Source organism: Podarcis bocagei (assembly GCF_964188305.1).
Source record: "Podarcis bocagei genome assembly, chromosome: 12".
Taxonomy (NCBI): Eukaryota; Metazoa; Chordata; class Lepidosauria; order Squamata; family Lacertidae; genus Podarcis; species Podarcis bocagei.
Genome location: NC_138137.1, coordinates 31,702,355 through 31,954,876, shown reverse-complemented (window position 1 = coordinate 31,954,876; position 252,522 = coordinate 31,702,355). Strand labels below are relative to the sequence as shown.

The following is a 252,522-nucleotide window of genomic DNA, read 5'->3' as shown; positions in this document are numbered from 1 at the left end:
AGCCACTCTGGGTGGCTTCCAACATACAGCTGTACCTTTATTTTAAAACTTAATCCGTTCAGGAAGTCTGTTCCAAAACCAAAGCGTTCCGAAACCAAGGTGCGCTTTCCCATAGAAAGGAATGCAAAATGTACTGTTTTGCAATTGTACTGCAGAAGGCTCATGGAATGTGAATGCTATCGTTTTAAGAACAGTTTCCTTTTGTTCCTGTTGGGGTTAAGTATAGTGGTTTACTTTTGCAATATTCTCATTATTTCAACTTCCACTCTCTTCCACATCTTTATATACTGCACTGTACTGCACGCTGTTCACCTTCCATTTAATTTTCTGTCACTGATAGCCTTATTCCTTTGCCAATATTTTGGTATGCAATGTACATGCAGACAAGAAAGGAACCGTGAGCTGCTTTTAATTTGAATAGGAAGAATGAAACATCTGGAGTGAAAATCTAGTGGATGTTCTGTGGAAATCTAACTTACACAAGATAGGAATATTCCTTTCTTTCACTGAAATGGAACAACAGTGGGAGGAAAAGACATCGCAAGGCATGGGGGTGGATCTGTGTGAGTTCTCACTTTAAAAGAACAAAATCTGCCATTTATGCATCCACTTGAAGTGTTAATTTGTTCATGCATTTATTACATAAATAAAATTTAAACTTAATTTCATCCTTGATATCATTAAGCGGCACAACTGCTTTGATTAGTCATAATTCAAAATGAACTTTATAAATCTATTCGTAATGCAGGAGAGATTTTGTTCACATTAAGCATACTCAGTTTAAATGCACTTTATGATTGTCACACTATTTATGATTATATTACTCAAACTGTTGTGTAAGGGCATTCATCATTTGCAGGGTGATAAACAATCACATTTATATGTTACTGTTCTTCCAAGGACCTTAGAGTGGCACCCATGAGATTATTTCATTCTTTCCTCATAATAACCCTGAGTGCTATTACACACACACACACACACACAATCAATAACAATTGTAATATTGCCTCAGGGAACAATGTGAAAGAGCCTGCACATACCTCAAGCTCATACTTTGCCTTCCTTTTTTTTGCACCACAAAAGTCTAAATTCAAGGAAATGTGGTTTGTTTGAATTATGTCTAATGATAACAAGCCAGGATCAAAAGCATGTTTTCAGATCTTGGCTTCTTCCAAAACTGATAGTGGATACAAACCACAATTTACTGGGCTTGGAGGTCACAGGGAAAGAGCAGTTAGCTTAAAAGTGAACTCCTTCCACATAGTGGGAAATTATAGCTTTCCACAAAATCTGAACCATAGTTTATATACACACATGTACATACACATAAGGGACGCGGGTGGCACTGTGGGTTAAACCACAGAGCCTAGGACTTTCCGATCAGAAGGTCAGTGGTTCGAATCCCCGTGACGGGGTGAGCTCCCGTTGCTCGGTCCCTGCTCCTGCCAACCTAGCAGTTTGAAAGCACGTCAAAGTGCAAGTAGATAAATAGGTACCGCTGCGGCAGGAAGGTAAATGGCTTTTCCGTGCGCTGCTCTGGTTCGCCAAAAGCAGCTTAGTCATGCTGGCCACATGACCCGGAAGCTGTACGCCGGCTCCCTCGGCCAATAAAGCGAGATGAGCGCTGCAACCCCAGAGTCGTCCGCGACTGGACCTAATGGTCAGGGGTCCCTATACATATACATATACATATACATATACATATACATATACATATACATATACATATACATATACATATACATATACATAGTGGTACCTTGATTCCCAAACTTAATCCGTTCTGGAAGTCCGTTCCAAAACTAAAGCGTTCCAAAACCAAGGCGCGCTTTCCCATAGAAAGTAATGCAAAATGGATTTACCTGTTTCAGGCATTTAAAAACAACCCCTGAAACAGCAATTTAACGTGAATTTTACTATGTAACGAGACCATTGATCCATACAATGAAAGCAGTAAACAATGTACTTCAGTCACACAATCCATCAGTCAGTAGCTGGACTGGGTTCTACACAGTCACAAAAACAAAACAAAAAAGAGCTGCAAAAACAAAAACGCAAAATAAATAGCAAAAACAGGCAGACCTTAGCGTAACACTCAAAATGGAAGCGTAACACTCAAAACAGAAGTGTGGCAGTCAAATCGGAAGTGTGGTACTCAAAACGGAGCACGTTTGGCTTCTGAAAAAAGTTCGCAAACTAGAACACTTACTTCCGGGTTTGCAGTGTTTGGGTTCCGAATTGTCTGAGTACCAAGGCGTTTGAGAACCAAGGTACCACTGTATATATATAATCTCAGTACATTACCATTCAGTACAGTCATGTAATTTTTCTAATTCCCCAGTATTGAACCAATTGATTAAGCATTTTAAATTTCTTTAAAGTGTTTTTTCTACTGTCCCTAAAATGAATAAGTTACATTAATTTCAAACAGCTAATGACAGACTTTATTTTCCCACAATTTATTTAGAGCTGCTCTCCACTGCTACACTGAATTATCAGGCTCCTTTCTGCTATCAACAGACGGAATGTCAACTCAGTTTCTTCAATGCTGTCTGGTTTTTGTAAATACCCCAGAATTATCTATCTAACTGGCTTGCTCAGGTTCTGAAATGCAGAGAATTTAAAAGAAGCCCTGATTAGGAAACAAGATGGCAAGAAAAACATCTGTGTAGGTATTAGGGCTGCAGTTGGATTGAAGAAAACGTGGCAACAAACTAATAAGGATATTCTTTTGGAATTCACTGAATCACAAATGGACATTGATGATGCTGAGTCCTATTAACTTTAGGGCCCTTTGCTGGTGTAAACAGGTGTACAGTACTGATGTAAAACTAAGAATAAACTATAGAATTTCTGAGCTGGTAACTTGGCTAGTGAATGAGCGCAAGCCAGTTAAAGTTAGGTGCACTTAAGGATCATTGAAATAAATGGGGTGTGAGTGCTTAATGGTGCACAAGTCAACCATTCTCACCCAGGCATATATAATATTTTCTGGATGGTGTTCAATGACTCCAAGGTCTTTTCCCGTAAAATATATTTCACCTATCATCTCTATAATTGACATCAACTGCACCTCCTGCCATTTCTCAGTAGAGCCGTCCTAAGAGGTTTTTCCTCTTTTGAAGAGATTTGCCAACAATTTTCGTTCACCGTCAAGGCTTCTAGGTAAAATGACCTAGTTCTGTGGGGAAATTACAAGGTGTGTTTGAAAGTATATAATGAATGTACTTGGAATCCTTCAGCACCTTCCCAGCTTGGTTTTAAAAATGCCATACTACCTTTTTTTTTGGTTTTGCATGTCTGGGAAATAAAGTTCAGACTCAGTAACTCTTTCCCTTCCCAACTTCTCACTGCCTTTTATTTGAACTAATTGCTTACAGTACCTTATAATGTTACAAAGATAAACAAGAAGTAGGACAGGAGATCGAAGATACTGATCACTGGAGTATAGTAAACCAGTAAGCTTCCAGATAGTCTACTGGATGTGCTTAGTGGTAAAAAAAGGACGAAGCAGAAGTTTCCCCCCGACAAAAGATGCATTAGAAGTTTGGTTTAAACATTCTAAAGAAAAATAAAAATATTCCACCTAGGTTGTCCCTGTAGATGCAGATGGAGAAAGGAAGTACTGTAATGTCTGACAATCACTCTTGCAGTATGCTCCCAGGTATTGGTCTGTGGTAGCATGGTGGTCCATTCTTTACCAACAGGCTCAAATCAAATCACTACCAACCAGTGGGGCCCATCACAGCATAGTCACACAGAGTCAGAAGTTACTTTGCACCTATGGTCACATCTGTAGAGATGCTTCATGATTTTGGAGAGCTTGTAGGTGGTGATAGAAGAAGGAACTTAGAATTACAGTGTAGACTACAACTGAGGAGCCATTGTTTCTGAAGATGTTGTTGGACTCCCATGACCCCCCACCATTAGCCATGTTTGCTGAGGCTGATGGGAGTCCGGCAACATCTGGAGGGCCGCAGGTTCCTTGGTCCCAGACCGGTGCGAATGCAGTGTCAAATCCAGGAATCGGGTACCTTTATCAGCTAAAGAGGGGACATGGCCTGGGGAGGGTCCCAAGGGCCAGATAGGACCGAATCCAAGCCCTGGGCCTGAGGTTCCTCACCCCGAGGCTAACTCATGCAGGAAGATGCTCTGCTCTCTTTCACATGTTCCATAGTAAGAAGGTGGTCCCTTTGGTTCTTGGGGAACCTATGCCAGAAATTCCAGACAAGGAAGCCATGCAATATAAATGTTTTCTAGTACAGTGGTACCTCGGGTTACGTACACTTCAGGTTACATATGCTTCAGGTTACAGACTCTGCTAACCCAGAAATAGTACTTCGGGTTAAGAACTTTGCTTCAGGATGAGAACAGAAATCGTGCTCTGGCAGCACAGCAGCAGCAGGAGGCCCCATTAGCTAAAGTGGTGCTTCAGGTTAAGAACAGTTTCAGGTTAAGAACAGACCTCCGGAATGAATTAAGTATTTAACCCAAGGTACCACTGTATAATGCTTTTAAACCTTTATAGAGTTACACACTTCTTTTAAACACCTTCTTACACACACACACACACACACACACACACACACACACAGCCACTGAATATTATCATCTGGCTCCCATACTCATCATGTTGCTTGTTCCCAGTCCATCTGTCTCTTATACCACTCATGCCACTTCTGTCTTTCCTCCTATATATTTCCTTCTACTGTAACTCCTTCTGAGACCACTATGTGCACAGCAGATAGGAACTTAGAAGGACTCCATTCTCTCTCTCCCGCTCCCTGCTTTCAGCAACCTTCTAGAGGTTATGGTAGTAGCATAGCGAGGTCTCTTTAACGAAAGTCTGAGGGAATGCATGGGCTACAAAGAGGGTGTGTATCTCTTGCTGTTCCCGCCATAGCTAAGGACCAGGCCTGATGTCAGGTGGGCATGGCTTGGCCAAAACAACCTGGTTGGCCAAATGGAGAGTCCTGGCAGGCCTCATCAGGACCATGGGTTGGAGCTTCCACACCCTTGGTTTACAGGGATGTGCTGATCTTTTTCCTAACCCCCACCAGCATGAAAATGATTCTGAAAATTAGTCCTAAGACACACAGAGAGAAAGTGAGCGGCTGCAACTTCAATGGTTAAAGTTCAGCCGTTGGTTTGGCAGTAGATCAGCCAGCTAAGAGCACAATCTACCTGAAAATTGTGGTGTTCTAATTTTCTTTCCTATTTTGCACTGGATATTGTGCTGAAAAGTTTTGTTAGTGAGGTGAAGTTTTAACTGGTAGGGCTGCAAGTTAAAGATACACACTCCCTGTTTTTGAGACTGTTTTGTTTCTGGTACACAGTAGGAGAAAGTGAAAAATAAAACATTAAAATGGCGTTTCTCTCTGACTATGAGGGGAAATGTTTGTTTATTAAATTGTAATTTGCTTTTCCTTTCAATAGCTGCAATATTGATCCATTTTTGGTAATATGCACATTAATTTTTTGAACTGGTCAGAAGGCTCATGGTTAAGCCACTCAAAATACTCTGGTAAGTTGTCACCGTAAAATAGGATATTAAGGTCTTTTTGTGTCATCTGCGGAAGATTCTCTTTTACTTCTGTCTCTCTGTAGTAACTTACTTGGGTTGCCAGGTCGCTTCTCCTGACAGCTGTACCCGTTGTCCTGTTGTGAAACAGCACTTGTTTAAAGAAGAAAAACTGTATTTTGTCTGCTGAGAGCTACCAATTGCTGTGGAAAATAGTCTTTCCAACTCCATCTCTAGGTACAAGTGTCACTCATTATCTCATGCACCTTTGCTGAATTGAGAAAAAGTGGCTGCAATTCTGATTTGGGAAAAGTGGCTGCAATGTGAGTCCAACAAAACTGCTATTTTTCAAAGTGCGGATCAATCGCTTATACAACACTAAGGACAATTTCTCTCTTTTTCAGGGCAGAGATCATCTGGCTCAGAAGATAACCTGCACTCTAATGTGTAATAAGGACTGTTTCCTGGACCATGTAAAATAGTTATTATTTTCTGCTCTGAAGACTTATGGCTTAGATTTTCTGGTTCTCTCTCAATAGGCAGTTGACCTAGTCTATCTGGGTTTCAGAAGAGCCGTTGATATGATATACTCTGCAGAACACCACATCATACAGAGTATTTCTGCCAGTGTTAAACTTTATAGGAAACCATTAAAGGAGAGGTGTGAATTGCAAGCCCAGGGACCAAATGCAGCTCTCTGGATTTCTCTATCAGGCCTTCGAGACTCCATCCAGGCCACGCCTATCCTCTCTCAAGGCCATGCCACTCACCTGCCCTGCTCCACACCATCCTTGAGTGCTTTTGCCTGACTGGAATGTGTTTTGAACTGTGACTCTTGCTTCCTGGGTTGCAACACTGTGGCTGTGTTCACAAGACAGTTTATTCTGTTTTCCTGAGATTTCCCTAACTGTTGATTTCTGCATTTATACTTGATGTATACTGCTATTTGGGACGCGGGTGGCGCTGTGGGTTAAACCACAGAGCCTAGGACTTGCCGATCAGAAGGTCGGCGGTTTAAATCCCTGTGATGGGGTGAGCTTCCATTGCTCGGTCCCTGCTCCTGCCAACCTAACAGTTCGAAAGCATGTCAAAGTGCAAATAGATAAATAGGTACTGCTCCGACGGGAAGGTAAACGGCATTTCCGTGCGCTGCTCTGGTTCGCCAGAAGCAGCTTAGTCATGCTGGTCACATGACCTGGAAGCTGTACGCTGGCTCCCTCGGCCAATAAAGCGAGATGAGCGCCGCAACCCCAGAGTCGGTCACGACTGGACCTAATGGTCAGGGTTCCCTTTACCCTTTACCTTTATACTGCATTTTATATGATGTAAAAGCCATTTCTGGAAATATAGCAGAACACAGGGCAAGTTCAGTGCTCATTTCTGTGTCATTTGCACTCTCCTTCTCTGGAAGTCTGTCTAAGGTAAAGGACCCCTGGACTGTTAATTCCAGTCAAAGGTGACCGTGGGGTTGTGGCTCTCATCTCGCTTTCAGGCCAAGGGAGCCGGCGTTTGTCCACAGACAGTTTTCCGGGTCATGGGCCAGCTTGACTAAACTGCTACCAGCGCACAGAGGACTGTGACGAATGCTAGAGCACATGGAAACACAATTTACCTTCCTGCCGCAGTGGTACCTATTTATCTACTTGCACAGGCGTGCTTTCAAACTGCTAGGTTGGCAGGAGCTTGGACAGAGCAACAGGAGCTCACCCCGTCATGGGGCTTCGAACCGCTGACCTTCTGATCAGCAAGCCCAAGATGTTCAGTGGTTTAGACCACAGCACCACTATAGCTCAATTGAGCAGCACATACCTTGTATGCAGAGGGTTTGAGGCAAAATCCCCAGGTAGGGCTGGAAAAAAATCCTTACTGGAAAACATGGAGAGCAGCTGCCTGTCAGCATAGGCAAAATTGAGCGAAATGAGCCAATGGTATGTTTTAGCACACAGCAGCTTTCTGCCACTCATGCCCTCAACTTGCCTCAGTTTCCCCTCTTGCATAATCTTGTCTGCCAGCATAACATTGCTCTCTGCAGGCAAATTGTGTTCAAGAAGAGCTATCCTATCCAGCACAGCAGAATTAACTTGACGATAGGCTGACTCGGTTAAATTATTAGATCTTGTTATATAATGCCTCTCTGTAATTATAACTGCTACCCTGTTTGTGATTACAGAGGACTTACATTACAGCCTCTCCCTCCTGCTTCTAAATAATCCTCATCTTTCCATCTTTGGTGTTTTCAATTAAGACTTAATGCATTGAAGCTATATTTCCCCTTCCCTTCATGGTATTCATTAGAGGACCTTATATTTTCCAAACTCCACTCCGCTGAAAGTAATTACATTAGATCAATATAGGGATGCTCAGTGGATTGTATTACACAGCTCATCGGAAAGTACTGCAAATATATATATTTCCCCCCATAAGGTCTGCATTAACCAGCTCAGTGACCAGAAGTGGGTTGATGATCTAAGGCTTTTATTTTTAGTGCCTGAAACTTCCACTGAAGGCACCTTGAAGGGAAAGAGCTGCTGGGAGACCGTTCTGCAGCAGTTAAGTGGTCTTTCAATTTTGCTTCCTGAAAGAAGATGCCAGTTGTGTTATTGCTATCACAGTTTTTCCAGAGAACTTGGTTGCAACCAGGGTTGCTGAGCTGTAAGATCTCAGGCCCATATTCTCACAAGCAGGTATTAACTGAACATCCTACAGCAGCACCGATAATGTCTGGTGAGTGTGTGAAGGCAATATGTCATGAGCAGGGAACCTATGGCCCATAGGACATTCTTAGATTCCAACTCCCATCAGTCCCAGGCAGCAAGGGGCAATGGTCAAGGATGAGGGGAGTTGTAGTCCCAGAGGATCTGGAAGCACACAGTTGCCACATTTCTGCTTTCACCCAGTTGTCTCCCTTCCCTGGGTCAGCTTTTCAGGTTTGAATGCTCAGAAAAACCTATCAAAGTTTTTCAACAGATTGATTGATCCAGTTCGGGCAAGCGAATGGATACTTTGCCCACAGAAAGATGGTGCTTTCCTGATTATACATTGTACCCAACAGCACTGTTGTCCCAATGCCTCTTTCAGTCTTAAAGATTAAGACCAAGGACGGAGAACCATTTGTGGCCCTCCTGATGTTCTCAGACTCCAGTTCCCATCAGCTCCAGCCATCATGGCCAGGGATTATGGGAGCTGAAGCTCAAGAGCATCGAATGTAAGAGACTTTGAGTTTGATAGGTCTGACTAGTAACTGTGGTTAAAGTTACACCATAAATTCGGCTCCTTTTCACTGTGTTTCATTGTCCAAGGGTTTAACCTCAAAGCCAGCAAAATTCTGTTTGTATGCAGCAATAGTGACACCTGGCGGCTGTTTGCATTCACCACAATTGTTTTGCAATACACAACCTCTGTAATAGGATTGTACAAAAGACTTAACCAGATTACGGTTCTTGTACAGAGCACAGCACATTTTCATGTTGTTGTTCTTTTTTTTAAAGAGAGCACACTCCTCTCTCAACAGCAAGATTACTCCCTCCTGTCTAGGGATGTGGATTTATTTTTTATTTTGATTCAGTTCATATTTAAAGACATACCTACCTAATTCCTGATGAGTGGAGGATCCAATCCTGCTTGCATCTGCTTCTGCAGAGCATTCTTTGTGGCAAACATGGTGTGGAAGCAGACCCCTGCAGCCAGCAGGATTTCACCCTCCACTCACCAGTAGGTTTAATCCTACTCAGTTTGACTGTGTGTGTGTTTTCCCTTGCTGGGAACAGGCACATCCAGCCAGCGCTCACAATGCATCATGGTTTTTGTTGTCTAAAGGTTGCATTAGTGCTTAGTCATTATCACCCCACCTCTTTGCTTAGCATCATATTTGGGTATTGTCATCCTCAGGCAACTGTCAAGGTCCCAGCATTCCCAGAGGGCTCTCTGCCACCATCTCTGGACCCAACACTTCTGACCAGTAGTGTCTGAGGGGGCCCTGGACAAGAGGTGCTGAGTTGAAGTCATGGTTTCAAATGCAAGCTGAGTTAAATGCATATTTGATGGATTTAATTCTGATATACCAAACTAAAGAGAATTCCCGTCTATTCAGAGGTCATTCTGGTATCTTTAGTGAGAATTGCATCACGGACCTAATAGTCTGAAACTGAGCAAATGTGTTTAAAGCCTTAAATATGTTGCAAAATAGGTGGAAAGCATATGCTTTATGAATTTTCCTAACCACTGAAAGAATTACGTGGCTACTCTTCTGGAGCAATTTACAGCTAGGGATGTGTGAATCTGTCAATTTCCAGTTTCTCTCAGATTCTCATTTTTCAGATCACTAAATTTCCACATCAGATGATGATGATTACTATTACTATTATAAAATCCTAACAAAAATACGTCGCCCTTTTAATGAGCATTTCTCTTAGTAAACACATTTTTTTTTGTATGCAGCTTTGACTAATGCACACATATTGGGAAGTAATTTTCCCTATTGTAATACACTTGTGTATTCCCACTAATATAGGCATTTTTAATAGGGTTGTGCATTGGGACTGATAAATTCTGGATCCTGAAATGAGCCAGGGTGATTCAAGCCAACCTGGGTTTCCCCCAGAATGGATTGAGTCAGCCCTGGATTACTCTGGGTGCATCCAGGGCAATCCAGGGCTGTCAAAAGGATGGAACAGTTGGCAGTGAAGTGGCTGAGAAGGAAGCATGAACAGGTCACCAGCCAACATCTTCTCCCCACATTCTCAGCTGCATGTTTACTGTGGTTTGGGTTTTCTGCAAACTCCCCTCTAACATGTACAATGTTGTACACATTGTTTCGTCAGCGAATGGCCTCACAAAATTCAGAGGTGGGTGAATTTAGAAGGACAGTCATCTTTCGGCTTGCCCACTGGTTCAGGAAGAGCAAATTAAGTAGTTCCTCATTAAAATGTAAACAAAGCCAAGTGTCTCCCTGCCCCTGTTTATGACTAATAGCATCTAACCCTCCAAATGGCTGAGTGGGGACTTAGAAACGTGCCCCCTCACACAAAGAGCTAGCTCTTGATATATACTCGAAAGGAAACCATCCCTTTCACTAGCTATAGGAACTGAAAGACCACTAGTTGACTTTGTCTTATTTTCTGCCATGGAGATGAAGGCTCGAATGGGAAGGGGAGATGTCCGCCGTTGCCCTGAGCTCATCAAAACTCATTCCAGTTAGAAGGGCTCCAGAGACTCGCGCTGAAGCAATTAGAATTACAAGCTTTGATGAAACTAGTTCACCGCTGCATTCTTCATTAGTCATTTATGATAAATAGTTCTCAAGCCACTTCAAGCATCCCCGAGCTGCCTATTTTTTCTCTTCTCGTGTTGGAAACGCCTCCCGAGATCCAGCCTACCTGCCACATTCCCAGTTTCCACAGCAGGGCTGGGGGACCTGTGACCTTCCAGATATTGTTGGACTGCAACCCCCATAGAGGTGGGTGAATCTGTCAATTTTACTTTCATTTCCCACATCTTAAACACATTTCACATGTGTTCATACAAATAATCCACAGTCTATGCAACAAATACAGCAGTGTGCTTTTGAGCAGTGCTGCAAAGGCCTTTCCACACAATCTGGGCTAATCCAACCATTTCAGTTTCTCTTTTCTCCAATCTTAAATTGTGGAGAGAACTACATCTTCTGTACATATACCACATCAGTTTGTACAGGGGCCTCTCCTACCTTGAGTGTTTATTTGTACTGTTTTTAAACCTATTTTCTTTTGTTTTTGTTGTATGATTGCAAATCGCCTTGGGACTTGCATGAAGGGAGATTCATGGATTAATAAAACAACAACAAGAAGAAGAATAAATCTTACTCTTACATTTTTTCTGGCTAGGATTGAAGAAACAGCTTTTGGTCCATCTGAAACTAAATCAAAATTGGGCATATTTGCACATCCTTTTATTCCAGCTGTTTTCCATGTTTTATTTGCACTGATTCAGGATTGCATTTCTGGAACAATCTTAGGAACATAGGAAGCTGCCTCCTACTGAGGGCTTCTCCTTACTTATCTTTTGCCCTGCAGTTTCCAGGCACAGGTCAGTGCTAAAAAAATCTGTGCCTGAGCATGGTTTTTGGTTTGATTTTATCCTGGAGCTTTCCCCGTGAAAACCCACTCTTTACCACCCATTTGGAACAAACATCAATTCAGGTTTTCTGCAGATTGCTATTTGCTCTGATTAAGCTTTAAAGAACAGGTTTTCATGGGGAAAGCTCCATAGGAAAAATAGGGCACCCTGACATGGAGCTTCAAAACACAGAGCATGCCTGGAAAGAGTGGAGGAATGGTACGGGTGTTATGATAAGGCTTCAGTGAGACCATTGGTCCATCAAGCTCAGTATTGCCCACACAATGTTCTCAGCAAGGAGTCTCTTCTGGTCCAACCTGGAGATGCCAGAGATTGAACCTGGGACCTTCTGATTTATGGCTCTTCTCCATCCTGAATACCCTTTTTAGGGGTGTTCAAATGAAATACCTTTCATGCACTGAGAGGGAGACTGGGGTCTCGTCTGCAAGAACAAGAAATGTTATCCCAGAGTTGCAACCATATACATGTCTATCTGCTTCTTGCAGTGTTTTCCTGAATGGATTCCTTACATTTCTCAATCTGCAGAGTTTGGTGTGTGTTGTCAGAATTATTTTTCGCAACAAGAGCACGGAGTAAATTAAGCACAGAGGTTTTACTGTTCCAAAGTATCTATTTCTCATTGGTGAATCAAACACTCTCCAAACCCAGTTTTATGCTTGTCTATCTGTCTGTCTCTAAATAATATATTTGATGGCTGCTTAACCTTCTGTTAACCTGCTCTATTAAAATTCTTCAGACACACAGTAGCAATGCTCATAATCTCCAGTTCATTATCTTAATTAGATCTGCCCTATATTGTCCCACTGTTCATTCTCATTAGTTTTTAAAGGTGATCAGCCTCCAAAAAGGAATATGAGCGGAATTCAGTGGATTCTATTGTGGCTGTTTGGCTCTCATCTACGTTTGGATCTTTCAGGTGTAATAATGACAGCGCTACTGGTACATTTAATTAAAAGTTACTTTCAAATGACGCGAATGCCCATTTTGGAAAATGAAGACAAAATTAACTCGGGGATGTAAAAGGCCTGTAATGGAACTGAACTGAACTGGGCTCTGTATCAAAATATAAATGAGACATGAAAAATGTTGCAAAAACGAAGAACCCCAGAAACATTTTTTAAGCAAAATTCCTGCCTAGGCCGAGAGCAGTTCGTTAAGGGGCAAGTGACAGTTTGTGTCAAGAGGACGATGTATGATTATGTCATTCATTTCATTATGGCCCCATTAACCATTTCCCCTATGTATCATCACAACAGTCATCTGAGGTAGGGTAGGCTGAGAGAAAGTCACAGCTGAAGGCCAGTTACTGCTATCAATGGTTACCTGCCATGATGACTACATTCTACCTCAATTTTCAGAGGTGAAATCTGAGGTTATCAGTGTGCCCTCAGGCAACAACTCCTGTCCTCCCTAACCCCATGCGACACTGGCTGGGGCTGATCAAAATTCAACACCATTTGGAAGGCACCAAGATGGCTACCCTTGCTTTACATTACAGAGAAATTGTGGACTTGTTTACAGGCAAGTCTTATAAGCCTTTCTCTCCAATGCAAGTTCCTGCATGAAAAGATTAATGTGATTAGAAATTTAGGACACTTTTTTTTCCTGGGAAAAGGCTTCCACTGGCTTTTTGTAGTCAGGCTATTATGTTTCTGCATCGACCAGATTGCCCACTGCCTGATAGTTAACCTCGAGCAAGTAATTAAATAAAATGAAAGAAGAAAGAAGATGAGTGCATCCTGTCTGCTACTCCATCAGGATGAGTCTCTTTTCTTCCTCCTCTGAGTCTGGCAGTGGGGAGGGGCCGGGGGAGGGGAAGGGAGTGCGTTTGATTTCCCTTTGTCAAGAGGCAATTGCAACATTCAGCGAGCAAAGAGAAGTGTCACTTTAAACACAAAGTCCAGGCTTGTTCAATCCATAGCTGAGAAAAGCGTGAAGTTGTGCAGCTGGGTGGCAATGCTGCTTCTCAGCAGCTGTCAGTGAAAAAAGGACACAAGCTCTCTCTAGACGTCAAAAGCTTCATCTGAGGATATCACGCGTATCTTCAGATAATGGCAGACGTTTTCAATGCACCCCAAATGGTTCCATTGGGACTGGTTCTATTCAGATCTTTGTAGCTTTCCTGTGTTTTTATTCCTTAGAATCCAGGGGTTCCAGAGGCACCATTTCGGATTTAAGTAGGTGATAAACAGACACCTACATCTCTATTTGCTTGTGAGGGCAGAAGACCATGGATGTCATGGGGTTCTGAGGAAGAGTGGGCAGGGAAAGATGCAGACCACCATAAGCCCAGAAAGCTGCCTTATCCTGTCAGACCCTTTGTCCAACTAGCCCAGTCTTGTCTACCCTGACTGGCAAATGGCTCTGTGAGATTTCAGGCACTGAGCCTTTCCCAACCTGAATTGGAGATACCAGAGATTGAACCTCTGAACTTCTGCATGCAAAGCAGATGCTCTACCACTGAGCCTTGGTCCCTATGTATGAAGTGATTGCTCAATGGAAGAGGACACAAAGTCATGGTCACATTGTGCCTCTTCTGCTTCTGAACACCTGGCACTGCTGCTGACTCAGCCTGACCTTTAACTAACCTTCTCTACTCTACCCCGTACTTCTTGACATTAGTCATCCTTGCAGAGCTTGGGAAGTTCAGTAATAATAATAATAATAATAATAATAATAATAATTTAATAATAATAATAATAATTTATTTTTATCCCGCCCATCTGGCTAGGTTTCCCCAGCCACTCTGGGTGGCTCCCAGCAGAACACAATAAAACATCAAACATTAAAAACTTCCCTAAACATGGCTGCCTTCAGATGTCTTCTAAAAGTCAGATAGTTGTTTATTTCCTTGACATCTGATGGGAGGGCGTTCCATGGGGTGGGGGCCACTACCGAGAAGGCCCTCTGCCTGGTTCCCTGTAACCTCACTTACTGCAGTGAGGGAACTGCCAGAAGGCCCTTGGCGCTGGACCTCAGTGTCTGGGCTGAACGATGAAGGTGGAGACGCTCCTTCAGGTATACTGAGCCAAGGTCATTTAGGGCTTTAAAGGTCAGAACCAACACTTTGAATTGTGCTCAGAAACGTACTGGGAGCCAATGTAGGTCTTTCAGGACTGGTGTTATGTGGTCTCGGTGGCCACTTCCAGTCACCAGTCTAGCTGCCTCATTCTGGATTAATTGTAGTTTCCGGGTCACCTTCAAAGGTAGCCCCACATAGAGCTGGTTCTAAAGTTCAGGTTCAACATGTCCATGAAGGAACTCAAACCAGTTCACAAGCATCCCTTTAGAAAGCGAACTAGATAGAACTTTCATGGCTTTTTTGTTTTGTTTTTTTAAACCTTTAAGCTCTTTGGGTCATAGAGTCATAGAACTGTAGAGTTGGAAGGGATTCTGCGGATCATCTAGTCTAACCGCTTGCATTGCAGGGATATGCAGCTGTCCCATACAGGGAACAAACTTGCAACCTTGGCATTCTTAGCACCACACTCTTATCCCGCTGAGCTACCCAGGCTGACAGTCTTAAGGCTTAAAGAGCATAATGGTTAAGTAAAATAAATTGGACGGTTCACATTCACACTGTGGGTTTCTTTTGCCTTAAGTATGTTTTAATACCCCGACACAGCAGCTTGTAACATTCTAAATGCTGATCAGAGTATTGCTGTTGTTTACTGCTGCCAGATAAGCCCATGGGAACTTACTGATGAAGGAAGGGGCCCACCAGAGAATGCTTTGCCAAGCCCCCCACCCACAAAAACTGGATCCATTTCTTCTTTTCTCCTTCCAAAAGAACATGGCCTCCCCACCGCAATGAGCATCAAGAGAGATCTGTCATGGACATAAGAAGGCTTTTTTAAAAAAAAAAATGCCTGTGACTGATCCGTTGGAAAATATTTTATGTGACTTTGACCCACTGAGACTTTTTAATGTTAATATCTGCAGGTGACAGAAAAAATGCATCAACTTTTTTTTTTGCCACACAGTTTTGATCTACAATTATCTCTTTGAAGATTGGGAGAAGCATAGCATACTCACTGAAACAAGCTCTTCAAGGAAATAAGAAAGAGTGAGAGAGATCGAGAGAGGGAGAGAATTTGATCGTCATGCAAGGAAAATATCAAGATGGATAGAATGCAGAGATGAACACTAAATGTCAGTCTCTGGACTATAATGAAAATGGCCTGCATTCCTATTATTTCCTGTCCTCAGGTCTCATTATAGTCATTTTACCAATGAATACATGCATAGTATGCTATTTCCTTTTCTCATTACCATCTTTGTCATGGAAAAGAGGCTATCAGAATCTTAATGACTCAGTTATTTAAGCCATTTCTGTATTCTTTATATTTTGAACAACCTCTCTGTTTCACTTCTTCCCCACAGGTTATTAATGCCGAGAATGGGAATTGCCATCAAATTGCTGAACAATGAAAAGGCCATAGTATCAGGATTGCTATTATCCCCGCAACAAAGATTATAACAAGAGCGAGAAAGAGGGCCAGGATGAATTCAGCACGTGTCTCCCCAAGGCAACTGACATTAACAAATATGATAAAGAGCTGGATCTGAAGTCCGTGGAAGTGAAGGGAAAGACTTCCAAGGTCCCAAAGTTACTCACCCTGATGATGAGGTGCTGTGTTAGCGTTGTTGTGTTAGCTCCCTACTTCTGTGAATGGTGTGGAAGTTCCAGGGGCAGTTTGGCTTCCTTTGAAAGTAGAGCTCACTAGAGGCAGAGGGCTAAGCAGGAAGACAGCCTTGAAAGAGAATGGCATCAAACATCCACCTCCCTATATATCTTTTAGCTAAATCCCATTTTGAAAACACACATTTAAATGTGGTGTGTGTGTGTGTGTGTGTGTGTGTGTGTGTGTGTGTAACAGGATTTCCTTGTGACTGGTTTCCTTGTGACTGAATAAAATTATACTGTGGTCCAGGTTGTATTGATGTTTCACAACTTTGACCTGTTGCAGGACCTTAGCCAGACCTTAGCAGAGCATACGCAGAGTTCCAGAAAGCAATCAGCTGCAGGCAGGATGGACGAAGCAGGAACAAGATGCTGCTACTAGTAACTTGGTTACTTAGAGGTGTTTATTATTTACAGCAGTCTCTACAAGTTACTATATACAAGAACAGAAATGGATCTTAACTAGCTCTCTCTTAACAAACTCCAAACGACTCTCAGAACTCAGAACACCACACTGACCAACAAACACTCCAGTGAGTAAGGTCATAAGTCATCATGCCTCTGTGAGACCTCCAAGGCTTCATATCTCTAGACAGAATAACTCCTCTCTGCTCAGTCATCTTGGCTTTCGGCCAACGCTTAATTGACTCTGTGTGAAGTTGCACAGAATGGCACGTAGTCAAAAATCCCAGCAGGTTGTGTGTGCTGATCGCGGAGGGATGAATGTCTTGCTTTGCCTTGTAGATCCCTGGAGGGTAGACTTCATGACTTTGGGGTTCATCCCCATACTATGCTTCTCTGATTTCTGATGGAGCCAAAATGGCACCACCAACATGCAAGATAAAAGTATTAGTGTGTTTGGAGGAGCCTCAAAGTTTGCAGAAGTACAATGAAATTAGAGTTTTAGAAAATATGTAAGACCTCCCCTTCAGAAAAAAACACACCAAAAACCTTAATGAAGTCAGAATGTTCTCAGTGCCCAGAGAATACTGCCTGATGGTTTGGAGGGGGAGAGGGATGGAAAATGGTTGGTGGGAGGAGAGAGAGACTAGAATACTGAACAAGGAGCCTTCCACATTATAAAACAAGGGTAGCCAACCTGGTACCCTCCAGATGATACAACTCCCATCATCCCTGACCATTGGCCATGCCAGCTGGGGCCAATGTGAGTTGGAGTCCCATGATATCTGCAGGTGTCGAGGCTCTGCTAAAGCTTTGGGAAAGCTATTCCTCCCCTGGCTGCAGTAAGAGCAGAGAAAACAAGGTAGAGTTTTTTAAAAATGAGTTTTATTCAATCCTAATAGTGAGAGACAAAAGAACGCAACAAGCCTCAACAATGGCATTGCTCCAAACTGGGCTCCTCCTCCCTCCTTCTGTCAGGAGTCCAGGTTCCCGGCTCGATAACACAGTAAGCGTAGGTAATTAAAAAGGAGGATTTCTTGCAAAAACAAACAGAGAGCTCCAGGCGGCTCTGACAAAGCCGCTGACATTATCACTCAAGATGACCCTTCTGAAGACTTCTTCCAGTTCTTACAGAAGATATTGAACCTTCGCTCCTTACATCTCTTGTTTTGTTTCCTGTCTAGCAGACCTCCCATTTGCCGACTCTTCGAACTTATTGGATCAGCTCCAACCTCTTCCTGTTCTGAAAGACTGTCTCTGTGCTTGTTCGTGCCTGTTTGAGTTTCCTGAGAGCTTTGGCTGTGTTCCAGCCCACTCTCAGTTGTTCCCTTGGCAACTGGCCATCCAAGGTCACAGGGAGTCGACGCTGGCAGCTCAGCCTGCGTCAAATCTAAACCTCTCTGTTCCTGCCCGTATTCTGCAGCTGGCTGTAAAGTTCCACTAGGAGCTGGCTCATTCCTGACACCTTCCTAGCAAACAGCATTTTCCCTTATGGTGGCCACTCGTGGCTAAATGTCTTCGAGTCCTTTGTTCCTGTACTATTAACGAATACCACATTCTGGGAGAAGGGGAATCAGAAATACTTTCCAGTGACAACGTGTCATCTGGCTGCCCTGCTGCAGTTCCCCCCACTTCTTATAACACTTCCCAACTTTTCTGTTTGTCTGTCTCTGAGCTGTGACTTTCCTCAAACCCCTCAAACCTTCTGTAATTCAAGGCTGTCTCCTCTTCTCCTGCAGCGTCAGGAAAAGGGGTGTGTGTGATCTCCACCATTCCTTCTCCTCCATCTCACCCTCTTGAGTCCAATCCCTAACATCAGGGCACCTTGTTGGCTACCCCTGCTGTAGCATTTTGTCCCATGTCCGACTTGTGCTTCTCTTGCTTGGGCATCAGAGCCAGTTCAAATGTTATATTGTACCAGGCACAATATTGCAGAGCTGAGATTCACTAGTGCGCTCTCTCTCTCTCTCTCTCTCTCTCTCTCTCTCTCTCTCTGTAAATGCTCATCAAATAGTAAAATCCAGATTGCTGGCACATGGATCTCACCTACAGTCAGATCCAGGTGCTCCAGAGATCACTTCAGGTCACTTTGAGAGAATCATGTTGAGATGCGTGAGTCAGCAATTTGGTGTTAACATTATTAGTGGGTATGCAGGAAAGCACAAGTAATTTGTGTGCATTCACCATGCCTCCCGCAGTGTAAAACTCAAAATAGCCCTTGGGCTGCCTGTGTATTAGGGGAGATGACTCTCAAAGGGTGAGTCACCCGAACAGCCACAATAGCCCACCAGGACTACAATGTCTCATTGCAGATCTGTAAAAAGAAGAATGGAGAAATTAAAAGTGACATTTTTAAAGCCCTACCTTTATAATCCAAATGTATGTGCGGGGAATTTAATTAGCATCATAATTTTTCTAAGTTCAAGCCATCCCCAGAGTAACTTTAATGTAACTTCTGAAATTAATTAGAGCATATTATTTCTTAGAGGAAACAACCCTTCACAGTCTGCTTTGCAGTCACTGTTTCTTCATGTTATCTTTGAAACATTCTCCTGATCTTCAGCAGAAACACCAACTTAATAAAGTTCTTAGTATCAAGTGAGGCTGCTTGAAGCCTGATGAGCCAAAACTGCGTATGCCATTTCTCTCTATTGCTAAGCCGGAGTTTCTGAAATACTTATTAAAAGGGTTAGAAAATGAGACAGAAATCAGCGTCTTTTATGAAAAGAATTACTCATTTTCTGAGCCCTCCAAATTGTCCTAAAGAAGTTCCATTTGTCGTTTCCAACCCTTTATTTCCCCTGAAACGAAATCATAATTCAGTTATCTGTTTAACTCCCTTTTTAGAACATGCACTTTTCTTGATGGCAATAATAATCAACAGAGATAAATTAAATTAATATCTTTACTGATGCAATAAATTAAATCACTGTCTCTCTTTATCTGTCATCGGAGTGCAATATCACAACGACAGGCTATGAAAACATTCGTTTCTGGGTCAGAGATTCATGTATTAAGTTGGAAGCGTTCCTTATTTCATCTACTATTGTTACATAAATAGTAATGATAAGGACAAGCTGCAATAAAATGTTGCTGTGTGAACAAGGTCAGCTCACTTATAAGCAAAAGTGAGCTGCTTGCCTCAAGTGGTGGGTTACCAGGGTGGCAGATCAATGCCTCTAGCCCAGTGTTTCCCAACCGGTGTTCCGCGGCACACAAGTGTGCCGTGAGACATCGGCTGGTGTGCCGCGAGATGCCTGGAGGGAGGCGGGCGAGTCGGGCAGCGAGAGGCGGGGCGGCGGCGGCGAGGAGAGGCCGCGCCTCCTGCTGCTGCCTGGCGCTCCTCCTCGCAGCCGGCAGCGCTGCCTGGGCGCCTCCGCGCGACTCTGCCTCGCTGGGTTTGGTCTCCCAGCAGAGACGGGTCACACGCGCACCTCCCTCCCTCCCTCAGCCTGCGCGGAGGGAGAGCCAGAGAGAGGCATCGCTCCTGCGCGGCGGGAGAGGGAGCAGCCGGAGCGATGCCCCAAACGAGCTGAATTCCGAGCGAGGGACTGAGGGGGGAGGGAAAAAACTTTCACTTTCGTGCGTCCCTCCCGGCGTGACGCTGCGCGCTGACGTCACGGGGCGGGGCTTTAATGGTGGTGTGCCGCGAGATTTTTTTTCAGTAAACAGGTGTGCCGTTGCCCAAAAAAGTTTGGGAAACACTGCTCTAGCCTATGGGTCGGCAAACTAAGGCCCAGGGATCCGGCCCGTGGACGGTCCAGGAATTGCTGCATGGATCACCAGCATGTGTGGGTTGTTTCCCTCTCCCTCCCTCTCTCTCACATGGCAGCGGTGGTGCTTCCTTCCTCCCTCCTCCTGACTTCTCCCCGCCCTGCCTAGAGGAGGAAGGGGGCTGGGCTTTGTTGGTGCCAGCAGCAGCAGCACTCGAGTGGCCGCCATTTAAAGCAGCCCCTCTCCAGAACCCTTTCGAGCGCTGCTCATCATCCCTCCGCTGTCACTGCCAGTCCCTGCCACTTACAAGACACAGGTAGGCAGCCACCGGGGCTCATGGTGCTCTTGCATCATTCCCCCCCAAAAAAATATAGTCTGCCCCCCCAAGGTCTGAGGGACAGTAGACCAGCCCCCTGCTGAAAAAGTTTGCTGACCTCTGCTCTAGCCCATCACCAGAGGCGCCAGCTTCTCAGGATGATGAAGCTAACACGATGTCCTGACATGGTGTGTGCAACATGTGAGGAGCCAGGGGGTGGAGCCAAATGCCTTCTGAACATTGAGGGGGCCCAGCTCCCTCAACCCCCTCACATTTTGGGGGCACTGATGCTTAAGCCCCTAGGAGCCGGTGCCTCTGTCCATTACCCACTGTTTTCACCCTCCATCCCATGCAGAGCTGCAGTGCCTTTTCGGTGGTGGCGCCCACCCTGTGGAACGCCCTCCCATCAGATGTCAAGGAAATAAACAACTACAGTATCTGACTTTGGAAGACATCTGAAGGCAGCCCTGTTTAGGGAAGTTTTTAATGTTTGATGTTTTCTGTTTTTAATCTGTTGGGAGCCGCCCAGAGTGGCTGGGGAAACCCAGCCGGCTGGGTAGGGTATAAATAACAAATTATTATCATTATATTATATTATATTATTATTGACCGCTTGCTGCTGCTGACCAGCCAGTCGCTCCCCAAGATAAGAACAACAACTTTATTATTTATATGCTGCCCATCTGGCTGGGCTTCCCCAGATACTCTGTGTGGCTCCCAACAAAATATTAAAAACACAGTAAAACATCAACCATTAAAAACTTCCCTGAACAGGGCTGCCTTCAGATATTTTCTGAAAGTCAAATAGATCCAGTGGTTACAGAAATAATCTACTCAGATTTGATTTCTATAGTCCTTTATAATGCAACATGTACTTTAGGATCTAGTCCCGGACAGTCTACCTTGATGGGGTTTTTCCAAGGGCTCAGACAGTGGTTATTCCCTGCCTGGTACCTAAGACCCCTTTAAATCAGAGGTGGACATCCCATGCCCCTTCAATTGCTGTCAGACCCCAAACGCCCATCATTCCCTTCCATTTTTCCATTCCAGCTGGCACTGATGGGAGGTGGAGTCCACCAGCACCCTTATTTTACACAGAGATGCTGTGCTCTTACCTGCCAAACCTTTGCTCTGTGACTGAGACATGGTCTATTCCCTGCCCCCCAGCCCCGGCCCATCAGCTGATCCCCACATCTTTCCATGCCGTCCCTCTCCTTCCGCTCCTTGGGGACCAGCCGTGGACTGTGAGGGAAAGAAAGCACGTGCTTCTTCCAACTCGTTTTCAATGGGTTATAAATAGAAGCAGAAGGCTGAGCTTAAATAAGTGCCTCCTTTAATAAAAGTGTCCCATGTGCCGAAATAGGAAGAAGAAAAAAAAAACTGTTTTCATGGAAATGTTCAAGAAGCGATTTCAGGAACAATATCGGAAGAGTGATGAGATTATTAATGAGTCAGGCTCACACAGCTGGGCCTGAAAAACAGACTCCGACACTTTCCATTTTAAGATGATTTCCTCTCCCTCTTTCTCTGCGATTTACTTTGCTTCAGTCTGGTTCTGAATGGGTTTGTACATTGGATAACAGCCAGAATAAGAGAAACACATTTTTTTAAAAAATGCAGTTGTAGCCTGTCCATCTCCCAGAGAAGGGATGAGGCACCTGTGGTACTCTAAATGTTGCTGGACTACATATCCCATCATCCCCTGCCCATTGGCTATGCTGGCTGGGACTAATGGGAGATGGATTCCAACACCATCTGGAGGGCCTCAAGTTCCTTGCCCTGCCCCAAGGTGTTGGACTGGGTAAATGCATTATAATTATTTTACCCTAGACAGGGCCACTGCAGGTTTTGAAGGGGGCTTGGGCAAAGTGTTCTAAAGTACATTCCCCTCACAAATTAGTGAGCTCAAGTTTGCAATAACAGTTAGAACATAAGAACAGTCTGCTGGGTCAGGACAATAATAAATTTAATAATAATAATAAATTTTATTTATACTCCGCCCTCCCCAGCCAGAGCCGGGTTCAGAGCGGCTAACACCAATAAAATCACAGTAAAAACATAATGGGGGGGCAATTTAAAATACAGGTTAAAATGCAATTTAAAATGCAGCCTCATTTTAAAAGTAGCCGATAAATCAAGACCATAAGGGAGGGAAACAAAGTTTGGACTAAGTCCAAACTAAAGGCCAGGCAGAACAGCTCTGTCTTGCAGGCCCTGCGGAAAGATGTTAAGTCCCGCAGGGCCCTAGTTTCTTTTGACAGAGCGTTCCACCAAGTCGGGGCCAGTACTGAAAAGGCCCTGGCCCTAGTTGAGACCAATCAAACCACCTTGCGACCTGGGACCTCCAAAATGTTGTCACTTGTGGACCTAAAGGTCCTCTATGGGGCATACCAGGAGAGGCGGTCCCGTAGGTACGTGGGACCTAGGCAGCATAGTCCAGCATCTTCACAGTGACCAACCATATGCCCATGAGGAACCCTCAAACAGTCCCTGAGCAGAAGAGCTCTCTCGTCTCCTAGGATTTCGAGCAACTGGTATTTCGAAGCATTACTGTGTAAAGGAGGAGGAGGAAGAGAAAAAGCACATAGCTTAGAAGCCCTCTTCACACCTTCACAGAGGCACACGGGGCATTGTGGGCAGAAGGAGGTAACACCACCATATTAGCTACTCATCTTTACACACGTTATTCATTCATAAAACCAGAACGGAACTTCAGGGGTTTATTCATTCCTGACCACTTTCTTCCATGTTTTGGCCTTGCCTTTGCAACAAGAGCATCAGGATACGGTGTGCGTGTGCTCGTAGGAAGTGGTTAAAGGAAAAAGAAAAAGAACAGTTGTGTGCATTTGATACTCTTTTTTTTTTTATTAGGATAAGGAGGGAGATGGGAAAATCTGCATTTTGGTTGAGAAGGGTCATGGCTATCTTATTCCCTATCTCATTCCTTCCTAGACAGCTCTCTTTGATGTTGCAGTTCAAGCATATCACATCAAGCTCTTGTGACACACAGCCAGATGGGAGAGGCTAAAAGTCAGCCCAAGCATTGATTTTGAAAAAAACAAAACCCTGGCAGATTCCAGGGATCCATATTTAGCGCCGCTCTCCTGCAGCAAACATCTCAGGCTAGCAATGTTCAGAAACCAATGGGTGGAAGAACAAAGGAGGTAACCTCTTGTAAGGTTCTTGTTGCCAGTGGTCATTTGTCTTTTAATTGTTACAAGCAACAACAGATAAACTGTTGGAGGTGGTATGTGCCTGAATGCCAGTGTCTGGAAGCCACAGGAAGGCAGAGTACTCTTGTGGTCAGGTCCTGCTAACAGGCATTGTTGTCAGGAGCTCGGCCTACACTCGAGTAGGACCCTTGCAGAGACACATGCCCGACGGGCATGTTCTCTCCCTCCTGGTCAATCATTTGGGAGCTTCAGAAGCTTTCTTCAGCCCGAACATCACAGCGACCGATGCCAACCAACACCGGCAACCTTAGGGATCCGTAGTCTTCGCAGTTCGCGTAACAGACCTCAGCAACTCAACATATTGGCTAATCTACTTTATTTACATATAAACACACATGGAGCACTGCAACATGGTTCCCTCTCTCTCTAGCATCAGACAGCAAAGAGAAAGAACAAAGGACAATAATTCCACTTCATGGAACACAGTAACACAAACATCCTGTCTCCGTCACTTCCCACTTTGTGGAGTCAAAACATACCACGTCATGTGAAAGACAACAATCCCATGACTGCAATCAAGGAGCAGGAATTCTAACAGGCATCTGGTTGGCTGTGAGAACAGGATGCTAAACTGGATGGGCCAATGGCCTGAGCAAGCAGGGCTCTTACGATAAAGATGATAAACTAGAGAAAAGCACATGCAGATCAACAATGCTGGTATCTCAAGTAATATCTCTTTGATTCTTCATTTTGGCTGATTAGGTTTTTAATATGTCATTAGCAGTGTATCCTCTATCCTGGTCAACATCTGAATTTATTTGAAATTGTTACACCCACACACCCACACCTGGTTTTATACATGCAATTGTTTTAATTGATTTTACATTTGCAATTACTTTGTATATGGTTTATATTGTATTGTGAAATTGCTTTGAGATGCTTCATAGGAACCAATTAAGAAATGAAATAACAAACAAACAAACAAACAAAAGTGTGTAAGTAACTCTTAACAGATAACAGTGAACCATGGTGAGGGAAAAACATTATTTTTCTGAACTTCTTCCTAGATTGGAGGGGTGGTGGAATCGCTTTCCCTCCAGATCTTTTCTTTTTGGACCAAATGCTTTTGGCACAAGATAGTGCCCTTCACTACACACACACACACACACACACACACACACACACACACACACAGGTGCTGACAGCCAAGCTCCTGCTAGGGACTTCTTCTTTGTTCCGGACCAGACAGTCTATTTCTGCTTGGTAACAGCAAGCCTAATGGACCCTTATTATATAGCTCTCTCTGGAAATCATGCCAGTGCTCCTTCAGAATTGGCCGAGAGCTGTGTTGAATCAATGAGGCAGCTGGCACCCTCCCCGGAGACTGAATGCTTTACCTTTTTGATTCATGTGGTCTATGCGAGCAGAGATCCAGGATGCCATGAGTGATTTCTCTTAGAGGCAGGTGAGAACAAAAGAGCTTTGTAAACCCAATTCAATAGAAGCGGCAGACATGGTGCTCTATTGATTACGAAAATACATACGCAGTCCAGAAGCATTTTCTCCGTAATTGATTTCTGGGCGAGGTGGAGCTGAGAGTCCTAACAAATAAAACATTCCATACCGGGATTGCCCTGTCTATATATATATCAGCAAGTGTGTAGGATCGGCCGCAGCTTCTTATAAACCGAGTTCTTTGCTGAACAACATTTGCCCACTGTAGATTATATACTCAGTCCTAGAAATGATAGATGGAGAGAGATGGATTCTCTTGCATTTCTGGCCATATAAATTCCAGAGAAATGATTACAAATGCATAGAAGTTCTGGGAGAGAGTTGCCCAAGAGTGATAAAGAGATCTTGGGGAAAACTTACTATTATTGTTGCTATCTTGATTTATGTCCTCTCAAGAAAGCATGTAGAGTTTTATCCTTCTGCTGCTTTTACGGTTCACAACAGCACACTACCCTCAGGTTTGAAGATGGCACGGGAAGAAGTCTTGAACCAATGCCAGCAGTGACTCTCTGTTTGGTAACAAAGCTGAGAAATATGGCTGGGTCATGTTTGACTGAAGAGACCAGACCTATGAGAGGGTGGCTGAGAGCAAAGACTAACTACTTGCTGCCTCCTAGTTAGGTTTGTCTTTTTTCTCTGGAAGGAAGCTTGAATAGCTGCTGCCAAAGCAAACTCTTTTTCATCCCTACCTCCCTTTGTTTCTGGAGAAGATTTATATAATTGCTTGCATTTGGGCCAGGCTTCTTTTAAATGTGGCTGGTGTTTTTGTTTTGTTTTGTTTTGCATGACTCGGGGATAATGTCCATGCAGTCTGAAGGTGAGGGTGCTGGGAGGCAATCGCTCAGTGCTGCTAGGCAGAGAAGCAAATTGTGATTGCAAACCAAAGAATATTTGTCAGGCTGTACAAAGAGGGCGTCTCTTCTTTAGGAAGGCTGGAGTCCAACACTTCGGCATAGCATATAATTTTCTTATGCTGAGGGTTCATGCTGTGGTTCCAGCAAATATACCTTTGACTCACATAATCCTTTAATATGCATTTCAGGAAAGGCTTTTAACACATAAAGGATGCTAGACAGAAGTTATGAAGAATGCTGATCCTTTCTACGTTAAGAGAATTAAGCTGAAAGAGCAAAATCTAGCCCGCCAATGCTTATTTTTACCAAAATACAATAAGCATTTTAAAGACTTTCATTGCCTCCTTTATATAACCTATTTTTTAAAATTGTGCCCTTGCTCATGACTGTTCTTGTACAGTGGTACCTCGGGTTACAGACACTTCAGGTTACAGACACTTCAGGTTACAGACTCCGCTAACCCGGAAGTAGTACCTTGGGTTAAGAACTTTGCTTCAGGATGAGAACAGAAATCGTGCTCCGGCAGCGCGGCAGCAGCAGGAGGCCCCATTAGCTAAAGTGGTGCTTCAGGTTAAGAACAGTTTCAGGTTAAGAACGGACCTCCGGAACGAATTAAGTACGTAATCAGAGGTACCACTGTAGATGGATATCCAGGTTGTTATTTACAGGAAGGTGCTAGCTGGTGTCTAACTCCAGCTGTCCGTGTTGTGCACAGGATATAGTATGAGAAGTCTCAAGTGAGACTCCTCTAGCCTTGTTTAAACTAAAGCACATAAAAAGCCGGCTGGATCAGGTCAGTGACAAATGACAACATTCTGTCCTCACAAGTGGCCAAGCAGATGCCTGTCGGAACCAGCAAGCAGGACTTGATCACAAGAGCCCGCTCTTCTCCTGGGGTTTCTAACAACTAGTATTCAGAAGTGTTACAGCCTCCAACCGTCGAGGCAGAGTATAGTCATCATGGTTAGTAGCTCCATTTTGAAAAAATAAGCATATCTTTCTGCATAATTTTTGCCTGGCTAATTGTTAAGCGGGCCAAGGGTGTATACAGGGCACTGATGCTCCCGCCCACCCACTTTTAAACATATATACAGAGCCATGAGTTCTAGAAACTTGAATTTCTAGTGAAAGGTGAGCTTCTGCACCCAGGCAGAAGTCATGGCCCACACACAGCCCAGCTGTAAACTTCTTGGCCATTTCCCCTTCCACCCACTACAGCTTTTATTTCATCTCAATAGGATGGAGGTGTGCTTCTCCTTCCCAAATTGATGACGGCATCTAAAACACTGGATAGCCCACCCAAGGCACTGGTAATCTCTTTAAGTGGTTCCATATTTCCCAGGCATCTTTCTTCTTCGATCTTTCCACAGGGGCTGCAAGACAGAGCTGTTCCGCCTGGCCTTTGGTTTGGACTCAGTCTGACCCTTATGTCTTCCCTCCCCTTACGGTTTTGATCTATGGGCTACTTTTAAAATGAGGCTGCATTTTAAATTGCATTTTAACGTGTATTTTAAATTGTGTTTTTTCCCCTTTTCTCTCTCTCTCCCCCCCCCCATTATGTTTCTATTGTAATTTTACTGGTGTTAGCCTCCCTGAGCCTGGCTCTGGCTGGGGCGGGCGGGCTATAAATAAAATTTATTATTATTATTTCTCCCACCTCATTTTCCTTGCGTGATGTCACTTTCCTCTCCGCCTTTGCTTGCCATCTCATCTCCTAGCAGCCGATATACGGTGGTGCAACAGGTGTTTCCATTTTGAGTCTTCTGCCATTGGACATCAAAAGATGTCTTTCCTCATGTTTTCTTTCTTCTCTGCCAGTCCCTGCTTCTGGGCCTTCCCTCCTCCCCATTCTTTTACAGTGGCCTTTCCCTGGTTCCACGCCGCACCTTACCATCAACTTGCATGCATTTTCTATTTGCGCACCTTTGCCAGGAGGAATTTGCTCTTGCCACATCAGACATTTTCCCTGCCTTATTTGAAACACTGCCTGCATCCCCCTTTACACTTGATAAGAACCCCTCTGGTTGGCAACTCAGTTGACACTGTTTAGCATTTCCTGGAAGAGTGGTAGCATCCAGAGTGGCTGCACAGAATAAGACAAACAACTAGTGTTATGTATGCCAGGCATAGCACTGCTCACAACAACTCTGTGAGGTAGGTTAGGCCCAGAAACAGGCTGGCCCAAGGTCAGCTTTGGGGCTGAGTGGGGATTTGAACCCATGTCCTGTTCCGACACTAACCACTGCACCACATTGGTTCTCAATGGCTCCCAAGACATTTTTTTGCTGCTTGAGGCAAAGGATGACTTCCCCATTCCACATACAGAATCCAAATAGATGGACAATTGAATCTTCTTTAAGAGCGTAAGAAGAGCCTGTTGCATCAATTCAGTGGCCCAACTTCTTGTTCTCACAATGACCAGCCAAGTGTCTATGGGAAGCTGTCAGGCTTTGGGAAATGGATCCCTCCCCCAGTGGCAGTAATTAAGCAGATCAAACGAAAGGAGCGCTCTTACTAGATAGTTCTTAATAATCACAGTGAGAGACAAAGGAATGAATATCTCTCTAAAATGGCATTGCTCCCAGTTAAGGTTCAGCCCCTCCATCCCCATTAATCTACGTCACTCCTACGTCGTGTAATCTGAGTTTGTTGCCTCTGAGCTTTCTGTTCTATCACTCTCAGAGCCCGCCTGGTCCTAGGCGAAGGGGAATCCAAGGACACTGAATCTCCTAGCCGTCTCTTTCCTGGTGTTCCCTCTTCTAGCTGTTCCTCACCCAGTATTTCCCAGCTTTCCCCTGCTGGACTATGCCCCTCTTTGCACCATGGATCTGTGCACCATGGCACCGGATATACTTAAGATGGCCCTGATCCTATTCTCACAGTGGCCAACCAGATGCCAATGGGAAGCCATAAATATTGAAGATTGGACAGCATCGTCTGTTGCATCTGAGTACAGCAAGGTAAAAGGAGCACAGGACAGCATCCCACATAGCTGTATTCTTGCTAGTGCTCTCTGTTCAACAAAATTCACTGCCCAAGGCATTTTCCTCCCTCTGCCTAGTGGTAAGCCAAAGATATAGCTATATAAAGCAACATGTTGAAACACGGGCAATGCAACAATAACCCATTTGTGGAAAGAGCAGCTCCAGGAAAATTAGTTGGTTGGAAAAAAGGGGTGGCAAAGTCCATTAAAAAAACAAAAACTTTTTGTGCAAAATATACAAAATATTGTTATAAGCAGAAAGATATACGGCAGATCCACAGATAAAATAATCATATAAACTTACAGAACCACTTACAGATTTACGAGAACAATCTAATAGCTCATCTTCATTTATATGGAATGGTGTGATTGTCCTTTTTTTAATAAGTACAAAGAGACTAGGAAAAAATTGTTATGTTTATATTTCAATTACTCTAAGTTTATGGAAAGATTTTGCAAGAACAAGCTGGATTATATTCTATCATACTATGTTATACTATAGCTGTGTCTTCTGTGTAAAGAACTTAGATTAATTTGATCTTGTGCTTTATTGTTCCAATAAAATACAAATAAACTCTATTTTTCAATGACCTGATTGCCTTTTTGTCGGCCTCCTCTAAATCTAATAAAGTCACCCATCCATTTCCCAAACTTTAACCAATCAGGAAGCAAGAGAAGGTAGCATGGGGTTTTTCCATTTTTGACAGGTCACCTTACAGAGACCATTGTTAAAGGGAGCAAGGATTTTGCATTGCACACTGAATACAAATACTGTATACTCTTGACCTGAAAGCAGAGGGAGAGAGACTGGTGTAGAAGGAAATATCTTAGGAGAGCACCCGCTATCACTCACTGCCTCTTGAAATCATTTCTAAGCCCTGTCTTCTCCTTTACGTACATAAATGCCATTTAGATTACTGTATTTTTCACTCTATAAGATGCACCAGACCACAAGACGCACCTAGTTTTTGGAGGAGGAAAACAAGAAAAAAATTATTCTGAATCCCAGAAGCCAGAACAGCAAGAGGGATCGCTGCGCAGTAATCCCTCTTGCTGTTCTAGCTTCTGAGATAGCTGCGCAGCCTGCATTCGCTCCATAAGATGCACACACATTTCCCCTTACTTTTTAGGAGGGAAAAAGTGTGTCTTATAGAGCGAAAAATACAGTATTTAGGGTTGAATGGTGAACTATCTACAAATTTGGTTTAGTATAAAATAAAATTCTAAGAATTTGCCATCACTTTCAGATTTCAGACTAAGAAGCAGTGTGGTAAGTCTAATATGCACAGTGCAAACAGATCGGCCTTTTCTCATCTGGATCAGTTTGTTCAGACGTGTTCACTCACAGCTCCATCGTGTCCCATTCCCCCCCCCCCCCGATTTGTTTTTTAAACATGAAAAGTTTGCATTTAAATTCTACACCTTTCCTCTTAAAGTATGCATTTTCCTGTGCTTTTGGGGAGTGGGGGCACAGAATCAAAACTGCATCGCAACATTCAGAAAAACGTGTGATCTGATTGATAGATGCATTCTGATTACTATGTAGTCCTGGCCAGTGTATTGGGCTTTAAATTACAGACTCAACAAATTTCTCCTCTTTCCTTAATACGATGCAGCAGATAGTTACAGAGATACAATACCACTCGGTCTCATTAGATGATTAAACTTCTCCAAAGTGGGATATACAAGAACAGGGTCAAGAGGCATTATTTTGGAAGGGATGCTATTCACTGCCCCCCCCATGGTCCCTTCCCATCCCTTGTGTGCGCTGTCTTCTTCCAGTTCCCTTCTTCATTGCGTATGGAGATGATGAAGTTCCTTGTTCAAAGTCTCCTGCTTCCGCTCTGCTTCTCCAGCATCCCCTTGTCACGCGAGTCTCCCCTCCATACTTTGCATTAGCAATTTCCTGCTTGGCTGCTCCTCCACTATAAAACAAGCTGGGAGATTTAGCGATCTCGCAGCACAGGTTGAGTAACAGCTCTTCCATTTCCTTTTCTGACAAAAATCTGCACCTCTCTCTCGCCTCGCAGAAGCCCTCGGCCTCTGTAAGTTCAGACTTCAGAAGCGTTGAGAGCAGAACAGCCAGGAAATCTGGCGGGGAGGGAGAAAGAGCGGCGTCAGCCATTTTAAAAAGGCTTTGTTCATTCCCATCTCCTCCACACCATGGCTTGATTCTGTGTAACGTGCTTCTAATTGCCTAAGCACCTGCGCTATGAAAAGAGATGTATTTTCAGTGCCGATGAGCTATATATAGTAAGCACGCAAATATTGGCTTAATGCAGTTGTTTAGAAAAGGCTCCATTTTGTGTACATGAAGGTTTGTGCCCCAGCTGAAGCCTTGCCTTAATGCTTCCGAAGGCAGCTGGAGCCAGACACCAGGGGAAATTCCTAGGCTGGTCTAGTGAGAATTTAGCGAACCTGGATTTCTCTATCTCTTTTGGATGTCCTAAGAATATAAGAAAAGCTCTGCTGGATGAGACCCAAGGCTAAAAGACCCAGTGTTTTGTTTCCTACAGTGGCCAACCTATGACAGGCCCACGAGCAGGACACCAAGGCCACAGCCCTCTCCTGCTCCACAAATTCTGCTATGGTGCCCAGGGACTGTTTGAATTTTGGGTACCCCACTTCCATTGGCTGATTTGGCTAAGAACAAGAACTTTCCAAGGGCTCCAGAGGCTCCCCTGACAGAGTAGGCCTGTCTAAAGGCTTTCTGTGATCGTGTGACACAATGATGTCAATGTATCAGGGTGGTTTAGGAGGCTTCTGCCCATATATGGTCTGATGATATAATAACATCTTCAGCGCAGGAAACTTCTGCCTAAGCCGCTCAGAACTGTGAGCAAAACTGTAAGATTCCGTTAACGCCTGAGGTGAAGCCAAGTCCAGCTAAAAATCTTGTCTTCAAATCTCAAAAACTGAATGTGTGAACCTGCTGGTCTTCTACAATGTTCTCTATAAGGAATTAATTCTCTTGCTAACATCCAGGAAGGGCTGTAAAACTGTCTTCCATCATGCTTTTAGGATTTCTCCATGGAATAATTTTTATGACAATCTGTTTTGTTTTGTTTTTTGTGTGTTTTTTTTTAAAAAAAGCAATTTTTTTTTAAAAAAAATAGGCTTTTGTGTTTAATACCATTTTAGGCTTTGTTTTTCGCTCTGCTCTAAGATTATTTGAATTACGCAGGAAAAGTGGGGTAGAAATGCCTTTATTTTATTTTAAGACAAAAGAAAGCAGCTTTTCTTTCTTCTTCATGTAAGTGGGGACTCAGCTTACGTTAGTCAATAAACAGCATTTTGAATGTGTTATAAACATGCAACACCAGATGGTGCTGTAGAGCAGAAAACTTTTCTATGCAGTTTTGCATAGTGTTTTTCTTCTTCTGTTATAACGATTTGATTTCTGACTTATTTACATCGTTTTCCCCCCAGGGTGGTGTCAGAATGGGAGAAAAGAGGAAGTGGGGTGGTTCAAAGTGGCACACAATGCATCAACTGAACAATAAACGTAGCAAGTAAAAAATACTGGAAATGGTCGCAAATAATTATAATATCAAAAAGCTGTGACCGTTCCTGGACTGGGATAGCCTTACCACAGTGGTCCATGCACCAGCAACCTCATGCCTTGATTACTACAACACATTTTACATGCAGCTGCCCTTGGATCTGGTCCAAAAGCTGTCTCTAGTGTAGAATGCAGTGGCCAGACTGCTCACAGGACAGGAATTTCATTAGGTCACGATGTCCCTAAAAATATGGGTTTCTGCTAGGTCATGGTGCTTTTTATTGGCTAGTTTTAATTGCCAATTTTAATTGCCAATTATTCTTTACGTTGGATGGTGAGGTAAGTGTTGTTCGTTCTAAAGATTTATTGCTTACCACAGCTTTTAAGGCTTAGTTATAAGAAAGCTAAGCGTTTCTTGGGTTGCTTGTGTGTAACAGAGAGAGCTGGATTTGAATCTGGCTGAGGAAAGTTTGCTATCCCAGCAATGAGGTTTGGGACCTGTTCCATTTCATGTGTCATTTGCTCAGATGGAGGTAGAAAAACTCAGGGCATCTGTCACACTTCCTTCTCTAGATCCTGTTAGCATCCTGTGCATCACCTTGTCTTAACATCAACCAAATTGTTATGTACTGAGTTGAATAGGATCCAAACTGCAGCAGTCTGATTGGTCCTAGAACAATAGGATCCAAATTGCAGCAGTCTGATTGGTCCTAGAACAATAGGATTCAGAATGCAGCAGTCTGATTGGTCCAAGAACAATGCAGCAGTATGATTGGTTGGCAGGAACCACCCAATCATACTCCAGATACAACTGAATCCACAACCTGATTGGCTTACAGTAGAATTCCAGAATTAACCAATCATGTGCAGCCCATTGTGTAAATAATGTATATAAAGCAGATACTTTGAGGGGACTTTCATTCATTCCTCTTCACCACTATGAGCTGAATAAAGAGCATGAAATCACTTTGCGACTCTGAATATATTTCACAAATGTACTGCCTAGAAAGTGCTGCCACAAAAAAGATGCAACATTGGATTAGGGACAGTGCTGGATTTATGTATAGGCTAAGTAGGCTGAAGTAGGGCCTCTAAATCTAGGGGGCCTCGCCAGCCCTCTCAACTCCCCAGTGGGCAGTCTCCCCTCTCCCCAAATTGCAAACCCAAGACTTCATGCAAGGGCAGGGCAACTCAGGCCCAGCAACTATTAGACTCAGGGCTAGCCAGTGGGTCCCAACTTGATTTTTTATTTTTTTTGGTAGGGCCCCAGTTTCACAGCCAAAGTCTGCAAAATCTTATAGATATACGGTAAATAAAATCCATCTAGATTGCCCTGGTGCAGGGGCCCCTTAGGAGCAGCCCGTGGGGCCCAATTTGACCCAATTGCTCCAATTGCCTCTGGCCTGCCGGCAATTTTGTTAATAACTGTCACTCAATTTTGTTTATAACATTCTTCCATTTACTTTTATTTGTGAGGGTAGGGGTTGGAAGGGCCTCAGAAGTGGAGTAGCCTAGGGCCTCTCTTCATCTAAATCCGGCCCTGATTAGGGGACACACTTCCATCTCTGGCCATTACAACACAAAACACTGGCTTGCACCAATGGTGGTTAGATCTGATAGCAGGCTGCTGGTGAGCAACATCAAGCCAACTGATGCTTGCTAGGCCATCTTAACCCTTTCTTTGATCATTATCTGAGATTGGTCAGAATAGTCCACTGGGAGCCAAAGACCTATTTGCTCTGCCATAACGGGGCCATTCTTGGCCTTGCCTTTCCCCCCTGATAACAACAAAACAAAATGATCTTAAGTGTCAGGAGCGATGCCTCAATGCTGTCCCCATCCGCTGCATCAGGAGGATTTGGGGTATAACATGGCAGAACAGAATTCCAAAGATGTGAGAGATCCAGTGTGGTGTAGTGGTTAAGAGCGGTGGACTCATAATCTGGTGAACCGGGTTCGCTTCCCCGCTCCTTTACATGTAGCTGCTGGGTGACCTTGGGCTAGTCACACTTCTCTGAAGTCTCTCAGCCCCACTCACCTCACAGAGTGTTTGTTGTGGGGGAGGAAGGGAAAAGGAAATTGTTAGCCACTTTGAGACTCCTTCATGTAGTGATAAAGCGGGATACCAAGTCCAAACTCCTCTTCCTCCTCTTCTTCTTCTTCTTCTTCATCTTCTCCCAAGTACACATTCCCAGCACGTTTGCACTCCTGTCTCAGCGACATGGTCATGTCCACAGGATCCACCAAGACGTGCTCTACAGGGAGCTGGTTTCAGGCACCGGGCCAATTGGCAAACCAAGTCAGCATTATAAACAGGGCTTTTTCAGCCGGAACTCACTGGAACTCAATTCCAGCACCTCTTAGGTGGGTGCCATTGCCATTATAAGAGAACAAGGGTGGGTTCCGGAGCCTCTTTTTCCAGAAAAATAGCACTGATTATAAAGATGCTTGCAAACGTGACATGAAAGCTGGCAACATTAACCCTGCCATATGGGGGCAACCCTTGCAGATGACTGCAGTGCCTGGAGTCAGGCAGTCAAGTCTTGTATCCATAGCAGTGGCCAGAGGAGAAATGACGGCTGGGAGGAGTGCAGAGAGAAGGAATGCCGTGGTGCATCTGCAGCAGCCCAACCAAACGCCTTCATCTGCCACAGCTGCAATAAAACATGTCTCTCCTGCATCAGTCTCTACAGCCACAGCAGGTGCTGCAACCTTCCAACAGCTTGACCTCACCCCCAAAGGTGCATTTTTTCATTGTTCCTGAGAAAGACGGATGCCAACCTTAACTTCTGTAAACTTTTTGGGATGGGGAGGGGCTGTATTGTTCAGAAGTAAAGACTGGCTGAGGTTTCTTTGTTCAGAACACAGGCATAACAGCATTTACCATTTTTAAAAATACTGTACTAGAGAATGCTTGAGAGTTTCCTTTTCAGGCTCTGAGTAATTGGGCTTGAACTCTGATAGACAGTTTCAGTGTCTGTCTTTGACTGCCAGGCTTGTGGGCTGTTGATAATAGTTTAAAACGTAAATAGTTCAAAACAATTGTGTGTGTATTAAAATCAAAGTTATCCTGTGCCACACCAGCTACATCTAGATCTGCATGTCTTCATGTTATCCTGTTGTCTGGCGGACGGATATTACTACATGATATTAAACATTGCCACAAGATGGCGGTAGAGGATTATAGCAATGCTGTGCAATTAAGAGGGCTTTGTAAATCTCATCCTTGTCCAAGTCAAAATAAGAAAGGACTTTTACATTAAATGATGCAAGTCTTGAAAATCGGTCGTTGCTCTTTATTCAGACGTGCCTTCACTGCCTCAACTGTTGTTGTTTTTTTACAATTCTGTAAAGAGTGACACAAAGAAGGAACTAAACACCGTACAGAACATTTCAAAACATTTTTTTAATGTGATGTATTTATTTATTTTTTGCTACTTATCTGCTGTCAAGAGCTGCCTTTCACTCCCTTTGGTGAGGAGGAAGGGCTGGTCACAAATTTGAAACAAACAAACAAACAAATAATAAAAGTAAAGTGGGGAACTGGTTTAGGGGAAGAGGGAGGTGAGTTGAATACCCTGCTTGAGCTCTTTATGGTCTGGCTGGTGGGATTCTCAAACAGCAGCACTCCTGCTGGGAGGAAAAGTTACACTGCAGCTTTTTGTTGCAGTGCCAACTTGTGTCTAGAAGATGCCAAATACTGGAGTCAGAATAATGAAACCATAGAATTGTAGAGTTGGAAGGAACCCCGAGGTTAATGTACTCAAAATGTTGATTTCAGATCTCCAGTGTGTACACGTTGGGCAGGCTCCTTGGGGAAAAGGGGCCATTCAGCCCAGCTCTGCTGTATTGCCTTTCCAAGCCAGAGGGACACAAGGTCTCATGGACAACCTTCCAGGGGTGAGGCTGACTAGAGGCAAAAATGGACAGAGCAACGTACCTTTGTCCAGGAAGGCTCCATTCCAGCTATGCAAAAGGCAAAGCTTTCTACACACACACAAGCACACTCGTCCCTCCAGCCAGGCAAGCAAAAAAGCATCACCCCAGTTGAATCGCCCATTCCAGCCAAGCAAATCACCAGCATGGGGTGGCATGCAGAGAACCCCAAGGGTCAAACAGAGAGGCTTGGAGGGCTGGGTTGGGGGGCTAAGGTTCCCCATGCCTGCTGCATATTTTGTGCCCCTATCAAGGTGGCTTGAGTAGGGCTCCTGCTTCAATCTCTATTCTCTTCAGCAGCAGCCAGCTGGGAAGCGTGGGGAAGGGCAGCCTGTCAAACAGCTCTTACTGTCAGAAAGTTCTTCCTGATGTTTAGTCGGACTCTCCTTTCATGTAACTTAAAGCTCTTGGTTCGAGTCCTACCCTCCAGAGCAGGAGAAAAGAAGCTTGTTTCCTCTTCCACGTCACAGCCCTTGAGATGGGTATCATATCTCCTCTCAGTCTCCTCTTTTCCAGGCTAAACATACCCAGCTCCTTCGACCGTTCCTCATAAGGACCCTTGATCATCTTGTTTGCCCTCCTCTGCCCACATTCCAGCTTGTCAATATCCTTCTTAAACTGTGGCACAGAACTGTGGGTGAACTCCATGTTGGAAAGCCAGGTGAAAGAAGTCATGGATTCTATTGATGCAACTAGCGGTTCTCTAGCAGCCAGGCCTGTTGCATTCCTCCCATCCTGGGTAGGGCAGCTGAAACAAGCCGATGATCAGAAAAGGTCTCGGTTCATTGCCTCTATGAATGCACGCAACTATCATTTCTATTAAAATGTCCAGAAAAAAATTATGTTTTTAATGTGTGGCATTCAACCGTGAAAAGGGACACTAGACAGGATTAAAAAAGAAAGAAAAAGTAATGTAATTTCAAAGTCAGAAGAGACAGGGATGGTACTAAGGGTGAGAATGGTTTCCTTGCTCCGTAATTCAAATCATTTTCATAAATTAAATTAAAAGTGAGCAGGAAGCAGAAAAACATGTCGCCGGCTTTTATTTATTTATTCCGACTTAGCCAGATGTGCCGCAGTTTGGGAAGAAACTCCAAGCAATGGATTGATGGGAACTGCATCTATTGACCCAGACAGGGGACTGAGGTGGGCTTGGCAATCGTTCACTTGCTGAATTACAGCAAAAGGGTAAGGATGCATATTGTTTCAAAAAGATATCACACAGAATGTGCACATGGTGGTTTCAATTTACGGCTAGCCATGGAATTGGCTCCATCAATAACATCAGGAGGGACAGGACTGGTGGATAGATGTCCAATACTCTTCCTTGAGCCACAGTCACAATAATCTGAAGAGCTAGTATCTAAAATAGCTAAGGGTGTTTTCACAATGAAAGCTAAAACGCACCCTTTAGACCAAATCAACCCCAGGGCTAATTTAATGCTTTATGACATACAGCTAATAGCTCAATTAGTTACTTAGCAGCCCAGCCGTACCCATGGCTACTTAAAAGGAAGCCCCATTGAGTTCAGAGAAACTGAGGGGTCATACACCCTTTTTCTTGACCTGTATTTTGATCATATCATGTACTGATTAATTCCCCCGGGTCCAAGAGCTTTCCTTGTTGCCTCGTGAAAAATTGCCTGCTGAAATGGGTCTTATCAGATGCATGGAAAATCTGAAGGGAGGTTTTGCTTACCAAGCTCTTGATACAGTGGGCAAAATCAGATTTTCTTAAGCCACAGCCACAGAAAAATGAGAAAAGTTCTTGGACCCCGGGGGGAATTAATTGGTATACAATCTGATTACTATATGGGGCAAATGAAGGTGTGGCTGAGCCCTTACTCTCAGGTAAATTGGTTTAGGAGTGCAGCCTAATTGATTTTTTGATAAATTAAAAAAGGCAACAGGATATTGCTAACAAGCCTCACCCTTCACACCATGTCATGGCAGCAGCACTGCATGCTAGGGATGGAGAAATCCATTGTTTGCAGTTTCTAAGTCCCGCCCCCAATCTGCAGTTTGCCACATTTCAACATCATTTTTCAATTTATGTTGTTGTTGTTTAGTCGTTTAGTCGTGTCCGACTCTTCGTGACCCCATGGACCAGAGCACGCCAGGCACTCCTGTCTTCCACTGCCTCCCGCAGTTTGGTCAAACTCATGCTGGTAGCTTCGAGAACACTGCCCAACCATCTCGTCCTCTGTCGTCCCCTTCTCCTTGTGCCCTCCATCTTTCCCAACATCAGGGTCTTTTCCAGGGAGTCTTCTCTTCTCATGAGGTGGCCAAAGTATTGGAGCCTCAGCTTCACGATCTGTCCTTCCAGTGAGCACTCAGGGCTGATTTCCTTAAGAATGGAGAGGTTTGATCTTCTTGCAGTCCATGGGACTCTCAAGAGTCTCCTCCAGCACCATAATTCAAAAGCATAAATTCTTCAGCGATCAGCCTTCTTTATGGTCCAGCTCTCACTTCCATAATGTATCTATTTTAAAGATCCGAATGAAAATCAGTGTTTCTCCCAAAGTGTATATTTCAGCAAGCATTTTCACCCGATTTAATGTGGTTTTGTATGTTATTATCACTGAAATGTGGTTTTTCTGCACTCTTTTGTCTAATAGACACATTGTGAGGTTGGAGAGCCACAACGTAAAAATTAGGTAAGCGCACATTTCAATGGAGCGCTGTGTTTTGGCTTGTGTATTGTTTCAGGGAGTGAGAATAAGGTAAGTTCCATACCAACCGAACTGAATTTCTCCCTGCCCTGACTTGTAATGGCTTATAAAGTTCACAAGAAGGTGAAGTTCACCTGGGAAAAGGGAGACCAACAGGAAGGGCTAGCAGGAAACGCCTCCAGGTGTGCCAACGTTCCAGGCTATTGTCAGAGGTATTATGCCTCTGAATCCCAGTTTCTGGGAATCACAGATGGGCAGCGTGCTGTTGTGCTCATGTCTGACTTGCAGGTTTCCCATGGGTTGGCCACTGTGAGAACAAGATGCTGGACTATGTGGGCCATTGACCTCATCCAGCAGGCTTGCCTTATGTTCTTATGGACAGTTAAAATCTCAGTTTTTCCTAAGAGTGTTTTGAGAAAGCTGTTAGTCTCATAGACTTCGATTCCTGAATGACAACAGGTCCTACGAGGGTCATTCCCCATCTTATACAGTCACAACACAAGACTGAGGCAGCAATTTTTTTGGGGGGGGGCAGTCTTTGCCAAATCTAAGCATTTAATAAGGAAGGGCTAATAATACACACTAATATTTTCCCCCAAGGGTATGTGTACGACTAGCAAGCCTCTTCTAATCTCTTGCCATTCCTAAATTTTCTTTGAGAAAACATGTTCAAGCTCTCACCAACGCAATAGCATGTCTCATTAAACAGGAGAATATGTCTATATCTGTTTCTATATGTACACGGTGCTGTACCCCACAACCTTACTGTACTACCAACCCTACTGTATGCTTGAGAACTTATAAACTTATAAACACCATCTCCAACTCCTCAAAAGATTCCATCAACGCTGTCTCTGAAAATTTTTACACATCACTTGGGAAGACAGGCAAATTAATGCCAGTGCACTGGAAGATGCAAAGATCACCAGTGTTGAAGCAGTGATTCTTCAACATCAACTTTGTTGGACTAGTCATGTTGTGCAGATGCCTGTTTATCATATTCCAAAGCAGCTACTCTATTCTGAACTTAAAAATGGTAAGCATAATGCTGGTGGTCAACAAAAGAAGTTTAAAGACTCTCTCAAGGCAAATCTGAAAAAAGTAGCATAAACACTGGCCTGCGAGTGCTCCAATTGGAAAACAGCCTTTACCAAAGCTGTCATGGGTTTTGAAGACACTTGAACTCAGGACAAAAGGGACGAAAGGGAGAAATGTGCTAAGAGGAAGGCATGCTTGGCAAACCCTCACCATGATCAACTCCTGTCCGGAAGCCTATGTCCCCACTGTGGAAGGACATGTGGATCCAGAATTGGCCTCTACAGTCACTTACGGGCTCACTGTTAAAACTGTGTTCATGGAAGACAATCTTACTCGGCTACGAGTGATCACCAAAGAAGAAGAAGGAGGCCCCACATGAACTGACACATCAAAGGAGGTACATTGCAGAAGTCCCATTGACTGCGCCTGACTATAGCGTTAAAGAAAGTCACATCTAGGTTGCTGCAAGGTAGGCCGATGTTGCTTCTTCATGTTCCTGCTTCTGCCTATCACCCAGGGAACTTTAACTGATAAGCAAAGTTTTTCATCTGGCTTCCTCTCCTGGTGTGGCTGCTTCAGTGTTGTTCCTTCTCCAGAGCTTCCACTCCTATGTCCTCAGGAATAAATTGTGGTCATTTGCTGGTTGATGTTGACCCATGACAGGGTCTTTTTGGTGGTGGTTCCCCAATTGTAGAATACCGTCCTTGGTAAGGTGCACCTGTCTCCTTCATTATTGACTTTCAGAAGAAGCTTAAAATCATTCCTGCTTACCCTTATTGATTTATTCCTGTAAAGACTAATTTTTCTGTGGGGACTCTAAATCTGCCCAGGAGAACACTGACCTAAACTGATATCCCTCCCCATCCCAGCAATGCCCTTGGCCCTTAACAGTTACATGAAAGGGGAAAGTTCAGTATGTGCATCTTTCTCCTGGCATGCAGTTGCTTTGCAGGAGAAAGATTTGCCAGCTGAATTCCTGCCTGTTTTTTTTGTTTTGTTTTTAATAGCAGGGACAATTAAAGGCACAGGAGTTCTGCCAGGAAAAAGTTGGCAACCTACTGGTGTATGACACTCAATTAACCTCTATCCAAAAGCTGTGGCTTACCAGGCCAGGGATCAAGTCGAATGAACTATGGGTTGACTCAGACTAAACCAGTCATGCTTTAGTCCTGTCCAGATCAGTGGGACAATTTAGCTGACCAGCTTAAGTGCGGTTGACAGTGCGGTTGATTACAGCATGACCAACTCAGTGTAGATCCAATGCTATGATAATAATGTTTGTTGTCAACTTCTCTTTGCCTTGGGGAACCTGTCAATTAATCGTCCCTAGGGTGACCAACATAAAGAATCCCACTAATTGGATTTTAATGACAAACTTCACTTTAGTCACACAGCAATTTTTGAAATCTAATTATCTCTTTAGGAGGACCACCCAATTCATTGCTTTTCTGCAATGTATTATTTGCTCGCTCCTCACAAGCCTCTCCTTGTAATTTTGCTGTAAGGTATTTTCTTGTACAAGTGTGCATGAGTAATTAAAAGTGTGGCATTCCACAGAGTACTGCTAGAGAAGACCTCTCGTATCTGATAAATTAACTATGTGAGATGTTAGAAACAAAACAAAAACCCCAAACAAAGATGCATTGTATATTTTGCACTTCAATCTTTTTCACACCGGCTTTGTGGTGAAGGAAGCCCACAAAGCTGGAACCTGAGGTAAAATTACAGTGCAATGTTATACATCTCCACTCAGAAGTAAGTCCCATTCAATTCAATGGGACTTCCTTCCATGTAAATGGCTTTTGGGGTGCAGCCTTTTTATACATGACCTCAACAGCTACTGCTGAGTTGTTTGTTTCTAGGTAGCTTTGGAATGCAGACTTTGCTTTTCCAAACGATAAGTGTGTGTGTGTATCTAAATTAATGCACTCAACTGAAGACACTTCATCATACAGTGGTCTAGTTTTCATGTCATGCAAAACCAGAAGTGGCTTGCTTTTCTTGGCTTGATGGCTGTTTTGCCCCACTTCAACTCCTCTGGAAGCTGCAAGCCCAATGGTGGGTGTGATCAAAAGTGGGCATGACCACCCTGACTTACTGACCATCAAGCACATCTACCATGTACATCATGCCTGAGAAGGTGGAGCTGGTCACCAAGTTTCCCTGATGCTGTTGCTCACATGTGGCTCTGGTTTCATTACTCTTTTTGTCTTTTTGGAGAGCCAGTGTGGTGTAGTGGTTAAAGGCGGTAGACTCGTAATCTGGTGAACTGGGTTCACTTCCCCGCTCCTCCACATGCAGCTGCTGGGTGACCTTGGGCTAGTCACACTTCTCTGACGTCTCTCAGGCCCACTCACCTCATAGAGTGTTTGTTGTGGGTGAGGAAGGGAAAGGAGATTGTTAGCTGCTTTGAGACTCCTTTGAGTAGTGATAAAGTGGGATATCAAATCCAAACTACTCCTCCTCCTCCTCCTCCTCCTCCTCCTCCTCCTCCTCCTCCTCCTCCTCTTCTTCTTCTTCACTGCCCAGAAATTTTTGCCATTGCTGCTCCACAGGCACCATTGGAATCTTGACTTTATTTGTGTTTCGGAAGTGGAATTATGGTGCTGCCTTTTAACAATGCTTTTAAAAAAGAGAGCATTGCCCTGCTGAGTATGGTGGTTGAATTCACACTGAAATGGAGAATGCCTTGATTTTACTGAAGGCTTTAACATTGGGATTTTCCATAGGGCTATATTAAACTCTCTGAGCTCCTATATGGGTTGATAATTGCTGTACTTTTCTGTGTATAAGGTGATATTTCCCCCCAATTTTTTAAAGTTTAAAATTGGGGGGTCGTCTTATACACAGAATGTTGCAATTCTGCCGCCATCCATATTCTCCCCCCCCCAGCCTCCCCTCACTATTGGCCTCATGACAACCCTGGTCTGGTACTCCCCCCCCAGCAGCCCGCACTCCGGACATTGTCCCTTCCACCCTCAGCCGCCCCCTGGCTACCCAGACCCCCCATTCCCCAAGCGCACTCACTCAGGCAGCTCTGGCAGTCGCAGCTCCTCAATCAGCATTGCATCTGCCTGCGCTCATGGAGTAAATATGGTACATACCGTAAATACTGAGAAAAAAGTGCAACACACAGGCGGGAGAGCTGGAGCTGCAGCTGCAGTGGAGTTACACTGAGCTGACAGGAGCAGCCAGCATTACACAGTTTGCCTCACTCTTTGATGTTTAAATATACGGTACTAAATATACTGGTATTTTGAAAATTTAATAAAATATCAAAGTTGTTCTGTTTGGTGTTTAAAATATTTATTTCTTAATTTGGGGCTCAAAAAATAGGGGCCATCTTATGCACGAGGGCGTCTTATGCATGGAAAAATGCGGTAACTGCTGTTGTTCTCTGCTAGTTCTGATGTGGTCTTTAACCTTAGATCAGGTGATTAAGGTATTGAATTGCAAATCGCCATTTTGAAGGGAGTTATGTTTGGTCTTTTGTTCCCAGCCAGAGTGGAAGTAAGGTGGGATAAGAGTGCTCTTGTGGAGCTGCCTAGGCCCTTGGAGCTGGAATAAAGACTCATGAAGGCTGGAATGGGGGGGTGGAGACACAGTTTTGATTTCTGGAAAAAGTAAAGTTATTTCTAAGATGCTGAACCTGTGCTGGGGATGCACAAGATCTTATGGAACTGTTTGGATACATTGTTTACTGTATTTTGTTCTGTTCTGAGGAAAGTTCTGTAAGTAAAGCTTTGAATCAAGCTTGTGGGTGGGCCTGGACATTGTTTGCTTCCAAAGGAGTCGGCTTTTATGCATCCAGTCGCCTCTAGCCACGCAGTCTTAAGGTCTGCAATATGCCCTCACTCTTAACTGGCTTCAGAACACGGCTGCTTGAAACTAAATGCTTCCTGCCCTTGCTCCAAGGGGTTCCTGGAGAACAGAAGTGTTGGCCGGGTGTTGTCATAAAGCAGCCAGCGCCTTAAAATAAACAAGGGAAATGAGTGGGTGGGCAACATTTGCCCTCCGTCCTGTAACTGCCCAAAGCTTGAGTCAAAACACGTTCATTGCAAACGTGCAGAAGTATCCTCCTTATTTTCCTTTCTGAAATGGCAGAGAGTCTGCCTTTTATGACTTCCACATTTCACAGATGGGGATTGGTCTTCCTGCTTGCTCTGGTATCCGTCTGACTTCTTCGCTTGCAGGCAATAAAAGTCACCCGTTGTCCCTCCACCTTCTCCAGCCATTCCTCCTTCTGGGGCCAGAGCTGCCTGCTGTGGAAGATCTAGGAAAAGTATTGCTGGGATAATCAGAATCTGGCGCTCAAGGGACTAAGTGCTACATTGCTGGGCTGTCATTGAGGGAGTGAAGCTGGGTCTTATTTGACTCTAGCAAGAGGTGAATTGAGCCTTGATCAGGGAGAACAATTTTAACACATTTGGCTGCATGCACGCTGTCTTTTATCTGTGGAAGGTTTTGACTTTAACAGGAAAAATGAGCATGTTATTCCTGTAGCGCATGTTTCTGAGCTCATTTATCAATGGAATGAGAAAAGTTGCAGAAACGGTAAGAAAAGGAAAAGGAAAGTTATAATACCCAAATCAGGCTTCTGCAATGTGTGACCCACTAAGGACTGTGCCCTACCAAGGCTTCATTTATCCCTCTGAGGTTTTTTCACTGACCACCCAAGGCTGCAACAACAGAGAGGTTATTATTATTGTTGTTGTTGTTACTACATTTCTACCCCCAACTTTTCCTCCAAGTGTCTCAAGTTGGCATACATGGTTCTTCCCCATCTCACTTAATCCCCCACAACCACCCTGTGAGGTAGATTAGGCTGAGAGGCAGCGACTGGTCCAAAATCACACCCAGTGAGCTTGAGGGCCAAGTGGGGATTTGAACCCTGATCTCCTAGTTCCTAGTCAGGCACTCTAACCACTGCACCACATAGGCTCAGGCTGTCAAGCGCATGACAACAGGCTGGTGTTGTTACAGGTTTTGTAAGGCTGCATTGAATCAAGTGCCTTGGGTCTAAGCCAGGCCACACCCCCTCTCTGTAGGCCACACACCTTGCTGGCTCAGCCAGTGTTTTTGTCCAGCAAGAACTTTTGCTTCTCTGCCTAGAGAGGGGTAGTATGTGGGTAGAAAACAGCTTGTTGTACAAAGGTAAAATTTACATTCACCGGTCTGCCCCAGCCCCTCCACCCTTGACCTTGGGTTGAAAATTGTTCCCTATCACTGATTTTAACCCAAAGCAATTCACAGTCTGATTCTCTCAGCCAGGCGCAGTCAAACTGGTCATCTCTGTATGTTTTGCACTCCTTCATTTGCAGCCATAGGCTTTGCAGGTTGTTCTGTGTCACAGGAGCCCGTCAGTCAGTATTCACAAAGTTCAAAGGTGGAGTTAACTCTTTACAGTGGTACCTCGAGTTACATACGCTTCAGGTTACATACGTTTCAGGTTGCACACTCCCCTAACCCAGAAATAGTGCTTCAGGTTAAGAACTTTGCTTCAGGATAAGAACAGAAATTGTGCTCCGGCAGCGCGGCAGCAGCAGGAGGCCCCATTAGCTAAAGTGGTGCTTCAGGTTAAGAACAGTTTCAGGTTAAGAACGGACCTTGGGAACGAATTAAGTACTTAACCTGAGGTACCACTGTATTAGCAAAAACATGACCTCCACAGACTTGGTTGGATTGTCAGGCCTAATGAGCACAGCAGCTCATGCCCAGTGGTCTTCCTCCATGAAAATCATTTGCCAAGACTGAAAGTTCCTACCTCCTCACCAGGGCTTTTTCCAAGCAATTGGAGACTGAACCTATATGCAGCCAACCTCTCCCCCACCCTCTTCATGTCTCTTCTGGTTCTGGAGACAAGCAGGGATGGGAGCTTGTCATAGCAGAAGGGGGGAAGACACCTGTGACTCTTCACCAGCCTGACTCATCTCTGCCTCTTGGCCTCCTTCATCCCACTCTCTGGCTTCAGCTTCTGCCTCTGATTTTGGTCTTCTTTCTGCCACCAACTCTTCCAGCTCACTAAGCCCTGTTAGCTCTTTGGCTTCCAACACCTCCTTCTCCCAATCTTCTTCCTCTATCCCCTCCCTCCATCATTGTCCCACCACTACTCCCCAGGCTCTGAATCTTCTTCCCTTGGTGGTTCTCCAGCTGGTTCCTCCCACCATTCCTCTGTGTCCAACCAGTCCATCCATGACATTCTGCTAAGGCACTTTGTCCTTGCAAGTTAGCGGCAGCTCCCCCTCCCGCATCCTAGCCTGGTACAACAGCTGCCTTCAGTTCAGCTGCATTGCCATCCCTCTCACCCTGGGGCCATGTAAAATTCACTGTGCCACAATCAGAGGCAAGGATGCTTCTGAATATCAGTTGCTGGAAGCCACAGGTAGGCAGAGGAATGCTTGCACCCAAGTCCTGCTTTCAGGTTTCCCATAGTCATCTGGTTGGCCACTCTGGGAACAGGATGCTGGAGTAGATGGGCCATTGGCCTGATCCAGCAAGCCTCTTCTTCTCTTCTGGCAAGGAAGGACCAGTTGCCCACCATCTGCTATTATGAAGGATTTTATGAAGCTTTTTTGCCTGTTTCATAACAGCCACAAAACCGAGCCATAACATAAAGCAAGGGAGAGGATAGAGAAGCTTCCTTGGCGTGGCACTGTGCTCTGGTTGCAGATGAGCAAGCCACTGCAGCAGCTTAGGGTGATACATTGGGTCGTTGTGGCTTCCATTGTCATTTAACTCAATGAAGCGAAATCGGCATAAAGTTGCAATTCCAAGGAGACGCAGTAGGGAGTAAGCCCCATTGAACTCAGGCTGGGTTTACTTCTCTCGGTAAACATGGTGGGATTGAGCTGTCGGTTGTACTGTTTTACTTCATTGGGTTGTGGATCGGGCTGCCTCTTATTACAAAATAAAACGGTATATTCTTGGTCTTCTTAGGTGGTAAATGCTAATTGTGTAGATTAAAGAGGCGGCAAGAGGGCACAGCTTGCATAATGATATCACACTTACAACCTTATCTTAGGTATGCAGATTTCCCTGCACAGAAACATCGAATTGCAGAGTTGGGAGGGACCATGAGGGTCATCAAGTCCAACCCCCTGCAATGCAGGAATCTTTTTGTCCAACGTGGGTCTTGAATCCCTGACCCTGAGATTGAATGTCTCATGATCTACCAACTGAGCCATCCCATATGCTCTAGATAAAAGTTGCTTGTTCAACAGGTGATACACCTGGTAGTCATCTTTGATGATAGGATAGGCCTGGTTTGGGAGCTCCAGCTGGTGCAGAATGACGCAACCAGACTGCCATTGGGGGCGCATGGCCAACAGAGAATGTGGCACCATTGTTAAAACATCTGTACTGGCTACCCATCTACTGGTAGTATTGTGGTTTTCCTGAATTGTATACAATTTTATTATATACATAAAGCAAACAGCAGCTTTGCTGTTTGCTTTATGTATATATTATTGTGAGCTGCTTTTAACTCAACATTTGTTGTTGGAAAAGTGAAATACAAATATTAAATCAAAATCAAACCAAAATCCTGTGGGAGTGAGTTCCATAGTTTACCTAAATGCTGAGCGAAGAAGTACTTCCTTTTATCTGTTTGGAATCTTGTTCAGATTTGTTAGATGTCCATGTGTTCCAGAATTATGAGAGAGGGCAAAAAACTTTTCTCTATCTACTTTCTTCATGCCATGCATAATTCCATAAACTTCTAACATGTCACCTCTTTCTTAACTAAAAAGTCCCAGATTCTGAAACCTTTCTTCAGAACATTGCCACTCCATCCCCTTTATCATTTTGGCTGTTCTTTTCTGAACCTTTTCCAACCCCACAATATCCTTTTTGAGGTGAAGCAACCAGAACTGTAGACAGTATTCCAAATACACTTGCACCATAGATTAGCATAACAGCATTATGATGCCATCGGTCTTGTTTTCAATTCCTTTCCCAATGATCCCCAGCATGGAATTTGCCTTTCTCACAGCTGCTACACTCTGGGATCAGCATCTCCATTGAGCTATCTGCTACAATGCCAGAGTCCCACTTCTGGTCAGTCATGAGTCACAACCAGCTCAGACCCCATGAGCACTTTTTTTTGCCCATTAGAACAGGGCACTTGGGTGGGACTACAGCAAGCCCTATTACCTTTTCAGCTTCTGATGCCTCTTCTTCCCAGTCTTCTGCCTCTGACCCCTCATAGTAGTCCCACCACCATCACTCTGAGCCTTTCCCCCTTGATGGTTCCCCAGCTGGTTCTTCTCGCCACTCTTCTGCGTCCAACCAGTCCATAACATCTCCTTGCTTACAACCATTCAAACATAAGCACAGTCAAGGTCAGTCTCATCCTCCTAAATTTCACCACTGCCTTGATAAAACACAACATGGAGAAGGGTGGGGACAAAAACAGCATTAGATGGGTTTACCTATCATTGACACCACCTCTGCCTGACATTGGCTTCATCTACTCTTGTCCTCCCTGCCTTCACCCAATGGGCAGCAGTCTCCACTGGTGGTCAAGCATCCACTTTGCATGCTGAAGGTCCCTCATATCTCCAGGAATGGTTGGGACAGACCTTTGCCTAAAACCCTAGAGAGACATTGCTGTAGACACTGCTGTAAATGGACCCATTGTCTGATTCCAAGGCAACTTCCAAATCTCCTCTGTCCTTCTGTGTTAAGATATAAGACACTTTCCATTTAAACTTGCATTTCTTCAGTAATAGAGGCAGACTCCAGGGTTTTTTTTGCTCACTTCCCAAGATTGGTTCCCCCCCCCACCACAAAAGGATAGGAATGAAAAGTTACTCTAGATTTTCACACAACTTAACTTCCCAGCTGCTTCGTTGTTGTGATTCTCCCTTGAAGTCAATGAAGCTAAACTGATTTAAATCTGGTCTGTAGTTCTGAATTATACAGATTGTCTCATTCCCCCTTCTTTTTGAGCTCACTTCAGAGACCAATTTAAATCAGAATGCCTGGAACGATATAGGCACACTTCAGCAGTAAGTTGCATTGCAATCACTGAAGCTTACTTCCAAGTAAACACCCCTGCTCTCCAATTCCAAAGCTAGGCAAACACATTTTTTAAAAGGGGTTTCCAAAAGGCATCTCCGTTTTCTCCATTGGAGGGGGAAATGGCATGGGTAATATGGCACACATCTCTTCATTTAAATCCGAGGTGTGGAACCTGCAGCCTTCTGATTGTTGGACTCCAGCTCCCATCAGCCCCAGCCCAATGACCAATGGCTAGGGATGATGGGAGTTGTAGTCCAGCGTTGCAACTGAACATCTTCAATGCATAAGGCATTCAGGTGGACCAGGAGACCTCATCCAGCCTGCCAAGCTTTCCCTGGTGGCCCACTGGGCCCCCAAACCAGTCTTTTGGCGGGGATGAGTAGATTTATTGCCCTTTTCACCATAGCACTGGGCTGGGCAGAGATGTTTCTGCTCAGTCTAGCGCTATGATGGGGATGCAGATAATCCCTCCCACTCCACCATGACATCACATTATCTGATGGAGTGGGGCAAGGGACATTTGTCATTCTCCCTGCTAGAGTGCTGCAGCAGCAGAGTGGAGAAGAGGGAGATGGAGAGGAAATTTGCTCTGGCCGTGCCCAGGTTGGCTTGTGGTTGTCAAAGGGTTGGCCAAGAGCAAATGTGGTCCTTGCAGAGGGGGGGGGGAATGTTGGCCACTCCTGATTCACATAGAATTCTGTGCTTGCCTTAACAATCCCATGCATGTGATGTTAAGAGGGCCAGGAAGATATGAGGGTTACAGTGGGGGACGAGGACTGAAGAGACCCAGGTTCAAATGACTACGCCATGGTGATCTCTGGGGTTACCATGGGCGAGGCACCAGTTCCATGCCTAACCCACCTCATCAGAGCCAGTGTGGTGTAGTGGTTAAGAGCGGTAGTCACGTAATCTGGGAAACCGGGTTCGTGTCTCCACTCCTCCACATGCAGCTGCTGGGTGACCTTGGGCCAGTCACACTTCTGTGAAGTCTCTCAGCCCCACTCACCTCACAGAGTGTTTGTTGTGGGGGAGGAAGGGAAAGGAGAATGTTAGCCGCTTTGAGACTCCTGAAGGGGAGTGAAAGGCGGGATATCAAATCCAAACTCTTCTTCTTCTTCTTCTTCTTGTGACTATAGAAGGAAGGAATATAGAAGGAAGGAAAATTTTGGTGTGCTACCACAAATGTTCAAAACACTATGTTTCTGGTGGCATGTCAAAACCTGAATTCAGTGCCTGGGTATAGCATGTACACAACCTGTCTGACACTGGCTGACACAATTAAAAGGATTGTATTTTACTTTTAAATCAATGACAAGCAGCCTACGCTTTTCTCACCATGAGGCAATGTCTGGCAACAATTCAGGTCAACAGCCAGTTTGAAATTGTGCCAAGAGCCATTTGACTCCTGTTGTCCCATTGGATGATTAAGAATTTCAGCTTTCATTCGAATCAATTTTCTAGTCCTCGTGATTTGTTCAATAAGATTAAAAAGTGCCAGGAAATACAGTATTTGCTAAAAAAAAACCATAGACACAATACAGAGCTATTGAAAATGGTCCTAGGATAATGTATACAAATCACTCTAAGTACCCAGGGAAATTTATTTATAAATATAATATTAATCACTACGATATTTTACTGCAGGGGTGGAAACCTGTGGCAGGGAGTTCCAGAATCGAGGGGGTGGACTAGGCAAGATCTCTTTTAATTTTAGGAATCTAAGTAGGACCTTTAAAATGTTGCTGTGTGGAATGCTCCTGTTCTGGGTTCCAGCCACTCCATTCCATGGCCCCTCCCCAGCCGTCAGCCAGCCAGCATTTAGTGACCACTGAGCATGCTCAGTCCGCGTGTGGCTGCTTTGGGAGAGTTCCCTCTCCCTTTTTTTGTTTTTCTTCCCCTCCTATAGCTCAGTCAGTAGAGCATGAGACTCTTAACCTCAGGGTTGTAGGTTTGAGCCCTAGACTGGACAAAACAACCACCACCTCCAAGGGAGTGGATGACCCTCGTGATCCCTTCCAACTCTACAATTCTATGATCTAATACTTTTTTTTTGTACTTCTGCAAAAGCCTTGGGTTCCCTCAAAGCTGCTGATACCTCATTCTTGTGTGTGACCGTTCTGGCCACATGAGCAGTGACATCATGACCTGAACTTTGGAAATAGTAGGAATGATGGCTTATTTTATCAACTTGACTTCCTGTCATTAATCAGTGACTCTTACTTTTTCCCAAGGAGAGGGAAGTTCATCTACCTTTTAGTGGTGAGGGATATTAGCTTGGCCATTACCCAGGGCTCTTAGGAACATGAAATAGACAAGGTTGGAGCTTGTCTATTAAGTTGTTTTCTGGTGGGTTCAGGGTGCCAGAATAGGGGGTTCCACACTCAAGGCTGAGAAAAGTCCCCATCATGGCCTTCATCCTGGTCACATCCAGATTCCAGCACAGTTTATCTTAAAGGCCTTTAAATCACCAATCAGCTTTTTTATTACAATGTTCTGAAGCAAGGCCTCTGAGTTGAAACAATATTTTAGAGATTAGTATCAAAATGTCAAGCGGAGGTATTAATCACCCCGACGTGTTCCAAGGGAGCAGGTACTTGGCAGGACAAATGAAGTCCTTTTCTTTTCTGCTAGAGCATTCATGGGATGACTGTCTCCTGGTTTCCTCCTTTGGAAGATGATAAATCACAGCCTTCATCAACAAGTAATGAGAGGAGGCTGAGCCTCGGCTTGTTAGACTTTACCCAAGCAAATGCCAGACTCCCACAGCTTCAAAGGCTGGGACTCTGGTTTTTAACAAAATTATTGTGATTATTTCAAAGGCCAAGGATTGCCCTTTTCCCTTCCCCACTCCCCCTCACTCTGAAGCCATTTTGTCCCACCAGCAGGTATGAAAGATCATGATAATAAGAAAGCAGGTACCTCTCATTCCGGGCATCAAGGATGAAGAAAGTCGGATGCACTGCAGGGTGATGATGAATGTCCCAGGTAAAGATAATCTAAATCTCTATCTATCTATCTATCTATCTATCTATCTATCTATCTATCTATCTATCTTATCTATCTATCATCTATCTATCTATCTATCTATCTATCTATCTATCTATCTATCTATCATCTGTAAATCCACAACACATACTTAAAGCCCATCCAAATTACACCGAATGCACATGACTTTTCCTCAAAACGATTCCTGGGAATTGTAGTCTGTCAAGTATGCTGGGATTTGTAGCTTGGTGAGAGGGAAATTGCAGTTCCCAGGATTCTTGGGGGGGGGGAGTCATGTGCTTTAAATTCATGGCTGCCTACAAACCATGCATTTACAGCACATGGCTTCCCCCAAGGATCTTGGGAACTGCAGTTTACCCCTCAGAGAGCTACAGTTCCCAGACTCTTAACAAACTACAGTTTCCAAGTTCCTCTGGGGAAGTCATGTGCTTGACTACATTTGTATGTAGGACCTATTTTGCTAAGGCAAAGGTGGCCAGTCCATGAACCTCCAGCTTCGGTCAACCACCAACCCAAACAAGCATGGTCAACATCCAGGGGGGTGGGAACTGTAGTCTATCAACTCTGGATGGACCACAGGTTCCTCAGCCCAACTCCAGGATGATGCAGCTCTTCCAGGTCTGAGGTAGAGATCACCGGCAACCCAGTGTTAGGCAGAGTTGCCCAGAATTGGACCTAGGCTTTTATATGCACACCCGAGGGATATTCTAGATCGCTTTTATTCTGGGATAGTCCCATGGTGAGTAGGAAAAACCAACTGAGCAGATGTACACAAGTCAGACATATTTGCAAGCGGGCAGATATGAATGAATACAAACCAAGCCTGCCCCTCGCACCCTGTACCTCGCAAATCTAGATGGTGGGAATTTTAATAATAATAATAATAATAATAATAATAATAATAATAATAATAATGGTAAAGAGCCAAAAATGAGAGCTGCCTGAAAAAAACAACACTCTAAATATTAGGTTTTACAATGCTTTCTAGGCAAGGTTTTCTGTTTGTTTTAGAAAGAGCAATGGGATTTTGTGTAGCCGAACAGCAAGTGTGTGATTTATTAGGTCTTTCTGGCCACTTAGCTGATATCCAATATGCACCCTGCTACAACAAACACCCAGTGCAATCTTATACATGTCGGCTCGGAAGTCCCACCTGAGTTCAGTGGTACTAACTCTTGAGTAACTATAGGTAACAATCTGTGTCTCCTTTGACAAGCCTGGGTCATGGGCATGTTAGGGGCGGCAGGCTTTTTGTTAGGGGGGCAGAACCTCGGTTTGCTATGTATTTTTATTGATTTTTATTGATTTAGGGGGGAGCAGCTGCCCCCCCTGCCCCCCTTGGCTACGTCCATGTCTTCGGGAGTGGAAAAGAGAGATAAACATCCCTCCAAAATCAAGATGTGACATCCACACTCATAGATTAATGGCTTCTTACCAGCTTTCCCTCTCCCACAACCACTTTTTACTATGAATTACAACTAATCATTATCACTAATCATTTTTTAAAGTCCCCACCCGATATACACTAACAGTAAATATATGTGAGGGATTACTCTTTAGTACAGTACTCCAGAATGGTGCTATGGGACAACTGGTCTGTGGTACACCATCTTAAGTTTGAGACTTCTTTAAACAGCCTCCCCCCCAAAAAATGCATTGACTGGTGATTCCATGAACTACGGAACTCCCTCCCACAGGATGGCCACCAGTTCCGACGGCTTTGAAAGAGGACTGAACAAATTCACGGAGAAGTTTCTCAGAGGCTTACTAGTCATGATGTCGGAGGCAGTCAACGCTTCTGAATACCAGTTGCTGGAAGCTACAGGGGGAGAGTCTTGTGTTCAAGTCCTGTTTGACGGTTCCGTAGGGGCATATGGGTGGCCACTATGAGAACAGGACGCAGGACCGGAGGGGCCGTGGGCCTGATCCAGCACGGGGAGAGGTGTGCATATACTGGGCAAGGAGAGAGGGTTTATTTTTCATTCCATTCTTTCAGTGCTCTTCCATGGCTTCAACGCTCTTCTCTGACTGAAGCCAGGGTTATCATCTCCCTGGCTTGAGCGGAGCACAGAAGCAGGCGAGGTAATGATTCCGAAGTAACTAACGCGGAGTTAAAGCGAGTTAGGGGAGGCCTCTGAGCCCGCCGGAGGGGTGTGCTACAGGGAGGGCAGCGACACATCCGTGCTCTCAGAAATCCAAATTCCCGAGTGCTCACTCCGTCCGTCCCCCCGTCTCTCAATTCCCGCCCCGCCCTGGAAAAAAGGCAGTCCCTCCGTCTCCGAAGAGCCGGCATCTATCTCTCTCTCTCTCTCTCTCTCTCTCTCTCTCTCTCTCTCTCTCTCTCTCTCTCTCTCTCTCTCTCTCTCTCCTGGCCCTGTAACCCAACTTCTCTTATCTCGGGTGCCAGACTTCACGCCCCATTTCTCCAGCCATCTCGCAGCCCCTGCAGTCATCTCCAGGAAACCATCGGAAGGCATCAAGCTCCTCTTTCAAGTGCTTTATTATTTGTGCGGGAGCCAAGGGCGACGTCATTATTCATATTCATGGGATATTAATTGCTATTGAAGAAGAAGAGGAAGGAAGGAAGGAAAGCCGGAGCGTGGACGGGGTGTGTGTTTATGTGCGCGTTGAAGAGTGGAAAGCGACGCAAACTCTCCTGCTGTCTTTCTTTCTCCCTCTCCCTCCTTCCTGCCAGGGCGTCCTTTTCCTCCTCCCTCCGTAGCCGCGGAGCTCCGCGTGCGGAGGGAGCCCCCTAGCGGCAGGGCAGCGCGCCGCAGCGCGCCTTGGCACGGCTCTGATTCGTCGCCCGCCAGGCAGCCAGCCAGCCAGCCGGTCGGACTTGGAGAGGCTGGGACGCGGCTGCCTCTCTCGCAAGTCTCGCCGATTCTTCTTCTTTTCTCTCTCGCTCCTCCTCGCAGCTGGAATGACTCTCGGACAGCGCTCGAGGCGGCTTTTCGGCGCTTCTCCTCCTCCAGCGCCGGCCTCCTTCTGCAGCCTCGCTTTGCCCTGGAAGGGATGATCGGCCGAGGGCTTTGCAGCTGGGCTGCTTGATCCCTTGTCCAAAGTTAAAAAGAAGAAGGAGGCAACAAGGAGCAGCTCCCGCTTAGCCAAGAAGTCCTTCTTCTTCTTATTTTTTTGCAAGAGACAAATCGCTCGGCACGCCCGGACTGCCTCTGTGCCAAGACAGAGACGCTAGGAAGCGGTCGTGCGCTCCGGGCCGCCTTCTTCTCCTCCCTCCTTGGCGAAGTTTCCTGCCGCCGTGCCCATCCGCGGGGCGCCTCCCTTGCGCAGGCTGGCTCCGCGGGGGCGCCTGTTTCCGCGGGACCCCGCTGGCCACAGCATGGAGCAGCAGCAGCAGCAGCCGCGCCGAGGCGGGGATCCTCGCGCAGCCCTGGGCGCTGCTGCCGAGACCCTGTAGCTTCCTTGCTTCCCTCTCTCCTCGCCTCGCCTCTCCTCTTCCCATGGACTATTGCCAGAGATCGGCGCCTGCTTTCGGACCCTCCATGCAGTAGGTAGCCCCGTCTACTCTTGTTTTTGTGGGTGGTGGGGAGGAAGGAAATCGGATCTGATTTTCCTTCCTTTTTTTGTTGGGAAGGAAACGAGGGGCGGGGTGCTGGGAGCTCCGCCGTGGGTTGAGGGCGAGCTGGCGGAGGCAGAGACGGGAGTTGGGAGACGGGCGAGGGAAGTGTGTGTGCGCGCGCGCGTTTGCGCGGAGACGGGGCGCGGGAAGGAGGCGTATGTGCGCGCCCGAGCACCCCTTGGCACCTCTGGGGCACCTTTAGCCTGGAGCCTGGATCTGAGGTTTGATCCGAGACCTAAACTAAGCTCCATCCCTCGACCCCTCCGCCTTTACTTTCCACGCGCTTGGCTGCGTGTGAGTCTCTCTCTCTCTCTCTCTCTCTCTGATATCTGGCGATGATGCACCAGCCGTCCCCATCTTCCTTACAAGAATAAGCAGTCAGCTGTGGACCCCCACCCCACCCCTGCCCAGTCCTGTCATTCCGCACCTGCCTTGCTCCGGAGTCACTCCGCAGCTTAGGGGTAGTAGCTTGGCCCGAGCGGCGCGAAGCCCTTCTCACCCCGCCCTCTGCTCTGTAAATGGATTAACTCTGATCTGAGTCCTTCATCGCTCAGCGCCCCCCCCACTTCCCTGCCCTCTCCGGGTCCGTGTGTGTGTGTCTGTGTCGCGCCCCTCCCTCTGCTCTCTCTCCCCCCCCCACCTCGAAGCCCTCACCTCGTGTTTTGCGGTCATGGATTCTATAATTTCCTTTTTGGTCTAGGCTGGCGCGAGCTCTCCTGGTTCTATAAAGTGGATGTCAGGTGGATCTATGTTCCTGGAGGAACAAAGAGCAAGCGAAGGCAACGCTGTGGAAGTTTGAGCTGGGAGGATGCAGTCTGTGTACTGGTACGCGGTGCTTCTGTTGCAACCAGCACTCTACCTGGTAAGTTTTGCAAGGAGCCTCCCTCCCTCCCGCTTTCTCTCTCCCCCCGCCCCGCACACCAACTTGGGCTGGTTTGGGTGGGGGGCAGGAGAACCCCCAGCAAAGGCCTTGCGGCTCGCCTCACTTATTCACGAGTAGACCCACTGGCTCCAGCCCTACCGAGCCAAAGAGACTGTCTTGAGAGACTCCTTCCAGCTTTCTCCCCTCGTCTCCGTCTCCCGTGGGGTGTGTTTTCCCATTTTTTTATTCATTTGTTGGTGGACGGGGTGCGCGTTTTGGGTGACTGTGGGTTCGACGGAAGTTTGGCAACCTTACTGTAGGCGTGCGAGAAGGTGAGAAGATCAATTCAAGGACGTTGCCACAGCGTCTCTTAGAAAGCTTGATGAGCGGGCCTTGGCAGGGGTGGTTAGGAGAGAGAACTCCGGCAAAACTTTTTTCTTCCACGATCTACCAATTGGAGCTCCATCCGTTCATACGGGAGACCAAGCCGGCGGTCTAAAAAAAAAAAAAGTCCAGTGTAGACAGCAAGGTGTAATACCCGGGGTCTCTCTTTGACACCCGCTAGAGCTAGTTCAAATCCGCGAGGGACCCCTCCTGCCCGATCATAAACTCTGTAAAGTGACAACTTGGGCTATGTCGTGGGTATCTCACCTCCTCTATCTGTCTACCTCCTTGTGACCCCTGGGTGGGTGGGGGGGTCAGTTGGTGCGTCCCCAAGCTGTCTTCAGCTCTCCTGGGGACAGGAGGGGAAGTTTTCGGTGGCGCCGGCGACCCAGGTGATGAGAGGAGGGGATCGCTCTCACGGTCACTGTTGTGCCAGCACACGCACACCCTTTAGGGGGCTTTTCCGCCATGCACAGGTGTCAACATCCAGGTATAGACACCACCTAGCACTTACCGCACTCCCCCCCCCCCCGCCGCGTAAAACCAAACCACCTAAATGCCACTGAATCAGTCCCGTGGCACAAACAGATGAGCAGAGGGGACGCGAAACCACACAACCTGGGATCTTTTCCTCCTGGGATCCAGCTCACAACGATCCACAGATAAGCACAGAGACCGCCATCTGCTTTCTGAGCAAGGGGATCGAGAGTGATCGGCTTTCAGGTTGGAAAAACGGTCTAGGATCAGGCCGGACGGGGAATAATGAAAAAGAAGCGCCTGGTGCTGGCTGAAAAAAATGGTGTGGTTCGACAAGCATATAAACCTTGAAAACCAACCGGGGCAACTCGTTTTTTTGTTTTTTTTTTACCCTCTCTGTAAGAAGCCTCTTCCTTGCGCTGTTGGCCTGCGGTTGCAGCTCTTGGCCGCTGGAGGGCGCTGCGCGCCAGTCTCAGCCCCGCTCAGGACACCTGGGGGGGGGGAGCAGGTGAACGCAGGGGCAGCCCTTGCAGACGGGAACAAGCGCTCTGGCGTGCCATCACCTGCTGTAAACACTGCCTCCCCCCTACAAATGGACCGGAGCCACAGTTTAGAAGTCAAGAAGTCTTGGGGATTTGTTTATTTTTAAGAAGAAAATTATTCTGGTTTCTATTCATTCTGATTCCGACCCCCCCAATCCCCAAAACAGAGGTGAGGATGCAGGTCCCTCTAGGATCCGCAGAACGATGTCAAGAATTAACCCCCCCATGTTGTTTGGGGGCCAGCGACCCAGGAAGCCTTGACTGGCTATGCATCCTTGAAAGGGTCGTTTGGTCACCTGGGGGGGGGGGTTGTGTGCGCGCCTGGCGCTATTGCACCGCTCTCTGATTTATTTATTTTTAAATAGGTGGGGGCCAGAGAACTCCAACACACGTAATCTCTCCCATCCAGGCGCAAGATCAATAAGCTGCGTGGTTCTCTCCCCCCCCCCTTCCTCCTCCCGCCCTGGGTTTGTTGGCACTTAAACTCTTTCCCACTCATGGCAACAACGGCGCGGGATTTATTCTAATGCGCGGCAGGCTGAAAACAAGCGCATTAATTCTCCTTTAATTGTAAACTGGGAGCATTTGAAAACCATTCAGTGTGCAAATTATGCTGATTCAATTACCGTTTAGTTACAGACTTCATTACCTGAATGCCTTCTCTCCCCCCCTCTCCCCCCCCCCAACCAGGATTTGGCAAGCGGGGAAAAGAAGAGGAAGGGAAAGAAAGAGTTTTCAAAACAATGCGAAATGTGACTGAATGCAAATTGAAAATCAGCAACAGTTTAGGGCGGTTGTCAGCTGAGAGAGGGCTTCGTATAGGATTCCGCAGGCTGATCTACGACTTTGTTTGCAAGTCGATATACAGTAGTAGCCCGTTGATACTTGCTCTGCATATTCCTTGAGTTTTCCTAGGGACTAACTATCCTGTGCTAAGCCTGATATTAGCCGTCAACCGCGAAGCTTTGATTTAAAGCTTTAATCAACCACAGGAACAGGTGTTGGGTTTTGCTTCTTCCTAGATGGATCTATAGGGTGGCAGGATAGGACCGCCTTGTAGAATTGAAGCCAAATGGAGTGAGGGAGGCGAAAACGGAGAGATCCGTTTTCATGGAGAATCGGTTTACGCTTGGGACGTATAAACACAGCGTAGATGGAACAGGATCCCAAATCTGTGTTTCTGGGGGATTCGGGCGATAGGAATACTTTTTCTTTCTTTTTTTTAAAGAATACGTTTACCTCTCAGTAGCAGGACGTGGGAGAAGCTAGTCTGGATCTCACCGTTCCTCACCTCTGTCAACTGCATTGCAACCACACTGCAGGCAGTCAGTGCAACGCCCGTGCTTTTGTATTTAGTGTGGACAGGAATCCGGGCCACTCCGCCTGCTAACAGGAAAATGGCAAGAGGTCACCGCTGAAACAGACGGAACTCAAAATGACTAGAAATGTGTGGACAGGCCTGGTGGATGATATGCATTCAGTTAAACCCAAGAATGCTTTTGTCAGTGACTCTCCGAATCGCTGCTGTCCTCCTTAGATTTTTTAAAGGGAATTCACGAAACGGTCCCCGTTCACAAGCTTTAAGGTTTCTTTGGCCTACTCGCGATTCTCTCTATATCTGCTTGGACCTATTTGGGGCTTAAAACATGTTTCTGATTTCTTTACACAATTGGGCGATAGGAACCCCAAGAGTATGCTGAGTAGCTGAGCTCTTTATCTTAGGGCCTCCCCCACCCCTTAAACCGATTTTCTTCCTATGGGTTTTTGGAGTCTACCCCCTCCCCCCAGGTTTAAAAATGCCAAAGAAATTATGCAGCAAACATGCCTGTATATGAACACAGACGGTCATATATATTGTGGTTGACCTTGGCGTTTCCAGTGGTGGAAGAGAATGAGATGGATTATTGGAGCGCTGGAATAATTCCTAAACGGCAACTGGAGTCTGATGTCATTTCTGGACATTTTCCAGTAGAGTCCTAGAATGGAACTTGTGTGTGATGTATATAGTAGCTATAAATAGATCTATGCGCTCCATAGCCTGATATGTGATAATATAATGTAGGTTCTATATACAGCTCACAGGTTAAGGTATAGAACGGTTTATAGAGAGACATTCAGAGAGAGAGCATGACAACACATCATATACTATCTGTTTCATATATGAAACGCACACACATGTATCTATTTGCAATGTGTGGTTGTATAAAATGTGCCTGTACATCTACAATGCTATTTTATCTGTCCCAGACACACTACTCGAAATTATACGTTTAAGCATCCTAGTATGTGGCACGTTTTTACTGGAAGAGAAATCCCTCTGACTTCAATGAGATTTGCCGTCAAGTCAATCTACACAGGACCGCTGGCTAAACTCAGGATTGCTTCCAAGCTGATTTTAAACTCTTTCATATGTATCCCAAACACAAGAAGCTAATTTCTGTGAAACCGGTTGGACTTTTTCATTAATATTATTGCTTTAAATCTATGCGTTCACATCGCTGATCTGAGTGGGATTTAAACCGGCGCGCTGGCTTGTGTGAACTGGGTTGTTGGCGATGTTTTGGTTTAGAGCGATCAATATGCTTCAGAAGCATTGTGTGTGTCTGTGGCAGCTACTCCCCTCTTTTTTTTCTTCCTTGAAGGGGTGAGGGAGGAGGCAAAGGAAAGCGGAGACCGTAGCTGAGAACATTTCTCTCCGGGATGGGCTCCAAGTCTGGCCAAAGGTGCGGCGCTATCCCTCCTATTTTGACACTTGCCGGTCACTCCAGAAATCATCTTGTTAAGAGCGGGTCGAAACAGCGAGATCGCTTCTCTTGCCAATGGCACAAGAATAACTTGCTTTCTGTACTACATATTTGGGACGGGAAGGCCCACATTTTCGGAGAATTGCATGCAAATATTTAAAGCACCGGGGCGTGCTTTTCCATCGCACATTTGGCGCGGGGTGGCCTTAGGAGTCGGTTGACACAACACTTGTTTTGTTCTAGATGTCCAGTGCGGTCGTGTGAATGAACCGCGGATTTTTAAAAAACGCTGTGTCGTGCCAAGCCACCCAAACCGACCTCTTCGCTCGATAAACACCTGATCTCGCAAAGATTTCTCTCCAGAGCTAATTGTTCACAGGAAGGCGCGAAAGGACAGGTGGAAGTTGGGTGGGTGAGTGGAGGAAGACCATTTGATCTGTCCTTCATTTCCTCTCTCCTACATTTAGTTTAGGCCGTGTATCTACCACTCTCGAACCTTGAAGCAACGTACCCTTTCGGGGTAAATTGCATTTATTACTGTACTTAGGAGTGCGCGTCCAAGGCTGAATTACTCCACAGCTTGATTCAAAGCCCAATGAAGCCAGCGACACCCCTGCTTCAGCTCCATGCTCAAATTCTGAGCTGTCATCCCCAACATGATTTGGCGGTAGACAGTTTCGCTGTGTATCCCACACCTTTGCTTGGAATTAAACCCTATGGACTTCAAGTGAAACTTCTGAGTAAGTGCGATTAGCACCGCACCTATCATACATATTTAGGAACACCAAAACTCCGTTTAGCTCTCATGGTTGGATTCGAAGACCTCAAGGCCACCCAACGGGACGTCCATCCCAGAACCTGGTCTTTCCTGGGTGAGGGATGGGTTTGCATAGGAGAGAGGCAGAGGGAGGGAGGAATGGAAAGGGGGGGGGGAGGGAGGAAGAGGTTTCTGATCCAGAATCATAAACTGGTGTAAGAATCGGGAGGAAATGCGCATTCTTGAAAACACTCGACAGTATTAGGTTATTGACTATTCCACATATCTGTATGAGTCTGTCTCTCTCTCTCTCTCTCTCTCTCTCTCTCTCTCTCTCTCTCTCTCTCTGTGTGTGTGTGTGCGCGCGCGTGTGTAACACCAGGCAGCATCGTGTACCTTCTTCCATATGAATTGCGAAGATAACCCAGCTTACCTGTTTAACCTCAGGGTTTGAATGAAGTGTACATACGTATTCCTGATTCATGCCGTTTTGGGGTGGCCTGTTGCTAAAGCCAGGTGCATGTTGTGCTGTGAGAGACAAGCCGAGGGCTGGTGGTGGTGTCACTCAGAATGCCTTAAGACTCACGACTGCCTCTATTACCTGCTCCCCAGCTTCAGATTCTAGTGTTGGTGTCGCTCTGTTCAGTCCAGCCTCGATAGTGGTCATTTTTTTCTTCCTGGTAAACGTCAACCTAAGGGCGAAATGTGCCCATCCTTCCTCCTTCTTCCAAGCTAGGTAAGCATCTCCCTCAGACTGCAGGGAGACCATCCCCAACCAGGCAAGCATTGTCCTCCACTAACCATTCTTTACACGGGTTTTCAAAGGGTTTTTCTGTTCTTTCTTGGCGCTGAAAGCATTTGGCTATTACTGGCTTGTTTTCCCCGCTCTTCCTTCTTATTGAAGCGATTTGCTGTACTTTGCAGGTGGAAAAAGAAAGATCAAAACAACTCGTGGCGCTGCTTGTATATTGGGCATCTCACACAACACGGTGGCAACAATTTGTTTTCATTTATTTGTGTTGGGAAGTTTGGGGCGAAAGAAAGAAAGAAAGAAAGAAAGAAAGAAAGAAAGAAAGAAAGACGCAGCTTAAATTCTCTAGGAGCAGAAATCTCCTAGGAAGACTCTGAGTTTGAACAATGTAGCAACAGGAGACAGGCATGCGTACTGTATGTAGAAAATGATCTGTCTAGGACTAAGGGTACATGGTGATTGTGTATTCCTACATATACAACACGTGCACACGAGCTATTTAGACTCAACACATGCTGTAGGATACAGGTTGTCTTATATCTAAACTGATCAATATATTCTTTCTGTATCCTCTCAATGTCTTGTTTTTATACCAGGAAATCCATGTAAATTCTCACAATCAACAGAACCACCCCAGCACGCTCTCGACGTCTCTTTTTGAGGATAAATTGGAGCATTTTCTTTGAGTTTTATTTATTTGGGGTCTTATTTACGTCTTCTTATTCACCTTATTTCACCCCCTCTTCTGAATCAAGCGGTTTATCGTAAATATGCAGTGAGACTGTGGGATATATATATATATAATATCAGGGTGGACCAACTTCCACCATCGCATAGGCCTATTGATTCCAACGGAGCCTACTCCTAAGTAAAACTCCAAGCGGCTCGAGCCTTGATAGAGTTACTTGGTGGAAGCAAGCCCCACGGTGTTCGGTGTGGGGCTTACTCCCGAATTAGTTCCGGGGATACTGCAGCCGAAGACCAGCCGATGTTATCTCTGTTTACACCCACCTTTTAAAAATGGGGCCTGGGGACGGAAGGTTAGTTTTCCAGGTGTGTTAACATCGCCTCTTTCTCTTCTAAATCAGCACAGACTCGGGTACCTGAAGGAGCACTGAGGCGAACTGGGCTAGCCCCCCTCTCCATCCCGCCCCCCCCAACCATTTTGAATGTTCAGAGAGGGGTCCCTACTTCTACAGAGACAGCAGCTCCATCTAAGTGATTAGCTAAATCTTCCGAGCTAGGAGTAATGAGAAGCTCATTTCAGCCCTTGTGTAGCCCGCCTTGCCTCTAGACTGATTATTATTATTATTATTATTATTATTATTATTATTATTATTATTATTAATAGAAAAGCCAGTTTCCTTATTAGCGATGGCAGTCAGAGGCTAAGCAGGTTAGTCAACCCCTTGCTGGGAATCGCCAATTTCGCAAGCTCTGTCCCCCATCCCGTTTAGGATCTCTTGTTCCGTCCTTCCTTCCTCCTAATGGTAGTTTGGGTGAAATCTCGCCGTGTGATTTGCCAGCCAGTTTAACTCACAACCGGCTCTTGTAAGTCAGCATTTAAAGCACCCCCCTGGGTGCTTGGTAAATAGGACTTGAGCCATTTTTTATGCGGCAGATTGACATGTTGACGACTCTGCTTGGAGGAAGCTTCTTCCTCCTCGCTCCCCCCCTCTTTTTTTTTGCAAAAGCTTGGCAAGCACTTCATCAAGGATAAAAAGGTTCTGCCGTAAGGATGTCACTCAATTTATTGTGAAAGTCGAATGAATTACGTTTAATGAAAGTGCTCCCCCGATGAATATTACCAGCCATTTCCTGAGTTGGCTCTGTCAGATTGATGGGAGGAAATGCCAGGCGGCCTCCCTGCCTCCACTACCACCAAGATCTCCAGCCTCAATGACGGACGCGAGCTAATCGAGGGCTGCTGCTGCTGCTATTACGCATAGGATCGAGAGGGCGGAGGATTCCCAATACGATGCGCAAGTTAACAAGGCGACGTTCCATTTCGCCTCCATTAGAGCTTCGATCCTGCCCATCGTCAGTCGTTGCACCAACTTCCGTGGGACTGTTTTGCTTCTGGGTGAATATATGAGGTTGTGGAAATTCTATGCTTGCTGACACTTCCAGCCAGCCAGCCAACCCAATCTATAAACCGGGATTTGGCACCTCCCCTCTCCAATTTTTATTTTTTTTGGAGAAGTTCTACCGAAGACATCTGGCAGGTTCAGAGTACACAGTGGCACTCGCTTCCCGATAAACTTAGCCTGTATGCAGCGATGCCTGGCTCAAGTACGCGGAGTAAACACAGCCAGTCTCTACCTTAAAGGGGAAGAACTGGAGGGTTTGAATGTGTGGCTGGCTTCCCCAGAAGTTCTCGAGCGTTGGCGTCTTATCTCACTAAGTACTGCAAAATGCCCATCCACATATAAATCGCCCGAATACATTGATTTAATCGGAACGAGCTCCCATAGTGGACCTTTCACAAACCATGGGACTTGCTCCCGTGTAAATGCGGAGAAAATCGAGCTTGCACATCCCATTGACTTCACAATGGTTGGCAGCTAGACTGCATTGGTCCTGGTCGTTCTGGCTTGTAGTTATTGGGAATAGAGCTCCAAGCCAATGTATGGAGATGGAGATGATTGTCCTATTGGCTTCTATGGACTTTTCTCTCTCAAACATTCCCTCCCGTGATATGAGGTCCCTTCACTCCTTTTACTTGAATGTAGCCCTCCCACTTCAACAAGGTTTGAAGCCCAAATTGCGTCTGCTTATCCGAGTTGTGAATAAGACCAAATATTCCTTTGGGATTTCAGGCTGGATCCCAAGACGTTCTGTGCTCCCGCGCACGTTTTATGAGCTGCGTTAGCGTTTGCATTAGTTCAATCGCTGGCCACAGTCTGATCTTAATCGAAGAGGATCTATCCTGCCATTCTAAAGGCAGCAGGGTCGCAGTCCTGTTAGGTAGGGCTGTTGATGCAGGAAGTTCCGGGTTCGGTCGCAAAAGTTCAGAATTACACTTTGTAGATTGGTTCTTAGTCTTGGGGTACTAAAGCGCTCCTCCATCCAAAACACTTCCAGTTGAAATTAAATCTGCGATCCTACCCACACTTAGGAGTGAGTCCCATTGTGGACGGTTGGATTTACTTCTGAGTAAACCTGCACAGAATTGGGCGGCACAGGTCTTAAAACATGCTAGTTTTCCTGGGCCTATTTCCATTTTGTCTGATGTATGCGGACACTGAGAGTGTCAATACTTTTCTTTCATGGACGTGTGTTCAGCACTGTAGCCTTCTTAGACATAGAAACACCCCAGTCCTACTTAAGTAAAATGCTTAGGTTTGCTGCTTTACTTGAAAGTAAGTTCTACTGAAATCCATGGCACTTGCTTTCAACTATGCATAATCTGCGTAATGAGTTTAAACCGGGCATTGCTGCTTAACAGGTTTGTTGCTCTGGTTGCAAAACAGAACCTACTGTAAAACAGAAAGAAAGAGAGAGAGAGAGAGAGAGAGAGAGAGAGAGAGAGAGCGCGCCTTCCCACCGGGATATTGTTGCCGATGTGATGCAATGCAGCAATAGTTTAGGGTGAAATCTTGAGTACCCTTATTCGGAGCTCTGATGAATAATGCCCAAAGGTTTTGCTTCCTCGCAACACATGAACACCCCAAGCCTAAATCAATTTACTTGGAAGTAAGTCCTATTGTAACCAAGGGAATTTACTTCCATTTGAAGAAGTTAGGCTTCGGATAACTGCGTGCTTCTGAAAATCAAGTTCCACTGGAACTTTTTCACTAATGCTCCATGCAAGTTATGTGTTCAAACGATTGTTGCGTTAGATTCCATCACCACAAAAGGGAAGAAAAGGAAGGAAGGAAGGAAGGGAGGGAGGGAGGGAGGGAGGGAGAAGTCCTAGCAGGGATCCATACTAGTATTACAGTTCAGCTAACTGCTCGAACTGGGATTTCCAGTATCCTCAGTGTCAAAGCTTAGAGAGAGGCTGTTCCTTTTTCTGTCCCAACCTTTCGGGATTTCCCGAGATCTTAAGTGAGGCAGAAAAAGGTATCCACTCTCCGAAGTGACACCCGCTTAGACTTAACATGCTGAGAGTTACTGGTACTGAAGTCTGCCCTCTCCCCACCTCTCCTTCTCTTTCCCAAAGGGGCTGGCTCAAACCACAACCCTCTTAAGAGCGGCACACAAAACTTCCAAGCCAAATAAGCTACTCTGTTTTTTACCAGATGGGGGAGTGTCGAACGCAAGGGTAGTCAATGGTGCCGTGTAAATCACAGTTCTTTGTTAGGAACACCTGACGACAGAACCCAGGAACCAATGGATGATTCTTAAACAGAACGTATCATTCTTTACTCATAGTATTAAAGAGATCAGCTAAGCAACCACTGCTGTTCATTCCAAGTCTTTCTTTACTCTTCTTACTCTTTATTTTCTACCCTTTATTGAGCGGGAGGAATAGCTTTCTCCAATCTTTATAGCTCTTTTTTTCTTTCTTTCTCATAGAACCTAATATTCAGAACCAACTCTTTTTTCCAGACCTGTACAAACTACTTGTTCAGGTAGTGGGCTTAAATATATGTTCTTCAGGTTTATTGCTGCGCGTGTGCCTAAAGAACTTGTCTCGAGAAGACTTTCCACTGAAACTCTGAACTCTTTTGACTGCTCGAAGACAAATGTATGTTGCCTTCTCATCTATAAAGAGCGAACACCTTATCCGCAGAGGAACGCCTCTTTTTTAAATGTTCCATTTTTGTAGTCTTGGATAGGTTTCCACAAAAGGCGATTTCCTTTACCCAGCGTCGCTTCAGAGTTACAAAACAGGTGTCTTATGTGTACGCAAGCTTTTGAGTTGTGCAGATCTCTTCGTCATTTCTTACAAACACCTAGCTCGGAGTAACCTGGCAGGTTGACGGCTCTTGTACTAAAATTATGTGGGTTTTGTGTTTTATTGGTTTTTTAAAAAACCTATTCCAGGTTTTAGTCACCAACACTATATCAAAGGTAGACTCTTTGCTATGCATATCTTTAGCCAGTCAGTTCCAGTCATTTATGCTGTATTAGCATGCCGAGTTTTCAGGCAGAGATGGAAATGGATATTTCTCTTAGCACCTGGGAGGGACAAGAGAAGTCACCCTATAGGTTTGAAATATAGTATATTTTCCTTAGTTTTGCTACATTGGCAACTTCTTATCTTTCCTTGTATTCGGATTATGTTAAAGCAGTTGGGGAAGAGCTTTAAAAAATTTATCTTAAGGTGGTGGAGCAATGGTTTCCATTGTTCAGAAGTTCAGGAAGTCCGTTCTCCCGCTCCTAGCCACTCTGGTGTACCTCGCCTCCCTTTTGCTTTTCTGATGGAACTACTGTAAGCAACAATGCTCACAGAATGGCTATTTTCAGCACCTTGGAGAGCTCCACGCGCAACACAGCTCCACACGCCCTGACAGGAGTTCGTTTCATCTTTAGGACCCTGGACAGCATCTAACAGTTCTTGAACGGCCACAGTAGTGACCTACCCATTCAAGCTCTCCCTCAGCGACATTTGCGGTAGAGACCTTTGCAATAACCTTCCATGTAGATGGCGCTTTCTAGCTTACCGCGTAGTAACTCCAGGCGAGTTAACAAAGCAGCCCTCCAGCGCCCGACCTCTCGCTTCGCAAACAAAGAAGGCGAATAACTGAGATTGATGTCTCATTAACGATCGATGCTATTTTATGTGAAGCGAATGGAATAATAATAATAATAATAATAATAATAATAATAATAATAATAATAATAATAATAATAATGAAGCCTTAAGGAAGCTTTCCCCCAACCCCCCCACTCTAACAGAAACCCTCCCTTTTTTGAACGTCTTTTGGGCAACAGAGCAGGATTTTTCTCTCTAAATAAGGGCGATAGCTGGGTGCCTGCAGCTTCCACCCACCATTTGGTAATGGCACTTCTCAGTTTAAGTTACGTTGCTTTCCAGAACCAAAAGGGAGACTGTAATTCACACATAATAGAAGAGAAAACCCTTTGGGGAACAGGATTTGTGCATTTGCTCTTTCCTGACTAACCGGCTCCTCTTAAAAGCAGATGGGTCAGAAACAAGGTTGACTACTTGCTATGAAAAGCGCCTCCGTTGAAAGGATCCGGCGCGAATAGAAAGGGGGGGGGACTTAATATTTATTATGGACTGGAGGACAGCGTTACACTGTTAGGAATGGTGAGAAGTGTAGGTTCCTTTTATCTTTTATCTTTTGTTTTGACAGTTTTTTTTATTTTTAACAAAAAATAACTTTAATACGTTGAAAAAATTCACCTGGAAGTTTATTGACAGTGAAATATTCACCGAAGTCTACACACACACACACACACACACACACACACACAGTATTCGATCACTTGCACCAACGAAAGTCAATGAGTGACCCTCCTGGTGACCTCTTCCTAAGCCAACCTGTCTCTTGACCCAGTCCTTAATAACAGCTGTTAATAAATTAATTATCCCACCCCAGCATTTAAAAACACAAACAAACAAACAAACAAACAGGAATGCAAGAACTCTCATTTGATTCTTCGCCAAGTCCTTGGGATTGTGCCATAAGGATACTATTTGTAATGGGCTAGCCATACTGATCGGCGCAAACCAACCAACCAACCAACCCCCAGCCCATTTATGTGTTTGCCCAATTAACTTAAACATAAGCGATAGTTTTTTTGGCGTTCCTACGAGCTTCGCCTTCCTCGGTTAAGTAAGAGATAATCATTGACTTTGCCCCTCGATGGCATAAATCCCCACTTAATATTGACAGAGCTGTCCCCCAGGGTTTTGCTCGCGGAGAAGCGGTTGTCGATAAAACACAGGAAAGTTGACAAGGAAGGTGTAACTGGATGAGTGATGGGAAGCCTTACAAGAAAGAGCGGTGGTGGGAATAGATTGGGCCGCGCTTTAAATCAGGCTTATTCAAAGACCCACGAAGAATACGTAGGAGAGGGTTTTTGGGGTGGGGTGGGCTGGGGGTAGCGCGGAGGCAGGCGAAGCTGGCGCCGAGTGTCTGCTTAAACACTATAGCACCTTGCTGATTCATGGATCCGGGAGGTGAAGGAACAGCTGGGGACGCAGCCTGGATGCTCAAGGCCTGTGTCTCCGCCGTCGACTCTGGGTACATCTCTATCTTTGAAACGGGGAGAACAGCGGCTTCCGTAGCCGAGATGGCTGTCGTGAGGCTCAACGCCTCGAAAGTCGCCACGCGGTTTACTGATTCAGTAAGATTTTTATGTACTTATTATTCCTTTTTACATATTAAAAATGTTTTGTCCTCCTATCCCTCCTCCCCCAAACCCAGGGTGTTTTACTTTACAGGATCTATAAGTCAGGCCTGCGAACTTGAATAAAATATTGGGGGGGGGGGGAGTAAGTGTCACCTTGCATAATGGATCACAAGAAAGGGCTCACCCATACCATTTGAATGTCAATGCCCATCAACTTTTTTTTTGGGGGGAGGCCCCCTCAAATATTTTATGGAGGGGGCCTAAGGGACCACGGGCCCTGGAAATCGGCTCCTATGTTGTCTCCACAACAACAAGCTAACTCAGCCAGCTACAGGGCTGAGAGGGCTTTAAACTGCGGTGGGTCTCCTTGGGTCTGGTTCGACCTCCTGACCCCCAGCTGACTGTGATTCCATTAGTTTTAATCATGACCACTAGTTTTAATGCATACATAGCCTATACGAAGACATTGGTCCCGCCCTGTCCTTATAGGTTTGCAACACAATGGATGGGGGGGAGGGAGGTAAGATTTGAACCGGGCTCTTCTGCGCGCTTTATCTAGCGAACCAAACTCCTCTGGCCTCGCCATCAATCTTCTGTTTGCCTTAGTACTCAAAGCGCCAGTTCCCCCCGCTGCTATTATACGCGGAGAGACTTGGCGTCGCTAGTTAAGTCTCCATCCTCTCCTCCGGTCCTTTCTCCCCCCGGAAGGCAGTTAGCTTTGCCTTGTCGCGTTATCTGCTGGCAGGTTCTGGATCCACTCGTAGATTGTCTTTCTCGTTGATGAGGCCTGTCACTTAACCGAGGGTGGGGGGCGGGATGAGCTTTCTTCAATTGCTCCATTGCAGGCTGGTTGCCCACTTCTTATTAGCAGCGTGCGCTAGATGGTTGGCTAAGCCCTCCAACGCACAAAGGCGACCCCCGCCGCCGCCAGTCCGTCGTTTGCATATGTGTAAAAGGGCAGAAAACAATGAGAGGCTGCTGCATCGCTCGCGTTGGAGTCCTCTGCATCAAATGGCAAAGCCGTTTGGCTCCTCCATATTCCAGGCTCAATGAATTGCAACGATTATTGAAGAACAAAAGCTCGGGCGACTCGCCTTCCCCGCTTCTTTCCCTGCTGAACTTTAAAAGTCATTCTAATGCAAATATTTCTGCATTATTCCGCCTGCCTGTTTCCCTAAAAGCTCGCTTGGGGAGGGGAGGAATCTTGGACTCCGTTCTTCATTTGAGCAGCACATCCGCTGTGAAATAGATAGCCAGACCTCACTGGAACAGGAAGCACATTTCTTGGGGAGGTGGCGGCGGCAGTGGGAGTTGTTTGGTGGCTCTGCAATTTAAGATAGGAACTCAAACTTTCTAGCGGAGAAACTGCATGGGCTTGAAAAGAAACGCTTCATTGTGCTGAATCCGTGTCCAAAGGTAAATGGAAATTAGGACAGGGGTTCTGGATTACTTTTGGCAAGAGGACAGCAGGTGTATCTCCTTTTCAATCAGCTGCTGTGTTTTGGATTCTGCTGTTACGCTTCTGTTAATTTTATATTGACCATCTCTTTCTATGGAAGCACCATTGGATCTTTATTTCCAAGGGGGAATCTGGGCCAAGCGCCTGAGAAAGCCTTTCCCCCTTCCCAAAGATCCTAGGCCTTTTCCTTTAGGCACAAGTGTTGAGTGGTTAGTGCTGTTGCACTCAGGTTTTCTTGCAGGCTTCTCAAAGGAATCTGGCTGGCCACTGTGAGAACAGGATGCTGGATTAGACGGGTTATTGGTCTGATCCAGCACAGGCTCTTCTTACAACCACATATTAATCTATCCCAGGGCATGGTCATGTACCTGACCAGATGCTTAGTTCTGGAGTGGGTGGCAATTTGCCTGGATTCTTGTATGCAGCAAGGTGAGAGATGGCAGCTGTGATAATGGTCCTCCCTAATAGGCTTGTATTCAGTACTGGATTTACGTATAAGCTAAACAAGCTATAGCTTAGGGCCCCACGCTCTTGGGCCCCCCCAAAAAATTAAAGAAAAACACACCCGGATGTACATTTCTAAAATATAAGATAAAAAGCAAATAAAATAAAACCTACATACAGCAACAGTGTTTTGTGTTGTGTAGGCTCCTGTGATGTAAGTCATGGACCCCGCCTGCTAGCCTGCTTCCTAAAATATCACTGGTTTGCTCATTTCTATACAAAGGGTGCCTACATTCTGCATGGACTGGTTGCATGGCAACATGGGCAAATTGCTTTAGATACCTATTAGGTCCATACATTACCATATAGCATATATTCAACACAAAAAACAGTGGCAATTTGTTGTTGACAAAGGACAGCTGGACATATAAAGGGCCCCATTACCTTCAGTAGCTTAGGACCTCATAAAACCTAAATCCGGCCCTGCTTGTATTCAGTGCTGGTCATAGTCAGAGCAGACCCATTGAAATTAGTGGACAACTAACAAATTAATTTCTAGAGGTTTACTCAGCTTATAGCTTAGTTGGATACAACCCTGTGGAACACCTTCCTCTCCAAATAAGATTTGGAGTTTTCGCCAGGGCTTTTGGTTGAATATTTATCTCCTCTGCACTTGGCATTTTTATTTGTACCTTGACGCTGGGGATTGTTTGATGCAGGTTTTAACCATGTAGTATGATATTCATTTCATAGAATTTTAGAAACATAGAATTGTAGAGTTGGAAGGCGCCCTGAGGATCATCTAGTCCAACCCCCTGCAATGTAGAAATATGCAGCTCTCCCAAACAGAGGTCGAACCTGCAACCTTGGCGTCATCAGAACTATGCTCCAACTTCAGAATGTTTTCATTGTTGCAAAAACTGCGGTAAAAACTTGTTGGGGAGGCGTATTGCCTGAAAACCTAAGAAATAATAAATAAGACAAGATGATGCAGCCACTTTGCTGAAGTCCAGCAGATCTGAGCTTGGATGGGAGACCATTAAGGAAGTCAGTGTATATTGCCTTTGATGGCCTTTGGAGTTTAAAAACATCAGAAAAACCAAAGCTGTGCTCTGAAATGGAATCTCTTTTACCACTCCTTGCTAAAATGAAATAACAGTATAGTTCATTTCTATCCTTTTTAAAAAATGTGGAACTTGTTTTTATTATCTAGGAAGCAGGCTGCTATTGTCAATCTGTTTATCATCATATGTAGTTTTAAAAGCCACTCTTGATTGAACTGTTTGCCCATCAACTCTTCTGTTAAGCTATCTTGTCAAGAAATGCTGCCACAGGCCTCCAGGTATATAAAAAAGCTGGCGTAAAGTTAATGGACTGCCTTATATATTTACAATCTCAACCATAGTGCCAGAACTCTTTTCAGAGCAATATATGTATTTAAAATAGGTGCAATATAAAAGTTGCATATTCAGGTTTGCCACTCAATCAACAGCCATAAAAACAACGTTGTCAAGTGTTAAATATCAGACTGTGTGTAATTTCACAATCATTTACCCAAGTTGTTCATAGCGTATTGCTGTTCTGTAACTTGTCAAAATTATTTTAAAAATACATTTATGCAGGAAATCATGAGCATATTAATATGTATCTTATAGTGATAATTATAACCTACTGCAGTTTGGTGTGTTTTTTTTTAAAATGAGAAATACAACTGTTGACTTAATGAATCTTATGGATGTACTTTGTTTGGCATGAAGCAACGCAAATACATTGTTAGAGTAAAAAGTGGGGAGGGAAAGAATACAAGGCTGATCAAGACACCATTTTCATATATGGGTTCAGTTTTGCAAACCAGGCCACATAATGAGCACCATAATATAAATGTCAGCTCAGTTCACAGAACTGGCTTATACCTACAAAACACACTGGGTTATTTGATTTTCCAAGATCTTTTGTTTCAACTCTCCAACATCAGAAAGTCCCACTGCATACGTTGGTGTGGGTAAGAATGTGGGATGGGAAAGGTTAGGATTAAGGAAGTAGCTGGACAGGCAAGTGTCACATTCTAAATTTTTGTCCGTAATTAAATGCTGGTGCAAAGAGTTGTGGCTTAGAAAGTGAGTGACATTGCTACTGCTACTAATACACTGCACCACGTCCATGGGCCAGTTCATACAGCTAGTTGCTCCTCCTATACAACAGTTTTCAGGAGTGTGTAGAACCACCAGTGGACTCATGACCTGGCTGAGTTCAATTGGAAGAACCAATTGTATGATGCCTTAGACTTCAGGCGGGTTGCAAGCCTGCTGGCAGTCTTTTGTGCTCCGGAAGCCCATTGTGTGCAAGTTACCAACCCCATCATTGCCATAACACTGATGTTACAAAATGCAGAGCTGGGCTGGAGGATGCTACTTCCCTTGCACGATCAAAAACTAGGATCTTTATATCAATGAGGGTTGAACCCACTGAGGAAACTCCACTGACCTTTCTGAAAGCAAAAATAGGTGGAGTGATAACAGAGATCTGCTGCAGTATGAGTTTCGAACCCTTTGCTCACTAAGCCTCTGCCAGTTGGGAGCACTGCATTGCAGTGGTCCCCACTTCTTCTAGCAGGTCTGTTATCAGAAAGTAGCTGGTGGGACTTCTGCTAAACCTAATGGCAGGTATGATGTGAGGTTCCTCAGGGTTCCATCTTGTCCCCTATGCTATTTAATATATATACTGGGAGATGTAATCTGGGGATTTGAAGTGTGGTGCTGCATGTATGAAGAGGAGACCCATCTCTACACTGAGCTTTGTCTCCCCATTCCATGTGAATCAGGAGAAGCTGTACAAGTGCTGGACCAATGACTGGAAAAAGTGATGGTCTGAATGAGGGTCAACCAACCGAGACTGATTTATGATAAGATGGGAGTACTGTGGGTAAGTGGTTTCTGGTAACTAGGGAGGTGTTCTGGATGGGATAGCACACCCCCTGAAGGAACAGGCGCATAGCCTGGGGGTTCTCCTTAATCTGAAACTGACAGTAGAGACCTAGATGGCATAAGTGACAAGGAGCACCCATGTTCATCTCTGGTTGGGTCACTAGCTACAATCATTCCTGGACAGGGATAACACGATTTCAGTAGCCCACACTCTCATAGCTTCACAATTGGACTATTGCAGTGTACTTGACATGGGCTATCCTAGGGGATGGTGTGGAAGCTGCACCATCAGAATGCTGCTCCCTGGTTATTTGGGGCAGATGGGATCATATAGTACTGGATGCTTGTATGTTATTGGGCTCAATTCAAGGTGTTGGTACTAGTCTTCAAATCCCCAAACAACTCAAGGCCAGAATACTTAAAGCATCACCTCTCTCAATACTTGCTGGCCCATGGTTTGCGATCAGCTGGAGAAGCCCTCCTTATGGTCCCATCAATGGGCATGGTCTGTAGAGTGGTGACACAAGGCAAGAGCTTCTCTGTGGTGCATCTCAATTGTGGAAGCCCCTCCTGGGGAATGCCAGTTGTCTCCTGCTTTGAGAGTTTTTTTTTTTTAAAAAATATCAATTGAAGATGTGTTTATTTATGCGAGCCTTTGGCACGTAGTGGATTTTATCTGCTCAGGTGTTTTTGTTATTTGTTGTGTCTGCTATTTTATGTCTTTGTTTGTAATTTGCTGTTTCATGCCCTTGAGTTTTTGATATAGGTTCCTAGCTACTGATTCAATTATGATTTTATCATGATTGTATTTTTGCAGATGTTTTTTTAAAAAGATATTTATTAAAGTTTTCAAAATATTACAAAATGAAAAAAGAAAAAAGAAAAATACAAAATAAAAAAAACAGTTAAAAGCAACTCGATCTTTCCATTACTTATTTTTCATTAGCTTGTTTCCCGGACCTCCTCACGCCTCCCTTTTTTGTATTCCAGTTCAATTTGTTAGTTCAGCAAATCCTTCCCCTCTTTATTTATCGTAATCTTTAATCTTAAAGTATTATAACATTAAATTTTTTACCTATTAGTAATCCATTTTTCATATTCCCTTATAGTGTTACAGCTAAAAACCACTTAATTTCTATCCAGCATCATTCTAACATTCATTAATTTTACAATATTTCTGTAAATAGTCTTTAAACTTTTTCCAATCTTCTTCCACCGACTCTTCTCCCTGGTCTCGGATTCTGCCAGTCATTTCCGCCAATTCCATATAGTCCATCACCTTCATCTGCCATTCTTCCAGAGTGGGTAAATCTTGTGTCTTCCAGTACTTTGCAATAAGTATTCTTGCTGCTGTTGTGGCGTACATAAAAAAAGTTCTATCCTTCTTTAACACCAATTGGCCGACTATGCCCAGGAGAAAGGCCTCTGGTTTCTTCAGGAAGGTATATTTAAATACCTTTTTCATTTCATTATAAATCATCTCCCAGAAAGCCTTAATCCTTGGGCACGTCCACCAAAGGTGAAAGAATGTACCTTCAGTTTCTTTACATTTCCAACATTTATTGTCGGGCGTATTTTTGCAGTTGTTTTTAGCTACCCTAGACTCTTAAGGGAGGAAGGGGTGAATAGGATGATGATGATGATTAAATAGTCATAGTTTTATGGCATCACTGAGCCTAAAAGGAAACAGTTGTTCACTAATGTGGATACAGAATTTATAACATAAGGCCTGGTCAGTTCATTACTGCACCAGTAATGTCTGTAAAAATGGGGGGTAGTGGGAATACATTGGGGAAAACCACATGTTTTCTCTGCATGCAAGCAGTCCCAGAGTGACTTTAACACACCATGTGACCTACATGATTCTTTCGTACAGAAATAGAAGTGACTGCTCCACTACAATGATAACATATGACTTTGGTTTTGGAGGTTAGTAAGTGTTAGAATTTAGGTCTGTGTCTTAGATTTATTTATATACACCCAGAGGTTGTTCTTTCATTTTCTGCTTTGAATTTCAAGGAGCGATCTGTGAAGTTAATTACTTTGCAGCTTATGCAACATAATATATTAAAATGTAATCCAGAAAGATGCACCATAGAACTTCACTTTATAGCATGGCTTGGAGGATGTGCTCACTTCAAGCTAAACCCCCCCCTCAAATGCTATTTATATAGTATTTATGCTGGCACGTATAGTGAAGTTTACCTGGGAGATTTGCAATGAGTTTAAATAATTAGGTCACTCAGATAGCTGAGCTTTAGATACAGGGGTTTCTGCTGTATGTCTTTGATTAGTGTGCAGATTTTCAGTGCTGCAATTAGGTAATTTTAGACTCTGGACTTAATGACCTTATGTACCCACCTCCTTTAGATGTTAATGTGCATTACTTCACTTCAAAATGTGAAAAGCCAGCCCTGCTGTATTTTAGGGTCCCATTGCTCTTTCTACTAGTGGGGGCCTGGACTTCTGAGCTGATGGCACCACTGTTTATTTTGCCATGCGTCATAAAGCATGATGTGGGTCTTCTATGGAGGCATCAGCTCCTCCCTGGCCCATTCCTACCTCGTGTGTTGTTCGTTGTGATTGGCATAGGAAATGGAATTATGACTTCCAAATCATCCTCGTCCTCCAATAAGCCATGCTAGACTGTGTGTGTAGTAGAAAATAGGTAGGCAGGCAACCATGGCTGCTAACATACAATGCATAATCCACAAGAGAAAGCTAGATAATACATTTCACACTTTCACAAATAAACCCGTTGGCCAAAATATCAATGTGCAGGCATCATTCCCTTGTTTTTGAGTGTCACCATTTTTAAGTCCATCTCTGATATACCAGTCTTCCATTTTGGATTTACATAGTAAAGGTAAATGTACCCCTGCCCGTACGGGCCAGTCTTGACGGACTCTAGGGTTGTGCGCTCATCTCACTCTAGAGGCCGGGAGCCAGCGCTGTCCGCAGACACTTCCGGGTCACATGGCCAGCGTGACGAAGCTGCTCTGGCGAGCCAGCGCAGCACACGGAACGCCGTTTACCTTCCCGCTGGTAAGCAGTCCCTATTTATCTACTTGCACCTGGGGGTGCTTTCGAACTGCTAGGTTGGCAGGAGCTGGGACCGAGTAACAGGAGCTCACCCCGCCGCGGGGATTTGAACCGCCGACCATACGATTGGCAAGTCCTAGGTGCTGAGGTTTTACCCACAATACAGGCTTATTTAGAGGAAAGTGTACAAAGTGGGCCTAAAAAGTTGAAATGCTTCCACCAACAGATCTGCTAAAAGGCTCGGCTGTTGTAATCTCAGGCTGAGGCCCAATTGATTTCTCAGTAGTTGATTGTTCCCATTGTTAAACTTCTTTGATGTTTTGCGGTGCATTTGGTGTGAAAGCTCTATAGGTGGTGCTTGACTTTAGGGGGTGCATTCACTTGCACAGCCCATCATTTGTTGCTGCAGCCATGACCAAAATTACAGGGGCATCCTATTGAACCCTTTGTGCATGCGTGTGAAATCTAGCCCATGTTGGCTCTGTTAAGTCCTCTCCTCCTCCCTGCATTCTCTTACTTTCTCCCTGCACAGGTGCTTTTTTTTCCGCTCGAAGTTTGTGTGTGCCTTTTTAGTTTAATGCAACTGACGCAGCCATTTGTAAGTATGTAACCTGAAGCGTCTGTAACCCGAGGTACCACTGTAATAGTAATTTTATTATTTATACCCCGCCCATCTGACTGGGTTGTCCCAGCCACCCTGGGTGGCTTCCAACATATATAAAAACATAATAAAACATTAAAAGACTTCCCAATACAGGGCTGCCTTCAGATATCTTCTAAAGGTTGTATAGTTACCAGTAGTGGAGCAACTGGGGGGCAGCATGGGCAGCACTGGAGTTGCAGGGCACCCTGGCCTCTGCCTCCTTCCTGGTCGCCCTCCAGCTGAGGGGGAGGCAGCGGGCGGACTTCCTGCAGACTCTGTACTGCGCGCTCTGGCCCAGCTTGTCCTGCCCAGTGGGTACTAGCCCCGCCCATGGCAGCTCGCCCTGCCCCTGTGCGCTGCACACATGCAGGGCACACACATTGTCCCGGGCACCCAAGTGGTTAGCTATGCCACTGATAGTAACTTATCTCCTTGGCTTGGGGTCGCATAACTCCATACCCCCAACACTTCTCTGATGAAAATAGGGACGTCCAGTGCTATTTTTCTAGAAAGAAAAGAGGTGCTGGAACTCACAACAAACTTCTCCCTTGTTCTCTGAGAATGGAACTGGTGCCCACTTGATGGGCGTCAGAACTGAGCTCCAGTGATCTCTGGCTGAAATAAAGCTAAGGAAAAGTGGGTCATTCTAGGATCAAATCAGAAACTCGGATGACTTCTGGAAATCTGGGACTGTCCCTGGAAAGTAGGGACACTGCATCCATTCAAATTAAAGCAGATGGTTTCAGAGATCATCGTTTGATGTACCTATGACCTCCTACATACATGCACATAGAATGACACAAAAGCCACTTCATGGGTGGGCAGTGTAAATGAAGTAGTAGTGTTGGTGGACTCAGTCATGTAGATCTTTCCAACTTAATCAGTACAGTGGTACCTCGGGTTACAGACGCTTCAGGTTACAGACTCTGCTAACCCAGAAATAGTACCTCGGCTTACGAACTTTGCTTCAGGATGAGAACAGAAATCATGCGGTGGCGGTGGAGTGGTTTGACGGCAGTGGGAGGCCCCATTAGCTAAAGTGGTACCTTAGGTTAAGAACAGTTTCAGGTTAAGAACGGACCTCTGGAACGAATTAAGTTCTTAACCCGAGGTACCACTGTATTCCAAAAACATTCAGAGGCCCAGTCAAAATCCAAATAGAGCAGGTGTCTGGAACCTTTGGCCCCAGATGTTGCTGAACTACAGTCCGCATTAGCCCCATGAGCATGGGCAACAGTCAGGGGTGAGGGGAGATGAAGTTCAGACACACCTGGTGGACCAAATGTTCCCCACATTTGAAGCAGAGATAGGTCTAGCATGCGATGAATGGACATGTAGGGATTCCTCTCCAGCTAGAGAAGAAAATTAGATACTCACTGTCACTAGATAAACTCCAAATGCATTGGCAGAGGGATGGAGATAGCCTTGCTTCATTGTAGTCTTGTACTGTGTATGACCTTGAAAAAGCTTAGCTGTGCCTTAGGGGGTAAAAATTTAAGTATTCCTTGCTGAAGCAGTCTCATCTTTCAGCTTTATGTGGATTTAAAAATGTAAATAAAATTGCTCGTGGTAAATGGTATACATGAAGGTCACACTTACATCCGCCGTAAAAAGATTCAAACATAACCATTTGATCCATCAGTGGTTCAGCAGACAATAAGGCCATTCTCTTGGTTTCTAGTAATCTATTTTTAAGCGCTTTATGGGCCAATATTTATGTGCCTGCTTCCCAGTTTGGGAAATAAGAAATCCAAAATAAACCTTTAAGAACTTCATTGTGGATGTATTTATAGCCCGGCTTGCCAGCGTGTCAAGCAGTGAACTTTTTAAAATGCCAGGCCTTTTCGGATTACATTTTCTTAGTTGCAAAAATGGCAGTACAGAATATTTGCAGAGATAGGAGGAGCAGCAGCCTTTGAAAGATTTTGAGCATTCTCTAGTAGACTTGAAAAGGAAGAAAAGCTTCAGTGTGCCTATAATTCTTTATTCTCTCTGCAGCAGGTTAGACACTCTGGCTGTGCCATTCTCTTCTGTTACCTGGCAAAAGCAAAATATTTCCACAGGTAGCATCTACAACATGTTCCTTAACTGGATCACATGGTAACTGAGGAAATGATTCCATGGATGTTTTAGGACTTTAGGGGATATAGTGTTGCTTTTCGTCTCTTACATGATCAGCTGATAGACCGAGAGGATACTCCAGGGTGGATTGCACACACTTGTTGTGGGCAAGATCCCATTTATTTATTTCATTCAGGTTTAAATGACCAGAGTCCCTTGATGATTAAACACACACACACATACACATGATCTGTAACAAAAGGCTACAGTGTGGTGTGCTTAGGCAGCCAGCCATGGCCCCCTCCAGGATACTCAACCCTCCACCCCATCTTTCTGTTTTTCATTTCTCTTTTCCAACATTCTGTTGAACCTGAGCTTCATCACTCTGCATTTGACTGTGGGCTTTTAGGGGGTTGCCCCTTAGTTTTTTTGTTTTTTAAAAATTTTTGTGCCCCCCCAAAAAACCTCTCACTTTCTTTGTGTTCTCTCTCCTTACTCAACTCCTTTCTGTTTTCTGCTTCTTTCTTTTCTCTGTCTTTTTCCTTCTCTACCAGCCAGTACAATTTTTCTCCTCTACTGTTTGAATTGGTCTTGTTCTCTCAGCAGGCAGTTTTAGTAAGTGGCCTTACCTTTACAGATTCGATTTCTGCTCCCCCTTCTTTTCTCTGCATGATTACACAGTTTGTAGTCTTGCTGGTTTTCTTGGGGTGTGTGTATTCTCTCATTGTTATCTGCAAAACTCGGGGTTCCTCTTCTGCCTGGCTGGTTCTGTTTTGGTTATGTAACTACCAGCACATACCCCCTAAGTTCTCTATTAGAAGGAATGACGAGAATCAACGTTTCATAGAGGATCAATATGTTTGCGGTAATTTTTTTTTAAAAAACTTGTATCAACTTACCAGCTTTAAGGCTCATAAGGTGGAAAAGAGAAATGTGGAGCAAATAGAGAAGGAAGCTTGGGCTTAGTTCCTTGAGCAATCAAAAAGGAGAAGAAGATTAATAATAGAATTGTAGAATTGGAAGGTACCGTATTTTTTGCACCATAACACTCACTTTTTCCTCCTAGAAAGTAAGGGGAAATGTCTGTGTGTGTTATGGAGCGAATGCCTGCGGCTGGCGGGGGGGATCTGCTGCAGTCGTGAGCAGAGGATCCATGGTTCCCCTTCCTTCCCTCCTCCGTGGTTACAAAGCATGGATCCACATGGATCCTCAGGATTTTTGCATTGGGCTACTCCAAACTCACTGTCAGATTACATGTCTGTGGCCACAGCATGAACCACAAAAATCATATATCCACTATTTCATTTAGAATTTTTTTTTTCTTGTTTTCCTCCTCTAAAAACTACGTGCGTGTTATGGTCTGGTGCGTGTTATAGAGTGAAAAATACGGTACCATGAGGGCCAGCTAGTCTAGCCCCCTGCAATGCATGCCATGATCCAAAACAGCATGGGATTATAATGTGTACAAAGTGCCCACAAATCTCTACCGCCTGCACAGAGCTCATCACAGTGCTGGAGAGAATGGGGAAACCTATTCTAATAGGAATGTTTTTTTGTGTGAAAGTGTGCATATCAGAGAAAAGGTCTTCCAGTTTTGACATGGGCCACACCTTCAAAGATCTCCCCATGCAGAGCCTGTAACAGTAAAGTCCTTGCATGAAGACTGTTCTACCTCAGTTAGGAAATATGCATCAGCCACTTGTTTAGAGTTGAGCGATGTTCCATTCTGGCAAATGAAGAGACAATCTATCAACGTGAATATCAGTCAATATAAAAAGAGATTTGTAACGTATACAACTAGGAACATTTCACCCACAATTAACAATAGGCAAGTTCAAAAAGGGAAATTTAAATGGAGTTGGAAGCATCTACTAGAGACTGAAGCAGCATGGGGCAGAAATGCCATGAAAAGGGGCATTGATTCTTTCCACTAATGATTTCTTTTTAAATGGATTTTTCTCTCTTCTCTTTTTTTCATTTCACATTGATGCTTTTACATACTATTACGTGATTTTGCAGCTGACTTCTCCAGAATCAAGCACGTTGTATTTTCAACCAGGGAAGTCTTCTTCTTCTTTGGCGATCACTCGTAGCCGAATAAGATTGTCTTCCAGGAACACGGTTTGAACAGTGAGTCTGTAAGTGACTGTGGAGGTCAATTCTGGATCCACAAGTCCTTCCAGAGTGGAGACAAGTAGACTAGTAAGGTTAGGTAGACGCTGCAAAAGGAAAATAGGGTTTTATGCCCCCTCCCCCCACAATCTCTGAGTGGTGTGACATTCCACAGGTGCTCGGTGCTTAACCAGGGTTTGTGTTTCCTTTGGAAACGAGGCACAGCAGAGACTGTGGTGTCTTTATGATATATGGTTTATTTACACACATTTATCCTATGCAGTGATGGAGCATATGCCTGTGATGCCTGGGGCAGGTGCACGGCGCGCCCCTCTGTGGGGAACAGGGCTTGGAGGGCGCCCTCCTGGATGCCACAGTTTAGGGTAGGAGAAGGGCAGGGAAGATGCTGCCCACCCTCCCGCTGCTCTCCACCACTGGGTCAGGCCTGACCTGGCGGCTGAGGCAGAGCTGCTGCCTGCAGCTGGGCGTGCGCAGCCGCAGCTCTCCACCAGGTGTGAGGTGCCTCACAGCTAAGGAGGGTGGGTGGCAGCATTGCCACCGACTCTCTTGCTCTCTGCTGTTGGGTCAAACCTGACCAGGCGAAGGAGCCGCTGCGGCGAGGCACACCTCACCACGGCTGAGGAAGGTTGCTCTCCACCGGGTCAGAAGTGGTAGAGTTCTGCCTCCAGGCGTGAGGTGTGCTGTGGCCAAGGAGGGTGGGTGGCAGTGCCTGATCCGGGGGCCACTCAGGCCTGACCCGGGGGGCGGAGCTGCACCAGGCACAAGTGCTGCAGTCAAGGCACAGCTCATTCTGGCACTGAGCCACGCTTTGATGAAGAAGCCTGCTGTGGGGGACACCTGTTTGGGCCCCCTCTCAAAATTGTGCCCGGGGTCATGCCCCACCCAGCACCTTCCACGCTATGCCTCTGATTCTATGATTCTATATAGAATCATGAGAACCTGAGCCTAGATGGAGGGGTGACATCCTTACATCGCCAGCAGGCCCTGTCTCTCTCATAACGGCCATGTGGGATCCCAAACTGTGGGAACCCATGGTGCCCTGACCCCCGCCTTTCTCCAGTTTTCAAACTGCTTGCAAAACACGTCTGTCCTTTCCACCTTGCATCATTGCCCACTGCAATTCTGACTCCCCTCCCAACTCTCACATTGTATTTTGCTCATTCTCCGAAGTATAGGGCACTTAGTATTAGCCTTGCTGTTGGCTTATCTCCCTGTCTTTGCTCCCTGCTAATGGCCTATCTTGGGGACGCGGGTGGCGCTGTGGTCTAAAGCACAGAGCCTAGGGCTTGCCAATCAGAAGGCCGGTGGTTCGAATCCCTGCGATGGGGTGAGCTCCCGTAGTTTGGTCCCAGCTCCTGCCCACCTAGCAGTTCGAAAGTGCAAGTAGATAAATAGGTACCGCTCCGGCGGGAAGGTAAACGGCATTTCTGTGCGCTGCTCTGGTTCGCAGAAGCAGCTTAGTCATGCTGGCCACATGACCCGGAAGCTGTCTGCGGACAAATGCTGGCTCCCTCAGCCTATAGAGCGAGATGAGCACTGCAACCTCAGAGTCATCTGCGACTGGACCTAATGGTCAGGGGTGCCTTTACCTTTACCTTTAATGGCCCATCTTAGTGGGCATTATCAGGTTGGCTGTTGTTATTTCCAAACCTTGCTAGATCCAGAAATTTAGAGGTTGGCTTAAATTCTCACTCTTTTCTGTTTCCAGGAATTTAGGGGAGCCTTGCAACCCACAAATCCATAACAGTAGCCTCAGGTTAGAAATGTTCATTCTGCCATCAGACTTTAATAGTAGACTATTCCCCTTAGCCATAATTGGTCAAGACTGCAGATTGTCACTATACTGTGCTTTATCTCTCTGAGTAGCTGTTCCAGACTGGTCTTCAGAAATCTTTAAACTTGACCCAGACCCCTTTGACTCTTCTTTCATCTAGGATTCTGAAGCACAGCAATTAGGAGGGTGCAGTCTGCTGATGCAAAGGAATCCTGGCTGGGAGTTGCTCTTAATTAATGAACTCTGCAAAAGGGTCAGAGGAACACAGGATTCATTCCTATTTAAAAGTGAGGAACCTCAAGGAAGCAAGCACCTTTGGGGATATTTTTCTACATTCACCTACATGGGTCAGAGTAGTCATATGGCTTCAGGTCCTACATGGAAGGATTCCGGGCTTTTGCAGTGCAAATCAGCTATTCAGTGAACACTAAACTGTGCAAGATTAATGTTTATGATGGTTGCTAATCACATTCACATCCTCAGTGCAGCATACATATTTTGCTTTTTTAAACCACTTCCCTCGTCACAACAGCCTGTGAAATGGGTTAGGCTGAGAAATTGTAACAGGCCCAAGAACTGATGAGCTTTATGACTTTGACAGGATTTGAACCTAAATTTCTAAAGTTTGCATACAGTGGATTGGCTCAACTCAGGTGTCACAACAAGCGATGGTTTGGGGTTTAAAACCCACACCATTGTTTGACTTTCCAAATACTGTATATAACAAGCAAACCATGGTTTAGGGTTATTTGACTGCTTCCGTTTTATGTCTTCATAGCATTCAGCTCCATAAATTTACAAGCTCATTCATGTATCCATTTTACAGCAATATCTGGAGACAGAGCGATGGCCACAGCTATGATTTAAAAACTCAGACGTCACAATAGACCATAGTTAGCATAAACCACTATGATTTGCAAATCTACTTCAAACTATAGTTTCTGATTCTAGTTAATCAACTGACAGCAAACCTCAGTTTAGATAGAATAACAAACCATGGTTACATTTTCTTCATGGTGGTTTGGTGTGAAGTTGGAACATCATAATCACAAAACCACACTGGATTGGGCCAGAGTGCCCCATCTGTTTCATGGGCAGCTTCCTCTGTTTGATTTTAATATGGTGCAAATGCTTTCACACTAACATCAGTGGATACAGGAAGGGTTAAGCAGCCTCCTGCTTGGTACTTCTCTCAGGCAAATCAAACTCCCTTCAGCTGCTCTGCAGTGATGTAATGGTTGTCAGATTCTCAATATGCCATTGAAAGCGTGGCTTAGTTAGGCCTTCAAAAAAGGTTTAAGGCGCGTGACATAAGTCACGGACAGTTCCCATTTTAGTGCCATCAACAATGCCTGCTCATAACTTGTGTAAGGATTTGTGTCCCCTTCCTCCCGCCTCGATTTTTGAAAGTAGACATGGCTGGCAAAGCTACAGAAAGAATTACCAAACACACTGGCTCAGGGGAATGCTTAATCTGACTACCAGGCTGCCTGTTCACAGCGGAGAGCAAAGCTTCTCTTCTCAGGCAAACAGTTTGAACAGTTTTGTAAGCCTTTGTAAGCCTCTCTGTGCATCAAGGAAGGTGTCACAAGGCAAGAGCCTCACTCCCCCCCCACCCCCATTGGCTCACAAAACTGTAAAGATGGTTAACAGTCACAATGCCTGTGAAAAGGAAAGTGGGAGGAAATTGGTGTCTTAACAGCATCTGGATTGGAAGCACCCTTAGTTTTGGAATCTGAATGCAAGCAGAACATTTCGTACGTTATGGATGCTGTATCTATATTAGCAGGAGTGTAGTGGAGCTGGAATGTGTGTAGTGTTATGTACTGAAGTTCTCTCCCTGGGCCAGCAGGGGGATACTGTAGATAGTTATGCAAATAAGGGATCGAAAGTGACATTCAGTGATTGGATAGTTTTAGAAAATTGTTACAGTTACGTTGTACTGGAGCTCTATATAAGCAGGCTGACTGAACCCTTCTGTTCAGTTCTGTTCTGGCCTGTGAATAAACAAGAGCTATTTGAAGAATCTCTGTGTCGTCTGATATGTTCACCCACAACTTAACATGTAGAGCACAGTTCTGGTACTGCTTTCATAGTAGCAGTAACTACTTTCACTGGTAGAGCTAAGAACCTGGAAGTTGCCTTGCTGGACATCTGGTCCATCTACACAATGGCTCTCCAGGGTTTCAGGCAAGGATGTCTCCTATGATCTCAGGAAATAGGGCTGGGGAAGATCTCTAGAGTCTCTACCAGAGATCACGGAGAAGTGCCACCTCCAATCAGAGCTGCTGATACTGGGCTAGATGGACCAGTGATTTGCCTTAGTGTAAGAGACATTCACCAGCTCTTGAAAGTGGCAATTTACTAGAGCATCTATCTTCATTTAACTAATTTCTTTACTTTTCACTTTCTGTTTAAACTTTACAAAATCTTTAATGTAAATTTAATGCCACTCTCTGACAGCAACAGAGAGAGTCTGTGTTTATTCACTGACCTACAGGTTAAAAGCTCTGTGGCAAATTACCAGCCTCAAACACCATGCCTCTCAGCTTAGTATTTATATTCACTGCCATTTTCTGAGAGTGCTGTGGGAATTCTGGAAGCCATGCAATTCCATTTTCAAAAAAAGCTTTGCTTATTTTTCAAGCCTATACAGCTTCTTAAAGATGTGACCTTTTGCTACAACAAATTTTCAGAAGGGGGAAAAAAATACACCCTTGTTTTATTTTTACAGCATTTCCCTTTCAATGAGAAATGTCATTAAATAGACAAGTGCAAATATAAATTAAGAAAGATTACTGGACTGAACCAAAGTCTGTTTGCATCATCTTCTTATCCATGTTTATTCAGAAGTCCTGTTGAGTTCAATGTGGCTTACTCATCTCAAGTAAGAGTTCACTGTAAGATCACATCCACAGCATACATTAACAACGCTCATATCTTTAACAGTCATGCCTACCCCCAATCTTTTCCCCCTATGGATGCTATGTTATATGAAATATTAATGCAGTACAGTGGTACCTCAGGTTACAGATGCTTCAGGTTACAGACTCCGTTAACCCAGAAGTAGTACCTCGGGTTAAGAACTTTGCTTCAGGATGAGAACAGAAATCGCGCGGTGGGGCAGTGGGAGGCCCCATTACTAAAGTGGTGCTCCAGGTTAAGAACAGTTTCAGGTTAAGAATGGACCTCCAGAATGAATTAAGTTCTTAACCCGAGGTACCACTGTATATAATTCTCCCTTTCCCCTCTATAGTGTGTGTGTGTGTGTGTACATATACATATACTGTAAGTAGCTTGGAGACCTTTAGGTGACAAGCGACTAATAAGTCTAATAAATGAAAATGAAATTACACGAACTGTGGTTTGTTCAGGGTGCTGACAACACAGAACTACAATTCCCAGCACCCTCAACAAATTCTAGCTCCCATAATTACCCATGACTGTTAAAGTAGTATAAGAATCTCTTTGATCCTTGCCATTCCTGGCTTTTGAATTCTATTAGAGGGGGACTGGGCATACGGATCTAGGAGCTACTGGGGCCTTCTGTTTCAGTCCTTGGGGTTTGGGCTGTGGGGGTTCCCCAAGATTCTGTTTTGTCCCTCATGCTGCTTAAGATTTACATGAAACCATTGGGAGTAGCCATCTGGAGCTTTGGGCCAAATTCTACCAATATGACACTCAGCTTTACCTCTCTTTCCCATCTACTCATCCCATGGAGGCTGCTGAATTTTTTAACTGGTGCCTGGAGGCAGCCCTGGGATGGATGGGAGTAAACAAGCTCAAACTTAATCCAGACAAGGTGGAGGTGCTGTTGGTTGGCAATGGGATGCTGTGGGTGTAGGTTTGCAACTGGTCTTGCACTCACCTTGAAAGTCATTGCTCACAGCTTGGGAGTGCTTCTGTACTCAGTAGGGACTGGGGAGGTTCAGGTGGCCAGAGGTGATTTTGGCCAATTTTTATGGGCTCACCAGCTGTGATCCTGCCTGGAAAGAATGGACCTCACCTCAGTTATCCATGCATTAGTGACATCCAGACTGGAATACTGTCTAATGATCACCACCAATGTGGATGGCTTTCAAAGAGGATTAGACAAATTCCTGGAGGAGAAGTCTGTCGATGTCTACTAGCCATGATGGAGACAATGTTCTGCCCTCCATTGTTGGAGGTAATATGCTTCTGAATACCAGCTACTGTAAACTGGAGAGGAGGGTGCTCCTGTGTTGAGGTCCTGCTTGCAGGCTTCCCATAGGTATCTGGTTGGCCACTGTGAGAACAGGATGTTGGACTAGATGGTGTGATGTTAACATAAGAGAGAGTGCTGGAGGGAAATAGTTAAACAGGTTGCCCAGTCAGGACCCGGTGTGTGTGTGTGTGTGTGTGTGTGTGTGTGTGTGTGTGTGTGTGGAGTCAGTGGGACTATAAAACCAGTTCTAGGAGGAGTTCTGGGAAGAGTTCGCTGGTGGGTAGTTGGTTGGATTTAGTGGGTTGGCTGGTTGGGAAAGGCAGTTGGTAATAGAGAGACATGGCAGTGGGTTCTTGAGTGTGGGGAGGTAGAAGAGATAGAGAGAGAAAAATAAGACTAAGAAAGTGAAGAGCAACAACGTTTGGAATGCTGTAAAAGTTTTGTTTGTGTCTGAAATAAAATACACTCTTCTTTATTAATTGAGAAGCTGACTGAGACTGAAGTGATTTTGCCAGGGAGGACCTGGTTGGTGGCAGCGGATTAGTGGTGTACAGGTCAATAGTCCGTGAGACGACCAGGGGCTCCGTATGAACGCCACAGATGGGCCATTGGCCTGATCCAGCAGGCTCTTCTTACATTCTTAGGTATCGTGGGGCTGCCTTTAAAAATGGTCCAATAACTACAACTGGTAGAAAATGCTGCTGCCCTGCTGAAGTCAGGAAGCCAGAACATATTACACCTTTATTATTTCAGTTGTACTGGCTGCACAGTGTGTTTCTGGGACCAGTCTAGAGTGCTAGTGGTATCCTTTAAAGCACTAAATGGTTTGGGACCAGGCTACCTAAAGACTCATAACCTTACACACGAAGAAAATGACTCCCATCTTTGATACTAACTTTTGCTTGTTTGACCTCCTTGGTAATGGGCTCAGGAAACACATAGACACCGGGTATGAACTGCACAATTTTGTTCCAGGACCTTACTTGTCATTGGTCTAGTATCAATGGATTTTAGTTATTTTCCATAGATTCATCACATTTTTTAAAATAAAAAAATCTGTCTAAGCTAGTGTGCATCACATCTTGTGCTAGTGTATTCCATCAGCTAATTATGCATGGGGGGGGAGAGTACCTTCTATAAATCATGCAGAAATGCAAATGCAGATCTGAACCACTGATTTTTTAAATGAAAAGTCTCCTGTAAAATATGAGTGTGCCTTTTATCATTTACAGCATGCTGTACAGTAGAATGAATGTGCATTTTGTACTTGGATATCCAGATCCTGGCAAAATGGCATTTCGTGAGAAGTGGCACTGCAGGCTGCATTATCACACATTCTTCTCTGCTATGTCTCTATGTGTGTGCACATGATAAGGAGCTGTGGCAGATCCCCGTGCTCTGGCATATGTACCTTTGAAATATACACGATATGCCCTTACATTGCATGTGTATGTATACTATGTATAAATGAAAAAAGAGTATGGTGAGTAGAGCATGCACAATGGGAGTCTTGGCGTTTCAGAAAACATTGGTTCCATGTTAAGCCCAGATGGTGGGTGTGCCATAATGGTGAAGGATTAGGTGAAGATCCATCTGAACTCTCATGACTTTATCCTCCTAGGAAGACAAAGTTGGCACTATTTCTGTAGCATGTGAATGGATGTGTTTATATGAGTCAGGTGCCGCTGTAATTTTGTTGGGTCTCCTCTCATGGGATCAAACACTTGCTTGCTACTCCCAGGTTCAGTTAAGATTTTTCTTTTGCTGTAGTTGTGGTGTGGCAGCTGGTTCCTAGTGGCCTCTTTGCACTTGATAGTGGTAATTTAGACGCCTGAAAGATTGTGGGTAGGGTGGGTCCTTTTGGTATGGATCCTTCCCATTTGAGCCTTCTCCTTCTTTCTTCTTTGGTGATCACTCGTGGCCGAGTAAGATTGTCTTCCAAAACAGGGTTTTAGCAGTGAGTCTGTAAGTGACTGTGGAGGCCAATTCTGGATCCACATGTCCTTCCACAGTGGGGACATAGTTTTCCGGACAGGAGTTGATCACGGTGAGGGTTTGCCAAGTGTGCCTTCCTCTTAGCATGTTTCTCCCTTTAGTCCTGAGTTTGAGTGTCTTCAAAGCCCACAACACGTTTGGGAAAGGCTGTTCTCGAATTGGAGCGCTCACAGGCCTGTGTTTCCCAGTTGTCGGTGTTTATACATTTTTTTAAAGATTTGCCTTGAGAGAGTCTTTAAACCTCTTTTGTTGACCACCAGCACTACGCTTTCCATTTTAAAGTTTGGAATAGAGTAGTTGCTTTGGAAGACAATAATCAGGTATCTGTACAACATGACCAGGCCAATGAAGTTGATGTTGAAGAACCACTGCTTTGATCACTACACTCCAATCATGTGCTGATTGGGTGGGAAGAGCCCATGTGATGGATCAGGTTACATTTCCAGGAGAGGGGCAAAGTCAAGGGAAAAGGACTTCCATGCTGATGCAGTAACAAAGAAGACTCCCTTGGTTCTAGTGCAGGGAATTTAATGTTGAGTGAACATAGGAAACCTGGTTTCAAACCTCTGCCAGCTGATGAAGATTGTTCAGTGCTCTTGGTCAAGTCACTACCTAAGCAGCAACTTCTTAATCATGCTTTCCAATAACTAAAAACATAGGATCTTGTAATGAAGGCAGGGTAACAAATCCATTCATTCTTTTAATAAAAAAATAAAATGATGGAGAGAAATATGATATATGGATTCTTAACGCATTGTGGAAACATAGCCTTAATATTTTAAATGAGGTTTCTGATTGTTGGGGCTAGGATTAATGCAGTAAAAATGTCTTCAATGCATTTTTCTTCTTAATGAAACAACGAGGGAAAGAGAATTAGCGATATTTATCTTGTGTACAATTTCAGTGATTCCACAAATGGAAACAAAATACCTTTTTGTGGAGACTATTGAAGATGTGGCAAGACTGTTTATATTCCAATCATCTAACATTCCTAGGGATGAATCACAGTAATAAAACACAAAAAATAATTGGATCATTCAATAATGTAATTGCCGTTTCATCAGGAATGACAAAATAAATAAATAAATAGAAATCCTTGAGTTCTTTGGGGTTAGAAAATGCATCTGGACCTTAGGACTTGTGCCAGTCTTATATTGCCAATGGGGCTTCCTAGACTGTTGAACATCCTAGAATAGACTTTCTGATTGTATAGCAGGAAGACTGTGACCAGGTGTACCCTGGTGTGGACAATACTGAGTAAGGTCATCTTCATAACATACATTTAAAGCACTATGATGCCACTTTGAACAGTCATGGCTTTTCCTGGAGCATCCTGGGATGTGTAGGTAAGGGTGCTGAGAGTTGCTAGGAGACCTCTGTTCCCTTCACAGAGCTATAATTCCCAGAGTTCCCTGTGAAGAGGAATTGATTCCTAAACCACATTGAGAATTATAGCTCTGGGAATCTCCTCACAATTCTCAACACCCTTAACAAAAGACACCTTTCAGAATTCTTTATGGGGAAGCCGTGATTGTTTAAAGTGGTATCATAGTTGTTGGCATCTGTCTGTCTCAGGAGACAATGGAGGAGTATGCCTTTGGGGTTGAGGTCAAGCTGTTGGAAGGTTGCCTCTAACCTGCTGTGGTTGTAGAGACTGATATGGGAGAGACATGTTTTGTTGCAGCTGGGGCAGATGAAGGCGTCCAGCTGTGCTGCTGCAGATGCACCATGGCATTTCTTCTCTCTGTGCTCCTCCCAGTGGTCATTTCTCTTCTGGTCATTGCTGTGGAAACACACCATAGTGCTTGGATACACATATCATAGTGCTTTCAGTGTACGGTGTATTTAATGTATTTGAATGGGATAGCTCAGTTGATTAGAGCATGGTGCTGATAATGCCAAGGTCGCAGGTTTGATTCCTGTATGGGACAGTTGCATATTCCTGCATTGCAGAGAGTTGGTGTGCTGGTCTCGAGGGTTAACCATGTGGCGAGGTCCAAGTCCAGTCCAAGGTCAAGGGTGCGGTATGGAGGCAGTCCGTCAAAGCTGAAGTGGGGTCCAAGGCAGGGAGTCGGGTGAGGTCAGGAACTCTGGCAGAAGAGCAGGACAGGGTGCAGGCAGGAACAGGCTACCAACAATGTTGCTCCCGCAACCTGGGACTGGGCTGGCTGGCTTTTATCTGCCTTGAGGCAAAGGGCGGCCCCGAACCTCTGGTGATTCGCCTCTCCTGGCCTGGAGGCGAGCACTCCTCCTGCGGGAACTTAGTTCCCTCCGCCTCTCTGCCCTGAGCCTCTGCAGCTCAGGAGAGGCTGGAGGGTTACCAGACCCAGAGGCAACCTCAGCTTCCCCTAAGGGGGCTGAGAGTGGAGCACCTGCAGGCAATGGGTCCTCCATCACCTCAGGGGCCAGAGCAGACTCAGCTGATGCCTGCACCTGAGGACACAGCACAGGTGAGGACCCTTCAGGCTCAGGCCCCAGCCCCAGCTCAGCTGGTTCTGAAGGTGGGGACTCCTGTGCAGGCTGGGATTCCTCAGGTTCAGCCTCTGAGTCCGAATCCCAGGCCATCACAGTTGGACTAGATGATCCTCAAGGTCCCTTCCAATTCTACAATTCTATGGAATATGGCCTTAGATGGATCAATGGTCAATGGTCTAAGGTTTTTTTAAAAAATAATTTTTATTGAATGATTTTATGTTACAAAAAACATTACAACCATACTACCACAAAATATAATTGAGAAATAAAAATTACGTACATCAGTATTTTGTTAGTTATTTGTTATTTACCATCTGACTAAGTTTAAGGCAACTTCCTATGTTTATCATCTTTATCATGTTGTGACTTAGAGGTCTGAAACACAAGCTCTGTTATTTCATTATTTATTGGAATTATTTATAAGCCACCCAATTAACTGTGTCCTCTGGGCAGTTCACAAAATCTAAACATCAATAAAACACAAATACAATCAAAGCTGAAAACAATTGATATAGAACAAACTGTACTGGCACAAAGATCTCATAAAACCCTTTAAAAACTGTCATGAGGCAGCAGAAGATAATAAAACAATAAAAACAGCATACGTCTCAAAGCACCGTTTGTTGATTATATAGAAGAGCTGGGAGAATAAAGAGGTCTTCAGCTAGTACCCCAAATATTCTAAATCACATTGGGATGCCTCACGGAAAGCAATTCATGAATGAAATAAAGAACAATAATGAATAATAATGGGTTACAACTAGGTTTTTCTCAGAGCAGACCTACTTAAATGAATGGACCCCTGTCCATTTTCAATGCCTTTGCTCTGAGTAGGACCTCATCCACACTATTCCTTTAAAGCAGCTCCATGCCAATTTAAGCAGTGATGCCTTCCTTGCAAAGAATCCTGGGAACTGTGGTTTGTTAAGGGTGCTGAAAGTTGTTAATAGACCCCTATTTCACACACAGAGCTACAATTGTCACCATAGAATTGTAGAGCTGGAAGCATAGGAATAGCCAAGGGGGGCAGCTGCCCCCCTAGATCAAGAGATCAAGTAAAACAATAGAAATACTTACAGTTTTTTTTGCTCTATAAGACTCACTTTTCCCCTCCTAAAAAGTCAGGGGAAATGTATGTGCTTCTTATGGAGCGAATGCAGGCTGCGCAGCTATCCCAGAAGCCAGAACAGCAAGAGGGATTGCTGCTTTCACTGCGCAGTGATCCCTCTTGCTGTTCTGGCTTCTGAGATTCAGAATATTTTTTTTCTTGTTTTCCTCCTCCCAAAACTAGGTGCATCTTATGGTCTGGTGCGTCTTATAGAGCGAAAAATACAGTAACTAGTTAAAGTAAAGGCAAAAGGTAAAGGACTCCTGGATGATTAAGTCCAGTCAAAGGCGACTATGGGGTGTGGCACTCATCTCGTTTTCCCTCCCTCTCTTTCTTTCTTTCTTTCTTTCTTTCTTTCTTTCTTTCTTTCCAATCTCTTATATCATATGACACATTTCATGTAGCATATCTCGTATAACACATACATATACACATCCACAGACAGCTTTCTGGGTCGTGTGGCCAGCATGACTAAACCGCTTCTGGCACAATGGAACACCGTGACCGAAGCCAGAGCGCATGGAAACCCTGTTTAACTTCCCACCACAGTGGTACCTATTTAGCTACTTGCACTGGTGTGCTTTCGAACTGGTACGTTGACAGGAGCTGGGGCAGAGCAATGGGAGCTCACAGGAATCCTCCGTTGTGGGATTCGAACCACTGACCTTCCAGCCAGCAAGCCCAAGAAGCTCAGTAGTTTAGACCACAGCGCCACCTGTGTCCCTAAATACTTAACTAACTAACCAATCACGTTGCTTCTGCCCTGGCTACATTCATGGCTGGAAGGTACCCCAAGGTTCATCTAGTCCAATTCCCTGCAATGCAGGAATCCTGCCCACAGCTGTCCCTGAGGAAACTCAAACCACCAACTTTCTGGTTAACAGCCAGACACACTGACCTAGTGCACCACAGGGACCTCAATAAATCCCTCTTTCCAAAGAACTCTCAGAATTGTATCTCTCTGTGGGAAATAGGGGTCTCCTAACAACTCCCATTACTCATAAGAAACTACAGTTCCCATGATTCCTTGAGGAAAGCCACTACTGTATGATGCTGTTTAAAATGTATAGTGCAGATGGGATCTCGGCCTGGCATTGGGTGCAACCCAACAACAACAACATAGATGCCCTGTGAACTACTCTGGGCAGGGCATTCCATAACTGGGGTGCCACCATGAAAAAGGCCCTTCTGCTGGCAGCCACCTCAGCTCATTGGGTGCGGAAACCCGAATAATAGTTTCACTGCTCTTTGGATCCTAGCCAAAGAAGCGATACAGAAATGTGTATTTTGTTCTAGCAACCTTTCAGAACCTAAGCCCCTTCCCCTATGTTTTGGACCACAACTCTCATTATCCTTGGCCACTGACCATGCTTTCTGGGACTGATGGGAGTTGGGAATCCAGACACCAGGTTGGGGAAAAGCTTTATTACAGAATTTAAACATGGTCTCACGCAGGGCTTTTTTCCCCAGCTGGAACGCACCAGAACTCAGTTCCGGCACCTCTCAGGTGGGTGCCATTGCTGTTAGAAGAGAACGAGGGAGGTGTTCATGATGAGTTCAGGCACCTCTTTTTCTCGAAAAGTAGCAGTGGTCTTATGCACAGTAGTTTCTCTCGAAAACCCCGGAGACAGGGTCAGAAGAGCCCAGGATACTTTGCATCAGAAGAAACAAGCCGGAACTTGGAGGTTCAGATGCCCACTCTTAACATCACCTTCCTGAAACAAGCCAAATGAGAAAAATCGGCATTGATCGCAACATTCCGGCGCGAGTGAGCCGTTCTCCCCGGCCGTATTAATGTCATGCTGATTTTTTCATTTATTTCCTAAAGCCGCGTGGCTCCCCTACCATGTCGAAAGCCCTAATAAATAAATAATGAAGCATTAAACAGCTCAGTGTGCGCCAGGAAACACCAATCTTTTTTCTTTTTCTTTTAAAAACACAGAACCTTTCCAACCTGCCCTAGGTGGCTCTGCCCTGAGCCGATAGCAGAGACAGGTTGGCCCCTCAACTACAGCTTCCTTCCTCTGCTCTCCCTGCCTGGGACCGAGCTCTCCTGGAGAATTAATTACAATAAAGAAGGTCTCTCAGCCCCGAAGGCCTCCTCTCAGGTCACGGTTCGGCTCTTCGGCAAAGCAGGGTGGAAATGCTTGCACCTCGGCAGCCTGCAGGTCTGTTGACACATAGATAGATGGGGTCTAATTTCCAGCCTCGTGCTACAATCTCCCCTAAGCCTCCGAATTTTCCACTTTAGCAGAGGGCATAGGTAGAGTTTGCCATGGCAGGCTACGCTGCATGATTTCCATCGTGACAGCCTTGGTTTGTTTCTCCACATTGCGCATCTCCCGATGACAGATGCTATGAACACATCACAGCATTTCCTTATCAAAATGTGGGTTTTAAATAATATTTTTTGACGCGGGGATCTGGTTGCTTGGTCATCTTATCAAATTGCTTGTCAGTGTGTTGTTGTTTTTTAACAGCCCTCTGTTTGCAGTGGTGAGATGGATGCCTCTGAGTGGAAAAGAGATCTGCATGTTTCACTGCTGGACAGGCTCTCAGTGTGCTGAAGTGCATGGCAAATTTTCTTACCTTTTCTTTCTAGGGAGGGAAATTCAATGGGGAAGGGATGTAGCTCAATGGCAGAGCATCTGCTGTGCAGGCACAGAAGGTTTCAGGTTCAATTCCCTGCACCTCCATGTAGGCCTGGGGGTGTCCCCAGTCCGAAGTCCTGACATGCTGCTTCCAGTCAGTGTAGACACTGTGGAGGGAGATGGACCAGTAGTCTGCTTCCTTTGTTCCTAAGTTGTTCCTCAGGAGCGGCCACCGAGACCACATAACACTGGTCTTGAAAGACCTACATTGGCTCCCAGTATGTTACCGAGCAGAATTCAAAGTGTTTATGCTGACCTTTAAAGCCCTAAATGGCCTCGGCCCAGTATACCTGAAGGAGAGTCTCCACCCCCATCGTTCTACCTGGACACTGAGGTCCAGCACTGAGGGCCTTCTGGCGGTTCCCTCCCTGCGAGAAGCCAAATTACAGGGAACCAGGCAGAGGGCCTTCTTGGTAGTGGTGCCCATCCTGTGGAACGGCCTCCCACCAGATGTCAAAGAAAACAACAACTACCAGACTTTTAGAAGACATCTGAAGACAGCCCTGTTTAGGGAAGTTTTAATGTTTGATGCATTACCCTATTTTAATATTTTGTTGGAAGCTGCCCAGACAGGGGTAAAACCCCAGTACCACTTGCTGGAGAATAGCTGTTGCCTTCAGTAACAACAACAACAACAACAACAACAACAACTTATTTATACCCCATTCATCTGGCTGGGTTTCCCTAGCCACTCTGGGCATTCCCAACAGAATATTAAAAACACAATAAACCACCAAACATAAAAAACTTCCCTAAACAGGGCTGCTTTCAGATGTCTTCTAAAAGTCAGATAGTTGTTTCCTTGACATCTGCTGGGAAAGCGTTCCACAGGGCGGGCGCCACTACCGAGAAGGCCCTCTGGCTGGTTCCCTGTAACCTCACTTCTCACAGTGAGGGAACCTCCAGAAAGCCCTCGGAGCTGGACCTCTGTGTCCGGGCAGAACGATGGAGGTGGAGACACTCCTTCAGGTATACTGGGACGAGGCTGTTTAGGGCTTTAAAGGTCAGCACCAACACTTTGAACTGTGCTCAGAAACGTACTGGGACCTGCTTATGGGCAGTGGTGGACTTTGGGGTCTCAAATTTCAGTGGCACCCAGTGAGATGGCAAATTTCGGCGCCCCCGCCTCTTGACTTCCATTCTGCATCCCGTTATAGTTCCATTCTTCCATTCCATTATAGTTACGGTGCCCTCTTGTGGTGTTCCCAAGGCTCCACACCCAGTGCAACCAAGCGGATTGCGTTCCCCTAAATCCACCTCTGTCTAAGGTGCATGTAAGGCTCAGTATACTGTTCTATGTGAAACAACTGATTTGATGCAATAGAGCTCATATTATGTACTCCCCATTTGCTTCAGTGTGGGAAAATAAAGTGGCACGCACCTACTAGTGGCCAGGAAATGAACTGCAACGCTCGGTTTCTAACAACGGCCTTTCGCATATGTGGCGATTCTACAGGGCATAGATTCCAAATGAGGGAGCTGAATTAACTTTAGTGAGATTCTTTGTTACATTTTAGGTGCTGGTCAAAGATTTTGCAGAACCCTTTCTACACCCACCTCTCTGTCTGCCTGTATACATGGCTCCAAGGAGACCATTCAGTATTAAAATCCGTAACTCTGAAGGAGAATGGTTTTGTAGCTGTTGAAATTTCATTTTGTTAGGTGGACATGAAGAGCTCTGTGTAAAGAATCACCCTCTAGAGGGGATTTGCAGTGAATGGCAAGCAAGTCTATTAGGATGAAAAGCCAGAATGATACTACATATTTTTGAACTGCATTCACTTGTGCCTTATCTACTGCCTGCATGATTCTAGAGTGAGAAAGGGACTGGGGCAAAGTAGCTTTTGAGATGGGCATTAAGAGATTCCTACATGTATTGTGAAAGGATGCTTATGTCAGACTCAATATCCCATCCCCACCCCCTGCTCCAAGTACTGTAATTCTTCTTCCCACTTTGTCATTTGGGACCATAGCCTTTGTGCATTCAAACAGCTCCAGGTTCAATGAAAAGATCTTTGATAAAAAGACTGGGAGAGACTTCTTGCCTGGTTGCGTTGGAAAGCTGTTGCCAGGCAGAGTAGACTCTGCTGGCTGTATGGACCAGTGGGCTTAGAATAAGGACCAAAAAAATAATCATACTATGCACAGTTCTTCAAAATAGTGTCCAATTTTATTTGGAAGGAAAAGCAACTGCGGACTCACAAACCATTTCCCTCCCCCACCCCCACAACCCAGCTGCTATTCTCCCCCCAAAAAGGTACAGTTTTATGGCAGTATTGCACCTTTGTGGTCAAACTTGTGTGAGGGCATTGGGTAGGAAACTGGTGCAGAACCCTGATCCATATTGAGAGCACATCTGTGCGGCTCCCTTTCCTCTGAAATAAAAGTTGACAGCTTAAGTGTGCTTTTTGAAAAGCATGTCTAATGCAGCAAATAGGGTACCTTCATGTCTATGAGTGGACCAAACTGGAATATTTTTCTTTTTAACCAGTCAGCAACCAGATAACTCATATGGTTAGAGCATGGTGCTGATGATGTCAAGGTTGCAGATGGTTGTTGGACTCCAACTCCCATCAGCCCTCCTTAGCATGGTGAGTGGTTGGAGCTGATGAGAATTGTAGTCCAACAACTTCCAGAGACCATGGGTTCCTCATTCCCATGGAGAAATGGAGAATGGAGAAAGAACAATCAATTCAAGCCATCTCTCTGATCCCTTCACATAAACTGGTAACCTAAAGTTGCAGGCCAAGAAGCTCTGAAAACTGAGCTCCAAGGGTAGTGAGATATCTATTCATAATAGTAATACCTTCTGATTTCAAAGCATGTGAATAATAAAACCCTAAAACTGTCAAATTCAGCTTTTCTTTTTTTTATTAAAAAAGTTCCTACGAGTGTTCTGAGCTTAAACACTTGCGTCTAGAATTGACTAATCACAGGATATTTTGTGGAAGACATGAATTACAGCCTGTCATTCTTCATAATCAGGATTTATTACTGAATCACACAGCAAATTTGGTGACACATTAGATGATATATATTTTTAACATCCTATAAAGATGGATGCTACTTATTCCAGTTGAGTTACATATCTATAATTTCTGAAAATTCTGGAATAATTTGCTGTATTTTTCAAAGTTCTAGTGTAGAACTCAGACTTAAAACAAACAAACAAATCTAGGAAAGCAAAGGAACTTGTGAAACTTCCAGATGTTTTGGGACCCCAGCTCCCATCAGCTCCAGCTGGCATGTCCAATGGCCAGGCCAATGGACACACAGTAAAACTACTAGCTATGGAGATCACTCTGGTCCTGCTTTTGAGCTTCTCGTATAGGTTTGGTTGGCCACTTAAGAACAGGATGCTGGGACAGATAGGCCGCTGGCCCTTGTTATGGTCTTAAGTTCTTATGATGATGGGAGTGCTAGTCCAACAACATCTAGAGGGCCACAGGTTCCCCACCCCTGTCCTAAAGGAAGGGTCAAAGTTCAGTGGGAGAGCACATGTTTTGCATGCAAAATGTTCCAGTTCCAGGGTTTTGCATCTCCAGCTAGGGCTTTGAAAGACTCCTCTCTGAAACCACTGTCAGTGGAAAATGTACTAAGCAAGATGGACCAATGGTCTGACTTGGACTAGGGCAGCTTCTTTGTCATGTTCCTCATCTCAGTGCTGGGGAAGGTCCCAGTTTCCCCAGCATCTCCAGGTATGGCTGGAAATGTTCCCTTTATTGTAAACCATACTGTGCTACATGGACCAATGGTTTGACTCAGCTTCCTATGCTCCTATCTGCAACAGGAGCCTGCCTGGCTGATAAAGGGAGTAGATGTTTCAACTGGTCCCTACTGAAGGGAAAAACAGACTGATCAGAAATCCAACCAGATGAAGTCTCTTGAGCATCTCCAAAAGAAAATGAAAGTGCAGAGAGTGCATTTAACTGTTCTCTTTATCACGTGCTGCCACTGAGGAAAATCTTGCAGGACCTGGCAAAGCAGTCATAATACAATCCCAGGATCCTGCAAATGCTCTGAAGGTTTGAACCCTCTTGTAGGATTAGTTCCAGTCTTCACAATACATGCAGTAATCATAGGGTAGCACTTGACTACCTGACAACACACCTTAATTTTACTTGTGTTCTTTTAGGGAGGAAATGTAGCACATAACTGTCCCCCTGAGCCTGACCAAACAAGTTAATTTAAAACAGTAGATTTCATTCAACCTTTATAGGAAGAGCAATCCAATTTCACATTTCGCAATCATAAAACAAAAACAGCCCTCCTCCCCTAATTTATATCCCTTTAGGAGAGGGTGATAATTGTGGTGGTTTGAAACTGTTTAACAAACGGGATTAATTGAAGCCGATTGTTTAGGTTTATACAGCACATCAAAGAACAGAAGAGGCAGACATTTTAGTTAGGGCTTAAGGAAGAATGATTGTTGAAAGGCATTTAATAAGGTATGATATGCCCACATTCTGATTTACAGTTCCCCTTGTGTCTTTCTTTATGCTGTCTTAACTTGGTATGAATTACATAGTCTATAATTATTATTTTATTTTATTTTATTATAAAAGTTAAAAAGAAAGAAAATAGCTCAGTAACTGGGACTTGCGAATCAGCACTCTGCCAGCACATCCAAAGGGAAAGCTGTACTAATCTCTGGTAAATGGAACAATACAGGAAAGAGACAGAGTGCCCTGGGACTCTTGCAAGCAGCTAGGACAAGCGACAGATCCATCTTCAAAGATGACCAAGCCTATAGCGCTGGATGCCAATGTGCTAAGCTTAAAATGAGAGGAGAAAAGGTGGGATGGGAATTCTGGCAAGAGGAACATCGGTGCCTTTGGGCCGGCTTCCTCACCAGAGCAGAAACCACAGCACATCACCAGACCATGTTTAGTATAGGATATAGCTTGAAGGTGTGTGATGCAATCACCGTGCTGAAGCTAAGCAGGTCTGCGTCTGGGAGACCCCTGGGGAGAAGCCAATGCACTAGTCTACACTAGTGGCCACAACTGTGAAAACCTTTTGGGAAAAGTGTATTTCTGTGGCTTGATGGCTCATAACACCACTTTTCTTTGGGAGTGATACCATAAAATTATATATCAATGGAAAGATAATTTAATGATGAATGTAATGCAACCAAGTTTGTTCAACTATCTGTATTCTATCAAATGTTATAGCCAAATAACAAGAAACAGGAAGCATCCCTCATTTGAATGTAGCCAATGAGCATGAGTGTTTAGAGAGCCAATCAGGTGTTATTAGCCATCAAACCTCGGAGATACACTTTCCCCAAAAATTTTCCATAATTTTAGCCACTAGTGTAATTGAGCTCCATGGAAGGCAGGTGGGATACAAAGAGGATATAAAAAACTTGGTGTAAGCTGCAAGAAAATGTTGTAGCATTGAGTGCTGCTATTCAGAGCTCTAGCATTTCCATTGCATCCCCACCCCCAACAACAAGTCAGCACTCCATGAGCTCTGAACATGATCAGTCTAGAATAGTCTGTTTTGTTTCCACACCCACCCTTGGGTCCATCACCTGCAAACCTCAGAGTTCCTTGAAGACTAGTGATACCTTCTGCTAGTGCATGAATGCTGCCATTTTGGCTTCATAAGCATCAGTGCTCAGCGTCTGAAAACTGGAAACTGAAGGAATGATAAATATAATAGTTCTTAGACTTGCAACACTATGGCTAGGGATGTGGTGTTCAATCCATGATTCTGTGATTGTACTTCTTCCAAATTGGGTATTGCTCACAACTCTGCGATTTAATATTGATGGACAGCCCATTTCTGAGTTGAAGCACTGCTTTTCAATCAACCCAGCATAGTTTTATTGCATATGCAATGTTGATAGAACGTGGTTAGAGGCATCTGATGACACAGGGCAACTTCTGAAATGATACTTTTGTTTAACGCAATTTAGAGCAGCCTTTCTCAACCTTGGGTCCCCAGATGTTGCTGGACTACAACTCCCATCATCCCTAGCTAGCAGGACTAGTGGTCAGGGATGATGGGAGTTGTCCCATCTGGGGACACAAGGTTGAGAAAGGTTGAATTAGAGTGACACTTGGCACTTCTTCTGTAGGATGGGTGGGATTGTCGACAGTTGTTTGCTGCTCTTTCGTATTAATAAGTGAATCCCCCCCCCCCACAAAACACAAATTTAGTACTGGGAACAGAATTTGGCATCCTAATAAAAGGGGCGCTTCTAGATTTTAAGGGCTGATAAGCTATCCTTGAAAGTACATGTCCATTGCCTAGTAAAATCTCCAAAGTGCAAGAGGGTCTGAGTAGGTTTTCATGTGGTCAGAGGCAGCTAGGGCTTTAGTGCCCAGGATTGTACCTTACCCTCCCAATTGGCCATGGAAGGCTTAAAGCTGGTCAGGAACCTAGACAAGAACTTTATTGTTTCCTTCCATGTAGAAACAAAAACAGGAAGCTCCTGACTCCTTGCAGACAAAATTAAGTCCAGTGCCAACTAGTGGCCAGACTACAGAGTGACACCATCCCCACACTACTGCCCCGCAGAGGCAGTAAAACTTATGCAGCGTAAGTCAAAATATGCACATGTACTTGATTTTCATATTTTATTTGGGTTGCAGAATTAAGCTTTTCTTTGTCAGCTCTGAACCTGGGCTTTTAAGGCACAGCATATGCCTTTTTTATCTTCAGAGTACACCTGCTCTGACGATACCTGTTTCCATAGTTAATTTCCTAGACACAATGAATGTTTTTTTCTCTTGAAAGCAGCTGAGTGGGCCTATGCCAAAAGCAGAAATACCTCTGCTTAATTCAATGTTGCTGCACTGATAAAAAGAAAATAAATCGAAGCCCCCTTCCCCCATGCCTGGTCTCTTTTAAGTTAACTGAAAGAACAGCACTGCCCACCCCCACTCCCCAACAACTGTAACTCACAGATCTGAGAAATAACCTTGCTGGTTATTATATATGTAAATCTGAGCACTCCTGGTAACTGTGTCATCGTTTTCTTGAGTCACGTGCATCTTTGGCTGTGCTGGGATTCTCAGCTGGGACTTGGGAGTGGAAGTTCTCCCTTTGGGAATGCACAGGAATGGTTGCAACTATGCCAGGCTCACAAAATAATTCATAGCTGATGTATGGGATTTGATGCATCGTGCGAACACCAGGGGACATTTTGTGGCATCCAAACATGTATCCTGTGTAACTGTCCTCAGAAACCGGCCCCTTGGGTGGTGGGAGGTAACAAAGAAACTAAACCAATTAATGAGAAAGCTGTACCAGAAATAGGACATCTGTGAGAATGTTAGTAGGCTTCTCGGGATATTTCAGCTCTCGAGGGTAATCAAGAAGGCAGGGCAGTGACTGAGGAGCTTAACTGTTTTTTTCCATTGACCTAGAACAGTGAGAACTGAGGGTAACAGACTTACAGTGGGGTTATCCTTTTGAATGCAGTGAAAGCGGGGTACCAGTGAGAGTCAGAGCGATTAGTCTTCAAGGCATCATAGAATTAAACCCTGAGATCAAGACTACTACATGGCAATATCCCTAAACAGTGGTACAAAATATTAGGGCCATTAAACACGAGGTGCCATTTATCAGTCAAAATTACTGCCGTCTCAGAGGATTTGTCAATGGTGAATGGGAAAAAGATATGATCAGATCAGGCTGTTCTTAACACCTAACATTTCACAAGCTGCAGGCTGTAATTGTCACACATCTTTTTGGGGGCTCCTGAGGGTTTCTGGCGCCTCTCACATAATGCATTCCATAGGGGCAGGATATGGCATTGCTAGCACTAGACTGCCTATATTGGTATACAGAACAAGGAATAATGCCCCCCTCCATGTCATGCATAAACACTGCATAGTCATCCAGGCTGCAGTGCTTCACACACTTATGTACCTAGGAATTGGGATGACTGAATCTGTTAGTTTTGGTTCCCCTCAGTTCCCCATTTTTTCTACCTTAATTACAGATATATATATATATATATATATATATATATATATATATATATAGTATGTGTATGAAACACTCACCCACACCCACACCCACACTGTATAGCTTAGATCCTACCTATGTCACCCAATTTCCACTTGGTTGGCTCCAGACTTGGTCATGTTTAGAGCACACCTATTGACATCAATGAGACATAAGTTAGTCCTGGTGAGCTGTCATGTGCATATATTAATTATATCCATATAAACTGGCTGTTGTGGGATTCTCAGGTCAGCAGGATTTAGACTCCAGCTGAAACTGCACAAGTGTGATCCCAGCCTAATCATGGAGGTCTTCAGGGGAGTCGCTGTCCATGGTACTCCCATGGCTCAGATGCACAGCTCCCATCTACTAGCCATTCATTCAGTGTCACAGGCCCAATTTTATGGAACTCCCTTCCAGTTGTGGTCAGATAGGCCCCCTCCCTACTGGACTTCTAGCACCTACTAAATATTTTCTTGTTCCAGCAGCCATCTTTAGAGTTAGGGCCTAGCTGGCCCAGCCTAGCTGGGAGGCCAACCTTGGCATGTTCCCCTACCAAAATCACAGCAAGGGCCTCCGATTTGGCTAGGATCCTGTGCCGGAATGTGATTAGCATGAGAGTTAATCCAGCCCTGGCTTCAATGGCAACTTTCTCTCTGATTCTGAAGGAGAAAGAAGATTTTTGCAGCATTAATTGAGCACATCAGACCTTCAGGAAGAGTGACATTGCTCACATCAACCTCTCCTTAAGATGGTGCAAAATGAACATCCGCTGTCTCCTGTGACATCTCCTCTTCTTGAGCTCCTTCCAGACTGCGATTGTCCATGTCATGACTAATTCTTGCTTGTCTACTGATGAGAGAGAGAGAGAGAGAGAGAGAGAGAGAGAGAGAGAGAGAGGGGAAGAGACAATAAAGGCAGGATTCTGTAAGAACAAGGGTCATTAGTCACAACAGAATCACATTCATCTAAGGAAGGCATGGAATTAAAGAGAGATGCTGAATGAATCAGGCAACTGTCTGGAGCAAAAACTTGGCAACCCTAACTGAGGAAAGCAAAGACTGCCCATAAAACAAGCAGCAGATATTGCTGCCCTGAGGCAGTCAAACTCTACTCTTCTTCAGTTCATATATTTCCCTCTGTAGTTCTAAGGGGCTTCAGAGTGACAGGCAGCATCAGGGGTGGTGGTAGCTATTATTATTTACTTTTATTGTACACTGGCTGGAAGAGAGTGGTGAGGGGGTCACATCTGTGGTGCACCCACAATTAAAACGCAAGTTGTTCCTAAGAGGCTACCATCGCACATATGAGGAGAGAGAATGTGAAGCACTTTGGACCCTTGAAAGCAGCTGTTGCAGAGTCCTCAAGGTATGAGGAACCAAGAAGCTGCTCAGATAAGCCATTGTTTGAAAATGTTTTACATGACAGTCTCACATGGAGAAACAAACGACTCAGCTAACCTAGCATCCTATTTCTGAGGGGGTTGGCAGCCTGATGCCCTCTGTTTTAGCCTGTTTGAGAGCCACACCCTCTCTGTCCTGAAAGCTACAAATTCCTAATGGAAGAGTTCTCCTCTGTGTTATAAATGTAAATATATCTGTACACATATCTGAAAAGCTGGTGCAGTGTAGTGTTTATTGTGGTGGACTGGGACCAGCAAGCTCACTTAGTAGCTTTGGGTGAATCTGTATCCCTCAACCCAATCTACACCACAGGGTTGCAGATGACATTCATGTGCACCAAATGTTCATCTCATGCTTGTGGGAAGGCAGTTCATAGAATCATAGACTTGTAGAGTTGGAAGGGACCCTGAGGACTGTCTAGTCCATCCTTCTGCAGTGCAGGAAAATGCAGCTGTCCCATATGGGGATCAAACCTGCAACCTTGGCATTATCAGTACCACACTCTAACCAACTGAGCTATCCAGGCCCCCCCACCGCCATTGTATCCCAGTGCAGTGACTACCTAAGGCAATGGTGAACTGGGACATTTCTAGATATCTCTTTACTACTCAGCATATAAAATAGCAAAGTTGTGTATATTTTAAGACTTGAAAGAATATACAGAATAAAATACCGGGAGGAGGAAGCAGTTAGGCGAGGCGGAGGCTCTGTCACTGAACTACAGACCCTCCTGTACGTGGTGAAGGGAGCGAGGCTAATGAGCCCTAGCATTGATTTAGGGTACTCCCAGTTGACTTGTTCATTGAACATTTTTCCTGCTTTGGTTGCAGGGAGATATGATGACACTGGCTATATAATGAACATTCATTCTGATGTTCTTGCGGGGAGGTTGGATCATCAAAGCCAATGGCATTTCCTCATCACTTTCCTTACTGCAACAAGTCCAGTCTTTTGGGGAAGTGTCTCTGTTGTGCAAGAGCTCCCTATCAACTACAATTCTGCAACCTGCATTTGCTAGTTGGTAGAACATGAGACTCTTAATCTCAGGGTCATAAGTTTGAGCCCCACGTTGGGCAAATGATTCTACAATTCTATGAATCCCACCTGAAAATAGTGACAGTCTGGATGTGCCCTTAGGGCTCATCCATGCTGTTTCTTGAGTCATACAGTAGTATCTCTGGTTATTAACTTAATTCGTTCCAGAAGTCCGTTCTTAAGCAGAAACTGTTCATAACCTGAGGTACCACTTTAGCTAATGGGGACTCCTGCTGCCACTGCACGATTTCTGTTCTCATCCTGAAGTAAAGTTCTTAACCTGAGGTACTACTTCTGGGTTAGCGGAGTCTGTAACCCGAAGTGTTTGTAACCCGAGGTGTTTCTAAACCAAGGTACCACTGTATTTTGATTGTATTATGTACCAATTAATTCTCCCGGGTCTGAGTGCTTTTGTTGTTGTTCTGCTGCTGCTGTGTCCTGCTAAAATCTAATTTTACCCTCTGATACCCTTTTCATTGAGTGCTGTGGCTTTAGAGGCTCTCATTCTGATCAAGTGGCTTCAGTTCACGTGCAGAAAATCCGTACAAGTGGAGTCTCTTCTGGTTATGTCAGCATCGTGAAATGCACAGTGAAATTGTATCTACAGAATATTTCTCAACAGGGAGGGGAACCGGACAGCCTCTGCTAGCTTGATGTATTATTGTATGTTCACCAGTTTGAATGGATGCTTAGGAGCATAGTCTCTTAAGTGGCAATGAATCAGTGAAACAGAAAATGCCCTCATTCAGTGCAATGCATTGTTATGACGTTCTGCATTTTCAGCGGCGATGCTTTGTCTGAGAACGCCTCTGCTAAGCTGAAGCAGCTGCACAGCAGTTTTGCAGCACTTAGGTGTCATTCCTGTGCTCACTGCTTTCATTCAGGTGAACTTGCTGCTTCATCATCTCAAGGAATCTAGAGCTAGCTGAGCTGAAAGATGAGCTAAGCAGTGATTCATTAAGATCCCACCAAGGACCGGCCCTGCCTTAAGACAGAGGGATCCTCCACACTTCCATCTGTCTCAGGATTTCTAGTCACAGGTCTGAGAGGTTTGTGTTTTTTTGTCGCACCACTTTCCCTTGCAAAACCCACAGTTTACTTCTGAATTAGTTGGGTTTTCTGTGTATTGACATTTGTTCTGATTCAGCAGCATACAGTGGGTTTTTCTGGAGAAAGCTGTGGGTCAAAACAGTGGACCCAAAACTGGACCCATGGTTAGAAATCAGAGGGCAAATGGAATAAACTGTGGGACAAAGGCAGGTATGGTTGAGCCCAGAGTGAGGCAGATGTCTCAGGTAGGAATGGTGGACCCATCAAAACCTGGTCTCAGTTCTCAGAGAAGAGGGGATGAAGTTTCTCCCACTCAGGGCTGTCTTTAGGGGTGGGTGAACTGGCCTTGGGCATTGACCTGAGCTCATTTCCCCCCACCCCCATGTACAGACCTAGGGTGGCAAAAAGCAAGTGTCTGTACCAAGCTGGGTGTGTTTGTGTGCCAAGCTGAGACAAAAAAGGGGTAAAAGACTCCTGGACAGTTAAGTCTAGTCAAATGCAACTATGGGGTGCAGCGCTCATCTCGCTTCAGGCCAAGGGAGCCGACGTTTGTCCACAGACAGCTTTCTGGGTCATGTGGCCAGCATGACTAAACTGCTACTGGCACACGGAGGACCGTGATGGAAACCAGAGCGCACGGAAACGCTGTTTACCTTCCCGTCGGTGTTATATGGTCTCGGTGGCCACTCCCAGTCACCAGTCTAGCTGCCGCATTCTGGATTAATTGTAGTTTCAGGATCACCTTCAAAGGTAGCCCCACACAGAGCGCATTGCAGTAGTCCAAGCGAGAGATAACCAGAGCATGCACCACTCTGGCGAGACAGTCCGCAGGCAGGTAGGGTCTCAGCCTGCGTACCAGGTGGAGCTGATGAACAGCTGCCGTGGATACAGAACTCCATGGACAGCTGTGAGCCCAGAATGACTCCCAGGCTGCTCACCTGGTCCTTCAGGGGCACAGTTACCCCATTCAGGACCAGGGAGTGTTCCATACCTGCCTACCTCTTGTCCCCCCAAAACAGTACTTCTGTCTTGTCAGGATTCAACCTCAATCTGTTAGCCACCATCCATCCTCCAACTGCCTCCAGACACTCACACAGGACCTTCACCGCCTTCACTGGTACTCACTTCTTTCTTTTGCTGTGCATGGCAGCCTTTTTTTTTTTTTGGTAAATAATTTTTATTAATTTTCAATTACAGTTGTACCTTGGAAGTTGAACAGGATCTGTTCCAGAAGTCTGTTCGACTTCCGAAATATCTGACTTCCAAAGCACAGTTTCTGATTGGTTGCAGGAAGCTGCGGAAGCCACATTGGACGTTCAGTTTCCAAAAGAACGTTCGAAAACTGGAACACTCACTTCTGTTTTTTGATCGTTCGGGAGCCGGAACGTTCGACTCCCAAGGCATTCGGGAGCCGAGGTACGACTGTACTAAAATCCAACATAAACCACATTTTATCAATCTCAAATTACAATTCAAATTCAAAAATATAGCAATTATAAAGCCAATTATACACTATGTGGGGCCTCCTGTGTGTTAGATTTCAAGGTGAAATGGTTTTATTTCATCCTGATTCCAAAATCTTAATTAATCCAATTACATTCAGTCTTGATCTTAATCCCTTGCATGGCAGCCATTTTGTGCTGGCAGCCACAACACTTTTATCATAGTCATACCTTATATTTTTTTTAACCCAAAAAGCACAGTTTGCTGTGTCTAGCTGCCCTAGTCCTGCTCCTCCTCCACAGCATGCATTCACTGAGCACATGAAGAATTTGTCTAAAAAAGAGCTTTAGTGGAGTCTTTTTCTAGGTACATTAGCACCAATGTTTCAGTTAATGGCCAAGAGGGAAAATGGAATGCAGGAGAAATGGTTTCAAGATGGCTCCTATTGTGCTAATGCCTCATTTTCTGTTTAATTGTTTACCTGCTAGGGAGCATTCTAAGGATACAGGGGGGAGGGGAGAGGAACTCTGAATACTGATGCCAGTCACTCATACAAACCAAATTTTAATAAGGCACACAGAAAAGACTAGAAATGGGGGGCAAAAAATGGGGGGGGGGTGATTTACTAGGAAAAGACGTGAGCTGCTTTGAGACAAATGGTGAAAAGCGGAATCTAAACTTTAATAATAATAATAGTAATAATTGGGTATGGATAAATAGGAAGAGCTGGAGTGTGTGGTGTACCTTTTAAAACATCTGTATTATAGGTTGTGGAATAGCAGTGGCAATTATGGTTTGGGAGTGGGTATTGGGGCTGTCACCCGCCCCTGGGATGTGTCTAGGGCACTCACAATCTCATTAGCCTAGAATGTGAATTCAGATTAATTACTCTGCTTTCATTTAATTTCCAATTTAATGGGGCACTTCAGAGTTTTAACAGCAATTTTTTGTTGTTGTTTCAAGGGGTTAATATTTGGACTGCCAGCAGAAGCTGTTTTTGGTCTTGAGTACTTTGAAGGCTGCATCAACATAGTCTCTGAATTTAGTCTGCAGTGGAAATGCCTGATCAATCCAGATTTTTACATTTTAGCAGACACCAGTCTCCATCACAGCATTAGAGAAGTCAATAGTTAGTGGACATCTCATTAAGCACTTCACACAGGCATGCTGTGACTATTTTGGATCGCATATCACAGTTCCAGCTGACAGTCGAGATCCAATTAAAAAGTAAATGAATTCTCATAAATTGTTGCTACATGGTTTGGAGTTTTATTCTTCTGCCGTTTGGTTTCTCTCTCTCCACCCCACCCTCCATTTCTGGCTTTAATTAAGTACTTACGAATATGAAAAGCCTCCTCCCCTATACATTTATTTGGAAGAAAGTCCTGTTGATTTTAGCGGAACATTTGTCTTAGCAAATGCTGCAGGATTAGAGGCTATGACCGCTTTTGGAAAGCTCTTGGTTAGATTTCAGCTCCAGCTGAATGAATAACTCTGATCTCTCAGCATGCTAACTGCTTTTGACTGGTCCTCATTGTCAAAATGGAGCATTGTGCTGGTCTCTGGGGACAGAAAAGAAGAAAGAATTAAGGAAAGAAAGAAAGAGAAAATATCCATATGAAAACTGTGCTGGAATCTTTCAACTTACAATGTATCTGTTATATGCATTTATTACACTGCTGCCAACGTGATTAGTGAATGAGCACAAATGTTGGCTAAATCAGTCCTGGAAAACTAGAGTTACAAATGATTAACACAAATATATTTATTAAACTCATTTTGTTCTTTGCTTTGTTAATTGCAGCTAATGCCTGCCCTTTCTAGCCTCAATGCATACATTTGAGGCTTGCTTCGGAAATCTCATTGCCATAAAGGCAGTCTCTCCCGAAGTGGTGCCTTACAGATGTTTTGGACTACAACTCCCATCAGACCAGCTGGCACGGCTATGCTGGCAGGGGCTGATGGGAATCTGAAGGTGGGAGAACCCAGAGATGGTCTTCAGAGGGTGATCTTAAGATATGGGTAGGTTCATACAGGAAAGCGTGGTATCCCAAGCAATGTAGGGTTTTACTACAACACAAGGTTCGGGAAATGTGGCCTTTCAGATGTTGTTGGACTCCCATCAGCCCCAGTTAGCAGAGCCAATAAAATGATAAAGGATGCCTGGGAGTTGGAGTCCAATAACATCTGGAGGGCCACATGTTAGCCACCTTTTCTATAATACTTAGCAGCATTCCTTTTCACTGTGCTTTCTGAAATAACCAGCGCAGTTGAAGATTTGAGCAGTCTTCAAAGGCAAACTCACCTGCAGCATAGTGCAGTAGTCAAAGTGCAGTAGACAAACCTAAACATTACTATACCTGAAGGAGCGTCTTAACCCCCATCGTTCAGGCCGGACACTGAGGTTCAGTTCCGAAGGCCTTTTGGTGGTTCCCTCACTGCGAGAAGTGAAACCAGGAAACCAGGCAGAGGGCCTTCTGGGTAGAGGCACACGCCCTGTGGAACGCCCTCCCATCAGATGTCAAGGAAATAAACAAATATCCAACTTTTAGAAGACATCTGAAGGCAGCCCTGTTTAGGGAAGTTTTTAATGTTTGATGTTTTATGGTGTTTTTAATATTCTGTTGGGATCTGCCCAGAGTAGCTAGGGAAACCCAGCCAGATGGGCGGAGTATAAATTATTATTATTAAATTATTATTACTAGAGCATGAACAACACTTTCCAGGTACATCTGCCTGGGTTCATCAGCCTGGGTTGAAAGCTCTCCCTGGCTCAAGACAGGATTCACAGCCAATGCTTCCCTTTTTATATCCCTTACCCAGCCACGTTTCTCTCATGGCATAAAGGTTATCCACATGAAACTACTATAAGTCACCTGCCCTTATAGCTGGGTTAGAGGAAGCTCCCATAGGCCATTTTACCATCTGGCTGAGTTACATGATACTTCTGCAGGTCATTTATCCACATGATTGCTTCAGAAAATAAAAAGAGTAAGCTTGGTTTATGTGCACCTCTCTGCAGAGGTCACTGTATCATAATTAGGGTGGCAGCTTTCATGGCACCTCCTGTTCTATGTTAGTGTGAAATGTAAGTAGCTGCAAGATAGATTAATGCAGAATGGATACCACAAAAATAGAGGCCCTTTAGCTCTGGTTGTTACAATCACATCTGGGAAGACAGTACCGTATTTCCCCGTCTATAAGATGCCCCCATGTATAAGACACCCCCTATTTTTGGGGACTCCGATTTAATAAAATGGGGGGGGGAGATGGCCCCCATGTATAAGACGCCCCCATTTTGGACATTTTTTAAGGGGAGAAAACCTAGCCTTATACATGGAAAAATACGGTATTTTACAGGACATAGTGGCCAGGGGTGGCTCCACCTTTGTAGTAGTAGTTGTAGTAGTAGTAATAATAATAATAATAACAATAATAATTTTTTATTGGTTATATGCCCCAGCCACTCTGAACGACTCCTAACAAAATATTAAAAACACAATAAAACACCAACCATTAAAAACTTCCTACTGGTTTTGGGAGACTTCAACGTCCATGCCGATGCCGCTCCCTCCTCACAGGCTCTAGACCTAGTGACTTCCATGGCAACACTAGGGCTCTCCCAGTTTGTTTTGGGCCCCACTCATCAAGCAGGCCACACGCTGGATCTGATCTTTGGGGCTGGCATAGATGTGATCATGCTCCCCGCTGTGAAAGTGCCATGGTCTGATCACTACGCTTTAAAAGCCAAGATTGACTTCCCGCTCCTCCCCGGCTCGGGTGCCGAGCCTATTTGGGCTCGTCCGCGAAAACTGATGGATCCTGATAGATTCCGACAAGCCTTGCGGAACCCTGCTCCTCCTGGCGACTCATTAGATGACCTTGTTGAGGACTGGAATAACCGGCTCTTGGCAGCCATTGATGAAATCGCGCCTAAGCGCCCTCTGTGACCCCGTCGAAACCGGGCCCCTTGGTTTACTGAGGAGCTCCGGAAAATGAAGCGGGATCTCAGACGGCTAGAGCGAGTATGGCGACGGACTCATGACGGAGCCTCAAGAACATCTTATAGGACGCTTATGAAAGCCTATGAGATGGCTATGAAAGCTGGTAAGAAATCTTACTTTGCAGCTTCTATTGCATCCGCTAGCTCTCGCCCGGCACAACTTTTTAGAATAATTAGGTCAATAACGTCCTTAGGAGGACAACCAAATTTAAGCACAAATTCGACCCACAGCTGTGAGGCATTCGCGAGCTTTTTTGCGGAGAAAGTCCTGTTGCTCCGCCGTGACCTCCCTGCCAATTTAGATACAGTGACTGAACTGGAGGCCCCTCGAATGACTTCAGGTCCAGTGTTGGACCATTTCGATCGGATACTCCCTACTGATGTGGATAGATTCCTCCAAGTTGGTAGGCCCACCACCTGCCTCCTTGATCCGTGCCCGTCTTGGCTGATTAGGGAGTGTCCAGATGTTGCGCGGACCCCCCTGGTTGAAATTATCAATTTGTCCCTTGACACGGGGACATTCCCAGGGGAACTGAAGGAAGCAGTGGTGCGTCCACTCTTAAAGAAAGCTTCATTAGATCCCTTAGACCTATCCAATTACCGCCCAGTTTCAAATCTTCCATACCTGGGTAAGGTAATTGAGAGAGCGGTTGCTGAACAGCTTGGTAGGTTTCTGGAGGAAACATCGGCATTAGATCCATTTCAGTCCGGTTTCCGTCCTGGTTTTGGGACGGAGACGGCTCTGGTTGCCCTAACAGATGATATCCGTAGACAATCGAGGCGGGTCAGGACTGCTGATCCTTTTAGATTTGTCAGCAGCCTTTGACATGGTCGATCATGATCTTCTGGACCATCGCCTTGCAGACGTGGGGATACAGGGCATAGCCCGTAACTGGTTGTGCTCTTTTATCTCTGGTCGGGGACAGAGGGTGGCACTAGGGAGGGAAATGTCGTCACGCCACTCCTTGGTGTGTGGAGTGCCGCAGGGCGCAATTCTCTCCCCAATGCTTTTTAACATCTTTATGCGCCCCCTTGCCCAGATTATCCGGAGCTTTGGGCTGGGCTGTCATCAATATGCTGATGACACTCAGCTCTATCTACTGATGGATGGCCACACCAACTCGGCCCCTTACACACTGACCAGATGCTTGGAAGCTGTGGCTGGATGGTTTCGTGGGAGCCGATTGAAACTAAATCCTTCGAAGACAGAGGTTCTATGGCTAGGTCGGGATAGCATGGGGATGAGGGACCAACTCCCTTCTCTTGCGGGGGCCCAATTAGTGCCATTGCCTTCCGTTAAAAGTTTGGGTGTAATCCTTGATGCCTCCCTTTCCATGGAGGCGCAAGTCACAGCAACAGCCAAGGCGACATTTTTCCACCTTCGCCGCATCAAGCAGTTGGTCCCTTACCTTTCCCGCCCCGACCTGGCCACAGTGATCCATGCGACAGTCATCTCCAGGCTTGACTACTGTAACTCGCTCTACGCGGGGCTGCCCTTGAAGCTGTCCCAGAAACTCCAGCGGGTACAGAATGCTGCAGCGAGGCTCCTCACAGCGTCTCTGCCATGGGAGCATATTCATCCAGTGCTTTTCAAGCTGCACTGGCTCCCGGTGGAGTACAGGGTCAGATTTAAGGTGCTGCTTTTGACCTTTAAAGCCCTTCACGGCCTAGGACCCTCGTACCTACGGGACCGCCTCGCCTGGTATGCCCCACGGAGAGCCTCAAGGTCCATAAATAACAACACCCTAGTGGTCCCAGGCCCTAAGGAAGTTAGATTGGCTTCAACCAGAGCCAGGGCCTTTTCAGCACTGGCCCCAACTTGGTGGAACGCTCTGTCTCATGAGACCAGGGCCCTGCAGGATCTGATCTCTTTCCGCAGGGCCTGTAAGACAGAGTTGTTCCGCCTGGCCTTTGGATTGGAGCCAATTTGATTCCCTCCGCCCCCTTTTTCTTTTTTCTTTTCCTTCTCCTGCAATGAGGCTCCATTTTAATATTTTAATGTTCCATTATTTTAATGTTGTATTTTATTTTTGTTTTTAAGTTGTAATCACTCATCTTGTTTTTATTATTGCTTGTAAGCCGCTCTGAGCCCGGCCTTGGCTGGGGAGGGCGGGGTATAAATAAAAAATTATTATTATTATTATTATTATTATTATTATTATTATTATTATTATTATTATTATTATTAGATGTCTTCTAAAAGTCGTGTAGTTGTTTATCTCCTTGACATCTGTTGGGAGGGCATTCCACAGGGCGGGCACCATTACCAAGAAGACCCTCTGACTGGTTCTCTGTAACTTCACTTATCGCAGTGAGGGAACCACCAGAAGGCCCTCAGAGGTGGACCTTAGTATCCGAGCTGACCAATGAGGGGTGTAGGTCCCTTGGGCAAAATACGCTCTTCCTTTGTTGATGACAGAGGTGGTCCTTGGTGCCTCAAATTTCAGCGGTGTCCTGTGTGGCATCAAAATCTGGTGCCCCCACCTCTCGTATCCTGTTGGATGTCATAGTTGCAGTGCCCCTGAGGCTCAGCACTTAGTGTGACCAAACTGGTTGTTCCCCACAAAATCCGCCTTTGTTGGCTGGCTTACATACAACAAACATAAGGAACACAGGGAGCTGCCTTGTATTGGCTCATCTATTTCTTTATTGTTGCCACAGTCTCCATGATTTCAGACAGGGGTCTCTCCCAGCCCTTCTTGGAGATGCTGGGGCCTCCTGAATGTCCTAACAAGGAACTCCAAGCTTTGCAGAAGTAGAAAAAGAAATAAAAACACAAGTAGCAAATCACCAACCCCTTGAAGAAAACAACAACAACAACAACAACAACAACAACAACATCAACAACAACAACAAAAGGACTGAGCATGTTCTGTGACCACTATGGGCCACAGAATGTCAGCAAATGGAAAACTGAGACGGTAAAGTGAATTGGCGTCCTTGAGCCTCACATAGCATCCCAGAAAAGGCATGGTTTGATGGCTTGAACCCTGAGTAGGAGCAGAGCTGCGAGAGGTGAGGCTATACTGCAGCACTTCATTGCAGGCCCCACTTATATACCAGGAATACTAAGGTGGCCTTGCTGCCCGAAGCTGGTGAATCTCTGTGATACTTGAACTCAAGGAGTCACAGGCAGTGAATCTGTGCCGACTAAATTACTGACCGGCAGCGGCTTCTATGTACTCTGGGAAGCGAAAAGCAAACTCTGACAATTGGCTGCAAACGGCAGCTTCTTGACAACTATTGTCAATCTTTATTTAATCTACCTTGCTCATCTATTGTGTGAACTTGCAGCTCATGTATTGTGTGACTGGGGGAAAAAACACACACACACGATTCACCAGGCTGTGTACGTTATAGAGAACAAGCTTTTTTTCAATCAGTCCTGGGAAATTAAGGCCATATTTTTCTGGTGATTTGCTGGATTTACACACACACACACACACCAGGTCAGATATTGGCATTATGATGCTGCCAGCGTGGTTGTCACTCTCCAGTTTTTTGTTTTTTTAAAATGCTCCATGGTCAGCGTCTTTTATCTGCTGTGCCCTTCAATTACTGACAGAAACTGCACATGAGTGCTCTGAGCAGAAATGTTCCATTTGTAAATCACCATACAATGATGAAGCGAACACAGCTACTGTGACCAGAGCTTAATGAGATATGGTAGGGTGGTCCATTGACATTGATGGAGATTTCTGAACTTCTGGCTTAAGTAGTTTTGCAGTGTCTAAAAAGACTGCAGTGTTATTAGCAAATACATGTATCGGATCAAAGAGAATTTTACTTTCACTGGAGACAGAATGTGGAATTTTTGTGGATGTTGTCGTTTCAACCGTGATTTGCCACCCAAAAGAAGCTGTATGTATGTTGTCCATGTGTGCACACACCTATGTGTAATATGTGCTGAAGATTCATTTATGTATCATTTATTCAATCTGAGTAGTATATCCATTCTCAGGTAGACCATGAAAAACAAATATGAAAATGCTTATCTTCCACGTGACACAATTTTTGCCCTTAAAGTGGATGGGGGAAAAAAAAGCAACCCCCTCCTATAAAATAGGTCATCAGTAAATTAAGCACATAAAGATCAGAGGTGAGATAATGAGCTCATTTGCATGAGAGGCAGGATTTGTTTAAAACTTTGCAACATTAACTAGGAGTGGATTTCCCATTTAAATGGAGCAATCTGAATTAATGACTTTAAATCAAAAGGCAACCCCTTTTTCATCAACTCACAATTAATCTCTAGATAACTCTGCAACGTTCCTGCAGTCAGCATTTTTATTTATTTTTTACTTTGCATCTGCTAGAAGTGAAGTTTGGAGATGGTCATGCCGGGTCACTGTTCAGCTACCCAGATGTTTTTATTCTTAGCAGCTTGAATGAGTCTGAGTAAATTGTACTTTTAAGAGATCTTGATGAAACTGGGAAGGGGTTGTAGGCCTAAAGCGGAAGTATTGATGGTTGGCTTGCCAACCAGTTGAGCCTGCTCAAAAAGCTATTTTTCTTTCCGCTGGCACAGCACGAATCACATCGCTGTGTAAACAAAGTTTGTCTTCTGCAACAGGAGGGACAGAAACAAGAGTAGCTGGGTGAGTCCTTGTACTGCATGGCTCACGGTTAATTACTCTGCAGCCCTTTCATTTCTCGGTAATGTCAATGGCAAATCCTCATTTGGGATGCAGTGTACAAAACAAACAAAAATTAAAAATGGGGAGATGGAATCCATGGAAGCTTGGATAATTCCCAGCATCTTCAGGTAGGGATGGAAATTCACCTTGCTTGAAGCCCCAAAGAACTACCAGGCAATGTGGACAGCCCTGAGCAACATAGACCAATGGTTTGATGACCCAGAATTCTAATGTTTCTGTAAGTTTTGAAGAGGCATTTAAGTGTTATTATTGCCTCTGCTTCCCAAATTCCCTGAGAGAGAGGTTACAGAATGCAGGAGGAGGAAAAGAATAGGTAGATATAGTGCTCCCCCCGGGGTACTCAAGGATATGCAGTACTGGCACCCCTTTCTCTTTTGTTTAAAAGTATGACATTTACTGTAACAAGTTCATCGCAAGTACCAGCACTATTTTTCTAGGAAAAAAGCACTAGGTAGATGGATGGGTTGAAGCTTGGACTGGAAGTTCTCCCTGTCATGGACATATTTACACTCCAACATTTTGCACAGACCTCAGTTAGACATCTTAGTAGTAGTAGTAGTAGTAGTAGTAGTAGTAGTAGTAATAATAATAATAATATATTTATACCCCACCCATCTGGCTGGGTTTCCCCAGCCACTCTGGGCAGCTCCCAATAGAAAATTAAAAAAATGATAAAACATCAAACATTAAAAACTTTCCTAAACAGGGCTGCCTTCAGATGTCTCCTAAAAGTAGGATAGTTGTTTATTTCCTTGACATCTGATGGAATGGCGTTCCACAGGGTAGGCGCCACTACTGAGAAGGCCCTCTGCCTGGTTCCCTGCAACCTCACTTCTCGCATTGATGAAAGTGCCAGAAAGCCCTCAGCGCTGGACCTCAGTGTCCCGGCTGAATGATGGGGTTGGAGATGCTCCTTCAGGTATACTGGGCCGAGGCTGTTTAGGGCTTTAAAGGTCAGCACCAACACTTTGAATTGTGCTCAGAAACGTACTGGGAGCCAATGAAGGTCTTTCAGGACCAGTGTTATATGGTCTTGGCAGCTACTCCCAGTCACCAGTCTAGCTGCCGCATTCTGGATTAGTTGTAGTTTCTGGGTCACCTTCAAAGGTAGCCCCACATAGAGTGCATTGCAGGTAGTTAACTGTGTAGAACCATCTTGCCCAGGAATCAGCATTTCATTTTGACTGGAATCTGGCAAACATATAGCCAAAGAATAGCATGTTATTTCTAGTGTCTGTCGAATGACGCTAAGTGTTGGAAGGTTCTCTTCTACAAGTCTTCCTGAAATTAATGGTAACTGCTCAACAGTTGCTGCTTGGTAGATACAAAATCTCCTACAAGTATCTCCTACGCAGATTTACAGCAGAAGCCTCTGCACGCCTATGCGGAAGTATGCTCCATTGAATTCAATGAGGCTTACTGTCAGATAAGTCTTTATAGGATTGCGGCCTTAGGAGCTGTAAAATCACAAAGGCATTATGAGTCAGCAGTGTAATGATGTGCCACAAAAGAGCGAGTCCTGTTTTAGGTTTGAGTTAAAGGAGCAGAGCATTATTTCTGTCATATCAATTGCAAGTTCCCATGTCTTGGAGATAGCATTTTCAAGGCAATCAATAATAGGCAATTGTTTACATTTGGGGGTACTTTTGCAAGATCATTTAACTAAGTGAAAATGTAAGGTAGGGGGATCACCTTGTGACAGCATGTTTCTGCCACATGAATGTGGAACTGTATGTAAGCGAAGGAGGGGAAGATTTGGAGAGAGGCGTAGGAAAGTCAGGTGGTATCCGGTGCGGAAAATTTCTTGTCACCCCCCATTGTTGGTTTTTTTTGGCCTGCAAAAATGGTTTTACGTTATTTCATATTTTCTTACAAAGGAATGTGGATTCTGGGCCTCTGATAACAAGTAGGCGACTATGGACAGATACGTAAAGCTACAGGATGGATTGTGTTTTGGCTTATTTTATTTTATTTGTATTTATTGTTTATTTATTTAATAAAATTTATTTTAAAAAATCTGCAACGTAGTTTACCAAAACAAAAAACAAAACAACAACAACCCCACAGCAGTAAAATCAAGAAAAATCAGCTGTGTGCAGGGGGCAGGGTGAAGGCAAGGCAAGGCCTAATCTACTTGGCCTAGTCTCATTTTCTTCACATAGGCCAACTTTCCAGGACTCAGGAAGCCCAGTGGAGGGTAGGGCAGTAGGATGGTTCATAAAAAACTTTTTTCATTTTGAAAATGCCTGTTCCAAAGGTCTTATCTTACCAAACTAGGGATTATATAGCTATAGCTGAAATTTCATGCATATCAGTTAATATCTTGACCCTGCTCCACTGAATAGAAATTTCAGCCTTCACGACATAGGAAAACAGCCAAGTAAACAGCTATTTTGGTGGAGGAGGGTCAAGATATTAACTGATATGCATAAAATTTCATATATAGCTATATAATCCCTAGTGTAGTAAGATAAGACCTTCGGAGCAGGCATTTTCAAAATAAAGTTTTTGTGAACTGCCCTAGGTAAAGGTAAAGGGACCCCTGACCATTAGGTCCAGTCGTGGCCGACTCTGGGGTTGCAGCGCTCATCTCGCTTTATTGGCCGAGGGAGCCGGCGTTTGTCCACAGATAGCTTCCGGGTCATGTGGCCAGCATAACTAAGCTGCTTCTGGCGAACCAGAGCAGCGCACGCAAATTCCATTTACCTTCCCGCCAGAGGGAAGGTAATTTATCGACTTGCACTTTGATGTGCTTTCAAACTGCTAGGTTGGCAGGATCAGGGACCGAGCAACGGGAGCTCACCCCGTCGCAGGGATTCGAACCGCCGACCTTCTGATCGGCAAGTCCTAGGCTCTGTGGTTTAACCCACAGCGCCACCCGCGTCCCATGAACCGCCCTAGTAGGGCAGTAATTGTTCCTTGATAATTTGTCACCCCCCTCCATGATGGCACCTGGGTCAATCCGCCCCCCCCGTCCCCCCTTTCCTATGCCCCTGGATTTGGAAAGAGGCAAGTGAGTAGTTTGCCACCTTCTGTTACTTCCCCACACCTTTTGGCTCAAACTCTTAGCAATCCGCAAGAGCTTTGTCCCCATAGCTGTTGCCTGATCTGCAGCTGCAGCAAATGCTCAGGATTTAATGTACCACAAGGAAGGACGGTTCGTCAATGGCATTTGCACTTTTCAGATACAAAACTGGGGGCAAAGTCCAACCATCTGATCCAATGCAAATGAGGGAAGAGATGAGTTTGGGTTTTACCGTGAATCCAGTGGGACCTGACGAACGCTCCCTTGAGTGATTGTTTTATTCCTGTGCGCCTTCCATTTCGCATTCAATTTAACCAGCCAAATAAACAAAGCATAATCTCGTTTGGTGCATACCTCAGTGCTGGCACTTGCACAGCACCTAATGTGCCAGCTGCTTCTTTGTTTATTTCTTCTTGCTGTATTAATGGATTACACATCACTCTCATTACTTAGTGAAAGGACAAAAAAGAACGCTCTGGATGTGCGGATGGGGAAATGGTGTGGCATGGTAGGGAGAGCAGAAGATAAGGAGCTTGGATGTCTGTGTTCGGGAGGTGTATTTTTGTTTTAAAAAGAATATGTACTCTTGCCTGTATGCATGCCCAGGGAGGGATGTCCACTATAGTTTGTTTATGTGTGCAGGCGCTGTTTAAATTCCGCCTTCACAAAGACCTCCATCACAAAGAACGCTAGATGCCCCAGCATGGGAGCCAACTCCTAGGGACCGAGGTCCCTGTGGCCCCCCCAATAAAATATTTGAGGGGGCTGCCCCTTCAAAGTTAATGGGCATTGCCATTCAAATGGTGTGCGTGCGCCATGTCATGTGCTTGATTATCTCTCCAATATTTTATTCATATTGGTCCCCCAATATTTTATTCAAGTTGACAGCATGCGCCCCAGTCTTTTTCACATTCAAGCAGTAGAGGCTGTTTCATGAGTGAGTATGGGACCCTCAACCCGCCTGCCATCTCACTTACAAACAGTCTGGGGGGCAGCACTGCCTGTGAGCTTGCTCCTCCTTCAGTCTCAGCATTGTCCTTGCAGAACTCGGCAGGGAGGAGGACTGGGGCAAGGTTAGAACTGGCTGTGCCTGTCATCGGCTCTGATTCCACATGATGTTGGACTCCCTGCCTTCCGCTACCAGCCATGATGACTCTGCCTCCGTAGTCAGTAATGCTTTTGAATAACAGCTGCTGGAAACCATACAAGGGACAGAATGCGCTTGTGCTCAGACCCCACTTGATGGTTTCCCATAGGCTTCTAGGTGGCCACTGTTAGAACAAAATGATGGATTAGATGTGCCATTGACCGGACCCATCAGGCTCTTCTTATAGTCTTACACCTTACCTCATGGTTGCTGGTCACCACTGCATCCTAGGCAGACCCAGAGTTTGGAAAGTTGATTTATGAAAGGAGCTAGTTCCAGCTTAAGTTCAACATGTCCATAAAGGAACAAGTTCCATTTTCGCTTTACAAAACAAGCTAGTTTGGTTTATATTGAATTCACGGTTCCATTCATGTTCATCCAAATGATCCTCAGCATTTTTTTTTACAATCTGCTGTGCTGAAGACTACAAAAACCCCATCAAAACACACACACACACACACACACACACACACAACTGGCAACTTCCGTTTCAGTGTATCTGAAGAAGTGTGCATGCACACGAAAGCTCATATCAAGAACTAACTTAGTTGGTCTTTAAGGTGCTACTGGAAGGAATTTTTTTATTTTGATTATGGCAGACCAACACGGCTACCTATCTGTAACACACACACACACACACACACACACACACACACACACACACACACACAGAGAGAGAGAGAGTGGAATGTGAATTGTTTAATGTATTTTCCCCAACAATGATGACCTTTAAGCTTGAAGACCCAAAAAGTCTATAGAGTAAAACACACACCTGAAAGAGCATGAATTTGAAGATGAACTAGAAATCATTCAAAATTCTACCTGAAAGTGAATTCTGATTTGTACATTATTGGGAATGATGTGGCAGCACATGCAACCAGCACCACTGTCATGGATCCCAAGAGCTTACATCTTCTCATGTGGCTAGGGAAAACCACGTGGATGTCTTCTATCCTGGAAGCACATGGCCCATTAGTGGTATGTGTTGTCAGAGTGGAACAAAACCACCTAATCTACTCTAAACAGGCGGGGCAAAAGTTGTAAACATTTCCCAGAGAGGCATGACCTAAGAGCTATCATGGATGAGAACAACCACATCACTGCAGTTAATGGTTGAACGGGACTAATGTCTCCTTGCTTATTTCTCCTTATACAGTATTAGTAGTGGTAGTTTTTAATGTCCTTTTCTTATTTCCCCTCTATTTTCTGTTTAGGTCTCTGGAGTCAATGTGGAATGACACATTTTCCAATTAGAAAGAAAAAAGGCAGTGGATGGAAAGGGTATCTTCCCTTCTTCCACTCCTGCAGCAAGGCCACTGCCCTGCCTTACATGAGGATGATCTATCATGCCTCTCGCTCTGGTTTGGGACTAGCACTCTCATCTCTAGAGAGCCAGTGTACTATAGTAGTTAGAGCCAGTCTTTCTCAACCTTGGGTCCCCAGCTGTTGTTGGACTACAACTCCCATCAACCCTGATCACTGGCTCCGCCAGCTAGGGATGATGGGGACCCATGTTTGAGAAAGGCTGTGTTAGTGTGTAAAACTAAGACCTGGGTAGTAGACTAGGTCAATCCTTCAAAATCAAAGTTACCTGAATTTTGTGATGCCATTCTCCAATGAGTGTTTACAATAATGCATATATTAGAGAGGAATCGCCAATCAGCTTCAGTCCATACCTGCTCCTTTGAAAGTCTTTGGTTTTTCTTATGATACATTGCTACAGTGCTTTAATTTTTTTTTTTAAATCATGGTGGCAAGAGATTATCAGTCTTAAGGAGAGGAAGCGTTTAGCTCATTCTAGCGCTTGACAACTGAAGCTGTGCAATTTTGTCACATGTGCCCCGCCGTCTAACTCTTTAATATTTAAATGGACCGAGCTCATGAATAAATATCAGCAGGCTTGCGATTAAACATTTATGAGCTGATTATTTGCAAAACACCTAAGAACGACTCTCCACCCTATACGTTACACAGGAAATGCAGGAAAACATGCATGTAGATGTGTGAACACGAGGCAAAGGGGCTTTCAAAAGGAAAAGAAATGAAAAGAAGCATTATTGCCATTGTTTGTTACTGGCTTCTCTCCCCCAGACTGCATGCTTTACTGCTTATTATAATATGAAAAGATTATCTTACTAGGGTAATGGACAATAAATTTTTTGTAATTCATCCTAATAAGCATGAATGGTAACTCGCATGCCTTGGACATTTCCATCCAGGCATAATTTATCCCTATCTTTGGCGGCAAAAACAGTGCAGATCTCTTAACTGAGTCCCTGACAGATGGTTTAAGCTTCGCTCCCCCCCTTTCCAGGACTCCATTTCCAATCATTTTGCCCATATTGCAAAATTGGCCTTGAAAAAGGGTAAAGAGTTGTTATGCTGCATTAACATCCCTCCTGAATTGCTCGCTGTGAAGGGCACGAGAAAAAACCAAGGAAATCAAAAGAGGAATGCTTTTTAAAGTGTGCCTTTGAAAGTTACAAATGTTCAACACATTGAGGATTGTAGATTATATCACAATTTTCCATTTACATTTGAATGCTGCCACATTAAGGGCAGTAATGAAAACACAAACACCCCTCAGTACCTTGGTTCATAAGCCACTTGGATGGCATTCATAATACCAGGAAAAAAATGTTTAAAATTGCTGTAATTTGGGAAGGCTTCCTATAGTCTTAAAATCCTGCTGTTCAGCTCCACCGCTGGTTCTCAGATGAACAGAGATTTTTGTGGAGGCTTTCAAGTTTTTTCCCCTTTTCCTTTTTGCTACCAGCTCATATAATGAAAGCACTCCGATATCTGCATTCATTTTCCGAGGAACATGAATTGATCACATTCACCATGCCATCCCCCCCCCCATTTTTCTTTTGCAGCTTCAGCTGACTGACTTCTTCATATAAAAGTGCTGTTCTTTTCTTCTCGTCGCCTTTTAGTTTATGATCAAAATCAATGAGGACTGAAGCTTTCAACAGCCATCTATAAAATGCAATTACTGTATACAACACACAGTAAAACTCCTGTGGTGTATATGTTGAGACATAATTTATGCCACTTACCTCCAGAGTGGTATTGATCTTCCTGGCCGAATGTCTTACAAAAGGGCCCTTGAGTGTAAGCTCAAGGAAATATGTGGTTATTGGGATTGATCTCAAATTTGATTAATAATGAGCTATTGCCTGAACTCTGCTCTCTTCAACATTGTTTGTGTGTGTGTGTGTGTGTGTGACACCTGACCATATGCCTTTGATTTTGTTTTTCTACATGGATGCCATATGGTGGGATGACTGCTGTCACCGTTCTGCCATTGTTGCATCCTCACTGATGGAAGTCGGTGGAATGCTTGATGGATGGAAATGGAAGGGACATGTCAAGACCCCTTTTCTCACCACAGTTGGCAGCTAAGCAATCTTGGGTGGGATGGTTTGCATGTCCTTTAACAAAAGCACAGGACTTTAAGGTGTTCCTAGTTTCACATAGCTCAAAACAAAAGGCCGAACCTAAGTGTACTGGATTGTCCTTGTGCTCTGACAGTGACTGGTTGAGCTGGTGTGATAGCTTAGAATGTTTCAGTTGCTCAGGAAACAAAGTAGTGCCCAGTCCAGCTTCTATGAGGGAAGGAAAAGCTGTCAGTTTGACTAGAATTAAAACATCACGCAGGATGACCCAGGAACATGAAGTGACACTGGGAGTTAGGGAAACTTAAGGAGCAAGTAGAGACAGTCCCTTTTTTCTGGGGTGGACACAGGGGTACGCATACCCCTAAACAGTTTGTGAATCTAAGTTTGGCCTCATTGAGGGGCAGTATTTCAATAGGAGTAGGCAAATGAGAGCACCCTAAACATATTTTATTTTTTTAAAGCACTGAGTAGAGGCAAGAAGAAACAAAGGAAGGATGCAGAGTAGGCAATGGACTGTGAAAGAGGAACCCAAAGGCTAAAGAGCAAGGCTTGAGATAAAAGGTCAAAGACTTAGGAAACTGAGGCAAGACAGGAAGAGCTGATCAGGGACTTCTAGAGCAATTTCACAGCACTTAAAAATGGGAAAGAATTGGGAGGGAAGGTGGGAGATAGAGAGAGGAGTCCTACAGGGGTGAGGGGGTGCTTAAGGAAATGTATTGAGCCAATGTTGGAAGCCTTTGACCCATCAGGGAATTCAGTGGAGGCCTCAGCTAGGAAGAGCACTGGGGTAACTGAGAAAAGGTTTTACCTGGTACGTCAAGCTTAGGTGGTAGGAATGTGTTAGGAGAGCCAGTGTGGTGTAGTGGTTAAGAGCGGTAGACTCGTAATCTGGTGAACCGGGTTCGCGTCTCCGCTCCTCCACATGCAGCTGCTGGGTGACCTTGGGCTAGTCATATTTCTTTGAAGTCTCTCAGCCTCACTCACCTTACAGAGTGTTTGTTGTGGGGGAGGAAGGGAAAGGAGAATGTTAGCCGCTTTGAGACTCCTTCGGGTAGTGAGAAAGCGGGATATCAAATCTAAACTCTTCTAGGGGAAGAATACTGAGTCACTTTTCTCAACCTGGTACTCTCCAAATTTTGGATACCAATGGAGCACCAGGGAATATTTTATAGGCAGGATCAGGCCCACGGGTTCACCCCCTCAGTTTGAAATGAGGGGCAGAGCTATTGAATACATTCATGCATTTTGTATTCAATATGTTCAATTACAATGCTGAACTCCAACTCTCATCTTCCCTGACCCATGGTCATGGTGGCTGAGGCTTATGGGAGTTGGAGTACAGCAATATCAGGAGGGTACCAAGTTGGGGGAAGGTTATTTTAGACAGAAGTGAGTTGGAGCTGCTACACTACCTTCTCAGCAGGTGGGTCACTGTTGCTTACTGGGATGGAGAAAGGGAGGATTGAGGTGGCGGGGAGGACATTAAAGTGTGAATGTTCACATGAAAAGGATAGCAAATGTGCAATAGATTTACCACCCCCGGTGTTTCATTGTTAGACAATTGACTTACATGACAGGCAGGAATATTCTGAGATAAGATTTCAGGAGAAATCTACAGTTATTGAACGCAAATTCACCTGCAGCCTCCATGGCAAGGATGATTGCAGTGTTGAGGTTCTATTGTCCAAAAGTGACAAAGAGAGAGGATGTTTTAGTTAGATACCTTTTTGAAATTCTAGTCATGGAGGAATCGCTGAGCAATGAAACATTTTATTTGCAAAGAACAAATCTCTATTACTTGATCTCTCAGTACCTAGTCTTAGGTAAATTCTTCAAATAAAAGACTGCGGGGCAAAGTCACTAAGCTGACAGTTTCCATTTCAAAGTCCATGTTCCCTGGGATTTCTGGACAACTGGTGGTAATTTGCTGTATTGTGTGGGAAAATACTGTGTATTAAAAAAGAGTGAGGGTCCAGGGGAGGCCAATTCACTTTGGTCATGGTCTCACGGAGTTGGTTAAACCTCGCCCTTATACAATTATGCCTTACGCTTCAGTCTTGTTGTGAATGTAATGCTCCTATTGGGATTTGAAATTAATTGCCTATTGTGAACACATTACAGCTGACAAACACTACAGCATGGTCAAGAGTGCAATAAAAACAATACAATTTGGAAATGAAAAAGGTTAGGCTTCCTTTTTATTTTTAAAATAAACTATTCATTTTAGGAGAAAAGTCATTGGTGATATAATTTAGACATTTTTTCTGAAAGAAATAGCACAGATATTTTCTTCTTCCTCTACCTCTTCTTTATTACTACAGAAATGTCAGATATTTCGTTTAAGGGTTTTGCCCAGTAGCAATGCTAGCTTGTAAGAATGGGCTGTATTGGCAGGCAGTGCAAATCAAGGGATGGGAATAAAGATGGAGTGTGATTTTAGAGTTTTAATTGGATAATGAATGGTCCAGCTCATGGGCCTGAATCCAAAACCATGTGAAACTTGGGGCAGAGACACACTGAGCATGGTGAGACAGAGGCTTATTTTCATTGAAAAGCAGTTGTGTGTTGAGACCTTTAAACCTCTCCCCTGAAATAAATTCAGACAAGACTCAAATTTTAGTTTTGGTTTTTGGCAGAATTTAGGCCACAACTTTATTGATAACAGCAAGTGACTGGTTGCATAGGCTCTGGTTCGACTAGCTCCCTGACCCAGGGCACCAGCATAGGTCAGCCTTGGAGAAGCGGAAAGCCGGGAGCAGCCACCCTATCTCCACCACCCAAATGCCCCCCCTGGACTCAGGCATGGGCACAACCCCCTCACAGGGTTGACCAAACCACCGAGTCCCTGGATTCCTTTAACCCTTCACATAGGGATGGTGAGAGCATTCTCCCATCCCTATCACCTGAACCAGAGCCTACCCGCAACCTTACAAGTTGTGATGATTTGCTATGCGGCAGGTGAAACCCAAACGGCACCAGCGAATCATCCGAGTGGGGTAAATTCCTGCCGTGCCCCTGTACCAATGACAGACGACACACGACGGCATAGCAAGGTCAAGCGCACAAGCCCTAAATATAGGGAGAGTTGGGTGGGTGTTCCGATGCACGTACCGAAAGAGGAAGCGCTGGGTCATGTGCATAGGTATGTATAGGTCCCTTGATCCGTTTAGCCTGCGTCCCATTGGTCTGATTGAACCCTGCATCAAGAGACCTACCAATCGGGTGTTGTGGCTATCCAAACGTACCCACCCACAACCAGGGGCGCCAACTTATAAAAAATATTGGGGGGGCCCATACCGGGGTCCATACTGGCGGCAGGATGGCAGTGGTGCTTTTGCATGCAAGAACCGGCCTGCCCTCCCCAGGCTTCGCGCCGGGAGGCGGCCACCCCCTCCTACCAACGTCACCTTATCCGAACCCAGAAAAAAAGCCCCGCTCCGGCGGCGGGAACTCCCGTCCCCTCCATTCTCCCCTCACCCTGGTCCCTCGCCGGCGACGAATACGCCGTTCCTCGGCCCCGCGGCTCCATTCCTTTCTAAAGTCCCGCCGCTGGGGGTCTTCCTCTGACTGACCGACCTGCCCGCCCCTTCTCAGGAGCTCCCGATCACTTTGGGAGGCGCGCGCCGGAGTCCCCTGCGCGGTTTTTGGCAGGGTGCCTAATAATTTTCTTAAATTATTGGGGGGGGGCAGAGCCCCCCCAAACAAATTTTTGAGGGGGCTCGGGCCCCCTCAGGCCCCATGGAGTCGGCGCCTATGCCCACAACACAGGGTTAGGTTGCCAGGTCCCACCATCAGGTAATATGGACCTGATCTCTTTCATATCTTTCACATGGAAGATTGCTTTTGAGGAAAGTTTCAAATGAAGGTTGTAAGTTAGTATTCTGGTCCACTGTGTCCACTGAGCTAGGCCAAGCTTCCTGCTGTCAATCTAAACAGGGGCAGACTTGGGTAATATGGTGCCTTATGCCATACCCTCCAACATTTCTCCTTTTTATTTAATTTTTTAAAAAAATTATTTTTATTTGATTTATAATATAAATGTATAGCAAAACCACATACATATCCATATAAAGAGATTTCTCTGAATCTTGAGACTTTCCCCATCCCCTCCATGGGTCCTATTGTCAACGTTTTCAACTGCATATGATTTCATAATCTATATTTTATATCTATCCATATTGTCCATAGTATTTGTTATGTTACAAGTGAGATTAAAATTCTGCTAATGTTTTCAACTGCTTACAGTGGTCTCCTAAATAAATTATAATTTCCCCCCATTATTTCTTGAAGTTTTTGTCTTCTCGGTCCCTGAGCTTTCCGGTCAGTTTTGCCATTTCGGCGTAGTCCAACATTTCTCCATAAAAATAGGGATGTTTTATTCCATAATAATAATAATTTTATTATTTATACACCGCCCATCTGACTGTGTTGCCCCAGCCACACTGGGCGGCTTCCGACATACATAAAACACAATAAAACTATATAGGGCTGCCTTCAGATGTCTTCTAAAGGTTGTATAGTTACTTACCACCTTGGCTCAGGGGTTGCATAACTTCACACCCGCCAACATTTTGTGGATGAAAATAGGGATGTCCTAAGGAAAAGCCAGACATTCCAGGATCAAATCAGAAACTGGGATGGCTTCTGTAAATCCAGGACTGTCCCTGGAAAATAGGGACACTTGGAGGGCCTGTTATGCAAGCCCATAATTTAACACACACACACCCAGCCCTTGCACTGCCTTCCCAAAGCTGAGGGGGAACGGTGGGATATAAATGTAATAATAAAGAAATAAAAAATGTCCCCTAGCTCTGTGGTAGGTTTTTCCATGCAGTAGCATCTTTGAGAACAGTTCACATGGAAAAATGAAAAAAAACCCACACCTCTGAGTCCCAAGGAATCTGTGTGTGAATTCCATCATTATGAAGCCAGAAGTGAATCAAATTCGATGCAATCTGCTCCTTTCCCATTCTTACTACAGGATACCTTTCTGTGGTATACATTTCCCCCCAGCATGTGTGTGATGAGGAGATTCAGCATAATAAAAATTGGGAACAAAGCTACAGAAATGAGTATTATAAACTCCTCAGCCCTCAGAAATAGCAGCTTGTTAGGGTCAGATGAAAATTTGCTGGTATGTATAAATTAGGGGTAGATTTGCATAAGCAATAAAGCCGTCTGTGATACCTATACTTATTGTCTTAAATAACTTGGAAATTGGTCTAAAATTACCTCAGGGATAAAGGAAAAGACAGCTTGACTGCCTTTCAAGATGAAAATATGCTAAAGGCGAAAATCATTAGAAATCTCCCAGAAGCCCCAAAGAGTCTCAAGGAGGACTTGTTCTGGCGACTCTGAGGGCAATTTCTGACATTTGCTTTTTCTTTGAACAAGCACCTGTCAGCTCATGTGTATTTTAAAATTCTGTCAGCCAAGTATGTTTACTGCCCTCGAATCACACAATTCACCCCGCTGCAGTTATCTTGTCAGTGTCACTGCACTGAGGTTGCGTGACATCGTTTGCCATTCTCCCGGCCTTTGTCTTCTGAATTCATGTTCAAAATGAACCAGAGCCCACTCGCTTTGGCCTCACAGCTTGGAGAGCGAGAGTGCATGCATGGGAGGAAAGATCGCAGACAAACTGATGCTTATGCCATGTGATGTGATGTGTGTGTGTTGCATCAAAGGTGACTCGGAATAAGAGTGTTTGGCCCCTTAAATCTGTATTAAGGAATCAGGACAAAAATGACACTTGCTGCAAGCTCTCTAATTTGCATTCAGCTTCTTTTCTGGATAATCTCCTTGACCCATATATCCTCATCCAGCTGCTTCCATCTGCAGAATTTGCACTTTTGCAAGTGCCACGTAGCGTCTGTGCCACCCTTGCAATGAATGGATTCTTCCGTGTGGCAGCACCAACTTTCTGGAGCTCCCTGCCCAGTAAAATGAGGCAGGAACCTTCAGTATATTGTTTTGCACACCTGCTAAAAACTTATTTGCTTAGGCAAACCTATCCAGACATGTAATTTTAATGTGTAATTTCATTTCATTTCATTACCTCTATTTTTAAAAGAGTGCTCATTTTACTAATATTTTGGTAAACTTTAGGTCAACTTGTGTCTAATGTTTGCCTTTATCCATATTTTTTATGAGTTGAGTAATTTATATTGTTTTATGCAGGCATAGGCAAACTCTGGCCTTCCAGATGTTTGGGACTACAATTCCCATCATCCCTGACCACTGGTCCTGTTAGCTAGGGATGGGAATTGTAGTCCCAAACATCTGGAAGGCCAGAGTTTGCTTATGCCTGGTTTTATGTAAACTGCTTAGAGGTTTCAGATGATTAAGCAGTATATAAATCCTGTTAAGCAAATAATCTTAAAGAGACAATATTGCACCTCCTCCCCCTGCTGAACCTTCTTATTTATTTCACTCTAGGCCATCCTTCCTCCAAGAAGCCTCAGCTCATAAAAACGGTTCCCTCTTTCCCAGCTTGATCCTCATAACAACTCTCTGAAGTCAGTTAGGCTGAAAGATAGTGACGGAGTCCCACCACCAGTGATATAGTGATCATGGATGGTGGTGGGGTGGGCAAAGATCTGTTATTGTTTCTGCAGCAAGGGAGCTTTTTAGCTCCCGTATGTGCCAAAGCAAAGCATTTGGGAGCACTGAAAACACAAGGTGCTTCAGTTTCAAGATAACAGTGTGCAAGTTCATCTATGTACAATGGAAAAAATGGGTCACTCCAAATGAAGCTACTGTATGTGCATAGAAAATAGCAGATCTAGTCAAAAGGCTGCACATATCACATAGTGATATTCATTAATTGTTGCAATGCATTCTTAACTATTATTACAATATCATGGAATCATAGAATATTGGATTTGGAAGGGACCCAAGGGTCATCTAGTTCAACCCCCTGCAATGCAGGAATCTCAGCTAAAGCATCCATGGCAGATGGCCACCCAACCTCTGCTTAAAAACCTCCAAAGAAGGAGAGTCCACCACCTCTCTTGGGAGTCTGTTCCACTGCTTACGGTCAGAAAACTTTTTCGAATGTTTAGTCAGAATCTTCTTTCTTGTAACTTAAAGCTATTGGTTCAAGTCCTACCCTCCAGAGCAGGAGAAAACAAGCTTGCTCCCTCTTCTATGTGACAGCCCTTAAGATATTTGAAGATGGCTACCATAACTCCTCTCAGTCTCCTCTTTTCCAGGCTAAACATACCCAGCTCCTTCAAGCACTTCTCGTAAGGCTTAATTTCCATCTCTTCTTCTTCTTCTTCTTCTTCTTCTTCTTCTTCTTCTTCTTCTTCTTCTTCTTCTTCTTCTTCTTCCTCCTCCTCCTCCTCCTCCTCCTCCTCCTCCTCCTCCTCCTCCTCCTGTTGTGTTAAATTATATGATTATTGTATAACCTTAGAAGGCTATATAATCTTTGAAGCAGTGTAGCTGTGTGGTGGTGGATGTGACTTCCATAAATGGACCATGCAGTACGAAATTTGCCACTAAACTACTGTCTCTCTCCCCCCCATTACCATACCACACTGACTTAGTAAAATTGCAACTAGCAGGGATGTTATTTAAGAAGAGTGTGGGAGAAAGAAGCCTTTTCTCTTCCCTTTCTCTGTTTCAGATCTCATCTGATTATTCATCAGGAGCGTCTGTATTTTTGGTTTAACTTGCTCTGTTTTAGACACAGTCTATTATTATGATGAATAATCAAACGGGCCTTTGTACTTCTCAGGCAAGGCAGGCCTACAGTGCCTTTTGCCTTAAAAATAACCCTTGTTGCATATGCAGTTCTTTGTTTCCATTGGTTTATATATAAAACTAGGAAACCCATCCTTTAACTTAAAGGAGTTTGGAGCTTCTAGGGATGTCCATATATTCCATGCAGGGTTTGACCCTGCAACAGGCAGGGGAATGTTTTGGAAGTCTGGTCCTGAGCCAGGGCAGAGGCTACACAAGAGGTCAGGCACTAATGCCACTGCTTAGGAAATCAAACCCTGCATGAGACCGGCCTGTCATATCCATAGTTTGACAGCTGCCAAACTGGATCCCAAAGTGACCGTGTTGGGTTGACTTCTTTCGAAGGAGATGACAGAGACATGGCCTTAGGGGGAGCATTGTGGCAGACTTCCAATTACAGAAGTATGAGGAAAACCAAGCTGATACTGAGGCAGTATTTGAGTCAGCGCCACCGGACTCCCAATCCATGCACTGACAGCAGCTCCATTTGTATATCTCTTATGGCTTTCAGTTGAAGGAAGGAATAATCTCTAAAACAGATCTCCTCCCATTCTAGCCAAGTTTTCATTTCAGGGAGCCTTCTGTTTAACAGGTCGGTCCTATCAAAGACAGCAAAAGAGCCTTGTGGCACCCTTAAAGGCGGCAGACACTTCTTATGGTGGAAGCTTTATGGTGGAAACGAGAGTCAAGACCAGTTCATCTGATGCAAGTGACCTCCAGTTCATGAAGGTTTCTGCTATGATAAATGTTTTGGCCTTCATGATGCCACAAGGCACTTTCTCTCTCTCTTTTTGGTTTTGCTGCAGCTGACTCACCCAGCCACCCCTCTAGAAATGGTTCCCCTCTGGATATGGGTAATATCAATGCTGCCAGCCAAGGATGAAAGAGCTCAATTGATGTTCTTTCTTTTCTACTCCAGGGGGGTATTAAAAGCAGTCGTGTAGTGGAGCAGGAACACATGGTGAAGGTGGGGAGGAGAATCGTCGTCATCATCATCATCATCATCATCATCATCATCATAAATTATTTATACCCCGCCCATCTGGCAGGGTTTCCTCAAGTCACTCTGGGCAACTCCCAAGAGAATTAAAGGCACAATAAAAAATCAGGCATTAAAAACTTCCCCAAACAGGGCTGCCTTCAGATGTCTTCTAAAAGTTGGATAGTTGTTTATTTCCTTGACATTTGATGGGAGGGCGTTCCACAGGGTGGGCGCCATTACCGAGAAGCCCCTCTGCCTGGTTCCCTGTAACCTCACTTCTTGCAATGAGGGAACTGCCTGAAGGCCCTCGGAGCTGGACCTCAGTGTCCGGGCTGAACGATGGGGGTGGAGACGCTCCTTCAGGTATACTGGGCCAAGGCTGTTTAGGGCTTTCAAGGTTAGCACCAACACTTTGAATTGTGCTCGGAAATGTACTGGGAGCCAATGAAGGTCTTTCAGGACCAGTGTTATATGGTCTTGGCAGCCACTCCCAGTGACCATTCTAGCTGCCACATTCTGGATTAGAATGCAGTTCTAGCGCTTTTTTCACAGTAGGAGCTGTGACATAATTTGCTGGAGCAGTCTTTGCCAGGGTTGGTTGAAGCCTGATGGTTGATGGGGAGGACAAGATTGGGCTGGCACATTATCATTTTGTTAGGTGGGCTAGACTCAGACAGTGACTGACCCAAAGTTCCCATTGAGGTAAACTTGGTGTAAATGTATCAGCAGTGACACCAGATCATGGTCTTATGAGACTCTCATCCTACCAACATCAGGAAATGTTTGTGTGGGGGGAATGGGAAAAGAACTTTGTAAGTCAAGGATGGACCTGGACCAGGTAAACATTCTGATCTCCAATTGTCAGGCACATTGAGAATCTCAAGATGTTCCATCTGCTTACAGATGACAATTACTACCTGCAGAAGATAAAAAAGAGGAGATTTTGGAAATGTCTCTGTAGATCTAGGGACTATTGTATAATTCTGCTTTATTACATGCCTCAAAAAACTAGTTCCATCCACAAGCAAAATGAACGAGGCCTCCTGAACTGTTCATCACACATCAGAAAGAGGCAAGAGGGGCTGATAGCCTTTGGCCTTTATTAACCTCAATGGCAGGCGAGAGCCTTCAGACTTATTACAAGAACAAGCCCTATAATTGCAGTGGCAATAAAGTATGTTTTCGATAGGATGAAACCTAACACACAGGAGGGCATTTATTTCAGTTATGCAAAGAATGGAGATGGGAAGCTAAAAAGATACTCACAACACATGATTTCAGAAGTGTCTGCTTATATGAATACAGGAAAGGGTTATCAACATGATCAAAGGAGAAAAGCTAAAGCTTTGGGGTCTTATTTTTGTTGTTGTTTGGGGAAAAAATGTCTAAAGGGACATGATGGTGTTTATAAAATTACACACATGGGATGATATCCTCCTAAGTCATGCTTAAAAACAAATCTTGTCACTTTATTCCTGCGATTTTCTGGGTTAAGTGGGCTGCAAACAGACACCCCCCTCGGAATCAAGTAGCACAGAAATGAGCACTAAACATGTGCTATATTCCATTAGTTTTCCAGCAATGGTTTTAAGTCATGTGAAAGCTCAATATACAGTGGTACCTCGGGTTACATATGCTTCAGGTTACATACACTTCAGGTTATAGACTCCGCTAACCCAGAAATAGTACCTCGGGTTAAGAACTTTGCTTCAGGATGAGAACAGAAATTGTGCTCCGGCGGCGCGGCAGCAGCAGAATCCTCCATTAGCTAAAGTGGTGCTTCAGGTTAAGAACAGTTTCAGGTTAAGAACGGACCGTCGGAATGAATTGAGTACTTAACCTGAGGTACCACTGTAATGCAGAAATTAACAGGGAAATGAAATAAACAGACATGTGAATGCAGCACTGGTTTACACCGACAGTGACTCACCAGGGGACATTGCCAGACTTACCTAGAGCTGCTAGCAATTGAATCTGGGACCCTCTGTAAAGCAGACACTCTACCACTGAGTGAGGTGAGCACCTTGTGCGTGTGGCAGTTGCCGCAGAATATTGAGGGGCCCCGGGCCCCTCCTTGAAAATTGGGGTGGGGGTTGGCGCCCTTGCCTCTAAATGTTTTGGGTCAACCTTGCCCAGAGCAGCTGGCAAAGCTTTCCTTACTGAAGATATTGGTCTTAGATTTGCCCACCTCGCACATTTGAATGTACTGTACTGAGATGACTAAGCTGATATTAAGTTAACAAAGCCCAGCAAGCAGATTGCAACATTCATTTGGCTTGAAAGCTCATTTCCCTGGATCCTTTTGAGGCAGTGCTATTGGAAAGCAGCTGGTGAGCTTTATCCACAATAAGAAATCTGGAGGTGGTTTCCTCATGGCTGGATCAGCCTCTAAGTAGTAATGAAACCCTGAGCAAATAGGAAAAAAGAAAACCCACCACGATTTGCATTTTTAAGCCCAGCACCAGTCCGATCTGCTGGTACAGTGAGCAGGGAGGAAGTGTTCACTGAGTTTCTCTAATTCTAATTAGACATTTTGTTCGGGGTTACATAAGGAAAGGAGGAGGAGGAAGAAAAAATACATGTGGTGTGTTATTCGCAGCTCATTTTCCTCCAACCTAGACTGATATAATTGGCATCATAGAGTTGGTGTAGAGTGGTGGTTGAAATATTAAGATTAAAATGTACTAATCATACATGTGGCTGTCACCAAAGCATACTAAGAATGTAGTTTGCCCATCACAGCAGCCTTTACAAACTGAAGTTCCCAGGAACTTTCCTTTGGGCACAAGCCCTTGATGGAATACATGCATAAACACAGGTTTTGAAACAGCAAAAACACTGACTAAAGAATCTTTGGGTAGGGAGAACTCTCTGCAGAAAGGATTAAACTCTTATGACTCTAGCTTCTGGCTTGGAAAACTGTCAGTGCGCCAGAGGATTTTTAAAAACCAGGACCTCAGAACTTGACGGTGTTACGGCGATGCATTGACAGGTGGTGAAGAGTACTCAAGCCAGAGAAAGACATCTGCTGTTGATGTCAATACTACAATAGTCAGTCTGTAAGCAATAAAGCACAAGGCAGAAATTGCTCTTTGACTAGAGAAAGGAGAGTGTCGGGGATCTGTAAAATATGATGTGAAATCTGAAGGCATTGAGTAACAGGGTTTAGGCAAGAGGAGACAACATGTAATCTAAACACTCCGTATAATAAGCTGGAAAAGTATAATGTGCGTTTTGCCCCTTGGACTGAAAGTGCTTATAACAGTATTTTTTTAAATATGTACTAGAATTTTATGTGGAATTTCTGGGCATAATAATAATATTATATCTTGAAATTGCACATATCAATGTCAAATCACAGCATCTGATATGATGGGGGGTATGAAGGAGCTGAGTGGGCTTGTGCAGAAATCTTGGTAGTCTGCTTCAGTGTTCTCCAAGCTGGTGCCCTCCAGATGTTTTTGGACTATCAGCCGCAGCCAACCTAGCCAATGGTCAGGGATGGTGAGAATTGTAGTTAAGCAATATCTGGAGGTGAACACCTTGGCTACTCCAGTATATAGGATATCAGAGACTCATGAAATAAATAAGGGCTATGTGGTCCCATCGAAGGACTTTCCAGGGCTCCGTCCTGTATACTAACATTCATGTATTTCTGGAGAGGAAAAGGGGTTAGAACTTGGAAAGACTGGAGTTGGAGGAAGGAATATAGCTCAGTGAAAGAGCCCATTGTTTTGCATGTAGAAGGTCCCGAATGGGAAAAAATGCTTCTTGAAACCCTGGAAATCATTGCCAGGCAGTTTAGGTGGTGCTGAGCTAGATGGCTCTATGGTCTGACTTGGGATAAAGCAGTGTCTTATGTTCCTGTAAAGTCCATTTGTTTGATTAGGGAAATTACAAGTAAATGGCGGTCAACGACCAGAACATATCTGGCGACACCTTGGGAAGGCGAGATCCATTTTTTGCAAAGAGATCTCTCCCTTTCCACCCAGTGTGAAGTACAATGCAGTTTTGGTCTATGTGTGAAATGACAGTTGGAGACAGAGAGAAAAAGAAAGAGAAAGTGAACAAAATTTTAGTTCTGGAAGACAAAGGACATTTTTGGAGTTGCCTAGGCTTCTTTTCCAGGGCAAGGGACTTGCTCTCTGTAGCAGTGTTAAGCTATGTATGCTCACATAGCATGTTTGCAAATAAATCCAATTATTAGAAAATACTGTAATTCTCCACCCTTTCCCAAAGAGACCAAATCCAGGGAAGAGTCTGCCCCTGGGATGTCTCTTCACTTGGGGCAGTGGGACATGGGATGGAATGGAATTGTGTAACAATATTAAGTTCCTGCTTTGGGAAGAGTGTTCAAACGTTAAATAAATTCTCGTTCTTTATTTTCTACATGGTAGAACCCGGTTGAAATATGACCTTGGATAGCATGTATTTTGAGGATAGCTCTTACTCGGTTTTTTTGGCAGGTGGAGATGGGGAGGAGGTGCAGCGACGGTGATCCCTTCCAAATCTCACGGACCAATAGCACCAAAGGGAGAAGTCACTTTCCTCAGTTCTCTAGATTTATGACTGGCTCGCTTCTTTGTTAAAGGAGGAAGGGTATCATTAACTGGCTGACATCTAAATTACTGGCCATTTGAGAACACCTCGTGGAGACGAATGAACGCAGCATCCAAGAGACATCTCTGTATCAATCACACTCAGTTCACATTTTTTGAGTTCAATCTGCAGCCATGACAGCTACAAATTTGCTTTGAAAAAATAAAATAAAATAAAATAAACAAAAGCTGAGACTCTGGAGAACAAGATAGCCACTTTAGAGAAGTGTCAGCATGCCACAATCTATGCAAATGTCTGATTTGAAAGGAGGAAGGATTTTGCTATTGCAAAGCAGAAACAGGAGTTTCTATCCTGACAAAGATACCCTTTCAGTAGGGTGCAAAAAGATTCATTTCCTGATATTCTGTGGAAAGGCTGCTGTCTGCCAGTGTCTGAGGAGAGGGGCAGGGGAAACTATGTGCTGTATTAATTATGCACAGCTGTCATCAAAACCAGCAACCTCACCTTGAATAATTTCCCTTAACGATCATGTGCTTCCCTGCTCCATTGTGTTATCAATGGCTGGTGTTGCCAGGTGATGAGGAAACACATCATGTAATGTTGTACCCAATGCAGGGCTAAGTTAAAGCCACTTAGCAGTACACTTATTCTGACGGTGAACATTTTGGTTAAGAGCAGTAGTCTCGTAATCTGGGGAACCGGGTTCGCGTCTCCGCTCCTCCACATGCAGCTGCTGGGTGACCTTGGGCCAGTCACACTTCTCTGAAGTCTCTCAGCCTCACTCACCTCACAGAGTGTTTGTTGTGGGGGAGGAAGGGAAAGGAGAATGTGAGCCGCTTTGAGACTCCTTAAAGGGAGTGAAAGGCGGGATATCAAATCCAAACTCTTCTTCTTCTTCTTCTTCTTCTTCTTCTTCTTTTTGCACCCATGGAGCATCTTTATGAAAGACAATGAATAAGAAGGCTGTTGGCTGGTTGCACCATAGATTTTACAATCTGTTGTGCATGCATGGATCTCTCCAGATAAACTGAAATGGTAGGTGGCCAAGCAAAGTATGGTAGAAAGAGTTGTAGCTCAGTGGTGGAGGATCCCCTGCCATCTCCAAGTAGTGCTGGGGGAGCAGCTGCTGGTCAGTGTAGGCAATAATGAACTAGATGAATCCATGGCTTGACTCAGTATAAGACAACCTTCTATGTCCCTAAAGTGAAAGAGAGGGGAAGGGGCAGATGGTGTCAGGACTTGGGCCCCATCAGTCAGCTTTTAACAATACAATGATACCCCTCCAGAAAGGTTCTTTCACATTGCCATAGGGAATTTCCTTTGGTGGTATGTTATCAAATTGCTGTAGATTTTCATATGGAAAAGTGGCTGTATCTCCCCTCTTCATTTTCTCTGATGGGGAAATCATTATAATTACTACCTGAGATGCCAGTTGCCTTCAACACTGTTTGGAATGCTATGATGGAAGCCTGCTATATTTGGACCTGAGACATATTTCTTCAGCATATGTTGACATTTTGTGCACGAGGTTATTGAATTTCCGAAGTGCCATGTTTTCCAACACGGGACATCTGTGCTGAGAGACAATGTTTGTGAAGTGTAAACATAAATTTAATTGAATGTGCAATAAATATATTGATGTAGCAATGCTTTTTCACATTAAAAATAATGAGTCACAGCCCTGCTCACCCTACTTCACATCAATTAGCTGCTTTTTTTCAACACGTCTTCTATGCCCAACATACATCTTGAGTACATGTGCTAAAGCTAGGGTTTCCAATGTTGAAGGCATTTTTTCACAGTTTCTGTTTTCTTATTCCTTAGTTTGCTGCATAAAATAACTTCTTCACGCAGCACATAGTTAAACTATGGATCTCACTATCAACAGGAGGCAGTGATGGCCACCAACTTGGAATTTTTTAAAAGAGGATTGGACAAATCCTCATAGAGGAAGTCAAATGTTCTGAAGCTACAATGCAAACTGTTTGTTCTGTGAAGTAGGGCACCCACTGAGAAGATAAATCAACTCATTGAGTAGGGAAGACCAACATTTTAACCTGATAACAAGTTGATGGATAGAACTGAATCATGCAAAGCACTGTGCATAAAGTTAAGATTTGCAATGAAAATCCATAGCATTAAATTTCAAAGGAGCAGGAATCATTTAAACATTCCGCCTCTTTTATTATTGATCCTGATGGTTTGCTCAATTATTTCTCACCCTTGAAAGGAGATGGGTGGTCAGTAGGCACCTACCCTTTCTTCTCAGAGATCCATGGCTTCCAGAAGCTGAAGTGAATTGGTGCTGACAATAGCCCTAATCATGGATTAGTCATGATGATTAGACGCTTGAGTTAAACCACCCACCAAGACACTGGTCCTGTTCAACTCAGTTAAGTTTTCTTGACAATTAAAAATTCTGTTTTTAGTACTATTTTTCTTGTGGGTGTCCCTGGCCTAAAAGGCAAGGTAGAAATGTTTCGAATGGCTTTTCATTTCATTCTATTTATTTCATAAAAATTATACACTGCTTGATTGTAAAAACAACAACAACACACCCCTCCAAGTGGTTTATTTAGTGCACAAAAGAGTTGAGTGGGCAACATCAAGAATATCTATTAAATATCCTCACTCCCAGTGGCCTCTAGAACTGACTACAAATGTGCAAGATCTTTCCAGTGTGCCAGTGTGGTGTATTGGTTAAGAGCGGTAGACTCGTAATCTGGGGAACTGGGTTCGCGTCCCTGCTCCTCCACATGCAGCTGCTGGGTGAGCTTGGGCTAGTCACACTTCTCTGAAGTCTCTCAGCCCCACTCACCTCACAGAGTGTTTGTTGTGGGGGAGGAAGGGAAAGGAGAATGTTAGCCGCTTTGAGACTCCTTCGGGCAGTGATAAAGCGGGATATCAAATCCAAACTCTTCTTCTTCTATTATACCTGTTGCTTTGTATTATAACTGTAAGCTGTAGAATGGCTTACATGCTTGCAAACACTAATGCACTGAGAATTTATGGATGAGGCACTGTGAAAGTGAAATATAGTTCCCCCCAATCAATAGGTTAATTAAAGGTCTATTTTGTAAAATGCATGTGCAGGCACACCCTCCCCCTCTCACAGTTCTATATTATTGATTATTTTCACAGTTACAGCACAACCAATGGTACATATCAAGCATTTCAGAGATGCAATGATTTCATTCATATGCAAGCAGGAACATATACCAACATTTTAGATACTATTCCCCACCCCCTCATCTAATCCCAGGCAGCAAAGCAAACTGGCAGCACTTAACATGATTATATCAAGTTCTCACACAGGTTCACTTCTAGCCAAGGGAGCTGATGTGAAGAGTCAATTCGCCAGGGCTAATTATACTGATGGAGGAAAAGTTGCCTTTCTTTTGTGCTTCCTGTGGATAAAAGCCCTGTTTTGCACACTCTCTGGTTTTACCCCAAAAGACTGCACAGAAAGGTTAGGAGTCTTTGATGCAATTTAATGACAATAATGTTGATGACACAGGCTTCATTAGCTGATGCTGTGATCAGGTATTAAGCATGAGTACCTCTATGGCTTTCTGTATAATTTAACCACAAATAGTCCCTTGCTGAGTTCCTGTTCCTACGGCAGTTTGTGCCCTCGGCGTCTAGTAAGGCCCAAAGCCAATGTTACTGATGTGGCATGGTGACCACTTTGCTGTAGCCCAATAACATGCAGAACTAAGAATGCTTGCACATGGGGATCTTGCGTGTGGTTCAGGCAAATCGCCCTGTATTCCCACAGCTGCACTATTACAAGGAAGGAGCAGGGGTGTGAAGCCATGCTCAGTTACTAGGCTGGATAAGTTAATGGCAGATCCTAAAGAGCACATTTGTGATCAAAATGGTTACGGAGCTATAGCTACATCTGTATTTTAGCTTGGTTTCTAGGGAGGATGAGGATGCTGGTGTAGTAATGGTATCATTCACGCAACTGTACCAATGTGGAACCAGGCAGAGGGTCTTCTGGGTAGTGGCGCCCACCTTGTGCAATGCCCTCCTGTCAAATGTCAAGGAAATAATCAACACTCTGACTTTTAGAAGACATCTGAAGGCAGCCCTGTACAGTGGTACCCCGGGTTACAGACGCTTCAGGTTACAGACTCCGCTAACCCAGAAATAGTACCTCGGGTTAAGAACTTTGCTTCAGGATGAGAACAGAAATCACGTGGCGGTGGCGCAGCGGCAGCGGGAGGCCCCATTAGCTAAAGTGGTACCTCAGGTTAAGAACAATTCCAGGTTAAGAATGGACCTCCAGAATGAATTAAGTTCTTAACCCGAGGTACCACTGTATAGGGAAGTTTTTAAATGTCTGATGGTTTCTTAATTATTTGGAAGCTGCCCAGAGTGGGGTGGGGTATAAACAGCAGCAGCAGCAACAACGACAACATAATGCACCTGTCCATTAAGTTATGAACCAAAGGCTGCATTCTGGGTGCTGTTGCCTCCAGAAGTGATGTGGGTGTTGAATGGACAGGGCATAAGAACAAAAGCAACGTTATTTTCTCAAGAGTTATTTGTATTCAGAAAGTTGTTGTTATTGTTGTTATATTAATTTAAACACGTTCATATGCTGCTTGCTGAAACAAACAAACAAATAAACCCCTCAGGGGGTTGTACAAGGAAATATCGGAACAAAAATAAATTATAACCCCAAATTACAAGCCATTAAAAACCAAAGTGCATGAATAACAAGTAGCAAAAACAAGTCAATAAAAGTCATCACTAAAAACTGGCTGATAACAAGACCAGCAAATGCTTCAGTGAATGGGCAAGGCTTTAAAAAGTGCCCCAAAGAGGACTATGTTTGACCTCCATTGTCAGAGGCAGTGCACTTCTGAATGTCAGTTTCTGTGAACTGCAAGTGGGGAGAGTTCTGTTGTGTTCAGGCCCTGTTTGCTTGCTTCCTATGGGCATCTGGCTGGCCCCTGTGAGAACAGGATGTTGCACCAGATGGGTCATTGGCCGGATCCTGCACGGCTCTTATGTTCCTATGATATCATGGGTGGTTTTTGTTCTACCCCAGGGGGTGGAACCAAGATGTCAGAAAGTTCAGTGTATCATGAAATACTTTGAAACTTTTCAGTTTGGTACTTTTTACCAGCATTATTGATGAAATTATCTGTATTCCTAGTGGCATGTAAAATAAAAGATAGCAATGCTTTTTATGGTTTCTCTTCCTTGTTAGTTTTTACGTCTGATCGTATTCAGCCAGGAAAAGTGTTTTCTTACTTCTTTTGTATTTGCAGTTCATGTTTGTTCATTAAACATGAAACGAAATCCAATCCAATCTATAGTTACAAAAAGAGAAAATGAGGGGAACCAGAGTAGTAGATTGTAGTTTATTGTATCTGTGTTAAAATGTTAATTGTATGATTATAGTTCCAAACTCCCATTTCCTATCTTGGAAACTGACGTCTGGCTTTGCTGCAGAGATGAAGCAGAGAAAAAGCAAAGGTGTCTCTCAATGCCTGCAACTAGCTCCTATTCTTAAATTGGTGGTATTTGTCTTTTATCAGAATCTGCCCATCTTGAAATATGAGATTGGGAAATGTCAGCGGCTATATTTTTCCCCATGGCTGGAGAAATCTCTTTCTCATGTAATGCTGCCCTCATGAAATAAATAAATAGTAAGAAACTCTGCTAAGTTTCTCCAGAAGCGCGCGCGCGCACACACACACACACACACACACACACACACACTCTTAAACCTTTTTTCAAGTGGGGTAAAATCAACCCAGAGTGCACATTTCATTTGCACAGACGTAGACCTACAAGATATGGCAAGATGGTGGCTGTATGTGACCATGCATTTAATGTACACACCCCCAAGAATCCTGGGAACTGTAGTTTACCCCTCACTGAGCTATACTTTCCTGTACCCTTAACAAACTACAATTCCCAGCATTCTTGAGGTTGTGCGATTTAAATGTGATTTAAATGTATGGGTTGAACACAGCCTCTGCCCCCAAATTTCAGACACTTACCATTTACAGTTGTATTTTTGTACACAAAAAGAACCTGGGACGACAATGATGACAATAATATTTCAACTAGTATGTTGAGTTTTGCCATTGGTGTGCCTTTTATTTTAGTTTTAGCCCAGCCCTTGTTAATGTATTGGGGTTAAAAGCGGGGGGCATGCACTTTTTCAGGCAAAAAACTGATCCAGGGCAGCAGGCACGACTTTGTGTTGTGTTGTTTTACTTCCCTGAGATGCCCTGGAATTTGCCTGGAGGTAGTAAGTGTCAGTTTCATTGTCTCTGTTTAAGAATTAATGCATCCTGGTAAAACAAAACAAAACAATGATAGCCATGTGGCTTTTCAAACAAAATGTGGGGCCCCTCAATATATTATTCTCATTGTGGTTTCATGATTATTTGTGCTCGTGATGGTATCATGGCTGTTTATACATGACCCCACTTTTCAATGATAATTTGAGGTTATATGTTAGTGATTAAGTTTTAATTTATATATTTTTAACTGTTGCTATATCTGTAGTGTCCCTGTTATACCTAATTGCAAATTCAAATGTATCCCTATCGTGTTTTATGACTTCCTTGATATTGTATGTGAGCTGGAACTGGTCTGTGACCGAAATAATAGGTTCAATTCAATTCAATTCAATATGGTTTGTACCTCCTAAAATGTCAGGGTGGACATCCTGCTTCATGTCTAAGCAATGCACATCCTGTAACATCCTGCTAGAATCCTGTAATTTTTCATACTGCAAATGTTCCAGGGTTGCTGTTTTTGTCTGTCTGTCCTTTGCTGCACTGTACTGCAACAGCACCCCAGCCGACATCAATAATGTGGTCACACTGAGGAAACGTCAAACAACAAATAATAAAGTGAAGTGAAGGGCAGATGGCCCAGTAGAAACATACCACTATTGCGCTATTATTATGCCAATATCCTGTTGCTGGATACATCTGCAAAGCAAACACAAGTTTTTTGGGGGGAGCTGATCTAGAGAACAGACTTAACATGGGCAAGAAGTGGGAGTAAGAATGAATCTAATTTGTTCTAATTTCTACCAGTTTGTGGGGATAGTCTGAAGAACAACTTACTGGTAGAACACATGTATTGCCTGCTAAGGTCTTAAGACAGACTTTCCTTCTGCTTCAAATACAGTATTTTCAAATACAATCAATCCTTGGCATCTGCCCAGGTAGGATTAGAAAAGGCTTGTCTGGAACTCCGAGGAACCACCAACAGTCAGTATAGACCAGGTAGAGGCAAACTCTGCCCTCCAGATGTTTTGGGACTACAACTCCTATTATCCCTAGCTAACAGGACCAGTGGTCAGGGATGATGGGAACTGTAGTCCCAAAACATCTGGAGGGCCAAGTTTGCCTATGCATGGTATAGGCAATACTGAACTCAGTTTATGGGCCAAAGGTCTAACTTAGAATAATGCCTGGAAGAAATGTCTTAAGAGGAAGTTTGTGGGCTACGATTGGGTAGTTAGCACTGGAAACCATCTGGAAGATTTGCTTTTTTTGTTCTTTGACTGCCAGTTGGCAGAAGAGCATATGCTGAAGAAAAAAGTGGCAGGAGATTAAGGCTTTGTATCAGCCCATCGGCTGCCAACTGGGAGACGGATTTGCAAAGGGACATGGAGCCCCTGTGGGAAAAGACAGGGATGGTGAAAGTGTCTGACAGCAGAGGAGGGAAACTCAGAATTGTTCTACCGCTTCAAAGGCAGATTTCTTGAGCAGAAGTAGTTCACAGATAAAATTCTCCAGAGGAGCATAAAAGTCTTGGCATTTGTACTCTGTTTTGGGAACGAGCCTATCTGTGTTGCCTAATGAATCAGGAATCAAAACCTTGGCTTGCATTACTGTGATGATTCCTTATCCCGCTAGAGTCTCTTATCAAAATGTGGTCTCATTAAGTTCAAGTGGCACTTTTCGACTTACCATTTAAAATGTGTTGAACTAACTTAGAGGAAATGAAATCTAATTGCTTCAAAATTCCAGCTAAGTTCACGCGGCAGCCGAGAGATTTGACCAAGATTTTCTCTATGCTTACAAAATGAGCGTGCAACGTTGAGCTGGGTCAGCTATTCCTTTTGCTGGCTGGTGCTTGTTCACAAAAATGCTTTCAGAGGTGGAGACTCACAGAACTTAGTGGATCAAGTTCTGTAGGCAGATGGAGTTCCAAATCAGCAAAGTACCTTACTAGCTTTGGCTAATGAGACTGTGATAGCTCTCTCTGGACCAGGACAGCCTGACCACTGTCATCCATGTGCTGATAACTTCCCCAATCTCTGTGTGGCTGCCCTTTCAGTTGGCCTGGAACCTGCAGCTAGTGCTCAGTGCCTAGGGCAGAATCATGTTACACCCCTGCTGAAGAATTGGACTGGCTGCCATTTAGCTACTAGGCTAAATTCAAGCTGGTGTACAAAGCCTTAATGACTCGAGGGCCAGACTACCTAAAACAGGGGTTGCTGTAGTCCTTCGACCACCAGTGGTCCATGAGCTTCATTGAGGTGGCCCATTGACATCCTGGTTTTTAAAATTGTATTTTATTGCTACTTTTATCTCTTGTATTTTACTGTGTTATCTGAATTCTATGGGATACAAATTGTAGTCCAATAAGGGTTGACATGGTGCTAATGCATTGGCAGGAACACTGGATTGGTTCCAGTGGTGCATTTACCCCTCGCCAACCTTCTTGGCACCTTCACAGTTCCCCTCTCCCTCCTGGTTAGCAACAGTGACTCACCTGCTGGGAAGCTAGCATAGTAGTTCTTCCTCAGCCACTTCTGATCAAGGGGTTGGAACAACTCCCATAAGCAAAGAAGGGTTGCAACCAGTGCTATTTTTCTAGGAAAAAAGGTGCTGGAACTCACCACAAACACCTCCTTTGTTCTCTTAGAATGGAAATGGCACCTACCAGAGAGGTATTGTTGCATCAGCTAAGCTCTGATTGCTGTAATAATCCCATAATGATATATTAACCAACTTTGCCTGGGCTTCGATTTCAGGATTTGTTTTAACTATCTAACATTTTTGGAGAAAAGAACCCAAACTCTTGTTTTAGGAAGAAGAGGGAAATCTGGGCCTATTAATGTTTAAACTGCGCTTGGAATTAGCTCAGGAGGAACAGGGTCCTGCAATTATAAAAAGGCAGCAATCACAGCGGGACAAAAGACAACCCCATGCAGTCATTTTTCAATACTTCGGAAAGAAAAAGGAACCGAATAAATAAAGGCAACCATCCAACTCGCAGCAGTGGCAAAGAGGCTGCTTGTGTGTAGGGCAGTCATGGAGAAATGAGGAGCTTCCACAGATGTGTGAGTGGAAGAGAGATGCGCAGCACAGAGAGAAGCTATGGAGAGTCAAATAAAATGGCCGATCACATCAAAACAGTGTCCCTGCTGTATCCTTCTGGTACAGCTCTGTGAAAGGGAGAACAGTTTCCTTTTCATTAAGGCTAGGCACTGAAGCTGAAATAAGTTTGTGGAGAGCCAGGAGTTCTGTTTCATTTGGAAGCGGTTTAGGTCAGGAAAGGAAGGGCTTGGACTTTCACGTGGTGGAAACTTTGGGGTGAACTTCAGTGTCAGATTGGCCTTAGGTTTGGGCAGAACCTTAAGCAAGAAACCCACAATTGCCCCCTTCAGCCACTTGCATGCATGCATGTGAAAGACCTGTCTTTTTCCTAGAGATAATACTCTGCTTATTCATTGCTGCACTGGTGCTGTGGTCTAAACCACTGAGCATCCTGGGCTTGCTGATCGGAAGGTCGGCGGTTCGAATCCCCGTGACAGAGTGAGCTCCCGTTGCTCTGTCCCAGCTCCTGCCAACCTAGCAGTTCAAAAGCATGCCAGTGCAAGAAGATAAATGGGTACTGCTGTAGCGGGAAGGTAAACAGCGTTTCCGTGAGCTCTGGCACTCGTCACGGTCCTCCGTGTGCCAGTAGTGGTTTAGTCATGCTGGCCACATGACCCAGAAAACTGTCTGTGGACAAACGACAGCTTCCTCAGCCTGAAAGTGAGATGAGCACCGCTACCCCATAGTCACCTTTGACTGGACTTAACCATCCAGGGGTCCTTTACCTTTACCTTTACCTTTATATTATTATTATTATTATTATTATTATTATTATTATTATTATTACCACCATGCCCTTTCCCCAGACCAGGACTCAAGGTGGCTTACACAAGTGAGAAGAACGTGGATAAAACATAAAGCTGAAAATGTATAGAAAAGAATAGTTAATTAAACTATAATGGAATTAAAACAATATAAAAGCAAATTATTAAACTACAGATAGTAGAAACAGCACAGCAGTATTAAGATGCAATTCCTAACCCCCCATCCCCAAAACAGTCAGTTCTCCAAAGCGTGTGAGAATAAAACAGACTTCACCTGCTGGCAGAAGGACAACAAGGAGAGACAACAGTCTTACTTCTCCAGCATTGGGGAGGCTAGTGCCCTCTAGTGGTTGCTCCCATCACCTCTTGACCACATGGCCAATGGTCAAGCACAGGTGTGGCCAAACTTGGCCCTCCAGATGTTTTGGGACTACAATTCCCATCATCCCTGACCACTGGTCCTGTTAGCCAGGGATGGTGGGAGTTGTAGTCCCAAAACATCTGGAGGGCCACGTTTGGCCATGCCTGGTCAAGCATGATAGGAGTTGACATCCAGGAATATCTGGAGGGCCATAGCTTTTCCAAGAGAGCTGTGCCACAGCAGCCACAGAAATGTGAGCTCCTATGGAAAGGTGAGATATTAACTATAGAATTGTAGAGTTGGAAATGACACTAACTGCCATCTAGTCCAACCCCCTGCAATAGAGGAATCCACCAGTCATTTGAGAGGCATGTCTCAGGTAATTATAGTCTGGATTTGTCACCTATCCCTACTTTAATTCAGAAGCAGATCTATTTGTGTATATACGATTTGAGCATATGCATGTGGAAATCAGCATGCAAATTTAAATAATAATGCTAAATAAATAAACTTTACGGTTCTTTTACTCTCGCCTACTGCAACCTGGTGCTTTCCAGATGTTTTGGACTACAACTCCTTTTAGCCCTAGCTAGCTGGTCCATACAGGAAAAGCTATGGTTTTCCCAGTAGTGATGTATGGAAGTGAAAGCTGGACCATAAAGAAGGCTGATCGCCGAAGAATTGATGTTTTTGAATTATGGTGCTGGAGGAGACTCTTGAGAGTCCCATGGACTGCAAGAAGATCAAACCTATCCATTCTGAAGGAAATCAGCCCTGAGTGCTCACTGGAAGGACAGATCGTGAAGCTGAGGCTCCAATACTTTGGCCACCTCATGAGAAGAGAAGACTCCCTGGAAAAGACCCTGATGTTGGGAAAGATGGAGGGCACAAGGAGAAGGGGACGACAGAGGACGAGATGGTTGGACAGTGTTCTCGAAGTTACCAGCATGAGTTTGACCAAACTGCGGGAGACAGGAGTGCCTGGCGTGCTCTGGTCCAGGGGGTCACAAAGAGTCAGACACGATTAAACGACTAAACAACAACAGTGGGGTCAACTGTTAGTATCAGCAGTATCTCAGTGGTAGAGCATCTTCTCTGTTCGTGGTTCAATTCTCAGCATCTCCAGGAAGGGCCGCCTGAAATCCTAGAGAGCTGTTCCCAGTCAATGTAAGCAACACTGAATTAGATGGACCAATGGTCTGACTCTGTATAAGGCATTCCTTATGTTGGGAGTCCTAGTCCACAGTATCTGGTGTGCAGCAGCTTGGGGAAACCTGTCTTACTCCTTCTGAAGAATATGCTACAACAACAGCTTTCTTTCAACCCCATGAAGATAACCTTCCTCTCCTCACTGGTCCATTGCCAGGGATGTGTTTGCATGTCACTCACCATTATTTCCAGTGGTGTACTGTACCGTCATACAGAAGCCATCTGATTCTGTAGATAAACAGCATTATTTGTTTTGTGCTTATTATTTGATCACTTACTGTTATGGCCCCTTTCTTTTCATGCTTTCAAGGTCTGAAATGTATTATATATATATATATCAGAGGTAGGTGAGAAATCAATAAAACATTCAAATGCAAACATCTCAAAGTACAAAAAGAGAACTTCAAACAGAGAGGTGAGGATGTTGTGAGAAGCGATTGTTACAATACACTTTAAAAATGTCTGTTGGGTTCCTCAAGAACTATGGATTGGTGGAGATATGCATCCAGTCTCTTTCTTCTGCTTCTGGCACTTAGAATAAGTTTGAGGGCACATTATGCTTTGTTCAAGTAACTGGGAAACATAGTTGTATTGTTGGAAAACTAAGTGGGGAGTCCTTTATATATAGTTCTCCAAAAGACAGAAAAGATTGATGCAGAACCAAAGGCATTTCTCTTTGTGTACAAAAATGGAGTGTAGCATTCCATCGTCCGGAAGCTATCTGATTTTGTAGATAAATAGCGAAGTCATACAACCAACCAGGTGGGAACAGTAAATATCAGAATTAAAGATAAAGAAAACACCTGCTTTTTTTTTTGCTGTAAACTGGGTGGGGGCAGAGGATGCTCTGTATAGATTGGAATGGTTTTGTTTTGATTCACCGCAGCAAACTCATTGAAGGTTGCTGTCATATTGCTTTTGCCTTCCCTTCTGAAGGATATCCTTTAGACAAACATGTAGGGGAAGGAGCCTGTATTGAGACGACAGGAGATAGGATTTCAACACGAGCCACTGAGATTTGTGAGACTAGAGATGATACCCAGAAAAAGGCTGAGATGCAACCAGAAGGTTGAAAAGACATTTGGATTGTTGTGGCAGAAATTTGCTTTAAGCACATTCCAACCCTGTTCAATTTCAATCAAGCACCTGGACAAGGTGGCTGGCTGGTTATATAGATCCTATGCAATGGTTATCTTTGTGGGATGGCAGATTTTCCCCTTTCATGCCAGGACCTCCCATCATCCCAAATTACGGAAGGGGACAAAAATGCAAAATTCAGCATTGGTCATTGAATCAAAATCCCATTGACCTGAGTTATTCATTGTAGGTGTTGCGACAGTAGACAATAGTGACATAGATAACTAGTTTTGAGAGGCAGGAGCCTTATGAGATATTTAAAGGACCATTTGGTCCTTCATCCAACCAATCAGTCACTGTTTACAGTAAAAAAATTGCCCTAAATGTCCTTGGCTCAGTATACCTGAAGGAGTGTCTCCACCTCCATCATTCAGCCTGAGATCCAGCGCCAAGGGCCTTCTGGCGGTTCTCTTACTGCGAGAAGTGAAGTAGCAGGGAACCAGGCAGAGGGCTTTCTCAGTAGTGGTGCCCAGCCTGGGAACGCCCTCCCATCAGATGTCAAGGAAATAAACAACTATCTGACTTTTAGAAGACATCTGAGGGCAGCCCTGTTTAGGGAACAGGAAAGCCGCCCAGAGTGGCTGGGGAAACCAGATGGGCAGGGTATAAATAATAAATTATTATTTCACTGGCCTGGCTTAACATTCTCTGTCTGCCAGTGCAAGGGCTGTACTGTGTGCTAAACTTATGTATTTTCTCACCTATCATTTTAATAATTGTCGGCTATCTGGAAATGGAAAAAAGAAATCTCTCCTACTACCAAAAGTGGAAAAGATGGTGGGAAAGCTTTGCTTTCATATCTTCATCTGCATATATTGTAATTTTGACTTTTGAACGGAGCAGCATTGATAGAGACATCAATGAAGATGAATAAATATTGAACTGCACAAAATCAGTTAGAAAGATTACCCTTCTTCCCCAACCTCTTACTTAAGACAAGGCAGAAAAAATAGCTTTTATCCATTCTGTTGATAATCGTTTCCCCTTCAATGGTTTTTCAGCTATAGTCAATATTTAGAAACTGACACTTTTTCCCCACCCTAGGACATAAGACCAGGATTGCTATCTTTGGAAATTTTGTTTCTGTGAGCTCTGCAGTCTCTCTCTCTCTCTCTCTCTCTCTCTCTGTGTGTGTTTGGGGTTTCAGTCTATTCTGATGTTTTGGTAACTCTCACAAAGGCCACAAAGTTGGTGATATGGTGCAGGGGAAAGCGGCCCTAGGTAGGGAGAGAGAAGAAATTCAACCCCATTTGCATTAAAAGGCAAACCTACCTGCTTTGAACTTCCCAAAACAATACACAGCCACCCTTTGAAATTCACGCTCCCCTGAATTTTGCAATGCGATTCTGCATCCAAGCAAATGTGTACCAACATGCCATATAATGGATATTCTATAAAATGAATATTATTGGGGAAATGACAAAAATGCATTATAGTAGGCAGAAATGCTTTACAAAAACATGTATATTTGGATAAATCCACATTAAATGTTGATGAATTATTGGGATTTTTTAAAATAAAAAACAGATATGGAAATGTGGAGAACTGAAGTTCAGTAAAATGAGAAACAGAGAGAAATCAGGACTGATAGATTGACCCTTTCCTAGCAGATAGGAGACTGCTCTTTGGTTCCAGTGACTGAAACCAACAGAAGAGGATTCTGAACCCAACATACTTTATGTCTTCAGCACATAGGTTTTCTTTAAATTGCTAGCATGGGACATTTGTGTAAAAGAGCTGGATTGGGTCCATGGCATGAGATGGAAGTAATGTTAGTCCCTCATCCCCACTGTGGTACCAATCCAAATTGGAACTCATACACCAGTTATTTGTAAAGGGAGCTAAGCTCAGTAGCAAAGTTCCCTTTTGCATGGATGTCATCCAAATTATGTGGTAAATGTTTGTAAAACCTCAGACTCTAGAAAACATATATTTTACCACCTTGTTTTCAAACTGAATACTGCATTTAGAGGAAGGATGGGCTATAATTATGCTGTAAGTTATCAAACAAACAGCACATGCAAAATGAGATCAGATACCTTATTTTGGAGGAGAACGCTGGTGTAAAATGAATGCATTTTTGTTGGAAACAGCCTTGAGGTAAAATGTGGGATCTTATAGCACAGATGTGCACATCCCTACTTCAAATCATGCTTTTTAATTTTCAGTGTCCCAGTGGGTCACAAGCCATAGTTGTTAATCACATCAAGCCGTAGTGAAGCTTCCTTGTCTGAACCGACCCAAGGAGTAAAATAATAATGTTTATTAGATAAGAAGTTAGCTTTCACTTGCTTCAATAGCTCATAAGGACATTTATATGGAGAGGTCAGTGATATGCAATTCTATCTAAATTTAACTATATTATTGGTGAAAAGCTTAATAAATGAATAGCCCTGCTATTCGATACATGAATAACTGCACACCATATTTACTGATGAGTACACTTACAGCTGCCATGTGTCATCCAATCTTCAATTACTATGTAAGGATTAATTATATACCAGCAAATATTGTGCCACCAACTCCTGGTTTTATTGTGAGATCCAGTTCCTGGATGAATCTAATAACTGCAACATAAAGTTCATTATCTTTAAACTTATCACCATGTTGATCTTTGCTAACTTTTGAAATAGGTGGTTGTGAGGAAGGTGGGTGGTTCTTACAGAACATCTACCTTGCATGGAGTGCAGGAAATGAGATTTTCATTATTATTCTGCAGATTCATAAAGTTCCTATCATGCCCTTCAAATAAGCAGGAGGCTCCTGCAAGAGTGGACCTGAATGCAACTGCCCATATTCTGCCTGTTAAAAATATATAATTAAAAATGGCTCATTCTTGTGAACATGATTAGCTTGCCTCCTTGTTCATTGCCTTGGTATAGGGTTGTTTATAATAGAGCTGGTGCTTTATACATGTCTGCCCCAAAGTAAGCTCCATAGGGACCTACTCTGAGGACAATAGCACAGGAAGCTTACTCTGAGGACAGTAGCATAGGGAGCCAGGATGATACACCCCTGATGTTGCTAGACCACAACTCCCACCATCCCAGGTTATTGGCCATGCTGGCTGGGGTCAATGAGAGTAGTTGTTCAGCAATATTTGGAGGGCACCACGTTGGCTATCTCTGGTGTGTGGGTTTGCAGCTTACGTATCAGTTCACATAAGCAAAGGCTCAAAGGGTTTTATTTCCTTAATCTGCATCCCACTGGGAGCATTGATAGTTTGTACTGAAACCCATTTTCATGCAGGAGGTTTTCTCATTAGTTGCTCTGCTGTTGTTTCTCAGTATGTATGTATGGAAGCTACAAATACAGTCAAGTCACATCATCAACACATTTTACTTGTGTGAATTCAATTTTATGCACTTGGCTGCAGCTCCATTTCAGCCTTTTTCTTCAGCCAGTGTGGTGTAGTGGTTAAGAGCGGTAGTCACGTAATCTGGGAAACCGGGTTCGCGTCTCCGCTCCTCCACATGCAGCTGCTGGGTGACCTTGGGCCAGTCACACTTCTGTGAAGTCTCTCAGCCCCACTCACCTCACAGAGTGTTTGTTGTGGGGGAGGAAGGGAAAGGAGAATGTTAGCCGCTTTGAGACTCCTGAAGGGGAGTGAAAGGCGGGATATCAAATCCAAACTCTTCTTCTTCTTCTTCTTCTGTCTCTCTCTGCCTGCCTGCCTCCCACCTCCTTCAAGTCACTCACATGTGGAAGATTGAGGTTAGCCAGTGGAAACGCTTTCCCCTCCCCTCCCCAGTCAGGAAAAAGGTAATTTTGGCTAAATGCAATTTGCTCATATACCCACAATCTTCAGAACTTAAGCCTAATAATAATAATAATAATAATAATAATAATAACCCACCTATCTGGCTGGGTTTCCCCAGCCACTCTGTATTATGTGACTCACCTATATATGTATCTTACTATCCTATATTTGTGTAAGTATGTCATGACGTTACAGCTTGTGTGGTTGCTGACAGATGGGACTGCCACCTGGGTGGAAATGGAGGGAAAGTCTTTCTACCCTTCATATCGCAGTTGCTGCTGGCAAAATGGGTGAGCAAAGGAGAGAATGAAAGTCTTTTCTTGGGCTTCTCTCAGTGGCGGATGGTCCAAGGTAAAGGGGGAGGGGGTTGATGAGAGTCGAGGGTTGTTGGTGAGGTCCAAGGGAAGGGAGCTGGCAACTGGGTGAGGTCTAAGGGGAGGGAATCAGAGGTTGGCAGGGGGTGAGGGCAGGGCCGTCTTAAGCATATTGGGCGCTGTGGTACAAAGCTCCCTCTGGCACCCCCCTTTTCCCAGAGTTTTTTTTAGGGAGGACAGCACTCCTGGCAGGGCTGGAGGAGGCGGGCAGTGGCTGGAGGCGAAGAGGCGGAAGCTGGACGCTGTACCTCCCGGCTTAGCTGGCTGCTTCATGCCGCGGTGGCCATGGCAGATGGAGGCTCTGGGCATGGTGCTACTTCAGCGTGACATGGTGGAGGCCGGAGAGGGTGGCGAGCTGATGCCGGGAGGCGCTGCTCCCAGCCTCCGCCTCTTCCCTGGTGCCCTCCAGAACTTGGCGCCCTGTGCTACTAGCCTCTATGGGTAATATGCCCCAGGGTGAGGGGCAGGTGAGGATGGGGGAGTAGGTGGGGTTGCTGAGCAAAGTGAGCAGGGGCACAGCCCATATTATGTATGTATGTACATTTGAATAGAGGTGACTTATGCTATGACCACTGGTACATTTACTTCAGTATTGTCTACACTGACTGGTAGTCTTTCCTAGTCCTTTCTGGAGATGTTGAGAATTGAAACTGGGACCTTCTGTGTGCAAAGCATGTGCTAGAGCTCCTTGGCAAATAATACATATCTATATGCTTCTTATTTTAAATACAGAACTGGAGGTCTAATCACACCCTACCATAATGCTACACAGGGCATATTTGAAGAAGCAGTTGTTTGGCTTGGCTTGGCTTTAGAGATCCTATCTGGAAAATGCAATATCTGATGCAGGCAAATTATGATGCCTAATGCTGTGTAGTAGCAGTAGGAGTCAATAGTTGTGGTTTGTGTCTGATTTTAGTGGGTGAATGTTGTGTATCTCTGCTGATCCTGCTGTTTGAGCCTGCTGATTTGATTATAAACTTGATGCATTGTATTTGATTTGTGTTCTTCTGTGGTTGTATTTTAACATGTCGTTTGCTGCTTTATGGACCAAAGTGCAGAATACAAAGAAATAATAATAATAATAATAATAATAATAATAATAATAATAATAATAGCAATGCTGTAACTTGTCACTATTAGCAGTTGGTGTTAGAAGGAATAGTGTGTGCCGCTGTGCATTCACAGGTTCCTGTTTGATGTGCTACATGTCTGAGGCATTTTCTCACTGGTCCCTTTCCAGATAACTAGCCACAGAAAGTGAACCACAAAGAATGATTTTCTAAAACACACCCTAATTGTCATTTTCACGGCATTACATGCCCACAGTATCTCAAAACTTTCTACAGTTTGCATGTGGCCAGAACATTTACCAGTGTAAATAGTTCTGTCACTTGGTATTTGAACTGGCCATTCAATTTGCTAATGGCTTAGTATAATGCAACAATATATTGAAGCCCTGCATTCCCAAGAAATGCAAAAAAAAAAAAAAAAAAAAAGACCCCAGAGATGTTCAACTTCTAGAAGATGCCAGCTTGGGAAAGGTGGCTAGACCCCATCACTTGGAAGCAAGTCCCCCTTTGAATTCAGTGATGTTTACTCCCACGTAACCATGCATAAGGCGGATGGAGGTTTCCTTAATTTAGACATCCTTGTGCTCCTTAATACTCCTTTCATTACAAAAGCATTTTGTGCCCTCCAAAAAGTAAAAAAATAAAAACCTGGGTAATCGGATTTCAGCTGGGTCTGGGCTGATAATGATTGAGATAGTGGCAAGTGCAGAGTTGTCAGAGAGTAGTACAAAATCCAGGGGAATGAAGAAAAGAAGGAAATAGACAGTGATTGGAAGGACAGAGATAATAGGATGCCTTAGGCCAGTTGTAACTCACATGGACCTAATGTGTGTGTGTGTGGAGGGAGGGGAGAAGAATGTCTTAAAACCAGGGGGAGAAGGAAATGGGAGGCAGAGAGCCAAATGAAACAAGTCTCACTTGAAGTATTCTTGCCATTTGTTTTCTGAAGCAGTGTGACCTTTCCTATGAAATCATCCGCCAGCCTGCTGTGGAACCAGCATCCCTGGGCTCGCCTCTACCAGAAAGCCATGGATATTTCATGCTGGATCAGGCACTTAATGCATTATCTAATACATAACATAAGGCATGCAAACTGTCACCACTAGCCCTTCCTTCCCCCCGCCCCCCTCTTGCAGATCTTTGCTAAGGTTAATGCTTTTGTAAATGAATGTCATTGTTCTGATGAATTCCCCACGAAGCTAAACAATTCCGTTGCTCCTTTGTTATGGTGCTCTTGTTTTATCCCACTTCTAAAGCTCAACATGAAGCGAGTTCACATGCTTTTCTTTCTCATAAGAGATCAAAGATAAATGGAAGGAACCGTTCAGCAAGGCACAAACTCTGGACCTGTGTTCACGGTTTACAAAAGCAAACACCTGACATGTAGCTGCCAAAAAGATGCGCTTTTAAAAGAGAACATTTCATGCAATCTGCTGTGCTGCTTAATGTAGGTCTTGGGTCCTGAAAGCTATGACACCCTTGCTACTCCCGATGATCTTTTAGACCAATGGATTCCAAACCTCTTCTGTGGGATCTGCACAGGCTGCCTATAGGTTTAAGGTGTTAAGTCTAACATACAAAGCCTTCAACAACTTGGGACCTAGATACTTGGTGGAATACCTCTCCTCATATCATTGACCCAGGCCTTGAGGTTAGTGGAGGTGTATTGCCCCACTGTGGGTGTAGCTCCCTGTGTGGTGATGTGGAACATGGCCCTCTCTGTTGTGGCTGGAATTTCTATGCCCTGGAGGCATAGATGGCTGCAACATGGTTTGGATTCCATCACCTGGTGTTCTCCAAAGCCTTTGGAGCATTTGATGAGGGTGCTCTGAGCTTGGATTTTTCTGTTCTGTAGCATTCACTGTTTTCTGAGGTTGTGCTTGATAATATAAAGGTAAAGGACCCCTGGATGGTTAAGTCCAGTCAAAGGTGACTGTGGGGTTGTGGTGCTCATCTCGCTTTCAGGTCAAGGGAGTCGGCATTTGTCCACAGACAGCTTTCTGGGTCATGTGGCCAGCATGACTAATCCGCTTCTGGCACAACAGAACACCGTGACGAAAACCAGAGCACACAGAAATGCCATTTACCTTCCTGCCTCAGCGGTACCTATTTATCTATTTGCACTGGTGTGCTTTCGAACTGCTAGGTTGGCAGGAGCTGGGACAGAGCAATGGGAGCTCACTCTGTCATGGGGATTCAAACCGCTGACCTTCTGATTGGGAAGCCCAAGAGGTTCAGTTGTTTAGACCGCAGTGCTACCCACATCCCCGTGTTGATTTATTGGCCACTTTAAGAGCAGGATCCTGGACTAGATGGGGCATTGGCCTGAAACAGCAGGACTCTTCTTATATTCTTCTGTTTTTATTGGTTAAATCACTTTGAGATGTTTCATAGACAGCAATTCATAAATGATTTATTTTATTTTTTAATTAATTTTAATTATTTTTTCATTAATAACAATCCAATGGAGGCCACCTTAATACAATGCCAAATCACAATACAATCAAAAGAGCCAATTAAACAATTCCGAATTAAACATTTTTGGATGAGTGTTCCGGCTATCAGGAGCTGATGTTATTCCTTGATCCTGCGCCAGTTTTCTTAATTAATCCAAGTTCCACAATTCCGATCTTAATCCTTTGTTCTAGCAGCCACTGATATGATGACTTTCTATTGCATTTAATAAATCCAAATCCATTAATTTGCAGAGGGACTTTATATCCTGTAGCTATGTGAAATATTTGTTTACCTTCTTCATTTCCTTCATGTTGTAATCAGTCAATTTTCTTCAACATTGCACCTCCTTCGAAAGCTCATTTCTAGGTGTGTCACAGCTCCATTTTGCCTCTCTGAAACCAAAAGCAGAAAGAAGTCCGGCCGCGACGTCTGGCTTACTTTCAGTGTTTATATCCTTATTTCTTCTAATGAGCTGGTGTCTCACCAAAACCATCATAAATCAGAACTAGAGCTCTCTTTAGTTGGCAATGTTAACAAATCATCACAGTATTTCACACAGTCTATTCTTTCAAGCACTCCGCAAAGAAAATTATAAGTTTTTGTTGAATCCCTCTTGCATTCCATATATAGTTGTAATCCATTAGTAATTTCCTTCCATTATTAATTGGTTCTTTTCAGTGAAGGTTTGCCGATTCCTAGCACAGCAAAAATAATGTATAAAGAGAACAAAGGCTCCCTTCACTTACGTAGCATTCCAAGTATGATGACCAGAGTCCTCTTCAAATCAAAACCTTGGCACTCAGTGGCTGATTCATTTTGCAGGTTATCGTTCTCCTTCTTCCCAAACACGTCTGTTTCTTAAGTCCAAATTCAGATCTTAAAATAAACAGAGATATCTCCGCTCATGGCTACTGCATTGAGGAGTTTCCAATACGTGCAGTGCTATGCCCTCTGCGTCCCTGCCCCGCATTCCATCGGAATAAGAAGCAGCTATCGAACAATCTGTGAGAGAAAGCTCTCCCCTCCTGACTGGGGGAGGTGGAGCTTGCAAGGATAATGACTCCCAAATTATCCTTGATTAACCGCACGGCTGGCATCCGCTACCATGGGATCAGCAGTTCGCCATGGCGGCTGCGCCAGAAGTCCATAAACAATTTTTAAAATAAACTAAACTAAAAATCTGGTACTGGAAGCCAAGAGCGTCTGGGTACAGAAGCCCCACGGTCTTGTAGTTGTATGCGAAGGACCAGTGGTGGATGGTACCCATTGCAACTGGTATGGCAGAAGGCGGTGAGGTCAACAGTAAGTGGCACCAGAGCCAATGGCAGGCAGAGTCAACTAATTCTGCCTTTGCTGCTATCTTCCTCTCTGCTGAGTTCTACAAGGGCAACACTGGGACTATGGAGGAGGAAGATGATAGGCAGTGCTGTCTCCTTGGTTGCTTGTAAGTAAGAAGGCAAGCAAGTGGAGGATGGCTGAGGGCAGACTGAGGTCGGGGAAGGGTTGTACCTCAGTGGCAGAACATCTGATTTGCAGGCAGGAGGTCCCAGGTTTGATCCCTGGCATCTCCAGATAGGATTGGGGAAAACTGCTCCCTGAAACCATGGAGAGCTCCTGCCAGTCAGTGTAGACAATACAAAGCTAGATGGACCCAGAGTCTGACTCTCAATAAGGCAGCTTTCTATGTTCCTATGGTGGGACAGTGCCATAGTTACCCTTGTGGAGCAGTTTCCACTGAGAAGGACTCGTGGTTTCATGTTAGGAGATACAGTGGTACCTCGGGTTAAGTACTTAATTCGTTCCCAAGGTCCGTTCTTAACCTGAAACTGTTCTTAACCTGAAGCACCACTTTAGCTAATGGGGCCTCCCGCTGCTGCCGCGCCGCCGGAGCACGATTTCTGTTCTCATCCTGAAGCAAAGTTCTTAACCTGAAGCACTATTTTTGGGTTAGCGGAGTCTGTAACCTGAAGCATATGCAACCTGAAGAGTATGTAACCCAAGGTACCACTGTATTTGCTTGAACAGGAAAACTCATGTTAGAATGACACTACAGCCCACAACTTCTTACCTCCGAGGGAAAATTAGGTCTCAGGCAGGGGTGTGATTTTGAAAACAGCCAGCTCCCCGCCACTGGAGTGGCACAACCTGATAAGCGGACGACCTCATCTCAGAGACTGAAACTAACCCCTTCGCTTATCTTCCTAGCCATTCAGTTGAGAAATAGGCAATTTGCTGCCCTCAAATTCCCGAGTCGAGGAATGGTGTCACATTTTTGTGCTTCCAAAATTTCTTCCAGTACCTACAAAGATTTTTTTCACATATGGCTCACAAAAAAATTGAAAAAAATGGCTAAGCTTCTGGAAGTCAGCCTGTGATGATTACACACCCTGCCAATCCCAGGAGAAATAGACCAATAATAGTCCTGCACAATTACAACTGCCAGGAAAGAAAGAGGAGAGAGCGAGAGCAGCCAGCAACCTCCAATATAATGAGGCACACCAGTTTCCTGGTCATATTATAAAATAACCCTTGAGGAAAGAGAAGCAAGAGCCGCCACCAACAGCATCCATAGTGCAGGAAAACTGAAATCACATGTATTGATTTGTGTGATGCTAAGTGATATTATGTGAATGCTCTGATAATGGGCAAATCCACAAACTTGTTGGGCTGAAGTGTTGTCTAACTGAAGGCATTTGGACAGAGGCAGTTTTAAAGGGGAAAAAATGGAAGTGTTTTAGTGGTTGTGAGACACCTGTGTGCACAAACAAAGGTTGTGTTTGGGTAGCACAAGAAACTATGGTTTGCCATGGTGGGACGAGCCTAGTCTTCCCCTGTGTGGCAGAATTCTTTCTCCCCCTTCTCCCTTCAGTGTGGCTGTGAGGGGGATACCCCAGGTTACTAGAGCATCCAGTTTTAAGTATCCACAGTTTTTTGTTATGTTCAAACTCTCAATCGTGGTTAACCTTTGCCATGGCTTGGCTGAATCAACCCAGCTTTATAACCTGCATCTTGAAGTTGGCTTGTTCCACATAAGCCATAGTGAAGATTAACCACTCTTGGCCAGGTTCTGGTGATAAGGCGAGCTGCAGTTAATAAAAGCAGCAGCAGCAGCTTCCAAACTCCTCCTTGAGGACATGGCAGAAGAAGAGGATGGAGCCTGGGTGATGCTAGGCTCATTCTCATAATGATAAATCATGCTTTATCTAGATGTCCGAACACAGCCAATGTGTTTGTATGTGTGTCTCTTCCCTTTTGGCAGCAGTCCATTGCATCACATGGAATGTTATTCTGGAAGACCTCCCAGCTTTCCCAGGCAGCTTTCTCTGGTGTATAAGGAGCTGTCAATGGAACGGGGAGGCTAGAAAGTCCCAAATCTCAGCCTTTGCCATAAATGGATTAAAGCAATTAGCCACAAAGTTTCAGGGAAGAGACATGAGAAGCAGCACAATCAGTGTTTGGCAATGGTTATGCCCTTCTGTAGTTGAGTCTCAGTTCCACTATTATTTGGGGGGGTGGGAAGGGAAGACAAATTCATAACACCTATGTACTACAGAAGTATTAAATGGAATCTACTCATCATGGCAGTGGCGTAGCGTGGGTTGTCAGCACCTGGGGCAAGGCAAGTAATTTGCGCCCCCTAACCCGTGGATTTGCGCCCCCTAACCCGTGGATTTGCGCCCCCTAACCCTAACCCCCAGATGTTGCGCCCAGTGCGGCCGGCCCCCCCTGCACCCCCCACGCTACGCCACTGCATCATGGGATGCGGGTGGCGCTGTGGGTTAAACCACAGAGCCTAGGACTTACTGATCAGAAGGTCGGCGGTTCAAATCCTCACGATGGGGTGAGCTCCCGTTGCTCAGTCCCTGCTCCTGCCAACTTAGCAGTTCGAAAGCATGTCAAAAGTACAAGTAAATAAATAGGTACCGCTCCGGCGGGAAGGTAAACGGCGTTTCCGTGCGCTGCTCTGGTTCACCAGAAGCGACTTAGTCATGCTGGCCACATGACCTGGAAGCTGTATGCTGGCTCCCTCGGCCAGTAAAGCGAGATGAGCGCCGCGACCCCAGAGTCGGCCACGACTGGACCTAATGGACAGGGGTCCCTTTACCTTTACTCATCATGAAAATTTGAGCCACCCCAGAGCCAGTCACCTCAGCGAGGATGTTGAAGTCCCCCAAAACCTGGGAGAACTGAACACTGCCTCTGAGACCAGCTCTGTCAGCTCAGGCAGGGAGACTGCTGGGCAGTGAGGCAGGCGGTAAACCAGCAGAATCCTAATTGGTCCTGACTGCCCATTGCCAGGAACACACACTCTATATCCCCTCCAACCCTGTTGGAGAGAGAGCCTGGAGAGAGGTGGAATTTCTATAGACTACAGCAGCTCCCCCTCCTTGACTCTTGCCTGCCCTGATGCTGCACCAAGTAACCAGATGGGCACAGCAGGGCAAGACCAACTCCACCCTGCTCATCCACCCAGGTATCAGTGATGCAGACCTGATCAGTTAAAAATATTGTACCAGCCTTGGCCCTGTGTCACTGGACCACTGCTGCTCTCAGCTGCTGGGGCTGGCTTGCCTGATGGGGAGAGGAGCTAGCAGGAGGGAGTGGTAGCTGTAGGAAGATCAAAGCTTAGGTGGTGAGAAGATTGAAGTCTTTTCTCTTACTCTCTCCCTCCTGTTCGCCTCCTTGCCACAGACAGTGGTCACTTGCTTCCTGGACCACACAATGTTGGCCCTATCTCTGCTTTGATGCAGCCAGGAGATGTAGATCTAGTGTGTCCACTATGCTTGTCATTCTAGAGGGTTCCTAAGGTAAAGGTAAAGGGACCCCTGACCATTAGGTCCAGTCGTGGCCGACTCTGGGGTTGCGGCGCTCATCTCGCTTTATTGGCTGAGGGACCTGGCGTACAGCTTTCGGGTCATGTGGCCAGCATGATTAAGCCGCTTCTGGCAAACCAGAGCAGCACACGAAAACGCCGTTTACCTTCCCGCTGGATCAGTACCTATTTATCTACTTGCACTTTGACATGCTTTCAAACTGCTAGGTTGGCAGGAGCAGGGACCGAGCAATGGGAGCTCACCCCATCGTGGGGATTCAAACCACTGACCTTCTGATCGGCAAGTCCTAGGCTCTGTGGTTTAACCCACAGCACCACCCTGCCTGCCAATTACAAGGGCCAATGTAGTCCAGGGTTATTTTTTTTAGCAGTGATTCCTGCACTTCAGGGGGTTGGACTAGATCTTTTTTGGGGTCCCTTCTAACTCTACAGTTCCATGTTTCTATGATTCCTACAGCTGATATCTTGTATACAGATATATGCTGAGATCTTACATAGGTATATATTTTTTAAAAGCTTTTAGAATCTATTCCTTTGGGTATATTTGGATACCTCCCCCCCATCTAATTACATGTAGCCCCTACAACTTTCAATATATTATGATAATCATATGGGAAGAAGTTTTTCTTGTCTGGCAGGCGAATAGTATTTTAAAGATAGCGATAAGTGATTGAAACACACACCAACAACACTCTGAAGACATTTTTTTGTGTTTGTAACTATTTTTAGTGTACATCACTCCTCCAGAGCCCTCGGCAGTGCAGGCAAAATGCCAGACTTGGCAATCTTTTGAGGTTTTTTAATGTGCCAGGTTCTGGATGTATCACATTTTTTAAAAAACAAAACCAAAAAACCCAGACTTGTTTTCTCAGCCTTAGTAAATTGATCCAGATTTGAGCATGACTATGAAATCTAAAGAGACCCGCGAGACTGGTATTGAAAAGTTGCCACAAAAGCTGGAAAGTGTTGATGGTTGTTCCTTTCTTTCGTGACTCTTTATCACAGTAAAGGGTGAATGAAGAGCAGCTTAGTGTCCTTTTCCATAAGAATATGCCGGCATCAGGTTCCAAGTGCGTAATGCGTTTCTGCTATTCTGCTACACTCATACAAATGAAATGGAAAGACACCACAAAATGCACGAATTCCAAGAGAAAGTCCGCGCTGAGATTTAACATGCAAAGTCACTTTCGCCTTTCACATGCACAAAATTTCCTATGCCTTGGGTGATTACTTTTAAGTCTATAAGTATGCAGCGCATTGGGAGTACAATGGAGACCATTATAACTTTTAATATCCTGGCTTTGGGGCATGTAAATTCCTTGGCACAATGCTGCGTTATCATCTTTGAAGGCATAATGCCCTTGCTTTAAATACATAAATAAAAATAAAAAGGGATAACCTTGAACTAGCCAATGGCACACAGCCATAAAAAGACCTGTGATCACTATTGCAACTTTGAAGAAGTTTGCAAACTCCCAGTCATGTCCAAAATGTAGCTGTGCCTCAAATTAACAGAGGAATGCAAAAAGAGCCCTGTTGAATCAGGCCAAAAGCCTATCTAGTTTATTCATTTATCCGACAGTGGAGGCAGAATGTAGCCACCATGGCTTGGCGCCAGGTGAGCCTTGCTAGGGAGAGCATTCCACAAATGATGAGCCACCACAAAAAAGGGCAATTCTTGTGTTGCCACCCTCCAGGCCTCTTGTGGAAGGGACACATGAAGAAGGGCCTCAGATGATGAACACAGGCCTTGAAGTATTACAGTCGCGAGCCACTGAAGGCTTTATAGATCAAAACCAGTACTTTGAATTGGGCCTCGAAACCAAATGACAGCCAGTGCAGTCGATCCAGGATTGGTGTTATATGTTTACACCAGAGCTTTCATGTTGGTGACACACTTTTTAGACATGCATCATTTTGTGACATAGTACCGTATTGGCCTGAATAGAAGCCTCACTTTCCCCCCAAATTCCGACCGTGAAAAGTTAAAGTGCGGCTTATATCTGCGACCTTACGGTATGCAGCCAAGAGTGCGGGGCAAACAGCGCCAGGAGTACGGGAAAGCAGTGCCTGCCCCATGCGTCATCTGCCAACCTCTCCCCCAAGGGAGAGAGAGCAAGGAAGGGGAAAGGCCAACAGTAACGCAGTCCAGCTCTCCCCCCTCCCCATCCAGTATGCAGCCAGGAGCAGCGAAGAATGGAGCGGCTTATATTCGGGTATTTTTTTCTCCCCCCCTCCAATTTTTAAAGTGCGGTTTATATTCGGGTGCAGCTTATATTCGGGTCAATACGGTAATTCTGTTTTCCTAGCAAACCGGAGGTTATACTATACTAACCTCTTTTCAGGAGGAGGGCGGGGAGTGTTCGCGCGACACACCTACACACTGCAGCCGACACACAAATGTGTCGTGACACAGTTTGGAAAGCTCTGGTTTAAACCATTGTGCCCTGGTGAGCAACCTGGCCACTGAATTCTGCACCAGCTGAAGTTTCGGAACTGTATTCGGAAGTAGTCCCGTGTATTAAGCATTGCAGTAATCTAACCTAGAGTTTACCAGGGCATAGGCAACAATTCTCAGCATCCCATAGCAAACTACAGTGCCCAGAATTCTTAGAGGGGATGGGAAATCTATTTTGAATGGGCTTTGAAGGGATAGTCAGTATCTACAGACTCTTAGTCACATTTAACAACAGGCATTCTGATTTCTGCTCTATGGCAATAGCAGAATCGAAACAGAGGAATGGGAATGGGAAATCATTTAGAAAAAGCCATGTGATTTTAAATGCTTGGAAGCATTTTCTTAAAACATGCACAACCTGGGGCTAAGCACAACCATTTCTTATTAAGCATCATCCCCCAAACAGTGTTAACTCCAGGTGATTTATTCTTCAGCATGCTTCTTTCATGTTGTCTATATAAAAGCAGTATCACATTATCACTTGTAGAGGGGAGAAATCTTATCTTAAAAAAAATCTCTGTGGATGTGTGTGTTCGTAGGAAATAATGTAATAACTGAGAAATTTTTCATTTAAAAATGGCCTGTGGAGTCAATTAGAGGCAATCTAAAATGCTTTGAAAATAAAACACAGAAACTTAAATATGTATGAGGTTTCAAGTCATTAAGGACCAGAAACAGCCTGGTGATAAATACTGGAGACACTGGAGGCAGGACTGTTTCTTGTCTTTGAAATATGGGGAAGAACCACCAGCAAGGATTAAGGACTGCACCATACATTACAAAGAAGAAGGAACCTCTTTAAAGTTTATCATATGTATATCTACTCAGAAGCAAACTCCATTGTGTTCATCTGGGGTTAATCCCAGAAAAGTGTACATAGTCGTACCTTAGAAGTCTAACGGAATTCCTTCCAGAAGTCCGTTCGACTTCCAAAACCAAATTTCAGCTTCCGATTGGCTGCAGGAAGCTCCTGCAGCCAATCGGAAGCCACAGAAGCCCCATCGGACATTCGGGTTCCAAAAGAACGTTAGCAAACTGGAACACTCACTTCTGGGTTTACGGCATTTGGGAGCCAAAATGTCTGAGTTCCAAGGAGTTTGGGATCTAAGGTACCACTGTATAAGATGGCAACCTATTTGCTTCCCTGTAAGTGCCACTGAGGGACACGGGTGGCACTGTGGGTTAAACCACAGAGCCTAGGGCTTGCCGATCAGAAGGTCAGCGGTTCGAATCCCCACAACGGGGTGAGCTCCCATTGCTAGATCCCTGCTCCTGCCAACCTAGCAGTTTGAAAGCACGTCAAAGTGCAAGTAGATAAATAGGTACCGCTCCGGCAGGAAGGTAAACGGCGTTTCCGTGCACTGCTCTGGTTCGCCAGAAGCGGCTTAGTCATGCTGGCCACATGACCCGGAAGCTGTATGCCAGCTCCCTTGGCCAATAAAGCAAGATGAGCACCGCAACCCCAGAGTCGGTCACGACTGGTCCTAATGGTCAGGGGTCCCTTTACCTTTAAGTGCCACTGAACTCAGTGGAAGTTACTTCTGAATGGACCCATATAGGATATAACTGTTGTGCCCCAATCCCGTCACAAAGAGGCACCTAAGGGAACAGGCTTTGAAGTGCTTAGCTGAAGTGGATGCAGCTGTCTGTCTGAAAATGCATGCCTCTGAGTTGCAGCAGACCTAATCCTGCTAATCTAAAAGAAGAGATTCTCCTTTCTCACCCAGGAGGTAATGAATCTTATGTCATAAACTTTCACCTGCAGTTTTGTTTTTTTATAAGAACATTTCTTAAAAAACAATAATCTGCTGCTTAATTAACTGGGGCATCTTTCTGCTTGACATTTTTTTTTAAATGATTAAAAGAAGCAATTAGATGTCTGCAGCCCTAAAATAAAATAAAATCCAATCCTCAATGTTTCCCAGTGCTGCTGACTGACATGACCAGGATCAAAAACCCCATTTTTTTTTTTGCAGAGTTCATAGGCAAGTGAGCCATAAACTAAAGATGCAACTGTTCAGTTATTTTCCTCCAAGCATCCAAAGCTTTATATTTCAAATAAATCCATCCAACAGCGCGGAGCTATGAACAGCGGGGCACGTGTATTTCCTAGCTACTTGATCTCTGTGCTGTGCCTCACCATTTCCCTTTTAATTTGGCTTTACAAAATGCAAGGACACTCAGTGAATGAATCACATATTCCATAGGCTCCCAGTGATTGCCCAGATGCACCATTCATCTTGCCAAGATTCCTGGGACTTACAATCACCTGCAGTGTTCAGAAACATGGTGCCTGTGTAGCTTTTCTTTCCTTCATTAGCCCGTTTGTTGGAGATGACGTAAGCCAGCCCCATTCTCTACTGCCAGAAAAAAGAGAAAAAGAAAAGAAGAAGGATGAATGTACATCTAGGATATTCTTTCATGAATTTGACATGAGCAGCTGATCATAAGTAAATAACTAACTTGCCAATGGCTTTTTTTTTTTAATTTTAAGCTTGCTTTTATTGCACATTTCTGTGCATCACATAGAATGAATTATTCTATTAGTACAGAACCACCCCTCTTAACATCATATGTAGAACCGGTGTGTTTAGAGTGCTGGGTTCAAATCCCTGCTCTGGGTGCAATTTGAGGTCTCTTTGCCTTACCTACCTCTGAAGGTTGTTGGAATAATAAGTAGACACTCTATTTTATGCATAACATGCATAGGGTTGCAAGACCTCCAGGGCTAAGGTGGAGTCTCCAGGTTTGCTCCCCCCCCCCTGGCAGATAGAAGGCTTGGAAAACAAGAAAATTCTAAACACGCAGCTTTCAAGCTCCAACCCATTAGGGGCTGGTTGCAAATTGTTGCATAGACTCTCGGGAGGTGGTTAAAAGCAGTGCTTTTTTTCTTTAAAAATGTTTTTGACTCAAAAAACCCAACATTTTATAGTTCAAATTGGGGAAAAAAAATACAGTAAATGGACAAAAGTACAAAGATTCACAAAATGTTTTAGGGGTATGCGTACCCCTAAGCTCCCCCCAGAAAAAAAGCACTGGTTAGAAATTAAATGCAGCATAATTAACACTGGTTGACAAGAGCAGTTCACAAGTATAGAGACAACCATTTTAGCTAAGGTTTCTATCCTAATTCCCAACCAGTGACATATTTGCAAATTTGTAAGACATGATTTTTATTTGAATGACATTCTCTCAGCAACTGTGGTTAATACTTAAAGTATATGCCTAAGGACATCACCAAGGGGTACATCCCATGACATCACATCACCAGGGGCCACCTCTAGGTCTCAGGTTTGGGCCTTGTAATCTCAGGGTCTGGGTTGCTCTTGTCCTGGCGACCCTAAATTGACAGGTCTCTCCATCCCTCCCCTTGGCCTCTTCCCATTTTCTACTGTGCTCTCCCATAAGCTGGGGATGGGCTGAATAACAAATTCTGTCCCCTGTTTGGTCTTGCTTGCAGGAAATCATAGGTCTGTCCTGTGCCATTGCAAGCTGTTTCATTCAGTTGTGTCCCATTGGACATGTTTTATGCAAAATTGTATATAGAATATACACATTTCAATGCATTCCTCAATAAAATATGGATCTTGTATGCAACTTTTATGTAAAATGTACACCAAAAATGCATTGCAAAATTCAGAGAAGTCTGCAATCTGACCTGGAGCTGTGCTCTGATCTGCAAGCAAGTTTGAGAACATTTGATCAGGCCAGTTCATCGAGAACCAAAGAAGACCAAGCAAACTCCTTCCCCATCTTTAGGCTAAAATAGGAAGGAGATTTCTGTGAGATGACACTTGGTATCATACTACAATCATACTATTACTGATAGGGGAAGCGTTTTGTTGGAAAGCACCTGGTGAGAGGGTGTGTTGACTGCATCAGGAGCAGTTCTGATCTTGCAGGATTTTCTTGTAGCATGAAACAACAGAGAGGTAGAGTCTATTGCTTTTGTTGAGATGAAAATGAGAATTTGGCCTTACATGGAGACTATAGCAGGGTTGGGGAACCGGTGGTCTTCCAGATGTTGTTGCACTCCATCTTCCACCAGCCTCATCCAGTATGGTGAATGGGAGGATGGGAATTATGGTCCAGCAGCATCTGAAAAGTAGCGGTTTCCCCATCCCCGACTTAAAGGTTGAATGTATGAATAAGGTACCAGATAACCCTCACTATCCTCTCATCTTTTGCACATTCAAGAACTCTGCAAATACTGTGTATGATCTCCCATTGGAGGTGTATGGGGCCAGGATCTGAGCACTCCCAAGATTTAAGGTCCTGTGCTTTCAGTTAAGAAGTAAGGTAAAGGTAAAGGGACCCCTGACCATTAGGTCCAGTCATGGCCAACTCTGGGGTTGCGGCGCTCATCTCGCTTTACTGGCTGAGGGAGCCGGCGTACAGCTTCCAGGTCATGTAGCCAGCATGACTAAGCCGCTTCTGGTGAACCAGAGCAACACATGGAAACGTCATTTACCTTCCTGCCGGAGTGGTACCTATTTATCTACTTGCACTTTGACGTGCTTTCGAACTGCTAGGTTGGCAGGAGCAGGGACCGAGCAATGGGAGCTCACCCCACCGGGGGGATTTGAACCACCGACCTTCTGATCGGCAAGTCCTAGGGTCCGTGGTTTAACCCACAGCTCCACCCGTGTCCCCAGTTAAGAAGTACCTTTTAATAAAATGCATATATCCTATTTATGTTCATGCATACATCCTATTTCGGCCCATGAATATTCAGGCCCTTTAGATGCTCCCTTCTCTCAGGGCTTCACGGAAGGTCTGCAGAGGAGGTGCTAATTCCCATTAGGTTGATGTTAAGTGAAAACAGCATGAAGTGTCTTCTGATTTTGGCAGCGCTGCCTGTTATTACCATTTTGACTTTCCTAAGAAATCTGTTAGTTATTTTCACTTGGTTTTTTTTTTTAAAAAAACACACACATGCACACTGCTCTCCAATGTGTTACTAATTTGAATCGGAATTCTGAATGCCTGTATGTAAAGTTGGGCCTAAAATAAATGCCGGCTTAATCTTGTATAGAGCAATAATTGCAGGTGCCTTTTGCAGCATTTAGCCTGATTGCAGCTTTAATCTCTTCCATGCGCAGCTGTGGTGAAGTGCATGCTGTTTGTGTACGTTTTTTTGTCTCCATGCTGGAGGGTCGCTTCTAAGTTTATCGCTGCCATTGTGCTGAAGATTATCAGGCAGCACATGGAATGTTGGCAGCATCAGCGGATTCTTAAATGCGTTCTTGTGGTCCCTTCACAAGAAAGCGGGGAACCTCAGTGGTAAAGCATCTTCTTTCCATGCAGAAGGTCCCAGGTTCAAGCCTTGGCATCACCAGGTATGGCTGGAAAAGACTCTGTCTGAAACCCTGGAGAGCTGCTGTTGGTCAGTGTGGACCAAGGTTTCCCAGACTTGGGTTTCCAGGTGTTTTTGGATTACAACTCCCATCAAGCCTAGCTCGCAGGACCAGTGGTCAGGGATGATGGGAACTGTAGTCCAAAAACAGCTAGAAACCCAACTTTGGGAAACCCTGGTGTAGACAGTACCAATTGGTCAAACCCAATTGGTCAAACCTATTTGGTCTAACTCAGTATAAGGCAGCATCCTATGCTTCTAAACAAATGACTAGGTTGTGATCGGTATGCTAATCTTTCCCATTTCTTGTGTCCTAAAATAGACTTATTTCCCCCCCAGGGTGAAGGATCTTCACCCCTACTCCCCTCAAGGAGCCACAGTTCCCAGTGTTCCCTGGGAAGTTGGATTGATTGTAAAACTACTCTAGGAACTGTAGCCATGTGAGCGGAATAGGTATCTCTTAACAGCTCTCAGCATCCTTAACAAAGTACAGTTCCCAGGATTCTTTGGGGGAAGACATGACACTAGTCCGAAAAGACCTACATTGGCTCCCAGTACCATTCCGAGCACAATTCAAAGTGTTGGTGCTGACCTTTAAAGCCCTAAACTGCCTTGACCCAGTATACCTGAAGGAGCGTCTCCACCCCCATCGTTCTGCCCGGACGCTGAGGTCCAGCGCCGAGGGCCTTCTGGCGGTTCCCTCACTGTGAGAATTAAGGTTACAGGGAACCAGGCAGAGGGCCTTCTCGGTAGTGGCGCCCACCCTGTGGAATGCCCTCCCATCAGATGTCAAGTAAATAAACAACTATCTGACTTTTAGAAGACATCTGGGCAGCCCTGTTTAGGGAAGTTTTTAATGTTTGATGTTTTAGCGCTTATTATTATTATTATTATTATTATTATTATTATTATTATTCTGTTGAGAGCCGCCCAGAATGGCTGGGGAAACCCAGCCATATGGGTGAGGTATAAATAATTTATTGTTATTGTTATTGTTATTGTTATTGTTATTGTTATTGTTATTGTTTCAAGGTGATATTAAAGTGCTTTAAACGTAAGTTGGAGGTGTGCAGTGAGTCATTGTAGACAATAGTGAGGTAGATGGACCAATGGTATTAAAGCACAAAGGGAAGAAAGGAGTTCATAAACCAGGTGGAGGAATGCTAGGAAAGAAACAATTTGAGGAAGGGCCATAATTCAGTGGCAGAACTTGTTCCTTGCATGCAAAAGTTCCCATGTTCAATCCCATTGGCATCTCCATGTAGGGCTGGGAGTGTCTCATGCCTGAAACCCTGGAAAATGCCCATAGTCAGTGTAGACAATACTGAGCTGGATGGAGCAATGGTCCGGCACAATATAAGGCAGCACTGTGAGCTCCCAATTCCTCTGACTGCATCAAAGGGGTCCAGGTCTAATATACTTCAAATGTGGTTTCTCTGCCTGCAAGAGGCTTCTTGTTATATTTTGTTTTCAGTAATGTCTCCCCTCATTATTTATTACTGGCCAATATAGCACTCTAAATAGAATATGTTAAACTTTATTGTTGCTCTGCACTGGGAATTGTTTTATCTGTGTGACTGCTGCTAAGGACTCCCTTTAGGCAAAAGACATTCAGAGCATTTTGGGAAGGCAGGCTATAAGGATGACCTCATCGAATCATGGAGTTGGAAGAGACCCTGGGGGGTCATCTAGTCCAACCCCCTGAAATGCAGTGATATACAGCTGGATCGAACCTGCAACCTTGGTGTTGTCAGCACCACAGCCCAACCCACTGATCTAACCAGCTTTCATTTTGATGTTGATGACCCTTTTCTGACATTCAGGAATGGTTCGGGAGTGAACCACTAGTGAATATTGAATCACTTGAGAACTGTATGTCACTGAGCTGAATTTTCTCTCTCTCCAGACATTGGGGTCTGTCTCTTTCAGCCATACATGCACTGAAATGGGGTATTATACTACTCATTGAATAAAGAATTATAAATGATTTATTTGCCATTAAGAAATAGTCAGATCATAACCAAAAGTGCACCTAAGTGCTTATATAGGCAGAATTGTAGAATCATAGAATTGTAGAGTTGGAAGGAGCCATGAGGCTCCATAGCGGATTTTAAAAATATAATACTAATAATAACCTCACACTGGTGGTATCCCTAACCCTAACCCTAACCCATAACCCCTAACCCCTAACCCCTAACCCTAACCCTAGCCCTGCTCAGAGTAGACCCAGATACATTCATAGACATGACTAAGTTGGACTCGTTAATTTCAATGGATCTGCTCTGAGTAGGACAGCTGAGCAGAACCCATAGGTTCTCTGCTTTTGACTTTATGTCGATATATTCTTTGAGTAGGAAATTAGGAAGGCATTTAGACTTTTGAGTAACACAGAATAATAATGGGTTGTTGCCACATATAACAAAATGTCACTGAAAGGGGATTAACATTTTGAATTTTGACAACCACTTCTAATTATATGGGAGTTCTAGTGAAGTCCAGACAGACATGTCTTTTAATTGGATGGGTCCCTTATATCACTTTTGGAGACAGTGCTGTTGGCTTTCTGTCATATTTGATGGGTCAAAGCCAATTTAAGGATAAGGCCTTTTTCATTTTTGTTTTTGCTTTGCTACCACAGATTTCAAAGAAAGAATTAATTTTCAAGATTCGCAATATATACAACAGGCATGTAACCCTCAGAATGTCATTGGACTCTTATAACTATCACCCCCAATACTGCTCCCATATGCCTTATACTACTGGAGTATTGAAGTATTAATTGAAGTTTGCACGCTACACATTGTCTGAGACCATAAAGTCCTGGCTAAAAGTAAACATGGATGAAAGATCTTACATTCAGTGAACAGCCAATGGCTGAAAGCAAATATGCTATGTATTAATTCAGAAATGTGTATTCTCTCCATTAGGGTCATAGTGACTTCTGGAGCAGCAGAAGTATAATAATATTGTTGTAACATGGCTTATTTGTATTGATGCTGACATTATGCATAAACAGTGGGATTCAATAGGAAGAAATTATGCATGAAACCAATACGTATGTCAATAAATAAAACAAGATTAATTTAGTAGTGTAATCAAGCAATCTTCAATAGAATAGGTATTCATTTTAATCTAGTTTAAATAAGCAGTGTATCTGTCACGCTACGGCTAGATTTATGAATTCCGTGTTATCAATTTTTCCTTCTAAATCAATGATAACAACCCTGATTAATACATTTTAAGTACTGCAGAGGCTGAGTGTATGGAGTGCACTTCTCTATCTTCCTGGTGCTTTAAGTGTTGTGTTTACAGTCTCTTTTATTACTTTTGACTGTATGTTGAGGTGACTATTTTGCTTGCTGCTTTTATTTATGATCCACCAGATCTTTCTGGAATAATAGTTCTTGGGGTTATAAATTTCATAAGAACCTCCTTCACACCTGGCTGTGTTCATTCTTCAATCACTGCTGCACCTTCTTTGTTGAACGTAGCTTCCTTGGATGAGGACAGTATATTGAATTATTGTCCTCTTTCCAAATTGCCTTTGCAGAGATGACAGTGAAACTGCATTGTTGCAACATTTTACCAATAATAACCTCCAAAAGTAAACACAATCTGAATGATACACCTCGGGCAGAAATTTGGCACCACTGCAGCAACAAAGTGCCCCTTGAAGTCATCTCTAAAGAATTTTTTTTTGTCATTGATGACTTTAGAAACTTTGTTGCACTTAGTATTTGCTTCATTGGAACACACAGTCTTCTTTATTAGCGTTCATTAGAATTCAAGAATAGCCCTTAAAGATCAGGCCAAAGACTCATCTGGTCCAGTATTCTGCTTTCACAGAGACCAACCTATGAGAAGCCCACAAGCAAGACATGAAGATAATAGCAAACTCCTACTTGTGTATATAGGGTGTTAGGGGAAGGATCTTACTTCTGGTGGAAGACATGTTGTGCACTTTCTCGGGTAGCTTGTCCAGCTTTGGTCCCCACCCCCAGGCACTCAGTCAGCACGTGACAGCAGCCACACCCCAGGAAATGCCTTTGACTAAACCTGGTGAGGGTAGCTGATGGGTCTCAAACCCTCAGTGAGTTAGGAACTAGCCTTGCATGTGAAGACAGGCTCCTCTCTTGTATCTAAGTCCCCCATCACAACACTCTTCACTTTGCTAAGAAGTTGCATGTGCATTGTATCCTTGGCATACTATTCAGCAGGGATCTGTAGATTGCTTCTTCTTTTAGATCAGGGGTAGTCAACCTTTTTATACCTACTGCCTACTAATGAATCTTTCTTGATGGTAAAATTTCCTTACTGCCCACCAGTGCTTGATGGAAGGAAGATTCAGCTTGTGCCGTAGAACCCCCTACTGCCCACCTAGACTCCTGAAACGCCCACTAGTGGGCAGCAGGGACCAGGTTGTCAACCCCTGTTTTAGAGGAGCCATCATGGGCAACACTGTTTCACAGCACATGCCCATTTATGCATCAAAATTTTATTTGTGAGTAAAGGCACAAGGGGTTGCAGTTTGGAAATGGATATCGTGTAGTTATCATTATCTGAATTTGAATCCAATGGGGAAAAATTTTGCATCTGCTGCAACAAATATAGAATATGTATTTAGGAGTTTAGTGATGTATGATTTTCCACAGATTAATTTATTTGCAGGTGTTCAGCCAACCAATATGCATATATTTGTAAACAAAACAAAACAAAAATGGAATGAAAAGGAGAAAATCTTTATGGGAACTTACAGAAAATGCCTTTAAAAGGATAAAGCCTATAGGCTTCTCCAAATAGCTATAAGATAATGTTTTTGAAAAAGGCAGTAGTAATTTGTGAAAGATTAAAGACATTTTTGCTTTTATAGCTGGAGAAGACTGTGAACTGTTTGATATAATTGTTATTCAGCCTTTGTTTTTGAACTCTAAAGTTTGGCTTCTGTTTTGTTCCGTATTTCTGAAGGATATATTTGTGATAATCCATGTGCTGGCAGAAAGACATTTGTTTTTTTGGAAAATTAATTAGATCATATTTGAATATTCATATCACTCTCTTGCATTGAAGGGATAAAAATAGTTTCTGCTGATTGCCTGGGGAGTTAGGGATGACCTAACATGGCTCAATTTAAAAGAAAAAATATACACAACAAAACAATCCTTTTACCCTTTCAAACATTCATTGTGCAACCTACTATTAGAATATGATGAAACTTCCTTTGATGTTTCCTCTTATGTACTTCTGTGCCAGATCTGTGAAATCTCAGACCTGTGGCTGAATGTGGCCCTTCCACGTCAGAGGAAGTAAATACCCCTGAATGCCACTTGCAGAAAGCCACAGCAGAGGAGAGTACAGCAGAGGAGAGGTTTTCCCTGGCATCAGGTTGGCCTGGTCTAGCCGGCTCTTCTGTTCCTAACATAATGCATTTTCCCCATGCTATTTTCACTAATACAGTCGTACCTCGGAAGTCAAACAGAATCCATTCCGGAAGTCCATTCGACTTCTGAAATGTTTGACTTCCAATGCACGGCTTCTGATTGGCTGCAGGAAATTCCTGCAGCCAATCGGAAGCCGTGGAAGCCCCATTGGACGTTCAAAGAACATTTGAAAACCAGGACACTCACTTCCAGTTTTTGAACATTCGGGAGCCAGAACATTCGACTCCCAAGGTGTTTGAGAGCCGAGGTACAACTTTATATGCATATATACTTTAATATATTTATTTTTATATGAATGACTTGGCTGGAGAATTGCATTGCAAAATTTGGAGAAGCTTGAATTTCAAAGGACGGCTGTGTTCTCGGTTCAAATTTTGTCTTGGAAAGCGCAAATTTTGCAGGGTCATCTATAAATGCGAACTGAACTCTGTTCCTCTTGCATGTAAAATGTGAGCACCCCCATTGCTCACATCCACCATGGTAAACAGGACTGCGAACACACAAGCGATTACACTAAAATGATGCTCTCTCCCCTTTCCTTCTTAAGTAGCACTCTCTGCTTCAAGTTAGTATTTGGCCAACAACCCTGGAAGCAATTTTTAATTATGAAAGTCAATTAATGTTTTCATTTCAGCTACAGCAGGTGTACAAACAGCTTAATGTCAAAATTCTCATCAACTCCACGCTGCTGCGTACAGAGGGAGCAGAAACTCAAAACTCCTTGAAACAAATTGGCACAGGAGCTGTTTATTTAGAGCAGATTCCTAGGTGTCAGAATAAATAGTGTGTGGGCTTGGTTTTGTTTTGTTTTGTGATATAAGGAGTAGCTCTCTGTCTTAATTTCAATAACCGTTGTACTGACATTTCCACCTGCCTGACATGTAATCGAGTATACAAAGGCTGGGGCTATTTAAATTAGGAAGGTTTTCTACCTATTCTCTGCCTTTACCTCTCTGCCTCCCCCCTGTAAAGCAGGAATTTCAGTTTGTAGTTAATGTGGGCATGGACCAAAGCCCTCTAAAGAATAGTGGGAGTCTTCCATTGGCTGTAAATAGACACTGAGTCAGGTTATTGATGAATACCCAGGGCAGAGGAATAGGATTCATGTGTTACACCCATCCCAAAACTAATCTTGGAAAACGTACTCAATGTGTTTAAATTAAAATTTCAGCCTTCATATTACCAATTCCAGCAGTAGCACTGAATTCTATGCACATAAAGTAATGGCTGCTGTGCAATGGCACTTCTTAGCAATCCCCCTTTTTATTGTTTACATATTGCCAAAAAGGCTTCTAAGTGGTTTCCAACGATAAATCCATACATAATTAAAATGCGCCATAACAGTTTCAGCATTAAAGCACCCTTTATTAAAACACAGAACAAGCTAGTTAAAACACACACACATAAAAAAAGAGCACAGTTAAAATGATAAAATCAGAAGTTCTGATTCAGGGGAAAGTTTGCTTTAAATAGGTGTGTCTTCAGGAGCTGGCGGAAAGCGGACAGTGATGGAGCCCCTTGTCTTTCAGCAGGGAAGGCATTCCACAACTAGTGAAAAAGCCTGCCTCCATATTACTACAAGCAGATTATAATCGGGCCATGGCAAGACTAAGCAGGTTCCCTTTGCTGATCATAATGCCCTTATTGGGCAAGGAGGAAGAAGATTTTTTGTTTTGTTTTTTAGATAACCTGGTCTAAAGTTATTTAGGGCTTGGTATTAGCAGAACCTTAAAACTGTCTTGGTAGCCAATAGGTAGCCAGAGCAGATTCCTCAGTACTAGCACAATATGTGCCTGATAAGGAGCTCACTCATCAGCCAGACATTCTGCACCAGCTGCAACATCTGGACCAGCTGCAATGGAAGTCCAATGCAAAGTGCATTGGAATAGTCCAGGCATGAGGTTACCAACACATGTGTCACAGTGGCCAATATTATCCTGGGTGAGAAAAGGACGCAGTTGACATGCTTGCTGAAGCTGGTGGTAGGCGCTATTTGTCACAGAGACCATCTGGGCCTCCATAGACAAAAGATGATTTCAGGAGCCCCCTTAAAGTGTGCAAAATCATTTTAAGCTTGAAATACCTATTCTCTGTTCCTCTCTAAGGAATCTGAGCATGATTAGTTAATGCATTCTGCTATAAAACCTCTAAAGCAGATCCCCCGAGGCAACAAAACATCTGCATAAGACTCAAAATGTTGCAGAGAATGAGGAATGGGGCTTTGAAACCTCTGACATTGTCAGCAGTTTTCTGGGGAAGCTTCATAACACAAAATATAAGTAGTTCTGCATCTCTTGTAGATTGTTGAGACATTATCAGGATTATGATCTGATCTGTCTTGTGTTGCTGGCACTAGGTTAAATTGGGAGTCCCAAATGTGTGCTAGGTGCCACATCCACTTAATATTAAAAATGTCTATATATATTTTTTCTTTGTGATATTCCATTGCTTAGTAGCTTCCATTGCTTAGTAGAAACTTCGGCAAAAAAAGAAAAAGAAAAAGAAGTACAGTGGTACCTTGGTTTACAAACTTAATCAGTTCCGGAAGTCCGTTCTTAAACCAAAGCATTCTTAAACCAAGGTGTGCTTTCCCATAGCAGCAGGGGACTCAATTTACACTCAGCAGGAAGCGGAACACATTCTGCTTCCAAGGCAAAGTTCACAAACCAAAACATCTACTTCCGGGTTTGCAGCGTTCCTAATCCAAGTTGTTCATAAACGAAGCTGATCTTAAACCAAGGTACCACTGTATTGTGCTTAAGTGAAGTCAGAGGCAGAAATAGCGACTAAGCTAAATTCCTTTCCAGACTTCCTTCCTTTTGTTTTCCAAAGCTCAATATCTTCTTTGGCTGAATAATGAGAAAAAAGGAAAGAAAGAAAGAAAGAAAGAAAGAAAGAAAGAAAGAAAGAAAGAAAGAGAAAATGTGCTGTATGAGGGAATTCTGGTAGAATTCTAAAACTTCTTATTCAATCAATTATTTTCAGCTTTTTGTGACAGGGATGGGGAAGCTGTGGCCCTCCAGTTGTTGCTGGACTACAACTCCCACATTCCATGGTCTTTAGCCACCCTTGTTACAGCTGGTGGGGGTTGTAGTCCCAGAATGCCTGGAAGGTCACAGGATTCCCATCTCTGATCTAGGATGAAGGAGTTTTTAAATACCCAGCATTGTGGCATTTAATAGAATTCTGTAATTCTGAGGATATTTAGGAACTTGTGTGTGTGTGTGTGTGTGTGTGTGTGTGTGTGTGTATGATTCCCCATAGTGAAATAAGGTCACCCCAAATAATTAAGACTTTTAAACCCCCTTTCTGCTGACTTTTGGAATGAAGCTATGCTATGCAAGGATTGGCAAAGCCTATCCTTTCACAGCTGGCACAATGCCTACTTATTTCACCAAATAGGTCTCATTAGTATTGCTTGGCTGCTACAGCCCCAACCTCTCTGTCTCCTTCCCTCTGTAAAATGTACTATAATTCCTCCCTTGTTCTCAACTATGATTTCTTTCCCTGGCCTTGTTTCCTTTTAAACACCAGAATTGCAGCAACTGAGCCTGACAGAAGTGTGGATTTGCTTCAGGTTGTTCGAATCTGTGTTTGTTTTCCATAGAGGCACTGAAGCATTTAGTACCTGAAGTGGATATTATATAGCAAGGAAGGTGAACCTGCAGCTGTCTAGATTAGGCTGGACTCCCCCTCCTATCAACCATAGCCAATGTGGACAGAGATGATGGGATCTATAACCCATCAACATGTGATGGGGCACACCTTCCACAGCCCCCAAATTTCTTTACTCTTTTTTCAGTATGGTGATTCACAGAATCACAGAATTGTAGAGTTGGAAAGGACCCTGAGAGTCATCTAGTCCAATCTCATTTGTTTACAGTGTTACGCGCAGATCCAGCTGACCAGATATCTGAATCTGTGATGTGTGCACATCAAGCTTTGGGTACCAATTCCGGGTGTTTGGATAAGCAGATTTTCCACATGACAAGTGTCTGGATAGCAGGGCCTTGTGTGAGCAAATAAGCCAGGAGACCCAAGGGCAGATATGACCTTGAGAGGATGGTGCCCACCTGCCTCAAGACACACACCTCCCCCCGCCCCACCTGGCATTCTATTCCCTCTCAGTGGCCCCTTGCAGCCTCATTGGAAATTTCCAAAAGCTATGGAACCATATGTAAGAGTTTACAAGGAAATAAGAAAACTAATTGTTGTGCAAAATTCACCTCTGCAGGGAAGGGCAGAGAGGTGTATGGAGACATTGGCAGCCGCAACATCCTGCCAGCTATGACACTGTGTATGTCAATCTGTGATAATGGGCTGTATGGACAACTGCCCTCCTGCTCTGCTCTGATGACGCACAGCTCATAGGATTCAACTGTAAACGACCATTTGTTTATCAAGGGCACTATACTGTTTTGAGCGGCTTGTGAATGGTGCTGGTAATAGTCCTAATCTAGAGACACACACTGGATAATCTGTGCATGGAGTGATGATGACGAAGATTGTTGCTGTTACTGCAGTGTCCAGGTGATAATCCCATGCCTTCCAACTGTCCTAGTCAACCGGTGCCCATGTTTTCGTACCTGGGAAACATTGGAGAGACCTTGGCGAAAATGGTCTTTTGTGTGTTCCCACACTTTCGAAAGCTTTCCCTTGCTTCACAACAACAGCACCCTGTAACTGGTCTTCCAGATAGTGATAGATGTTCTTGAATGTGTTTGAGCTGCAGTGAGTCTATAACAAGCCCAACCAGATCCATTGCGAGATGAATGGTTATTTCCTACCTCCAGGTTCAGAGGCACTGTATACCATTTGCTGGAAACTGCAAGAAGGGAGAATACTCTTGTGCCCGGCTGCTGCTTAGAGGTTTCCCAGAGACATCTGTTTGGCCACTGTGAGTATAGGATGCTGGACTAGATGGGTCATTGGCCTGATCCAACAGGCTTTTCTTATGTTCCTGGGTATTTATGACTACATCATATGCTCTTAGACCCTGGACACATACTCTAGGGAGTTCCTATCAATGGAAAAACAAGTCAGAGGGCAAGCAATTCAAGAACCCCACATTATGTCAGAAGTGGTTGTAAAAAACCCTCTTTTCCATGTTTAAAAAGTTGTTTGCAGTGTGGATGTGCACACACACACACACACACACACACACACACCAGGGTAGGAAATGTCTAAACATAAGGAGTGGCAGTAAAGAACCGAGCTCTATAAGTGAGGCAACATATGTATATAAAGAGATTTCCTGGAATAGGAACTGTTGACTGGAGTAGTTAAATGCATGCATGGCCTTATTGAAACCAATGAAATAAATGTAGCCCTGGTGCTTTTCTTACCCCTGTGCTCTGTGCACTGTGTCAGGCCGTAAGCATTGCGACACTCTGCTGGCGGCTGGCAGGGGCACATTTATGACCTGTTTCCCATTGGCCAGCTCATCCTAGAATAACACCATCAACAGCTAGGCAAGGACAGAAGTCAAGTTATCTGAAAGTAAGCACAGCTGTTTGGTGATACTGCACAGTGTGACACTGGTTTATTGAAGACGCTTCCCTGTGAATATTAATGAACAATGCCTGCTTTGTTTTGATGATGACAATATATGCATGAGGGTGGCTTTTTTTTGGGCTATTATTAGCCAGACTTTTTCCAAAACAGCTTAATTCTTTATTGTGGGGCATTATATTATCCTTTTCCCGATGGAGAAGGGCTCATTGACATAGAGTACCAGTTCAGCATGTAAATGTCTCAGGTTCAGCTTCTGCCAACTTCAGATAAGACTAAGAGAAAATCTTACCTGAAACTCTAGACAGTTGCTGCCAGTCTGTGAAGACAATACTAAGCTAGATGGATCAATGGTCTGACTTAGTACATCTCCTTTTGGTCCTGTATTGAGAATATTGGAAGAAAAGCAAACCATTTTTCCTGTTGAAGGCCAGAATTCCATGAAGGTAATGGGGGCAGCATGTAGGTAGGCAGGGCCACATACAATAGGCTACCCGGCTTCCATTTTTACCATGGCTACCTCAGAGTAGATTTCCCAGTCCTAGGCAGGTCTACTTAGAAGTAAACCCCACTGAGTTTGATGGAGTACCACAAACCAGCTACTGTCCAGGAAAATAAATAAAAGCAATTGCTTTGCTTTCTGATTTTAATGTGGTGTACATATAGAAATCCTGAGAAGGAAGGAAGGAGAAGAAATGGACAGGAAGGAAGGCATGTGGATGGGATGGAAGAACAGAGCAGCTTCAGGAGACATCAGGGGCCATATAAAGTGAGATCAGGGGCCACATTCAGCCCCCCCCCCGATTGTGTTGTAAAAGAAGCTCCAGTTGGGATGTGTTAATATGAAGATTTACAAAGGCAATTGCTAAAATGGTGGCAATTTGCTAGATAGTATTTCTCTCCCACATTTGTTCCAGTGGTTAGGAGAGTTGGAAAACTGTTGATGTTTGGATTGGAGAATCATTGTGGGTATAGTCTTAAGAATGCTGGATCTCAACCCAGGATTCTAGGTACTGCTAGGCCATAAATCTGGTTAGGTGGCTTTGGAAAAGCTGTTTTCATTCCATTTAGCCTACCTCACAAGGGTTTTCTGAAGCTTGCTCAGGCTTCCCCAGCTTGGTGCTTGGACAACAGCTTCCACCATCCCATTCCATTGAGCATGATAACTGGGCTGATGAGAATTGTAATCTGGGGGAGAGCGGGAGAGACACCAGGTTCAGGGAGGCAGGCTAGATTGTCACTCTGAGCTCTTTGGAGAAGGGATGGGATATAATTTTTAAAAATTGCATAAAGATAGTGTGAGGAAGGAAGACACACATCAAACGCATGCTAGTGCCAATAATAGCTTTTATGCCTTCTTTTAAAAGGCAAACTGAAACAACAGATATGACAAGGGGATTATGTTAAGGGTCTGGGAATGTCAGCTGTGTCACTCAGAGAAGCATAATGTCTACTGGAAAAGCAAAACTGCTCCCCCCCCCCATCCTCAATGAAAGACAGCTCTGTGCTGTATGGGTTGTATCATGGCCTGCCTTTTCAAAGTGTTTTGCATATATTCCCAGTCTTTTCATTTCAGCTCCAGTTCACCTTTAACCACCAGCTTGTGCCATTCTCAAGTTTGAACTCTAATGCAGCTGGAGAGCAAGTTTTATTAGGCTCTCAGTCGAGATGCTTTTGCAGATGTCTGCTGAGATGGTTTGTATTTTTGTAAACAGTGGATGACTCCTCGGCATTAAGAGAGTGACCCTGTGTTTACTGCAAGAGCTGCACACAGTAAATGTGGCTGTTCTCCACCCAAAAAAGTGACAGGAGCCTATTTGCAATTGATTTACAGTGATGCAGCATCTGTGAATTGAGACGATGAATCTTGCCAGGGAAAATAAATTCAGAAGCTAGCCAAGAATGAATATCCAAGGCAATTTTCTTATCCTCGGAGTACAAGGGTACCTGAAAATCAAGGAAACAAGCAAACCCTGATTGAAATGATTGATAAAGAACCATGTGTGGCAGGTATCTTGGGCAAATAGAAATCCTCTGTTGGCTATTTTGACAAACCTTCAGTTCTTCAGAAAATCCTTACCCTTTTCCTTACCATAGCACCCAAGGGCAACATTTGGTATACCAGATCACATCAATATACAGTTATATTACTGGGAATATATCCATAGTTATATACAAAACAACACCAACCAAACCCAATAGTTGGCAGCATCTACTGCAGCAGTAGGCAATATGCCCACCAAATGTTGCTGGACTCCAGCTCCCATCAACCACAGCCAGCATAGCCAATGGTCAGAGGGATGGGAGGTGGCGTCCAACAAAATCTTGAGGCCACCACATAGGCTACCCCTGATCTACTGGGTTAAAGTGCAGTTGGGTGCTTTTGTGCTAATAGAAAAGAGGTGGCGGTTTTGGTTTAGAGAGTCAGTGTGATGTAGTAGTTAGAACTAGGAGCTGGGAGACCAGGGTTCAAATCCACACTCTGCCATGAAACTCACTGGGCACCTTGAGTAGGAAAAGAACCATGTATGCCACCTTGAGTTCCTTGGAGGAAAGATGGGATATAAATGTGGTAAAGAAATGAAGATAAGGAAATCTCACTTTGCCAACTTCCAATCTCTGGTGGATCAACTCTTCTTAAGGGCGAGTGTAGCCTTTCTCATCAGCTTGACTAGGAAAACCAAGATATTAATTAGTTAGAATCTCCTTCCCAAATGACAGCACACAAATTTATTCAGTGCTTTTTTCTGCAAAATAAGATGGGGAAGCGCACCACAAATTTTGGTTGTTTATTGCATGACCAGTCACACTGCTTTCCTGCCAGGCAGTGGCTAAATGTAAGATGTGAATAATAAACTCAAGCAGACAATGATCTGGATTAGAAATGGCCACAACTTTATTGATTACTGATATAGGTGATTTTTTGGCTCAAACGTTGGGTGTTCTAGGCCCAACCCAAAAATCAGTTATTTGATTTTAAAAAGGTAAGGGAACTCAGTTCCCTTGAGTTTCTGCTCAAAAAACCCTCTGGATTTACATATGGTATGCACAAGTTATTATTGATGCTTTCTGTTCATTCTCCTGGAATCTATGGGATGAAGGGTAGCGTACAAATGGTTTAAATAATAAATATAGATTTGGGGGGTGTTGTATCCAATGGTGTCCCTCCACTAATGGGAACTTGTTGTCTTGAAAGAGGCTTTGTTCAGTGGAACAGCAAAACAAAGCAATTTTTCCACACTCACCCCTCCCTGTAGTCTTAACCATCTATTCCTAGTCAGGGGTAAAATCCAAGTCTGCTCAATGAAATCTTGCTCCTTAGAAATGAAAGCATTTCAGAGGATTATATGTAATTCCTCAAAGCTTGACATGATCTTCATGACAGCATGTAGTATTGAACCACCCTTGAAATCTTGCGCAATACAGTCGGAAGGAGCCACATATAGGCTGCCTTTCTGCTCTGACACTTCCATGGAGTGTTGAAAAGAAGATGAGACTATTACATATTTATAACCGACGAACCCTGGATTGTGTTTATTTCTTTGATAGGATAATGGGATGCCATGCAACAAATCCAGCTTTTCTCAAATCAATAGTACCACTAGTAGAATAACATTGCTGGCGCTTAGAAAGACCAGCAATGTATTTTCTTGCTATGGAAAGATATTTGATTTGTGGGTACCTTTAGTCACGTCAACACTGCCCTTGTGTGCATTAGTTGTTACCTACTCAGGTAAGCATTCATGACAGGAGTCTAATAGCATTAGAGCTATACTGTCTGTGTTATCAATTCTCTCACAAACTGTTGTGTATGTGAAGCCACAAGAGGATGGGAAATAATTGGGTATGATTGTGGCATAGTTATCACTGGTGAGTGTGATAATGATTTGCGCTTGTGCTTGTCACACAGCAGTTTCCAGGATACTGCAGATGTCTCTTCTTTTTGGGATAAATAAGAAACAGCTGTGTTCTCAGATACCATTGTGTGGTAACTATTATGGGTAGTAGATATTGACTTTCTAAACAGCAGCTAGCGTTAAGAGTCTCCTTTATCCCTTTAATCCATTTAAAACCTTACCAGCACTCATTTACCAAATAAAACCTGGTAGTTTCACCTCACAGGAGATTCCGAAGACATTTGCAAACATGCCGTCTAGTTGGGAAGCTTTCAAAGTCATCATTGCTCGGACTTCAAAAAATGAACGATAATTACTTCCCAATTTGAATGGGATGCACAATGGGATGCCTCTGTGGTCAATATCTCAGATAAAACCCCAGAATCCATTGATCTGTACCTAGGAGCGGCAGATATACAAATGTAAGAATGTTGCATCCATATTGGGCCATCCATCGGCAACGGGGTAGAAAAGGCGTATTGAGATTGTGCCTTCTCAGCAATCTTGGTGTCCAGCCCAGGGTTGAGATCTAGGGAAAGAGAGTGATGGACAGGGACCTGGGAGATCCGGATTCAAATCCACAGTCAATCACAAACCTCACTAGGTGATCCTGAACCAGTCGTTGTCTCTTAGCCTAAACTACCTAGCAGGGTTGTTGTGAGGACAAAAAGGGAACAGGGAGAACCACTTTAGACTCCTTGGAGGAAAAGTGGGATACAAATGTAAAATATAAACTAATCCAGATGGTAAGTGAGTTATTATGCTAGCTCTATCTTAGGTAGCATTTTCTTTGAACTGTAGTACTCAGAACTGAAAACCAAATCCATTTATATTTAGGACAGTAATTTGCAGCTTTGGTTCACCTTTAAAGCTGAACGTACATCAAGGGGGAAAAGCAGTCAATCACATTTATCCTGTTGGTATCAGCTGCCTCATCTGCTGATTTTAAAATAATGATATGATTCAGCAAACTGCAAGCCGAAATAACAAAGGGGCTCAGTCTAACTTGATCTCACCACTGCCTCGGGCGATAATTATTAGATACAGAGAGGGACATGAAATAACCATTGAAAGGAAGAAAGGAGATGCAATGCTGATACAAATAGGTAAGTTTAATTAAATCAGAAATGCATACAGACAAATGACAATTAACACCGCCCACATGAATATTCCCCTTCGCCCATCAGCAATTGCAAGAAAGCTATTGTAATAAAGTACAATAGGAAATCAAGTCAGACAGTAATTCACAGAAATACTTCAATGAGGTCTGCCCCAGGGGAAGTGACATAAACAACTGTAACAAAGCATATCATCATAGATAAATGCAAACCTCTCCCCAGTGGTACAGCAATACACAGCATTATCCATCTCAGGCACCACCAATGATTTTAGTAACTGTTTACCACTTTGGTAGTATTTAGTATTAAAAATGATTTGCTCTCCTGAAATCAGTAATCGCCATAACTGCCCTCTTAAAGTGCATTATTCATATCCTCATTTTAGGATTTGAGATGGCACCTTGCTTAAGGAATTGAATTTATTATTGTTCAGGGATTTTCAAATACAGTTGCCTGTGTTCAAAGCCCAGTCCTCTTTCTGTTGGACTGCATAGGCTGTTCCTGAATCTGTAGACTCATATAGAAGGGAATGAAACCAAAGGGGGCCTAATTGCAGCCAAAGCTATGAAGAATATTCCTCAGATGAAAATAAGGACATTTCTCACTCCTCACCCAACTGACCCTCCTCAACACCTCCCCACTTTTGTCCTCCCTGTAGAGCATTTCATATCAAAAGAAGGGTGAGTGCCGCTACCACGAAACACCTGCCCTCCACTGTTCTGATAAAACCCCTTAATCCCGATTTTATTTTATTTTGCTCTTTGGTAGTGCAGAATCCAGAGGCCAGGTTGCTCACTGGAGCAAGACGGTTTGAGCATATCAAACCAATCTTGGTCCAGCTGCACTGGCTACCAATTAGTTTCTGGGCCCAATTCAAAGTGCTGGTTTTGACCTATAAAACCTTCAACGGCTCAGGACTGCAATACCTCAAGGACCGCCTCTTTCCATATGAACCTACCCAGAACCTGGGATCATCTTCTGAGGCCCTTCTTCGTGTGCCGCCTCCTCGAGAGGTCTGGAGGGTGGCAACATGAGAACGGGCCTTCTCTGCAGTGGCTCCCCATCTGTGGAATGCTCTCCCCTAGAAAGTTCACCTGGCACCTTCATTATGTACCTTTAGGCACCAGGCAAAAATGTTCCTTTTCAACCAGGCCTTTGGTTGATCTTATTGACATCCAACACCCTTTTAGAATGTGGCTTTTTGCAGGGACGGTTACAGTGGTACCCTGTTTAAGAACTTAATTCATTCTGGAGGTCCGTTCTTAACCTGAAACTGTTCTTAACCTGAGGTACCACTTTAGCTAATGGGGCCTCCCGCTGCTGCCGCGACACCGCCGCACCACTTCTGTTCTCATCCTGAAGCAAAGTTCTTAACCCGAGGTACTATTTCTGGGTTAACGGAGTCTGTAACCTGAAGTGTCTGTAACCCGAGGTACCCCTGTATTGGGTTACTACTTTTGATTTGATTTTATATGTTGCTGTCTTGTTGTGAACCACCCTGAAACCTCTGGGTATATGGTGGTGTATAAGTTGAAATAATAATAATAATAATAATAATAATAATAATAATAATAATAATAGAAAAACACACATCAATAAATAAATTTTAGAAACGAGCAAGATTATATATGGATGCACAAAGCATTAAAAAAAGAAGAAGACCCCTTGAGGTCTTCTCTGCTTCCCTTTTCTTTGCACCCAGGGTGGTCCTGCCTGCTGCCTGCCCATCCGAGGTGGCATGTCACGTAGGGCTGGGCCTCATTGGCAGGAACCTCTCTTCCTCCTTGCCTGCTCTCCAGCAGCTGCTACAAGCTGCTGAAGAGAATTCCGTGCCTCTCCCAGCCATGGGACCCCTTCTGAAATAAGCCATAAGCCTTTTCTGTGTCAAAAAGGTTCTACGACAAATGCAGCACAGTAGATGCTACAGCAAAGGGCAACACGATACCACAGTAAAATGGATATCCGGGGCCTTAGTGAAAAATTGATAACAGAGCAAAACCTAATCTTTAAAAATGGGACCCATAACTTGTTCCAATGTTCGTTTAAGGCACTGTGGTTACTTCATATAACATTTAGAATGGGAATAAAATTTAGATTGGTAGGGAGGCATGAGACCGGTGTCTCTATTATGAAGCAGTCTCCGCTTATTTATTGGATGTTTTAAGTTTGCTCTGCTATTGTGCCTTATAGCTAGTAGTATCCTTGGCTGAATTTCCTTCTTGCTTACGTTTTTAAAAGTCATGATAAAGCCCTGAATAAAACTCATACAGCTTATGGGCTTTTATTGGAAGTTAAAGCGCTCTTCAAGCGGCTTGACATTTTATGGCTTCTGTTTTTACGTCTCCCTCTCCGAAAATGAAGGCCACCGATGTGTGCATTTTGTGTTCTGGAACAGGGTCGCGTCCCCTTCTGTCACAGTCCACCTTGTTTTGTGATGGCGCACCCGTGGCTGGAGGAGAGAGATATGGCCACTTGTTCATGTAGAAACATGGCAGAGATGAACCGTGAAAGGTTGTGCTTTATAGGACAGCACATTCTGAACTTTCCCTCCCCATCCCTCAACTCGCATGAGCAAATCCTTCAAAAGCCCCATGTAAATGGACCGTAACTTTTGGATGTGGTCTCCAGAAATGTGTATCAGCTACTTAGGTTCATTCCCTCCCCCTTAATATGCTTTCATTTTTTATTATCATTTCCCACCTCTACTCAAAGCGAATAAGTATTAGAATGCATCCTCACAATATCTTAATATCAGCTGTTGTTGCCTCGATTTTCTCCGGTGGTTTAAATTATCCTTCATGCCAGCCCGGGAGGTCATTTCCTGCCAAGTCAGAGCACTGCTGCAGGTGAAAGAGCAAGTCTGTGTGTCAGGGGAGAGATTGAAATTGATACTGAGATGAAACACATTGAAACTGATAGAAGTGATTAAAGTAGAGAGAATCAGGACATAGTGCCCCCACTCAAAACAATATCATCTGCAAGATTTATACTGCAGTGGTACCTCAGGTTAAGTACTTAATTCGTTCCGGAGGTCCGCTCTTAACCTGAAACTGTTCTTAACCTGAAGCACCACTTTAGCTAATGGGGCTTCCTGCTGCCGCCGCGCTACTGGAGCACGATTTCTGTTCTCATCCTGAAGCAAAGTTCTTAACCCGAGGTAATATTTCTGGGTTAGCGGAGTCTGTAACCTGAAGCGTATGTAACCCGAGGTACCACTGTATGTCTTGCAAACATAAAATCTTCACTACTAAAAAGCTGCACTACAAGGAACTGTTGGGCTATGTATGAAGGAAACTGGCATAGAATAGAACCCCAATTTTAAACAGAGAAGCTATGAGGGCTTAAAAGGGGGGTCAGTCATGAAAGTACCATATTGGCCTGAATATAAGCCACACTTTCCCCCCTCCAAATTCCTACTGTGAAAAGTTAAAGTGCCGCTTAAATTCACTACCTTACAAAAATTGATATCGCTGCTGAAACAGACATATGGTAAAATGGAATGGGTGGAATTTTAAGGGAGCGGCTTCTATTCGGGTATTCTCCCCCCCCCCCCGAATTTTAAAGGTGCGGCTTATATTTGGGCGTAGCTTATATTTGAGCCAATATGGTACTTTCGCTCGGATCCTGCTTGTTGGACTAGATGGATGATTGGCTTGACCCAGCAGGCTCGTCATATGTTCTTGGTTCTTAATTCTTTAAAATTTTGAATTTTGCTGTTATAATGACCAAGTTAACACATTAGGGTCAGCACATTGTTTTGAAAAATGCTTCACCCTATAATCTCTTTTAAAGAAAAAGCAGCTGTTTGGGGACCCAATTGAGTGCTTCACACTTGATCTGGATTGGGGCCCTGAGTTGGTTTCCTGTTGAAAATACTCTCCCCCTGTGTGCCCCCTCTTACATTCACACAGTTCCCAAATGAGTTGTTTGCACCAAATCAGGACTTGGGTGTGTGTGTGTAGGAACAGCTGCTTGATCCAGTGGCCCACTTCTTCACAGGTAAGTTCTATGCATGGAGAACACCTGAACGGTTGTATCTTTATACCTGTAGTCTCTTTTCAAGTTTTGCTTGAAAAGCTCCAAGAAGCTCAAGGTGTCATGCTGAACATAGTTCTCCCCCCTTAATTTGGGTTAGGCTGAGAGATGATGGCCGGTCCAAGGCCACCCAGTGAGCTTCATGGTCAAGTGAGGACTAGAAACCTGGTCTCCCAGGTCCTAGCCGGACACTCAAACCTTGCTGGAATAATGCACCATGTATGAATGGTGCTGTTTTGGCTACATGAGAATCTACACTTGGGGAATGAATAAGTTCTTATTAAGGTGTCATGAATTGCATGTGGACTAGAAATTCCCTGTGGTCAATTCTTGGAGGACCGGGGCAACCTGATTCATAACTAAGTTCTTGAAATGAAATCCATTTAGACCAACTGATGTCCAAGAGACCAAGCAGGCTTAAACCCAAAAGCATCACCCTCCCTGAATTTTGGATCAGGCTGAAATTAAGCAATTCTGAAAAGGAGACTCCAAACACCATAGCAACAAGTAGTCCATAAAGGAGGATACTACAGTAATTTATTGACAGGCGCTCTAGACATTAATCTAATGATTTACCTCAGTGTTCACAAAAGAAGATGCGGGACAGATGCTGGAAACAGACAGAAATTTCCCTTGAGAGGAAGAAGAAATACTGAGGGAAATCAGGATCATGCCAGAACAGATGATCAGGATATTAGATTGTCTGAAGATTAACAAAGCTCCAGGGCCAGATGGAATCTATCCCGGAATTCTGAAGTGGGAAGAAAAGAAAAGAGATATGCAGAACCATTGGGGTGTGGTAGATGGATTGTGGGGTAAGAGGGTGAGAAGGTATTTTTAAAAAGCTGTATAAAGTATTTAAGGGAATGAGAAAAGGTCTGGGAATTAGGTTTTATATGCCTCATTTCTGCAGTAAGTAAGTGATCGTGAGTGCTAATCATCAGGCTCTTGCAAGGAGCCATGATTTAATTAAGGTCAGCATGGATTCATAAAGGGAGATTTCTTTAATATTATAATTGGTAGAAGAAAGCAAATTAAAAGCTGGTTGTGTGGAAGACACAGGCATAATTAACATAGAACTCTGTGCACATAGTCTTTAAAGGGTAAATCTTTTAACACAAAAATCCGTGCTGCTGTTGTTGTGGTAATCTGATTTTAAGAAGAACCACCCCACCCTGGTCAGATAATTCAGGAATTCGCAATGGCTCAAACCCAGGCTACACAGTAACAGGCAGCGATGTAGTCACAAAAATCTCCCAGCAAAGCATACAACCACAGATTTTATTAGAAGAATGAAAAGAGAAACTAAGGATGAGTTTCAAACCAGTGCCTGAAGGAAGGCATTTATTATTATTTACTACCATTTGAAGAGCAATCAATCACATACCCGCCAACATCCCAGTGATGCAAATTGGGACACTACCCAGCCCCCCAACACACTTAAAATCAGCCCCCCCAACACCTACCCGCCACTCTGCAGATACACCCAACCTCCTCAGTGATCCCCATTCCCACCAGACACCTTGGCGGACGCCTTGCCCCTCTCATGCACAGGAAGCCTACTTTGACCGAGTCAAACTAATGACCTATCTAGCTTAGCATTGTCTACACAGACTGGCAGCGGCTCTCCAGGGTTGCCAGGCAGGAGTTTCTCCCAGGCTTACTTGGAGGTAGCAGGGATTGAACCTGGGACCTTCTGCATGCAAAACAGATGCTCTACCAATGAGATCAATGGACTAGTCCTTTTCCTGATGAATATATGCAGCATATACACATGCAGAAATATGACAACTTAAGCAGGTCAGCCTGATGGACATATGCTATCATGCATCCTTGGACAGCAGTGATTTTAAATATGCACATTATTGGCTGCTTATGACCTCTTTTGCTGTACAGACATGGCTTCCCGCTCCTCTTCCTCAGTCCAGATCTATGCCATCTTATAAAACCATGTGTAGGGAATTTTTCTGAACACAAAAAGATTTGATGTGGGCAGATGGCTTGTATTTGGGCAAATACATACATTGCAAAACTTGGGCTAAGTTTTAGGGCAGAGAGTGGAGGAAGTCGTCTTGCCGTTATAGTGGAATCCTTGTTGGGGGCAAATTCTGTGTCATCATATGGCTCTAGTCCCAGGAAACTGATTAGGGGAATTGTGCAAAAAAAATCAGCCAAGGTATTGTGCACATTTGCTCTAGTAACATGTGATGAATGAGCACATGTTCTGATCTGCAGACGAATGGTAATAAATCAAAGAGTGAGGCCTGGGAGAGTGAGCGAGAAAGAGAACATTTTAACCCACAGATGCTTTGTACAATCTCAGAAATTCAGACGAGCAAATTGCTTATCCAGTTAATTTACAGCTACTGTAGAAGCAATGAATTCTTCTTCTTCTAGTTCTTCAAATCTGAGTAATGCCTTACTGGCTAAACTGCCTGAAAAACACTAATTAGGATCTTGAGGAGAAGCTGGAGCTTTGTGTAACCCTCATCTCTCCTCAGAATGCTTAACAGCAATAAAGGGAGCATACAGTCGGGGAAAGACATCAACACAAGTATTGAATACCAGTCAGAGGACATTATTCAACTGTTGCATATATACCGTAAAAAAACACCAAACCCTTCAACTTGAGAAACTAGGCATTTGTCTATGTCACTTTTAAACATACACTATATTAAACTTAATTGCAGAGGAGGGCATCCTTATAAAATATACATAGTTCAATAATTCTTACAAAGCAAACACTATATACTGGAAACAAAACTGATACCCAGATAGAGCAAACATTTTGTCACTAAACAACTGTAGTGTTATTTTAGATTTGGAATGGGTGACTCTCTCAATTTTGGCTTCTCATTTTGCCAATCTTAAGTTCAGTTCTCCACATTTCTACATTAGCTTCCATTTCCCCCCCAAAATGCTCGTGAATATTCACCAGCATTTTAATGCAAATTTCTCCCAAAAGACACATGTTTGTATGCAGTTTTTCCTATTATACACATTTTTGCAAAGTAAGTTTCCCAGACAAGATGCATTTTTATATGCTATTTTCACTAAGATATGCATTTTGATGGACACTTTATTCCAATATATGCATTTTTATACACATTACTAGGCTGCAGAGCTGCATTGCAAACTTCAGAGAAGTGTGAATTTTTGAAGGGTGGTGGGGTTACGGTTTGTGTGATGCTTTGGAAAGTGTGAAATTGGTACAAATAAAAAAATTCCTTCCTGTAGCACCTTAAAGACCAACTAAGTTAGTTCTTGGTATAAGCTTTCGTGTGCATGCACACTTCTTCAGATACACTGAAACAGAAGTTGCCAGATCCTTCTATATATTGAGAAGGTGGGGAGGGGTATTACTCAGAAGGGTGGTGGGAATCTGAGATTGGCAGATAGCTGAGATGAGCCTGTTGACGACTCTTAACGACTGCAATAGGTCTTACAGGAAAAGGCAAGGGGTGAGGAGGTGAGAGATGGCTTAGTCATGTGTATCTGAAGAAGTGTGCATGCACACGAAAGCTTATACCAAGAACTAACTTAGTTGGTCTTTAAGGTGCTACAGGAAGGAATTTTTTTATTTGGACTATGGCAGACCAACACGGCTACCCATCTGTAACTGAAATTGGTACGTTCACCTTTAAATGAGAACTAAATCAAATGTTCTTTCCTATTCTTACCTGAGATTTTGGGAGGACTGTCTGGAACCAGAAAGTGCCAGAACAACAGCAACCCCAACAAGCAAGAGGAAGATCTCATGCTATATAAATATGTTGAAGGAACTATGCAGAAGACAGGATATGAATACGAGACCAAACAAGACCCTAGCCCATAACTGAGTCTCTCAGTTATGCCAGTCTTGAGTTGACCTAGTGAAAAATGACAGAACATTCTGCACTGCTTTTGACACAAGCCAGCAGGGTTTGGGAAGTGGTGGTAGATCTGCCATGTTGCTCCTCCCCCCTTGCAACCCCACTTAGGGCTGCTCTGCTTATTTATACAATACATTTTGGCACCTAAGGCAAACCACAAAATAGCACCCCCCCCCATTTCCAACAGGAAAGAAGGGGTGAGTGAAGATCTACTTCAGTTACAAGGGGGAATAAAGACCTACAGCAGGATCCTGCTGCCCCGGTGGATCCTTCTACCTGAGGCGGTCTTCTCACCTTGCCTCATGGGTGGGCTGGCCCTGCATTTATAGCTCACTATTCTTCCAAGGAGCTCATCATGACAAATAAGGTGGTCCTCCAATGCATCCTGTTGTACCTCAGAAGAACCTGGTGAGATAGACTAGACTATGAAATGAGCTTCCAGAATGGGTGGGAATCTATTATATCCAGGTTGGGGTGTGTGTAGAATCTGAAACCTCCCAAATATTTGTTAGACTACAGCCAGTGATATAAGGAAGTCATGAAACCTTTTCCCACTCAGTAGCCAAATGCATTGTTTGCACTTGTAACAGTGCCCCAGCACTGGATTTTTAAGGAAAATCTGAATTGGAGTGGGTGGTTTACAATGGAAAAGAAGTGAATGTGTGTGGAGGTGGTATTCCTTAATTCACTGGCTACTTCTCCAAATCCCCTTCTTCCATCTCCTTTTGTTCATGGCACTCCAAATGCATAACTTCAAGGGCAAACCCACCTTTGCAAATCAGGGGTGAGTTAAAAACGACAAGGATATGTGTGCGTGTGATTGGGAGCAGAGAAATGATGACAAGGAAAAGCCCCTTAGAACAGAGTTTCCTGGGTAAAAGAAGATGGCCTCCACTCTCCCCTCCTTGAAGTTTACTCCACTCTGAAATATTGCCAAAACAAAACCAGACAATTTTGAGGTAGATGAATTGGCTGAGAAATAGTCCTTGTCTATTTGGTCCACCCTTAGCAGTGTGAGTTTCACTCCTTAATGAATAATGTTTCCCATTGTTTTATAATTTTCAGATCTTCCAAAAGTCAGAGTACCTACTCTACTTTAGCAGTCCGTACGTGCTTTTTGCAATTTTGTGCCCCTAGAAGAATATTCTTTGAATTTCACCTCCAAAAGAAAAGAAATCAGGTTGGGTGTTGTCAGAGAGCCTATTCAGATGACCAGCACATCATGCACACTTCAGCATGTGACAAATTCTTTTTACCACTTGTCAGAATACATTGCCCCATGGGGGGGGGGAACCTCATGCTAGGGTAATTTGACCACTTCTATGAGCTTAAAAGCAATGCTACAGCTGGAATTCTAGATCAGCCATCACCAAATTGGCCACCTTCAGATGTTTTGGCTGGGTGGCACTTATAGGGATTGTAGTCCAAAACAGTTAGAGGGTACCAGGTTGGCATAGGCTGCTTTAGATCTAGAACTTGCATGGCTTTTGTCTTGAATACCTGTTCTCTGTTGACCAAAACAACAATGGAAAAGTATTCACCATTCAATACCAGCCAGTTAATAATATGCATAACATGACAAGATGCATTCTGCTTTGACTCTTGTTCCATCATCAGCATAACCAGCAATGTTTTCATGCCAGAAATAATATTGTAGGTGTTGGCTGATGTACAAAGAAGAAAGAATACCATTTAATTTGCAGATCTCAATTTGCACAGCTAGCGGGTGGGAAGGCCTTGTTTAGATTTGTCAACAAAAAAAGCTGACATAAAGGCACTGATGAGAAATATGGAATGCCAGAATGCGTACTACTTTGTACAGGCAATTTGCTAACCAGAACATCCTTGTTGTTTCCTTGTCTAGTGTTACGGTGTTGTTTATTTGCAAGTGGCTCCCCCAACCTCCGCTCTACACTTTTCTAAATGTAATTTTTCTCTTAGTCTCCTTCTTAAATGTGTTTTTCAGCTTTCCTGTTACTCTGTCCAAGTGAAAAATGACCCTTTCTCAATGATGTGATATTGGCAAAGAAACTCAAGCATTTATCTGCAGATAGCAATAAGTAGTTTCGGAGACTTTTCTATTCTATTTCTTAATCTTGTATAGATTTACGGTGTGTTGGGCGTCTAGTGAGGAAGGGGGGGGGACCAAGTAATTGAGGGCCTCAGTTCATAACAACATCCTTATTATTAGGTGATCACTTAATTAGATTTTTTACTTTATTCCAAATACACAAGTACTTGTGTTATAACATTCTGTGCTGCCTTGACTGGCATTTAAATGATAAACCAAGAATAAGAAATAGAAGGCCAGCATTGTCGAGGAAGGTAGCTTACATAACCAGCCCCCAAATTACTTAAATAGATAGGGGAAAGAGTCCTGAATTGTGCAAGTAAATGTAGTAAGGCTATGAGAGAAGTCGTATCTAGGGATCTTGATATTTATTTATTTTAACACAGGATGTTCATGCCACAACAGCCCAATTTGGACATGTTGAGCTCATCTACACTTCTTCTTGACCTGTATTTTGATCATATTGTGCACCAATTAATTCTTCTCAGTCCAAGAATTGAAACTCTCTTCAGATTTCCCGCTCATTTGATAAGATCTGATTTGGTGGGCATAGGCACTGAGTAAGGGGGTGAGGGGCCAGGCCCCCAATATTCCCTATGAAAGGGCTGGGCCCCCCAAAGTTCCCCACTGGCTGTGTGTGCCATGGGGCATGCTTGTGTCATGTTTACAAGCAGTATCCACACAACTCATTAGCATGCCCCACAGTGTGTGTGAGTGAGGTCAGCATGCTGTGGGGTGTGCGCACATGGCTTGCTGACAGTGCATAGTCCCAGGCCCCCCTCAATCATGGGGGCAAGGTGGCACACATGTCAATGGGCAAGATCAGATTTTTGCTGCAGAACAACAAGATAAGCTCCCAGACCCGGAGGGAATTAATTGATACAAAAAACAATCAAAATAGATGTCTAACGAAAGTGTGGTTGAGCCCTGAGTTTACTCGTGTGGGCAGGGGGACGGGACTGACTTGCTCTGCCCCTCTGCCAGATCACTTTTCTTGTAAACAGTGCCCCTCGCAAGCTGAAAAACAAACATGTGCAAGTGAGAATGCGATTTGCAATCCTGAATAATTTCTATACTGCTTAATATATAAAATCCCTCTCTAAGTGGTGTACAGAAATACAGGGGTACCTCCGGTTGCGGACTCTGGTTTCACTGCACACAGGTGGTGTAGTGACAATAAAGGTTTATTATTATTATTATTATTATTATTATTATTATTAGTAGTAGTAGTAGTAGTAGTAATAGTAGTATCATCTGTTCCGGAGCTCTGGTCGGATCCTGAGGTTTCCACAACCGGAGGGGCCGCTTCTGTGCATGCACGCGCGGTGAAATCTGGAAAAATACCTCCGGGTTTGCCACGTATGTATCCCAAAGGATATGTAACCACTGTAAAGAACAACAAATATTACAAAAATACAGTTAACATATAGAAACATTGCACTAAGACATTGTTCATACATACCCCCACCCCTCCACTTGCACTTCCTTCTCCAGTCTCTGCCCCCTTCTCCTCCAGTGGCTTTGCATCCTCTCTTGGGTTACTGCCCATCTCCTCTCTAGTGACTTTACATATGAGGCATTACAGGGTTCATGTGGGTGCGTGTTTACATTGCATATTTAGGAAATGAGTCTTGATTTGCAAAATTGATCTCACCAGCTGTCAAGGCTGAGGAATCTTGACTGTCGTGATTTCATGTATTCAGATTAGACCAGAACAAAGCTTTGAAATGACATGGGAAGAAATAATCTAACATCCACACAAAATAAATGGGGACAGGCTTTATTTCATTTGTGTGTATGTATGTAAGGCATATGTTTCCCAAAACCTCTTTTTTCTCCTATATGAGTGACCTATTTTAAAATTAAAATCTGAGGTTATTAAAGGTTTGAGCTTTGGGTTCCCAATTCTTTTCTTCTTCTATGTAAGCTCTGGGTTTTTTTGTCTCTTAGCAAGAGACGTCTAGTGGGTTCGACCAAACAAAACAGAAGTCTTCGCACAAATTTGAGGGGAGGGACTTGTTTCCAAAATAGAACCAACTTCTTCTACAAATCTCACTTAAATTTCCATGTGGTGAAGAGATTTTGCTATGCTATGCAGTCAGATCACTGGCACTGGTCAATATTATGGGACCAGCCATTATCCACTTTGGGGTATGTTAGACAATACCTTTCCCTGATCTGGCATTTATGCATAGAAAGAAGAAGAAGAGCATGCCTACTTACCCACCCATGTTCTCCTTCACACAGCATACTTCCTCACACAGCACACATTTCCCACTATGGAATTCACTTCCACAAGATGCAGTGATGGCTACCAGCATGGATGGCTTTAAGATGGGGGTACCCAAATTCATGAAGGATAAGACTATCAATGGCTACTAGTCATGATGGTTATATACTGGTATCAGAGGCAGTATGTCTGTAAATAATAATCTCTGGAGAGCATGAGAGGGAAAGTGCCAGGATTCTATGACTGCTTAAAGTTGTATAATAGTTTTTTAAATGTATGCTAGATACAACAAATGTTCAAAAACTAGCTGTTCTTTAATATTGGCTACAAATTAGTAGTTCTTCTCAAATACTTGAAAATTTCACTCCCCCCTGTTTCGACTGCATCTGCAATCGTCAAATGAATCTTCCAACCCTACCTTGCCGTGAAATGTGATGAGGTAAATCTTAAAATATTTCTCCTTTCATATAAAACTTTTCCTTCCTTCCTTCCTTCCTTCCTTCCTTCCTTCCTTCCTTCCTTCCTCCCTCCCTCCCTCCCTCCCTCCCTCCCTCTATTGAGTACTTCTAAAAAACAATGTGCCCCCCCATTTTGGCCTTATCTGTATCATTTTAGTGCTTTTGTTTTATACCTCACATTTTTCTCCACTTTCTTTTTTTATTCCCTTCAAGCTTAGTTTATTGTTTATAGTCTCTGACGGGATTCTTTCTATGCTATCTGCCAAAACATCTGTTCCTTTCACGTATAAAAAAGCTCCCTTTCCAGAAGGTGTCATGCAGGTCTACAAAAAAACTACCACCCTTTCCTTTTTAAAAACACATGACTTTGCCAATGTTAGACTTGTGCTGAGAAGCTTTACAGCCTTCTCCTGTCATGTCTCATTTTTCTTTATACCTTATTCAATTTACCTAATTTTCTATTTTATTTTTTTGGTTGGGGGAGGGATGACTTTGCAGGGTTTGAATTAACAGCCTCACTCCATTTGAATGCCCAACTTGTGTGATTCATACTTTCTATTTTTAATACTGGAACTATTCCCTGCACGGTTGATCAAAGCAGAATTTTTATGACTATTTTAAGTTTCATCATGAACTTGATGAATTGAATACAAGTTTCTAAATGCCAAGTGTTCTTATGATTGGGAGCTTTGGAGATTTCCATGCAAAAACTGGCTCCCGGGCAGTTTGTTTTATCCTTTGGACACTTGTTCCCCTTATTACACTCCTATTGCCATGACTCATGGGAAATATGTGGGCTGTACCGTATTATTGCTCTACCACAGGAGTAGCTCATCAATGGCCCTCTAGATTTTCCAGTCCCACCAACCCTGACCATTGGCAATACTAGTTAGCATGGATGGGAGTTGGAGTCCAACAACAGGTGAAGGGTCACCTGTTCCTCATCCCTGCAATAAAATAATACCCACCAATATGGGACATTGTTGGTTTCCCACAGACATGGCCACTGTGAGAACAGGATGCTGGACTAGATAGGCCATTGGCCTGATCCAGCAGGCTTGTAATATGTTCTTGTAACATCACTATGCCCATATAACCCATTCAAGCATATTCACCATTAATTGCCTCCATAGTGGTAAGTTAATTCAGATTTCAATGACTATAACATACTGTTCCCTTCAGTTGTGCCCAGTGATTGCTTGAGTTAGTATACACTGAAAACCAGCTAGGAAAAGGAAAAAAAACATTGTTATTAGGGAAAACTGGGGATAGTCATGTTTTTACCTGCAATTCTTCCTGAGATTTACAGACTTACAGTCTTGTATTCAAAGCATGTGGCACCAAGTAGCTCTGCACAGCACTCACTCCAGGTCGCAGGTAGCCGGCAGCCGGGTGGCCTGTTTTGAACTTTTGGAAAGGCAATAAATAGCTTTTACAAGTACAGAAGCAGCATGGCCCGGGTGGCTCAGCTGGTTAGAGCATGGTGCTGATAATGTCAAGGTTGCAGGTTTGATCCCCATCTGGGACAAGTGCATATTCCTGCATGGCAGAGAGTTGGACTAGATGATCCTTCCATCTCTACAATCCTATGATTTCTATGGAAACCTCCAGGCTGCCTCAGTATGGAGTCATACTTGAATAGCGTATCTCTGGTCCTGAAGACCAAAGCCGCACTTAAAAATGGCTGTAAGAACACAAGAAGAACCTGCTGGCTCAGGCCAATGCCCTAGCTAGTCCAGAAGCCTGTTTGCACAGTGGTCAACAAACCAGTTGCCCATGGGAAGCCCAAAGCAGGACTTGAGAGCAACAGCACTCTCCCCACTTGTGATTCCCAGCAAATGGCAATAAAAAGCAAACTGCCACTGACAATGGAGGTAGGGCAGACTTGTCCAACATGATACCCTCCAGATGTGCCCATCAGCCCCAGTCAGTATGGCTCACGGCCAGCACTACAGTCCAACATCATCTAGATGGCACCACACTGACTATTCCTTTCTTTATTGTTTTATTCATGCCAATTTACAAGTCTGTTTTTGCATCACTACCACTGTGGTGTATACACCGTAGTTTAATGTTGCCTTGTCTCAGTGTGGGCCATTATATATTTTCTTTAACTTGATTAGAGGAAAGTGTATTCATATACTGTGTCCTATGAATCTGTACTTCAGCTTAATAGCTCATAAGATCAGGTTATTGGGCATTTTTGTCTTTCCCTGTCAACAGTAAGAGAAGCTCCCTCTTTCTTTCATTGGCTTTTAAATTCCTTATAACAGATTGAGAATCCTAGAATGAACAATTCTCGTGCTAGTGGGAATTAGGGAGGTAATAACAATATATTTCAGTATCAATGGGTATTGGCTAGAGATTCTGAGCCCATTTGCTGAATTTCTGCTTTTTTGTTTTAGCACTCCGTAGCTAAAGTCACTCCACTGAAATCAAGGAGCTGCATTTACAAATCTTTCCTAATGAGGCAGTGCTCCAAATAGCAGTGCCACCCCTCTTGTGACCAGTGCTGCAATCTGAGCCATAATTACACCATAAAGGTTCTTTGGGTGACATTGCAGAAATGTAATCTCAGGCAGTAAATTCACAGGTAAAACGCAGTCGTGGCACAGCCATTTCCATCCACCCACAAGCACATGCCTGATTTTAAACTTTGTCCTGGAGATGCATTACAAAACTTGATGTTTGGAGAAGTATCTTGCCCAGCTTTCCTCAGCTGGGTGTTGTTGGACTCCAGTTCCTATCAGCCCCAGCTAGCAAGGACAATGGTGAATGTGAGTTGGAGTCTAAAAACATCAGGAGGGACCACCATGTTGGCTGCTTATTTTTTATTTTTTTTAAAAAAATAAGCTCATTTACAATTGTCTGGTTGCTTACAATTTATGCTAAGAAGACTACCCCCCCATTAAAATAATCTAAAACAATGTAACCTAAGATGACACTGGAAGGGCAGATCCTGAAGCTGAGGCTCCAATACTTTGGCCACCTCAAGAGAAGACTCCCTGGAAAAGACCCTGATGTTAGGAAAGATTGAGGGTACAAGGAGAAGGGGACGGCAGAGGACGAGATGGTTGGACAGTGTTCTCAAAGCTACCAGCATGAGTTTGACCAAACTGCGGGAGGCAGTGGAAGACAGGAGGGCCTGTCTGGTTCATGGGGTCACGAAGAGTCGGACATGACTAAATGACTAAACAACAAGAAGATGACCCTTGGGGTCCCTTCCAACTCTACAGGACTATGATTCTATAAAACATTTATTTATATATTTTGGATATTTTGTGCACAACCCTTCATCCGCTAGTGTTCTTTGTCCCTGTTAAGAGAGATGCATTTGAAAACCCCAACCCACTGAAGCCCAATAAGGAAACATCCAGGGACAAATTTTGCATTCACTGATCCCTGATACATTTTATTTTCCCCACAGCCTTTAATGGTAAGCAAATGGGTGCCATTGAAGGGGACAACTGGAATGTGGGCTGAAACGATCCCCTCTTTTCTGATGCCCCCAATGGCCTCAGACTTTAAGAATCAAGAGTTTTCTTACTACAGTAGCATAGTGTTATTTAGATTTTTTTCCCAAACACTGCTGATAATATTGGGCCAGTGTGAGGCATCGTCTTCTCCTCTTCTCTGAATCTGGACTGATTTATCATACTTGCAAATTCAGAGGATAAACTGTGTGGTTGGTAATTAATTATTCAGTTTTGAAGGTTTTATAGAGATATATGGTTTGGGAGGGAGAATGTTCCATCCAACACACATGCATGAGCGTAAGCCCCATTGATTTCGGTAGGCTTTTGCTGTGTGTAACCATGCTATGAATTCCAGTCATTATCTATTATATATTATCCTTTCAACATGAAAGATTAATTGGGTTAGATTGGGTGTAACTGAAGCCCAGAAAGACTGTGAAGGGGATAGTAAAGTTTGATTGTTAATTGCATTTTTTCATGATTCTTTACTTTCTTTATAGGCAAGATGAAAACCAAGGGGGTCTTTTAGACATATAGATAAATAGATGGATGGATGGATTTACCCTAGTTGATGAAAAGAGAACAGGGCCAGCAGAATGCATTTCCAAGAGCGATGAAAAACAGCTTTCCTCTCACAAATTGTTTAACATTTACATTTTAATGTTGTTAAATGTATGAACATATTGGATGTTATTAGCAAGTACATTACTGCAGAGCGCTATTCTCTATTGCATTATAATGTGGTTTTATGACTTCCTCTCTTAGTTATCTTTTCTATCAGTATTTGGTACGGCCAAACAAATTAAGTTGGTTGGCGAAGGTTAATTTTCCTATTCGTGTTGTTGCATGGCCACTGAGCATAAACTTGCTTGTGAGATACACACACACACACAGAGAGAGAGAGAGAGAGAGAGAGAGAGAGAGAGAGAGAGAGAGAGAGAGATATGTGTGCTGGCTTGGAAAAAGTGTCATGAAGACTCTGAACCAGAATGAAGCTCAAAACAGGTCTATATCCAGAATGACTCAAAAATAAACTATTTTTCAGATAACTAACACTCGAGAGGTGGTTTGATACTGAGGTGGGACTATTCTACATAGTGATATTAAATGCTATTCTGAGAATGAGGAGTGAATATACCTTTTCTTGAACCACAATTCTGCACGACAGGTATGGGGAACCTTTCCCCCACCCCCGATGTTACTGAACTACAAGCCCCATCAGCCCCAGCAAGCATGGACACTGTCCAGGGATGATGGGAATTGGAGTCCAGCAACATCTTGAGGATCAAAGGGCCCGCACACCAGCTATGTCACCTGGGGTGGAGGTTTCTTGCTGTTTGCAGCAATGTTCCCTTCCCTTTCCAGAAAAGGTCACCATGGCTCATTTGAGGCATGTAAATTTATGTTGCTGAGCCAGGAACTCAGCTCTTCTTCCTATTTGCATTACAGTTTGCTTTTGTTCTTGAAGGAGACACAGACAAATCACTGAGGGCTGGTAACATGAATGTGGGTGGTAGGAGCAGAATGATGAGTGAAGCACAGATCACTACAATAAAGTACCAGTTTTTGAAAATCACCTGCCTATGCAGCATCTTGGTGCCATATGTATTGCTTAGCTTTCCTCTGGACCACATCAGCAAGGCTGAGAGTGGGGTCTTGTCATCTGAGCGGCCCAGGACCTCCATACACACTGCCTAGGCTTGCACCCCAGGGAGGTCAGTATGGTGTTGCTAACACTTCACTCGGAGGCGCACTCCATTTTCTCTCAAGACAGATAGATTCCAACAACAGCAGCTGGTGGGATATGGCAAATTTGTCATTCTCCACTCTTCAGGTCAGTTCTCCACATTTCAACATCAGTTTGCATTTTTAAGAAGTCCTCGTGAAAGTTCATCAGCACTTTCATGTGAATTTCTCCTAATAAACACATTTGGTGTGCAATTTCCCCTAGTACGTTCATTTTTTCTTGCATACTATTTTCACTAATAAAAATATTTTTTTTCTCACAGGTTAACCTAGTATATGTTTCTTTGTACACATTACTTGGCTGGCGAACCTCATTGCAAAAATTGGAGAAGTGCAAATGTGGAAGGATGTGTCTTGTTTCAGAAAGTTTGTGTCTTGTTTCAGAAAGTGCCAATTTGGTAGGCTTGCCTTTAAATATAAGCTGAATTGAATTCTTCCTTTGTCCCTAACTGAACTGCCCTCTCTCTGTTGCACTGTGTCTTCTGGATTGCACAGGATGAACTGTGGGGAACTGGTTGAAAGATGTCCCCACCTTTAGGTGTTATAGCGTCGGGCAGAACCACTAACCTCAAGATAATGGGTGTGCATCTGGGCTGTTTAATATTTCCAAAGGAAGTGGGGATTCCCAGTCCTAAAACTGCAAATCAGCATCTACGGACTTTTGCAGATAGAACTTGACAACTCTGCATGCAGCCCAAAATGGATCTGAATATTTGAACAGCCTCCCTCAACTCCTGTGTCAATGCCCCAAGGCCCTTCTATTCATCTAGTTTAAATTAATGATCTCACTGATGGCACTAGCAATTGAACCAGAGCTCTCCTGAGCCAAGCACTTTCATACTGAATTTGATTAATTCTGATGACTATTAATTCTCACTGTTAATTAGGTAAGGTACTGCTGTAAAAAGAATATTGCATGTTGTGTAAAAGCAGTCGGCACATAACTGTGATGCCCTTCTTGTTGAACGTAAGCAGGATCTGGGTGCATCCGGGTTTTCTTCAGGTGTTTAGTGTGCAAGTGTGATGGATTTATCAAAACCTTTCTTTCTTTCTTTCTTTCTTTCTTTCTTTCTTTCTTTCTTTCTTTCTTTCCTTCCTTCCTTCCTTCCTTCCTTCCTTCCTTCCTTCCTTCCTTCCTTCCTTCCTTCCTTGACTCAAGGCACAGCCGCATGACCCAAATCTGCATACATTTTGCATATGCTCACTGATATGACTAGATGCCTCTGGGCAAACTGAAATGGCGGGCTGGCTGGGGTCTCACAAGTGCCACATTTTTCAATGCCCTCAGCCATCTTGTAAGCAAAGTCACTTTTAAAAGTTTTTCCCAAAAAGAAAAGAAAAAGGAAAAAAGGGAAGCAAAGGAACAAGAGATCTAGGATTCTGTACAATAACCAGAACCAAATGAGTTTCAGGTTCCATGGACCACCATCTAATTATACCCATTATTTAAAATCAATTCATAGAAGGTAAATGCATGTCCTTCACTTTGAAGTGCATTTCCAAGATGTTTCTATTGAAATAGAGCACATTCAGTAGAAACCACTTGGAACCTATTCAACAGAAACTGCTTGGAAACACTCTTTAAAGGCACTGTTGTCACCTGGCATCATAATGATGTCATCATGACGTCAGGTGATTGACAGATCAGTGGGCCCTCCCACCTGTCAAATTTGGCTCATGGTGCTTGTGGCAATAATGACCTCAGCACACCAGGTTAAAAAGTTTCCTCATCCCTGATGTATAGGAAAGAAAGCATATCTCAGAAATTTCAGTCAGTAGGAGTAAGTATAGTAACTGGCACTTATACCTGCTTGCTCATCCATGGTTACAGTCAGTGCTGGATTTGCGTATAAGCTAAACAAGCTATAGCTTAGGGCCCCACTCTCTTGGGGCCCCCAAAAAGAATTAAAGAAAAAACAACAACTGGATGTACATTTCCAAAATATAAGATAAAAAACAAAATAAAACCTATATACAGCAACAGTGTTTTGTGTTGTGTAGGCTTCTATGATGTAAGTAATGGGCCCCGCCTGTTAGCCTGATCCCTAAAATACCACTGGTTTGCTCATTTCTATATACAGTGGTACCTTGGTTCTCAAAGTTAATCTGTTCTTAATTACCATATAGGATATATTCAACACAACAATTTGTTGTTGACAAAGGACAGCTGGACATATAGGGCCCCATTACCTTCAGTAGTGCTTAGGGCCTCATCAAACCTAAATCTGGCCCTGGTTACTGTATTTTCCCATGTATAAGATGCCCCATGTATAGGGACAACCCCTATTTTTTAAAAATCAAAAACTAAGCAAACAAAATCCTAAAATAGAAGTGAAAATCTGGACAATAAATGGTGGGGCCAGAAAGGTGCAGCAGCTGTCCCCCCTCAGTGGCTGCTGCCACCGCCTTTCCATGTAAGCAATGGGCAGGAGGCTCCTAAGCAGGATGCTGAGGCAGAGCACGGGGACGGGGTGGGGGTTTGAGGGGGAGAGAAAAAGTGCAAGTAGAGATAGTCAAGGTAGCTCTTGGCAGCGGGTGCTCTCGGTCTGGTGGTCGAGTTGGCAGGGGCTGCAGGATGCGAGCCGGTCACCTCGTCTTATACACGAAAAAAATATGGTACTGATTGATTTGCATGTCTTGCCTTTCCTGGTTAAGAGCTTGAGCTATAAGCTGAAAGCCTCCATTTCACATCTCAGTTTAGCTTCATCAACCCAGTGAACAGCCTTAGGCAAATCACTATTTGATCCCTCAGTAATCTAAGATCATGGTAGACCACCTGACAAAACTGTTGCAAAACAAACCCAGAACATTTTGATTACTTCAAGTGATATGTAGCTGTACCGGTGTGTGTGTGTGTGTGTGTGTGTGTGTGTGTGTGTGTGTGTAATTGCCAAAGCGGTGAATAGAGAAAATCGACAAATGAAATTACGTTCATAAAACAAGTACAAAATACACCACAAATCAGGGGATCAGTGTAGACAATGCTGAGCTACATGGACCAATGGATTAACTCTGTAAAAGGCAGCTTCCTATGTTACTGTGTTCATAATGCCTCAACGCAGCTGGATCACATGCCATGAAAAGCTTGGGTGAACAGATGAGTTTTATATAGTCAGCCAAACAGTGTGCATTTTGTTGCTTTCTTTTCCTTATCCATCTCCTCCTATCCTTGTTCAGTCCAGCTTACCCAGATGCTTACAAAAGCTGGTGTAAATTTTAATCTGTTTCAGTATTTTAACTTATTGTATGCTTCAATGTATTGCAATTTCCCCCGATAATATGGTTTTAGCTCTTTGTAAACCACTTTGATATTATTATTTTTTTACAATCAAGCAGTCTATAAATTTTATGAAATAAAAATGTCAATAGAAAAATTAATTAAAACCAAAGAGGTGAATAAGAGCAAGCCCTCTGCCTCTCTGGAACCATCATGTGATGCATTCCTTTGGGTCTAACTACAGCCCGGAAGAGAGTCGGGTAGACTTACTATATAAGCTGTTTCTGAGTTTATTTAATAAGTAAAAACTGAGTATAAATCTTCAAAGAAACAAATAAAAGCTACACAACAGCGCACGGATTTCTGGTTTCATTTTGCCTCAATTTGGCATCCTTGGGCCTTATGTGTTCTTGTTGCAATGAAACCAAACCTAAAACCCATCACTCATAATATTGTAGTCACAATTTAGCATATATTTTAAAAGAAAACATCAGTGTGTTGTCTCTTACTCTGAGCAGAATGACTATTTTTGACTAGGTCTATATTATAACATACGTTGCGGCTCATATGAAAAAGGGCATCTTAAACCAGTGGCATATGTAAAGTGGAACGCAGTGCAGATTTTGATTAAAATGTTGCTCAGTGGCCTTTCAGGCAAATTCTAGAATTATTTAATATTCTTTTCTGCACATACGCGGGAAATGGCACAGGCAATATTAATAAAAGAGGGCTTACAGGAGTGTAGAATCAGGACACCAGTTCCTTGACTAATGTTATTTACCTAGCTAGAGTTTCATTTCATCGCGAAGAGAACTCTGTGATGCCTATATTATGCAGAGGCCTTAAAACTCTGTTGGACATTTTTAACCCACTCTAATTTATTCCAGGAAACTTTAATCCCCTGCAGAATGGAACTGCTGTGATTTTTTCAAAAGTCATAATCATCTACCAAAGGCGGGGTGTGTGGGGGGTGGGTGGGATGTGTAATGACGACATTGGCATTGGGCTTCAGGAGTTTAGTTTAAATTCATTCTAAAAATGTGAAGCAGAGGGCAAGAGTTAATCGGATATTTCATACAGTTAACATTTCAATCCTCCTCCAAATCTTTATAAATTTGCTTGCATCGCTGCCATTTATGGCATGTTCTGACTGTGCACTTGCCAGAATTCGAAGGCTAAACATTGCAAGAAAGCACTTCTGGGATATCTCTTCTGAGTCTCGTAACTCATTTAGTATTTGGATCACATCCTATCTGGTACCCTAATGGTGTAATGTGCGCTAAGTTGAAAGTAAAGTGAGATGCTTTGACATATCAGGCATGCTGTAACTCTGTTATCTGACAAGCTATTATAATAGACTCGACTAACAGAAAAAGAAGAAATAAAATAAGAAAGGAGCTTTCAGAAGAACTGCAACGCAGTTCCCACACCAACCTTATTGGGTTTGTGGGCCCATTTGCAAACCAGGAAAACTGTTGTGAGCAACAGGCACACAAATACACACACACACACACACACACACACACACACACACACACACACCATAAGCACAGATTGCAAACTCTCATATTGGCTACAACAAGACTAATTTCAGTGCAGAGAAGGGTCAGAGAGGGGACTTTGTGGGCACAAGGAAAGACATCTATGATCACATGCATGCCTGTGGGTTCTATGCTGGTGACCCTAGAAGGACTGCCTTCTTAAAGGTAAAGGTAAAGGGACCCCTGACCTTCTGATTGGCAAGTCCTAGGCTCTGTGGTTTAACTCACAGCGCCACCTGCATCCCACTGCCTTCTTAGATGAAACCAAAGACCATCTAATCTTGCATTGTTTCTCTCTCTCTCTCTCTCTTGTGGTACCTTGGCTCTCAAACTTAATCCATTCCAGGAGTCTGTTTGACTCCCAAAACCATTTGAAAACCAAGGTGCAGCTTTCGATTGGCTGCAGGACCTTCCTGCACTCAGTCAGAAGCTGTGGAAGCCATGTTGGGTGTTCGGCTTCTGAAAAACGTTTGCAATCTGGAACACTTACTTCCATGTTTGCGGCATTTGGGAGCCGATATGTTTGACAACTAAGCCGTTTGGGAACCAAGGTACCACTGTATACGCATAATAGTTTAATGAAGAGGGGAAAAGAGAGAAGAGAAAAGAATTAAAGTCAATAATATAAAATAAAAATAGTTATAAATAATAGTACTGTAACAGTAAGAAGAAAATCCAACATCAGTCCACAATAAGAACATAAGGAGCACTAGCACACAAATCTTAAATTAAACCTATAAATTAATATAAGCCCTGTATACAACATTAAAGCCTCACATCAAATATAACTGATCTGTAGAAAAGACTTTTATGACCTGAAAATAGAAACGATGCATGTCCTTTTGTAACCCAATAAAATCTTTAATAAAAACAATTACAAAAAAGCAATAGATTAATTAATACAAGCCCTCTAAATGTCCAGATAGGTATCCACACAGATTTAATGTGTTTGAAATATGTTCAAATGTAGCCAGGACTATGAGGTCCTCAGATCATTGTGTAATAGATGATGGGCATTGTTCGTTCCAGGCCCAAAGTCTCTTAGCAACCATAAATGCATGCAAAATCCACTTTCGTTGTCCTGCTGTTAATCATCACACTACAGGAATATAATTTAAAAGTACAAGAACAGCTGCAAATATTAATGATTTCATAAATGCAAAACTGACATGGATAATAGCTTTAGACCAAAAAAAGAATATATCCCTGGACATGCCCACATCATGTGCCACATCACATAAAGCTAATTGGGGGTGCCAACTTGAATAAAATATTGGGTGGAGGGGCCAGATAAGTCCCGCCCCACATAATCGATCACGTGGTGTGACACACACACACAGTTTGAATGGCAATGCCCATTAACATGGGGGTGGGAGCTGGCCCCCTCAAATATTTTATGGGGGGTGAAGGGACTTTGGCTCCTACGAGTTGGTTCCTATGAAGGTAATAGTCTTCGCCCAGTAGGATATCTGATTAAAAGTATATATGCAGCATAGGAATGCAGAGTCCCTGTTTATCTTGTCATGGCTAATAGATGTGGACAAATGGGGCCGGCAGAAGATTTGTAAACCGCCCCCCCATCTGACTGGGTTGCCCCAACCACTCGGGGAGGATTCTTGCACATACAAAAATATAATAAAACATTAAAAACTACCTTCAGATGTCTTCTGAAGGTTGTATAGTTCTTTATCTCCTTGATATCTGATGGGAAGGCGTTCTACAGGGAGGGTATGACTACTGAGAAGGCCTTCTGCCTGGTTCCTTGTAACCTCACTTCTTGCATTGAAGGAACCGCTAGACAGCCCTCGGAGCTGGATCTCAGTGTCTGGGTTGGATGACTGGGGTGGAGATGCTTTGCCAGGTATACAGGGTTGAGGATAAACCTATCTTCTAGGGATTTTTCAAATTCTTTTAAAAGACCTCCTGATCTGCACGCCCAAACTTGGCCCTCCAGATGTTTTGGGACTACAATTCCCATCATCCCTGACCGCTGGTCCTGTTAGCTAGGGATGATGGGAGCTGTAGTCCCAAAACATCTGGAGGGCCGAGTTTGGGGATGTCTCCTTTAGTACATCCCATCGTAGTCAATTACGTGATGCATTAACATTTGCTATATGACTTCCAGACCTCCTGTATGGTTCTGTGGTGGATTTTAGCACTTCAACAATTTCAGTTCTTTAGGAACTCTGGAAGTGACTTCTATGTAGCCTGGTGCTTTAATATTTGTCAAAATTGTGGTTATCATCATTGTCTCTATGTTCAGTGTTTGGGACTGTTCCTTCCGCAGCTAAAACAGCAGCACAAGAGGGAGGAGTCAGCAGGCTTGGGGGAAAATGAAGGTTTGCAGAAGTGCAACAAACCATAATGTGGTCCTCTTTGTGCCGGTGACAAGAAAGGTCAGAAAGAGGGCAGAAAATTCCAGTGAATTGTAAGGGAGATTTGGAGGTCCAGATAGAAATACATTGTACTGTATGTAGTCGTGGGGGTGCCCCATTTAGTCTCCCTTGCAATATATGGTTCTGATGGCTTATACAGAGGCTATGTGTTTGTGTGTTTTCTTTTAATCATATTTGTACGGCTTTGTCATGGTTTTTGGCTAGTACAGTCATACCTTGGTTTTCGAACAGCTTAGTTCTCAAACGTTTGGCTCCCGAACACCGCAAACCTGGAAGTGACTGCTCCGGTTTGCAAACTATTTTTGGAAGCTGAATGTCTGACAGGGCTTCTGCAGCTTCCGACTGGCTGCAGGAGCTTCTTGCAGCCAATCAGAAGCCACAATTTGGTTTCTGAACATTTTGGAAGTTGAACGGACTCTATTCAACTTCCAAGGTACAACTGCACAATAAAATCTACTTTACTTTACTTTACTTTACTTTTGGGGAGAAAAATTCTAACCAGACAGGTAAGAAGGATCTCCAAGAAACAGCTTAATGAGATCTGGAAATGTTCAGTGCAAACAGGATGCTGTTTGGGAGCGGGGAATTACTTTTATAAAAAAACTGGAGCAGGGGATGAAATGGCGTGACCAACAGCACTTCATGCTGTAACATTATGCTGCAGATCCTATTTGTTTTGAGCTTTTAAAATGCGCTCCTTGAAACAATGTTTTAGATGTAGATCTTGTTCCAGAATCATCTGCTGTGAAGAGCAGTGGGAAGCATTCATTTGGCTTTTGTCTGCCAGTTCCCCACCATCCTTCAGTACACCTTTGTCATGTAACAATCTAGCCAGAGGAGCTTCTGTTCTGATGTAAGAAGACAAAAGCTCCTCTGCATGTGCTGGCAAGAGACAGCTCTCTTCTTTTTGGATTCTGACTCAAACCAATGCGGTAATGATACAGCTCTATAGTAACCTGGAAAGGCTGCAGGAAATCAAGACGCATTCTGGGCCTTTCTGGATTTCCTTCAAACCAATCTAATTTTCAGCCTGTGAAGTTTTAGTAGGCACTAGTTCGTATACATGACGGATGTCTTTGAGTATAAAACACCTCATGGGCTTTGACATAAATGAATGACTGAGCTTCCCCCTCAGGGGTCTCTGGGAAGAGACTAATACTCATGAAAAACACATCTAATGAAGTCAAGTGTCACAGCAGAAATGTCCCCAGCCTTTAAAAGCAGGTGACAGGGGTGTTCTCTTCAAGCTGAAGGAAACGAGGCAGACAGATCAATTCCCTAATCATGAAAATATACTCTGTCTTCTTAATATGCCCTTGGGCAAATTATGCCTCAGTCGAAACACTGGTCAGAAAAACAGACTATTGAGCAGCGATATTTCATTATTGACGAAACATAGGTCAACAAGTGAAAGAGCTGCTAGATCACCTTGGTTTCAGTAATTATTTTTGGAAACGCTTTCGAAACTGGCTGCCACCCTGATCCTGAATCATTCATAGAGGCTCACCAGGTGAATAAGGGCAGCCTTCAGGGGGGACTCACACGCAGACTGCTGTATCATGGGCAAATCACAACGCCCTTGCCATTTTTTCCCCACCACAAGATGGTTGCAAAGTGCTTTACACAATGATCGACACAATGATCCAGCCATCAAAATGATATGACGTTTTCAAAACAAACAAAAAGCACAGGTGAAAACAGCATTCCGTAGACAGGCTTAGTGAATGTCTGCTGAAATAGAAAAGTCTCTTGTCGAGCACTTGAAATCCAGCAGGTAGGGGTACTGCCTGATCTAAGCTGGAGAAGAAGAAGAAGAAGAAGAAGAAGAAGAAGAAGAAGAAGAAGAAGAAGAAGAAGTAGTGATGGACAAGTCCAGAGGTGTACACAGCAAGTGTAATGGACATGATTCTTATGTTGGTATAGTAGGCTACACTGCAGTTATGCAAAGGTTAGAGGCATTATCACAGTCCAAGCAGTAGCAGAGGATGTGGTGGAGCTCTGCCGCTCACCAGTTTCCCTGCTGGTGCTCACTTGAAGGCAGAGAAGGAGGAAAGAGGTGGTGGTGAGGTCAGCATGGTGCAAACTCACCAGCAGAATCATTTTTTAAAATGCCACATTATGAAATATAAGAAGAAAAATAAAAAGAGACTAGTGACAGACATGGGGCTCTTCAATTTCAGCAGTGCCCTGTGTGATGCTAGAATTCCCCCTCTCACTAACCTTTCTTCTAGTGATGACACAATCCAAATTAAAAACAATATAACCCTATCCCATTACACTTTTGACATTGCTGAACATTGCAAGAGAAAGAGGTCTGGTTTTTTTGCAGCGGGATCCATTGCATACCACCTGAAAGTGTAGTTGCAGTCAGAGCCTTTTCAAAATCTTCATCTTATAACTGGGAGCTTGTTTGCACAAAGCGTAAAACGAGCCAGTGTTAAAATTAGCTTGCTAGGACTCCATCCTAGAACAGAGGAGACTTTGTTGCTTAATCCTGCGGTGCACAACGCATTCAAACAGATGGCTTAGAAATGAGATTGAAGACAAAAGACCAAATATGTTCTGGGGGCGGGGGGGGGGGGACGGGACACAGAATTCACTGGCTAGCAGAAATCCCTGGTCCCCCCCCCCCTCCTTACAATTGCTGGGAATGGGATAGGGAACAGAGGCTAGTTAACTGCCCAGATTCATATTCTGCTGACAAATTCAAGCATGATTGGCACATTTTCTCCCCTTTTTAAGCCACCTTCCTCCTAATTTGCTCTTGCTCCCAATATGCCGCTTAAGAATTATATTCTAAGTCTTCTCCCCTCTCCCCGTGACATCTTCATTGCTGCTTCATTAACTGGTGCACCATCAGTGCATTTCATTACAGCCTCTCTCCTCGCTCACTGTGCTGATCTCAAACACAGATACAAACCAGCTATCAAATGCTAGGCGGTATTTATCTTCCCTGCAATTCAAAAGAAGAGGAAATTGGCTAAATCATCCCAGGGGCAAACATACCCAGATTTGTCTCTTCCCAACTTCCTGCGCTCTTCAGCAGCTGGGAAGGATATTTAGTAAGGACGGTTGTAGGTGTTTCTTTATTTTATTTTAAGGATTACAGATTTTGAGGGAGTCCACACAGCAGAGTATCCCTTTGGGAAAGAGGAATCTGATGTAAAGCAATTCTCAATGAAGCAGCCAGCTAAAAAACTGGGGGATGCTAGAAAAGGGAAAGAGCTCCCTGTCTGCTTCCAAAATGCCTTGGCATTTGCATAGAGTAGGAATCTTCAGGTCCCCCCCCCCTTTTCTTTTAGTGGAGAGAAGTTGGTTAGAGTGGCAAGTAAGTGCCATTGTGCTCAGGCTTTGCTTGTGGGCTTCCCAAGGGCATCTGGCGGCCCACTGCCAGATCAACGCGCTAGACTAGAAGGAGCTGTGTTTGGATCCAGCATGGCTCTTCTTATGTTCTGATCAATTTCTACTAGTAATGATGACTATGACGCAGGTGGCGCTGTGGTCTAAACCACTGAGCCTCTTGGGCTTGCTGATTGGAAGGATGGCAGTTTGAATCCCCATGATAGGGTGAGCTCCCGTTGCTCTGTATCAGCTCCTGCAGTTCGAAAGCATACCAGTGCAAGTAGATAAATAGGTACCACTGCGGCTGGAAGGAAAACGGGGTTTCCGTGTGCTCTGGTTTCCATCACAGTGTTCCATTGTGCCAGAAGCAGTTTAGTCATGCTGGCCACATGACCTGGAAAGTTGTCTGTGGACAAATGCCGGCTCCCTCAGACTGAATCGAGATGAGTGCCACAACCCCATAGTCGCCTTTGACTGGACTTAACCATCCAGGGGTCCTTTACCGTTACTGTTTTACTATGATGTATTGGGGAGTTTTTAATGTTTTATGCTTTATTATGTTTATATGTGTTGGAAGCTATCCAGAGTGACTGGGACAACCCAGCCAGATGGGTGTGATATAAAACAACAACAACAACAACAACAACAACAGCAACAACAACAGCAGCAACAACAACACATTATAGGCAGTGTGTCTCTGCATGCTTATTGTAGGGAAGTGCAAGAGGGGACAGCAAGTTTCTGACTTGTCTTTTTTAAAGTCCTCATAAAAATTAATTTTTATATGCAATTTCCCATGATATTTTTGTGTGTTATTTTACAAAAATAATATATGCATTTTAAGGCAAACTTTACACCTGGATATGCATTTTTCTGTGCCTTATTTGGCTGGAGAGCTGCAGTGCAAAATTCAAAGAAGGGCTGTGGTTTGAAGGCTGGCTATGTTTCGGTTCACATATTCTTTGGGGAAGTGCAAATTAGGTAGGTTTATCTTTAAATGTGAACTGAATGGAATTTCTCCCTCATCCCTAGATGGCCTGAATCATATGTTCTTTTGTCCTTAAGATAACAGGAGGGGATGGCAACTCAAAACTCCAATGATGACACCTTCCCAATTCCCCAGGTCCTTTGAATGTACAGGCTCAGTCTGTAGCATCGGTTTCTGATTCCTAGAAACAATGATTAATATTATACTGAGCCACTGTGAAATTTTTGGAAGTAACAGTTGAGCTGTGGTGCTGTGAATGAATTGTCTTGGTATGAGGACTGTACTTCATGACCCAAATAAAATAATTTTCTTCTTCTTGTGGGTTCAGGTGTTGATTTGCTTCCCCTTTCAGATGTTATTGTGGCAAGCGTGTTTTTTTTCTGGACCTAAGTGAGAAGGGGAAAAAAAGAGGAAAACCTTTACAAATAACAAATTTATTTATAAATTCTGCTAATGCAGACTATATGACAACCTTTATTTAGCATGGATGCTGTGCCAGAATCAGCACAGAACAGAGAGCACCCAGCATTAATCCCTACCCAAAGGATTTCAATCTACCTTTCATAGGCAAGGTGAGGTCAAGGACTTGACAAACACCCAATTCAGGTGACAAGCTAAGGGTTCTGTATTATGGTTTATATCACAGGTGATCCTTCAGGTGGAACACAATTCTCACCACGCCTTTTGAGTTACCTGTGTTCTAAGCAGTGGATTACAATATTGTCTAAACTGGGCCAATGAGTTGTGGGGTGAATTGAGGGAAGTCAGGTGAAGGCTTTGCTAAAGCGCTTTAAAGAGGGTGATTGGCCTGAAGAAAAGAAAGCTGCAAGCTTTCTCAAGATGGATTTGGACTGACCAGTAGTGTGTGTGAATGTATCCCACGTAGAAGAAATGCATAAAGGGAAAAATGCATTGCATTCTTTTTTGAGACCTACATAGCACTTAAACACATATCCTTACCTAAACGTATATTTTCCTTTATCTTACTTTCAGGTCACATGCGCAAATCTAACCAGTGGTGGAAAATCAGAACTTCTAAAATCAGGTGGTTCCAAATCCACGCTAAAGCACATATGGACAGAGAGTAGCAAAGACTTATCCATCAGCCGGCTGCTATCACAGACTTTCCATGGCAAAGAGAACGATACGGATTTGAGCCTGCGGTATGATGCCCCAGAAACATATTCCGAGCAAGATCTCTGGGAATGGCTGAGGAACTCCACAGACCTTCAAGAGCCTCGCCCCAGAGCAAAGAGACGGCCCATTGTCAAGACTGGGAAGTTTAAGAAAATGTTTGGCTGGGGCGATTTTCATTCCAACATCAAGACAGTCAAGTTAAACCTCTTGATAACTGGGAAAATAGTGGATCATGGCAATGGGACGTTTAGCGTTTACTTCAGGCATAATTCCACTGGCCAAGGGAATGTATCTGTGAGCTTGGTGCCCCCGACTAAAATTGTGGAGTTTGACTTGGCACAACAGACAGTGATTGATGCCAAAGATTCCAAGTCCTTTAACTGCCGCATTGAGTATGAGAAGGTCGACAAAGCCACCAAGAACACCCTCTGCAACTACGACCCTTCAAAAACATGTTATCAGGAGCAGACCCAAAGTCACGTCTCCTGGCTCTGCTCCAAACCGTTTAAAGTAATCTGTATTTACATTTCCTTTTATAGTACAGATTATAAACTAGTACAGAAGGTGTGTCCCGATTACAACTACCACAGTGACACGCCTTACTTCCCTTCAGGTTGAAGTGGGCCGCGCCTCTGAGACTGGACCCTGTGGAGTAAATAAATAAATACACAAATAAAATAACGCTAATTTTAAACAAAAATATGGGGAAAAATATGAAAGAGGTCACACGACAGGGCTGTTACCTCAAAGAAGAAGGCCACATCTCTTGCCTGGAATGTGTCTACACACTGCTGCTGATGTCAACTGGCTGCAAATATCTTAGCGGAAACCAGTCTAATGTCATTTCTGCCCAGTCAGTTCCATGTATATCAGTCCAGTTGTAAATCACTGTGGATTTTAAATGATACCACACACAATTTCTCTCTCTCTCTTTGTCTTTCTCTTTCTCCCTCTTTGCGGCTTGCAGATCTATTAAGATTCCTGTTAAGAGGGCATTCATTGTCTGATATATGATGTTTCAGGATAACCTATCATCGAGCAAAAAGGATTAACTAGACGGAGGATGTTTTGTTTTTGTTTTTCCACAGACTGTTATGGAAATCTTCTTTTACGGTCCTGAATACATGATAATCAATAATCCCCATTCATACATCCTATCACTTGGAGTAGCTGTACTGGTAAATAATATTGTAGGAGTAAAATGCTTGTTAAAACAGGGGTTGGGTGGGAAATGTGTGTGTTTAGAGCTCAGTATTCCTCTTTATATGAACACAACAAAGTATATTGACTTTTCTTCAGCACCCAGTGGGCACATTCAAGGTGGTGTTAGGTGGGCCTTTTTTGGTAAAGGGACCCTGTTGAACTAATAAAGATGAGCAAACATTTGGAATTTACATGTGAACAGAAAGTTACAATTTTGTAGTTTGGTGGTCATCACTCAACTGAGATACTCTCCAATTGCCATATAGGAAGGAGAATGCCTGATAGGTAACATGTAAGTTGTAAGTGTCCATCTTATCTTTATAACACAATATTGTAACAAACAAACAAACAAACAAACAAACAAACAATATCCTAGTCTTCATTTGTATGAATGGTTTGTATTGTACATAGTTTAACCTGTGTTATTTGAGCTGCTTATTAATATTAACTTGTAATTGTCTCTCTGCTTGTTATTGGTTAAAAACAAGGAAATGAGGAATTCATTTTATCAATGTAGCTGTAAACTCCATTTAAGATGACAGAATTATGTACAAAGCATTTATTCAGCTAAAGTATTGTTGAAAGCTATACAACTTACAACATTTACAATCTGTCTGTATTTAGATCTTTTGTTTCCAGGTGAAAACAATTGAAATGTACATAAAAAAAATAAAACACTTGAATTCGAGTTTCAATATGCACTCTGTAGATGGTGGTTGACAATAGTGCTGACAGGCAGAAGATAACATGGATGGTGGTGGCACCTTCAGTCGCAAAAGTTGCTCCATCCAGACCAGATTCTTTATCATATGTAATGGCTAGCACTTTTCAATGCAGAAAGAAGTGTACAATTCCTATCTTATTTATCAACAGAACAACTCCATGAACAAGTTAGCTAGAACCCCATGAATAGGTTAGATGGGAACCTGATGGGCAGGTTAATGTGGTGGTGGTAGATCTGTGCATCAGAGAGTAAGGTTATTACCAGTTTCCAATAAAGTAGAGGAGATAGGATTTTAAAGGGCAGCATGGGTAGATCTGTGAGTCTCCTGTCTTTTCTTTCCTCCTTCCACTGCTTCTCCCTGGAGTTTTGATGCACCTCCAATATCTAGGGCTTGCCGATCAGAAGGTCGGCGGTTTGAATCCCCCCAACGGGGTGAGCTCCCATTGCTCGGTCCCTGCTCCTGCCCACCTAGCAGTTCGAAAGCACATCAAAGTACAAGTAGATAAATAGGTACTGCTCCTGTGGGAAGGTAAACGGCATTTTCATGCGCTGCTCTGGTTCACCAGAAGCGGCTTAGTCATGCTGGCCACATGACCCGGAAGCTGTAAGCCGGCTCCCTCGGCCAGTAAAGCAAGATGAGTGCCGCAACCTCAGAGTCATCCGCGACTGGATCTAATGGTCAGGGATACCCTTAGCTTTACTAAGGAAAAAACCACACACACCCTGAAGTTTCATGTGAAGAATGCATGTAGGGAATGCTCTCACATTGTCCATGCTGCTCTTTATATCGGTGTCCAGAAACAGGCCCATCTGGTAGTTTCTGACATATGGCCCATGACACTAAAAGATTGCCCTGATTCTCACATGCAATCAGTGTCAGGGAAGCCCTTTGAACATGGAACCCCCTGGAAGTGGCTCCATACTGTTGATATGTTAGTGGAGAGCCACACAGTACATGTGACTTTGGACAGACAACACACTACATGAAATAAAAATAAAATGTGGTTATATGATGAGGGTAATTGAGCAATACATTTGCGCACACACATTCCCATCTATTTATCACATTTGTTTTTCATGCTTCTTTGTAGGAGCTTGCACTGATATCATGGTTGCCCACTTTTATATTTACAGCAACCAGATTGAGGGGTGATGGATTGCCCAAAGTCTCCCCATGAGCTTCACAGCTGATTTGAATGTAGGTATCAGGAGCCCAAGTCCACCACTTTCATGCTTACTTGGAATTTAGACATGTATGTGTTACCCTGAGAAGATTCTTGGTTCATCTAGTTCAGGAATAATGTCCTCAAACTGGTGGCCATTTTCTAAGGCCACCATTTCCTCCAGTCCTATTAACTTGAGATCCATTTAACTGATGACGCTACCAGGGATCAAACCTGTGCTCTACTGGTGACAAGGAGCCTAGCTTTATCGTGCATAAAATGGCCTGCAGCTGATAGCAATAAATGGAGTTTTTTTGGGGGGAGGGAACCACCCGTGCATAGTTTGTGCAGTTTATTCATTCTCAGATTTATACTGACTTATTGAAGAACAAGAAACAACAACAGGGTTCCACAACAGTATAATTTGTAGCCCAAACACACACACTGACACATGCACACACATACAACCAGATAGCTTTGAACTCTGGGGAGGAAATGTATTAAAACTGAAATACAACGGGTCCTGCTCATTCATGTTGGGGCTTGGAGAAGATCTTCATTTTCTAATATCAGTGGGAGGGATGGAGGGCTCTTATGGACAGATGCACGTTAAGTCCAAACATGGGTGGCAAAGTGTGCCTTGAAAAATCAAGCCATTAGCAGCCAGTTGACATCAGCATTGAGCTGCAAGTACTCAAAATTTACTTCTGACGGCACACCTTTCCATTGTCTCTCTAGACAGACGGATGCCAACAAGTGATGTTTTCATAGACAATTCTATGGAACAGTTATTCACCCGCACCCTGACAATATATGGCCCATGACATCATCCAGAAGGAGGGCTTCCCTGATACAAGTTGAGTTGGAATCCCATAAGCACTTCTATTGCTCTGAAGCACAGTCATCCATAGACTTTGACTGACTAGGCAGAGAAGAGAGCAACAGCCCTAGGAGATAGTATGAATTGAGCGATCATGCTATTGCAAACAGAAACCCATTGTTTTAAGAGCTGTTTGAGTGTGCGCACACACATATGTACCGTATATGTATATGTGCCTCTAGTTTTAACCCAGATATGAAACTGTGCCCACATATCAAAAAGTGAAATTCCAGGCCATTTGGATATTTATTGGAATCTTGTTTCCAACATTTCCTCACAAAGCTTGAAATGCTTTCACAACACCAGTACTATAAAAATTATAAAGTGAGGTTTTAAAAATGATTTTAGTAGCCAAACCAAGGCCAATCATGGAAATAGATTTTAGCTTCCTCCCTGTTTTATTCCTATGCTACATTCTGAGACTGGTAGATTCCAGACCAAACAAAATAGCCACCACTCACACCCAAGACATATCTGGATCTGGTTCTATGGATTATTATTTTTTTAAATAATCTGACTAAAGAGGCTTGTATCTCAGAGGGCAGTAATTCAGGCAGGGGATACGCTATCTGTGAATCAAATGTGCTCATTATTTCGCCTTCCAAATGCATTTGCATGATTAGACAAATCATATTTTTCTGGACATAATAATCTGCTTGTTGATGTTATTTTTGTAGCAATTGTCTTGCGCTGTGTTGGAATTCAATTAGCAAGAGCAGTGTACTAATAAGTTTTTAAAATCATGTATATTTATTTTTCATTTTGCTTGTCTGGTTCCTTGCTGCAGTTTGAGTTATTTTAAAATATAGTTTCCCTTGCTTAGACTTTTGCATAGTCGTTTGGTCATCAGAACCGCAAATCTGAAGTCTCCAGTAAGACTAAATTGGACAGGAGATTTTATGAGTCCTGAATAAAATGATGGATTGAGTATAGACGCTCTTTGCATTCAAGAGCCCACTGTAAAGTCCTCTCTCTTGTGAACTCTGATTCTGGATGCTTTTCAAGTTAAATATACAGAAGCAAAATCCCTGCATTTTATATTGGTCTTAGACTCATACAGCAACAGAACTAGAATGGACCAAAATATCATCTTGACGCTCCAAGTATTGGCCAATCTTCACTTTGTCAACAATCATGCAACCTTAACATTTTCTAATTTGTGACATGAATACCTTTTCATATCTCTCTAGACTTGCTTCGTATTGTTCCAAATTGTATTTCTGAAAGAGAATAAAAAAGATGGGTGTCTGTATTGGAATGATCATCAACACTAACCCTTTGCTTTGATTTTCCATTCTTCTTGCAGCCCAATCCTAATCACGTTTCCTTGAAAGTAAGTTGTGTACTAAGTTCAACAGGACTTACTTTGTACTAGAGCTTCTGTTTAGATCATTGAACAAGTGCAGGAGACCTTACCAAATATTTCTCGTAAATCCTAACACAATCTAGCATGCTTGTTTTTCAGCATAGCCTTAAGAAGTTTATGATTTGTAATATTTTAGAGCCATGACTAGAAATCCATGGATTTGGGTAGACTTCTTGTTCCAAATATTGTGTTTGTTAAAAGCAAATAGAAGTAGAGGACTGATACAACATATAGCTACCGTCATTTCTTAGGTGTGTTCTTTCTTTCCCATGATGTTATTTGTATTATCTCACCATGTCACAGAATTCTCACATGTCTCCGTTGGGTTCATAATATTGTCATGTGTTATCTGCTAAATATTTTCTTGAGTGTTTATTGTAACTGATGGCATGAGCCTCTGTATCTTTTTGAGTATGTAGACTTGTGTTATATAGTCATAACCAGAGGCCCATGTTACCACTATAGCCTAATGCTCATTACAGCAAATGAAAAATACTATGAGCTTTTTTCCAGATAGCTTACATACCAGCAGAATTACAGTGCGGAAGAGAAAGAAGTATAGAGGATTCGAATCTTGAACACACCATAGACATAAATCTACTCAGTTATACTCACAATTCCTTGTATAATATGAAGGCAACTGATATGTGAACATTGCTTGTCTTTCCGGAATAAATAAAACAATGTTTTGCAGAAGACTTGTTACTTCTGTTCCATTTTTTAAAATAAGTAATCAACATGCAAAGGATCTAGTTCATAGCTGTCAACTTACAGATTTGAAAATAAGGGACCAGCAGCCAAAATAAGGGACCTGCAGCCTCACCTGTTCCAGGCACTCCAGTCTTCCTGTCCTCCTGCAATCTGGTCCAACTCATGCAGGGTAGCTTTGAGAACACTGTCCAACCAACTTTGTAACCAGAGGTTCAACTGAATAGAATCTGAATCACATGCACCACAAGGCCTATGCAGCCTCAACTTAAGATGGCTCCCCGGCCTGGCTTTGCACTGCAAAGTTTGCAGCAGCACGTGCAACAAAATGGCGTCCAGCATTCAAAAAACCCCTCAGCTTGCATTAACTAGCCACATACAAGGCATGCAAGCTCCACCCCCCCAGTCGTTCTTAGACTTCTTATTGGGTGAGCAACACAGCCAAGCAACACAGTTGGAGCCTCCCTCCTCCCTGGCCGGCAGGGAGGGAGGGAGAGGAGCTGCTTCCTTTGAAATTTAAGGGACATCATTTAAGGGACATTTAAGGGACATCCATCAATAAGGGACAGCAGCGGGACATGGCACTGGAATAAGGGACTCTCCCTTCAAATAAGGGACACTTGACAGCTATGCTAGTTCTTGTGACAAAAATATCAATGGATTTACAGAATCTGTCACCCTCACATAACATAAACATATTCCATTTTCTGGTGTGTTCGACCTCATTTGAGCATTTATCAAGTCATTCTTCTCAAACCACATTTTTCAGCAACATGTGTACCTGTGTAGAACTACTGGTAAACCTGTTGAATTGCTGCTTCCTTCAGAGGCAGTTGCTGCTTTCCTGCTACGGTTGTTTAGTGCGTTGAAATCACTATGGTTTGCTATATCTGGGGTAGCTAACAAGTTCCATAGATTCGTTGCAAGCAATGGACTTTGAACATGGCCACCAAGAAGTAATCCAGAACAAGCAAGAGAATATGTCCACTAGCCAGTGCTTCATGTATTCCAAAAATAAAAATAAAATAAGAAAGAAAGAAAAGAGTCAAGGTAGCCAATGAGTTTTAAAAAATCTATGACTTACATAAAACAAATCTAAAATGATACTGTTTTTAAAGTTTATAGTTGTTTTGCGTGTGTCATAGATTTATATTTAACCTGAATTTTTTAAAATAGATTGATCTATCAATCCATGCTGCACCAGTATCAGTGCTCATGTAACTTTACAAGGTATTGCAAGACAGAGTTTCTTCCTGAAGAATGGGAAAGCAGAGAAAACAGAAGAGGTTACACATATACAGGCAACCCATCTCAGCATGGTAGCTTGTCAAAAACACACTCTAACCAAGTGAAGAACAAGGAAGCCATAAACCACACATTGAGCCAGACATTACCATGCCCTCCCACACTTGGATTGTTTATGAGTGGCAGCAAGACTCTGGTAACTTTCAATGAATCGCACAGCTGGAACATACAGATCTTGAGTAGCACCGATTTAACAACCACTACATCAGCTGGTCATTGTAGTTCAGGAACATTTGGAGGGCCATAGGTTCCCCATCCCTGCACTCAATGGTTAGATCACAGGTAGCCAACAAGGCACCCTCCAGATGTTGTTGGAGGCCAGCTCCCATCATCCTTGCTGTTATGCAGGCTGATGGGGGTTAGAACCAACAACATCTGGACGGCGCCATACCTCAAGGACCATCTCTCCCCATATGAACCTAACTCAGACCCCATGATCCTCATCTGAGGCCCTTCTCTGTGTGCCTCTTCCATGAGAGGACTGGAGGGCAGCAACGCAAGAACAACCCTTTTCTGTAGTGGTACCTCGCTTGTGGAATGCTCTCTCCAGGAAGGCTTGCCTGGCACTCTCATTATAAATCTTTAGGCAAAAACATTCCTCTTCTCCCAGGCCTTTGGCTAATTAAACAATCTATGGCCTTTTAAACTTGGGGAGAGAGGGTATTGTTTTTGTTTAGATTTAGATAAATTTATTGTCATTGTCCGTATATACACAGTATACACAACAACGAAAATCAAACACCCACCCAAAGACCGGGTTGTTATTATGGTATGTATCTTTATGTTTTTATATTGTAACCTGCCCTGTGATCTTTGGATGAAGGGCAGTATATAAATTTTAATGATGATGATGATGATGATGATGATGATAATAATAATAATAATAATAATAATAATAATAATAATAATAATACACCTGAGGCATTATTGAGTTAAGGGCACTCTTTGGGTTTGCCAGTCCAACTTGGCTTGAGGGGTTCAGGGGGTGGGTCTCAGGCTTGGCACACATGATTGTGTGAATCCCAGACTGGCAGGGTCACATTGTGCTTGTCAAGTCACATATGCAAAGCAAGGAGAGAGTTGTTCTCAATCCTTTGTTATGAACCTGCCTTTAGATATGACCTGGGGGTGGGGGGAGGAATCTTTCCTCTTGCTATAGGGAAATTCCTGCCTGGACTATAATTTGATTGACTTTATTGATTGAATTTATTTTTCAGATCCTCTGTGTTATATATTTAATACAGTGGTGCCCCGCAAGATGAATGCCTCGCAAGACGGAAAACTCACTAGACGAAAGAGTTTTCTGTTTTGGAGGTGCTTCGCAAAACGAATTTCCTATGGGCTTGCTTTGCAAGACAACAATGTCTTGTGAGTTACCGCTGGTTTTTTTCCCTTCCCCCCCTTTTTCTAAGCCGCTAAGCTGCTTATCAGCAGATAAGCCGCTAAAAGCCGCTAATAGCGCTAATCCGCTAATCCATCAATGGGCTTGCTTTGCAAGACGAAGAAACCGCTAGACGAAGAGAATCACAGAACGGATTCTTTTCGTCTTGCGAGGCACCACTGTATATATATAACATTTTCTCCCTATTCTGTGTTGTGAGTCTTTGTTTGTGGGCATGCTGGCAAGAAACATACCTGTGATATGTCTATGAGTTATCTAGGCAAAAAAGTCAGATACGTCAACAGTGTAATAATCCTAGATGCATGTCTGCTCAGACCTATCTCCCACTGAATTCAATGGGCTTTATTTCTAGGTGTGCATGGGACTGCAGCCTAAATGTGTACCCACCCTCCCTGGATAAAGCAGAATGGCTTGTCCCAGAAAGATTTAATAAGACAGGAAATATGGTAGCAATGCAGAGAGCCCAGGGGCTGGTTTGTTGCCCAGCCTGCATCCCCTCTACACCCATGATTGACTGGTGCTCCATCTTTTCATCAATGGCAACACTGCATTTCCAACATCTCCTGGCAATGTTATGCATTAATGGACCAGTGGGATAGCTCTTATCCAATAGACATGGTAGTGGTGGGAAATGTCAAATAAGTGAACTGTCATTCAATAGATACAGAATGTACAGCTGTAACATCCTTGGGTTTGTGACTGCTATTAAGTAAAAATATGCTACCTTTCTTTAAATGCTCATGAGCTGTTTCATGGCAATGAGCTTTGGATGAGCCAAAACAGGGGATAAATGCAACCATTTAAAAATAAACCCTTTTTACTCTATCATTATTCTTTCAAATTATAGAATATTGTTTATGTACCTTGTTGTCCCTCATGGAACACACTTTGGTGCACCTGATATGCGAAATTCACACGTGGGACTGTGGGAATATGCTGGAGACATACACAGAGATGGTGGCTAATATATCAGGTCATGAGGCTTTAAATAATATGCACGCTTTACAGCTGGTCCTAAGAACAAAAAAAAAAAAAAATTATACATATTTATTGCTGCACTGTGAAACTCTTTCCCCTAGATACCTTTCTTCAAATAGATGATTGTTTATTATGAACATACTTGCCTTGGCATTCCAAATAGCACCTTTTTGTTCATATTTATGAGAGATAGAGATCTATGTTAGAAAGACAGAAATAGAATATACGGCTGAAAAGCTGTTTTGTCACCCAAGTCCCTTAGCAAAATCCTTCTCCGTGTGATGATCATTAAAAGAGAAATAATGATTTACTTCCAAAAGGAAAAAGCGAACCCACTGAATATAAATTCAAAAGCTTTGCCCAAGTGTTTATTACTGTGAGAGTTCCTGCTATCGCACACAGCCTCTGCCCATTTTCTCACTGCAGTCTCCACCCCACATGCTTCCTTCCAGAAGTTTTTTTCTGGGCTGGGCGTGCACGGGGCAGGGAATGATCCTTGCACAAATGCAGCATTGCATACAACCCCATCTCTCTCTCTCTTGCTCTGCCCCCAGGAAGGCAAGCTGTTTAAGTAGTAGATAAACTTACAGCAGACATGTGTAAGAGGCTCCCGACTTTTTGTTATGAAAAGCAGCCACAGGAGGATGCAAGTAGAGGCATAAGAACAGTGGTGTAGGCAGGGCACCCATGGGGGCAACACCTCTTCAGCTTCTACGGTCCAAGGCAGCTGCTTAACCCACCTCATTGGCAGGCTGGCCCTAATATGTGTGTGATTTACTTGCTATCCTGATGTTTTTCAAGTAAGCTAAACCTCTAATCAAAGAGTTGGGAACCTCAGGCATGCAGCCCTCCACTCCTCTCTCATTGACCTTCAGGACTCTCCTACTTTTTCTTGGCAATAATGTGTCCTTTGATAATTTCATTCGCTTACCTGGACAGGGGATAGAGAGAGATGTGTGTAGTAGCACCTAGCCTATTGTGCAAAGGTAATATTTACACCTGTTGCTCTGCCCACTCTTGACTCTGGCCCCCACCCACCACTGGGACATGACAACCACCCCCACTAGAAAGTTGCACGGAAGGTGTTCAAAGGGGTTCCTCATCTCTGATCTAACCTATCTTGTTCCACAGGCTCTTTTGGCCTCCAATATGGTATGCAATACAGTACAAGATGCTGTGTCTTCACAACATTAGTTATTGTGTTGAAAGGAGGTTTTTGTGTCTCACTTTTCAGAATCCAGCTAAGGAGAACCCTCACCCAACTCACAGAGGGCTGATTATGCGTTTGATTTGGGAGGCTGAATCCATTCACCACAAGTGGGTCTAGACCAGAGATGGGGAACCTGTGGCCCTCAAGATGCTAGACTCCAGCTCCCATCAGCCTCAGCCAGCATAGCCCATGGTCAGGTATGATGGGAGCTGGAGCAACAGCTAGAGAGCCACAGATTCCCCATTCTTTGTCTAGAGCAGGTATGTTGATCGTGGGGCGTCCCTGGTTGATCGTGTGATCCTTATCTTTGGCTCTCCCTCCTCCCAAAAAGCTCAGCAAAGGTCAATCCAATGCGTAGATCACGGGCAGGGTAGGCTGGAGGCCTGGGCAGGCCGGGTCGTCCTCTTATATACCTGCTGGGATTGACAAGGCATCTGACCCTCACCTGAATCTCGTAGCTCTCCTGACTAGTGCTTTGGTCTGCAGTCACAGTGTGGAACTAAAGGATGAGATTGCCCACCAGATACCAGGCACTCTACTATTCAATACCAGCACTCTGGTAATCAATTTTAATCTAGAATTTAAATTCTCAAAACTTTCTTATTTGTTATTTCGAGCAAGTAAACTACTGCTCTCACTTCATTACAAACAGTATTTCTACCTGCAACACATTTGAGCAAACCTGCTCCTATTCCTTTCACAGATATTTTGTTGCCATTGCAACTGTAGCTGCCTCTCATTAGTTATCATTTAACTCTTGGGGAAAATGATTAGCATCACACGTCATGTGAATGGAAGTTGCCGAACCAGTTAACCAACTAGAGGGATTACTGTTAATAGCACCAGTTTTCCTATAACTTGATATTGCTGGATAGTTTTGATGAACGGCAAAAGCATTTTTTGTTTGCTTTTTGTTGCCACCCTGGAACTTTTCTTTATTAGTGCCACTTTGTTTTGTATGATTCCTTGCAGTAGCACTGGGGAGAGGGCAGGCTGGCAAACCCCCCTAGATTTAGAGGCCCTAGGCTTCAGCCTACTTAACCTATACATAAATCATAAATACATACATAAATCTGGCACTGCTCAAGAGGTGATAATTAAGTGAACTTTAACAATACAATGTTTCAAGACCACAAAGGTAACCAATACCATGACTTACCTATAGGACATCTTGCTGTTTGAAGGCATTTCCTATGTGCAGTTGTTTGGTTGGTGACACTAATTTTCACTTAGCTTGTTTTTTGTTTTACTTTGGTTTCCTTCAATAGCCTGTGGTTTGGCTCATGTCTGAAGCACCTGTGCCTATTAACTTTTTCACTGCATTTGCTCTCTGGTATGGATTGGACAGCTTGGTCTTTGTTGAGCTGATAGGGGTCCAACTTTTTGACAAAAGCCCAACTTACAAGACACTTCACTGCTCCTTTTAAGTGAACTAGATATTTATTTATTATCTCCAGTGCCATTTTCTAGAAAAAGAGGTGCCAGAACTCACTATGAACACCTCCCTTGTTTTCTTATAATGGCAATAGTGCCCACCTGAGAGGTGTCTGAACTGAGTTCAGGTGAGTTCCGGCTGAAAAAAATACCCTGATATGCATATGAACTGACCTCGACCCTGCAATCATATTCTAAGGCCTATTGTATTGTATTGTATTGTATTGTATTGTATTGTATTGTATTGTATTGTATTGTATTGTATTGTATTGTACAGTGGTACCTCGGGTTAAGTACTTAATTCGTTCCGGAGGTCCGTTCTTAACCTGAAACTGTTCTTAACCTGAGGTACCACTTTAGCTAATGGGGCCTTCTGCTGCCGCCGCGCCGCCAGAGCACGATTTCTGTTCTCATCCTGAAGCAAAGTTCTTAACCTGATGTAATATTTCTGAGTTAGCGGAGTCTGTAACCTGAAGCATATGTAACCCGAGGTACCACTGTATTGTATTGATTTATATACTGCCCTTCATCGTAAGATCTGAAGGTGGTTCACAAAACCCTTATTAGTGTGCCTCCTCCATGAGAGGTCTAGAAGGTGGCAACTGAGATTTTTCCCAACTGGATCCTTCAGATGGAGAATGAATGACACCTTGTTAAGAGATCAAGAGATTGTGAAGAAGGCCCAAAAAACACTAAAGGACTACTTTGAAATAAACTTGAACACTACAGTGGAGAAAAGAACAATCTGGGATGCAAGTAAAGCTGTAATGAGAGGGTTTCTGATTCAACAGAATTCGATAAAAAGAAAATATTGGAATGGAAAAAAAGAAAAAATTTTAGAGAAAATAAGTGAAGGAGAGAAAAAGCTGAGAATCAAACCGAAGTCTAAAGAGGTGCTAAGAGAGATCAAATTTCATCAAGCACAATATTCAAAACTGATCAATCAAGAGATTGAATGGAAAATCAAACAAATGAAGCAGAGATCGTTTGAATCAGCAAATAAATGTGGAAAGTTGCTGGCTTGGCAGTTGAAAAAAAGACAAAAGTTAAATACGGTTACAAATTTGGAGATTCAAGGAAAAATAGTTCAGAAACCAGAAGAAATAAGAAAGTGCTTCCACAGATACTTCAAAGAGCTCTACGCACAGGGGCCTCAGAAAGAATCGGAAATGGATCAATTCTTGGAAACAAATGGACTACCTAAAATAAGTCAAGATAAAAGATCAATTCTTAACAGCAAAATAACTCAACAGGAAATTGAAGGTGCCATCCAAAACATGCAGCTGGGCAAATCTCCAGGCCCGGATGGACTCACCTCCAAATATTATAAGACTTTGAAGGACTTCTTGATACAACCGTTGCTGGAGGTTTGTAACCAGATCATGGAGGGGAGGAAGGCACCGGAAACGTGGAAAGAAGCATTTATCACATTGATTCCCAAGTCAGAAAGGGAAAAGACTCAGCTTAAGAACTACCGTCCCATCTCACTCCTGAATGTGGATTACAAAATTTTTGCAGACATTTTAGCAAGTAGACTTAAAAATGTACTAAATGAAGTAATTCACAAGGACCAAGCAGGCTTTCTCCCTGGTAGACACATGTCTGACAATACCAGGAACATTATTGATATATTGGAGCTGTTGCGAATTAGAAACACAAGGGCTGCTTTAATCTTTATTGATGCGGAGAAAGCATTTGACAACATTTCTTGGATGTTTATGAAGAAGAACTTGAAAGGGATGGGAGTGGGACGGGGGTTTGAAAATGGACTAGAAGCAATTTATTCAGAACAAAAAGCTAAACTGATAGTGAACAATGTGGTATCGGAGGAACTCCAAATTGAAAAAGGGACACGACAGGGGTGCCCTCTATCCCCTCTGTTATTTATTTCTGTTCTGGAGGTATTGCTGAATATGATTAGGGAGGACCAGTTGGTGCAAGGTATAGTGGTCGGAGCGAAACAATACAAACTGAAAGCTTTCGCAGATGACTTAGTCTTGACATTACAGGAGCCAGAATCTAGCACAAAAAGAGTTTTGGAACTTATCCTGGAGTTTGGTCGGGTGGCGGGATTTAAGTTAAACAAACAAAAAACTAAGGTTTTGGTCAAAAATCTGACACCTACAGAGATAGAGGGGTATCAGAAAGAGACAGAGCTAAGTGTGGTTAAAAAAGTGAAATACCTGGGAGTATCCTTGTCCACTAAAAATTTAAACCTTTTCAAAGATAACTATGAAAAATGTTGGTTGGAAATTAAAAAAGACTTGGATATATGGTCAAGATTGAAACTTACCTTGTCAGGCCGAATCGCAGCTATAAAGATGTGTGTTTTGCCAAAAATGTTATTCTTATTTCAAACCCTTCAGGTCGTGGACAGAATGGAATGCTTTGGAAAATGGCAGAAGGATATCTCTAAGTTTGTCTGGCAGGGCAAAAAGCCCCGAATAAAATTTAAAATACTAACCGACTCAAAAGACAGAGGGGGGTTTGCCCTGCCGGATTTAAGGTTGTACTACGAAGCTGCAGCCTTCTGCTGGTTGAAGGATTGGTTTCTGTTGGAAAACACCGATGTCCTAGATCTGGAAGGGTTTGATAATGTGTATGGTTGGCATGCATATTTGTGGTACGACAAGGCGAAGATTCATAAATTGTTTAAAAACCATATTGTCAGAAAATCAATTTTTGCCGTCTGGATGAAGTACAAGGATCTATTAGAAAGTAAGACCCCGAGGTGGTTATCACCTGTGGAAGCCAAGATTTCTAAAAAAAGGCCCAATATGGAGGCCTACTGGCCAAAATATTGGGAATTGATTGAAAGAGTTGGAGATAATTGGAAGCTCCAAAGCCAGGACAAACTAAAAGGTAAGGTGCGAGATTGGTTACATTATGCTCAAATTCAAGAGGTATTCAAAATAGATAAAAAAGTGGGTTTCCAGTTGGAGAAATCGAAACTGGAGACGGAGTTACTAGAACCAAAGACTAAGGTACTTTCTAGGATGTATGACTTGCTGCTTAAATGGAATACACAGGATGAGACAGTTAAATCTGCTATGATAAAATGGGCACAGGATGTAGGACACAACATTATGTCTGAGGACTGGGAAAGGTTATGGAACACCGGTATGAAATTCACGGCATGTAGTGCCTTGAAAGAGAACATTATGAAAATGGTATACCGGTGGTACATGACCCCAGTCAAGTTGGCTAAAATATATCATCTCTCTGATAATAAGTGTTGGAAATGCAAGGAGGCAGAAGGTACTTTCTTTCACCTCTGGTGGACCTGCCCGAAAGTAAAGGCCTTTTGGGAAATGATACATAATGAGCTGAAAAAGGTATTTAGATATACCTTTTCTAAGAAACCAGAGGCCTTTCTCCTGGGCATGGTGGACCGGAAGGTGACAAAGAAGGACAGAACCTTGTTTATGTATGCAACCACAGCAGCTAGGATTCTTATCGCAAAGTTCTGGAAGACACCAGATTTACCCACACTGGAGGACTGGCAGACGCAGCTGATGGACTACATGGAGTTGGCAGAAATGACTGGCAGAATTCGAGATCTGAGCGAAGAAACAATGGAGGAGGACTGGAAAAAATTTAAGGACTATTTGCAAAAACATTATAAGTTGTTTGAATGTTAAGTTTGCGCACGATTAAGAAACGTTATGCTTCTGCAATTTATTTTAAGTAAATGATAAAGTAAGCATTGATGGGGAAAAAAAAAAAACGAGACAAATTAGAAACAAAATATTATGTTTATTAAGAGTGTTAAAACTAAATTACATATCTTTGAAATTGGTAACATAATATATTTAAAGGTATAACAAGATGGGAAACAAGATAACAAATTGCTGAACTGGCTAGAACAATGAATGCAATGCTGAGAGGATGTGAGGAGGTCCAAAAGTGAACTCTTGAAGGACGTTACGAAAAATTTCTTAATTCCTTTTTTTATTTTCTTTCATATATATATATATAAAAAATGTTTCTTGCATGTTGCTATGTAAACAAATTTGTTAACCTATGAAAAGAAACGCAATAAAAATCTTTATAAAAAAAAAAAAAATAGAAGGTGGCAACACCAAAGTGGGCCTTTTCTTTGGTGGCTCCCTACTTGTGGAATGCTCTCCCCAGGCAGGCTTGCCTGGTGCCTTTGTCCCCTATTCAGGCATCAGCAAAAAAAAACCCCATTCCTCTTCTTTCAGGCCTAAACAATCTATAGTGGTACCTCGGGTTAAGAACTTAATTCATTCCAGAGGTCCGTTCTTAACCTGAAACAGTTCTTAACCTGAAGCATCACTTTAGCTAATGGGGCCTCCCGCTGCCTCCAGAGTACAATTTCTGTTCTCATCCTGAAGCAAAGTTCTTAACCTAAGGTACTATTCCTGAGTTAGCAGTGTCTGTAACCTGAAGCATCTGTAAGCCAAGGTACCACTGTATGGCCTTTTAAACTGTGGGGGTTATTTTGATTGTTATTATGGTATGCATTTTTGTGTTGTTATATTGTAAACTGCCCTTTGATCTTTGGATGAAGGGTGGTATAGAAATTTAATAAATAATAATAATAGCATTTATTTTGAATCAAATGCATCTGATTTCAATATCATTCTTAGGAACGAAACCCAAATCCAGACCTTCGGTATGAATTAAGCTGCTGATGCAAGCTGTATGTTTTTTTTTTCATTTGAGAGATATTGGTGATGTGCTTAGCAATTAATAAGAGCAACCTTGCAGCTGACAATACACATTCATTTCAACAACTTATTTAGTCATTTAGTGCAACAGACCAGCGTGGTCTCAAATAGCGCCATCTGGTGACTTCAAATACATTTTCTAGGCTATGAAGGGATATAGAAAGTGAAGTGTATGCCATTTCCTGCCCTATCCTAACACCTCTGCTTTAGCCCAAGAGTACTCAAATATGCTATACTATACTTTGAGAGAGAGAGAGAAAAATCATATACCTGCTATCAGACATGCTATCTTTATTTACGATGACAGACAGAAGCTGCATGAATGGATAAGCAACTCCTATATCTATGAACTGCTGGACAGTTATGGTTCACTGCGTGCTTGAGTTATACTTGGGCAATTTGGCACATATCATGTAGAAAACGCAGTAAACTGCTCGCTCATGATTTTGCTGAGATTTTTGCGAAGCTGTCATTCTTATTTTCGGCCTTCACTCGACTGAGATTAAACATCTCGTCTATTCCCTTCTCCATCCTTCTGCAACCACCGCTGCTAAATTTCTAGATGTGCTTGGGGAGTCGAAATCAACATAATAGCTACAAATTCACCCATCCCGTGGGTTTGTCTAGACAACTGCAATGATTTTAAACAAAATGAAATGATTTCTTTTTTGGGGGGGTAAGCCTAATCAAGTCAGGAGCTTGCATATTGTGTATTTGACAATGTCTCTGTTTTTAATAGGATCAGAACAGACTGTCAGCAAAGGAATATACTGCCCATTGATAAAAGTGTTGCTAGCTTTCCTACAGATTACTTATGACGGTAGTCCTTCCTCTCCTTTTCCTTTCCTTTTTTTCTTTTTTTTGGCTTCCAGCTTTTCTCTTTGCACTGAAAATCATCTTTACAAAACACATTGCAGTTCATTTCACACTGTGTTAATTGTGTAACACACTGTAACTATTACCTCTACCAGTCACAATTGCTTGTCTAATGGAAAATGATGAATTTAACAAGGAATTATGAGATCTGTTTGATCCTGGAATGAACATGTGGCTAATGATGCCTGTTGGTTGAAACACACTTCTCTTATGCCATTTTTTTTTAAAGGAACTGAACAGGAGAAATATAAAATAAATCAGAACAGTAACTGCCCATTTTCAACTTACTGAAGAAATGTTTCCCAGGCAGGTCGACATAGAGCCAATTCACACATTCAGGGGAAAGCATATGGTACAACCAACCCAAGCCTGGAGCACCACAACATGCATGTAAGGATGGCCTTTTTCCAAGTTCTCCCACATCACAATATCCCCTGTGTGGCACTTAATTTGACAACAGCAGCTCATTGATTTTAGAATTGTAATTCTAAGGTCTCCCAAATCCACCTCTACGATTTCTGAGCTGCTAAACAAATCCTTCAGCAGGCAGAGAGGATGAGACCACTGTTAGCAAAATCTACTATGACATCCAATCAGCCATGCACTGTGAGACGGTGGAGGGAAGGGATATAGTTCAGTAGCAGTACATATTTTACATGTGGAAAGTCCCAGGCTCAGTCTTGGCAGAATGATGTTGGTGGAAATGCTCCTTCAGGTATACTGGGTTGGGGCCGTTTAGGACAGGGGTCAGCAAAGTTTCTGTGGCTTGGGCCGGTTCACGGTCCTGCAGACGCCACGGTGGGCCGGAGTGCTATTTCTGGCGCACCTTCTGTCTCAAAAGAGGCATGCGCAGCTTCCCATTGGCTGCAGGAGCTTCCTGCAGCCAATGGGAAGCCGGCCAGTGTCACAGAAGGTGGTCCCCGCTCTGCTCCATGCTGGTTTAGTGCGGTGCACGGGAGCCAACCGAGAGGGCTGTGGGGGTCCCTGAGCAGACGGCAGGGGCCCATGGGCTGGTTAAATGACCCCCATGGGCCACTTGTGACCCATGGGCCTTAGGTTGCTGACCCCTGGTTTAGGGCTTTAAAGGTCAGCACCAACACTTTGAATTGTGCTCAGAAACGTACTGGGAGCCAATGTAGGTCTTTCAGGACCAGTGTTATATGGTCTCAGCAGCCACTCCCAGTCACCTCTCTCTTAGATTAAGGTCTACCAGACTTGCATGTTGAGCACACTGCTTTATGGAAGTGAGTCATGGGCAACTTACACCCACTATGAGCAATGCCTTCCATGTGCGCTGTGTCAGGAAGATATTAGACACCACATGGTAGGACAGGGTCTGAAACAAAGATGTGCTCTCCCAAGCCCACATTCCCCACATGTTCACACTTCTGTCTCAGCGGGGAGTTGGCTTCAAGCGCTTGGCCTGTTGGCAGACCAACTCTGCATTACAAAGATGTCTGCAAATGTGACATGAAGACTGGCAACATTAACCCCACCGTTTGGGAGACAGACAGTCAGGTTGTGTGTCCGCAGACGTGACCAGGGGAAGAATGACCCCTGGGAGGAGTGTAGAGAAAATAAACACCATGGTGCAGCTGTAGCAGCAAAATTGTACTCACTCATCTGCTCCACCTACAAGAAAAAAAGTCTCTACCACCACAGCAAGGGATGCGGGTGGCGCTGTGGGTTAAACCACAGAGCCTAGGGCTTGCCGATCAGAAGGTCGGCGGTTCGAATCCCCACAACGGGGTGAGCTCCCATTGCTAAATCCCTGCTCCTGCCAACCTAGCAGTTCGAAAGCACGTCAAAGTGCAAGTAGATAAATAGGTACCGCTCCAGCAGGAAGGTAAACGGCGTTTCCGTGCACTGCTCTGGTTCGCCAGAAGTGGCTTAGTCATGCTGGCCACATGACCCAAAAGCTGTACGCCGGCTCCCTCTGCCAATAAAGTGAGATGAGCGCCGCAACCCCAGAGTCAGCCATGACTGGACCTAATGGTCAGGGGTCCCTTTACCTTTACCACCACAGCAAGGGTCTGTAGCTCTCCAACAGTTTACTTTGCCCCCGAAGGCACACTCTTCTCCTGAGACAGACAGAGGCCAGCAACTCTCTCTTTGTCAAGCCAATCCCCACTCCAAGTCACTTCTCAGGAGCTCTAACAAGCTGCTTATATAACTACCTGATAGCACTCGGTTATCTCCTGTTCTGCCATTTGATTTGAATTCATCTTTAGTGCAAATCCATGACCTCTCTCATCCTGCCCCATGTTTTCAGACTCATGTAGATGGTAAATCTTGCTCGGGAAAGATTCCTTAGTTTTCAACTTTACAACGCTTTTCAAAAAGCAGATGTGCAAGCCACTTGAATTTCATCATATTGTCACCCCAATCTCTGGTCAGTGGGAGACTCCATGGGTTACAACACTAACCCCGGGTTGAGTTTCCTTGAAATGAAGGTCAGTGGAGCCTGTGGTGTCTTTAGGATATATGGTATTATTTAAATATATATACAACCTGAGGATAGTATGGAAGGGCTCACAGCATTGACACTCCAACAGATCTTGCTTCTCCATTAGGTTTTCAGAGAAGCCCCAAACCCTAGCTTTGGATTCATTACACTGAGGCTGGATCTAGACACATCAAAGAACGTTTCAGGAAAACACGTTGTAAACCTCATAACGGGAAATCACATTGCCGAAAGACAGAACTCCGCAACGCCATCTGGTGTCACACTGTTATAACACATTTAAAACACTTTTTCTTTGCTAATGTAGCTCAGTCCTGAGAGAGTCAAACAGTCTGTGTCTCATTAGTCTAAACTCACAGACAGGGCCGTATTTAGGTTTGATGAGGCCCTAAGCTACTGAAGGTAATGGGGCCCTTTATATGTCCAGCATTCCTTTGTCAACAACAAATTGTTGCTGTTTTTGTTGTTGAATATATGCTATATGGTAATGTATGGACCTAATAGGTATCTAAAGCCATTTGCACATAACACATAGAGGCTTATACAACACAAAACACTGTTGCTGTATGTAGGTTTTATTTTATTTTATTTGTTTTTATCTTATATTTTGGAAAGGTACATCCAGTTGTTTTTTCCTCTAATTTTTTTGGGGGGCCCCAAGAGAGTGGGGCCCTAAGCTATAGCTTGTTTAGCTTATACATAAATCTGGCACTGCTCACAGTCTAGCATCCCCAATCTTATAACAGTTTATTTTAATATTCAAAGAGTTATGTGCTGCTTCTCCTACCTGTTTTTGTGTGGTGCACTACACAGGAGACATGAAGTGATTTTGCTTTTCTGTTTTCCCCACCACAACGTGTTGTAATATCTGAAGCTACTCACACGCTGTGTTCTCTACAGAGGGAGAGTAAAAAACACTATTCACAGGTATTCTCCAGCTTCCACTAGGAACAAACTCAGCGTCTTCTGAATGAACTTCAAAGGTTTGTATGCAATGTAGTGCTAATTGAAAGCAAGTTAGTGGGGAACTTGTTCCACCTGCACATTTATTTTATGTCATTTCATAAAATTCGTATACCCCTTGATGTGTAAGGGAGGGAAAAAAAACTTCAAATGTTGTCTTGTGGAAGCTGATCTCAAGAGGTTCTATCAGTGAACAGCTTGCCATTATATGTACAATTTCTATATTTCTGTCTTAAGCTCTTGGGTGCACCTGCAGATCTCTTGTGTTGGATGTCTGCTAGCACATGGGTGCTAGTAGATTGACAGCATTGGTTACAACCCAAACTGCTTCATCTTCAATCCATTAGAATTGAGCCCAAAGCCTCTACTAACAGTCAGTCATAGTAACAGCAACAAGGATTCTTCAACTACAAGGCTCCTTCTTTCCTGGGATGCAATGATGGTGGTGGAGCTAGAAGACATTGGTTCAGGACTCTCCACGTTGTTTCTACAGTGTGAGGGGAGAATGACTGAAATGGACCGCCTTCTTTGAGTGGAGTTTACTATATTCAGTAACAGCCTTCTTCCTCACTGTCCTTCATTGGAAGAACTGCCTGGTCCAAGTACAGTTTAAAGATTATTATTTTTTAACCCTTAAGATTGGAGAGCAGGGCTTTTCAAATTGCCTTTAACATTTTGCAGCTGGGCAGCTGACTGAACAGACACAGAGGTCACATGGTCATAATAATAATAATAATAATAATAATAATAATAATAATATATTTATACCCCCACCACTCTGGGCGGCTCCCAACAGGAAATTAAAAACACGATAAAACATCAAACATTAAAAACTTCCCTAAACAGTGCTGCCTTCAGATGTCTTCTAAAAGTCAGATAGGAAGATAGGAATCTGGCTTATACCATATCATACCACCAGTCCATCTATCTCAATAGTATTATTGAGATTTATTATTTTTATTATGTCAGACGAGGGTCTCTCCTAGCCCTACCTAAAGATGCTGGGGAATGAACCTGGAATCTTCTGCATGCAAAAGTGTTATATCCCTTCCCTACTATGGTGAAATGTATTTCTATTTCAAAATTTGCGTAAATTAGTATATGCAGTTTATGCCAACTGAAATACCTCTTTTGTCCTCATTTTTGTTGACATGTATTCTTGTTTTCCACAGTGCAAAAGTGTCCACTTTCTTCCTCACACAACATCAGTCATATTTTCTTTAACCAGCTGATGAAGTAAGGGGTCCTCATGGTGGGGTCACCTTCAGTTAGTGTCATACAATGAAATTAGATGCTCAATAGATGTGAGACTATTATGTCATCGACTAAATATAAAAGGCAGAGCTTAATCCATCAAAGGAAACTTTTTCATTCTATCTGAAATTGGTATTGTTGTGGAATTTGTATCTCATTGACTGCATTGGACTTGGGATTCATTACTTCAGAGAGAACGCTGGGAAAAATATCATTTCAATGCTTAATAGAATTTTTTGTGTGGCAGTTTTGATTTCCCCCTCCCTTTTGTGACATTGTTATTTATTTAGCTTATATGATGGAACACTGATAAATTGGACTCCGCTCATATTCTTCATTACCTTGAGTTGAATTACAATGTTTAAATCTCACAGCGAGTGCAAGCAAAACTGAAGAGATTACATCTTTTGATAAGATTAGAAGCCCCTCATGTAAGTTAATATTAAAATTGACTCCAAATATAATCAAGGATTTGTCCAGCTATCTTTAATTGATCTGCTATAGAAGGATAGAGCAAATGCAGATGGCATAGCAGTAACATGACAAATCAAAGGAATAATGTAAAATGAAGCAGTAAAACAAAATGACATTTGTGCCTATCATATTATATGTTGGCTCACCTGGAGAGAAGAGATTGCTTGTTGTTATTGAACGCCGAACTGAAACAATAACTTCCCAGAGCAACTTATCCTGGGTCAAAGAAAGATTAGCTTCTAGCCTGATCCTTCTACGCTGCTACAACAAAGCCAAGAAATGGATGCTGAGACCAGGGTCAGAAACTCAAGGCCCAATGGGAGCTGATTCATTAGGGCAAATGAGGCACTGCCCCATGAACCTTAGTCTGCCCTTAGCCAGCCCTCGCCTGCCTGTTTTCCAACTTACAGCCAGTCCAGGAGGAAGCCCTGGGTGTCTGCTTCCTCATCATAAATCTCAGTGTTGCCCTTGTAGAACTCATAAGGGAAGAAGATGAAGACAAAACTAGATCCAGTTGGCTCTGCTTGTCATTGGCTCTGGTCCCACGTACTGTTGTTTCCACCTGACTTCTGCCCTCCAAGTCCCAATTGGCACCAGGCATCACTGACTCAACCTTTCACCTCATAATTGGAGGAAGCCTTGTAGGCCAATCCAGGGCTAGAGGTTCTTTTGTCAAACATTAGATCACTTGTTCTACTGCATGCATGTCCAACAGGTCAATCGCAATCTACTGGTTGATCATGGGGTGTTCCTGGTTGATCGTGTGATACTGATTGTTCTCCCCTCCCCAAAAAACTCAACAACTCTGGTCAATCCAATGGGTAGATCACTGCCAGTTTTTTTTAATAGTGGGACGTGCCTGTTCTACAGGAAAGAATTGTGTACAGTTTCCATCTGTGGAACTCCCTTCCACTCAAGGTTCACCTGGCTCCATTTCTGATGATTGCAAAATGAATATAAAATCTGGTTTTCACCCCTCCTCTTTTAACTGATGCTATTTATTATATCTTATATTTTACAGTTATGATTTTCATTTTGCTGACATTTTACAATTTGGATCAGGAATGCTATGTCAAGGCTGCACTTTTAGTTGATCATGACTCTCTTTTTTATGAAATAAAGAAAATAAAATTAAAGAAAGAAAGTTAAAACGGTCAGCTGCAGCATAATTTCCTTGAGCTCGAGCTGGAAGGGGGATGGAAAGCTCTCTCTGTGCTTATGTAGAAACCTACAATGTTTGTTTGGCTAGAATGCAGTCTAGGGTACAAATGCAGGAGTCACATCCATTGGGCTGTCCACATATCTGTGCCTGCTCACAACTGGTCTGCATCCCCCGAAAGGTTTAAAGGGTTTAAAAAGTTTATCCACCCCGCATTCCTCACCCCTGCCCATTCTAACATGAATACATGAGTCTCTGGAGAGGTTGCTGAGGTACAATAAGACTATGTTTTGGGAGCAGTTATTACAAGCAGATAGGCTGAGGACAATACCTGAACTCACTTTAACCTCTCATTTATTGACACCTCCAAGAGAAGGAATTATTTCCATATTTTATCCAGGGATCAACTGAACTTGTAAATGCTCGTGATATATGTCCACATGGACGTGGCAATGATGAAACATTGGCTCTTTCTACAGAGGTAAAGAGCTCACCACAGCATTAGTAGTATTAGTATTAGTAATAAGAATAAGAATATCATCTCCTCCAAGGCGTTCAGTTGAAAGTGATCTGATTTCTTCATGAGATGCTGGTGACAGTAAAATGTATAGTGATTGCCATTAAAAGAAGGGCCACGCTCTGAGTTTTAAACAGTATAAGTTTTAATTTGATTTGTCAATTATTTGCTCAGTTGCCTTTATATATGTTGGTACTTCATACATAAACTGCAATGGTGGGAAGCCATTAAAATATATCTATCTGACTTCTATCCATCTATCTAAACTGATGCAATAGATCTTTCATGTGCACTCATGAAATTTTTCCATTTGGTGCATGAGTCCTGACCATGGGTAGGCAAACTAAGGCCCGGGGGCCGGATCCGGCCCAATCGCCTTCTAAATCTGGCCCACGGACAGTCCGGAAATCAGCATGTTTTTACATGAGTAGAATGTGCCCTTTTATTTAAAATGCATCTCTGGGTTATTTGTGGGGCATAGGAATTCGTTCATTCCCCCCCACCAAAATATAGTCCCCCCCCAAGGTCTGAGGGACAGTGGACTGGCCCACCGCTGAAAAAGTTTGCTGACCCCTGGTCCTGACAATGCTGCTGCACATGTCCCACTAGATTATAACCTGCACATGAGATGAAGACAGGGCCTAAAAATATCACTTGGGATTCTGCCACATGCCATTACAGTTTCCTTTTAAAATCCCTTTTTATTAAAAGCCAAATTATTGAAATTTCACTATACTGAAGCAAACAGCATTCAACCCACTGATTATCAAAATATTGTGGATGCCTCAATATCATTTAGATGAATGTGATTCTACAGCAGTTTGTCTCTTAGAATTATCATTATCGCCACATCTGACTATGAAGTTCATCACCATTTTTTTGCTTTTAAATAGCACCACTCATCTTCTTTGTGTTAATTTAGCACTTTCCCATTGTTCATTCTAAGGATTGATGGAGTATTTTGAGATGCAACTACATGGAAATTGTCGTTTTGAATTGTCATATCAATGCCAGATGTCATTTCACGTTTATTTTATTACTGAAAGGGTGGAATGAACAGCCATTTAAGTCAAAACAAGCTTAAAATTGTTGGTTCGTTTGGGACTGTCAATCAGAAGAGTATTTCTGTCCTCCCCCCCATTTGCTCCAGCACTATTTCTGGAGAGATGCAGACAGTTAGAACGGAAGCTCAGTTTGAGATATGAAAGGAAAAATGACCACCATGAGAGCAAACTGATGACTAAGGGTTGTAGCCCACTAAGTTCTGCTCAGAGTAGATTCATTGAAAGACACAGACCTCAGCATGTCTGTTAGTTTCAAATGGTCTTCTCTGAATAGAACTACAGTGGCACCTCTAGCTGCAAACTTAATTCATTCTGGAGGTCCATTCTTAACCTGAAACTGTTCTTAACTAGAGGCGTGCTTTTGCTAATGGGGCCTCTTGCTGCCGTTGCGCCGTTGGCACACAATTTCCAGTCTCATCCTAAGGCAAAGTTCTCAACTCAAGGTAACTCTTTCAGGTTAGTGGAGTTTGTAACCTGAAAAGTTTGTAACCTGAGGCGTTTGTAACTCGAGGTACCACTGCAGTTCTGGAAACAGAGGCGGTTTTTGCATAACAAGACTGGTTCAGCCATACCGGGCGCTGTGCTACAGGGGGCGCCACAACAATGATGTAGAGAGTGGAGTGTGAGAGGTGGGGAGAGGCACAGAATTTTAGCATAGCATAGGGCACCACTGAAATTTGAAAGTCTGCCATTGCTGGGTAAAGCCCTGCGGTTTAAATGAGCACTTAGCAGAGATCTAAAGTACCAGTTAGCCTGCATTGAAGTTGGAGGATGACAACAAAGACTGATAGTATGTGCTGGTTCCAGTGCCAGCCGAAGATAATTGGCTGCTTAAAGCAGAACCCCAGGCACTACCTCCCCTTGTATGGGCCAACATTCCATGCATCGTTTAGACATCTATTACACAAATTGACCTACTTTAATCTTATGGATGGGACTTATTTGTGTTTCCATTCTAGGCCCAATAGTTTTAGGCCTATAAAGGTAAAGGTAAAGGGACCCCTGACCGTTAGGTCCAGTCGTGGCCGACTCTGGGGTTGCGGCACTCATCTCGCTTTATTGGCCGAGAGAGCCGGCGTACAGCTTCCGGGTCATGTGGCCAGCATGACTAAGCCACTTCTGGCGAACCAGAGCAGCGCATGGAAACGCCGTTTACCTTCCCACCAGAGTGGTACCTATTTATCTACTTGCACTTTGATGTGCTTTCGAACTGCTAGGCTGGCAGGATTCAGGCCTATATCAGTTATTTAAAAACAAAAATTGTGTATTTAAATTGTCCACCTAGCCTCCTAAAATACACACTTTGTACACATTTTCCCCACAAACCTGTTTCTGTATGAATATTCTTTAGCTGAGGGCTCTGTCAGAACATTCAGAGAAGTGCCCAGATTATTGCATTGTGATGCATGTATTAGCCCAAATCTTATGCATTTGCTGCGCTCTCCGAATCATGATGTCTTAACCTCAGAAACACACAGGTATTACTCATAGCTTGCTCTGTAACATTAGCTGATGATGCTGTTGGTTCCTGCCATCATATAATCAAAATTCAGCCAAACTGGGGAAAGAGATTTGCATGAGATATAATGAAGCCAGATTTCCCCTCCAGTAAGAAAATGGAGGACAAGGCTCTAGAGTGGACTGGAAATAAAGCCATAGTGTGCATAAAAGAATGAGATCATTAGGTCAAGTCCTTCAATCAGCTAGGCTGTTTTTCAGATCCAGACTAACTCAGTGACAAAAGTACATAGTTGCTCTTCAATCATGCCTCAAGCCTTCAAACCTCTTGATCACTAGAAACTTGGAATAGCTTTTCATAATTTATGCAACCACACTGCAACAGTCTGCCTTACAAAAGATACAAGAAAAGGAAGTGTATATGTGGAAATAAAACAAAACTGGGGACATTTCCTTATTTCATAGCTTTTTTGGGTTTTATTTAAAAAACACACTTGGAATAGGTGCCAATTAATTACTACATGCTTAAAATCTATTGCATGCCTTAAAGCAACAAGTGTATCTGTCTATTTCCATAGAAGGATTGCTGAGTTGATTTGAGCCCTTAATATATTATTTGATTGCACATGGCATCTCAGCAATTATAATTTAACAAAAGTTGCTTATCGACTCTACATTTTTTAATTTAACAACTTCTGAGTCTCCCTCAGCATGGAATTATTCAGTCTAAAACTTCTCAGGCTTTCTTCAAGATCACAGTATTAAAGCCAATAGAAGCCAGAGGAGCCTCAAAACCTTATCTCTGTCAGGGATGCAGAGTAATTTGATTCAGCTTTTTCTGGGTCCGCGATCTCACTCTGGCCACATGACTCATGTGGGATTTTGGGACCTGGAAGATGGTGTCCTGGATTTGGACCACATTGTGTTGAAGGGTATGTAGTTGAAATCCCCTGTTACTACAATATCTCCTCTTCTGGATGCTCCTTTGATTTCATTCTTCATCTCAAGATTTCCCTTAGCATTCATCCCCAGTATCAAATCACTCTTGAAACTTGGTATCACCACCCACCATGATTCTGTAGAGGAAGTCTAGATTGCTGGACTCAATGCTCTTTTTGATGCAGGGCCGGATTTAGGTTTGATTAGGCCCTAAGCTACTGAAGGTAATGGGGTCCTTTATATGTCCAGCTGTCCTTTGTCAACAACAAATTGTCACTGTTTTTTGTGTTGAATATATGCTATATGGTAATTTATGGACCTAATCAGTGGCGTAGCGTGGGGGGTGCAGGGGGGGCCGGCTGCACCGGGCGCAACATCTGGGGGTTAGGGTTAGGGGGCGCAAATCCACGGGTTAGGGGGCGCAAATCCACAGGTTAGGGGGCGCAAATTACTTGCCTTGCCCCGGGTGCTGACAACCCATGCTACGCCACTGGACCTAATAGGTACCTAAAGCCATTTGCACATAACAACATATGTATTTTATCCAAGTAATTGTTGAACTGAAATACAATTAAGAAGAAGTATATTAATAGTGAAATAATTATCAAGCTTGGTTTTGGAATGCTTTGGTTTTGGAACAGACTTCCAGAACGGATTAAGTTTGAGAACCAAGGTACCACTGTATATAGAAATGAGCAAACCAGTGACATTTTAGAGAGCAGGCTAATAGGCGGGGCCCATTACTTACATAATAGGAGCCTACACAACACAAAACACTGTTGCTGTATGTAGGTTTTATTTTATTTTTTTAATCTTATATTTTGGAAATGTACATCCAGGTTTTTTTCCTTTAAAATTTTTTGGGGGCCCCAAAGAGAGTGGGGCCCTAAGCTATAGCTTGTTTACCTTATACGTAAATCCGGCACTGTTTTGATGTACAGAGCAACACCACCTCCAGTACATCATTCATTGGCCTCCCTATAGAGGCCAATGAAGGTAAATGTGCCCCATTGGTTCTCTGTGTTCCATCAGATTTCCATTATGCTCACTATATCAATGTATCCTCTAGTTTAAGACCAATCACTTGCATTAGCTTTTAGACACTTGTATACAGTCTCCCCCTTGAGTGTCTTTGGCACTTGCACTTCAAACTTCAGTGCTTTGGTGTCTCTGAATATCTTTCCTGTATCCCTGCACTCATATTGCCTAGTTCTACACCTCCCCCCAGCAAGTTATCATTTTCTATCATCTGAGCTGGACCCTTCTCAACACCTGCCAACATTCAACAGGATATTTGGATATTTGGGTTGTGGCAAGGCAACACTTGAAAAAGCGCAGTCTACTGCTGCAATTTGTCTTGAATCACAAATCCCCCAAGAACAGGGACTCAGAATATTTCTCGTAAGTGCTTAAGAACTTCCATTTCTCAGGTACAACAAGCTTAAGCAAAACTTTGAAACATGATTTCCCTGTACCTTGAAGGCACAGCAACAAGGAAATAAATTTAAAGAAGAAAGCATTAATTATTTTTAAAAGCACATCATCTGTAAGTCAATCTCATGATTAGAGTTGTCTGACTTGATCATTCTCGAACAATTTAAGGTTGGCAACTCTGCACCAGGGACTATTTCAGCGCTAGATTTTAATTTGAAAGAAATCTGTTTAGCCATTTGTTTTAATTAGAAGACCATTAAGGAAAAGTAGATAGGAGTTTAAGATGCATTTACTACCAGGCTAGTGATCTGTGAACCAAAAATTCTTTTACCAGCACTGATATGATAAATTGTAACAGCTCCCATAAGGCCATTTTAGGATGAGGCTCTTGAGGGTTTCAACTTATCTTTGGAGGGGGCCAGAGTGTGCTGTGGTTCTGAAAGGTTAAAGCAACTAATCTATCTATCTATCTATCTATCTATCTATCTATCTATCTATCTATCTATCTATCATCTATCTATCTATCATCTATCTGTCTGTCTGTCTGTCTATCCATCTATCTATCTATCTATCTATCTATCTATCTATCTAATCTACCTAATCTATCTATCTTCTAAACATTTTGCAAATCTTTGTATTTTTGTCCATTTACTGTATTTATTTTTCCCAATTTGAACTATAAAATTGTGATTTTCTTGAGTCAAAATGAGAGTACCACCTAAACATTTTTTAAAGAAAAAAGCACTGTATCTATCATCTATCTAGATTTGGTGTTAGCATACTATGTAGGTTCAATTTTTTAAAAATAATAAAGACCAATGACAAAGATGCAGATTATAGCTCAGTGGAAAGCACCAGCTTTACATGATGAAGGTCCCATGTTCAGCCCTTGACATGTACAGTTAAAGTAGGCTTAGGAAACCTGTCGTCCTCCAGAGATTGTTGGACTTCAACCCCTAGCATTCCTGAACACTGGCCATGCTAGATGGGGCCACTAGGAGTTGGAGTCTAGCAATAGCTGGAGGGCCACCAGTTCTCCTCCCTGAGTTAAAGGAACAGGTAGAGGTGACATGAAAGACATGTGGCTGGGACTCTGGAGTAGACCATGCTGGGCTAAATGGGAAAATAGTGCAAGCTAGTATAAGGCAGATTCCTAACACCTGGTGCCAGTTAGCAGTCTAGCAGCTGTATTCTGAAAGAACTACAGTTTCCAAACTATCTCCAGAGGCAGCCTCATGTGTTGCATATTACAGAAGTCTACACCAAAAATCTGTGAAAATGCTGGCTAGACTCATGGGCATTAGCCTATTAAAATCCATGGATGACAGAATGCACATTCTGTGGGCATCTATGAGCCCATTCTTACAATTTCCTTTTTTGGTCCTTGATGAATGAACGCAGCATCTAGACAGCCTCCAATGGTAGTTTTGTATTTTTCAGTGGAAGCTTCCAATTAAACAATTTCTAGCATGTTAAGAGCATTTCTGATCTCTCTTGGCTGATCCTGCATCCTGCCATCAACGTATTGTTGCTTAGATGCCAGTCAGGGGGCAATCCATTGTGTTTAAATTGTTGGCCATCGCTGGCTCCTTGTTTTTAAATTGACGTCTTGACAGCAGGAGGCCATTTCAAAACCACTGGCGAGCTCTTTGCTCCTCATAACTACTGCTGTGCTCAACTAAGTGAGAGTGGCAGCTGAGCAACATTTTGAATGGCTGACAGAATTTGAGCCACCTTAGTGGTTCCATCTCATGCTGTCCCCAACAATCTCCCCAACCTTTCTGTCAGGATGGCCTCTGCTACAGATTGCAAAATAATAATACTAAACAAGGTGAAATAGAAATATTTCTGAATGGAAATCCTTAGCAGAAATATGTACGCAAGCATTTCTCTCTGGATGCTAGGCATAGCTGTCAATTGTATGCTTTCGTCTCATCATGTGAAAATGTTATTTATTGTATGTTTGTTGTGTGTAGAGTTGCTCGTAAGATATGCACAGTAGGGATTTTGCTGTTGGATCTCACAGTTCAATGAAACTGTGTCCCCCCCCCCCACTTGTGATGGACAACCTCGTGTTGGGTATTTTGGGATGTAGCTAATTGAATGCTGTTCAGAATCAACCTAAATTGGTCATGTATTTTAATTTCAGTGTGCTTACTCTGAGTAGAACAAGTTGGAATAGGCAACAGTAATTAATTCCTTCATGTGAAACTGATTTCTTTAATGGCACACAGGAGTCCTAAACATTATACAGTGTATGATTTTTTTAAAAAATACAGTGGTACCTCGGGTTAAGTACTTAATTCGTTCCGGAGGTCTGTACTTACCCTGAAACTGTTCTTAACCTGAAGGACCACTTTAGCTAATGGGGCCTCCTCCTGCTGCCGCGCCGCCGGTGCACAATTTCTGTTGTCATCCTGAAGCAAAGTTCTTAACCTGAAGCACTTTTTCTGGGTTAGCAGAGTCTGTAACCTGAAGCGTATGTAACCTGAAGCGTATGCAACCCAAGGTACCACTGTACTTTTCAAAGTCAGAAACATACTTCTTAAGACCCATCTCACACGTTATTTTTTAAGATGGACCTGTAAAACATGTGCTGCTGCTACATTTGATTTATAAATCATTTTTCATCAAAAAAACACTGTGCTTCACAATACCTACCTAAGAAAACAATAGCATTGCATTCAACAAAAGGTAAATGTAACTATCTACCATCCACACAGCCTGCATTTATGTGAACCTCACATTCAGAAATAGGTGTCATGTAGCTCCAAAAGACAGCTGTGTGTTTTGGCCAAATGCACGAAGGAAAGCCCACTGCCACAGTGTCCTTTCTCTTGTCAGATCAAGATGAGCAGGTGACAGCACAGGTTGCAAGGTTTTTAGCTGGGGCAATCAGAATAAGATCCACTATTTGACTATTGATTCAAACTCCTAAAATGTATTTTATATAATTGACTTTTAAAAATTCTTTGTATATCATACTGTTGTTTTAGTGCTATGGCCAATGGCTGGCACAAATAAAGATTCAGTCATTCATTCAAGCTGATGATATAAGGATCTGGGGTAACTCCTTTCCCTTAAAGCTGTTGAATAATCCCATTGTTAGGGTAACAAGGAAGCAATAGGGTTGCCATACGTCTGGAATTTCGCAGACATAGCTGGTATTCAGCCCTTGTTAGCGGTGTCGGGGTGGAAATCGCAGAAGTGTCCGAAAAAATGTGGACGTATGGCAGCCCATGTCGGAAGTGCAGATTTTGGCGAATTTCATTAAAAATAGCTCAAAAACTCATTTTTTTGAGATTTTGCATAAAAAGTTCATCAACTATGGGCAAGGCTCAAAAAAGGTTTTTGAAATATGGCAACCCTAGAAAGCAATTTTCACTTACAAAACAACCATACACCCTTCTAGATCTTGGGCCTATACCATGACATAGCAAAAACCCTCAGTTTATGCTCTCTTTGGTTAAATGAAGGATCATTATAACTATATACTATAAATAGAGCTGAAGCATGCATGTTGCTTATCATTAGCTATTAGCTGATAAGATTGCTTATTTTCTATTTAGTTAATTAAATGAAGGATTAGGTTCATTAATGAGATGCCATACTTCTACAAGCATTCCATGGAAGTGTTTTGATTTCTCTATTAAACCTTTTAATTTCTTGGAACTTCAGCTAATTTGATCCTGATTCTAGCAAAGTTTCTACAAGTGGTGGTGCTGCAGTAAATTAAATGGGGCTTTCCCCCCCAAGAGCACTTACACATGCACAAACATTCACATGATGGGGTCATATGATGAGAGCCAGTGTGGTGTAGTGGTTAAGAGCGGTAGTCTCGTAATCTGGGGAACCGGGTTCGCATCTCCGCTCCTCCACATGCAGCTGCTGGGTGACCTTGGGCTAGTCACACTTCTTTGAAGTCTCTCAGTCTCACTCACCTCACAGAGTGTTTATTGTGGGGGAGGAAGGGAAAGGAGAATGTTAGCCGCTTTGAGACTCCTTAAAGGGAGTGAAAGGTGAGATATCAAATCCAAACTCTTCTTCTTCTTCTTCATAACGGAATGCCAATTTATTCTGATAGCCATATTAGGAAA

General features: G+C 43.6%; 1 protein-coding gene across 4 annotated transcripts; it reads left to right on the top strand.

Annotated features, from left to right (window-relative positions):
* The first annotated feature begins 54,783 nt into the window (after positions 1-54,783).
* NXPH1 (neurexophilin 1) lies at positions 54,784-223,227 on the top strand. Of its 4 annotated transcripts, none has more exons than XM_081164899.1 (3): positions 54,784-55,959; positions 56,732-56,893; positions 218,613-223,227. In XM_081164899.1, exons 2-3 carry the CDS (start codon positions 56,840-56,842, stop codon positions 219,372-219,374), a joined length of 816 nt encoding a protein of 271 aa, XP_081021025.1. In that variant the 5' UTR covers positions 54,784-55,959; positions 56,732-56,839; the 3' UTR covers positions 219,375-223,227. The 4 variants fall into 4 exon arrangements, with proteins under 4 accessions (XP_081021025.1, XP_081021026.1, XP_081021027.1 ...); XM_081164900.1 differs by having other exon boundaries at positions 54,784-55,963; XM_081164901.1 differs by lacking the exon at positions 54,784-55,959 and adding an exon at positions 56,130-56,325.
* Positions 223,228-252,522: the final 29,295 nt, after the last annotated feature.

Excerpts from the sequence above, each read along its gene's own strand:
- NXPH1 (XM_081164898.1), top strand. The coding sequence starts at position 69,635 with ATGGATCCGGGAGGTGAAGGAACAGCTGGGGACGCAGCCTGGATGCTC. Across the intron at positions 69,815-218,612 it reads CCACGCGGTTTACTGATTCA|GTCACATGCGCAAATCTAAC; the intron begins GTAAGATTTTTA and ends TCTTACTTTCAG.